Genomic DNA, 255,892 nt, shown 5'->3' on the forward strand with positions numbered 1-255,892 from the left:
GGAAGTGAATCCCTGGAGAAATGAGTAAGGTCCTTGCTGTGTTAAGAGCATAAATAATAGACTGGGTTTACGGAGCAAGGTGTGTGAGGAATCAATATACCTCCCAACTTTTGATCTTGTGAGAATACAATGGTAGTGCCATTAAATAAATTATGAAACAGGAGGGGGAAAACCCACAAGTTGTTCTGAGGTAGGAGCCCACTAGGTCATTTTGCATCAGCTTTGGGCCTGTTGAATTTGAAGTGCTGGCAGGAATATACAACTGGAAGCTGAACTTTCAGACAAGAAGCTTGCAAGAACAATCAGGGCTGCAGAAAGGCATCCTCACTCCTTCTGGAGGCGGGGTGGGGTGGGTGGGGGCGTTCCTCAGAGGAATTCATGGGAGCTTTGGTTGCCTGGATTCTCCAGGAGCAGACACTGAGATGGGGTTTGGCATGCAGGGTATTATTAGGAATCACAGCTAATGGGAGCGAGGAGGAAAGCAGGATTGGGAGGGCAAAGTGGAACTGCAGTGCACACCAACAGAGCCTCAGCCAAGTCCACAGGGAGTTTGGAGCATACTGGGCCCATCAGAGATGTCCCTGTTCAGGAGAAATGGCCGGGTTTCAGCACCACCGCCTGCATCAGTCCCTGAAGGAGGGCTCCAGTGGAAGGACGTGCCCTCGGGCTAGGCAGCTCTTTGCAGCCAACCAAACCCTAAAGCGACTGAAAGCTGGAGGCTGTCTGCTGGTAGCTGGGTGCCACGTGCTTCCTTTTAGGGGGCCTGGGAGGCACAGCTGTGTCCACCATGGCTGACCTCAGTTTTAATTAGGATTTCTTATATCTGTCTCATTTTTAAATTTAAATCCTCACCCGAGGATATGTTTTTATTGATATTAGAGAGAGAGGAAGGGCGAGGAAGAGAGAGAGAAACATCGATCCATTGCCTCCCGTATGTGCCCCGAGTAGGGATCAAACCCACAACCTGGGTATGTGCTGTGACAGGGAATTGAACCGACGACTCTTTGGTGAACAGGACAATGATCCAATCAAGTGAGCCACACTGTCCAAGGCAGGAAATGAGGATGCTATGTCTTTATATCTATGACTATCTTTTATTTTGTTTTTCAATTATAATTTACATTTAATATTATTTTGTATTAGTTTCAGGTATACAGCATAGTTATTGGACACTCCTATACTTTACAAAGTGTTCCCTCGATATTTCCAGTACCCACCTGGCACCATTCTATGACAATCTTTTAAAAGTAAAACATACTTTGGGACCATCTGAGCGGCTACCTTATAACAAGTATCACTCAAGATTTTATTTCTCACCATTTCATTTATATTTCAATCAAGTTGATAATCCATAGTACTATATTAACTATTGCCAAATACCGAGACAACATCACAAGCAGGGTTAATACGTACATACATGTGTGTTTGTACAAATCACAAGCACACACACACACAAAATAAAAATTCCACAGGAAGTATATAAAGGAGAGTTTCACTGTCGTTTGAATAAAGAAGTGGTGAGGGCTGAGTCATCATGTGTCTCGCATAGTAAGAAAGGCCTATTGAGAGCAAAGGAAGCTGCACCTTAGCAGGCAGATCCATGCTCAGGCTTAGGGTAGTGATTTTGCTTCAATTCAGCATCGTGCATGCCACTAAATCAATTTAAATTCTATTGACTATGAAGATTTCCTGTATTTAATTTGTAGATTTTACAGTTGCTCAAGAATCATAAGGTTAAGTAGTTTGTGGCTATTTTTAGATTGCTACATGTTTTGGTAAAATAATAAAAATTCTTTCATTCCATACTGAGGGAGTGTAAGAAAAAAAAATTTAGCAGCCTATCTCTACATTACTCAAGACTGAGAAACACTGACCTACATAGTTATTAGATAACATCATGAGAGATGAGATTTCCAAGAATGTACAAAGAGAAGCACGTCAAGGATAACGTAATTTAGCACTTAACTGCCTATTATCTTGTACTTTCGTTATGGCTTCAGATAAATTAACCTTGACTCTTCAAGTAAGTCAAAAGTTTTTGATAGGAACTGAGTGCTACATTAAGGCCAAATAAATATTTGTTCTGTTGTCTTTGTTGTTGTTGTTGTTGTTGGTTTTCCAAGTCCACTGTAGAACAAGACTGCCTTGGATGCAGTTATCATACTTTTAAGGGATGATAGAATAAATCTTAGAAACTCACATCTATTGCAAGAATATCTGTCTGTTTCATTATTCACCATTCAGAACCTTAAGAAACCCCCCAATCTATTTTCTGCCTCAATGAGATTTCAAATAAACTCATGCCCTCTCTGCTAATGCTTGTTCTTAACAAAGCAATTTGAGATTTTTAAACCAATTTTTGAAGTTGTCACTACATTTGAACTTATAAAATGCTTAGTTTTTAAAGAGAGGAGGAGATAGTATCTTTACACACTAATGCAAATGCCAAGCAACACATTTCCTTTAAGGAGCTAGATGGAATTTCATCTGTATAACGTAAATTGGGTCCCCGTCCATGTCACTGATGATAGGATCTTTCATCTCAATCCTAACTTGAATCATTTTTCATTTTTAAATATCAGAACAGGTAGACTGCCTTGCCTCTGACTGTGTCCAATGGTGTCAAGCAATAATTGTTGCTTTTTGTCTTTCTTAAAAGACTCCGAAGTCCAGGTTACCCAATTAAGAAAATTCTGATTACTCCTCTGTTGCACACAGCTACTCCGGTAAAGATTAATTTATTGGTCGGAGCAAGCCTCCTTCTGGTTTGTCTGCTGCACTCTACTTGGGAAAGCAGTGCTAGTCTCCTTTTCAGTAGCACTGGCCCCTGACAGGACCTGGTATTGGCCAGTATGCCAAGACTGGCTCAAGCATGGACCAGCCAGTGACCAGGCGGTAGGGTACCATATATGCTTCACTGACTGTGGTGGGGTAATAATTAACTACACCAAACAGGCTCCTTTAAGAATTTATGATTACTCTAAAAAGTATATAAAGGATTTGCCTGGATAACAGAGCACACTGAGTGGATGAGAGATACCATGAGCTAGAGAACCCCTGGACTAGGAGAGAAAGACAAGAGTACAGTCATCTGCTAAAGTAGCAGGTTCTCAAACTTTTCACGGCCCCAAACCACCTGGAGGGCTTGTGAAAACACACATTGCCTGGCCTACATTTCAGAAAAGTTCCCAGATAGGTGATGGTGTTGCAAGTGAATAAGATCACAATTGAATAAGGTAGAAGGCTGGACATAAGAGAGATGCTAAGCTAGGGCCATGCAGGGGTGGGCAAACTTTTTGACTCGAGGGCCACAATGGGTTCTTAAACTGGACTGGAGGGCCGGAACAAAAGCATGGATGGATTGTTTGTGTGAACTAATATAAATTCAAAGTAAACATCATTACATAAAAGGGTACGGTCCTTTTTTTTTTTTTTAGTTTTATTCATTTCAAACGGGCCGGATCCGGCCCGCGGGCCGTAGTTTGCCCACGGCTGGTTTAGAGGCTGGGCAAAAATATAAGCAAGATGTAGAAATGCCATATTGGAGCTCAGGGAAAAAACAGGTGGGAGGCAGGAGGGAGAGCTATTGGCACTTATTAATTGCACTCATCCTTTGCCTCTTTGAAAAATCATTTGGTGATGCTTACTGAGGGGAGAGGAGGAACCAAGATGGTAAGATTCATGAAGAGTAAGAGGAGAAGAAGGTTAACAAAGGAGAAAGCAGAGGTTATAATGTACTGTAAAGTCAACACAGCTGCAGTAGTTAAAATGAAAGCCTGGCTTGGAACCTACCTGTGTTCGGGGAAGATTGCCTGTGCTTCTCAGCTCTTAATATGAAAAGAAAGAAAATACACATACACCAGACTAAACTCTCAACGGAATGTCTTAATTGGAAAATTACTCAGGGAACAGAAGTAAAAATGGGTTATAGTCATCATGCAGCTGAAAATTCATGTAGCTGTCTTTTATAGGATACGTACATAGTCATTCCACTAACGTTTGCTCTTCAAGAATAAAGATTATTAGTAAATTTAGCTTTGGAAATTTTATTATATTATATGTTTATAGCAACATGTTAAATGCTTTATTTTATTATTTTTTTAAAGGGCACATACAGATTTAGTGTGTCCTGCCTTCCTAACTCCCACCTAATGCTGGTCCTTACCACCTCACATCTGAGCTAATGTCATGGTCTCTTACCTGAGCATTCTGCCTTCAGGCTCTTCTCCCTTCAAGATGATTTTGTGCATCACTTCAAGAATTATCTTATTAAATGCATGCTTTGATAATACCACTACTTTTTTTTTTTTTTTCTCCAAAGCTTTCCATGAAACCCTTGCACTTACAGGATAAAGTATAAACTCCACAGCCTATATTCAAGGCTTTCATAATATGACCTCAATGTGTCATTCTGACCTTATCTCCCATGACTGCAGGAAGAGAACCCTTATTCTAACTAACATAGGTAAAGCATTGCTTTATACCAAAACTGCTCTGTACCCCTTTAACCTTTGCCCCTGAATTCTTGCCATTCTCTCATCTGAAATGTTCACCCCCCGCCTTTGCCCCTTCAAAATTCTATCAATCCTTTCATCTTCTTTTTCCCTGTGCCATGCCTGAGCACTCTAGCTGCAGTTTAGTTCTTTCTCCTTTGGAATTCTGTCATTCTCATAGTTATGTTATATGATGTACCCCTTTCTGCCCAACCAGATTAAAAGTTCCTTGAGGACAGACAATGTGTGTTTTTAACATATATTTTTATTGATTTCAGAGAGAAAGGGAGGGAGAGAGAGAGAGAGAGAGAAAGAGAGAGAGAGAGAGAGAGATGAGAGAATTATTGGTTGGAGGCCTCCTGCATGCCCCACACTGGGGATTGAGTCCACAACCCAGACATGTGCCCTGACTTTGAATCAAACCATGACTTCCTGGTTCATAGGTCAATGCTCAACCACTGAGCCATGCTGGCTGGGCCAGACAATGTGTTTTAAAGCCTCTTTTTATTCTTTATGGCCGATGGCATGGTGCCTTGAATGTAGTAAGCACTTAAGTATTTGAAGAGAGATTGATGGTATAAAATGGTTAATTGTACCAAGAGCCATACATATTATTTTATTGGGTTATTCCAGCTATAATGATTGTCATTAGCAATTTAATGTGATGCATTTGTCCAAAAAGCTGATTTATATAACTAAGTTGGGTTCCTTCTTTTGTTTTATTATGCACAGAACCTACAGGGAAATATTTTGAAATTCTTAAAAAGATCTTCAAGTACAGCCCTAACTGGTTTGGCTCAGTGGATAGAGCATCGGCCTGCGGACTAAAGGGTCCCAGGTTCGATTCGGGTCAAGGGCATGTACCTTGGTTGTGGGCACATCCCTAGTGGGGGGTGTGCAGGAGGCAGCTGATCGATGTTTCTCTCTCATTGATATTTCTAACTCTATCTCTCTCCCCTCCTCTCTGTAAAAAATCAATAAAATATATATTTTAAAAAAAGATCTTCAAGTACATACCAATCTGTACATATCTCTTTACTTGTTTTGACTGCTAAATACACATTTAATTTATCTTTCTAAATTCTAAGCTCCTAGAACCTAAGACTATGTCATATTTAGTTGTGTGTGTGTGTTTTTTTGCCACTGTATGCTCATTTTACTCATTCAAGATGACTGATAAACAATAAATCACTTAAATTTATCTAAGTTAGAGGTATTTAACTTAAATGTATACCTCACCAAGAAAACTTACATTAAACCCTTTATTTAATATTATTTGTAAAAAACAAAGTGTCAAAACTTTAAACTGGAATGTATTTATGGTTTAGGTGTAATTATCACTTTGCTTAATCTCAGCAGACAGCTCAGTAATTTGATCGAGCACTAAAAACAAGAGGTGGTTTAGGAACACGCAGACAATATAAGAAAACACTTCAGGCAACATATCAGTGTGCAGTTTAAAATTTGAAAGTCTTTGGAAATTTTTATTTCAAAGGCACAATGGCAGCTATGTATTCATCATGTTTAAGCTTTATCTAGCCAGAGGACAACAGCCAATATTAAAACAATGAATCCAGCCCAGGCTTCTTATAGTCAGCTCCCATCGCATAACATTTTTCTTTAATTCTTTAGGTTCCGAGAGGAAAAAATATTAAAGCATCTTCTGAGGAAAAAAATTATTTTATCCCCAACTGGCAGCCTTTGGGTGACTTCTGACTTTTCTTAATCAATTTTGCATTCTGGTGAAGTGCTAAAAACTGTTTCTTCTAAGTGACACCTTTTAACTATTGTTCCTCCATCTGCAAGATACCAACAAAATGGAAGTTGAGTAATATGACCTTGGGTTTTATGTGCTCTATGTCTCAAAGCATTTCAAAATAAATTTTCATTTGTTTAAAAAGCTGTAAGAATAGACAAGGGAAGGTAATTAACTTTTAGTGTTTAGAAACATAAGGCATAGGACACACTCAGGAGGTGCTCCCTATTCTAGAAGACAATCTGACCTTTCAAAGTAGACATTTTAAACAAGAAAATAAGAAATTAAAAATAAGAGCTTCCGGTGAAAAATTTCTTTGGAACAAGTGATTCAATATGTGTAACCTAAGTGCCAGCTGAGGACGCCTTGCCCCCATGTGATGTGGTTAAACTTGATCATAAACCCATTCCAGTCAGGAGCCTATTCCATAATTTCGGCAAATTCTTCTGGCTTACTTTCTCATGTTTCTCTAGACCATCATAAACTAGCGTTCTTTTGCTCTGAATCTTAAAAATTTATGAACTGATACAAAACACAATCCTGTCATCAGTTTCCATAAAAGTCCGCTTGCATCATGCATTGTGTAACTTTTGCTGTTGCATCTTTTGAAGATTTAGAGTGGTTACAAGAAAGGGTCACATCCCAGAACACAGCCTTCAACCAATCTTCAGAGTTCACCATCTAAGATTTGCCTTTACTTCTCGAGAAAAGGAAACCAGAGGAGGAGAACCAAGATGGCGGCATAGGTTAACGCCGGAGTTTGCTGCTTTGAAAACTACTTCAAGAGTGAAACCAAAAAACGGAAGGGACATCACCCAGAACCACAGGAACGCTGGCTGAGTGGAAGTCCTACAACTAGGAGGAAAGAGAAACGCATACGGACACTCAGAGGAGGCGCAGTGCTGAAGTCAAATTCTGAGGTGCGGAGTGCGCGGAGCGGGCTGGCGGCGGAGGGCGCAGTTGGCGTTTTCAATCGGGAGGGAGTCGCAGACTCTGAGCTCCAGATACAGGCGAGTCTTTAGGGACCCAGACTCAAAAGGGAGAAGCGGGACTGCCTGGCTTCGGTCAGAGCGAGTGCAGCTTTCTCTCCGAGGTTTGCAGCCATTGCTGGGACTCGAGGGGCAGAGGCCCTGGGGACAGGACTGAGAGCTGCCATAACTGCTCTCTCCGGCCCACCCTATTGATCCTGTGCGACCCGCCCCGCCCAAGCCCTGCACAGAGGCATTTGCCAGATAGCCTCAGGCAAAGGCTAGATTAGCACCTCCCTAGAGGACAGAAGTTCTCTCACTGCAGACACAGCTGATTCTCACAGCCACTTGGCCTGGAGGTCAAACCCTCCCTGGTATTAGCTACAACAATCAAGGTTTAACTATAAGACTGCGCACAAAGACCACTAGGGGGTGCACCAAGGAAGCATAACAAAATGCGGAGAAAAAGAAACAGGACAAAATTGTCAATGGAAGATATAGAGTTCAGAACCACACTTTTAAGGTCTCTCAAGAACTGTTTAGAAGCCGCCGATAAACTTAATGAGATCTACAAGAAAACTAATGAGACCCTTGATCTTATATTGGGGAACCAACTAGAAATTAAGCATACACGGACTGAAATAACGAATATTATACAGACTCCCGACAGCAGACCAGAGGAGCGCAAGAATCAAGCCAATGATTTGAAATGCGAGGAAGCAAAAAACACCCAACCGGAAAAGCAAAATGAAAAAAGAATCCAAAAATGTGAGGATAGTGTAAGGAGCCTCTGGGACAGCTTCAAGCGTACCAACATCAGAATTATAGGGGTGCCAGAAGATGAGAGAGAGCAAGATATTGAAAACCTATTTGAAGAAATAATGACAGAAAACTTCCCCCACCTGGTGAAAGAAATGGACTTACAGGTCCAAGAAGCCCGGAGACCCCCAAACAAAAGGAATCCAAAGAGGACCACACCAAGACACATCATCATTAAAATGCCAAGAGCAAAAGATAAAGAGAGAATCTTAAAAACAGCAAGAGAAAGAAACTCAGTTACCTACAAGGGAATACCCATACGACTGTCAGCTGATTTCTCAACAGAAACTTTGCAGGCCAGAAGGGAGTGGCAAGAAATATTCAAAGTGATGAATACCAAGAACCTACAACCAAGATTACTTTATCCAGCAAAGCTATCATTCAGAATTGAAGGTCAGATAAAGAGCTTCACAGATAAGGAAAAGCTAAAGGAGTTCATCACCACCAAACCAGGATTATATGAAATGCTGAAAGGTATCCTTTAAGAAGAGGAAGAGGAAGAAAAAGGTAAAGATACGAATTATGAACAACAAATATGCATCTATCAACAAGTGAATCTAAGAATCAAGTGAATAAATAATCTGATGAACAGAATGAACTGGTGATTATAATAGAATCAGGGACATAGAAAGGGAATGGACTGACTCTTCTTGGGGGGGGAAGGGGTGTGGGAGATGCGGGAAGAGACTGGACAAAAATCGTGCACCTATGGATGAGAACAGTGGGTGGGGAGTGAGGGCGGAGGGTGGGGCAGGAACTGGGAGGAGGGGAGTTATGGGGGGGAAAAAAAGAGGAACAAATGTAATAATCTGAACAATAAAGATTTAATTAAAAAAAAAAAAGAAAGAAAAGGAAACCAGAAAAAAAAAAAATAAGATTTGCCTTTACTTCTCTCATTTCCCATCTCCTTCTTTAGATTAAGGAGAAATTATTTCCCTCTGACTTCCTCAAGTGACGTGCCAGCACCTCCAGGCCTTTAGAGGACTCTCTCCCACTTTACCCCACACTTTGTCATTCTGTTCCTAAAAAAATTCAGATGGAAGCTGTCAACACATTCACATTTTTTTTTTCATTTTCTTACATATCTGTATCTTCTTATTTACATTTGGAATTACACCCCTGGTGACTTTGCTTTCCATTAAAAGAGAAGCCCAGAAGGCTCCTGCCATGCATGAAAGTAACAGTTGGGTCCATAGCTTGAACAGGGAGCTGTTCTACCCCAGTGGGTCACAGAAGGTTGACCAGCTTCCACTGTGGTTTCTCAACATAGTGAACTCACATGGTTTAGATCTGTGCTTTCACAGGTCCCTGTTGCATATTTTCAGCCATTGTAGGTTTTTACCTCAACACCTGTTCTATTCTCCAAACAAAAGCTTTATAATGCCTATTTTCTTTGCACTCTGGTCTTTCAGAATTAGATTAGATCAGTCCTAGCTATAGTGGGTGGATAATCATCTGCTTTATAAGTGAGGGTAATCTGAAAAGTCTATGTACTCATTTTTTTCAGATCTCCTCCATGGAATGCTACCACGGCAGCTGACATTGTTTATTGCTCTTCAGTATTTAAAAAAAGAGACATCCCATAACACTGGGCCACAAATTAGAGAATCTAGATTAACAATTAGAAAGTGTAATTCTAAGAGGATAAGAATACTACCTTCCCCACTTTTCTCCACTTCCCTAAATCCCAGCAGACTTAATATTTTGCTCAAATGTCTTCTTTCATAAAAGATCTCCCCGGCCTTCTCCAGTATGCCATAACTTTTCTTCTGCAAGGCTATGGGTCTGACAATTAATAGAAGGAACAATTCAAGTATAAATAAGAGCTTTCTAAGAGTTAGAGATGACCAATGGTGGCATGGGCTACTCTGGAACTCAGTGAGCCCTCTGTGCCTGGAACAACTTAGAGGTCGTGCAAATACCCACAGTGTGGTAGGATCAAGTCATGTGCTGTATAAACATTCAACTTGGTGATCTTTAAGGTCTCCCCTAATGCTGAGCTTCCCTACTGCCTTGGGTGCTCTGATTAAATAAAATACAGAGCTATTATGGAATGCCTTCATTATATATTTTTGTGTGTCTTTTTATTTTTCCTAAATAAATATTAAACAGGGGAGACAATAGGCAGGTATGGAGCAGCACCACAAAGCATCAGATTTCTAGGATTAGGTCACACAAAAAGATGGGAGCTCACAGAGAGTTAGAAGGGTCCTTTAACAACTGCACTAATTCTACTGTGAAAAATAATATAAACAGAGGCACTTCAAAATGGAGTCAGAACAGTCATTCCAGGAACTGCCTTCCACGTCTTACTCTTCAAACCTTTGGAATGTTTAAACTGGGCAAAATAACCTCTGGACTGGGTCAACATTGTATTCCAAACAACTGTTTGCAAAGCTAACAGGAAAGCAGACATTCTGACTACCAGACTGAAAATTAAAGACATTCTTTAGGGTTAGCACTATCATGTACAGTTGAGGAATAACTTAGCTTATTTGTACCTATAGAAATTACTCCCTTGACTTAACACCAACAGAAATGCCTTCCTTCTATTTGTGTCATCCCTCCTTCCCCATTCCCTTCTCATAAAAAACACATACCTTCACACCCCTAATCACGACCATATTTGGGTTTCTGCCTTAACAGTGCTTCCCAAATAGCTTTTCTTTCGTTATCTCAAATGAACACTGTTATTTTTAGGCTAACACTACCATTGGATGTGTGTAGGAATTTATTGCTGCCACTGCTGACCAGCATGCAAGACCAATTCTCATTCTCTTCCTTGTTGTCATCATTCCTGATTTTCTACTTAAGGGAAATATATTTTCAGGAAACACAGGCAAACTGTTTAATAATGTGGTAAATAGATCCATAACTCTCTAATTGTCCCCTTTGATTGGAGAAAATTCCCTAAGAGCACAGACACGATGAAGACAAATGCATCAAAATCATATATCAGTTCACAGATGTGTAGCAACTACTGGTGATTATGAGCTGGAAGATGATTGTATTGACCCAAAAAGTATGATTCTTGGACCATCAGCACTGGCATCAGCTGGGAGCTCTTTGGACAAGCAGAATATCAGACCCCAGCCCAAGCTTACGGAACTAGACCTGTATTATAACAAGAGCCCCAGGTTGTTCTTAAGTTTGAGAAACACACAAATGTATAGGGAGCCTTGTCCCTTGGGCGGAAAGCTTGTTAGAATTAGATAGGAAACATTTAAATAAGAAACCACCTCTTAGAGAGTCTGTATGTCCACACCAGAGCTTCTGTATTAATAACGTGAGATAACACATTTCTGGGGGATTTGGGAAGAAAAGACTATTATAAATCATTGATTCATGGATATAGCACTTAAGCCCATGTTGTTGTGGGCTTTCCCCCAGAATGAGCATGCATTCAAAAAAATGATTTTTTCACCCTGGCCTGTGTGGGTCAATTAGTGACTGAAAGGTTGTGGGTTCAATCCCCGGTCACTGTTTATACTGATTAATGTTTCTCTTTTACATCAATGTTTCTCTCTCTTCCTCTCACTCTCCCTTCCTCTCTCTTTAAAATCAATAAGAAAAAAATTTTTTTTCAACATTATCTAAAATTGAAACACATTAGGCATACCTTTGTTTTTAAATCATAATGGCAATTTCTTTTTAACTATGGTAGAAACAATGCTACAAATGAAGAAAACTTATTCTAAAATTTTTTAAATTTATATTGAGAGAGAGAGAGAAACATCAATGTGAGAGTGAAACATTGCTTGGCTGCCTCCTACAGGCTCCTACCAGGGATTGAACCTGAAACCCAGGCGTATGCCCTGACCAGGAATCAAATCAGCAACCTTTCAGTACTTGGGACAACATCCAACCAACTGAACTACAGTGGCCAGGACAAAAGAACCTTTAAGACATCCTGTTGATTTCTAGTTTGTATGCTAAAAGCCCTAATGAGTAAGTCAGAATTTTTTTACCATGGGAATTAATTTACTTTAAATTTTTTATCATTCTGTTATCAAACAAATGAGGGGGGGGGCTGGAGAGGAGTGTCACTACAATAAATGTTTAAAGCCTGAACATAGTATTTACTTTAAATGCATCAAGAGGACATAGATAAATGTATAAAAGGCATCAAAAATATTCTTTATGTTGCCTCTAGATTGAGTAAGTAGTTGATTAAACAAAATATCCACTATCATAAGACATACTTTTCAATTAGACTAAAGAACAGCTTAAAATACATTTTAGTTTAATAAAGAGGAACATGTAATTCCATTGTTAACATTAAAAGGTTAATGAAAGAAATATGCTCTATTGAGAACCAAGCAATAACTGACTCATAGAGTTTAAATTTTGTAAGGGTCTGGTATTCAGAGAAGGCTGAATATTCTTTGTTCTAACTTCAACAACTCTTAAGTAGGAGGGTGAGCCATAAAAAGCCAGATCAAGGTGAAGGCCCCTGGGGTCCCTCCCGTTATTAGTGTGACAGAGCCTACGTCCAAAGTAAGAAGGATGAATCTCACCTTGGTCCTTATTCATGTAAGCAAGTGATTTAATCTTTCTGATCTCATTTTCTTCCTCTGTAAAATGAATAAATCATTGTATGTTAGGTTACTGTGAGTGTTTCCCTATGGTAAATAGATCCAAATTGTTGATAATTTGAATGATTATGTACTGTATTACATTTACTTATTTTCTGTCATTAGGGTTTTTGCTTTTTCCTTGATGAATTAACAAAAAATATCAAGCCTTTACAAATAAATAAATTTGGCATTTACCTTTTAATTTTGTTAGTGATCATTTTATCTAATGAAGTTTTCATTTTATATAGCCAATACTTTTTATATATTTGATGCTTTTCAATATTTTTAATAAAAGCTGTCAACTCAAGATAACTATTTTACACAAACTATCTTCTAGTTTTGAATTAATTACAATTCACTCATGCTTTTTAAAGTATTTTAATTATAAAATTATAAAGTACACATTGTAAATAAAAATGGAAGGACAAAGCATAAAAGGAAAAGGAAAATCACCACACTGATAATATTTTGGTTAATTGCTTTCCAATCATTTTCCTTTGGGGATAATGCTATTATTTGACATAATAAGAAATATATAGTGGGTTTCTGCCTCCAGTTCCTGACACAGCTCCTAAAATCCTTGGAATTTTTTAAGTGATAAGGATGCTAGGATCATTGCTTGTTCTAATATATTTGGTCTTTGACTGAAATTCCTGACATAAGAGCTTCTAAAACCCTTGGAATCTCTGGATTAAGAGTATTTTGGGGGTTGGGGGGTGGGGGGGAGTGGGAGGAAGGTGCTAATCAGATGACTGGTGGCTAGAGGTGTTAGTTTCAAATTCAGTGTTAGTCACCAGAAAGGCCAAGGCAAAAAAAAAAAAAAAGAGAGAGAGAGAAAAGAAAAAGAAAAGAAAAAAAGAAGCCAAGGCATAATTAGAAGATTGAACTTTCATCCCCATTTTTAATCTCTAGGGAGAGAGAGAGAGAACTGTTCTAAATGACTTTAAAACACTATTTTGGCTGTATAGCCCAAGAAAGATATACTTTAAGGACAAAAAGAACATTTAAAAAACCACACACTTTTATATAATTTTATTGATGATATTTGTGTTGATATAGGCATTGTTATTTCAAGGCTATTATATGCATATTGTGGCTCAAGGAAAATAAGTAATTATAATGATATCCTTAAAAATTAGGATTTTGGATATGGGATGCAAAATATAACATCAATAAAATTTTGTAAAATTCCTATAATCCTAAAATTGAATTGAAAATACCCAATTCAAAAAAACATTTTATCTTAAAAGAATTAAAAACTTATTTTCTAGCTCTGTCCATTGCAAAGGCCTAGAAGCAATGACCAGTGCATAACATACAGAGCACAGCAAAGCCAAAACTGTGGCTCCAAAACCATTCCTACTGAACAGAACCAGGGCTCCTGGGAGAAATGGCTTAATGCAGAAGTGGAACAGAAAATGTGTAAGATAAGAATGGAGCACCATTTGATGACAGAAAACAAAGAAGTAGAACCATCAAAAGAACTTGGAAGTCAACTTAAAGAGGTTTGCCTGCACTGCTCAAAGATGGGACGATATGAGTATCAATCAAGGTAATAACAACAGCGGTTTAAAATAAAGCTTGTATGTGTTAAACACACACACAAAAACTCATTCATCATCTTTGAAAGATTCAAAGGAATCAATGCATTAATCTGAAAACAAACAAGGAGAAAATCAAGCATTTTTGTAGCCTTTCCTTTACAAGCTATACTACTGGGTAACCAAAGAATTGATGGAAGAAATTTTCTCATTATTAAAGTAATCCAAATAATAAATGAAAAGGGAAAGCTGGAATCCAAATATTGCCATTTTGTGACCCCTAATAAATGAATGAATGTAAGCATTGATCATTAATAGCTGTCAACACTACAAAAAGAGGTAACCAGATATTATTTGTTATCAATTGAAAACTGCAACCCCGCCTATCAAGTTGTCTGGGGGTGGGATGGGGATTAAACTTGAATTATCAAAACTCTAAATCTAAAGTTATAATTTTTAGAAAAGAACGAGGACAGAGAAACCTATTAAATGACACCATTGGAATGAGAAATTCACACTATGGAAAAATTCTATGGAGCCAATAACTCAATTACTCCAACAATAAATTGCAAAAAAGAAAAAGAAAAAGGCAGGGAGAGAAAGGGAGGAAAAGAGAAGAAAGTAGGGAGGCACTGAGGGAGGGAGGGAGGAAGGGAAAAGAGAAAAAAGGAAACTATTGATAAGAAGAAACTTAAGAGACATGTGCTGTCCCCATCTTTTACAGATATCTACTGAATTATTGATGGGTGAGATTCACTTCAGAATGATCCGTCAGGTCAAACTAGATGTGGATGAAGGTATTCATGAAACAAAATTGTTCATAAGTTGATAATTTTTATATACCTGGGTGACAAGGATATTATGGAAGTTTATTATACTACTCTTTTCCTGTATGTATATTTGCAATTTTCCACAAGAAAAACATTTTTAAAAGAACAAAACACTTTTGGAGTGTCTTCCTGAGGGGAAAAGAGGGAGTGAATCTAATCACAAATACCCTTCCAGGCCTACAGGGAATAAACTGCATCGTCTGAACTTTTTGGAACTTCTTCTTTTTTTTTTTTAGCATTAAAAAAATGCATGAGCTCATAATTTTGTGGTTCTTATGAAAGAAATGTTATCCTTTAACCAATATCTGTGTCCAACTTAAAGATTCTTACCATTTGCAACAGCATGGATAGAACTGGAGAGCATTATGCTAAGTGAAATAAGCCAGTCAATGAAAGAAAAATACCACATGATCTCACTCATTTATGGGTAATAAAGGCCATTATAAACTAATGAACAAAAATAGATACAGAGGTAGACCAGCATCGAACAGACTGTCAAACTACAGCAGGAAGGCTGGGGAGGGTTGGAAGGCGGGAGGGGGGGTTAAGAGATCAAACGAAGGACTTGTATGCATGCATATAAGCATGACCAATGGACACGAGACACTGGGGGGTAGGGGAGGCTGGGGGAATGTCGGGGGGGGGGGGAAGGAGACATATGTAATACTCTTTGTAATACTTTAAGCAATAAAACAAAATTTTTAAAAAAGAATTGTTTAAGTTGATGGAGATAGCTCTTGGAAGTAAATGATACTTACTAATTATACTTATTTCCTTGAGTGCAAAAATAAAATGAAGTGAAAATATAATTATCAAGTAGCCTCCTTTCTCAGCTTTCTGTTATTTCTTTTTAATGTTAAAAATGCAGTTTGCTAGAATATATGCAAAGCAAGTTTATTATCTAACCACTAGTGGCTTGGTGCATGAAATTTGTATACTCAGGGCTGGGTGTCCCCCAGCCTGGCCTGTGTCCTGTCACAGTGTGGGAGCCCTGCATCCATCACCCCAAAGAGGTAGGCCCCGCCCATCCATCTGGGGCTCCTCGATGGATTGCCCCAAAGAGGTAGGGCCAGAGCCAGGGGCGGCCGGCAGACCCCCCCGCACAGGTGCACAGAGGCCCCTGCCGCAGGCCCTCCCCCATCCCCGATGCTGCATGTCCCCGTCTACTGGCATCGCTGTGCACACAGCCTGCTGATCAGTCAGCGTCCCAACAAATTTACATATTACCCTATTATTAGTATAGATGTTAGAGACATAATTATTATCAGCTGTGATTTTTTTTATATATAGTTTGCCACTATACCACTGATGGCAAACCTTTTGAGCTCGGCATGTCAGCATTTTGAAAAACCCTAACTTAACTCTGGTGCCGTGTCACATATAGAAATTTTTTGATATTTGCAACCATAGTAAAACAAAGACTTATATTTTTGATATTTATTTTATATATTTAAATGCCATTTAACAAAGGAAAATCAACCAAAAAAATGAGTTTGCGTGTCACCTCTGACACGTGTGTCATAGGTTTGCCATCACTGCACTATACCAATAGTGACTACAAGACATACAGTTTCCAAATGGGGCACTCAGATTTAAGGCGTAAATAAAAGACTTTCATTGATGGCTTCCCCGACACACACTTGCTTTGGACACGTTTCTGGGCAATCACAATGTAGGAGGCCCTAAGACCACACAGGGGGGTCATTGTCCCTTTCCCCTTCTCCTAGCAATACCCAACTGTTGTGCTGTCCATAGGAACACAGTGCCTTCCGTATGCGTTAACCTACACCACTCATTTAGGATTACAGGATCATAGATGAAAACGTTTGAAAAGGCTCAGAATCTCTATTCCTGTGTGAGAAAACTGCAGACACAAATGATATAGCCTTGAGGTAATTTGCAAGGACACAGTCTCACATTCCTCAATAAACTTGGCACACGTTTAAAGCCTTAAACAGTCTGTTCTTGGATGGCCTCACTTTTATTCCCCTTGGAGGCAGCTGGCCCCTCCTTTGGTCTTGACCCAGGGTCATTGTCCTTTCGTGCTGGGCCTACCATCATCCCAGGCCTTCTCTGACTTTTACTTCTGTAGATTTCCTAAGCCCCTAGTGAGTCAGGCTCCTTTCCAGCCTGGGGCGTAAGTTAAGTTCTCTGTACTCACATGGAAACTATTCCAAGTGTGAGCTGAGAATTTTCTGACCAACCTTCCTCTGGAGTCAGCAATGGCGCAATTTACCTGAACTATCCATCCTCCAATAACAGATATTTTGGGGGTTTTCTTAATTATTTTACTTTTCTCCTCACTCTTCCTATGCTTCAAATTTTTAAAGAATTGGCATTATTCTCTTATTTTCACTACTGATCATATATAGCAAAGGATTCCCCACCACTACCCTCAACTCCATATTCCAGTCACAGTTTCTATGAATACGGGTAAGCTCAAACTACATCCTTGTAAACTCTGTCTGACCATTGAACGCTTATCACAGATGGTTTGGCCCAACAAAACACAGAGAATCACATTTTTCAGCTTAAATGCACATTTTTGTCAGGTTTGTGACAGTCCTGTGTAACAAACATCCCTAGGGATCACCCAGATCCCCTTGGATCCTCTCTTCAGAGGACTGACTTTAAGCTGCTAGAGCCCCTTTTGTCCTTATTCTTTTTTAAGTTTTTATTATTTTTTCTTTATTGATTAAGGTATTACATATGTGTCCTTATCTCCTCATTGTCCCCCATCCCCCCACTCATGCCCTCACCCCCCTGGTGTCTGTGTCCATTGGTTAGGCTCATATGCATGCATACAAGTCCTTTGGTTTATCTCTCCCCCTTAACCCTGCCCTCCCATACCTTCCCTCTGAGGTTTGATGGTCTGATCAATGCTTCTCTGTCTCTGGATCTGTTTTTGCTCATCAGTCTATGTTGTTCATTATATTTCACAAATGAGTGAGATCATGTGATATTTATCTTTCTCTGACTGGCTTATTTCACTTAGCATAATGCTCTCCAGTTCCATCCATGCTGTTGCAAATGGTAAGAATGCCTTCTTTTTTACCATGGTACATCGTGTAGATGTACCACAGTTTTCTAATCCACTCATCTGCTGATGGGCACTTAGGCTGTACAGAAAAAGAAACCATCAACAAAACAACAAGAAAGCCCACTGCATGGGAGAACATATTTGCCAATGTTATCACCAATAAGGGTTTAATCTCCAACATTTACAGGGAACTCATACAATTTAACAAAAGAAAGATAAACAACCCAATCAAAAAATGGGTAACGGACATAAATAGATGCTTTTTGAAAGAGGACATAAGGAAGTCCAGGAGACATATGAAAACAGGCTCAAAGTCACTAACCTTCCGAGAGATGCAAATCAAAACAACAATGAGGTACCATCTCACACCTGTCAGAATGGCTATCATCAACAAATGAACAAATGACAAGTGCTGGTGAGGATGTGGAGAAAAAGGAACCCTCATGCACTGCTGGTGGGAATGCAGACTGGTGCAGCCACTGTGGAGAACAGTATGGCGTTTCCTCAAAAAATTAAAAATGGCGCCCTGACTAGTTTGGCTCGGTGGATAGAGTGTCGGCCTGTGGACTGGAGGGTCCCAGGTTCAATTCCGGTCAGGGGCATGTACCTTGGTTGTGGGCACATCCCCAGTGGAGGGTGTGCAGGAGGCAGCTGATCGATGTTTCTCTCTCATCAATGTTTCTGGCTCTCTGTCCCTTTCCCTTCCTCTCTGTAGAAAATCAATAAAATATATTTAAAAAAAAACACCTAAAAATGGAATTCCCATTTGACCCAGTGATCCCACTTCTGGGAATGTATCCCAAGAAACCAGAAACACCCATCAGAAAGGACATATGCACTCCTATGTTCACAGCAGCACAATTCACCATAGCTAAGATTTGTCCTTATTCTTCACTAGAAGCCTGTTACACGAAGAGATTCATGCAATAGACCTTCCCTTCCCCTGGCTGCTGGCTCTGGTTTTCCTCTGGCACCCGGGACCCAGGCCTTCACTGCTCCAGTGGGAGCCTTCAGTCTTCTCAGCTCTGGATGGAGCCTTCAGTCTTCGCTCCGCCGCTTCGCCCCTACGTATGCAAATTAACCGCCATCTTTGTTGGGTTAATTTGCATACTCTCCTGATTGGCTGGTGAGCAGTAGTGGATGGAGGGATGGTTAATTTACATGTTTGTCTATTATTAAGTAAGATAGGGAGAACCAGAAATGCCCCAGAGGCAGGTGCTACATTCCTGAGAAAACCCAGAGCCAAGTACTGACTTGTGTGGGAGTTTGACAGCCCATTTTTTGCCTCAAAGTGAAACAAATCTGAGATGTAATTTATGTTCTAAAGTACCTGGTGGAATCAGTCTGAGGCTGAAATTTCTCCCTCACTTATTTTCTCCCTCTTTTCAATCCTTCTTTCTCCATTCCCTTACCTGCTTCTCCCAGGAACACATCCTTAATGAATCTCAAATATTTATACATAAATCTTCATCTCAGGGTCATCTTCTGGAGAATTTAATCAAAAAGTTCATACCATTAAAATGTCAACATTAAAGTACAATCAGTCCCCTAAATTCTTCAAAACTGATCATTCTAGATTTACTGAAATGTGGAAGGAGAAAGTTTGTGTCTACATTCTAGCCCCCAAAATCGAGAGATAAAATTCTCCCTTGCTAATTTTTTAGGTTGTATTTTCTTGTATGATAGCTTCTTTTAAAACTAATGTCCAATTACATATTTTTAAAAATCAAAACTTACTTATGTGAGTTTTGTTTTTAGTAGCAATTGCCAAGAAAAAGGAAGAATATAATTTCTACTAGTACATGTAGTAACCTGAATACAATCTTTTGACCTGAGCCTTTGCTCTCAAATATTCTGGATTATTTTTCTTAATGCCACATGGTTCAGAAATACAATCAAATGGCTTTGGTTTAAGTCAAACTTTAACATGTTTCCAAATGTATTATGTAATATTTAAATATAACTATTTATATAATATTTGCTATTTTTTCACTTAATATTATATCCTTGAAATTTTTTCATGTTACAAAGATATTTTCAAATACATCAAAATTATATTAATTGACACACATTTTTATGGTAAATTTTATTTTTCCAATTTTTTGAACTATGAATATAAATATTATAAACATTTTTTAATCTGTGTATAAAATATCTGGAAAGAAATACACCATAATATTATACTCATGTTGAAATGTTTTTTCTACTTGTCTACATTTTTGAGATTATTATTATAAGAACATTTTACTTTCATAGTGATAAATTTTAAACACAATATGAACAATACATCAAAGAAAAAAGTGTTTCTTTAAAAAAAATTTAAATATATATATTTTTAATTAATTTCAGAAAGAGGAAGGGAGAGGAAGAGAAAGAAATATCAAGGATGAGAGATAATCATTGATAGGCTGCCTCCTGCTTGCCCCTTACTGGAGATCAAGCCCAAAACCCAGGCACGAGCCCTAACCAGGAATTGAACTGTCACCTCCTAGTTCATAGGTCGATGCTCAACGACTGAGCCAAACTGGCCAGGCGAGAGAAATGTTTAAAAAGCAAAGCTTCCTAAAATATATAAGCTTGTATAATTTTCATAGATTTTTCAAAACATCTTCTAGAAAAAATTCTAGATTATAGCTATTTATCTTGAAAATCACATGCCATGTTTCTTCTGCCTAGTAGATTGCCTAATACTAACTCACAATTCACATATACTAAATAAATGATATTTTGTGGTAAAATATATATATCGCTTTTATTTAACTTTATGTTCATTAACTGATTTAGCAAAATTTCACAATGAGCATCACTAGGATATGAGGAAGGTCTTTTGATATATTGTTGTTGTTGTTAATCCTCACCCAAGAATACTTTTCCATTGATTTTTAGCAAGAGTGGAAGAGAGGGGTAGAGACAGAGAGAGAAACATTGATGTGAGAGGGACACTTCGATTGATTACCTCCCATAGGGGCCCCAATCCGGGCCAGAGATCTGGCCTGAAACTGAGATAGGAGCCCTTGCCTGGAATCGAACCCAGGACTCTTCAGTCTGCGGGCTGATGCTCTATCCACTGAGCAAAACCAGCTAGGGCTTTTTGATATTTATATTACATGTAGAAATTCAAAATTCATATTCACATGCAAAATCCAACCAAAAGGAATACCTATTTAACATAAGCAGATTGAACATGAAACAAAAGGAAGATATGAGAATTTAGTATTTGTCTTCCCTAAATACAAACACCAATACAGTAATGATTTATGTTGGAGATGTATACTTATTATCATAATTTGGCTATTGTTTTACATATTTAGTCACTGCTTTTAATATCACAGTCCTAAGGGAAGCACTTAGCCCAGAAAGTGCTTACATACTGCTGAGTACATCTGACTGCCACTCCAGACTCCTCATTCTTCAAATGCAAACACGTCTTAATTCATTGGAAAGAAAGTGGAGACTTACGGAGCTAATTTAAGAAACAGCATTTCTACTGAGAAAAGAGTGGTGTTCTCATATCAACACCAGATAAATAATGACTTTGTGTTGATAAAAGAATTTTAATCATTTGTAGGAAAGGTTCCACAGTTATTCTTCCCTTAAATGCGTTTCAAATAAATTAAACATGTGACATCTCTCTATGGATATTCAAAAAAGCACTCAAATATCTAAAATATTACCAAACATTAGCTCTTGCTCCATTTTCACTTAGTAATCACTATCTTAGTATTTCTTTTGTTTATATGTTCTATCTCCCAAAAGCAAAACTATGGCAAGAATGGGCACAATTCTTAGTAACAAATTAGACATCAGCTGAAGCCATAGAAAAACAATGACAACAAAAGGATGATTTAACATGAGACTGGCTACCATAGAACAATGTTCTGGATAGTCTGTGTCAGAGGGCCTGAACAATGGAATAACTGTCAGTGTGAGGCGGACCCATCTGGATTCAGGCTAAACTGTGATGTTTGTTTGAAGACCTTTCCAATTGCATGAGCTTGTGATTATACATGGAGGCAAGTCTCTCATGCCATCTACAAAATTAGACCTCTACTTTATGGAAAAAGTGAGACAAACGTACTTTCCAGGCAGTGTTTAAGAAGGAAAAATATTTGTGAGGTATTAATTATACTGTGATGTCTTGCAATACAAGGTACAATAAAACAAGTAAGTTTTTCTTCACCTAAGAGGTACTTTTCTTTGATTTAAATGCACATGTACATGAATGAGGTATTTGAAAGGAGAGTAAACATTTTAATAACACATGCAATTAATGATGTCTTGCATGAAGTCAAAGCAGGAAAAATCAGTGTGAATGACCTTTGAATTGAAAAAAGTCAGGCTGAAATATCTTCAGTAATTATTTTGGCTGCATAAAGTCTAAAGCAATGAAAGAGGTTTCAAAGTTGTTTCACAGAACCCATAGGACTCAATATCATTCTTAAGCAGTGAAGTGAAGTCTTGGGAAGAATTACGGCAACTTATTTAGGCTAAAATATGACAACTAGTAATAACATTATTCTAGTTGTAGTCAGCATGCACACCTCACCTTCACCAACTTTGTGAAGCAATTAAAAAAAAAATAAAAACTTTTTTGAGTTATCCTAGTAACTTTGATCAGCTATAACTAGTCTATGAAATTTTTCCTAAGATATTTTCCATGCCCTTCATTTATCAGCAAATATAAATACTCCTTCTATTTACATACTAATTAATCTTCATTCTTATTTCTCAGAAATATGAATGCACTTAGATGGGCCAAAGACAGTGGCCAGCTTTTCACACTGTCTCTTATGTATCACCAACTAGTATATGAAACAACCAAATCTTTTGCTAGTTAAGAGCAGCAAGTAGGTTGAAATCCTGGCGTGGGGCATTGCCACAGGGAGGAAATGTAAAGCACTTGAGACCAGGCCTTTCTCCCAGCATGTTAAGGCCCGCTGGAGCATTCTTTTAGCTTTTGCTGCTTGTTCAAATATAACCTCATAAGCTGTGACTTTTAGCTCACATACGTCCTTTGCCAATTTCCTTTGCCCCACACTCCTCTCTACTACTTAGAGATTCACTCTTGCTGCCTCTCCCAACTAGCATCTGAGGAGTGCCTTTTATTGCCCTGGCTACCCACCAAATTTACCCAGGAAAAGCCAAAACAAATAGCACCACACTGTTGACAGACATTATAAAATGGGTGTCACTTTGCCAGAAGCTTCAGCAGGGGGTCTCGAGGGGTAAGTTGAGGCTAACATACAAGACTTTCTGGAGATCTCCACTGCCCAAGAATCAAGGCTCTTCTCAGAAGCAGGAGGGGAGAATAATTTCAGGATGACTTTTCTGACTCTACAGAGCTTGCCACGACCTCTGAGTCTAAGAGAGGTAAAGGCTATGTTTCTTAATGGGGAGACTGGTAGGTAAATGAATGGCTGCCCAGTTACACCAGGAAAGTGATGGCACTCCAAATGCACTGGGTTATGCTTGTGCACTAAAAACCACAGTGTAATATTTTTCAGTAATGTAGGACTTTACTAACAATGAAAAACTGCTGGGGGGGGTGGGTGGCGGTTTGAGAAGTGGAGTGTTTTTTTAAAAGGTGACTGACAGCTCTGCAGAACATAGACTGAAGACAAGAGTAGGGGTGAGGAGGTGAGTCCAGAATCCAGGTAGTAGCTACAGGTAAGAGAAGATGGCCGCTTGGTTTAAGATGCTGGCATGTGGGCAATGGCTCTAAGAAAACACTGTTCCATTTTATTTTATTTTCAAAAAAGATTTTGTTAATGTCTTTATTGATTTTAGAGAGAAAAATAGAAACATCAATGATGAAAGAGAATCATTGATCTGCTGCCTCCTGCACGCCCCACACTGGGGACCCAGCCAGAAACCCGGGCATGTGCCCTGACCGGAAATCAAACTTTGACCTCCTGGTTCATAGGTCAACGCTCAACCACTGAGCCATACCAGTTGGACAACAGTGTTCCATTTTAGAATAGTTTATCTGAGGACCTTCTTTGTGGCAATAATCACATAGCAGAGTTAATTACAAAGCCCACTTCTAATACCCCAAAATACAACTGTCATCTGTATGTAACAGTAGGCCTAGTAGCTAACCTCTCTGTGCTTCAACTTTGTCTTCCAGAAAATGGACTAACAGAGTACTTACCTCATGAGGTTGTTTTGAGAATTAAAAGCATTAATACTGGTACATGTAAAGCTCTTAGAGTTTTGCACACAGAAAGTATAAGTACAGCTATTATTATTAGCTTTCTGTGTTCTATGCTAGAGTGGCAAATAGGAGAGCATAAATCAAAGTCTTTCAGAATTTACCTTAAATCATTACATTTTACATTATAATCCAAAAAGAAGGTAAAAAGACAACCTTGCTTTGCTCCATTGGTAAATATTATCTGCTCTATGATGGGCCAGCCAGTTCCCAATAAACAAAATTCAGTTTAGCTCATGGCTGATTCCTGCCCTCAGAGTCAGAACACAGGAGTGTTTGAAAGACACAAGCAATGTTTTGTTATCCTAACAGTTTCCTTACACGGAGAAGTTAGCGTATTTCTTCCCTCCTTGTGTCCTAGGGCAGTGGTCGGCAAACCGCGGCTTGCGAGCCACATGCGGCTCTTTGGCACCTTGAGTGTGGCTCTTCCACAAAATACCATGTGCGGGCGCGCACGTACAGTGTGAAGGTGACTTAAAACTTTAAGTAAAGTTTATTAAGTTAATTTTAGGGAACGTTGTGGAGTGAAAGAAGATGTAGTGTTGAGGATTGAGAAAGGTATGTTGAGATGGTTTGGACATATAGAGAGGATGAACGAAAGGAGATAGACGAAACAAGTATACAAGACGAGTGTGGATGGGAGAGTTGGAAGGGGTCGACCTCAGCAAACGTACCTCAATCAGATTGAGGACATTTTTAGCAAAGGCCAGCTTAGGAGTACCCTAATTAAGTTAATAACAATGTACCTACCTATATAGTTTAAGCTTAAAAAATTTGGCTCTCAAAAGAAATTTCAATCGTTGTACTGTTGATATTTGGCTCTGGAGACTAATGAGTTTGCCAACCACTGTCCTCGGGGATCTCTGACAGCATCCGTGTCTCCTCCACGGCTCCAGCTCTCGCGGGATAGCACTATTACCCCGAGCCTTTACATGCCTCCAGCTATATCACTGGTCCACCTCTCATCAGATGAATGTGTGGTGAGCAGGAACCAGGAGCTGGACACAGGTTGGAGCTCAAACCACGATGAGTAGCCTTCACCCACTCTTGTTTAGTTTCTCTGTTTTCCATCACCAAGGTGATCAATTCCCTGAATTAATTCCTTCTATTTGAAAGACTGAGCGTAGTTTCTGTTTTCCTGGCTAGATGATGATTAAAAAGGCTATTCGTGGAGTTGATAAAGCAGAACACCTCACATTGGCTAAGACCAGAGCCCACTATTTACTAAATTACATAAACATTTGAAGGGAGGCTATTTTATCAACCATGAGCCTTAAAAATAATTTTAAATAATGCTTAAACTTTTGTTATAAAGATAATAGCTGCTTATTTTAGAAAAAAAACAAAACAGAAAAGTGTCAAAAATAAAACCTTATTTTTTTAGTTACTATTGAGATACTTCTCCTATATTGCACTTGTGTACATCACAGTAATATTTTTAGGGGAGCCCTAGCCGCTTTGCCTCCGCAGATAGAGCATTGACCCACAGATGGAAGGGTCCCGGGTTCAATTCTGGTCTAGGCTGCATATCTCAGTTGTAGGCTCCTCCCCACGGGAGGCAACCAATTCATGTATCCCTCACATTGATGTTTCTCTCAGTCTCTCCCTCTGCCTTCCACTCTCTAAATAATCAATGGAAAAAATAGTCTCCAGTGAGGAATAATAAAAGAAAAATAAATATTTTTGGTAGGGAGCAAGATATGAGCTATTTAAGATAGTGTAGATACCAATTTAACATTAATTCTATGATAGCAGAGTTTCAGAGAGATGGAAAGAAAAGGAATAAGGGGCTATTAATCAAGACTCTTTTAACCCCTCTTGTGTGCAAAATGAAGGGCCAGCAGAAAGCAGTGACAGTTACTAAGGAAGAACAAGCAGGCTTTGTAATCCAGGGCTTTCTGCTACCATGAAACAAGAAGGCACAGAGGGAGAGAAACAAGGTAGTTCCTTCCAGTGGCAGAATGGGTACACTTCTTTATATACACCGAGGCATCCCACTTCATATTCCACCTTAATTCCCAAATAATTTCTCTTTAAAGACATATCTCTAGAGCTTTCTCTTTTTATCCATGAACCCAGAGCACAGTTTGTACACTGCAGATAAGAATACCAGGATGTGCTCACATGACTTTAATTCAGTCTTACAAATCAGTTCTTTTATCGATAGGGCTTGATGCATTCCAAAGACCTCAAAAATGTAAATTAAATATTAAAGAATCACTCCCTTTTAGAAGTTATTAAATAACCCCTAAAAGTATAAGATATTCTAGGATTTGAAAGAATGTTTATTATATGTATCACTAGGGGCCTGGTGCACAAAAATTTGTGCACTCGGGGGGGTCCCTCAGCCCGGCCTGTGCCCTCTCGCAGTCTGGGACCCCTCAGGAGATAACGACCTGCTGGCTTAGGCCTGCTCCTGGGTGGCAGAGGGCAGGCCCAATCCCTAGGTGCAGCCCCTGGTCAGGCTCAGAGCAGGACGGATTGGGAGGTTGTGATGCCACCCTCAGTCACGTTCAGGGTAGGGCCGATTGGGGGGTTGGGGCACCGCCCGCTGTCACACTCAAGGCAGGGTCGATGGGGAGATTGCGGCGCCACCCCCTGTCACGCACAGAGTAGGGCCAATCAGGGGGTTGGGGCGCTGCCCCCTGTTACGCCCAGAGCAGGGCACATCAGGGGGGTTGGGGCTCCGTACCCTGTCACGCACAGAGCAGGGTCAATCAGGGGGCTGGGGAGCTCCCCCCTGTCTCTCACAGTGTAGGGCCGATAGGGGAGTTGGGGCACCGCCCCCTGTCACACATAGAGCCGCAGGGTGATCAGGGGGTTTGGGCGCTGCCCCCTGTCACGCTGATCCCGGTGCCAGGAGGTCTCGCAGCTCCGCTGATCCTGGTGCTGAGAGGCATATTACTCTTTTACTATATAGGATAGAGGCCTGGTGCATGGGTTGGGGTCGGCTGGTTTGCCCTGAAGAGTGTCCTGGATCAGGGTGGAGGTCCCCACTGGGGTGCCTGGCCAGTCTGGGTGATGGGCTGAGGGCTGTTTTCAGGCTGGCGGGTGACTGAAGCTCCCAACCGCTCCTTTTTTTCTTTTTCATTTTTTATTCTGGGCCAGCTTTAGCTCTGACTCCAGCTCTGAGGCCTCTGCTGCTGAAAGCAGGTATCTGGTTTGTTTGTGTTCTATAATCGAAACACTGTTTCAACTCCAGCTCTGAGATCCCGGCTTGCTGAAAGCAGGTTTCTGGAGTTTTGTTTAGCTTCTATATTTGTAACTATGTTTCAAACTGCAAGCTCAGAGGCCGGCAAGGCAGGCGGGGAACGTTGGAGTCCTCCGTCACTGAAGCAAGCAAGCCTCATGCTAGTTTCAAGCTGCCTGGCTGCCAGCCGCCATCTTGGCTGGCAGTTAATTTGCATATCACCCTGATTAGCCAACGGGAAGGGTAGGGGATGTACGCTCATTACCATGTTTCTCTTTTATTAGATAGGATTTAGCCAACCCAGAAAGTCTACATGCAAACCAACAATCATTATGAATTCATCTATAAAAATCCTTATTAAAATATACTGTTCAGCCGAAACCGGTTTGGCTCAGTGGATAGAGCGTCGGCCTGTGGACTGAAGGGTCCCAGGTTCGATTCCGGTCAAGGGCATGTACCTGGGTTGCGGGCATATCCCCAGTAGGAGATGTGCAGGAGGCAGCTGATTGATGTTTCTCTCTCATCGATGTTTCTAACTCTCTATCTCTCTCCCTTCCTCTCTGTAAAAAAATCAATAAAATATATTTAAAAAAAATAATAATAAATAAAATATACTGTTCAATTTCCTTTTTATTACTTGCTTTCTTGTTAGTCAGTGTCTTGAGATTTCAGGAAGGCATCAAATATCAAATGATGACCTTGTTTTCAAAGAGAAGAACTACCTTAAGTTCTACAGGGACTACAGAAAGCCCTCCTTCTGTACTGGAGGCCAGAGGAGAGTGAAGTAAACCGACCCCCTGGTGGTAAGGCAGAGTTGGCAGCTTTCTCTTAATGACTTAATTCCAAGGCCAAATAGCTCTGAAATTCTTATTGCATCAGCCTTAGTCCTGTGGTGCACATGTGAAGTATCCCATTTAAAAAATATATATATTTAAAATAATAATGTTTTACAGCTTTCTACTATAGTAGTTTATAATCAGAATATTATCAAAAGCTACCTCACTTTGATAATAAAATATCACAAAGCATTACAAACAAACTGGCCAACATATTATTGAGAAAATATAAATATGGCATAGAGTATTGGCCATATTTAAAAGAACCCGGTTTAATTATATAGTTCCTGTGCCGGAAAGGATACTTGATTTTAAATGCTTTCAACTTTAATTCTTAAATAATTTCCCTTTAAAGACATATCTCTTGAACTTTCTCTTCCTATTCATGAGCACAGAGCACTGTTTGTACACTGCATATTAGAATACCAAGATATTACACATATGGCTTTTATTAAGTCTTGCCAAAAATTGATTATAATATTGCTACTGGAAAGGTATTTCTCTTTTTATCGTTTCGTTTTTCCCTTCTCTTTTTCCTCTTTTTCATTCTCCTTTTCATCCCAGTTCTCTGCCTTTCCATCCTCCTCTTCTTTCCTCTTCATGTTTATTTAGCATAAACCTGGTCCCTAACAGTCCTTCAGATTTCAACTCTGACCTGAACCCCATTCCTCTCCTTCTCTACAAAATACATTAACAATTTACATTGATTCTTAGCTCCTTAAACTACTTGAAATCAAGACATTTAAAGATGTAATTCTTATTTTTGGAAATTAGTGATAATATCTCAGCATCATGAGAAATTGACAAAATTAATAACAACAATGTTAGAGTATTACTAAGAAAATTCAATGGCCCAGCTAATGTGACTCAGTGGTTGACCATTAACGCATGAGCCAAGAGGTCACTGACTCAATTCCAGTAGAGACATCTGCCCGAGGTTGTGGGCTCACTCCCTAGTAGGGTGCATGGAGGAGGCAGGAGATCAATGTTTCTCTCTCATCAATGTTTCTATCTCTCTATTCCTCTCCCTTCCTCTCTCTACAAAATATCAACAAAATAAAAACATATTAAAAAATTCAACAGCTATTGAAAATCAATTATGATGTACTATATCCAAAATGTAATGAATTCACTATACTGTGACTAGAATCATACTTATATTCATACTAGAGGCCTGGTGCACGAAATTCGTGCACTCGGGGGGGCAGTCCCTCAGCCTGGCCTGAACCCTCTAGCAGTGTGGGAGCCCTCGAGGGATGTCAAACTGATGCAGGGAGTGGACCTAAGCCAGCAGTCAGACATCCTTAGTGCTGCTGCAGAGGTGGAGAGGCTCCCGCCACCGCCGCTGAGCTTGCCTGGCTGCAGGCTGAGTGGTGCTCCCCCTGTGAAGCACACTGACCACCAGGGGCAGCTCCTACATTGAGCATCTGCCCCCTGGTGGTCAGTGCACATCATAGCGACCAGTCGTTCTGCCATTTGATCGATTTGCATATTAACCTTTTATTATATAGGATAACAAAGTTTCTGCAGATGATTAAATTAACTCAAATCAAACCAAATTTGAGTTATTTTATAATAGACTAGTCAGAGCCCCAGGCTCACCATGGGTAAGGTTTGGGTGTCCCTTAAAGGAAATTAATATTTCCACTGTCAATCATGGGAAATGAGGAAATGAATCCCAGGGGAAGGAGGCCTTATGATGGAGTGAAGAAAAAAAAATTGGTCTTTCTCAGGGGCTGTGCTTTGCTTGAACTCAGCCTTAGAGAGCTATGGAAATTTTGGTGGAGTGGAGGGAGGGGGAACTGCCTTGGTCATGTAGAAAGCCAGGAAAGAAGGCCTGGGCCCAGCATAATTGTAAATAATCTGTGTTTTCCTTCCATTGCATCATTGTCTACTCTTTTGCTCTTTCCTTTAAAGTTATAGCCCAGTCTCCGTTGTGCAATGAGTAATTAGAAAAAGATCTGAGCCTGGGCATGGGATAAAGGGGAAGTGAGAGCAGCGTTTCCTCCCCCAGATCTGGAATGGGCAGCGTGGTGTCTCAGTGCAGCAGCTCAGGGGCCAATGAGGAGGCCGAGCAGCAAAACCAACTGGAGGGGCTGCTTCTAAGCACCCTGAAAGCAGTAACTAGACTCTCAGAAAGAGCTGAGGGAGCGGGTTTCTGGCAGATTCAGTGGAACCAGTGTGAGTTACATGTATGTCCATATCAAATTTAAAGAAGATTAAAAGTAATTTGTAGAAGATTGAGATAATAGAAAATTATACAGTGAATTTTAACTCAACATTGTATATATTCATTCATTTTTTTTAATGTATAATGTAGGAAGAAATGTATAGACTGTGTTCTTGAGGCATTTACAATCCACAATAAAAATTCCAAATGTAAAGAGGAAATCGTAAGGGCCTTAAAAGTATTCCCAGAGTTTTATGGGAGTACAGAAGAAAAAAAAAATATTTCTGAGGTTGAGATTCTGTAAGGTTTCGTTTGCTCCAGAAAGTAGGCAATGATGAGATAGTCTAAAGAAGAATCCAGGCAACACCGACCTAGGAATAAAACCCATTGCCATCATGCACCAGTTAAGATTTGTGTTCAGCTACAAGTAACAGAAAGCCCAGTGTACTCTCAACCTGACAAGTCTCAAGAAGGTTCCTGCTTCCCCAGGCATCTCCCCAGTTTCCTAAAGAACATGGAAGATGACTACACACACAAAAAAAAGTCATCAACACCCTTAGCAGACTGTCATTTAAGTCTTTTTTATCCAGAACTATGTCAAAAGGCTCACTCCCTGTTACAAGGGAGGCTGGGATATGTATTTTCTGCTTTCTTTTTGTTTTAGCTAGTCACACTGTTAAACTCCCCCCCTCAAAACAAGTCAAGGTTCTGTAAAAGAAAAGAAAGAAAGAGTATTAGGTTGTTAATTACCAGAACGTGCCACAAACCACTTACAAGCTGTGCAGCCTATGGTGACTATGACTAACGTTCCAAAATGTGGATTTCTTCCCCCATGACATGGTTATAATAATATCTTCCTAGTACGTGTTTTGGTAGTGATTAGAGGTTATATTTATATTTAGGATGTTCAGTATGGCCCTGACATGTAATGAGTGCCCTGTAAAGTGGAACTGCTGTTATTGTTTGTCTGGCTGGTTGGTTAGTTGGTTGGTAGATTAAGAATTGGAGGAGGAGTCAGATTTCAATAGGTATTAGAAGAATGAAATTTTAGATTGAGAAAACAAGATGGCAAAGATACGGAAATAAGAAAAAAAATATGTAAGAAAATTTAAAGTGTATTAAGGAAATCCTGTATAGTTTAAGAAGATTGCCATCCATGTGAATGAGACAAAGTGGGTGGTAAAGCTGAAATGTGAGGTTGGACATGGGTGGAGTGTCAGCGGTGGAGAGAGGGAGGGGTAGGAGCGAGGTGGAGAGGTTTGGAATGCCTTGGCAGGTAGGGTGTAACCAGTGAAGTTTTCGATGTAGGATTAAGTCTAAGCTGTGCTTTAAGATAACCACTTTGGCAGCAGTGAATAAGATGTACTTGGGAGCTGGAGAAAAATCAAAGCAAGGAGAAGAATAGGGGGACTAATGTATATCTAAGTAAAACATAAAAAAAACACACAACAAAAACAAATACAGAAATAAGATAATAGCAACAGGATAGAAAAATAGACTGATTCAGGAGTCATTTTTGAAGCATTAATTACAGAATTTGGTGTCTGATAGGATATTAAAGGTCAGGGGAAAGATGTTGCCAAACTTTGAGTGTAGCCACGGAGAAAGAGCACTGCATAAAAAGAGAAAGGAGAGGATAGAAAGGGATATTGAAGGTGGAGAGGACATGGAAAAACACTGAGACTAGAAATGTTTATTCATGTAAAATAAGATGTGTAAAAATGGTTATATTCTATTGGGTTGTTTAATTCATAAGAGGAATTTCCTCTGGCAAATCAATCAATCTGTAACAGCTAGATGCCTAATCATAGTCATGCGCTACTCTGGCTGTCAAGGGAGATATGGCTCTTGTACACTAACTGCATTAGCGTAGAGATATCACAAAAGTATGCAAACAAGTTTCTGAAGGAAATTCCCATGCCTTAGTTTTTCACTGTCATTAGAATGCAAAATTATTGCTTTGAAACATTTGGGTGCAGTGTGACCTTCCTAGAGGCAGAGGGATGAATTAACTTACCTCTTTGGTATCTCATGCAGCCTTCAGATCCTGTGATCATGAGCTCTGGGCTCAGTTTCAGCAGTTAACGGTCACAAAAGAAACCCAACACCAAAGCAGACAAGAATCGCTGCTGGAATTGAGGCACTTTGTCACTTTGAGAAGAACGGAGTGAGGAACATAAGTAGTCTATTGACGGAATTGTTGCTTATCATTTTTATCACCAGACATTTAAAACTGGGCAGGAAACACCTTTGAAAAATGATAATCCCAAACAGTTTAGAGTTAAGAGAGTGCTTTCATCTCTATTTCTGGGATTTTTGGTCATTTATATGCTAACATTGTATATAGACTCAAATTATCTAACTACATTCCTCAGGTGGCAAAAAAGGGATAATTAGATTCTAGAAACATATACTGTATTTGAAGAATTATTATGAAAATTACTTTAGTGAAATTTTTTATACAGACACAATTCTTTTCAGTAATTATTAGTATTATTTCAAGTAAATTGTTAATTCATTTTAAGCTTCAGAAACCCCCTTTTAAAATGCCATATGTGTTTTCTTCCAGTATTTTGATTTACCTTGGAAATGATCATTTCTCCCTAAAAAAAGTCACAGGAATTTACTACAATATTTAATTTGCTCTACTTCAGGCACTTAATTAGCACTGATATCAAAAGGCACAATTTTATTATGCTAAATTATCTTTTAGTTGATTAGGACTAAATGGTTTCAGGAGTCAAAATATGGTTGTAAATAAATTCATATTAAAGGGCTGAATGATTGGAAATAATTTTTTCTCATCTTTTGAGTTTTATTATACGTGAGATTATAGATCCCATGAATGTATAGTACTTAACCTAGAAGTAGTACAAGTGCTAAGCTGGGTATAAAACAATATTCATAAATATTCATAAATCACCTAATAATTGCAAAAAGACTATTTATAACACATTCTTAAGTTGGCAGCTGTCTGGAATAAAACTAACCAGTCCTCTTGCCTTCTCTGTGTTAGTGAAAGCACTCTCTATGTTTTTGAATCTCACTCTGAGGTCCCCCACTGCTAAAGTAATAAAGTCTTTAATGTATATAGGACCTTCCTTGTAAAATTTTTTTACATAAATACCAATAAAGAAATAGGAGATATCTGTTATAATCTCCTCTTACATTCTCATGACCACATATTTTATAGACTTAAAAAATGAGGGTTAATCAGCTTAACAATAACCCACAACCGTTGCAGGAGGGGGGGGGGGAAGGGGTGTGGGAGATGCGGGAAGAGACTGGACAAAAATCGTGCACCTATGGATGAGGACAGTGGGTGGGGAGTGAGGGCGGAGGGTGGGGTGGGAACTGGAAGGAGGGGAGTTATGGGGGGGGGGGGGGGAAGAGGAACAAATGTAATAATCTGAACAATAAAGATTTAATAAAAAAAAATGAGGGTTAAGTCAAGGTCATCCAGTTAGAGATTACTTTTTTAACACACAGTCTAGTGTTCCATTCATTAGCTTATCTTTATTACCTTAAAATCACACTCAGCATGTAGCATAAGTTTACGCTTTGTAAAACACAGGTTAGCAATAGTCTCTGAACCAAGGTATCATGCCTTACAAGCAGCTTGCTTAAGAAACCGATTTGCTCAGCACACAGCATCAAGTTCAAAGAATTCAAAGAACTCAGATTAGGTTGCTTTTTATAATTCTCATTATGACCTACTAAATTAAATTACAAATTGAAATGCAGCTGAAATAACTAACTGGTGCTAAGAAAAAAAAATTTTCAATCTCTAACAGCCATCTCTGGAACATTTATTTACATAAAAGTGAGTTCCATTTGCCAAGTACTAATGAAACATTTGTAGGGCTAAAATTTTGTACTTGAATTCTTCTTAAGGAAATCACAGCACAAAGCTCAGAGGAGTGTAGGATATGGATGGGATTCCAATTAATGCTATTTCAATTAGCACCAATTTCAATTAATGCTATTGATCTTTAACTTTATGCCAGAGTCTGTGCAAGGCCCCTTCATGATCATTATGACATTTAATCCTCCCTCAAACATGGGGGTCAGCCTAGCAATCCCCACTTCACAAATGATGAAATTTCAGGACCTGTTTGGTGTTTTATCCGCAAGATTAAGAGTACAAGATAAGTTGATGTTGTCTGTACCTTGCATTGAAACAATTGATTAAATTAGGCTGTCATTATTAGCAAACAATTGAACTTATACTTGAATAAAATAAGGCCTCAGCTGGGTTGTGACAATGGAACAGATTGTGGAACTTTATATATTTCTATATTGTTTAAATGTCTATTAGAGTAAATATTATTTATAAGTAAAAAGTGTTGCCCTAACCGGTTTGGCTCAGTGGATAAAGCATTGGCCTGCAGACTGAAGGGTCCCAGGTTTGATTCCGGTCAAGGGCATATGCCAGGGTTGCAGGCTTGATCCCCAGTAGGGGTGTGCAGGAGGCAGCTGATCAATGTTTCTCGATCATCGATGTTTCTAACTCTCGATCCCTCTCCCATCTTCTCTGTAAAAAATCAATAAAATATATTTTTTTATAAACAAAATATAAGAAAATGATGGGGAAATTTTGGTTAGCTTTCTTTAAAATCTGGCAATGCCCACTTATTTTAATTTGATGCTGGGTCTCCATAATATATCTGGTGGAAATCAATAGTAATAATTCTAATAGCAGCAAACATGTATATTATACTTACTACATGCCACCTATGTCATATATATGCCATTTAATCTTCATAGCAACTTTTTGAGCTAGAGCTTATTATTATCCCCATTTTATAGATGAGGAAATTGCAGCACAAATAAGTTAAAGAACTTTTCAAATATACACAGGTAACAGTTAACACGCAACCCAAGCAATATGCCTCCTGCATATAAACCTTTAACTCCTACTTCCTATTGTCCATACATGTTTGAACTGCCCTATAGTCTAGTTCAATGACCTCTGGAATAATAAACCATTTTGATAGTTGCACTTTGGTATTGAAGTACCAAATTTCTAATCCTTACCTAATTTAGCAATTAGAAAACCAAATTATATTCAATTCAATTCAACACATTTATTGAAAGTTTGTCATATACCAGGTCATTTGCTGGATGCTTAGGATATATTAGCATCTGATATATCAGATGGGCAGCTGAAGTGGTAGAAAATAAACAAACAAAAAAATTACTTGCCTGAATTCTCCATTAACGCAGAACCTGCCGGTGACCAGGGCTTAGTTAAGTACAAATTGTTAACTTAGGAATACGAACTCAGTGGTAGGATTTAGGCATGGGGGAATAAAAGAAGAACAGTGGAAGAATTCATTAATGGATGCAATAAGTTGGTCACCACTCTGGTTGAGTAGGTATACTATCCCATGGGATACTTTGTGAAAAGCATCCAGGAATATACACCTGAGAGAAAATGCCCATCTCCCGTTGGCCAAAGGGAGCCCTGAAGGATTAACTCCCCCACCTTTGGGTTATATTAATTTTGTGTCCAGCAGGTTCCCAAAGGCAGTCTGCACTAGCAAAGAAGTGCTAAGGCAGGAATTTAAGATGGGAGTCTGAGGTGAGACACTGTCTTTTTGCAACCTCGTGAAGCTGCTCACCGCTCTCAGGGAACCAGGGACCACTGCCAAAGCTTGAATCCTAGGTGAGGCCAGTGGGATTGAAAGCTGTGCACAAGCTGTGCTCAATGCAATATGAACAAACATAATCAAATCACGTATTTGACAGAGTGATAAATGTGTTGGTAACAAAACATAAAATAAAGCAGTTTAAAGAGAGGGGAGAGGGTGGAAGAAGTAGGCTGATGTTTAACTGCATTGGTCAGGGTGGCCCTCATTAAGATGGAAATATTTGAGCAATGACTTGATGGACATGAAAGAACAAGCCATGCAGATAACTGAAACTTAAAAATAGCCTGAATGCTATCAATTATTAAGAACTATTGAATAATTTCCTTCTGTAATCTTCTTACTTCAACATCTGTGGTTTGGGAGGGATTTTAAGTGTTCATTAAAATCTATAAATTAGATTTTAGGCTTGGTTTTCAGGCATTTCATGAATTTTTTTTTTGGTTCGTTGTGTTTTCATTTCTTTCCTATCAAATAAGGCAGCGTTCAGTAGGCTTAGGTAAGAAATTAAAACTAATATGGCAGTAATGTAAAACTGTAAGTTTCCAACCCAGACCTCACCCTTAGACTCCAAACCTACCCATATAGTTGCTGAGTTAACATCTCCACTAGGGCATCTAATAGCTTACCATGTCCTGATGTCCCTCCCACCCCTAAGGTGCTCATTTTACTTTTCGGGTTTAGTACAATTCCATTTTTCAAGTGTTCAGTTCCCAAATCTTGTTGCCTTCCTAGATTATTTTTTTTATCTTACTTTCCACTTGTGGTTTGTTATTAAATCCTGATGTCTCTAACTTCAAAATATATCCAGAATGTAGCCACTTTCTCAAAGGCTTGGCTCTCATCTATATTACAATAACTTCTAATGTTCTTATTGCCCTCTGGCTCTGCTCCTACAGACTGTTAACATTTATTTCAACTTATGTTATTCCTCTCATAAAAGCCTCCAGTGGCTTCCTGACCCACCCAGAGTAAAAGCCAAAGTCCAGCTTTCACCTGCAAGGCCCTGCATGTTCTGACACCGTATTACCAACTGGCTTCATCTCCTACTCCTTTCCCCATTCCAAGCAAACCCACTTTCAGCACGTAAGCCTTTAAGCTTGCTATCTTTTCCTACCTACAATGATCTTCTCACAGATATTGGATGACCAACCCTTTTCAGTTCCTTCAGATTTTTCTCAAAAGTCACCTTCTCAGTGAGCCCGCCCCCTACATGAAGAACAGCTCAACTGCCCCAAAACTTCCAGTTGCCCTTCTCTGCTTTATTGTTCTCCTTCCTTTCTTATCTCTCTCATGTATTGTCTGTTTCCGCCACTAGCACATAAGCACCTAAAGCTGTGCCAAGAACATAACATATGCTCAATATACTTTTACTGAATGAAAGAATAAACAGTTTCAGAGGCATCCATTTGCCTCCCAGATAGTTATGATGATTACAATAAAAATCCAAAGGAAAAGAAAATGCTCAGCTTTTAACAACCAAAATGCAACTTTTCAGCTAGTCAATGGGCTTGACTATCAAAATTTGTTGGGAAACAAAATATTTTCTAAGTTTCTTTAGCTTTGCCCTGGTCAGTTTTGCTCAGTGATTAGAGCATTGGCCCATAAACTGATGGGTCCTGGGTTCGATTTTCGGTCAAAGACATGTACCTCGGTTGTAGGTTCAATCCCCAGCCCCAGTCACACAGTGAGTGCGTGAGGCAACCAATCCATGTGTTTCTCTCATCTCTCTCTCTCTCTCTCTCCTCCCACCCTCCTGTCCACTCTCTACAAATCAATGGGATAAGTATCCTAGGGTGAGGATTAAAAAAAATTATTTTCCATTAATGTACTAACAAGGTTGAGCAAATTGAGTGGCAGTGTTTTATTATAGATCACAAAGAGGAGGAAACCCATGATCAGGCATCAACAAGTTTCCTTTGGAAAGGAAGAAAGAACAGAAAACTGTTCTCTTTCAGGAGAGGTAAAATTGGGAAGGAAAGAGAGGCAGAGAAATAGCCCTTCAGATGTATATTATGATTTGCCTATACCTCTCAGGATTATGGCCAGTGGGATACTGGTTAAGTTGAAGGGGGAGCCAATAGCAGAAAATCTTCGGCCCTACCTCCCACTTGGTACCCTGGGTATGTTACCATGACGACAGCCTCACACAGATACTGAGGCAAAGAGAGGAGAGTTGTGCACTGTTGGCCAAGTGGAGAGAAGTGGTTAAACTGGTGGTTGCAATGAGGAAACCAAATACTCCTACAGTACAGAATTTTGAGGTGGGCACCCAGACCAGGGAGCAAGTGGGAGACATACCCAGAACAAATGAAGAATTTGTGGTACCATCTAGATTCTAGAATCAACATAGGATATAAGGAAAGCCCAGTAGGTCCCAACGTAGTCAAGAGAAACAGTCCATAATTTCCTAGACATACATTTCATTGATAAATACCAGCAAGACACTCCTGGACTGGCCCAAACTGACCACGAGTTCGAGGATATCAATTGTTGCAAATACAAGAGCCAGATATGTCGTTGGGTGACTTCAGGTAAAAAGAATGGATCAAAATATCCCTTAATAAATACAATACTTCTAAATAAAAATATTTTCTCTAAAGACAGTGTAAAATTATTGTTTTCATTTAATGACAGTTTCATCCATTATCTCTATGCTTACTCAGAAAGACAAGTTCAATGTCATCAATAACAGGACCTCTCATTTTGCATTGATCCTGTAATGAAGTGTTTAACCTGTCATTTGCTGAATGTAATTGCTATTTTTAAAGTAAAAATAAAGAGTCATATCCTGTTGTTTTAGATTGTTAGTAACTGATTAAAAGGAGTTTTCCTGGCTAAGTAATTAAGCTAATGCCATAGTAATTTCTTAAATTATAGATTGGTGTCTAAGGCTCACTACAGAAAACTGATGATCACAAAGTCATTACTAACTAACCAAGAAAAACTATTGTGTCTTTCTAATAAAATCTTTCTACAGATTATGACAGACAAGGAAAGTTTAAATATTTGACAAAATAAAATTTCATCTAGGTAGTCAAGTCATTTAAAATATTGTAACCAGTTTTAATGTGTACATCAAAATAAAACACATTCTATAAGAAATCCAAAGGTAAAGTAATGTATATATATATCCCTAACAGTTGTGCATTAAAATGCAGATAATATATATTATATAATGGCTTGGAATGAGATGGCCGATCTTGGGCTTGACATTGGTGCAATTTACCAAAAATGGTTAGCCCTTTTGCCCCATAAAAAATAAGTTTTTAAAAATTTTGTTTTAAGGAAGGCTCTCTTACCTTCTGAGACAGCATGGAGGGACCTGGAGAGTATTATGCTGAGCAAAATAAACCAGTCAGAGAAAGACAAGTATCACATGATCTCACTCATATAAACTGATGACCAAAATAGATTCAGAGACACAGAAGCATGGACAGGGAAGGTCGGGGTGGGGAGAGATTAACCAAAGAACTTATATGCATATATGCATAACCCATAGACACAGACAATAGTTCTGTAAAGGCCTGAGAAGGAATGGAGGGGGGAGGACTGGGTGCAGGGTGGAGGGGGTCAATGGGGGAAAATAAGGGGACATTTGTAATACTTCCAACAATAAAGATAAATGAAAAGAAAAATTGTTTTCACTGTTGCTCTTACTGACCACATTCTACCCTCAATCAGATAATTTTCTTGAATACCAGCCATCACTTACTCAATTATAGTTGCTCCTGAATAGTAGCATGTCATACTCCAAATCATACTCTCTTTAAGTTTCTTTAATGTAAAAATGATTAGATGTGAATACAGATTTTATTTTATTTATTTATTTATTTATTTTTGTTTTGTTTTTTAAAATATATTTTTTTATTGATTTCAGAGAGGAAGGGAGAGGGAGAGACCCGTTAGTTTCCTTCTTGGTCAGAAGGGACCTGGGGCCCCTGGGGCACCTCCTTGACATGTGTCCTTTGGTGGCCTTTAAATGTCCCCAGTTGGCAGAAGGCCAGGTGGCAATGGGGACACCGGTAGGGTCTCAGGCCTGAGTGGGTGCGCATGTGGACGTTGAGGTTCCCGCGGTGGCCGAACCTTTTCTGGCAGACGGCGCACTGGTAAGGCTTCTCCTGGGTGTGGACCCGCTGGTGGCTACGCAGCGTGGACTCGTGAGTGAACCTCTTCTGGCAGACTTTACAGCAGAACGGCTTCTCCCCCGTGTGGATCCGCTGGTGGACATGGAGGTCCGAGGCCTGAATGAACCCCTTGGGACAGTCAAGGCGCTGGAAGGGTCTCTCTCCTATGTGTGTCCTCAGGTGAAGTTCTAACTGTGATTTGTAGCTGAACCTTTTGCTACAGTCTTGACACTCGTATGGTATCTTTCTCCTGGGTTCTTTCCCAACAGGGTGGCCAGTTTGCTCCACGGTGCTTGATGCACCCACTGAATGGCACCGGTGCCGTCTGGTGCCTTCTCCTCTGTCCAACGACACGGCTCCTTCTTGAGGCTCCTCTTGGGGGGTGGGAGTGTTGCCCCTTTTTCTCTTGGGGGCACCTCCTAAATTCCCAGAGCCTCTTCTCTTTGGAGGCTGACTCAAAGCCTGTGTCTCCGGAACGTGGGCGGGAGGTATGTCACAGGCATCCACACGCTCGAGGCCAGTTCCTTCCTGCGGGTCCTGCTCCCCCTCTGTCTGCACCGAATCTCCAGGACTGCTGGGAGGCGGAAGCTTTGGAGATGTGAGTACTGCTGCCTCTGCCCTGTCTTCCATCACATCCTTCTCCAACTTCACCAAATTCTCCGTGGGCCTCACACCCTCCAGATCACTTTTCGTGGGAATCGTCTCTGGCAGGAAGACATTCTTCCCCTGTCCCCACACCATGTCACTGGTTCCTGGCTGGTTCCCTGGCTCTCCACTGTCCCCCTGGCTGTTCTCAGGATGTACCCCCATCTGACTTATGGGGGATTGGGACTTTACGGACAAGTCCAACACGCAGTCTGTGTCACCAACTTCCTCATCAGCCATCTGGACATGGGAATTCTCCTGAAGGTACTTTTGCCCTTGCACGGTGATGACCTTCCAATTCCTGGGTTTCTCCTGATTTCTCAACAAGGCCTTCAGTTCCTCGCAGCTCTGCACGCGCCTCTCCTTCACCAAGACCTGCAGCTCCAGGGGCATGCAGGTCATGAACTTCTCCAGCAGAAGCTTATCCAAGATCTGCTTCTTGGTGAGCACATCCGGCCTGAGCCAGCGGTGGAGGAGCGCAGACATTGTGTGCACGCTCTGGAGGGGGTCCGCGTCCTCCGGGTGTTGGAAGGCTCTGAAGAGCACATGCCCCTTCTCAGAGTCCCGGTGCTCTTCTTCAGTGAGGCTTCCCTGGGGCGGTTCGGCCGGTAGCAGCTGCCAGCACAGGTTGCCCTGGGGGTGACCATGATCCTCGGAAAAGGCCTGGTCTGTAGCCATATTCCTTGGAAACGTCTCCAATGGGACTGGAGCAAACCGGGCCTGAAGGGAGCTCCTGATGGTGAGGACCGGAGGGACGGCCTCGGTAACAGGCCACAGCTCGCTTCCGCAGCGCCTTCACTCGCAGCTCCTGCAGCCCGGACTGGCAAACGCTGTGCCAGGCGCTGACACCCGCCTGTTTATATACCCGCTCTGGGCATCACTTCTTGTTCCCGCCTCGCGCTGTGATTGGTTAGAGACCAGGGTTGATCCGTTTTTCATTATCCGCTCAGACATTGTTTCCTGGAGAGAAATGCCTGGGGCCGCATGGGGTGTGTAGGCTGGAGAGCTGCTTAGCACGGGCCTGAAGGGTTTGAAGGCCCCAGAAATGCAGACCCTGCCCGGGCCTGGGTGCCGAGGGGTCACGGAGGGTTGCGTGTTCAGTTCCCTGTTTGGGCATATCCCAGGTTTTGGGTTCAGGCTCCATAGATTCAATGGTTCTGTCTCTCTCTCTGTTTCTCTCCCATGGGCTGCGATCATGGACTATGCCAGTAATGGCGAACCTATGACACGTATGTCAGAGGTGACACGCGAACTCATTTTGGGTGACATGCATCGGCAGAGACAAAAAATTGCATAATTCAAATATTTTTCTCTTGCAACGGCCGCAGTTTGGCATCACTCCAGTAATATTATTACTCACATTACTCATGATCAATAATGCAATTCTAAAACCGGATGTAAACATGTACGTCGGTGTTGTGTAGCAAAGATACATAGTGAAAACATCCAACATACATTGTTCCAATATTGACATTAATATAAAAAGGTTAAGAATTGCACTATAAAGAGATTAATCTTTACTCATGACATTTCACTTTTACTAAGAAACCCAACCCCCAAAATTCATCTCAACAAAGTTCACCTGTAGGATCTACAAATTGGATAAATTCTTCTCTCTTCAAGATACCTAAAATACAAAGAGCTATCTGGCCTGCCAAAGAGTGACATGATATATAACCTGTAAACTCTAAAACACTGATCAGACCAATTTTCTGGGACTGTTTATGGGCCTTTGGTTTCACCTATAATGTACAACCTTTGTTCCTTAATGGCGGATTTGTCAGAACTAATGAAATGAAATTTATTTTCATATAAGGCACATCTAGGTATGGTATTGGCTGCACAATCAATTTATCCAATTATGTCCTGGTAAAAAGGAGGACAGATTCTCATTGAACTGGTACAGTGAACTATATAGATACAAGAAAGCTAAAAGACTCAGGAAAGTATTTGTTCTTAAATTCTGAAGCCTCTGGGAGAATGTTTCCATTTAAAGAATGGTTCATTTTAATTAGCAAAAGCATAGTATACTAACTTGAGGGCTAGGGAAAGATCAGGAAAAAAGGAAAAGGTTTATTTTTCCACTCCCAATCAGAAAAAGAACACTAAAAATAATATCCACAATTAGATTTCCCTCCTATTTCAATCTTAGGTATCAGGCCAGCAGAATGCTTCATGCAGCTGTCCCCATCGGAACTCAGAAAGTATTGAAAATCCTGACTCGGTCTTTTAGTACCATCTGATGTTGTCTAAGTGTTGTCGCTTTCAGATCCATATCCTACACCCATAAATCTACATGTTGAAATATTAATAGTTAAGAGTACTTGTTTAATATTTGATTTCTATTGCTACATAATAAATCACCACAAACTTAACAACTTAAAACAATACCCACTTATTCCGAGTTCTATAAGTCAGACCTATAGTTCTGTAGGTCAAAAATGCTGGTGGGCTCAATTGGATTCAATGCTCTCAGATTCGGTGCTGAGATAGATAGATCAAGGCTTTGGCTGGATGAAGCTCTCTGGAAGCTCTGGGGGAGAATCCTCTTGCAAGCTCATTTAAGTTGTTAGGCCTGAAGCCTTCAGCCAGGGCCCACTCTGGGCCTAGAGGCTGCCTGAATTCCTTCTCACCTAGTCCCTCCTTCTTCAAAGCAGCAGCAGTGGGCTGAATCCTTCTCTCACTTCAACTCTCTCTGGTTTTGCCTTCTGCTGCCAACTAGAGAAAATTTCTTGCTTTTAAAGAGCACTTGCAATTCACTTCAATCTAACTAGATATTATTCTTCCTGCTTTAGTTTAACTGATTTAACCTTTATGACCTCTGCACAATGCCATTTGTCCTGTAACGTAACATAAATACAGACCTGACAGCTCATCACATTCATGTAGTCCTCAGGATCAAGAAGGAAATCTTGGGGGTTGAGGAGGGTAGCACTTCAGGATTCTGTATACCACATAATCCTTTTCACAATGTTCTTTCTTCCTTCCTAGACTATAGTTTAAAGCAGAGCCTTCTGAGAAGGAAGACAGGAAATGAGAAGCAGTATGTTAATGCTATGACAATGTTTGAGGTTACTTTATTATAATAACTAATAATCGAATGAAAAAGGGTAAACTCTATTGGGGTGTCGTGCATAATTATTTCCCATGGATTTTTTCAACGTTTCTTTTAAGAAAAATATATGGACAATGTGGGAATTGACAATTCTACCTAGAAATATTCTGAGTGCTACAAAGAAATTACTATGTCCTAATTTCACACTTAGTACTCCTTACCGATAAATGACCTTTTCAGAGCAGTTAGGCGCATGAACAAATATTAGTGGGGAAGAGTCACATCTTTCATACTATTCTTAAAGCACTCTCAATCACATAGAAGTTGCTGGATTTGAACATCAGCCTCTATCACAATTCACAGTTTTCCTTCTCCAGCCTCTTTTCTGCCACCTACACAAAAGATTTTAAAGGAAGAAAAGCATTTTCTTTTTCTTTGAGTTTTTGCTGTTATAAGTGCCATGAAATCATTACTATTAAAAAAACAACAAAACACCAAATAGGTAATAACAATTTCTCTTGTGGAATAGCTTATCTGTTAAAAGGAAGACATGTTGCTCCCGAAAACTCCTATTTTTTAAGCCCTCTGTTCTCTTCTTGTCCATGTCTCTCATTTTTAATTTACAATATTATTATTCCTCTACGTCATCCACAGACAGGAAATGACCTACATTAGAATAGAACAAGTACTATTGTATTATTCTTAAGGCTTTTAAAAATGTTTAAAATACTCATACTTATTGAGAGCCCACAGGTAAGACATGTGTCACATTTCTTTTCAAAGATGACGCTATTAATTACTGTCAATAGGACCGTGGACAGAAAACTATTACTCAAACAGTGCTGATGAAAGTACATAAATCCACTTACAGTTTTGCACCCTATATTTTTATGATTGCTGTCCAGAATTCGCTGTGATGTTAGAGATTATGAAACAAAGTGGATACATGAGGTAGAAACTGCAGCCTAGCAAAAAAATAAGTAGCACTAGACTTGTTCATTGTCTTTCCCCAGTAATGTAGACCATTGTGAAAATAATAAGTAGATAAAGTAAACCTGTGTGCATATGAGATTTTTATCCGATTTACATAATATAAAGGTTAGAGGAGGAAATTTGATATGGCATATTGCCATGGCATAGTCACTATATCAGGAATGGCAAACTTAATATTCTAGACTTTAGGAGTCACACCGTTTTCATAGTAGCAACTGTTTGATTCTGTTGTCCTAGAAACACAACCATAGACAGTAGGCAAATAAATGAGTATACTTGTTCCAAAAACTTTTTCTTTATTGACACTAAAATTTTAATTTCATATAATTTCACATAATATGCTTATATTCGCTACTTTTTAACCATTAAAAAATGTAAACTCTTTTTGTTAGCTTGTAGGTTGAGTCTCCTACCATACCATATATTAGGCAAAGAGTACTTTTCAAGCTTGCACCTTGGGGTTGTGGGGGCAGGGGAGATTTCATGGCACGTGGCAGCCACAGAAACCAACCTCTTTTTTGGTTGATAAGAATAAACACAAGAAAGTCTGTCACCTCCATTCCTTAGGTTCTTTTAGGAAAAAGTCAGTATTGTTAGTAATTGCCACTATTATTTTTATTTGTCGCTCATTTCCAATGCTGTTCGCACTTACTGTGCACAAGTCACTATGATAGGTACTTTGAGTGCCTGACATCAAGCATTTATATATCAAAAAGGAATAAGGGAAATACAAATAAAGACAATGCAAAACATAATAAACTAAGATTATACAGCTAATGGGAAGGCAAGAGCTTGTGTGTTTGGGGATGTGGAGTGGATTTTAGGAAAGGCTACCAGAAAGAGATAACAATTTGACCTGGGCTTACAGGAGGGGTACAGCATCAATATTCAATATTGAAAAAGGACATTCTAGTTATAATTTAGCTACTGAAGTTGCATGAAAAGCCTGTGTCCAAATGTTCTCTTAACAAATGATACTTATCCACTAATGATCTGTGAACTCAAATTCTAGGAACAAAGAGAAATACTATAGGCACCCTAAAAGCCCTGAAAAGTCTCTGAATATTCACAGAAAACTACCAGTTTTTACTAATTATTAAACCCAGAAAAATCCATCCACTTTTCCATTCAATTCAATTCAGTGTCTAAACCAGTGAATTTCAGTTTGTGTCTATCTGCATAAATTTCCACTGTGTTTTGATTTGTGCCTGGGATTTAGTATATAAATAGCATTATTTATATGGGGGTGTTTGTACCAAACAATAACAATAAACGAGGTGCTGTGTAAATAGATAAGTTTTTTCACTTGTTTGTTGCTCATTTGACTTTATTTTAGGTATCTATAAAAATAAAAGGGTAATATGCTAATTAGACTGGACGTCTTCTGGACATCATTCCGGACATCCTTCCTGACAAAGCCAGGGCCAGAGGAAAGCCAGCCCGGGTCCCGGGTGCCTGTGGGCGGCCAGAGGGAAGCAGCCTGGGTCCTGGGTGCTGGAGGGAAGCCAGTGCTGGCAGCCGGGAGAAGGAAGGCCTACTCTTGCATGAATTTCTGTGCATCAGGACTCTAGTTAGGTATATTCTATTAAATGCTCACACACACAAAAATAATTCTGGGTATGATACTAAATTTTTTTAACTGACTTAGTAACATTTCAGAGATACTTAAACACTGAAGAAAGTTCATCCCAAATATTGTTACAACACATTTAATCTTAGCATTTATTTTAAAAGACCCTCTTTATACTCATACTGTATATCCATACTATATACATTATCAAGATTTGTCTACATTTCCACTGACATTTTTCTTTAAATTAGAAAAGGTAGCTAACCTTTGAAAAATCTGATTTAAATCAGTCACCTTAAGATATGCAAGTGATTGTAATGCTAATTTCCTGCAAGTACTGTTTTAGTTGCATCCAACAAATTTCCATATGATGCATTTTATTAGCACAAAGTTTGAAATATTTTGTAATTTCCCTTGTGATTTCTCTTTTCACCATGAATTATTTAGAAGTGTGTTAATTTCCAAAAATGCAACATTTTCTCTAAATATCTTATTGTTACTAATTTCTAGTTTGATTCCATTGCAGTTAGGGAATATACTTTGTATGAGTGCAAATCTTTTAAATATACTAAGGTTTACTATTATATAGCTCAGCATATGGTTTATACTGGTGAACATAACATGTACACTTGAAAATGTGAATACTGAAGTTTGGGGATATATTGGGCCATAAATGTCAATTAGGTCTTAATGGTTTCGATGTTGTACAGATCATCTATTTCTTTACTTTTTTTTGTCTTGTTAATTAGAACTAAATATAATACATAACCCTTTTATTTTCCCTGTGAAGTTCTTACTGGTACCATGTTGAAAGAAAAAAGGAAGAAAGGAAGGAAGGAAGGAAAGAAAGAAGAAATCAGTAACTAGCTTTAGAAAAAGTTTAGAATAAAGAGGAAAAAGGAATGATTCATACACTTGTTGAAAAATGCAATTTTGGTTTTGCAGTTTGTTTTTTATAAGAAGCAGGAAGCTGCTGGGGTGTTTCTTAACAACAACAACAACAAAACTTCAACAATCAAATAGATCCAGGAGAGCCACGTTGGCCTTCTCAGCCACACTTTTCTCACAGTTTGTGGACAGCCAAACCTTGTCAGGTTGAAAGGGAGCAGCTTGAAAAGGAGGGTGAGGATGGAAAAAGCTGCTGCACAGAATCGGAACATTGGGTACCAACTTCCTCATTCTTTTTTTTTTTCTCTCTCTCTCCAGACTGAAGCAAGCCATGGCTGCTCATCCCTTTCTCTGCCTTGTCATGAATAAGCACATTCTTCTTCATGTCACTGTGTGCTCAATGAAAGGATGGCTGAATCACTCTAATCCCTATGAGGTCTCACCTGTGAATGACATGGCGGCAGGGATAGGGGGATGGGGTGGGGTGGGACCGATGAAGTAATCTGGTTGCTCCTTGCATCACTTGTACATGATTCTGTCTTTTTCCAAAAAATGTTCAGTTTCTCGGATTTTTATCTCAACAATGTGGCCTCTGGGCACATGGGGTTATGGGAACTCATGGAGGAAAGGGATAGTGGAGCGCTCACCTCTGGATACTGCTGGGCCAGACTGGTGCCTGTACTTGTTACCACTATGATGCAACAGGATTTTATTGCATTTGAGACATCCTCATACACTAGTGCTCTTTGTCCTGGCTCCAGGCCAGCTGTTAGCTGCTGGGCTCTCTCAATACCTTTTAAGAGTTTCAGGGCAAGAAAGACTGCAAGGAGGAAGGAACATTGTGTTGCGCTCACTTATCTCTCCAATCCCTTGCAACAAGGCCATGCCATTCCACCTCATTGGTATGTCACCAAGCTGGCTCCTTCCAGAGGTCTCAGAACTCAGGCTGCATACTTTAATGTTCTCAGGCTTATACTTATCTGAGTGTTTCGAATACATTTATCTTTCTGGAATGTCCATCTTTGAAGAAGGGAGATGAGGACACACAGATCTAATCATCTCCCCTGCCTCTATCAGTCACCATGCTTCCCTGCCCTGGAAGGGCTGCTTTCTCCTTCTTCCTCTTTGGAAAGCTATTCAATTTAGTCACCGCTGCTTTCTTCAAGGAACACTTAATGTGTTAGCATAGCCTGAATGGTAGGTGTTGTGTTTCTCTACTCCGAGGAAGAAACCCTGTGATCTGGACATATCAGGCATGTGCTCAACACACAAGCTGCTGGCTCATCAGGTTCTGGAATGACTAAGCATGAAGATACATTGGTGTATTGTGCCAAATATAGTATTTCCATGACAGATGTTTAAAAGTTTCCAATGTTGGGAACACAGTTGCTTTTTAAAGCAGAGTGAAAATATTTGTGGGGGAGGAGATACAATTGATTCTTTCTTTTCCTCTTAAAACATGAATGAGGTTATAGATTATGTGAGAATGGGAACTATTTAGTAAATAAATGATATGCCACAAAAATTAAATTATATATACTAGAAACTTATATTCCTAGTTAACCACTCATTTAGCAAATACTGAATTGCACCTATGAATTGCAAGCACATTTACCTTTCTTTAATTTTTATGAAGTGAATTTCTTCCAACCTTTCCCAGCCCACCTGGAGGGACACCCATCACCAGCCAATTGTTGGGTTACTCTTGTGCCATATCCATGAGTTAGAGCAGAACACATGGAATTCAGCACCCAAGAAATTAGGGAAGGTCCGGTCCTTAGTTGGCTTTGGTCAGTGGCGTTTCTGTAACTTCTTTCTGCTCAGGACCTTCTGAAATAGAGGACAGTGGTTCTCCAGTGTGAGGCAGGGGACAAAGCCACAGGTTCTTCCCAGGCACTGTTTGAAGTGTCATAGGTAGAGAAGTATAAAAAGCAATTAGAAATGCCACCCTTATGGAGCCTTCATGCAAGCCCAGAGGGTGGACATTGAAGAAGCATAGAAGTGTAAAATAGAATATCCTTAGACTATTAGTATGCTACTAGAGGCCCGGTGCACAAAATTTGTGCAGGGGAGGGGGTATCCATCAGTCCAGTCTGTACCCTCTCTAATCCGGGACCCCTCAGGGGATTTCAACTGCCAGTTTAGGCCCCATCCCATAGGCCGGGACCACTGGCTCCTAACTGCTTGTCTGCCTGCCTTCCTGATTGCCCCCTAACTGCCCTCCCCTGCTGGCCTGATCCTCCCTAACTGCCTCTGCCTCGGCCCTGCCACCATGACTTTGTCCGGAAGATGTCCGCTCTAATTAGCATATTACCCTTTTATTAGTATAGATCAGTGATGGCAAACCTTTTGAGCTCGGCATGTCAGCATTTTGAAAAACCCCAACTTAACTCTGGTGCCGTGTCACATAGAGAAATTTTTTGATATTTGCAGCCATAGTAAAACAAAGACATATTTTTGATATTTATTTTATATATTTAAATGCCATTTAACAAAGAAAAATCAACCAAAAAAAATGAGTTCGTGTGTCACCTCTGACACGTGTGTCATAGGTTCGCCATCACTGGTATAGATTATGAAAAACATGTAGAAATGGTTTCCAAAGCAACATTATTATATTGTCTTATAGGAGACACAGTGATCCTTTTAGTGGAGTTAAATTGCTAAACAAAAAATACTTATTGATCTCCTACCTTATTGGGACTGAAAATGCGAAAATGTGTTTCCTGACCATGATAATGATTATAAAGTTATTTTTTGCCACCAGATGAAGAAGTTGACAACATGTTTTTCTAATTGTTAAATTAATTTTGGTGAGGCATACCCTATACTACAATCATAAAGGTTTGCTAAAGATTAGCTTTAATTATTTGTTCATCCCATTTGTTCATTGCAAAGTGACATGAACCAAGTACTAATAGATTTAAGGACTAAAAGCTTGAAGTTTTCTGAGAATTAGGAAGAGTCAGCAAAAGTTGATAAGAGATTGAAAGGAGAAATAAAGACATCACTTGTAAATGCTGGAAAACTATGTTATTCAAAAGATAATGATTTATTAGTAATAAGAAAAGTGTGCAAACATTGATGAACTCAGATTTTAACTTGTGAACTTTCATAATTTAAATATCTAATATATTATTTTTTTTAAATTAAATCTTTATTGTTCAGATTATTACATTTGTTCCTCTTTTTTCCCTCCCATAACTCCCCTCCTCCCAGTTCCCGCCCCACCCTCCGCCCTCACTCCCCACCCACTGTCCTCATCCATAGGTGCACGATTTTTGTCCAGTCTCTTCCTGCATCTCCCACACCCCTTTCCCCCCCAAGAATAGTCAGTCCATTCCCTTTCTATGTCCCTGATTCTATTATGATCACCAGTTCATTCTGTTCATCAGATTATTTATTCACTTGATTCTTAGATTCACTTGTTGATAGATGCATATTTGTTGTTCATAATTTGTATCTTTACCTTTTTCTTCCTCTTCCTCTTCTTAAAGGATACCTTTCAGCATTTCATATAATCCTGGTTTGGTGGTGATGAACTCCTTTAGCTTTTCCTTATCTGTGAAGCTCTTTATCTGACCTTCAATTCTGAATGATAGCTTTGCTGGATAAAGTAATCTTGGTTGTAGGTTCTTGGTATTCATCACTTTGAATATTTCTTGCCACTCCCTTCTGGCCTGCAAAGTTTCTGTTGAGAAATCAGCTGACAGTCGTATGGGTATTCCCTTGTAGGTAACTGAGTTTCTTTCTCTTGCTGTTTTTAAGATTCTCTCTTTATCTTTTGCTCTTGGCATTTTAATGATGATGTGTCTTGGTGTGGTCCTCTTTGGATTCCTTTTGTTTGGGGTTCTCCGCGCTTCTTGGACCTGTAAGACCATTTCTTTCACCAGGTGGGGGAAGTTTTCTGTCATTATTTCTTCAAATAGGTTTTCAATATCTTGCTCTCTCTCATCTTCTGGCACCCCTATAATTCTGATGTTGGTACGCTTGAAGCTGTCCCAGAGGCTCCTTACACTATCCTCGCATTTTTGGATTCTTTTTTCATTTTGCTTTTCCGGTTGGTGTTTTTTGCTTCCTCGCATTTCAAATCATTGACTTGATTCTTGCGCTCCTCTGGTCTGCTGTCGGGAGTCTGTATAATATTAATTATTTCAGTCCGTGTATGCTTAATTTCTGGTTGGTTCCCCAATATAACATCGAGGGTCTCATTAGTTTTCTTGTAGATCTCATTAAGTTTATCGGCGGCTTCTAAACAGTTCTTGAGAGACCTTAAAAGTGTGGTTCTGAACTCTATATCTTCCATTGACAATTTTGTCCTGTTTCTTTGTCTCCACATTTTGTTATGCTTCCTTGGTGCACCCCCTAGTGGTCTTTGTGCGCAGTCTTATAGTTAAACCTTGATTGTTGTAGCTAATACCAGGGAGGGTTTGACCTCCAGGCCAAGTGGCTATGAGAATCAGCTGTGTCAGCAGTGAGAGAACTTCTGTCCTCTAGGGACGTGCTAATCTAGCCTTTGCCTGAGGCTATCCAGCAAATGCCTCTGTGCAGGGCTTGGGCGGGGCGGGTCGCACAGGATCAACAGGGTGGGCCGGAGAGAGCAGTGATGGCGGCTCTCAGTCCTGTCCCCAGGGGCTCTGCCTCTCTGAGTCCCAGCAATGGCTGCAAACCTCGGAGAGAAAGCTGCACTCGCTCTGACTGAAGCCAGACAGTCCCGCTTCTCCCGTTTGAATCTGGGTCCCTAAAGACTCGCCTGTATCTGGAGCTCAGAGTCTGCGACTCCCTCCCGATTGAAAACGCCAACCGTGCCCTCCACCGCCAGCCCGCTCCGCGCACTCCGCACCTCAGAATTTGACTTCAGCACTGCGCCTCCTCTGAGTGTCCGTATGCGTTTCTCTTTCCTCCTAGTTGTAGGACCTCCACTCAGCCAGCGTTCCTGTGTTTCTGGGTGATGTCCCTTCCGTTTTTTAGTTTCACTTTTGAAGTAGTTGTTCAAGGCAGCAAACTCCGGCGTTAACCTATGCCGCCATCTTGGTTCTCCAAATATCTAATATATTATTAATATAAATAATTTAAATTGTAAATGGAGATGTAAAATTGGGAGAATAGATGCTAGGTGAGCCATGAAAATGGATGAGTTTACTCAAAAGGTGTATATAAAACTGAAAACATGGTTCCAGAATTAAGATTAAGCCCAGAAATGAGAAAAATGAAGTTCACAAAGATATTCTTATACCTTTAGCAGTAATTCTTTTAACTGTCTGCCAAATAAGAGTGGAAGTGCTGAAAAATGTAACAGTGTAATTCACTTTCTCATGCTCTTTGTTGTTCTTGTTGTTACAAGAGAGAATAAAAATTGAGCTTAAATCAGGGTAAAGGATCTAAAAAGTTGCAGGTATGCTTATATGCCATGTATATGCTATGTGCAAATACATATGAGTATAAGCTAGGTACCTGGTTTTGGCTAAAAAGAATCTCCAGTTTTATTCCTTCAAGAAGTAAGTTAATAACTAAATAACATGAATAATTATTATGGAGTAGTCTTTGGCTGTATTAGAGTAAGCATTTTCATAACCAGTAAACAAACAAAAGACTGGTTGTCTTGGTTACACATGATACATAACAGAATTGGCCCGTTTTCCTTGTGTGGCTTTTCACATTCTGAATCATAATTATTCATAATTATGTTAAGTACCAGTAATCATACGTGGCAGGCACAAATCAGTAGTGGTGTAACTGTGACTCATTCTCACATGTACCCTGCATATACAAGAATCTTTAAAGAAACTTTCAAGTTAAAAACATCTACCTGGATTTATCAGTAACTTTATTTTTAATTTTATAATGAATCTTGGGAGTTAGACAGGTTTGCTTATTTATACAGTAAATAAATAAGTAAATATAACACAATACTTGCACCACTTTGCTCCCTGAAGTACGTAAATACTTCATGTGCTGCAGTACGACACCAAGAAAAGTTATCATAATCGCTCCCAAAAAGGAAAAACTCCTGCCCTAACCGGTTTGGCTCAGTAGATAGAGCGTCAGCCTGGGGACTCAAGGGTCCCAGGTTCGATTCCGGTCAAGGGTATGTACCTTGGTTGCGGGCACATACCCAGTAGGGAGTGTGCAGGAGGCAGCTGATCGATGTTTCTAACTCTCTATCCCGCTCCCTTCCTCTCTGTAAAAAATCAATAAAACATATTTTTTTTTAGAAAGAAAAACTTCTGTCTCAGGTGTATATAAAATATTTGTATAAGTACAGTCATTTACACAGTTTTTGTTGAATGAATGTTACTTTTTTAATGGAAAGAATGATTCATATTATACACTTCTTTATTGAGAAAAATAACATTTAGAAAGAAATCTCAAAGCATAGCTATAAAATAAAGTAATACAATTTCCTATATTTGGACAGATCCAATATTGAGACTGGTGAATGGAGTTTAGACTTCTCAGTAATAGAAATACAGCAAACCCCTATTTTACAGGGTAGTTGAAAAGGCCTTGGCCTCTCTCCAACAAAGATCAATAATTCTGGTAATGAATCAATGCAAATAGAGACTTCTCTGAAATTTCTTGAATATCTTTTTAAAAAATATTTTTATTGATTTAAGAGGGGAAGGGAGAAGGAGAGAGAGGTAGAAACATCAATGATGAAAGAGAATCATTGATTGGCTGCCTCCTGCACACCCCCAACTGAGGATCGAGCCCACAACCTGGGCATGTACCCTGACTGGAAATGGAACCGAGACCTCCTGGTTCATAGGTTGATGCTCAACCACTGAGCCATGCTAGCTGAATAATCTCTAAACTTATCCATGAGTAAAAGTGTGGGGTATGTCCTGTAAAAAATGGACAGCTATAGAACTCATCTGAAGCACTGGCTGTTTTTTGTTTCATTGATTTGTTGATTATTTCACTTTTATACACAACAGCACAATTACAATCAACCAGTCCTAAGAGATAGCAATTATTTAAATTGTAAGTTACCTCCTCATGCTGTTTGTTGTTCTTCTTGTTACAAGATAGAATAAATACTTCATGTGCTGAAGTACAGAATTACACAATAAAAGTTCAATTACATATTTAACTTAATAGGAAGTTGGAAAAGAATAAATCTCATTTGTTTACATTTTGTCTGATCAAAACTTCCTTTACTTAAATATCTTACATAAAGGCCATCATGGATATTTGATAAAAATACATTTTAATGAGAGTTAAACAGAAATGAAAAAGACTAATAATGAAGGATCTGTTCTTTATTTGGCTATTATGGATTGTGGCCTTCTTGCCTTAGATATGACATGCTATGAGTCAATATTACCCTTTATGTAGAAAATAAAGACCATCTTCTCATAAGAGCCTAATATGGTGCTGTACTACCCAAGTTAAATAGCATCTTCTAATAAGAGCACTTTTATAGTGCTGCGCTACTCACCTTACATTGGCTCATTTTTATTACACTATAATATTCTGAAGTAATTTTTACAACAGGGATTATGAGTTTTCTCATCATTCAAATAACAGTATTATTTTATAATATTAACCATACTTTTTTTTTTTCTTACTATTAATGTCTACAAAGTGCTTTAGACAGTGCCTGGAACCTAGCAAATCTTAATCACATGGTAGTTAGTTGCTATTGTGAAGATGAATAAGGAAAACCTCATTTAAAATGGGTCCGGGAAGCCCTGAATGGGGAGCTCCCAGGCACTACGACTCAGGGAACCTTGAGGACTCCAACAGGTAAAAGATTTTCTCCTTGCCTAGCAACAGACCCAGCCAAAGAAAAGCCAAATCTCAACCAAAGGAAAGCCACTATACTTCCAACTCCAGGTCTCCTCTAAAAGACATCCTATATAATAAAAGGCTAATATGCAAATTGTCCCCTCAACCGGGAGTTCAACTGGGAGTTCGACCAGGGAGCCGGCCTGCCAATTGCCCATGGTCTCACCCCCTGGCCGGCCTGGCCTGATTGGCTCCAATCAGGGTGGACCAGCAGAAACCAACCCATGCACAAATTCGTGCACCAGGCTTCTAGTTTTGCTTATTGCAGCCTCTCTCAACTTTCCCCTTTTATGAATAAAAGCAAGCTCCCTTCCTCTGCCCTCTAGACTTGCCTATGGTTTTGCTATAGCCTGCTTGTTCCGAATTACAGTTCTTCACTCTTCCTGAATAAACTCATTTTGCTGGTAAACAACTGGCTATTTCATTTTTTAAGGGTGATGCTGTTATTTTCTTGGCTTCTTTGCAGAAGATAGATGACTTGAAATTGTTTGAAGAAATCCAAAGGACTGCTTAAAAAGTGACTGCCAAGAAGCCAAGATGGAAAATTTAAATAACCTTTTTAGAGTCTTGTCCTCCCCAGCTCTGGACACTATCTATTACAATTCATTATGCATTTGTATTGTTCGTGGTTGCATCAGAGCTGTCTGTTTCTACATGCAGCTCTTTGAAGTGCCCAGTGTTTCTCTTCCAGCAGTTATCTGAGTGTAGCCATAATCTTCCAGCACAGAGCTGGCCAAAGATGTTAAGTCTGAGTTCTTTAACAAAGTCACAGCTTGCAAAATTAGGTGAACTTGATTGGAAATGTTATAAATAAAAATTCTCCCTTTTTTCAGGTTTTCAAATATGATAAGATTTTGAGAAAATGGGTTTGCTCTTTTTCTTTAATACTTTTCCCCAATGGAATCATAAATTTATAACTTGGGTCAAAAACAAATATATGCAGGCTACTGCCTGTCTTAGCCTCAAGTTCATTTCAATTTCAAAAGATAAAATCTTTGTAGAGTCTACATGGCTAGATTTAACATCCTGTGGTAGAGCAAATGTGAGTTTGTATAAGTTGAGGATCTTTTTACTGAGTAGTTTGATTAGGTAGCAGTCAAGGGTGATCCAGAGATGAGAGGTAAAATGATGGATGTTAAAACTGGAAGAGATATTGAGTGAAGAAAAACCCAGAGAGTTTGAAATCAAAAACATTACAGAGCACATTAATGTCTATTTTAAGGCACTTTAAAGAATATCTTCTTTTCATTTCAACAAAGACATACATAGCAGGGAAAATTCATTAGAAATGACATAATTCTGAACTTTGTCACACTACTTCTCAACATTAGTGTAGGGGGGCAGAGGATGAGTGGAGGGGACGAAAGGGGACAAAATAGGGAACATTTGTAATAGTGTCAACAATTTAAAAAAGACACAAAGAAATACAACCAGATTCTGTATTGCAACTATTTTTGAAACTAAAAAACTAATTTAAAAAATAAACATTAGTGTACACAGGCCAAAAGGACAGCATTATTTCACTCTCTTTCCAAAAGCCTGCTTTGGAAAGCTAGCAATATCCTTCTGCCCTCTCTTGGGTATACATGAAATTCTCAAGGCTGTCTCTTGAATATTTGCTCAGTTATACATTTTTAAAATGATCACTTATAAAATGAACCTGACCTTTTATACACATCCCACCCCTGGATTTAAAATTCTATCTCAGTTTTGACATTTCATTCTTCCGTTTTCTGACAACAAATGCTCAGTCCCGTTAGACTGGGCCCGTGTTGCCTCTCAGACAGAGAGCGCGTTCTATCGCTACTCATAGGCTCAGCTGCTTCCACCGTCAGGCATGCTTTTGCATCTGAATTTATGGATCCAAATTTATATCCATGGAGGCCTCTCTCCTTCACAAAGCTTCCACAGATTTCTTCCAACTCAGAACTTCTGGAACATTTGCTTTCTGAGGCATCTGCTGCACTCAAGGATACATTGGTGTACTGTTGTAGTTTTATGTGTATTTCTCACTACGCCCAGGAGAGAAAGAAAGCTGCTAGAAGGCAGGAATCTTGTTTCATTTTATCCCCCCGCCCCCCCCCCCCCCCACACACACACTTAATGAATTCAATAAACGTACAATGAACCGTATGTACACTAACATCTGAGCTAAGCACTAGGAACATTGACATTGTTAAGAATTCTATCTACAGCTAGGAATCTCCCAATTTCTGTACCAGCAGAGATAAACGAGGGGCAATAAAAGATTTTTAAATATTTTTTACTATGGCTTATCCTTGAGGTCCTCATATTTGAGTTGTACTTTACCTTAGGCTGAAGGGGCAAAGTGGGAGAGGAGAGGAAGACTAGGAATCAATATTTTCGACATGAACACCAAGCGATTATGCTGCCAGCCAAGAGTGAGGTCCTCTGCCATTGATAAAAACCAAATGCTAGAAATGTCACAGAATCATTAAATTCAGTAACCAGATACTTCTTTACCCTCTGCTTTAAGCAAGATTTTATTAACATAATTAGTGGCCAATCACAAAGTAAACATTTTTATTTATATTTAAATATTCTCGCTGTCTCTCAGTTTAGGCATGGTATCTTACCTCTTTGAGAGTCAAAATTGAGATTAGAATAGCCAGGATTTTTGTCAAAATTGTATTTGAATCTTGATATATTTATTGGACTAAATCATTATAGCAGGCATTTACCAAGTACCAAATAGTGTATTTTGTTTAGGTCTGGATAGTAATTTTTATTATTATACTTTTATTAAATGCAAATAGTGAACATAAATAAATAATAACTATAAGTAAATAGTAAATGCATAATATGAAATGGTAAATATATAATATGATTATAATAGTACTAAATGTATAAATAAAACTAAATGTATAAATACAATGAAATGTTAAATAAAACAAAATGTATACTACTACTAACATAAAAAGTTATCAGACCCTATAAGTGTTCCCTTTCACCACTCAGCTCTTTTTGTTTTGTTTTTTAATACATTTTTATTGAGAGAGAGAGAGAGAGGAGAAAGATGGGTTTCTGGACATGTGCTCTGATCCAGAATCAAACCAGTGAATATGGGATAAGCCCAACTAACTGAGCACAGTAGCTAGGGCTAGCTGTTGTTTTAGGAGCTTCCCAATCTTATACATTTACTTATCAAGACAAATAATATGACAAAAATGAAGAGCATTTTGATGAAGTTTTTAAAGAAATGATTTATCCAGTTATCCTTTCTGAAAGGATTTCAAAATATATAGTTGATTTTGAATCTATTTTAAGAATTAAGGGTCTTTAAGCTATTTGCATATTTAACTTATAAAACAGTGCTTTTGAATAATGCCATTCTGGTATAGTTGATTATTTTTATGAGAAATTTGAAGAATATTTCAATCCATTTTTACCCTATTTTATTATTTATAGTCATTACTTATCTACACTAATAAAAGAGAAACATGGTAATTGGCGTACGACCACTACCCTTTTCATTGGCTAATCAGCGAGATATGCAAATTAACTGTCAGCCAAGATGGCGGCTGGCAGTCAGGCAGCTTGAAACTAACATGAGGCTTGCTTGCCTCAGTGATGGAGGAAACCAACGTTCCCCGCCTGCTGCTGCAGGCCTCTGAGCAGGCAGTTTAAGAAACATTGTAACAAATACCGCTGGACTTCAGCCAGCAGATTCGTAACATTGTAAGCAAAGGCCAGAAACCTACTTTCAGGACCAATGGCCTAAGAGCTGGAGCCAAGCCTCAAGGTAAAGCTGGCCCAGAATAAAAAAAAAAAAAAAAAAAAAAGGAGCGTTTGGGAGTTCAGTCACTCCCAGCCTGAAAACAGCCCTCAGCCCCTCACCCAGACTGGCCAGGCACCCCAGTGGGGACCCCCACCCTGAAGGATGATGCAAACAGCCATCATCCCCTCACCCAGGCTGGCCAGGCACCCAGTGGGGACCCCCACCCTGATCCAGGACAACCTTCAGGGCAAACCAGCCAGCCCCACCAATGCACCAGGCCTCTACCCTATATAGTAAAAGGGTAATATGCCTCCCAGCACTGGGATCAGTGGAGCCGCGAGGCCTCCCGGCACCGGGATCAGCATGACAGGGGGCAGCGCCCAAACACCCTGATCGGCCCTGCTCTGTGTGTGACGGGGTAGAGCCATAACCTCCCTATCGGCCCTGCCCTGAGTGTGAGAGTGGTGGCGCCCCAACCCCCTGATCGGCCCTGTTCTGTGGGTGATAGAGGGCGGTGCCCCAACCCCCCCCCCCGCCCTCCCTCCGGGCCCTGCTCTGTGTGTGATGGGGTAGAGCCATAACCTCCCATCAGCCCTGCCCTGAGTGTGACAGTGGCGGCGCCCCAATACCCTGATTGGCCCTGCTCTGTGGGTGATAGAGGGCGGCACCCCAACCCACTGATCCACCCTGCTCTGTGTCTGACAGGGGACGGTGCCCCAACTCCCCTATCGGACCTACTCTGTGAGTGACACGGGGGAGCTCCCCAACCCCTGATGGGCCCTGCTCTGTGCATGACAGGGTACGGAGCCCCAACCACCCTGATGGGCCCTGCTCTGTGCGTGACAGGGGGTTGCGCTGCAACCTCCCCATCGACCCTGCCTTGAGTGTGACAGGGGGTGGCGCCCCAACTCCCCAATCGGCCCTGCTCTGAGCCTGACCAGGGGCTGCACCTAGGGATTGGGCCTGCCCTCTGCCACCGGGGAGCAGGCCTAAGCCAGCAGGTCGTTATCTCCTGAGGGGTCCCAGACTGCAAGAGGGCACAGGCCGGGCTGAGGGACACCCCCTTCCCCCTGAGGGCACAAATTTTTGTGCACCGGGCCTCTAGTTAATTATAATAATCTTAATTCAATATTGAAATAACTGAAGATAATGCTATATTCCTTAAGTAATTTAAAAATAGTTCATGGTACCTGGCTGGTGTTGCTCAGTAGTTGAGTATCGACCTATGAGCCAGGAGGTCATTGGTTCCATTCCTGTCAGGGCACATATCCCGGTTGTGGGCTCATCCCCAGTAGGGAGTGTGCAGGAAGCAGCCAATCAATGACCCTTTCTCATCACTGATGTTTCTATCTCCAGGCCTCTAATATATATATATATATTATAAAATAGTTCTTGGTATTAAGGTAAGCTAATTCTCTACTAAGAATGTGCAGATTTTGCCCTAGCTAGTTTGGCTCAGTGGATACAGTGTAGGTCTGCGAAGGACTGAAGGGTCCTGGGTTGATTCTAGTCAAGGGCATGTACCCTGGTTGCAGGCTCCTCCCTGGCCCAGGGATGTTTCTCTCTATCTTTCTCTCTTCCACTCTCTCTAAAAATCAATGGAAAAATATCCTCAAGTGAGGGTTTAAAACAAAACCAAAACAAAAAAAGAATGTGCAGACTTCAGCACTACCCTTTCACTATTGTGTGTCCTTGGGGTAATCCCATTATAAATTTGAGCTGCATTTTATCTATCTTTAAAATAAGAATAATTATGCCTTCACTTTGACTTATAAGCATGTTACAAGAATTAATTACATCTTTAAAATATATAGAGTTCTAACTACGTTACTAGTAAATATAACAAATATCAAACATATTATTACTATAACATTAATAAGAGATCTTCTCTTTCTTTATGGCTTGCCAGAAGGCACCAGGTTTGTAGTTTGCATTCTTAATAAAATCTATTTTATTGAACTTTAAGATATTTTATTGAACTTTAAGATATTTTATTTTTGATCATGGATTTTTTTTATATTTCTAAGGAATACTTGTATAAAAGGAAGTCACAATTCGGAGTTAGCTACAACTACTACTCTTACTAAATAACACAGCTTTCAAAAACAAAGATTGTTAGATTTGGAGGGAATCTAAAACATTCGTCCAACTTCCCCCTCAGGGCAGGTATCATCTCTATAACTTCCTTGATACATTGACTTCTAACCCCAACTTGACCTTTTCCCGGGGCCTACTTTCACAGATCAAAAGGAGGGAAAACATAAATAAATGCATTTGTAATTAATAATACCATGTATAAATTTCTTATAGAGACTAAACAAATGGAATGTTATTATCAACTTTATGTCGATAATTTTGAAAACTTACATGAAATAATTAAATTAGAAATTTATGTGGGGAAAACTTTACTCAAAGAGAAATGGAGAGGCCTAAGAACTTTGGTGACCAACTCAGGGCCCCTGCCTCCGTTTCCATAAAGGCCCCAAAGCGACCCCCGTCTCCCACTCTGGAACTGAGACTGGTTAATATACTAGCACTTCAGGGGTAAAGTGTTGGATTTGTTTCAGTTACACACAAAAATAAATAAAGGTAGCTGTGGTGATAAAAATAAAAAATAAGTGACAACCATCTACAACATCAAGTTTAGATGAGAATAAAGCTATAGGATGTTTCTAAAGGATTCTAATTCTTGTTTTTTCTTAGCTAAGATTTTTACAATTACTTTAATTTTGAGAAAATATGCCTTGAGGAATAGCTGCTATTCAGTTCTGGCTAACAGTGATGACCAATTGAGCTACTCATGTTTTAGCAAAAATCAAAAAAGAAAATTTAAAAATCAAAGCCAATTTTTAAATGTGAGCACTTTTAAGATTCCAAGAAAATAAAGTAATTGAGAGATTGGTAACTAGAGTCAATAGATTCAAAGGTTGCCATTTTAAGTGATGAAACTGGTTTTAGTTTCTGATGAAATGATGGTTATGAAATATGGCTATTTTTTCTAAAACATGCTACCATAGGACTTAATCTCTTGGAGTGATCTGTAAACACTAAATTGTTCTGATTCTGTTCCTGCATCAGCACATAGTTAGCTACATGCCCTTTAAAAAGAATTACCCTCTGTGAGTAAAGTTGCCAGATAAAATACAGCATGCCCAGTTAAATTTGAATTTCAGCTACACAACGAATAATTTTTAGTATAATTAAACATTACATGGTACATACCTATGCCAAAAAAGTATTCATTATTTATCTGAGATTCAAATTTAACTGGGTATGATGTAGTTTTATTTACTAAATCTGACAATACTATTTATACTTCTCAGTTTTCTAATACATGGAATGTATAGTTTGAAAAGAAAACCTCCAAAGGGTTTCTCAGAGATAACATTGTATGATATGTATCTGTTACAGTTAGACTTTTTTTTAATAGAGTACAATTGTTATATGTATTCATAATTCAAACCTTGCAACATAGAATATTATACTAATTTATCACCTTCTTACTGATGATGAAACTAAAAATTACAAAATTATTTTCCAAATTTTCCTTCAAATATGGGATTATAATGTCCCACAAATAAAACTATGATCATTGTAAAATGACTCACTTCACTGAACTGATTTGACTTTGAAAGACATGTTGATGCTGGAATAACTAGGCAATTTATTGTTTTTTGCTAGACTCCTATAGCCAACTTCAAATGAAACACGTAATTCACTAATGGAAGAATTGTATTCTGAAACTACCATTAACATGTTCAACCAACTTCTTAAATTCTTCTAGCTCCCTGTAACATTGTTTAAAAAGGTGAGATCTTTCAGAAAAATTGGAAGGAAACTCTTGGGTGTTGAAATAGTGTTAGCAATAGCTCAGCCGGTTCTATAGCATTGAGATTACAAAATTTATAACCTGCTTAAGAATCATGCCTGGAGCTATGAGGCAATACTTAATCCAAATCAAAATATATTGAGAGGAAAGTAGCCTTATGCTTGCCAGATGGAAAACCATGTTTTAGAACATTACAAATAAAGGGTCACTGATTGTCATAAATAGTTCTTACGGAGTCAGGGAATTCAGAGTTTAAAACCGATATGGTTGTGCTGTAGTTCCCCCTTATCCATAGGGAATACATTCCACAATTCCCAGCGAATGCCTGAAACTGAAGATAGAACCAAACTCTATACAGACTATTTTTTCTTACCTTTTCACTTAAAGGAAACACTTTACTTGTTTTCTTTGGCATATACGAATTGACAGCATCACTTCTCTTTTATAGAATTTGAAGATATTTTTCTCTTATGCTTTGGGGCCATTATTCAGTAAAACAAGGGTTACTTGAACACAACCACTGCCATACTCTGACTGAGATGGCTACAGCATGACCACAGGATGGGGAGCTTATACAGCGTGGAGACACTGGTCAAGGAGATGATTCATATCTGAGTGGGATGGAGCTGGATTCTGGAGATTTAATCACACTATTCATAATATAGTTAATTTAAAGCTTGTTGTTTATTTCTAGAATTTTTCCATTTAACATTTTCTGGTTGTCATTGGCCATGTGAAACTGGAACCACAAAGCACAACCTCAGATAAGGGGGGAATACTGTGTACATGAGGTAGGCTACGCAATGATGGGCAACAGCCACTCCAGTATTTCAGCCGCTTAACCCAACACCAGTTTATTTCTTGCTTATGCAGATTCTGTTGTAGGTCCCGGGACTCTCCTGGGCAGTTGCGCAGGGTAATAATTTAGCATTCCGGGATCCTTCAGTGCTTTGCCGCCTCCTTCTTAAGGTGCACTTCCATGATTGCTGCAGCCAGGGAAAAGAGCATAGACTCAGAGTCAAGCACTGACCCTTAAGTGATTCCACCAGGACATGAAACATTTCACGTCTGCTCACATTATCTACAAAAACAAGTTACACTGCTAAAGCTAATTTCAGTGGGGTGAGGAGTGTAAACCTCCCCTATCCATAAACCCAGAAAGAGGACAGAAAAAAATTGGAGAGCACTGAAAATGCCTTCAGTAGTATGAAATGTTAGGAAAGTGTATTATGTTTCAGATTAAATTAATACAGTCAACAATACTACTAGCATGTCATAAATCAAGGTTGAAACCAATTAAAGTTTAATCTTGATCTTGTGATTGAAAGTTACAGACTTTAAGTAGTTTCACTGTTACTCAATGTTTGCATTATTTTCTGTGCAAGCAACTAGTCATTTAGAGTCATAAATGATTCATGAAATTGTTTAACCTGAGTTGGTTTGGAAGACTAAAAGCCATGTACATTGAAATGAACTGATTTGATCAATATTAGGTAAAATATTAAAACACAACTCCCCCCCCCCCATGGTTCTAATATTGTAATCTAAACAAACCACATTTTATGTAAAGATACACTGAAAGGAATATATTCTGCATAGGAAGGAATAATTACTGACTGACTATAATAGACAAATGGCACATTACTTGGTATTTTATATGTTAGTTTCAGCCATTTTTTGTTGTTGCCACAATAATGAATAACTAAAGGAGCATTTAGTCCAGCATTGATTCTAAATATTAATTAATTTTTCCCACCTACCAAATGTTATCCCGGGGTTAAATGGCTAACACTGATTTGTTACTTGATGCTAATACCACATTAGAGGCCTCTTATAGGCTACTCTTTCACCTAACCTCTCTACAGCAATTTGTTTAAATGTTTATTTTTAAACTGTAGTTTAAAGTTAATTCCTTAGTTAATTTCACGTTATTTTTTTGAAAGCAAGTTTTTGGACCCATCAAAAATGGCTTGCACAACGCAACAATGGACACTTACGATCATATAAAGATATGCGAATGTACCTGTTTGTCAGGTGTAAAGAGTCATCTAAAGAGCATTCACGTGGGAACTAAACCTTACAAACAAGCGCACAGCCGCGTCTGTGGTCCCTTTATTCCGCATTTCCAAGAGGTGAATAAGATCTATCATTTGATTCTTAATTTATAGATTGTCTTCAGACATATTATTGTCCAGTCCTCATGCCACAGCAGTTACAGGCGAAAAGAAAGTAAGAAAGAAAGATGCCCCTGAAGATAGGGCAAGCTTAATCCTGCCACCATTAGATAGGTCACAGTGTCACAGGTATGCTTTCAACAGGATAGCAATCTTAGAGGTCAGGTTGAAAAACAACAAAAATAACACCCTGGACGTGGAAGATCAGACCTCAGGGAGGGCCAGCTGCAGGCCCTATGCTGTGTGTTTACGAATCTCCGCAGTCCCCGGGATCCTCCTCTGGGGTCCTCACCGGGCAGGTCCGGTCCCTGCCGCCCTACCTGTCCGCCCAGGGCGCGCCGCGTTTTCCCAGGCGACGCCCTAGCGGCGGGAATGGGAACACCCCGCTTGGGAGCTTCCTTTCCACTCGCCTTTCCCAGCTGGACCCCAAAGCCCCCAGAGCCCCGGGAGAAGGAAGTTCCAACTCTGTCCCGGTCCATCCCCGCCCCGTTTCTCGCTCCGGCTCGCTGCCTCTCTCGCTCCGATGCCTGGGAGCCTGGCCGCCACTTCTGGGTGGCCGTCCGGCGGAGGTGGCGGCGCGCTCCCGGGCTCCGGGCAGGGACATGGGGCAGGGTGAGTGAGCCGGTTTGGGGAGCGGCTCCGCGGCGCCCAGCGAGCGCCGGGCCACCCGCCCGCGGGGCTGGGGGAGGCGCTGCCCCGGCCCGGCCCGGCCCGCGCAGGATGAGCCCCGGGGAGCTGCGGCTCTCTCCGCCTTCGAGTCCTGGCCTGAGCCCCGGACTGCCAGCGCCCGGCCCAGGGGAGGGGGAGCGGGGCCGGGAGCCGCGGGAGAGAACCAGGCGAGCCGCGGTCTCCTTCGGAACAGAGAGGAGGAGCCCTGGGTGGGAAGGAGAAAAGCGCCCTCCCAACTTCTCTCCGCGCCGGGCGCTGAGTCTGTCCGCCCGGGGGTGCGCTGCAGGCGTGGCGGCGAGCCCGCGCGCCTTGCCCCTTGCCCCGCTCCTCCTCCTTCCAGCCTCGGGCTGCTCTCCCTCCCCGAGAGGCGCCAAATGGCTCCCTAGTCCACCCAGGGGCGGGGGCTGCAGCACCTCCTCCCGCCGCCGCGGCTCCGGGCGCCCGCGGGCGGGGAGCCGGGCCCGCAGGTGGAAGCGCACTCCCCTCGGAGGCGGGCGGGCCGGGCAGGGGCGGCTCGGGCGGTCCTGACGCGCCGCCAGCCTCCCTCGGGCCTGGGCAGGCGCGCGTCCCGCCCTGACCGCGGGCCTCTCCCCCTCCAGCCGTGACGCGCCGCCTGGGAGCCGGAGCCCGCGCAGCGGTCCGCAGGGTGATGGACGGCCGAGCCCCGAGCGCGCAGGACGCCCCGGCGGTGCCGACAGCGCCCGCCGCCGCCGGGTAAGCGGGTGCCGCGCCGCCGCTCGCGGGGAGGGCGAGGGCAGAGGGGCTCCGCGCGTTCACCTGGCCGGCGCCTCGCTGCTCGGCCGGCGGCCTGACTCCGGCCAACACGCACGCGGCCGGGGAGGCTGCTTCCTCCGGCCTCCTCGGAGGCCGCCCGGGGTGGGGGCCCGGCTAGTTTGTCATGGCTTTCCTCCCGGGGCTGCTCGGGGCTGCTGAAGAGCAGCTGGATGCCAGGGACGGGGCGAGGAGTCCGGGAGCAGACATGGTAACAAAGGGCCCCTTGTTGGGGCTCTGGGAGGGCGGCGGGCGATACCTGTAACTGAGCTCCTTCCTGGGAAGGAGGAAAAAGTTTCCTTGGACCAGAGCGGAGGCCCAGGCAGGTGAGCAATGCCAAGGTGACTAAGGAGGGGGCTCTCTGCGAGCGGCTGGAGGGCCCCCGGATGGTGTGCCAGCTGTCAGCCCGCTTGACAGTTCCGGGACCGGGCGGGGTGCGCGCCTCTGATTGGGGGTGTGTGTGCCTGTGACCAATTACTGGTGCCAAAGCCTAGCGCGGAGTCAGACTGCAAACAACCATACTTTTCTTCGTATCCTCACGTGTTTGAGGAGAGATTGGAGGTGAAGGGGCTGTCACATGGTGAGTTAATATTAAATGAAGCATGCCTTCCTGCCAGATATGCTAATATCACCTTGCTAAGCGTTTGGGTAAACAGTATTGAGAACAGGTAGTTCCGCAAGAGATTGGGGGGGAGCCTGAAAAAAACCTTCGTCTTGGTAAGCAGCGAAGGCTTACCGCGGGTGCTCCTCGAGCTTCTGAAGTGGGACAGCCCGCTGGTGCGGTGTAACTTTTTCCTACAAGTGTCGCCCCGACTCAGAATTTTTTTTTTTTTTTTCTGATACGTTGAACGCAGAAATGCCCTAAAAAGAATAGAAACATCCCAGGAAAGAAACATGAAAGGAAAGATCGACTTTGTAACCTGTGAATGAGAGTGCAATTTTCCTGATTGAAGAGCAGAGAAGTCATTTTTTCCCTGGGGCATGACAGACGTTTCCGTAGAAGCAAGTCACAGCATGTTTATTCATCAGAGACCATGCGAGCATTGGCAGTTGTCTAGAGGAAACATGGGAAAGTCTCAAAGCAACATGACTAATAGAAAAGATATTTAGCATAATGCTTACGTAGTGCATGAATTAATTCTTTCATTTTGTTCCAAAGACTTATCTTCTCTTTGGAAGTAGCCGTACTACTGTTGACTTCCATTTCTATTCTTTCACCATTTTTTCCTCCGTTGTTTAGATATTATCATATATTCTTCCACATATTCTCACATTAGGATCTATGGGTAAAGCAATACATTGATAGAAAGATATTAATAATCATAGCATGAGCCTCTCAGTGGAGCTGTAGAGTTATATAAATTAAAGGTGACACATGTTCCAGGAATACTGAGATGTAGTAAGGAACCATAAAATAAGATATAATTAAATTGGTGGATTTGAAAATGGTTAGGTTAAAGTACTTAAAAAAGAACCCAGCATATGCACTTACACAAAATATACTTATGGCTGTTCAGAAATCAATTAATACTTTTGAGTAAAATAGATGAGATCGGATGGCTCTGAGATGAAGGAATGGTAAGAATTTTCTAGTGATAAGCATGGCTATAGTTAAGCTACTTAAGATTTTACTTTTGAGAATTTAAAGGTTTAATTAATAAGTTCTTTGTTTAGAAGAATACATAAAACTTTTATCTAATTTCTCAAATATGAAGAAAATACTTTCAAGGAATTTTGCCCTCTCCTCTCCTAATTTAAAGAGCGACATCTGGAATAATGCTTCAATATATCTAAAAGCACCCCACTATATCATTTTACCTTACATTATTCTATCCAGAAAAGTTATCAGTATCTGAAAAGTATTAACAAAAAAAGACTTCTCTACTTTGTCTTCTTTTACTTATCTATCTTGTCCCTTGGCATATCCCAAGTGCCTGTTACATGGTATTTATTGAACATTCAGCATTCAGTATTGCTTGTGTTGTTTTCTTAAAAACCCAAGACATTTAAAAGGTTTTAACTGTGTAAAATAATATCCTAGGTATAGGTATTTTGGAAGTGGCAGGGAGCAAGCTCAGTTAATATGTTATAATAAATCATTAGGTTTGAGAAGTAAATTCCTTGCTATAAAACTACTTAAATCATGACTCATTACTCTAATAGCCTACAAGGGCTAGTGCTAGTTTAATCCTTAATCTTGTATATTACTGCTCTATAGAATTTCTCTGTAATTTTCCATGCCTTACGTTGTTGTAACGGGTCATTTTAAATAAATTTAATGCAACTCTGTATTTTATAAATGACAATCTGAAGCCCAGAGACACTGAGTAACTTTGCAGAAGTCTCCTAGCAAATTAGTGGCAATACCAAGAAAAACAGGACTAGTTGCCTAGTTCATTGCATTAATTGCTGTTAATCTTTTTCTAAACACAATATTATACATTTAAATTTCAAAGAGTCATCTTGGGTACCTTAGCTTTAGAGTTACTAGTGCTTGCGTTTATTACTTGTCGATGTAGATAGGCTTAAAAATAAAATAAGATAACATAAAATAAGCCTCTTTGAAATTTAAATGTCAACATGTAGTTGATCTTGCTTTGAGGAACCTTAATGTTTCTTTTTGTTTTTTAATACCCGAGAAGTGAGGATATTTTTTCCATTGATTTTAGAGAGAGTGAAATGGAGTGGGGAGAGGGATAAAGAGAGAGGAGAGAGAGAGAAAAACAATCTATATGACTGGGACATACCAATTGGTTGCCTCCCACAGGAGTCTGGACCAAGGGCAGGGATTGGACCTGCAATCAAGGTAAGTGCCCTTGACTAGAAATTGAACCTGAGACCCTCCAGTGCACAGTTGCACAGACTGACACTTTAACTATTGAGCACCACCAGCCAGGGCAAAGGACCTTAATGTTTTGATTCTGAAACAAATTTTCAAGAATGGTCAGTGGGGAAAAAAGTGTACATACTACTTTATAACTTTTTAGCTTTGAACCTAGGGAGTTAATTGAAGGTGGTGGATGTAGACATTAAGGAGTGATCTAGCAGCAGCTGCTTTCTTTAGCTTTTATGTGGATACTAGAGGCCCCGTGCACTAAATTCATGCATGGGGGGGTCCCCTCAGCCCAGCCTGCACCCTCTCCAATCCGGGACTCCTCAAGGGATGTCTAACTGCCAGTTTGGCCCGATCCTGGAGATAGGGCCTAAACCGGCAGTTGGACATCCCTCTCACAATCCAGCAATGCTGTCTGCCTGATTGCCCCTCACTGGGCCCCCACCTGCCTGGCACCCCCAGCTGCCCCACCCCCCACTGGCCTGGTTGCCCCTCACTGCCCCTTTTTGCTGGCCTGGTCACCCCTCACTGCCCTCCTCTGCCAGCCTGGTCACCCCTTACTGCCCCCCCCCCCTTATGGCCTGGTTGCCCCTCACTGCGCCCCCTGCCAGCCTGGTCGCCCCACGCAACCTGCTGTTCCGTTGTTGCGTGAGGGTGTCCTGACCAATTTGCATATTCCTCTATTATTAGTATAGATATTACTGGTTCTAAAAATTCACTGATTATGTAATCTGAGTTCTTGGTAGCTAACATTTATTGACTACTTAGAAGTTGAATGCCTTAGCTGAGGTTTCAACATGAGAAATCCCTGGGGACCATATTACTGATACCCATACTCTCACAATCCTATCCTGATTTTAGCTGGCCTGGGACAAGGGCATGGAGACTTTTTAAATACTGCTCAGGTGATTCTAATATGCAACCACATCTGAGGATCTTTGGTTAATTAGATATCAACAGGAGTGATGGAGATAAAGCTATAAAAGGGAATGGAGACTGCTGGTAATCATTTATTAGGAACTCAAGATCACAAATTTCAGCTTTATTTTGCCTTTTAAAATTAAAGATGTTGCCAAAACCGGTTTGGCTCAGTGGATAGAGTGTCACTGAGAGGTCCCGGGTTCGATTCCGGTCAAGGGCATGTACCTGGGTTGCGGGCACATCCCCGGTGGGGAATGTGCAGGAGGCAGCTGATCGATGTTTCTCTCTCATCGATGTTTCTAACTTTCTCTATCTCTCTCCCTTCCTCTCTGTGAAAAATCAATAAAATATATTAAAAAAAATAAAATAAAAAAATAAAATTAAAGATGCATTAAGGTGCTTTATAGTATTATTGTTTTAAAAAATTTTGCTACTCTGTTTTGAGGAAGTTTATTAACTCTGTGTTTCAATTGTAGAAACTGAGGCTCAAATTGCTTAAGATACTCTAATGCAGCCATGGGCAAACTACGGCCCGCTGGCCGGATCCGGCCCGTTTGAAATGAATAAAACTAAAAAAAAAAAAAGACCGTACCCTTTTATGTAATGATGTTTACTTTGAATTTATATTAGTTCACACAAACACTCCATCCATGTTTTTGTTCCGGCCCTCCGGTCCAGTTTAAGAACCCATTGTGGCCCTCGAGTCAAAAAGTTTGCCCACCCCTGCTCTAAGGGATGAGAGAGTAATAGAAACAAGGCCTGTTGTCACCCAGTATTTTTGCTACCATGGATTATACTGAATGGCTAAAGAATATTTGTATTGCCTGGCCAGTGTGGCTTAGTGGTTGAGTGACAACCTATGAACCAGCAGGTGATGATTCAATTCCTGGTCAGGGCACATGCCCAGGTTTCTGGCTTGATCCTCAGTAGGAGGCAGCTCATTAATGATCCTCTCTTATTATTGTTTCTATCGCTCTCTTCCTCTCCAAAATAAATAAAAATAGCCCTAGCCTGTTTGGCTCAGTGCATAGAGAGTAGGTTTGTGGACCAAAGGGTCCTGGGTTCCATTCTGGTCAAGGGCACTTACCTTGGTTGCATGCTCCTCCCTGGCCTACAGGAGGCAACCAATCAAAATGTTTCTCTCACATTGATGTTTCTCTTTGTCTTTCCCTCTTTCTTCCACTCTCCCTAAAAAAACAAACAAACACACGAACAAAAAAAAACTCAAAAAACAAGCAAACAAAAACAATGGTAAAATATCTTCAGGTGACGGTTAACAAAAATAAATAAAATCAATAAAAATATATTTTTAAGAATATTTTAACTTAAAGTGGTTTTATGAATGCCTTAATTTTTTAAATCATGTTTATATTTTATTATTTAAAAACTCCTAAAAATTCTAATGCAAAAGAAACCCAGTGCTCAGCATTTAAAAAGAACTTAAATATTTGGCTTATGTCTTCAGAATCATGTTTAAAATTTTCATGTGCTTGGGAATGATTTAATTTAACTCAGTAAACTAACAGTCTTCTTTTGTCATATGACAGTCTGTACATATTATTGCTGCTAGACAACTATTAAAGTCATTTGCACTGTAATTTCAAAAGTAGGATTTTTGATTGCCAAATAAGAAAAGTGAAAATGTTTATTAAGGCAATTCTAGACTTTTTCTTTAAAGTCGAATTTCCTCTGAATGTGTTAGAGGGTAATTGAATAACATTATGACCTTACTTTATTATTGAAATGCCAGGTTTATTTATATAATAATAAATGACAAGCTTCATGTTACTGAGACTACTGCTTTTGTTTAATTAATTATTCATAACTTTTATGTAAAACATGTTTTTCTAAGTACTGATAGATTGATTTCTGATATTAAGGGCTGTAGTAAAATTATCTGTAAATGCAGGGGGGAAAAAGGAACATAATGTACATATAGAAATGGTACTTTGATGCTAACTTTAAAACACTATATTTAGAATATAATAGCCTAAGTTGCTGGTCAGCAAACTATAGCCCAGCAAATTGTGTCAAAATGGGTCTTCTATATGTATTTTTTTCTTTTCTTCAAAAAATTTTTTTAAATGTGGTAAAGTACATATTACATAAAATTTACTATCTTTTAACCATTTTAAAATCTACAGTACAGTGGTATTAAGTACAGTCATATTATTGTGAAATCATCACCACCATTTATCTCCTGGACTCTCTTCATCTTGTAACACTAAAACTCTCTATCTATTAAACAAAACTCCCATTTTCCTCTTCCCCCAACCCTGGAAATCATCATTCTTACTTTCTGTTTCTATGATTTTGACCACGTTAGGTACCTCATATAAATGGAATCAAACAGATTTTGTCTTTTTTTTTGTGACTGGCTTATTACACTTAGCATAATGTCCTCAAGATGCATCCATATTGTATCATATATCAAAATTTCCTTCCTTGTTAAGGCTGACTAATAGTATCCCATTGTTTGTATATATCACATTTTTGCTTATCCATTCATCTGTCATTGGGCACTTGGGTTGCTTCCATATTTTGGCTATTATGAATAATGCTTTTAGGGACATGGATGTACAAATATCTCTTTGAGAACTTGCTTTTAATTATTTTGGGTATATATCCAGAAATAGGATTCCTGGATCATCTGCTCATTCCATTTTTAATTTTTTGAGGCCCAACGTACTGTTTTCCATGTAACTGTACCATTTTTATAATCCCAACAACAGTCACAAGGGTTGCAGTTTTTCTACATCCTCACCAACCCTCATCATTATCTGTTGTTGTTTTTTTTATAGTGGCCATCCTAGTGAGTGTGAATGTAGTTTTGATTTGCATTTCCCAAATGATTAGTGATGTTGAACATCATTTCATGCTTTTGTCTATTCACATATCTTCTTTTGAGTAATGTTTATTTATTTAAGTCCTTTGCCTATTAATCTGTTATTTGCTTTTTTAGTTTTTGAGTTTCATAAATACTTATATATTTTGGATATTAATCTTTAATCCTCTACCTGTTCTGTAAATAGTTTTATTGGCATTCAGCTATACCTGCTCATTTGCATATTGTGTATGCCAGCTTTTACATTATAATTGAGTAGTCTATACAAAGATTATATGGCCTGCAAAGCTAAAAATATTTGTCTTCTGCCCGTATACAGAAAAAGTTTATTGACTCCCAGGTCTAACTAATGAAATTGGCAAATGAAATAGTGATTATTTAATTTCAAATTTATTTACTGGGGAGACCTCTAAATATTGAAATTAAAAATAAATTGGAACAAAATGATTTAAAGTCTGTTTGTGTAAAGCAATATATATCTTATAGTAAGAGATTTTGCAGAATGATGATTAGTAATTGATACATGCTGTGTGGTGTGTTTTTTGTTTTCAATTAAAAATTTAGGCTTGGCTCCTTGGCAAGCATTGTGGAATTTTAACATTTATAAGACATTGGAATATATTGTAAAGAGAATATCTAAACTTCTGTGCTGGAGATACTTTCATGAAAAATGAATGATATGTGGTTAAGATGTTTAGAAACAGATGTGCTTAGGAGCTACACCAAAGATAGAAGGCGTTCTATCTAAATTTTGAGTTCATACTTATTTTATGTATTAAGGCAATGGTCTTTATAATTTTCAGGAAGCGTTTTTGTTATTGTTAAAGATATATCTTTATCTTTAAGCTTTTAGTGTTCTAACATTAGTATGATAGTTGTTGCAAGACTTTTTTTTTTTATGACTTTGCTTTGCTAATTTTTCCCCCCATCTGTTATAGTAAAAACAAACTCAAAGTATGGGAGAAAGAAGTTTCCCATGACTATTTATAAAGGGCCAAATATCTTCAGCTTTGCATACAAACTTCATAGCTGAGGAATGAATTCCTTGGAAAAGGCTCTCAAAGACCGACTAGTTTTTAGAAAATGCTAGGGTGAACTTGGGTTTATTATCATATAGCTTAAGTTCACAATATTGTTTATAAATTTAAATAAGTTAAAATTATTTATTGACTTTACCAGTAGATATAGAATTGAATTGTAGAGTGGTTTGACAAAGAAAGTTCTTTCATTGGGATAGTCATAGATCAATATTAAGACACCAAAGAAGGCAAAGGCAAGAAAAATAGTGCCAGTTCAACTCAGAACTCTAATAACTTATTACTATTTGAAACTTTTAACACATTTTAAATATTTATAAATATTTACAAAGGTCAGAATTTTCAGGTTTCATAGGCAATACATAAGGTATTTGAGTTTCCAACACATACATGTAGTGGGCAATATCCTAACTACATCTGTGTCTTTTCATGCTATATAGCTCAGGGATATAACTCAGAGGCAGGCTTCAGGAATTTTATTGTGAAGAAAGCACAGCACACCACAGAATCAGGTCGGTTTCTTAACTGCCTGCTCTCTAGAAAATAATAATAATAATAATAATAATAATAATAATAATAATAATGTAGCCCCATTAAGGCTTTCAGGTTTGTGGCGTGAGATGAGGACATGCTAGGTGAACAGGGAGAAGAATTATCTCTGAATCCCTTGTTTGAATTTTTTTAATTCTTGTTCCTGTCCTATTGGGATCACCTGCTCCATTGAAATCAGAGCTTTAGAAATTATATAAACAATTAGTAAAAAAAGAAAAAGTATGAGAAATATGTGTTAATAGGACAAATTTTTCTTTGTAATTGCCTCATACTTGTAGAAAATTACCTTGGGCAGAATTAAGAGTGAAAATGCGAAAACTTGTAGGACTTGATTTTTGAAAATAATCAAAGAGGTTTAGAAGTAAACCTCTGAAATGAGGTTGAAAAAGATCCTGAGTTATAGTAGTTTGGGTTGAAAATATGGTTGTGCTTAAAATCAATGATTCTGATTTTCTATATTTATTAAAATTAAATATACTGTTTCAAACTAACATCTATCCTTCTCAAACTATTCCAAAAAAATTCAAGAAGGGGGAAGGCTCCCAAGCTCATTTTATAAGGCCAGCATTATCCTAATTTCAAAACCAGATAAAGACATTAAAAAGAAAGAAAATTATAGGCCAATATCCTTGATGAATATAGATGCTAAAATCCTCAGCAAAATATTAGCAAACTGGATCCAGCACTATAGAAAAGATCATACACCGTAATCAAGTGGGATTTATTCTGGGGATGTAAGGTTGGTACAATATCTGCAAATCAATAAATATTATACACCACATAAACAAAATGAAAGATAAAAAACACATGATCATAGCAAAAGATATAGAAAAAGCATTTGATAAAATCCAGCACTATTTTTGATAAAAACTCTCAGCAAAGTGGGAATAGAGGGAATATCCCTGAATGTAATAAAAGCCATATATGACAAATCCACAGCCAACATCATACTCAATGGGCAAAAACTAAAAGTGCATGGATGGACCTGGAGACCATTACGCTAAGTGAAATAAACCAGTCAAAGAAAGACCAAGTACCATATGATTTCACTTATATGTGGAATCTAATAAACAAAGTCAACTGACAAACAGAATAAAACAGACTCATAGATACAGAGAACAGACTGACAGTTATCAGAGGGTAGGGGGACTGGGTGAGAAAGGTGAAGAAAAGGAGGGATTAAGCAAAAAAAAAAAAAAAAAAAAAAGAAGAAGAAGAAGCAAAACTTGGCAGACAGACAACAGTATGGTGATTACCAGAGGGAAAGGATTGATGCGGGGAGGTAGAAGAGGGTAAAGGCGGTTAAATGGTGATGGAAGAAGACTTGACTTGGGGTGGTGAACACACAATCCTATCCACAGGTGATGTATTATAGAATTGTTCTCCTGCAATGTATATAATTTTATTAACCAATGCATGCCAATAAATTCGGTAAAAATAAATAAATATTTAGTTTTCACTTTATAGCCTAACATTACAGCTTCTATACTTATACCAAGTTATATACGTACAAAAGTAGAATTAAGATAGTCAAACCTAAGTGGGACATTTATCACCAGTCGTTGAGAATTTTCATCTCTCTAACCTGCAACACATGCTATTATTTCTGGAGAAATGGAAGTAAGGAAGTATTAGTTGAACCCAAGTGGAGTTGTGTGACAGGAGCCAGCTGCTAACAGTCATGTATCAGTTCAGATGTGCTGGAAAATCAGGAAATTGAGTTGCTAAATCTGAAAATGGCTACCACCATGCCACTCAGGTCTGATGGATATGCCTTAGTTGACTTAATTAAGTCAACAGCAGTCAAGATAGTTATAGGAGCCATTGAATATATCTTCCCCTCTGTGCTAAAGTGGATGCAAGTTATTTACAAAGTGTCAGAGAGAGGAGCAATCCTTTGTTTCTCTTTTCTTTTATGTCTATGGCCAAGTAGCACAGCTTTAATAGAATGAAGAGAGACAGGGTCACTGTCTTAAGGATGCATCTGTATTTTGTGGTCTGAAGCAGTTCCCATTACTCTCAGGTTTTCATGATGCAGTTATTAGTTGGCAGCAAACTCCTACACAAAGTGTCAAAGGGTCATTTAAATTTTATGTACGTGCCTTTCCAGATTATGGGAATGGTTCCTTCCCATCGTTTGTTCCTACCTAGTGTACCTATTCACAGAGGACAGCTAGATGCTTTGACTTAAAAAGTTGGGTATATTATACCCAACTGTACATAAACTAATTATTTTGTTTTGTATATAAATACAGTAGGTGTATCTCAGTTGGGTGTATAACTCGCATTTACTCCCTTTCATTGAACGTTTTGTGATCCATTTATGTTTTTACACTGCTGCTTCATGGGGGAAAAAAAATTTCATAAGTTGTGAAGGGTAGAATTTTCTTGGCATTTTTCCCTCTTTGGTTAGCCAAGTAATATGCTGTGCTAAATGGAAATGTAGAGATAATCAAATTTTTACTTGAGGATTTAGATGAAAAAAGGAACAAGAAAATGGGCAAAATATATTCAATGAATGGAAAATGAAAAACAGAACCGTCTCTGATGGGGGGAAAGGCAGTGGTGCTAAATGCTAGGCTGTGTTGGCACTAAACTGGCAGTTTGAGGTTTGAAGGCTTTAATTTCTTCTGTTCACTTGGTAACTATGGTACCTTTAGTTTGTGAAATACTTCTGTGATCTTAGGTTATTAGAAATCATTTTCTGCCAAAGACCATGTTTAACCTTTTCAAAAGTACCAACTTGCTTTTTGGGGGAGGGATTCCATCCAAAACTAAATTGATAATTATTCTAAAAACAATTCTTTACAGTGGTGTTTATAGGCCACATCATTGATTCCTCATTTTTACATAGAAGTGGCACCAAATTCAAAAGAGGAAAATGACCAAATAGTGAGAGCTCTCCCCCAGCCCCTTCGTTCCTGTTACCCAGGTTTTCTCCTCAGAGACAATTGGTGTTACCAGTTCTTACAAATTCTGGGAGGTTTCTTTATACCCATGCTGTCCAATGGTGATATAATGTGAACTGCAAATGCAGTTTACAATTTTCTAGGCCCTACACTAAAAAATTCAATCTAAATGATGCAGTGGTTAACGTGATTCAAGTTCTACAGAACAAGGAAGTTGTCTTTAACAAAATATTTACACTGAGTCATATTTGAAATTCAAATTCATTACATAAAATTTAAATTTAAATTCTTAGCCACACTAGCCATATCTCTGTGATGAAGAGTCTTTAGATGGCTCTTGGCTGGCATATTGAACAGTGCATCTCCTTAAACTCAGGAGCAAATGACTGTTATATGTGTATTGCTTTTTCCTCTTTTATACACAATTAGTTCTGCTTTGTACTTGGCAGTTTTCCTTAACAATATAACTTGATAATTATTCCCTTTCATTACATAAAGGGCTTTATTTTTCCCTTATCTGTGCATTTTCTTTGTAAGGATAAACCATGATTTATAAAACCAGCCCCCAATTGATGGATTCTTGGATTCATATGTTTCCCCTTCCCCACCTTTGCTCTTGCTAAGTGGTCATTTTAGCACCTTTTATGCAGTTTACAATCTACTCTGCTTATGATCTTTCTTGGTATGTTTAATTAAATTAAGTAGATGGTGAACCCCTAACAAGCAGGGGCTATATTCTTGACTACTTCTGTGTATACTGGTGGGTTTAATTTAATTTGTTGCACATACCTAGATACGCAATGGTCAGTTATTGGATAGGTATTTGAATTTGTGTGAACCTGAGCAAGAGTCAGCATTGAGGATGGAGACCTACAAAATACTTGTCCACTGGAGTGGTTGAAGCTCAGTTATGCATAGTATTGAACTGAGTATTTAACATTTATTTTTGCAGCTATTACACAATTAATTTGTAAGCCACCACCAAATGTACCATTTAAAGGGTTGTAGTAAATATCTCAGCACTCTATTACAAAATTTCATTCATGGGTTGAGATTCTCTTTTAGCATTATTCCCTGCAGTGCTTTTTGTAAAAGAAATTTGCATTTCATTAGTAGTGCAACTGAAAGTTCTGATTAATGTCATTTTTATCTAAAACTTAGAGGAAACAAAGTATTTCCCCATCATGGGCAGAATTATTTAACAGGACATAAGTCCTATATTACTACTTACAGCCTAAATATTCCTATTTTAATAATGACAGCAGAGTAACATATATAGAATGCGTTATAAGCTTTGAGAATGAAGCAATTATTCATTAACTTGTGCATAAGAATTCTCATTTGTGTCAACACCCTAAAATCTAAATTATAAAGAGTCTTTCATTTTGATCCTTCCATTGGTATAAGAAATTAGCATTTTGATGTGAACATAATGGCTGAAAAATAAGACCAAATAATAAAGGGTATTTTTTCCAAGTTCATGAAAGGAAAGATTGAGAATTTAGAAGTAACGTTAATGGAAGAGATTTAATTGTCCAATAAGCATTTAAAAAAAATCAGTATGTGTGTTCCTTCTCTCCAATTTTTTTTGGGGAAGTTACACTTCATAATGGGTACAAAATTGTAAATATGATACTAGTAAACATTGTCTATTTTTTTTTTTCCTAAGAATGTTTTTGGCAACAAGTTAGGATTTTTGCATTGTCCCAAAATTCTAAGCTAGAATTCATCAGAAAAACAAACAAAGAGGGGCAGGTGACAGAGCATTCCAGCAAGCACTCTAAGCCAGCCCAACCCTCTCCATTTAACTCTGCTGTCCACCTTAGGTGAACCAATGCCCTTGGCTCTCGGGCATTTAGCAGCATTGGCTTTGGTTTCAAATAAAACTGGTCCAGCCAGAAGTCAGAACAGCACTCATCCGGCAGCTGGTGCAGAATGGATTTGGAGACAGAAAACCTGCTCTGCCCTTCGCTGGCTTAGGCACTTTCTTTCCCTCTGCGTTTCCTCTGTGGTGGAAGATGATGATTATACAGAATGAAGGTGTGGAAGTAACACCAGCACATACCAGGCATTCAGTTTATGTTGGTTAAATTTTAAATATTATCTACTTTGTTAGAAAACAGCCTTTTGTAATGCTGGCATCATTGTTATATTAATTGGAAACCAAGGAGTGAGGGAACAGGCCCTGTTCTCATTTCTCTCCTCGGAAGTGGAAGGTGGGGTTGGTTTCCCTCATTAGTCCCTTGTGAAAGTCCCCGTGCCAGGTGCAGAGACGTTGTTCTTGGAACGCTGAATACAAAATGGGTGCTAATCTTCATGAAAATCACATTTCTTTTTAGAGGAGAAAAATGCCCCCCTCTGAGATTGGGAATATGCTACCAAGGTGATTGTAATTCTGACTGTTTCCTCACTTCACCTTTGTGGGAATTGCCTTATCTTTTAACATTTTGCCTTTCTTCCATGTACAATGAGAGTAACTCTAACTGTATTTCTTTGACTTTGTTAGGACTGATATTCATTGATTGAAATTTTTCAATTGTAATGTCATACACAAGAACATCATTATTCAAAAGAAGGAATGGGAATTTGAGACACTATTCTTATCTTAGGCTATTATATATTGAAGAGAACTTTAAAAAAAAACACATATAGATTAAAATCAGATCTTCTGCCCCGGCTGGGTGGCTCCTACACCAAAATGTTGTGGGTTTGATTCCCGGTCAGGACACATACCTAGGTTTTGGGTTTGATTCCCAGTTGGGGGCGTATTTCTCCTTTCCTCTCTCTCTAACATCAATAAAAACATATCCTTAGGTGAGGATTAAAAATAAATCTGATCTTCCACCTCCCATAAATAAGAAATTGAGGTATTGTATTTTACCATAAATGCTGTAGAATTAAGTGGCGATCTAGAAACTAATTTCTGTATTTTTGTTGTTGTTGTTAATCCTCACTCGAGAATATTTTAGAGGGAGTGGAAGGGAGGGGGAGAAACAAAGGAAGAGAAACACTGATGTGAGAGAGACACATCAACTGATTGCCTCCTTCATGCAACGTGACCAGGGCCCACGCTCTATCTACCCACTGAGCCAAAATGGCTGGAGCCCTAATTTTTGTTATTGATAAGGAGGAAACTGTAACTCCTGACTCCATCATTCAGGGGAGGCGAGTGGGCAGCATTTGTCTTAGGTTGTGTAAAACTGTAACTCTTTGTCTGGTGGCAGCATGATGGCATTGTCTGAAAATTAATTGTACCCACCCATAACTAAAATCCTTTATTAGAGCGATACAGTTAAATAATTTTATTTACTTATGTTTTCCTGGGTTCAGTTTTTTGTAATATAGGAATATTGTCCATATTCTTGCACTGTATGTTTTGATGTGAAAATAGAAAGACTAATTCAAACTATCTTAACATAATTAAGATCTACTTTATATATATATATATGTATACACACATTTATATATAAATTAGAGGCCCCGTGCACAAACTCATGCACAGGTGGGGTCTGGCTGGCCCACCCTGATGGGGGCCGATCAGGCCAGGCTGGTGGGGATGGGGAGGGGCCATGGGCGGTTGGCCGGCCAGCCCCACCCCCGATCAGGATGGAGGGGACCGATCAGGGGCAGGGGCAGCCAGGGGGAGGGGCCATGGGAGGTTGGGCGGGGCCGATGGGTGCCCCAATTGGTCTGGTTGGCTGGTGCAGTGCGCATCATAGCAACTGGTTGCTCTGGTCGTTCTGTTGTTCCAGTCACTTGGCTTTTATATATATAGATATATATTGATTTCAGAGAGGAAGGGAGAGGGCGAGAAGGATAAAAACATCAGTGATGAGAGAGAATCATTGATTGGTTGCCTCCTGCACACCGCCACTGGGGATCGAGCTTGCAACCCAGGCATATACCCTTGGCTGGAATCGAACCTGGGACCCTTCAGTCTACAGGCCGATGCTCTACCTACTGAGCCAAACCAGCTAGGGCAAGATCTACTTTTTCTTAATTGTATAATGAAAAGTGTCTCAGAATGATATACCTGTATACAGACAGTGCCCTTGTAATATATATATTTTTTTAAGCTTTGGGGTGTTTTCGGTAAATTTACTTTTAAATAATGTGTTTTACCAGATAGTATGTAAAACGATATGAGCCTTAATTGCTTCAGAGGTTGAATGAATATTTGAATATTCATAAAATTTCCCCTAATTAAAAGGATCTGGGTCACAGTAATTTAAGAGCAATGGGTGGTGGCTTGTGTGACTGGTCATACAAACAGTGAGCATTTATTGAATACTGACTGTTCACCAGGTACTGTGTTAAATGTGTGACACAAGCTACCGCATTTAATAGTGAACAACCACTCTGTTAAGTAGGTGTAGTGCTTATCCAGATTGTTCAGAAGAGGAAACGGAGGCTTAGAGCATAACTTGTCCAGGGTCACGTGGCCAAGCATTGACAGATCTGAGAATAGGACCCAGATGTCATTTGAAATCTATTTGCTTTGACCACTTTGCATCCTGCTCACCTCTCTCCCCACCCTCCCAGATCTGACAGGTGTAGCAAAGCCAGTATAATAGTAAATAATATGAGAGACATTAAATAGTACTAAACATTATTTTTGCTGTTTCTATTTAAATTTTTCTAATTACAAAATTGATATGCCTATCACAAAATATTTAAAAGCAATAGGAATTATAAAGAGAAATAGTCATTTTCTAGGCTACCTGGGGATAACAATTGTTGACATTATTTGCATTTTACCATTTACTAAAGTGTGTTCTGAATAAGATACAAAGTAACATATTTTCTGTAAAAACAACTTCCATGGTCAAATAATTTTGGGGAAAGTCTGGGTTAAACAAAAATTAAGCTCTTTTCTTCTTTTAAGGTCTTCTCAGGGATTTTAATATGCTAATATGCATTTTGGACCTCCAAAATGGATATATGGAAAGTAACATTTTCCCAAATTCATTTATCTGAACAGTTCTAAAACCAATATTCTTTCAGGTATAGTTTTCAGGGGTCCTCAAACTACGGCCCGCGGGCCACATGCAAATACAAATATTGTATTTGTTCCCATTTTGTTTTTTTACTTCAAAATAAGATATGTGAAGTGTGCATATGAATTTGTTCATAGTGTGTTTTTTTTTAAACTATAGTCTGGCCCTCCAACAGTCTGAGGGACAGTGAACTGGCCCCCTGTTTAAAAAGTTTGAGGACCCCTGGTTTAGGTAATGCGTGGATTGAATATATCCCTTTGGATGTTTAAATAAGCATTTAGATTTTCAACTAAGTATACTGTTTTTATGATCCCTTTCTCCAGTATTACATTATAGCCTATTTCAGCTATTTAAAACTTATTTAAAAATGTTATATGAAATAGTTGTATAACAAACCATATGTGTATTTGTATTTTTTTTTTTTTTTTACTTGTCACTTGGTTGTTAAACATTTGGACTGTTTCCAATAAAAACATTAACCATAATAGAGTGTGAGTTTTAAGTTTAGGTGAATGTGATTCCAGAATTGAAAGACTGCAACGTCTGCAGGGGTGAGGAAACCAGCTCCAGGGACAGCCAGAAACTGTGAAAGCCATTACCAGTTTCAGAGAAATCTGTGTGGGATGGCTCCATGACTTGCCATCAGCGAGAGACATGCCAAAGAAAAGGACTTTCTTAGGGGGAAATAGTAATCAGCTGTTGGAAGGAGCTGAGAAGTTAGGTGTTGGTGTGTGTAATTACCTGCTGGTTTGAAAGTATACGTTTCTTCAACTGCAGCCTGTATGGTCCCCAGGCCAGGCTTGGTCTCCTCCCGGAAGCAATGGGAAGGCCTGGACCCACGGGATTTGTGGTTATTGATCTTTGCTGTGATCAAGGAGAGTAGGAGCACTGGGCATCTCATGCTCTGTTGAGGGGTGGAGAAACTGGGCTTGTGGACAGGTCTGGATTTGAGAAGGAGGAGTTTTAAATATGGATTAGTTGGGAAGGTTGGGTTTGAAGTTACTTAATAGAAAACCCATTGTAATAACAAGAAGAACAAGAAATCTTCTTGAAAGAATCAACGGTTCATTGATTTTCTTTTCTTTTTTCTTTTTTTTCATTCAATAGATACTTATTGAAAGATAACTTATGGGTCGGGTACTGGGCTGGACACTGGCAACTGATTGTATTGAAAATATTACCATACAGTACACGGAAATTATATTCATGGAATAAAATCACTCTGGCTGGAATGAAAACATGATTCAATCTTATTAAAAATACATATCTTTGAACAACATCCAAGGCAGTATAAACAATACTCTCTCTGTTTTAAAATAAGGACAGTCCAAATCTCTGAAATGCCAATTACTATGCAGTTTCAAATACTTTTTTTCTTGTCTTGGTTAACATTATGTCTGGTTCCTTGGATGTCTTAATGTACCTTTTCAGAATGTTTATAAGACTATAGAATGTGTAAATGTACATGTGCTCTCTCCTTATCCCTGTCAGACTTTTCCCTGGGATTAGTTCTTCTCATTGGACTATGGGAAGTTGTTAGCGATGGCTTTTCTTAGCCAGAACTAAGTATCAAAACTGTCTTTCTCAGCCTGAGAGTATTTATGGCAAGACTAGAGAATGCTGCCCTCACTGGGGCAGTGGATTGCAAGGCCTGGTGAGTTGCCAAAGGGAAAATTCCTACAGGGAATATCCAACCGCCCAGGAGGTTTGAGAGTCATTGCTATGGCAGCAAGAGGTGGTTGGCCCTGACTTCTTTCTTTGGTGCCCGGGCCTCCCAGGACCCCAGCTCCACAGGCACAGGGCAGAGCTGCCAGTTTGACATTGGGAAACAGTGGTGGTTATTTTTCATGTGACCAGGCTCTAGCAGTCACCTTTATTATCTTAAACTTGTGACCTATCTATGAGAAGTGACAATTAAGACACACTGGGACATAGGCTTGTCATTTCAGGGAGACTGAGTGTTGAATTTTGGCTCAGCCATTGAACAGTTAGAAAATTTGGACAAATTATTTAAGTTGTGTACATCTGTTTATTTCTGTCCCCCAACCCCACCTCCCTGAAAATAAAGATACGCATTCATAGGCTCATGGCTAGGATTAATTGGAAGTATTTATATGTAAAACCATGACATATTGATGAAGTAATAAAACTCATTGACTGTGATTTTAATTTCACCATTAAATGTCTGTAGCTAATTTATTAAAGTTGTTTTTTTTTTTTTTTTTTAACATGAACCATATGAAAAATTCACAAGATGGGTTTAAAACACCCACTCTCTGTTTCTATTTAGTAAATTAGTAGTTGACATTTGGTTAAGGATCATTGTTTCCCAAATCTAAGTACTGTTTGATAACTCATTAGTTCATAGAATGTGGTTTACTGTAAGCAGGTTGCCTGGCCTTTTACAATCATTAGAAAGGCTCTACCTGGTAAGATGTGGAGATAATGAGCACACAATGTGTATATTGTCAACCTTTATACCTTTTCCTCTAGGGAAGAAAATAACCAACTAACCAAACATGTTCTTCCACTGACTTTACTGGTGGCAGTGGTTCCTAATGAAAAGACCTTGTCTTTGAGACTATGGGACAGCCCCCTCATGTATATGAAGACTGGATTTTTATTTTATACCTTCCCTATCCACAGCTCAGGTACATCCCACTTTCAGGAAACTGCAGTAGCAGAATGCAGACTGAGGACCTTTCATTACCTGGTCTCCTACTTTCCACCTCTGTAAACTTTAAATAGTCCCTTTACATTAAAAATGCTATGTAAGATGAGAACCACTTACAAATCCTTGTTGATAATGCACGTCTTGAAAGTGTTTTGGTTGAGCAGGTATGCATTTCCTTTCTGAGTCCTTGATGAGGTTTTCTTGACAGCACAACTTCTCTTGGGGATGGAGCATGAGGGGACATCTGCAGGAAGGTGCTCTTTCTCATGGAGCTTGTTGGTACCACCTTCATGTCATGCCAGATTCATTTCCACATGGATACTCACCCAGTTAAAAATTGTCAGGGTCATTTCTGAAAGGAAGGCAAATATTACTTTGGTTATAAGGCAAACAGCTGCATTATTTTTTTCTCATTAAGGTATCACACCTAAGTTATAGACTATTGAAAATTGGTGAGAACCAATTTATCAAGGTCATGGATAAAGAAGGTCCAGTCATGAAGAAGGTAGCCCACTATAGTGTGTTCACATTTCAAACTGGCGTGTTTTTCTGAAAAATGCAAGTGTTGTCATTGACTAGCTGTTATTTGAATGGTACGAACACATCACAAATTGCTATTTTGTGATTTCAGAGAAGTGGCAGTTTTAAAGATTGGGCAAGCATCATTGAGTTTCCTGACAGTAAAATAACACATCTTGTTCTTTGCATTAAACTGCTCTGAATAAAGAAAGAGTTTTATGAAGTTAAAAAAAATAAATCGAGGCAAAGCAAGCTGTTCTTTGTCCCCACCCAGCCCCCTCTGAAATAACTAAACAAAAACAATTAAAAATCTTCCATTTTTTTAAAGTCAAGGATGTACTCTATTTTTATTTTATTTTATCTTTTTGGTTTTTGTGTTTTGTTTTGTTTTTTTGTCTTCAAGGATGCACTTTTAATGAGACTCAGCGAAAACCTGGCCTCTGGATAATAAGCCGGAGAAACATATCAAGTTTCTAAACAATTGTTTCCTTCTCTACTTAACATTCACTTTGTGTTTGACGCTTTGGCACATTGCCTGACCTTGCTGAACCTTCATTGCATTTTTCAGTTTTCAGTTTGATTTTAAATAAAAACAACCACTTTCTACATTGTCAAACCCTGATGGTTTTTTTAGTTGATAAGGGAAAATGATAATGATTACTTTAAGTTTATATTTTTTAAATTATTCATGATGTTTGAGAAAACTCTTAAAATGTTTAGTTTTCATTCTCTCTTCACTTAAAAATTCACTTCATGCTCTTTATGTTTCTATATTCATCTTTATCTTATTGATTTTGTAAAATACTCTTAATATGTACTTTGCTCTTAATATGTAAAACCTAGGTTTTTATGCCTCATGTTCTAAATATTTCCCCAGGTTTGTCATTTTTAGAATTTTAGTTTCATGTTATTTTAGGGACAGTTTCATGTGTTTTCCTTTGTATTGCTTTAAAATGCAAGTAGGTCTTTGAAATATTCCCTATCTTAAATTTATGATAGATTCAATATTTGACAGAAACAAACTGAAGTTGGTTCTTTTGTAGTATGAGATAGGATCTCAATTTTTAAAAAACATAATTGCCTCACATTATTGAACAATTAATCTTTTCCTGAAGTTTTGAAATGCCTCCTTCATTACATAACTAGTAGCCCTGTGCACAAATCCGTGCGCCAGTAGGTCGCTGCCGCCCTCCTGTAGCTCTCCGCCTGCTGCCCCGCTTTCCTGTGGGTCCCCCCCGCCCCCCTCCATTCCCTGCTTCCCCCACACCCCCCTCATAGCTTGCTGCCCTGCCAGCTCCTGTAGCCCGCTTGTACCTCACTGGCCCACCCTCCTGCTGATCCGTGATCTGGTCGTGATGCTCTTGGTGGTTATGCCTCAGGGCGTAATGGCTTATTAGCATATTCCTCTCTTATTATATAGGATTATTTTGTTAGTGGGCTTCCCATTCAGCTCCATTGATTTTTCTGCTTTTCTATCAATCCAAAATTGTTACTTGCAGTGTCTCTATAGAGCATTTTAATGATCTGGTGGGGTCATAATGGTCAGTGTTGTGGGTTTTTTTGTTTTTGTTTTTGTTTTTTGTCTCCTGGCTGCTCTCAGGCATTTGTTTTTCCATGTTGAATTTAGAATTGGGAATGAGGATTGCTTGCTTGAGCTCATTTTCCATATGCATTTTCAAGGAGTTGGTATTGCTGCGATATTGAATTTGTTCATTCAGGAACATGTCCCAGCACCCTTTTCTTCCCCTGATGTCCCACCTCTCTGTCACTGAACACCAGATTTTGCCATTAGGAAAGTATGCCTTCATAGGTGTCAAGAGCAAAATAGATTGAGGGCTACTGAATTAACCCGATGTCTTCAATTAAGTAACTTTATCCTCGTATAATGTAGTCATTTTCAAAGTGTGCTCCCTGATCAGCAGTATCAGTATCAACTGGGATCTTGATAGAAATGCAGATTCTTAGTTTCGCTCCAGACCTACTTAGAAAGTATGAGGGTAGAGCCCAGTATTCTGTTTAAATAAGGCCTGCAGGTGATCCGGGTACATGGGAAAGGCTCAGAACCACTGGTGTGGTGGATACAGTATAAAATCCCACTTTAGCCCTTTACTCCAATGTAGTTTTTTATTTATATATTTAATATAAATATATTTTAGTTATTTATATATTTAAGTTTAGGTATTCTCATCTGTAAATTGGTGGTTATGAGAGTTATTTGTCTCATACTGCAAAGGGTGAAGATGCCGAATAGCTATTATATTTCAGATTGCTTTCTAATAAGCAAGGGTTGAAGTAGTGCACAATATGAGTACTAATAGTAGTGGTGGTGTTTTGGGGAATTGAGGGCAGGGTCTGGAAAGTAAGGGTGTTCCTGGTTTTGATGGGTCCTAGATATTGGGTGACACTGAGGGATACATTTCTACATTTGGTATGGTAAGGATAAATACTTTTAGTTTTGTTCACATTGGCACCTTTTAAGTGGGCAGATACAATAGCCTATTATTATTGAAATCTCTGAATTCCATCTTTTTTTTAATGCTAGCCTTGCATTGTGTTTATTTTTTTTTTTCAATTACAGTTTATAGTCAGCATTATTCTGTATTAGTTTTAGAGGTATAGTATAGTGCTTAGAAAATCATGTACTTTACAGAGTGGTCCCAATTACCCGCCTGGCCCCATATATAATTATGGTACTAGAGCCTGGTGCATGGATTCATGCACATTGACAGGAAATTAATTAGAAGATGGCCGGTGGGATGGACTGGGCGAGATGGGCCGAACATGCCCTGGAGCCAACCTCCCTCCGTCCCTCCCCGGCCACTCCTGAGGTGGCACTGGGGCTCGAAGTGTGTCTGAGGAGTCCCTCCAGCAGGTGGGTCCCTCGGCCTGGCCTGCGGGGATCAGGCCGAAACCGGCAGTTCATCATCCCCTGAGGGGTCCCGGAGTGAGAGAGGGCACTCTGCTGTGGTTTGGCAGCTCCTGCGTTGAGCATCTGCCCCCTAGTTGTCATTGCATGTCATACCTACTGGCCAGTTGGCTGTTCAGCAGGTTGGCGGGTCGGTCAGTCGGCTGGTTGTTTAGCCTTTTATACATGTAGATTATTGACTACATTCCCTATGCTGTAATTGACATCTCTGTGACTATTCCACGACTGTCAATTTATACTTAATCCCTTCACCTTTTTCACCCAGACCCTCAACCCCTTTTCCTCTGACAGCTGGCTGTCTGTTATCTATCTCTGAGTCTGTTTCTATTTTGTTTGTTTATTTGGTTCTTTAGATTCCATATGTAAGTAAAGTTATATGGTATTTCTCATTCTCTGTCTAATTTATTTTACTTAGCATAATACAGTACACTCTAGGTTCATCCATGATGTCGCAAAAGGTAAGATTTCATTCTTTTTTATGGCCAAGTAGTATTCCATTGTGTGTATGTACTACAGTTTTTTTTTTTATCAACTCATATATTTATATACACTTGGGTTGTTTCCAACCTGAATTCCACCTCAACAATATGTGTAGGATTAAATTATTAAAGTTCCATTATTATATTGAATGAAATAAAATTTGTCATATTTCTCTAGTTTAAAAATATCTATCATAGCAAATATCTAAGAAATTGAGGGAAGATAAACTAGAATATGCAAGTGAAATAAATATGAATGTCTTAATTCAAATGGTAAAGGTTAATATGATGCAAAAGTAAATAGATACCTAAAACATTATCAGTTATTGGGAAACTGGAAAAATGTTAATTTACTCAACATATTGATGAATTACTTTGCACCAGAAACAGGGCTAAGTAGTGGGTAAAATGATGAATAAGCTGTAGATATGGCTTAGCAGCAGTTCAAAGTTGGGTGGTAGAAACAGTCAAGTGATGTGATACTGTCGATGGCAAGAAAAGGGATAAAGGCAGAAGTTGATGGCTGTGAGAGTCCCAAGGCTCCGTGGAAGAGACAACTCTTAATCTGACCTTCAAGGACAAGTATCCTACCCCAAGAGAGGAATGCAGAAAATGTGTAAGAACTCACTCAGTGATTAGTTCTGCTTGAAGGCACCAGATACCTCACGGTGAAGGTGACTTGGAGGATGAGTGGGAGTTGCCAAGCCAGAAAAGGAAGACAGATATTATAAATGGAGGCATAAATACACCAGAGAGCCCAGAATATTCGAAAATGTGGGTTAGTTGGATGTGAGTATAGCATATGGGCTGGGCAGGGCCAGTAAGGCTACAGGTGGAGCTGTGCCCAATTGTGCAAGTTCTCTTAAGATTATGGTGGACTGAAGGATTTTTTTTTTTTTTTTTTTAGCATTTTGTCTTGATTTCATATAAAAGTATTTTATGTCAGTTGGTCTTTATCTCTTTCTCCTTGTTTTTGTAACCCATGTCATTATACTCATATCAGATAAGGAATTTAGGTTAGGAGTTCAGAAAAACATTCATGTTACAAGTTTATGTTCAGATAACACAGCTTTAGCCTTATTCAACCTTTCTCAATATTAAAGACTTTCAACTCTTGGGTTCAAAATTTGGTTAGTTAATCCCAACAAAGCTTCTTCCACCAGTGGGTGTGGCCTGGAAATATTCTTGCTACCTGAAGCTCTATCGTTAAGTGTGCCCTTCTCATTCTTATTATCCAGGTCTTCCCTACTGAGCCCATTGATTTTTCTTATTCCTCACTGGAGTCCTGCCCTCAACTTCTGGTAACTTGGCTGGGCCCTGACTCCCTGGCTAGCTAATCTTTTCCTCTTGGGGCCAGAGTTTCTGTGGTGTCAGTAAACACCTTGAGCCTGCTATGAGTTAGAGAAACCGACTGGCAACCTTGACCACATCCCCAACCTCATTTCTACACACACCATAAGTGCCTTGAGACCTTGGCTACTGTGTTTCATCCACCAGATGACATCACTTTATTATAGTATAAATACCCCTTATGACCAATATCATAGCTATACTTAGAAACTTTTGGGGGTTATTTTAACTTTTAGTCTCATGCTGCTCAGCCCTTCATGCCCCAGACCCATTCATTTCGCTATTGACTTTTACTCTGAGAGGAATATTTGAATATTGTAAGGATTATACATTGTTAAATCCTGAGAGATCTTACAATATAATGTCTTTTAAAAACTTTCCATTTCTTAATGTTCTAGTTTAGGCCTGTGCTATTTTGATAGCCCCTTCATGACCCTATGTTTCTTTCTTTTTATTTTTTTTTAGTCTAATCACTACAGGGATATTTCCAAACCATGAGTCAATTTATATCAAACTCAACCTGCTCACCCCCAAAAAGTCTTTGCTGCATATTCAGTAAAGGCTAGACTACATGGCATTGGGAATGCATGATGCCTGGTCTTAACTTTCCTTTCTCACCTATCTCCCACTGACTCTTTCCACCTACATTTTTTTCCCCTTGGGCCTGGGAGACAGACTGTCGCATCTTCTGAACACTGGAGAATTTCAACCTCCTTGCTTTTGACTAATATTTCTTCAGTGTGGAATTCTACTGGCTCAACTCACTGCCCAGAGGAATCCACACATTTTTCAAGGCCTAGTTCCAAATTCCACTTTCTCCTTGAACCTTTGGTAGGTTGATCCTTGAGCCAGATATACTTTCTTTTTGCTTCCATGGTACTTTGCCTCTAACTCTGTCAGAGCATGCATTTACTCTCCCTCTTCTTCTTTTTTTTTTTTTTTATAAGCTTGTCGCCCCCCCCCCCCCCGCCCCGCTGCCCAAGTTGTTAGCTTTTTAAGAGAGGGATTTATTAATCTCTTTATCCACAGAGGCACTTGCTCACATATTTTCTCCATATGGGTTTTCAATAATTGTTTTGTCCATGTTAGGATTTTTTTAAAAAAATATATTTTTATTGATTTTAGAGAGGAAGGAAGAGGGAGAGTTAGAAACATCAATGATGAGAGAGAATCACTGATCGGCTGCCTCCTGCACGCCCCCCACTGGGGATCGAGCCCACAACCCAGGCATGTGCCCTTGACCAGAATCGAACCTGGGACCCTTCAGTTCGTAGGCCGATGCTCTATCCATTGAGCCAAACCAGCTAGGGCGATGTTAGGATTTTGATCATTTAAGAAACTTGAGGTTTTTTTTCAAAAAGAGGCACAGTGGAGGAATTCATGTTTGTCAAATAGTTGCCTATTTCTTCTAGCCCTTTCTTTTTTCTCCCCCTTGTACATGTCAAAAGCATCTGGGTGAATGTCGTGAGTGCTTGAGGCTGTGTGAAAAGGAATGGTTTGGGAGTAGGAACACTCACTCCCCAAGGACCTTAAACTCATTGGATTGGTTAGTAAGGTTTTGTTTGAAAATTGCTGGACAAGATCATAATTTTTATTATTTCTTGATATTGTTAATACCAAGTATTGACAACCCTTTCATATACACTTTCTCACCTAATCCTCCCAACAACCCCATGGTTTACTCCTTTTTATACAGGAGGCTCATACAGGATTTTTGGTTGTTTGTTATAAACTGAGATTAAGAGATAGAACCAGGTTTTCAGGTCAAGTCTGTCTGATTCCAAAGCCTGCATTCTTTTTCATGGTGTTTTCTGCTTCCCCTGAGCATTTGGAAAGTATGCATTTCTGACCCCATCCTCCTGCTACATAGATGAAGCTCATCTTCAAAATCAGCTCACAGTAGAGAAAGTGAAATCAGTATGTGCCCTTCTCCAAACTAGTGTTTATCAGCTTATAGATGTGTAAGATGTCAACCATAAAATGTTAAGGTAAATTAACCTATCAAATTGAATTATAAATAAGAGAAGAAGTAAAAATGTAAATGTTGGTTTAAAGACATGTATATCATATATAGTCAGTCAATGAACAAACACACAGAATTCATTGATTTTGGCTCTTCTTTGTTATATGATTATAGGACTGGTAATGAAGAGAGCCTGCTGGAGGGGGGTAGAAGATGTCAGAGGACGGTGAGAGTTTAGAGTTTTCTAGAGGTGGGGGTGATTTATTTTCGAGTGAAGGGAAGCTGTGAACTGAGATAATTTTTAATGCCTGTCTGCCTAAAAATGATTCTTTACATGATATATGGAAGTGTTGGGTTTTCTTTTTTCTTCTTTCTCTTTAACCCGGTAGAACTTCCTGTGAAGGATCTTTTGTGTTCAGACACCTTTTGAATCACAGTATCACTGTGTGAAAAACAAAGATCAGCAAAAGGGATACCTTATTTTACTGTCCATCAATATTTATACATTGAGATAAAAGTGCATAGAAAATTATTAAATGTTACATATCCTATGAGCATTTGTTAAGCATTTACTATATTCCAGATTCTCTATAAGGGCAGGGGATAAGACAGACCCAATGACTTCTTCAGAGACATCTCAGTTAATGACCCGAGAGTAAAGACCTTTTAATTTTACATATGACAACAGGGTAATAATATAAAAATTAACCAACATTTATTAAGAAACTAGAGGCCCAGTGCATGAATTTGTGCATGGGTGGGGTCCAGTTGGCCTGACCCGATCGGGGCCAATTGGGGCCAGGCCCACCAGGGGGAGGGGACACGGGAGGTTGGCCAACCATCCCCGCCCCCGACCTGGGTATTGGGGGCCGATCAGGGGCAGGGCCGGCCGGGAGTGTGGGCCGAGGGAGGTGGGCTGGCCGGCCCTGCCCCCGATTGGGCCAATTGGCCGGCCCCAGTGAGCATCATAGCGACCGGTCGTTCATGTCACTTGACTTATATATATAGATTATTAGATGTTAGGTCTTATGCTAAGTGTGTTAAACATATTAGAGCATTTTATCTTTATAACAACTTTGTGTGAGAATTACTTTGTCTTTATTTATCAAATGGAACCCCACCCCCCACCAAAAACCTGAGACAATGAAGCACCTTCTTCAAGATCATACTTGGTACCTTACTTGGTATATTAAGTAATTTTAAGATATATTTCTTTAGAGATTAGTTTTCTAAAACTTCTTTTAAAAATAGCTTTTCATCTGCTTCTTCTGACTTTGCCACACAGACTTGGGTCTGAATCAAAGATGCGCCAATTTTTTATTGGGTAACCTTGGGCAAATTACTTAACCTTTCAGAACCTCTGTTTCCTTGCTCATAAAATGGGGATTAACACACATTTTGCATGAGTATATAAAGCACACTGTAGTAGGACCCCAAAATCTTAGTACCCATTCCTTTCCCTCTTTTACTTTTCCATAAAGTGACTCAAAACAATCATGTGGTCATATAAAAAAGGGAGTACTGTACTGAATTTTGCAGGTTGACCACTAACCGTTTTCTTGCAAACAACTTGAGGAGTGCCAGCAGCCCAATAAATTCAGTTGTGATGTTGGCGAGTAAACATTGGACTTGAAATTGGAAGTTCTGTTTAGTTTGCCACTTTGTTGTCTATTTCTTATTTTTAGAGGGATGGAAATGTTTTTATTTAATAATTAGCTCATGACTTTTTACAACTGGTTGATGCTTAAAAGGGCTACCAGCTCTGTTGTCAGGCAAAGAGAAATAACAGGCTGGATGTTCCATTTGGTTGATGGGAGTCAGTTACATAATAGGATTAGTGTGGTTCTCCTTCTTTAGCTAACCTAAACAGCTGTGACTCCAGATAAAATCTTTCCTCTCTGATAAGCTTCTTGAGTGCCCGGCTTGACTTTATAGTTTCGTAACATTTGGTTACCCCCATGAGGTCTTTTGAAGGTGCATGGTTGTTTATCCAGTTTTTAAAGTAAGTGAATGACTACAAGATCTTTATTGTTGATTAAACAATGTCATGTGAAAGCGTGGACTTTCTTTAGGATAGTACTCTGCTTAGCTGTGCTGAAAAACTAGATTTAATGTAGCAGCTGACTACAGTGAGTATGTATAATACTGTATTGATTTAACATTCTCATATACATCAATCCATTTGATGACATACCTATTGAATCATTATTTTCTAAAATATAATTCTGGAAAAGTTGTTAAAAGTCAGTTGTTAAAAATGTAATTTAATTTTTGGTCTTTATGTACGGAAAGACGTTGCTATTTAAAGGAATTAATGGTACATTATTTGGTGAGGTGAATAATCAAGCTCTAATTTTTTTGAATTTGCATAAATGAACTTTATTCGGGTATGCCATATTTATGGGAAAAATACAAAAACGACTGGTTCTATCTTGGTATACAATGGGTTGCGACTGTGTAATAATACTTAAACCGTGACTTTAAAAAATATATAAGGTCCATTGTATATTAGAATAAATTAGAGCCCTGCTTTTTAATGTAAAAATCAGCTAACAGTTATCAAGTATTTACTATAAACCAGGCACTGCACTGAGCTTGACATGTATATTTTTATTTTTATTTTTTAAAAAATATATTTTCTTGACTTCAGAGAGGAAGGAAGAGGAAGAGAAAGACAGAGATAGATACATCAAAGATGAGAAGATCATTGATAGGCTGCCTCCTGCATGCCCCCCATTGGGGATCGGTCCACAACCCAGGCATGTGCCCTGACCGGGAATTGAACCATGACCTCCTGTTCCATAGGTTGACCCTCAACCACCGAACCATGCCAGCTGGGCAACATGTATTTTATTTTTGTAGTAACTCTGAAATGGGGGCTAAGATACTTGTTTTACAACTGGAGAAATTAAGGCAGAGAGAGGGATTTGGAAGGTGGTTGGAGCAGCAGTGTATAGCTGTTCACATTTACCTAACCACTAGTCTATCAGTGCCTCTATATTATTACCAAATGTTTGTTCACCTTTTCAGGAAGATATTTTCTGTTTAAATGAAATTTACCTTTAATATTTTTTCTAGGATATAAATAGATAATAGACATAAACTAAGTAGATTATAAAACTTTAGAAACATAGAGATGATGTATGCCTTAACTGCTTCTCTACATAGATGACAAATGCGAGCACACAGTAGACCAGTTAACTCTTTTTTTAAAAAATGGAATCACTTAAAATGTGCTTTGGTAGAACAGTGATGTGAAAAAAGACATATATGTAATGACTTAAATTTTGTCTGTAAAATAGGCATTCATGATCAAAAGGCATCCAAGGGTTCTGCACTTTACTAATTTCTTATGTAATACTAGAGGCCCTCAGCCTAGCCTGCACCATCTCGCAATCTGGGACCCCTCGGGGGACTGCCAGTTTCAGCCGGATCCCCACAAGCCAGGCCGAGGGACCCCACCAGTGCACGAATCTGTGCACCGGGCCCCTAGTACACATATAAGATCTTTGGTTAATCTCTTCTCACCCTCCTCCCTTCCCCCTTCCTTCTGAGATTCATCAGTCTGTTCCATGTTTCCATGCCTGTGTGTTGAGCGCCTGCCCCCTGGTGGTCAATGTGCTTTATAGCTACTGGTTGTCTGGTCGGATGGTCTCTCAGGCTTTTATATATGTACTAGCTCAGTGCACAAATTTGTGCATGGGTGGGGTCCCTTGGCCTGGCCGGCAATTGGGGCCAATCGGGGCTGTCTTGCTCAGTCCTTATTGGGGCTGATTGGGGCCTATTGGGGCTGGCTGGCCGGGGCCAGGGACCGCAGGAGGTTGGCTAGCTGTGGGAGGTTGGCTAGCTGTGGGAAGTTGGCTGTGGGAGCTCACTGACCACCAGGGGGCAGCTCCTGCATTGAACATCTACCCCCTGGTGGTCAGTGTGTGTCATAGCTACCATCCGGTCATCTGATCGTAAAGATCACTTAGGCTTTTATATAGATAGATAACGAATGTCAAATTAAAATGATTTTGTTCTTTTTTATTTATGGTAGTGGATATTGGTGAAAAAAAAAAAGCCTCAAAATACCATTAGGTAGTTGTGATGCATGACAAAAATGCTACCACAGATGATTATGAATTTAGAGTAATAGTTGTGATCCGATGAGTCTGGAGTTTACCTTGGAGAATATGTGAACACTTTTTCCCCCCTGAACTTTTGTAGACTGTTGTTCAGGTTTTGTATTTATTCTTAATCTTAACTTGATAAGAGAAACCTGGATGTACTTTTGGAGTGTGCCATTTTTTAAAATCACATTAAAACATTCCATTTTAATACCTAATCTTCAAAAGCAGATGCTTATTAAATCAATAGTATACATGGCCAAAATTAATTACAGGGCTGAGAGCAAAGAAGTCCATGTACTCGGGAAAGATTTAAGTCCCCAAAACAAAGGCCACTTCAACTATTTGTTTCATGAACCAGGATATTCAAATGATAAAATGAAAAGGACAAGTCAGTAGATGCAACTGATTGTGATGCAACTCGGCATTTTCAAAGGCTTTCTCCTCATTGTCTGACATTGTCTATTTTTTTAACAATAAATATTGTATGCAGGCTCCACTGAGTCTTAGAAGTTAGTGATTATATTCAGATAATAGTTTTATTGAAATAGTTGAACTTGTAAATAGGTAGGAGGTTGGAACTTTCAACCTACAATATTAATAGTAGTGATAGATTAATTTGAGGGGTGCTTATTATATGCCAGGCACTATATTAAGTGCATGGGGGATGAAGCCTACAATTGAGACAGGTACCCTTGACTGGAATTAAACCCGGGACCCTTCAGTTCACAGGCTGATGCTTTACCCACTGAGCCAAACCAGCCAGGGCTAGTTATGCAAGTTTTGACAAACATACATTACCATTATCCAAACTGATATATAGAACAATTCCATCCACAATGTATTAACACATATTACATATAATGAAATTGAAAGGGATTTCAATTTGACACATTTTCATTGTATCATTCTTGTGCAATCACAAAAAAGGAACATATAAAAAATTTAGATTTTTTTTTATACTCTTCATATTCAGAGTTTTACTCTTTTTTCAAGCTCAGAGTTGTCAGTGACTGTTATTCCACTCAGTCTTGTCCTCTGCAGTCAAGAGCATGGAAGACGATGCAGCTCTTCTGAAAATAGGCTCGAGTATTGCTGCAGGGACTTTCTTTATGTTTGTTACACAACTTCCGGCTACCATGTTCTTATTTGACTCTCTGGGCTTTTTTTTTTCCTCAGTGAGTGACATGTCACTGAACATTAAGCAGTTCTAATTGAAGTAGACACTTTCTGGTAAGTTGGTGCTTGAATTCTTAATGTTAGTCTTGCTGGATCCATGAAGTCATTGATCTTATCACTTGTTTGCTGCTTCTCCAAGAGATTTGGCAGTTTCTTTGCCTCCTGTTGTTTTGCTTGCTTGACAGTACCAACATGTGTAACAGCCACAAAGTACATCCTTCCCATGGGTTGAGAACAGCATGGACCCCTGGGGCTGCACAGGGGCATGCCTACATCATGACTACCACCTGGCGGACAGCAACAGTAAAATGCCATTGAGTGTAAGACACGCTAGGTTTCACACTTGTAAAAAGTGAAAAAAATGTGGATTAGAATTGGTAAAATATGGTATTTTGTCCATGACTGCACATGTTCATGCATGAGTAGACTGAGGTACATAGGGATTGGTTTAAGGTCATGGATATGTTTGGGAGCAAAGCTGTTATAACAGCCAAGGTTGTTATAAAGACACTGGCTTTTAGTCTGCTAGTTTGAAGTTTTTCTTATAATACTTTGGGAGAGATGTATTTGATTTAATAGGGGGTTGGTGTGGTAGCAAAAATATTGGCCGGGTGCTCAGACAGATATGCATTCTGGTTCTGCACTTACAAACTTGTGACTCTGTGAGTTAGTTGTATTTCCTGCATCTCATTTTTTTTTTTTTTTCATTTGAGAAATGGGATGATAATGCTACTCTACTTCAGAGGATCATTACAGTGAATTTATTTAACTTTTATTTATTTATTTTTAAATTTTGAGAGTATGTTTATTAAAGTTGGAGACACTGACACAAGGAAGGGCTTAAGATAAAAGAAGGAATGGGAGAGCCTAGCTGGGCTACTTTGGCTCTCTAGGAAGTCAGGAGAAAGAGGACCTTGGAGACAGGCTCAGGAGGCAAGCCCTGGACAAGCTGCCGTTGCCCATTGCCTCTCTGGTTGCAAGTTTTGTGGGGTCCCTTAGAGTTTAGAAAATGCATGCCTGTGGGGGAAGAGGAAGAAGAAGGGGAAGAGGAAGGTGTGGGTGCATTCCCTGGAAGGAGAGCTTGTGCTGGGACATTCATTTTGAGGGTTTATAAAGGCTGGGCATTTAGGGGAGGATCTCTAGATTACTCATCAGTTTTATGTTGATGTGCCAAAATGAGATTTATTTTAACTTCATCTGTCCTTGGGTGTGGTTGGCACAAATGGCACTAATTGGATTTCTGCTATCTATCTTCTGAGTAGGGTGATTTAAGCTACCTACCCTCTGGGTGGGGAGAAGAAGAGCAAGCCACTTACTCATAAGTGTCCTGGGTTTAAGGAAGATAGGATTTACTAGCTGGCTGCAAACTGCTTGGCAACTAGATTTACTAGATGCCTACAAAATGCTTGTTTAACCAGCTGTCTCAGTTTCCCTATTCCTCTTGCCAAGGAGTTTTCCTAGCTTCTTCTTATCTGTTTCATTCCCCCTTTAGAACTTCCATCCCTGAAATCTTTTTGAGGTGATGAGGAAGGACAGTCTGCCTTAGTAACTGCTTTCTACTGACAAGGGTCATTGTTCTGCCTTCGTAGAGTATGGAAACAAAGCAACTCCCTCCCTGATCTAGGGGACAAGGGAATGGGATCTAAGACTGGAATGGAGTGGCTGTTAGCTGATTCTTCCAAAGTAGGGATAGGCTGGATTCCCGAAGCATCATCATCTTGATAGAGAATTGTTGTATCATTCTAGAAGTGAAGTTGATAGTTTGCTCCATATTTTATTGACTCTATTATTTAGTCCTAAACATAAGTCAGTTCAGTTAAATTGTTGAGTTTCACTTCAGGAGGCGGTGATGCAGATGGGCTTCCAAAGTGAAACTCATTAAGAGTTGCCAAATTCTGGAGGGATTACGGAGGAAGAAAAATATAAATGCTTCAGTCTTTCTTATGAGGATATAATTTACCAAATTGCTCTAGGAAAACTCCCCACAAGTTTTCTTAGATTTAGAAGGGTGATAAAGTGATCGGAGTCACTGCACCACATTGCTGGTGATACTGTCTCATTTACTTTTATATGGCATATGCTTCATTATATAACTACTATTAGATTATTTTCTAATAATTTGGATTTTTAAAAATTAAGCTCTTTTAAAAATAAAGTTTGCTGATAAGTATTTGCTCTGGAACTATGACATATAAGACATACTTATATTTTTTTACATACCCCCCCCCCAATCTAACTTTCAAATCTTTTCCTAAGAATAAAAAATCTTGAATGTATTTCAAATACTAGAATGAAAGTATTCCACAGGCAAGCACCCAGATATATATTTGTTTTCATTAGAAGTATAGGTAATGAAAATCTTAAGATTATAAAATGGCAGATTCAGATTGAGATCTATACAAGTGAATGATTCATTATCCAACTATATTTTTCTCTTTCATACATATGAAAATGTATCAAGTGATATGTGGTGATATTTTACTTTTTCTGAGATAAGTAAATTTTCTAAACATCTCATCGTAATGTGAGATAGATGATTTTTAATAAACTACTTGGCATTTATTTATTTTTTTTCTTATTATTTTTGTGGGTTTTTTTGTTTGTTTTGCTAATCCTCACCTGAGGATATTTTTTCCATTGAATTTTAGAGAGAGGAAGGGGGGTAGGGAAAGAGAGATCAATTGGTTGCCTCCCACACGCACCTGGTCAGGTCCAGGAATGAACCTGCAACCCAGGTACATTCCCTAGACTGGAAATGGAACCCAAGACCCTTTAGAACATGGGTGACGCTCTAACCACTTAGAAACACCAGCCAGGGTAGCATTTATTTTAAAGATTTGACTTTTTTTTCCTTAAAATTGTTTACTAGAGAGTTTAAGTGAAGATTAATAGAATTGTGTGAAGCTTTAAATACAAAATTTCAGTTATATGATGTCAATGTCATGTAAATATATTTATTGCATGGCATTTTGAGCTGAAGTGTGTATAAAGGTACTTTTGTTTAAAAGATTACATATCATGATCAGCACAACTCAAACTAGAAGTATGCTTACAATAGGTGCTTCAAAAGTAATAATTTGTGGCATATTTAATGAAAATGACTGACTATTGTAGTCTATAATTGGATGATTTATTCAGATACTTTAAAAATGATATTTGTATATAATGCTGAAGTTCAGTTATACAGCAGTGAGAGAATATACTGCAGTGATGGCGAACCTTTTGAGCTCGGCGTGTCAGCATTTTGAAAAACCCTAACTTAACTCCGGTGCCGTGTCACATATTGAAATTTTTTGATATTTGCAACCATAGTAAAACAAAGGCTTATATTTTTGATATTTATTTTATATATTTAAATGCCATTTAACAAAGAAAAATCAACCAAAAAAATGAGTTCGCGTGTCACCTCTGACACACGTGTCATAGGTTCGCCATCACTGATATACTGTGTTGCCCTGGCTGGGTGGTTTAGTTGGTTGGAGCATTGTCCTATACACCAAAAGGCTTAGGGTTCAATTTCCAGCCAGGGAACATACCTCAGTTGCAGTTTCTCCTTCTCTCTCTCTCTCTCTCTCTCTGAAATCAATAAGCATATCCTCAAAAGAACATGCTGTGTCCTCTTCTATTATAGGTTCATCAATACATTTTCATTTAAAGTTGATAATAAATGACAAACCTCTAAATGAAAGAATTGAAAGTTTGTTTTGTCACTAATTATGTTCTTTAGAGCAAAAAATCTGAAATTTACTAAATGATAAAGTCAGTTACTTAGAGGTAAATGTTATCTTGTCATTGTCATCTTTGGGTTTTTTAATACTCTAAAACTTGGATATTAGTTTTTAAAATACCAGTTCATTAATTTTGACCTGTTATACATTTAGCTTAGGGAATTAATTCTGTAGAATTTTAGACCACAAAATATATTAACCTTCTGATCTTACAGATATAGAGTAGGGACCCCAGTATGACCTTCTCACAAACAAGTATTTTGCTATCTAGGAAAAGTTTATTATATAATCTTATATAATAAAGGCTAATATGCAAATTGACCGAACGGCAGAACAATCAGTCGCTATGATGCACACTGACCACCAGGGAGCAGACATTCAATGCAGGAGCTTCCCCCTGGTGGTCAGTGCACTCCCACAGGGGGAGCGCCACTCAGCCAGAAGCCGGGCTCACAGCTGGCGAGTCCAGCGGTGGTGGCGGGAGCCTCTCCGGCTTCCGCAGCAGTGCTAAGGATGTCTTATTGCTGGCTTAGGCCTGCACCCCATGCTAAGCTGTCAGTCAAACATCCCCTGAGGGCTCCTGGACTGCAGGCTGGGCTGAGGGACACCCCCCCCTCCCCCGCCGAGTGCACGAATGTCATGCACCAGGCCTCTGGTATAGAAATAATTCATCATCAGATTTGTTATTTAATAGTGGATGTTTATTTTCTTTGTACTTAGGTTTTATCCCCAAATAATTCATATGAATGTTATTAAATATACCTACCAGAATATTAAAATATATATACTGCATGTGTCTTTCAACTTTGTGGCTTCTACAGAAATGTGGGAATAGATTGTTGAAGTTTAATTATTTTCTTAAAATTCATCAAGTATAAATTTTATTCATATTCAATTGAAGTGATAGAATTTATCCTCTAAGTCAACAAAATACTGTTTTACACAAGAATGGAAATAATTGAGCTCTTTAGCGTACTGGTATTTTTTGAGGATGGAATAGTCTGACGATTAAATACTTACAAGTGTAGTTTAATGCTGTTCTCTAATTTACATTGAGACTATTTAGTAAATATTGTAGAAAGTACCACATTGTTTAGCTATAAAAAAGAAACATTGTTCTTTCTTTTAAAAACTGTGAGTCAGGCAACAAACCAGTTATTTCTGGTTGGAACAATTTCACTTTACTTAGCGCTGGTCTCTGAAATGCAGTGATATAAAAAACCACGAAATACTGTGGACATTTGTGCTCTACACTTAGCACAAACTTTCAAACATTTAAAAAACAACAACAGTAGTATTTTTATTTTTTAATGTACTTCAAAATATTTTAAAATAAAGTACTTAAGTAAAAGTATTTTACTAATCTTTACTAAATCTACACTGAGAACAAGGAAGTAAGTCAATAATATAAGGTAAGAGTAACTAAGGCAGACATCATAAAATTCAAGCATTTTTCTCCAAAGGCAGGAACATATTCCGTACTCAAACCTTAACAGATTTCATTTAACATTTAACCAAATCAAATATGACTATTTGACTTCAAAATTAAGCCAGGTACTAGAAGTAGTGGTTAAAAAAATGAAGATGAACTACTATGAATATGACACACTAACAGCAAGTGGTAGCTGAAAGAGAGGAGACAGAAAAACGATTAGAACTAGACTCAAGAATGCCACATGAGGCTTATACATATCAGTAAACTCCCAAGGTGTTATATAATCTAGCAGGGATATAGCCTTAAAAATAATATTTACCAAGTTAAGAGCACACAGGCATCAAACTAAGGTAAAATGTGATTAATATCTTTACGAAGGATGTAAAACTAATTATAGACTGGGCCAGAGGAAAACCTAGTTTATTTCCAAAAGTATGAATTGTACAGAGACATTGTTTTTGTACAGAGACATTTTTGACCCAAAGATCTTATTTAAAATAAAGTTCAAACAAAAAGCACTCATGGAAATAATCAAATTCTCCCAAATGTTAGGGTAACAAAGAAGGAATCAAAATAATATAGACATTAAGAAAACAATGCTTATCATAAATAACCTATACTCAGAAGCAAATACATAGTATATATACACTGTAATTTCATTATCAAAGTGGAAATGAGAGAATATGAACTAAAAAATTCAACTAATGATGCTAAAACAAAACAAATGAAAGGAGGAGGAAGTAAATAATGCATGTCCAAGCAGGAATTAATGATTTAGCAAATATAGAATTGAAAAATTATGTAGGTTTTTTTGTGTTTTTTGTTTTGTTTTTTTGAGGGGGAGGACAACACAGATCTCTTGCAAATTTAATGGAAAAGAAAGAGAACAAAAATGTTAAAATGAATTCCAAAGTTTTTTTACAAGAATAATAGATACAACTTATGGTAATAGGTTAGGAATTCCAGAAAATATGGATGACTACCTAGATAATATACAAATTAAAAATTTGAATCAGGAATTAGAGCTGTTGAATCAATCAATCATAGGAAAAATAGGAATAAAGCTCTCCGAGGGCTCGCCTCTGGAATTAGTCATGGAGACCATCACCTAAGGAACAGAGAACACATTCTGTATGGCTTTACAGAGCACAGAAAAAGCCATGAAGCTTCTGGGTTTATTTTACATAATGAGCACATCTTTGTTAATATTTTACAAAGAAATTGCACAAAATGAAAGAAGCCATTCTCTCTTATGAGTAGAGCTGTAAAGATACAAAACGAAAAAAATACAAAACAAAATTAAGCTCAGCAGTATATTACTCTACCATTGAATATGATTATTTCAGGAATTTAAAAATGGCTTATTAGTAGGAAAATACTCATATGTCATTTTAATAAATTAAAGGAAAAATTGTGCTTAAGGCCATATAGTTTATAAGTGTCAAACTCAGTTTTGTGATGCCCAAGTTAGCCAGTCACTATCCATGCCTGGGAAATCACTCTTATTTCTGTTTACAAATTAAAATTCTTATCCTAGACTTCTCTGAGGTCATCTACCCTGCCCTAGCTTCGAGGTTTAGCAGATGCCCATCTCAGTCATACTGAAATGATTCCAAGGCAAGGGGCTCACAGCCTCTGAGCCAATCTAGGTCCCTGACTTTATGGTTGTCCATTCATGCTGTGAATGTTTACTGAGTGTCTTTATCATTGAAATCAGAATTGAGTCTAAGATGCCTCCCACTCATCATTATTATATAACTTTTTTTCTGAAAAATTTAGTGACATTAGATAATATATGCCAATATGAGATACAAATTTTAAAGATATTCATTTTTATCCTTTCTTTCTCTCTCCCTCCCTCTCCCATCCCTCCTTCCCTCCTTCCCTCCTTCCCTCTCTTTTTACCTGTTCACTCCTTTGGTAAATAAACTACCTAACATCCACAAGAATCAAGGGAAAACATTTAAAACAAATGAGAGAGTTTAGACAGTTGTCTATATATAAAAGTTAATGTGTACACACCTATTGGAATGGCTAAAATTCAAAACACTGACACCATCAAAGGCTGGCAAGGATCTAGAACAACAGGAACTCTCATTCTTTGCTGGTAGGAATGCAAAATAGTACAGCCACTTTGTAATCCAGTTGGCCAATCCTACATAATAAAAGCCTAATATGCAAATCAAACAAACAGCGGAACGACTGCTTGCTATGTTGTGCACTGACAACCAGGGGCCAAATGCTCAACACAGGAGTTGCCCCAGCCTGCAGGCCCCAGGCCAGCCAAGCAGGCACCAGCGAGGGGGACCAATCACCCGACCAGTTGCCCCACAGATTGGCCCTGATAGCCAGCCAGGCCTAGGGACTCTACCTGTGCATGAATTTCATGCACCAGGACTCTAGTTTCTTATAAACCTAAACAAACATCCTTTTTTATTTTTAAATTATAGTTAACATCCAATATTGTATTATATTCAGGTGCACAGCATAATGATTAAACATTTATGTAACTTACAAAACAATCCCCAGGTAAGTGTTACAGCCACCTGACACCATACATAGTTATTACAATATTATTGCCTATATTCCCTAAGCTATACTTTACATCTCCATGACTGTTTTGTAATGGCCAATTTGTACTTCTTAATTCTTTCATCATTTTCACCCAGCCTCCCAACTCCCCTCCCATCTGGCAACCATCAGTTTAAACAAACACATTCTTAACCATATAATCCAGCCATCACACTCCTTGGAATATAGCCAGATGAATTGAAACCTTATATTCACACAAAAACCTGCACAAGATTATTTATGTCAGCTTTATTCATAATTGCCAAAACTTGGAAGCAACCAAAATGTCCCTCAATAGGTGAATGGATAAGCAAATCATGGTATACCCAGGCAATAAAATATTATTTAATAAAAAATGAGTTACCTTCCATGAACAGATATGGAGGAAACTTAAGTATATATTGCCTGATTATTTTATTTTGGACAGCTTTCAGTCATGTCTTCCCTTCATTATTCATTTCTGTTTGCCTCCCTCTTTCCTTTCTTCCCAGCCTTCTTTTTTCCCTCCCCTGTATTTTAAGTTTGAGTTTGATTTTAAAATATTTCCTGCTTGTTGGTAGTAAATCCAATTGGATGTTTAGCAGAGAATTGTTTGACTTTTAAAAAGTTATGTATCGGATTGCTGGTGTTTCAAAGAATAAAATCTGTTGGAATTAAAATAAACTTATCTCAGAATTCAACTTTAATTCGTTGCAAATTTCCTATAGCCTACATCCCTGAACATAACTTATGTTCTGACTTCCTCCATCTCATCATCCAGTGGATCGTACTTGGAAAGTAAGTCAACACTGTCTGGTGAATGACGCAATGAAAGCTGGGCACACAACCCTCTCTTGACTTCAGTAACCCCCATCCCCTGCTTTTTCCTGCTGTACTGGGCCAAGTGAACTCAGTTTTTCCACATTTAGATCATCCGCTGCCACAAAATTCATTGCTGGCAGGTGTATGCACATGTTTGCATGTCTGAGTTGTTAAACTTACCTTTTAATATAGAGGTATATGATTGATCTATGGGTCTGACATTGGATATTCCTGTTTAATGCTATTATATGATAACTTATAGAGTTACGTACGGTAAATGTTTCTCATGTGCCAGGTGTCATGCCGAATGTTGCGATGTCTATCTACAAGAATACGAGTCTTTTATGCTGTTCTGCAGATTTTTAACTTTAATTTCCCCCAAAATATACATTTTGTTTTGTCACTAGCACTTATTTGTGAATGTCTAGATAATTGAGAATTAGTCGTAAATAATAAAGAAGTTGTTAAATATTTTATATCATTTTTTTAGCAAAAAATTTTATTTAGTTACTAAGGTCTTTTTCTAGGTACTAAACTAAAATAAACTCTCATATTCACTTCAAGTGTAACTATAAAGAAGCAGGAAAATACATTATTATTTTCTTTTCCTTTTGAATGCTCAAGAAAGAAAACACTTTATTCAAATGATTAGCTATGTCTGTAGGAGTTTGTGCTATAAACCAGTCTCCCTTTAGCCTCTTGAGCCCATCATTCTGCTAGAAATATACAGCATGTTCACATTAATAGAAATAAATGTGTTCTCTATTTGTGCAGTTGCCTTCTCCTGTCATTGATATTTTTACTTTAAAGTAGAATGGAGGCAGAAAGAAACAGAAAATTATATGTGTAAAGGAACCCAAAGCTGGGCTTGCCATGTAGTGGTATAATCAATAGGAAATGGCACCTTTATTGTGCAATTGCTACAGCAAAAGGGTAAGCCAGTCATATAGAAGTTCTGAGCTCCCTGAAAACTGAGTTGCTAATGTTTAACTTTGATGAATAGCAAGGACATTGATCAGCTTATAAAAAAGGGTACCTGGTTTTTGGCTAGAATACCCCGGTTTGTTTACATTCCTTAAGGCTGAGACACAGTAATGGGTTTGAAGTAAGGTTTGGGCAGGGTAGTAGCCCTGCATCTGTGGGTTAGCAGGCTCTGTATTTATTATTTTTAAAAAAATTTCCATTATAGTTTACATTCAGTATTATTTTGTGTTAGTTTGAGCTGTACAGTGTGGTGGTTAGACAATCATATACTTCACAAAGTGTTCAAACATTTCTTCCTTTAATGTTCTCTTTCGTGGATACATGAATGCCATCTCACAAACACAAATGTTTCTGTCTCATCTGTGTCACATGATGGTGCTTAGAGACCCCAGACAGGTGCTTAGACATCTTCGTTGTTAAGATGAGCTTGTGAAGTATTAGACTGATATGAGAGTTTTAGGCCTCGTGGTGGTTATATGAAGTTCTCACTGGCATGTACCTGAGGATACTGGTCATCTTATTTAGTATCTCTAGCTGTATACAGGGCTCAATAAGGGGACAGAAACCACACTGTAGGTTAAATGGAAAATTTTACATAAATTATTAGCTATGATAAAAGAGTAGCTGTAATAGATAAGGAGACAATATATGGTACTTAGAACTGAGTCACCAAGGAAGGGCAGACTGGTAAGTGTTCAGACCTCCTTGGGAGAGGAATGCATCAGCCCCAGGAGAGCAGAGAGGCTTGCTGGTTTTGACAGCCTGGAGCTCATCTGGAGTTAGGCAAATATTCCACCCTCTGCAGTGCGTGGGTGGGAGAGCAGGCGTGGACGTACAGGGGGAGTCTGAGTGCTAGAAGGGGACAGAAGCTCTCCCCAAAAAATGGAACAGCCAGGATAGGAAAGGCGGGGTGGTCAAGGTTTGGGGGGTCATAGAAGCAGCTGCTGCTTGGAATGTGACATTCTGGGTCTCATAAGACTGTGTGTAGGAAGAGGGGTCCTGCTGAGAGTACTCATGGGCAAGGGGCCTTCAGAGCAGCCAGCCTGTGGGGGAGCTCTGGCTTCTGTGTCAGGAGGGCTACAGAAAGGTGATTTCCAGGAGGAGGCTGCAGGGTCACGGGATGGTGTGCCATGCCCATGTTTGGTGCTGGCTCCACCAGATGTCTTCACCGCCATCCCCCCAATACTCCAGGCCAGACCTGACATTTCAGGCAGCCCCTTCCACTGAAATGGGCTCCAGTGCCCTCCATAGAAAAGCTTTTCCAGTGCCCTCCATAGAAAAGCTTATGTCCACTTTCAGGAGAGCTGCTTAAAGGAATTCCATTCTTTACTACAGAGCCTGCATTAAAGGGTACATTTGGAACTGGGAGGCAGTAAATTGATAACTCTCACGGCATCTTTCATTTTGAAAAAGGGATATATTATGGTAATTTATCAAATCTATAAACTGCAAAATGGAAATTTGGTATTCATTTTGCCTTGCATACAACTTCCTATCTTCTGAAAGAATGATTGATTTATAAAACTAATGAGAATTAAATCATACCAATGGTATTTGAAAGGCTTGCTCAACATTGATCATAGCATCCTTTAAATCTTCTGGAAGCTGTTTCGGTTTGCAGAGGATGGCCTCGGGTGTTAATGATCATCTTGGGGGCAGAGTGCATGGGGTTGTAGTTTAAGGGGAGAATCTGCAGGTCTCCCTTTCCACCTCTTTTACCCCTTATCCCCCCCACCCCCATCTCCCTCTTTGCCTGACAGATTTCAGCCTGCAGGGACCTGCATAGCCTAGCTTAGCAATGCCTGCCCATGAAAGAACTTTCAGTTAGTATTGACATTTTACCTGTAACTGATGATATCAACAAGAGTCCTAAAAGCAATGCCTCACTTTACTGCTAGCCTGTGAATAGCACTGACTTTTAGAAGCTTTATGTGAAATAATATAGTTTTTTTTCATTAGACAATTTTATTACTAAATCCTCGCCTCCTTTTTGGAAGGCCAGCAACTTCCGTCAGTCATCATGCACCGTAAAATTTTATAAGAGGTTGGTTGCCTCGACAGAAAGCCAACCTATTTTTAAGGTTTTTATTAATTATAATAAATTTATATTAGTATTACATTATTATAAACAACACATACTCACTGTAAAATGTTAAAAGATATTAATAAGCAAAACATACCAACATTCTCTTATCTAGAGATTTTCCTATTTACACTTCAATGTGTAGAATTCTAGATTTCCACATGCATTTATTTTTACCAAAGTGAAATGCTATTTTGGTCATATTTGTTTATCAACTGCTTTTTTTTCTGCTAATACTTTTCTCCTTTCCATGTCAATACAGTTTTACTTTATGTAACACCCAGTTCAGTCCCACATTGGTTCAATTACATCTAAAACATTTACAGGTACTTTATCCTAATTAGGATCTAATTTGGGACTTGGCTTTGCATCTGGTTATGACCTGTAAACTTCTTCCTCAAGTAATAACAATGACTTTTTGAAGACAAAGCCAGTTGCCCTATAAAAGATTGGACTTTGTGGATTTTCTGTTAACTTCCTTTTGGTGTTGTTAGCTTGTTCTTAAATTCCTGTATATGGAAAAGTTAGAGCGAGGCAACATAGATTCAAGTTAAATGGTTTCTGGCTAGGATATATTTTAGGTGGTGTCATATGTATATTTCACAGCATGTCATGTCTGAAGCACAATATCCAGAGGAAATAGCACCATATGGCCCACTCTTCAGACCATAATGCAGTGCTTCTTTCTAAGCCTGCCACACCTATATTTCTTAAGTCATAATTTCTCAGCCTGATAAAAACCTTGTATATTTCCTGTAAAAGTTTTTTAGTGTTTCTTGAGTGAAACTTTGAAATAATTTTTTTTAAAGAAAATGTGCATTGTATGGTTGTTGATACACTATTTCCTTATCAGAGTTTTCTCAAAGGTGAAGCATGTATTATTTTAGACTTAATGTAGAGATCTTGGTCTCAAGAAAATAATAGCCCTACCAGTTTGGCTCAGTGGATATAGTGTCGGCCTGTGGACTGAAGGGTCCCAGGTTCGATTCCGGTCAAGGGCATGTACTTTGGTTGTGGGCAAATCCCCAGCAGGGGGTGTGCAGGAGGCAGCTAATCAATGTTTCTCTCTCATTGATGTCTCTAACTCTCTATCCCTCTCCCTTCCTCTCTGTAAAAAATCAATAAAGTATATTTAAAAAAAGAAAATAATAAAGCATCTTAGATTTTTTAAATGTATGTTCTATATGATTTCTTAAAAAGGCATAACTTGGTAATTAAAGCCCTGTAAGAGGCTGTGTTGAAGATGCTGCATACAATCCTGGAGAGTGTTCATTTTTTTCTTTTTTTTTTTCTTTTGTTGGAGAGAGTTAATTTAACTGGATCGTTATTGGTCAGTCTATCTATTTCCTGGGCAAGAAAAGTTTAGAAGACATTTGCAAAGATAAGTTTAATAAAACATAATGAATAAATGAAAATGATTAGTAGTAATTCCATGAAAAAAGTTAAGATCCACTTAATTAATTTTTCAAACCTTGAGGAAATTGCATATTTTTATTAAAAGTACAGGTAACATTTTCCCACTGCAATTTCTTTTCTATGTCTCTGTCTCTGATTCTCTCTACATATACACACACGTTGATATCATAGCATTCCTCTTCTGTTGAAGAGTTTGCAGTTTATATCTTTAGAGCTTCTTGAGTGCTTCAAAATTCTGTATTGCTTAAAAAATTTGTTCAGAGGCTTTTCTTTTAGAATGTTATAAAGGAGTAACTTTGAAAGAAACATCTAGGGTAGTTTCCCTTTCAAAATAAACATATTTGATTACTTGATATGTGGAAGCAACTTTCCCCTAGAGATGAAGATGAGAAGAGTCCTAGAAGGAAGTGGGCTGAGTGAAGACTGGTAACTCTGATAAGCATTTCTCACAATTCACTTTTGTTTGTGCTGGCTCTTGCTGTTGGCATTGATTTAGAAAGCTTAAAAATTCATATTCTTTGCTTTTCTTAACAATACTAGGTCATAAAAACTAATACTTGTTGGGTGGGGGAAGAATTTGTGAGTTTAACAATGTCTTTTGCTCTTATGTATAAATGGTGTTGACTTAATAAGAAAACACTTTGTGTGTGTGTGTGTGTGTGTCCTTGCACCATCAGCCTTAGTAGAGGATGAAATTGCCTTGTGGTTCCTGGGGAGTTCAAATCCTTGTGCCATACATGTGCTGAACCCCCGTTAGCCCTTCTGCTCTCACTTCATTGTTTACAGATGTGTGCACCTGACTGAACACTGGAATGTGCCAAATGGTATGAAATTTGCTGGGCCATTGCTGTGCTTAGTAACGAGTCACTTAAATTTCAAAATTTTAGGTATGGCATTGTGTAATTATTCATTTCGATGTTAGCCTTTTCCCTCACCTGATTTTTGTCTTCCCTACCCTCCTCATCCCATCCCCTCCCCCAAATCTCCTGAAATGAACTTTTATTTGTATACTTCTGAAACTTTTTTCAGGACAACCCCCAGGTGTAAGATATCTCTCTGACTCAAGAACAGTCTTTTTGCCCTTCATAGGTGGCATTTAGACAAGTTCTGTTTTCTTTGATCTTACTTCTGTGGGTGATTTATGGCATGCATAATTTAAGCCTTATAATAACCCTGTAAGAATAGGTACTGCTATCACCAGGATACAGAGGAGAAGGCTGTGGCTCAGCTTCCAGCCTTTCAGTTTTGAAGTTTGGATTTTTTTCTTTCAAGCAGATTGCTACCTTAAAAGGCAGACAGTTTTGGTTTTTTGTTTTCGTTTTTTTTTTTTGCTTAACACAGGGAGCTCTGCTGTTACTTCCTTCAGATTCATTCTTCCTCTTATAAATACGTATGACCTTGTGCTTAAACCATATCATTTATAGGGGATGGGGTCCTAATTATGAATAAATAATTACGTAACTTAACTAAAAGCTGTTTTAATCATCTGGCAAAACTTTCCATAATGTGAATTTTAACACAAACACACACACACACACACACACACACACACACACACACTTCAAATCTGTAATTGAAAATTGCTTTTCTAATAAATGACCCTAATGGTTTTCATACCTTATGCTTAGTTTTGAATTCTTGAATGGTTCCTTATACAAATGTCTTTCTTATTCTTTACTTGGGCACACTAGGATACTTTCTAAAATATATGTTGTTATTGATTTTAGAGAGAGAGGGAGGGAGAGGGATAGAGAGATAGAAACATAAATGAGAAACATCAATTGGCTGCCTCCTGCACGACCCCCATGGGGGTCAAGCTCACAACCCAGGCATGTGCCCTGACTGGGAATTGAACCAGTGACCTCTTGGTTCATAGGTCTGTGCTCAACCATGAGTCATACCGGCCAGGCTAATTTTTTTTGTTTTCATCTTATTTCTTGTCACATTAATTTTGGAAGGGAATTTCATGTAGAATTTAATATGGAAACTATTAAAACAAAAGTCTCTCAAAGTATGTTTCAAGTCACTAGTGATTTTAGTCATAAGGATCTTTGCAAGAACACAGATAACTTCAGGCAAAACATTATCAAAATATCTCATTTGCTTTTCCTCTAGTGCTATCTATCAAAATAAAATGTACATCAAAATTACATGTGAAAATACTTGAAATTACATTTTGTTAACTGAAATATATCACATTTGTAAAAGGGTCAGTTGTGGTTTTGCTGGAAATCTAAAATGGTATGATATCCCCCTTTTTAAATTTATTTTTTAAAGAAAAGGCTGAAACCTTTCTTTAAAAGGTTTTATAAATCACTGTTATATAACAGAAATTGGTCCAGCTGAAAAAAAAAACAAGTTTCATTTATTTCTACAATTTAAATAATGTAGAAGTCACCCCAGAAGTGTTTCAGAGGTCTCAATCATATTCTACTGTGGTAGGCAGGGGTGGGTCTGGCCTGTAAGAGTAAATTTCAGAGTTTCTGCCTTTTGGTGGGGCCTAGTATCTCAGGGTTGAATTTTGGAAGTAAGAAGCAGAGCTTGTTGGTTCTTTTTCCCCAGGCCGAGTAGTGACCCCAGATTGGAAATTTAGTGGAGTTTTATGGTAAACAGTAGGGTGTGTCCTCCAATGGAATGTCTACTCCAATTTGAGATTCCAAGATATAGTAGGGCTGGAAGGGAATTAACCCTGGGGTGGAGCTATCAAGGTCACTTAATCTGCCTGAATTTTGAATTTAGGGCAGCAGTTTTTGAGGGGTAAACTCTCCAAAGAGAAAGTGTATATGCTCAGAAGTGCTCTCTCTATATACAAAGCATTGGTAAAGAAAATAAAAAATAAATAAAAAAATTTGATGTTTCACAATTTAAATATTTCTAGAAGTCTTATTGAACCCAAAACTTTCAAGTGACTTAAAAAAGGATTTTCCCCCCTTCATGATATCCGATGCTTATTAAGGCAGTTTACTTACAGAATTTTAATAAAAAACTATGTGATTGGTATTGCTCAATTTGAAAGTTGACAAAATAGAGACTTGCAGAGGTTAAATAATTTGCCTAAGGTCATATGGTGAGTAATGAAGTTTGAATTTAGCCCTACGTATTTTGAATTTTGGTTATATGTTTTTTTAATCATGATCCTGTTGTCTAAAGTTAGCCATTCTCAACTCTGAGATAACAAGATCCTAACTCTGCTCTCTCAGGAGCCAATATGGGAATTGGTTTCGGAAGTGTATTTACTCTTTACTTAGAATAGCATCTGTGATGTGTTTATCCAAGGGATATTTGGATTAAAATTATAAAATAATTGAGCACTGATCTGATCCTTTCTGATATTTTAATAAAAAATGTATATTACCAGTTTTAAGTTGCAGAACATTAAAAAAAAAAAAAAAAGAAAAGAAAAGAAGAAGCTGTTTGGACCAGGCAAGAATTTAATACAGGGAATGATGTTTATGAGAGTGTTGGCAGTTTGGAGTCTCAGGCCCCGGCCAGGCCTTCAGGGGCAGGAGTGCCTTTTCTCTGCCTACCTGGAGCCCCGCCGCCTCTGCGGTCATCAGGAAGGCGGGGAAGCTGCCCTCAGAACACAGTTGGGATCCAGGAATCAGAAGCCATCACCTCAAGTGTTGACTCAGATGCCACACTGTGAACCTTGGGCTCATCCAGGAGAAAAATGATTGTCCCATGCTTTGTTAAAACCCTCGAAATTAGGGCCTGGACAATGGAGTGCTGCTGCGATAAACCCAATGTCTTCATGACACTGCTTAGCTCACTTTTTCCTTCCGATTTTTTTTTTTAAAGACATTTGTATTGATTTCAGAGAGGAAGGAAAAGGAGAGAGAGATAGAAATAGCAATGATGAGAGAGAATCATTGATTGGTTGCATCCTGCAGGCCCCACACTGGGGATCAAGCCTGAAACCTGTGCATAAGCCCTGATTGGGAATCGAACTGGTGACCTCCTGGTTCATGGGCTCACGCTCAACCACTGACCCACACCAGCCAGGCTTTCCTTCTAATCTTAATACCTGCTTATTTAATTAGCAGACCCTAGTTGAAAGGGGCTCTGCAGTAAGAAGTATTTAGGTTTTGGCCTCTGTCATACGGGAAGGCACACAAGAAGGACGTGGGTATGGAGACCGAGCACCAGTCCGCTACTTGTCCACTGGCCTGTTAAAAAATCATGGCAATGATGAGACCTGGCTTTGTTTCCACGGCCTCATGTCCTGACTTTCCTCACCCAGCCCTCATTAAAATGTCGCCTCTGGCCTTTCTGGTCATGTGTCCTGTGGAAGATTTTTTTTTCTTTTCCTTTTCAGTGTTTTGAGTGGGTAGATATATAGGTGACACAATTAAAAAAAAAAACAACTATGCCATTAGTCGCTTTATCTATGAATAAATACCTTCACAATAAATAGTTTAGCAATAGATGCAGTTACACTTTTTCTTTTAATTTTTGAAATATTGGATTTACTAGTATAATAAGTGGGCCCAGGATGTTAGAATTAAACTTTAGCTTTTAATTCCAGAACAGCAGAAAAAAGTTCTTAGCAGATACAACTCTAGAGAGTGCCCTAAATCTATTATACCTCTGGGAGAGTAAGTATTCTGCAGGGAATCAAATATGTGTATACAATATGAATTTATACATATATTCTTATATACATTTTTTCTGAAGTGAAAATAATTAAGATATGGGTTTTCCTAGAATTTTTGATGGGGCTTCCTTTGGATAGTGTATTTTAAGGCAATAGTTCAAGTTATGAGGAAGTGTTGGAAGGAAGTAATTTTTAAGTTAAAGTTTTATCTTTTGACTTTTTTTTTAGGTCAGGTACCTAAAATTGTGAAAAGTTTAATTGGTTTCTAGAAAGAAGGAGAGGTCCTCCAAAGCACTTTTTCACATTGATCAATTGATGTATTATATAAACCCATAGAGGCCTGGTACACGGACTCATGCACTGGTGGGTCCCTCAGCCTGGCCTGTGCCCTTTTACAATCTGGGACCCCTAGGGGGATGTCGGATAGCTGGTTTTGACCCAATCCCTGCAGGCCTGATCCAGACAGGAGGGAGCCCAATCCTGTGCATTGAACGTCTGTTCCCTGGTGTTCAGTGTGCATCATAGCGACTGGTAGATTGGTCGTTCAGTTGCTTTGGCTTTTATATGTATATATAGAAGATGTTTTCTTTTCTGCAGTTCCTTGTGTATTTTTTTCATTTTTTTTCTTTACTTATCTTCTTAAAAGCTTTTATATTTAGTGAGCAAATATAAGATACCAGTTTATAAGTTAAGGGGAAAAATGAATAAGATGTCTGTTTGTTTGTGTTTAATTACAGAGTATTTGTATTTCATAATTTTATCTTGATATTTACATTTTTATGTCCTTAATCTGTTTCCTCTAAATGCATTTATATATAAGGAGAAAAGCAACTGGTAAGCTAAAAAACACCCAGCTTGCTGTTTTGGAAGTATTCAGTTATATAATCAGCTCAAAAGGTGTAAAAATCCATCAATTTAAGGGCAGGGTAATAAGTAGTAATCTTATTGCTCTTTTGGAAGTATTCAGTTATATAATCAGCTCAAAAGGTGAAAAAATCCATCAATTTAAGGGCAGGGTAATAAGTAGTAATCTTAGCAGATAAATTATCCAGTTGCACTCAATTATTACTTACTTTTGAAAATGTTCTATAAAGGGGGTATTTGCAGAGAGAGTATCTGCAATTACAATCTAGATTTTGAAATAAGAAAGAAGCTTGCTGATTACAGGTTTTCAGGTAGATATTTAGGTAGTAATGAAGTTAATCCTATTTTCACCTATTCTGAAATCTGAATAGAAATAACACAATGATAAAAACATAGACTTTTGAGAATTAATGGATTAGCTATGCATGGGGTGGAATCTTCTGAACCTCTGACAAATAGAACTTTCGCTTCACAACTCCCTCTGCTCCTCCTTGTTCTTGTTCTTCAAGAACACTGCATTTCCTTTGGCAGATATTCATTCTCCTGAGCACCGAGGTGATATTCATATTGGCTTTCCCCTCTGCCCCATTTCTGCTTCGTGGTATTCTATATTCTTGCAAGAGAGGACATAAACAACCAGGAACTCTCACTACCTTGGAGACTGATACCATCTGGCCACTCTCTACTACCTTTACAGCTGCCCATCCCCCATCAGTTTTTTCTCATTCCTCTGTAACCTGTCATCATGATCTCCATTAATATGGGGTACTTGACTCATCCAGTCTCTTATCTTACTGTTTGTATTGTTTATTAAAAACAAAAAAACAAAAACAAAACGAACACACCACCAAAACCCCTCTGCTGTACTAACTGAAATTAGCAGACCTCTGAAATGGTACATTCAGAAATGCCATTCACTCCACAGATTCTTATCTTCCTCCCTTTCCTACTAAACCTATTCTGCTCTTTATGTCTCTTAAACACTTTTAATTTTTCTAAATATCTGGCTTTTCATGTACTTATTTTTCTGTACTATCTAAACTCAGTGTCAATCATTTTAACTGTCTTTAATAACTGGTTCAATTTTAAGCTTACTCGTATCCCTAGACAAACTTTTGCTCAACATGCCACCACCCATAAAACTAAATCAGCCTAAATGATACCATTTTAATTCTCCAGCTAACTGGAGGGAGAAAGTGGGCCTGCATAACTGGATGGCAGATTATTTGCATGTATCTCATGTAATATTTATAACTTCCATGGAAGCTATTGTTATCACCTTTTTCTAGATTTAAAAGAAAAAGAAGAAAGTGCAAAGTTGGGTTTGAACCTAGGCTTTCTGATGCATGACAGCACAAGGGGTGCAGGATTCTGAATGTCACATCTGCAAAGCAATCTTTCTTGGAGAGGAATATCTCTCTCCCCCCGATTGTCAAAGAGGCTCCTGGGCTTCACTCTGCACCAGCTTTACGCCAATCTCCATAGCAATTCCTATGGCCAGAGCCATGCCAGCCTCTAATTGTCTTGAGCTTGAGTTATTGCCAATCAGAGTAATAAGGCTGGGAGATTTTGCTACTTGTTTTAGGCCAATTAGGTCCACTTATGTAGCTAGCTTATGGGAGTTGACCTCATCTAGTCACCAGGTCTGCTAAACTATATGAGAAATATGAGATGGATACTTGGAAGCAACTGGCAAAAGTCTGTTGTAGTGGCTGATAATTTTATTCAAGATAAAGGTCTCCCATTTTCAAATAATCATTTATTTCAGGTTTGGTTACAGAAATTTAGAAAACTAAATCATAAGAGAAGGCAGTTCAACATAAAAATGGAACAATTTTTCAGGGTTTACTTTCTTAAGAAGCCTCATATGGGAGTAGAGAAGGTTATATTATAATAATTCCATGTTCGTAGGTTTATTAGCCTTATAAGCTGGAAGATCAGCAATGAAAAGCAATTGAGACTGGAGGTGAAAGTGTAGCTTAGGTGGTGCCCCAAGTAGTCTACGGTGGATGGCAAATAAATGAGGTGAGGGTGTTTATTTGAGAAGTCAAATGCACAGAACAGGGGATGCAGGAGTGTTAAAAAGGTACAAGTAATCAGAGAATGGGGTATTAAAGTCTTACCTTTCTCATATGGCGATGTTTCAGGCAATGACAAGATCCTCTGGTGATGGAGGACCATGCCAGGTAGGATGACCCATCAATGTGGGCACTGAAATTTACAGCTATAAGGAAGAGTAAGTTTACTGATGGCCAGATGTCCAATTCCTCAATGTTTATAGAAAGTGAATTTGGAGTTAAGTAATTAACATGGATAAAGTGGCACTATACCTAGATGGCGAGACCTTTGGAGGAAAGGGTGTGGTGGTTGACGAACTAGTATAATATGTTAGTGTGAAAGGTGCAGAAAGGATGCAGGGAAATGCTGGCATTGCTCCCTTCCTGATGTGTAGAGGCAAAGGGAGACTGAACAGACTTCATCTGGGAAGTTTATGATGAAGATGGTATAATTGAGGAGAAGGCAGTATACATGGGGGGCGGGGGAGTAGGATTACATTTGTGAGTAAGTGAAACAGAGAGTTTATTCTTGTATTATTATTTATTAAATATTGTATTATCTTCCATGTGAACAACTGTAAGCCTACTTTTGCCCCATCCTGTACATAAGCTTCTTGGTAATTGGAGAGCAGTTCCACAGTACAATAGAAGGGGTTTGGGTAGGGTTGGTGAGAAAGAACCTGTGCGAGTGACAAGCTACTCTGGGCAGCGATTATGGATTGTGGACCTGAGAGGATTGGGGTTGCAAAATACTCTTCACTCAAGATCTCTCTAGTATAATTTGACACTTTTCTTTCTTTTTTTTTTTTTTTTTTTAGTGTTATCACTGCCTATTGCCGGAGCCATTCCTCCTAAACCACTCAATAAACTAAGCTGCTGCTTATTCTCTAAGCCGCATATACACCTGTCTCTGCGCATGCATACATCTGGTGCATACATCCAGTCTCCCAGAAATGCTCCCTTAGTCCATCTCAACATGCCCCATAAGACCATGTCAACCTTCACCTCCTCCAGGATGTTTTTCTTCATAATTCATATACTCTCTGTTTCACTTGGCATAGCTTTTAAGATGCTTTATACCCATGTTATTTTGTGTGTGTTTATGGCAGGACTGAATATTTTAATATATTTCCTGTACTATCTAACATGGTTCCTTGCCCTTTGTGTGTGAATATGGCAGTCAAAGGGACTCATGGCTTCATTTTAGTCTCTTTACCACCTTTAGCTGCCTATGTTATACCTGTCTGGTGTAAAAATCTATCCCCACCCTTTTTTGGGAGGGCGTGAAGATTTCCTCTATTTTTTTTTTTTTTAAATCAAAGAAGGTCTCAGCTCTAGCTCATGTATTGAATTCATATTTTCTTCTGGAGAATAAGCTTTAGATGCTATTTTCCCTTTCTTGGGCTCAAACACCATTGAACACCTCCCTCCTTCCCCTACCCCCAAGCAGATAGAAAGAATAGTTAAATGATGTGTGTGATATCTGTATAAGGTTTATTTTTGCTGCCATAGCAACTACCAGCAGTTACATTCTCTCTCATTTTGGGAGCTTGTGGTTCACATGAAAGTGTTTGGTGTAACTTTTTGTGCTAACCCCTGAAGGAAACTGTGACCCACTCCCTGACTCATCATGAAGAGCTTTCCCTATTTTTTTATTTTGCTTAAAAATAAAAACAAAACAAAAAACAAAACAAAAAAATCCACTCTTTATATCTTTGACTACTTCAATTCATTTGTGGGATTCTCTAGAAGCACTCTTGTGAGTGTCCAAATACCCTTTTATATCTATTCTTTATAGTCTTCATTTAAAAAATCATTTATTGATTCTACTAGTACCAATGGAATTGAAAAATTAAAATGACAAATTTCTTGCCCTGAAGAAATCCACCATGTTGGAAGAGAAAGCGATAAATGCAAACAAGTATCACGTAGAGCTTTTGCAGTCTAATTACCTGTGAATGGCCTCGGGTGCTTAGTGAACATAGGACAGGGGACCAGAGTGTTCCAATGTGGCCTTCATTGTGATCTACTTATATGGTGTTGAATCTTATTTTTGTGCTTTTGATTTTAAGTGGTGAAAATCACTTAAATAATTAACATGCAACATTATGAAATCCGGAATATTGCGAAGGGAAAAATTACTCACTGCTCGTGAAATTCTGTAAGGGGTGTGTGTGTGTATTTAAAATTCTCCCAAGATGAAGGAAACAGCCAGGGGAAAATATGCACATCACAGGCAAGGTATTCTTAAAGCCCGTGTGTTCTAGAGTTTGACTAAGAGCAAGTTATTATTGACTGAGAATGCTATTTACTCCTTGCCCAGAGACCTCACAAGGCAACAGCGTGTCTTCATGAAAACACAGCATCTCCTCTGTGTCTGTTGCTTACTTTGCCTTTTGGATTTCCACCTTGCCCGGCAGTGACACTGGCAGCTCCACCCAGGGCAAACATCATTTGGTTTCTAAATAAGGCACAAAGCTGAAAATACACAAAAGTGGAGTGCTTGCTAAAGATAAAAGAGCATGGTGGCTCTTGTCCATACTATGTGGTGATAATGTCTATGTCTTTATAACATGGGAGCTAAGGAAAATAATATTTAGCTCTTCAATTAAGATTTACTTATTCATTATTTTCTAAGAGGAAGCCACTTTAGCCCTGGCCGAGTAACTTGGTTGGTTAGAGTGTTGTCCTGATACACCAAGGTTGTGGGTTTGATTCTGGGCATGTACAAGAATCAATCAATGAATGCATAAATAAGTGGAACGACAAATCAATGTTTCTCTCTTCTCTCTCTCTTGCTCTCTTTCTCCCTCTTCTCCTTCCTCTCCCCCTCTCTCTAAAATAAATAAATAATTTTTTAAGCAAGAGGAAGCCACACTATAAAAAGGCCTCATGAAAAATCTCAAAAGTTTTCCATGTGACTCATTCTGAAGCCTTAAAAAAAAGTGTGTATTTTTAAATTTAAGTTGACTAATAACTTATTTAAATTTTTTAACTGACATCTTTTTATTTAGAAGGGGAGATTACATAGAATTAATTTCACTTCCAAAAAATGTTTACTACCAAGATCTGCTTATGTTCTCTTTGGAGAGATTAGAATGTTCAATCAGTGTTAGATATTTCTACATGGCAGGCATTGTACCGGGGTCTTTTTCTATATTAACTTATTAAATTTTCACAGTAAACCCTTGAGTACACATCATGGCTCCCTCATTTCACAGATGAGGATCTGAGGTAGAGTGCGGGTAAGGACCTTCCTAGATCACACAACCAGTCAATGGCTAAGCTGAGAATCAGTCCAGGTGGTCAGCCGGACAACCGCGCATTTAGCAAAAGTAATTTTTTGCTTAAATTGTAGGTTAGGGGAGTGATGCTATAATTATTTATCTAAACTGCAAAAGTAATTATATATTTTATTTTTTAAAATATAATAAGTGCATGAGGCAAACGTTGCTCTCAGCAGGCCTCATCTCATGCCTGCGTGCAACATGAGAAATTTCCTACAGGCTTAACCCATATTTCCTTCTTGCAATCACTTACGCTTGCTTCAGTATTTCATCTCCATGAGTGGAGCTCAATCACCTTCACTCTTCTATCTTCCTCCTCTGAATTATTGGGGCCGTGGCTGGGGAAAGAACCCTGGTCTCTGTGGTCTCTGCTGTAGGAACTGAGGGGCCTTGCTGTAGAGCAAGCATGTCAAACTCAAAGGCTAACATGGCCAAGTAAACGAGGCATGCAACCCTCAGGTTGAGAATTCAACATGCGTGCGTAGAGGGCCTGGCAGTGGGCCCTCCTGCTCTGACGACAGCCGTGCCTGGGCCTGAGTGTCTGTGAGGATTCTCCCATGAAAAGGCCATCAAAGTAGCTCTGCTCAGAATTTATATTCTGAGAAGGGCAGGGTCTGGGAGCCAGACAAACAAAATAAATAAAATAAAAACAACAGTGCTAAATGCTTTGAAGAAAATTAAGATGGGGTGATGTGATGGCAGCTTGTTTGCTTCTTTAGACAAGATCCCTGAAAGTCTTTATGAGAAGGTAACATTTAAACTGAGATAGAATTCCAGGTGTAGGGATGAGCAAAAACAAAACCTCTAAGACTGGGAGGGCTTATGGATAACATGCCTACGAGATGGTCAGTGTTGCTGTAGCACCGTGGGCTAATGAAAAGGGCATGAGAGACAGATAGGGCCAAGCTGGTTGGTCTTATTCACCAGTCTGAGGCTTTGGGATTTCCTCTTAGACCTGTAGGAAGCCTTTGGAAGATTGAAATGGGGAATGAATTGCTAGAGTTTAGATTTTAAAATGATCACCTTGGAGGTTTTGGGAAGAGATTGGATTGTAGCATGAGCGCAGAGGCAGGGAGATTGTGATGGTGGGAGGGGATGGTGGGTTGACCTGGGATAGTTGTAGTGGAGACTAAGTTTATGGATTCACCATCTATTTTGGAGTGAAGGTGGGTAGTGGGGGAAAGAGGAATTGAGGTTAATTTTTAGATTTTTGGCCTTTGGGAGGCTACTTTTTGAGATGAGTAAGGCTGAGGGAATCTAGATAAAGATCTCACTTTTGGCTTTGTCAAGTTTTACACGCCTAATAGATAGCAAAGAGGAGATGCAAATAAGATGGACACTAATCCTCCAGGTAGGGTGACTATATAATTGATATGCAACCGGAAACACTTTGAATGTAAAATGGAAGTGTGGTGGGATTTGGATTTTAAATGCTAAAGCAGGGACAACAGAGGTAATTGGGACTCTCTTGGAAAACTGGAATGTATTGCATGCAGGAGTTTGTTTACAGGAAAATATTTCAGGATTGTCAATATCAGATGCTTAGAGTACTGCTAAGAAATCGAGTGAGATAACAAAGAAGTCTGTTTTTCAATATCCAGAGGGACATGAGGATCACTGGTGATAATAAAAATTTAGGACAGTCTCAGTGGGCTTAGGAGGGCGTGGCAGCCAGAAAGGAGTGGACTTGTGAGCAGATATTAGGTAAGGATTTGAGATCAGGAAGTAGAGATGGAAACTATAGACCTTTTATTTTATTATTTTATTTTATTTTATTTATTTTAATACTTTTATTGATGTCAGAGGAAGGGAGAGAGAGAGAAAGATAGAAGAATCAATGATGAGAGAGAATCATTGATTGGCTGCCTCCTGCATGCCCCCCTTCTGGGGATCCAGCCTGCAACCCGGGCATGTGCCCTGACCAGGAATGGAACCAACCGTAACCTTGGGTTCATAGGTGGATGCTTAACTGCTGAGCCACACCCGCCGGGTTATAGACACCTTTTAAAGAGAAGTTTTAGGGTATCTGCAGGGGATTTACCTGTTTTCTTTTTGTTTGATTAACAAAATTAAATGCCTGATCTGTTTTCTGAATTTTATTTTTACATACCTGCTTTTCTTCAAACTATCATCCTAGCAATATTAAATTTTATGTTGATATTATACAGATGTTTTTAACACGAGCATCTAATGATTAACTAAATTATCTAATCTGCAAGCATTTCTAACTTTATGAAGGAGATAAAAAAACAACAACATTGAATTCTCTAATATTTTAGGAGCTACTTGTAAAAAACTATAAAACACATTCTCTTCAGAAAAATGACCAGTGAAAGGTGTTACTTGATCATTCTTGGGATGACTCTGTAAAACCTGTGAATTCCTTCCTTTACATATTTGCCTGAGGTAGGATGTGCCTGGCACTTAACACATGATAAGCAGTAGAGTTAGTAACACAACAGGACAGTGGTTTAGCATTCTTTAAGAGTGAATAGCCAATGAAGTGATACCATTTTAGAGAGACTCTTTAAAAGAATCGTAAGTATATATGATTTATCAATTTAAAATAATCAACATTTTCTAATCATCTGCTTTTTATAATAGTCTAATATTTTCTTATGGACTATTATTACTCTTAAACATTTTAATATGTTTGAGGACTCTTTCAGTCAGAATTTTTATAGAAGAAGCTGAACTTAAATTTGTGAATTGATATTTTGGATTGACACATAAATTTTTCCTTTGACACATTAAATGTATGTGCAATGATGTAATGTGTGCTTGTTAGAGAAGAAAAATTAAATAATACTTAATCTATTCAACACTGTGTATATAAAATTAATTACTCCTCTTTAGTTTTAAGACATGGTGAAATTCCTTTCACATTATCATGAATATTTTAATAAACAATGTAATAACTACATTTATCTAGGGCTTTCACTTTTGCCATGTACTAATCATTTTTTATAATACAAGAACCCTATATAGCAGATTTTGGATATTTTCTTCATTCACTATCAGAAATAAGTAAATGGAGATTCAGAGGTATTAAGTTACTTAACAGAGAAATTCAAACTAGAATTAAGCATTTTTATCCCTAGGTTGGTGCTCTTTCCCATATATCATTCTGGCATAGGGCCTTTCTATATTAACACCCATTAGGTTGTGAGTAAAAATTTACCTGAATTAAACAAACAAACAAAAAACAGCCCTTAACATATACTCTTAGAGAAGACCCAGAGTGTAATATTAACTGTCAGCATGAATCATAATAGAATGTTGCGAGTGGGAATTCTGGCTTGGCTGGTACTTGATTACATATGACTTTGCTTACTTAACTAACCAAAGAGCATAACTTGACTCATCATTTTGTTTATAGTACTGTACTTCTTTTGTAAAACTGTGTGCGCTACAACTTCATTCTCTTTTTAATGACCACGCTAACCTCATCCAGTATGTAGATGCCTGGCATTATGTAGTCTTAGATGACATGCGAAAATGAGTCTTTTTGTGTATGCTAAAATTTGGGGGTAGATTTTCTGTGGATGATAAAAATGGTCCTTTTAATTGAAACTCATTGGCAGTTTGGTGACTTAAAAGAAATGATGAAGTGAAGAAAAATGTAAACTAACATTGTCTTGTGGTAGAAAGTATATTTCTCCTGCTTTATTGCAAAATGACATATAACATTTTGTAAGTTTAAGGTATAAAATATGTTGACTTGATGCACTTAGGTATTGCAAAATGATTACTACCATAGCTTTAGCTAACACCTGCATCACATCACATAATTACCATTTCTTGTTCTATGGTGAGAATATTTAAGATCTATTCCCCTAATATCTGTCAAGTATATAATATACTTACTATAATCATCTGCTGTACATTAAGTCCACCAGAACTTATTCATCTTATAACTGAAAGTCTATACTCTTTGACCAACATCTCCCATTTTCCCCATCTTTAGCCCCTGGTAACCACCATTCTACTCTGTGTTCAGCTCTTTTAGATTTCACATATACACGTAAGTGATATCATATAGTATTTTTTCACTCAGTATAATGCCCTCATGGTCCATTCATATTGTCACATATGGCAGGATTGCCCTCTTTCTCATGGCTGAATAATGTTTCATTGTGTGTGTGTGTGTGTGTGTGTGTGTGTGTGTGTGAGAGAGAGAGAGAGAGAGAGAGAGAGAGAGAGAGAGAGAGAGAGAGAGATCCATATATATTACATAGTCATACTAATACCAGTTCAAATACTAATACAATACTAATAGGAATATAATTCAGATATAACACATCTTTGTTATTCATTAATTCATTTTTGGACACTTAGGTTGTTTCCATATCTTGGATACTGTGAATAATGCTACAATGAACATGTAATGCAAATATCTATTTAATATCCTTTTTCATTTCATTTGACCATATACTCAGAACTTCTGGATCATATGGTAGTTCTATTTTTAATTTTTTGAGGAACTTCTATATTATTTTCTATAGTTGATGTATCAATTTACCTTCCTACCAACAGTGCATGAAGATATTTCTTATAACTGTTTGATATTTAAAGATGTCATTTTAGAAGTAATAAAATTATAAAAACCTGAAGGAATGGAGAATTAATATTTGTTTGTACCTAAGAAAGATTCTAAGTGTTCAAATTATAAATCAGCTTGCTATTATAAAATATATCCAAAACTTGGAAAATAGTTAGTTCAATAAAATTAGAGTGGTTACATTTTTTTAAGAAGGTCAATGTTCTAAATACCTTGTAGAAATCTGACTTGCTTAATTCAAATTTAGTTTATCCATAGAAATAAATTCATGAATTGTGTTTCAAATTTAACTCACAAAGAAACCTTGTGACATTTAAGGTATGCATACATTATAACAGCAGCAAAGATATAAAGTTATTATTTGTCCCTGGTGAGTTGTTGCTACTAAGCACACATTGCGGATTAAAAATGAAATAAATCCATTGACCCATGTAGGTCATGAGGTCAGATAGTTGAGACTATAAATAGGCAAATTTAATGATGTTATTAATAAAAAAAGAGGAGAATGTCTCTCTGGGGTGTCTTGTTTACTCTTACTAAGCTTATGTTCTTTAGAAAACAAATTACTAAAGCAGATGGAATAAGGAAAAAAATGAAGGTAATAGAATTACTTTAACCTGTTATACATTCAACATTAAGAGTATAATTATATTCCATTTTCATGTTTGAAACAGAAAATAATATTTTATGTTTCAAAGAAAATAATACCAAATGGTATCAATCTGTCTCTGCATTAATCTTTCGAATTAAATGTGGATGAGTGTTTTCTACAGAATCTTGGAGTTATGTAGCTATGACTTTAAATGGAGTATTTGGAAGCCATTGTCACCACAGTTATTTATACAAAGACAAATGTGGTGTTTAGTTCATAAACCATATATATGGAGAAGTACAACTAGAAACTCATTCTTTCTAAACCATACTGTTTCAGCCATCCCACAGTGCTGTGGCCAGTACTGACCACAACCCCACCCCCTCTTTTTTATTTTATTTTTTTTTAAGTTCAGCCTATTGTCAATTATGTCACAGAACTCTTAAGTTGTATGGATAGTCCACAGAAGATTCTAATCAGTGACTGTTGGGGTAACTTGTTTGCTAAAGGTTTTTACTTCTTCTTCTTTTTTTTTTTTTTTAATGTACCTACATTCTTTTTTTTTTTTTTTTTTTTTCAAAAGAGAAACCAGAAAACAATGAAAAATTTGTTTAAACAACAACAAAAAATGGATGCAGTGTTAACTTGATGACTGGTTACATTTGGGGTTTTTTGTTTGTTTTTGAGAATTGATCTTATGGAATCACATAAAGGTGATTTTTGAATTTTCACAGTGAATTAGAGAAAGGTTAAGTTGTTGGTCAAAAAGAAATGGTTAGTTTTGTGATAAAATATAAATAAAATTCTTTATATTTTCTAGTTTTTATCTTTCTAGTTTTCCTCAAGAAAAGTAGTAAAAGGAGATTAAGAAAATAAAGTAAGAATGATATGTGCATGATGTTTATGAAATTGTGGGGACAAAAAGGAGAATACAATGATCTTTTTGTGAGACTATTGCACTAAATATCTCCGATTGGTTTTTATTTTAGGATCAAAAAGTGAATGTGTCAGCAATTATTTTAGCTCCTTTTTCTTGGCATTCATAATAACCGGACCACACCCATTGTGCCAGAATTCTTGTGCTAAAAAAGTTGTTGTAATGGCTTTGATATTCTAAGAGCTATTTTTGAACAAAATATCTGCTAAGACTTTGTGCTGCATGGCCACGGCTACTTGGCATGTATGTATGCCTTTGTTTGTAGGTCCACCTATTTCCTCAGGGAAAGTTTGCAGAAATGAGACTACTGTATATTTCTTTGTCATTTCCATCTGCTGTTTCTTGGGAAGGAAGAACTGCCATGGATTGTACAGTATTTGTACACTAAATTAGCTACCTTTCTGTGAAACTGGAAAAAAAAAAAGGTTGTTGGTAGGGTTGGGAATAATATTTTAGGTTGTCTAAACAGGCACATAATTTACTTTTTAGAGTATGGGTGATTTTCTTTGTTTGAAAAGACTAATAGATCATGAAAGCATGACTCTGATGAATTAGTCTTTAACATATACCTGTCTAATGTTTCTTGTGGGTTTTTTTTTTCATTTTTTGTTTATTTGTTTGTTTTTCTGGTGAGTCAGTACTTCTTTTAGCTGTTGTTTCAAGGAAAATAAAAACAAATAGTATCAGTCTGTCTCTCCAAATAGAATTTTAAGATCTCGATTATTGTTTCATCGGTGCTGGCAATTCAGTATGGGAGAAAGGAAATGAACTTGGAAATGAACTACCGCAGGTTTAAAAACCTACATCTGCAGTTTACTGTGACTAGACACAAGTTAATTATCCTCTTGGGGATTTGTTCTTTTTTAAAAAAATTCTTTATTGTTGAAAGTATTACATATGTCTCTTTTTCCCCTAATTGACCTCTCTCCACCCACTCCTGCCCCCCAGCACAGGCCCTCACCCCCCTACTGTCTGTGCCCATGGGTTATGCTTATATGCATGCATTCAAGTCCTTTGGTTGATCTCTTACCCCCTCCCTCCCCGCTCCACCCCTGCCTTCCCTCTGGAGAATTTGTTCTTTATACTGTGACATACAGATAGAGCAATTCACAGGTTGTTGTAATAAGTATAAGGCATACATAGCTTCTTGCCTTTGTAACTTATAATAAATTACACTATTGATGTTATGGGTGCTTTACCAGTGCTCACCGATAGAGCAAACTAAACAGAAAGGGAGAACAAGGTACATTTGGGGCTTTTTATGTATACTTAAATTGTATAATAATAAGTATTAATTTTTTGAGTACAGGAACTGTCCTATCTATTGCTGTACCCAAAGCAAGTGTAGGTGCTTAATAAATGCTTGTTGTGTGAGGGTGTGGGTGGGGAAATTCAGGTTTCTTCACCTTCTGGTTCAGTGTTCTTTCCCACATAGCGTTACCTTTAACTCCGCATTACTCTATTAAGTGAACTCATTTTAATTCATCTGTAATTTGACCTTTTTCACAAACAGGAATATAAAATACATTCTTATTTGCTGTTGATTAGGAGAGAATACATACAAAATACTTTATTTGGGAGAGTTGTCAAACAATGTGAGAAAATATTTGTAAAAGGTAAATGACTCTATGATAGATTTAGGAGGAAGAGAAAACTCTTTTAATGGGATATAGATGTTAGAAAACCTAATGGTTGGTTGGTTGGTTTCTTTTAGACATTGCTTATAGACAAACAGATTTTTTTTAATGACTGAAAATAATTTATTACTTGTGCAAGTTCTTATTTGTGAGAATCAGGGTCAAATGGTAAAAAAACAACTGTCATTTCACACCAAATGCATAAAATGCCCTGTCCCAGACTGCTTTTCTTTTTAAAAATTTATTATTGCCACTATTGCAAATGTCTCCCATTTCCTCCTGCCCTTTGCCCCCCTCCGCCCAACCCCCAGAACCCCCTTCCCCTGGCCTTCGCCTCACTGTTGTCTGTGTCCAGGGGCTATGAATATATGTTCTTTGGCTAATCTCTTCATCTTCTTTTATCCAATTCCCCACCCTGCCTCCACTCCCTTTTAAGAAATAAAAAGGAGCCCTGGCCAGTGTGGCTCAGTTGCTTGGGCATCATCCTGTGCACCAAAAAGTTGCTGGTTTCAATTCCAGTCCGGGCACTTGCTGGGTTTGTGGGCTCCATCCCTGTTAGGGGGCATGCAGGAGGCAGTTGATCAATGGATGTTCTGCTCTCACAGTGATGATGTTTTTCTTTCACTTTCCCTCTCCCTTACTCTCTCTCTAAAAATTAATTTAAAAATTAAAAAAAAAATAATACAGAGAGAAAGCATCTGAGCACCTCTGTCTCTCCTCAAGCTTCTGTTCACTAATCAGAACTACTCACTAATCTGAATTGTGAACATTTACTATAAGCCATTTGAACATTACTGTTGCTGTATGAAAAGTATATTCTGTTTAAGTAGGGATTTCTTTGCTTTTATGTTATCATGTGCTTGCAATTAAAAAAATACCTATAAATAATTAAGGAAGCAGGAAGGCCAGCTCTTTCACAGAGATCTTTATCTTTGTCAATATTCTATGTCAATAAATATTATTTGTTTTTAAATTCCATTGTGATGTTTCAGTTCTGATGGCACAAATAAGATTTGTAAATATATCTTAAACTTTTTTATTGTTGCACATACTATGGGATTGAGAATAGTCATTAAAACAATTAATTAATAGAAATGGGACAGTACCAGATTATTTCTTCCTCAGATAAAAGGGATTGTTTCTATAGAAAATAAAAATGACGGTTTTTGGAGAGCTATCCATGTAACTTAATACTACTTAGATTATCATTCTACTGAGAGAATTATTAGTATCATTTCTGACACGTGTGATCTGATCTATAGTGTGGTTTGTTTATTGTCTTTTGCTATTAAAAATAATGCTGCAAGGGATAATTTTATCTATAATTCATTTAGTAGTTTTAGCTGGTGTCTTTGAAATAGCTTTCTAGTAGTATTACTGGGTCACAGGGTAACAGCATATTTCATTTTGTCAGATATTAACAAATTTTTCTCCATTGGGAAAATCCCTCCCTTTTGGCTTCCCACCAGCAATGTATGAGAGTGCTTGTTTTCCCCTTTTCACCCATAGAGTAAGTTGTCAACCACTGATTTTTTTTTCAAGTCTGATAGGTGGAAAGTGCATCTTTTTGTAATATGGAGGATTTTTGGATTGTGTAATTATTTTGTCATTAGAGATGTGACCTTTCATGTCAGTGATCAGGAAGCTTTTCCTGTGAAGGGTCATATAGGAAATACTTTAGACCACGAGGGCCCTACTGTTTGTGTTACAGCTGCTTAACTCTGCGGTAGCTGCATGAAAGCATGCACTGATAGTCTGTAAACAAATGAGCGTGCCAGCATTCCAATAAAACTTTATTTTTAAAACGAATGATGGGCTGAATTTGGCCTCCAGAGCATAGGTAGCTGACACCTGCTTTATGCCACTTCTATAAATGCTAGAGGCCCAGTGCAATAAATTCTTGCACGGGGCAGGGAGTGGGGGAGGCGCTTCCCTCAGCCCGGCCTGCACCCTCTCCAATTTGACATCCCTCTCGCAATCTGGGACCACTGGCTCCTAACCGCTCACCTGCCTGCCTGCCTGATTACCCCTAACCACTTTGCCTGCCTGCCTGATTGCCCCTAACCTCTCTGTCTGCCTGCCTGATCGCCCATAATCTCTCTGCCTGCCTGCCTGCCTGATAACCCCTAACCATCTCTGTCTGTCTGCCTGATCACCCCTAACTGCTACTCTGCTGACCTGATTACCCCCAACTGCTCTCCCCTAATGGCCTGATCTCACCCCCAACGGCCCTCCCCTGCCAGCCAGATCTTGCCCCCAACTTCCCTCCCCTGCCGGACAGATCTCGCCCCCAACTGCCCTCTCCTGCTGCCCGTCCCTAACTGCCTCTGCCTCAGCCCCCTCCACCATGGCTTTGTCTGGAAGGAAGTTGGATGTCTGGAAGATGGCCGATTGACCCGGTCTAATTAGCATATTACCCTTTTATTAGTATAGATAGTTTAAAATGGCCAGATACTTGTACCAAGTTAGCTTGTTTGTTCTCATATAATAGACTGTTCATTGAGCATATTAATTACATGAGACAGCTGAGACTCTCAGTATGTGTTGGGTTGGTACTAGAACAAAAGTCTACACTCTCATAATGTAATACCCTTTCCCTAGTTCCCCTTCAGGTTTTCTTGGGACACTGTCTATTGGGTATTGTTTCATTCATGTAGAGGAGATGGTACTACTGGCTAACCTTACATTGAAAGGACTTGTCCTTCTTCAAATATAAATACTCATTGGACTTTTATTGATGCTCATTTTTGCTACCTGGTGATTGGCATTGTTACCTGTAGTCAAGGAGCATGGTCAGGCCCAGCCGATGTGGCTCAGTGGTTGAGCTTCAACCTATAAACCAGGAGGTCATGGTTTGATTCCTTGTCAGGGCACATGCCAGGGTTGTGGGCTCAGTCCCCAGTAGTGGGACTTGTAGGAGGCAGCCAGTCAATGATTCTCTCTCATCATTGATGTTTCTATTTCTCTCTCCCTCTCCCTTCCTCTCTGATATCAATTAAAAAATAAATTTTAAAAAATTGAAAAGGAGTATGGTCAGGTTAGATATCCCTAAAGGGCAGGATTAAGCTTATGACCAAGGATTTCCTTGAAGCTATATTAAACCATGGGACTATTTGAGCATAATCAGAATGTGATTGTAATTTTTTACCCCGAAGAATTTATTTTTCCATAGAGCTGAGAGCAAGTGACCTAGCATTAGAATTTGTAGCAACTGTTTAAAATAGAGATTAGCAACCTTTTATAAATGGTGCTCTAAGACTTGATTTACTCTGTTATATTGCTAAATTTATTCCAGTAACAAGGTTGCTCAGAGACAGTGGGAAACTGCAATTCATTCCTCCCTGAGGAAAGGTGAAAAAGGTATGGTAGGCACTTGGCACAGAGGCACAAATGTGAAAGCCATGGGTCTGGGGGTTTAAATGTGCCACTTTTACCCATTCCTGTGACAGCCTCTTAAGAGAGAATAATTGAGGGAAGTCTTTGTAGACTCTTGGGATTTTAACTCTTATTGTGTTGTATATGGAATAATGTCTAGGTTGGTCTTTCAAATGTTTTTTTCTTCCCCTAACAAAAGAATCTTCAAATCAAGTGCTTGTGTGTGTGTGTGTGTGTGTGTGTGTGTGTGTGATTTGTCAACAATAATTATTTTACATAGAAGCCCAGGTAAGGACCTTTCATACACATTTTAAAATGTAACTCTTGTTTCTCATTGAGGATATGTTTTCCCTACCAGCCTTTGTTTTAATATTATAGGTTTTTTGCTGTATATCAGCATTTTTACTTCTGTATTGATATGTCAAGTTTTGTTATGAATAATAGTTTTTGCATTTTTAAAAAGATCAGGAATTGATTTTATTTGCACGTCTTTCACTGTCTATAAATGAGAGCTGCTTTATTCAGTTATATAGTCTGTGATTGTAAGTAGGACTTCTTAGTGATTAGTCATTAAATAGAACAATACACATTAATGGGGATTTTTTTTTTCTTTCTAATACCTTTGCCTTTATTGTAGTCTAGTGGTTCTCAAATTGTCATGCGCTGGATCACCAATATATATCATCCAGATCTATTTAAATAGGTGCATTGGAGGGGCACTCATGCAAGTCTGTATTAGAAACAAGTTCCATAGATGATTCTAATATCTATCAAAATTTTGAAAATCGTTATTTAGATATATTTTATTATAATTAAAAAATAATTTTATTTGGAATAAGTTGCAAAAATAGTGCAGAGAGTTGCCCTGTGCCCTTCCCCAAAGCATCCCCCAATAATAATATCTCAGATAACCATAATACATTACTAAACCCTGGAGTGGCATTGGTAAAATATTGGTAACTTTGACCTTTTCAGACATCATCAGGTTTTACGTGCATTCTTTTCTTTTTTTTTTAAAATATACTTTATTGGATTTTTACAGAGAGGAAGGGAGAGGGATAGAGAGTTAGAAACATCGATGAGAGAGAAACATCCATCAGCTGCCTCCTGCACATCCCCCACTGAGGGGATATGCCCGCAACCAAGGTACATGCCCTTGACCGGAATCGAACCTGGGACCCTTCAGTCTGCACGCCGACGCTCTATCCACTGAGCCAAACCGGTTAGGGTATGTGCATTCTTTATTACTGTTATTGTTTATTTATTTAGGTTTCCTACATGTGCAGATTGGTGTGAAAGCACCCCCCCATAGAAATATAAAACTCTTGCATCATCACAGACTCCCTGTGTTACTCCTTAATAGTCCCACTAGTAATCTGTTTTCTATGACTGTAGATTTGTCACTTTGGGGTTCTTATGTAAATAGAATCATACAGTATGTAACCCTTTGAGACTAGCTTTTGTTTTGTTTTGTTTTGTTTTTGTTATCACCAGAGGATATTTTTCCATAAATTTTTAGAGAGAGTGAAAAGGAGGGAGGGAGGGAGGGAGGGAGAGAGAGAGAGAGAGAGAGAGAGAGAGAGAGAGAGAGAGAGAGAGAGAGAGAAACATTTATGTGAGAGAGACACATCGATTAGTTGCCTCCCACACATGCCCTGACAGGGGCCAGGGATCAAACCTGCAACCTAAGTATGTGTAAGTATGTGCCCTTGACCAGGAATGGAACACATGACCCTTTGGTTTACAGACCAAAGCTCAACCATTTAGCAGCACCGGTCAGGACAAGAAAATGGTATTTCTGATTATTGACTTGTGATTGCTCCTTCACATGAGTAAATCTGAGAACCACTGGTCTAGTGTTATAGAAGAAAATAACAATGAGGTCCAAAGAGGGGAAATGACCCAGTCAAGGTGACACAGATAGTTAATGTAAACAAGACCATGAACCTGAGGTACCAGGCCTCCTGCCCAGAGTCCTCTAACCCTGAAATGAGACTGGCTTTTATCTGCACTCAGCATAATGCCCTTGAGATCATCCATGATGCTGAGTGTATCAAGACTTCATTGCTTCTTGTTGCTAATATTCCATTGTGTGGCTGCACCACAGTTTGTTTCTTCATTCTTCCACGAGAGCACATCTGGGTTGTTTCGTTTGGGGTTGTTATGAAGAGTACATACATATACAGGTTTTCTGTGACCATAAGTTTTTATTTCTCTCATATAATTACCCATGATTAGATTGCTGGGTCATAAGATATGTGAATGTTTAACTTTATATTATACTGCCAAACTGTTGCCCAAAGTGATTGTACCATTTTGCATTCTCATTATACAACCCACAGATGAGAGATCCAGTTGCTCCACATTCTCCTCTCCTTTGATATTATTAGTTGTTTTCCGTTTAGGTGTGTAGTGTTTCTCATCATAGTTTTAATTTACGTTTCTCTAATGGATGATGATGTTGAACATCATTTCATGTGCCTATTTGCCATTCTTATATTCTCTTTGGTAAAGATTCAATCTTTCATTTGATAATTGGATACTTTTTTCTTCTTCTTACAGTTTAGAGGGCTCTCTGTGTATAAGTCTCTGTTGTATATGTGACTTACATATACTTTCTCCTAGTCTGTTGCTTATCTTTTCATCCTCTTAACAGGGTTGTTTCAAAGAGCAAAAGTTTTAAATTCTTGATGAAGTCCAGATTTTCAATATTTTTTAAAAATATTTTATAGATTGTGTCTTTGGTGTCATATATAAGAATCTATTGCCTAATAAGTCTTGGTCCCAAAGATTTTGCCTATTTTTATCTAAACGTTTTATAAGTTTATATCTTACAATACGATCAACTTTAGTTTTAATATTTCTAAACTAGAGCCACTATTTCCAAGTAGTTCTTTTAGACCAGTATTTGACAACATCTATAGCTAGGAAAATGAGTTTGGAAAATTAATTTCAATGACTTTTCTTTATGAGTATGCAATGAACATTATGCTTAAATGTCATTTACTCCAACATACGCCACTCCCCAACATAGATTTAAAACTTTAACAGAGAATAATGACTCAGTGTTGTTGAATATTTGCCAAAGTACATATTTGAGAGTAGTACATTAAGATCATGACTTAAAAGCAACTTTTGCCTTTATTTTATGGCTGGTTAATTTATCAGTGTGCTTTCTTGGCTGATTTACTATGAATATATGCATATGTTTTAATAATTATAATACCCACATGTAATAATTTTCAGTTTTAAACCTAGTATGCTTTTAAAAAATGAAAAAACCACACATTTCATTTAAAAACATATTTTAAAAACTTAATTTATTTAGAGCAGTTTTAGTTGCTGCCGGGAGCCGGTCCATCCTTGCTGTTTCAAAGGACCTGGCATATACGGCATACTGTTCTTAAAATGTTTGCTCACCTTCTTGGCACTATGTGTTTTAACCAAGGTCTCTGAGAAAGGTTGTTTCCCCAGGTAGGGATTTTCCCCTGAAGTTAGGGAGGGAATAAAACCTCTTAACTAAGTGCCAGGCGGGTAATTAATCACTTTAACTATGAACAATCATGCTTAAGCTACATAATCTTTACTCTCTGGAATGGAGATAAGAAACGTCCTAACCTTTGTAATAGAGATTGATAGGATTGAATCAACTGGTATAAATACAGATGTAACAAGACAGCAAGAGACAGAGAGAGAGACAGAAATTGGCACAGAACCTACACAGAACGTTATCTAGAGACAGAAGAACTTCGCTGGAGAGAACATGGCAAAAGATCCCGGACAGAAACTGGCCTCAGAACCTAGAGACAGAACCTAGCGAGAGAACATAGCAAAAGATCCTGGACTGAACCTGACTACAGAAATTGGCAAGAGAACCTGACTAGAACCTGGTGACTGAACCTGGCTGGAGAACCTGGACAGAATCTGGCTGGAGAACCTAGTGAGGGAACATGGCTACAGAACCTGGCTGGAGAACCTGGAGAACCTTGCTGGAGAACCTAGCAAGAGACCATGGACAGAGAACCTGGCTGGAGATCCTAAGCAGAACCTCTCTGGAGATCCAGACCAGAACTTGGCTGGAGATCCTGGCTAGGCTGCTGATCAACTGAACGATGTCTCCGTGTCATTCCTTCTTCGCCGACTCCGTCCACACCTTTGGGGACCCCTGGACCTGCTGGGGTTGGGTTTTTTTTTCTTTTTAATGCCCGCTTTTAAAAAATAAAAAAGGGGGAATTTGCCGGGAGCTGGTCCATGCTTGCTGTTTCAAGGGACCTGGCATATATGGCATACTGTTCTTAACATGTTTGCTCACCTTCTTGGCACTATGTGTTTTAACCAAGGTCTCTGAGAAAGGTTGTTTCCCCAGGTAGGGATTTTCCCCTGAAGTTAGGGAGGGAATAAAACCTCTTAACTAAGTGCCAGGCGGGTAATTAATCACTTTAACTATGAACAATCATGCTTAAGCTACATAATCTTTACTCCCTGGAATGGAGATAAGAAACGCCCTAACCTTTGAAATAGAGATTGATAGGATTGGAATCAACTGGTATAAATACAGATGTAAGAAGACAGGAAAGAGAGAGAGACAGAACCTAGGCTCAGAACCTACACAGAACGTTCTCTAGAGACAGAAGAACTTTGCTGGAGAGAACATGGCAAAAGATCCTGGACAGAAACTGGCCTCAGAACCTAGAGACAGAACCTAGCGAGAGAACATGGCAAAAGATCCTGGACTGAACCTGACTACAGAAATTGGCAAGAGAACCTGACTGGAACCTGGTGACTGAACCTGGCTGGAGAACCTGGACAGAACCTGGCTGGAGAACCTAGCGAGGGAACATGGCTACAGAACCTGGCTGGAGGACCTAGCAAGACAACATGGACACAGAACCTGGCTGGAGATCCTAACCAGAACTTCGCTGGAGATCCAGACCAGAACTTGGCTGGAGATCCTGGCTAGGCTGCTGATCAACTGAACGCTGTCTCCGTGTCATTCCTTCTTCGCCGACTCCGTCCACACCTTTGGGGACCCCTGGACCTGCTGGGGTTGGACCCCAGCAAGTTGCACAGCAAAACTTAGCAGAAGGTACAGAGATTTTCCACTTATACTCTGCACCACACATGTATAGGCTCCACCATTATCAATAGCCCCCTCCAGAAGGGTACATTTGCCACAGTTGGTGAACCTGCATTGATACATCATAATCAACTGAAGTTCATAGTTTGTAGGAGGGATCACTCTTGATGTTGTGCATTCAGTGGGTTTGGACCAATATATAAGGACATGTATTAATCATTATAGTACCATATAGATAGAGTATGTTCACTGCCCTGAAAATTCTCTGTGTCCCACCTATTCATCCCTCTCCCCACCACCTCAACTCCTGGCCACCACTAACCATTTTATAGTCTCCGAAGTTTTGCCTTTTTCAGAATGTTAATATAGTTGGAATAATAGAGGGTTGGGCAATAATAGGTTTACTGTTTATATGGAAAATAATGCAATAATTCATAAATAATAATACAAGAATATACTCTGTGTTTTGTGTACTCACAACTGTAAACTTACTTTTGCCCCACCCTGTATAATATGTAGCCATTCCAGACTGGCTTCTTGCACATAGTAAGATGCACTTACACTTCCTTATTTATGTATGTATGTATGTATGTATGCACGTATGTATTTATTTTTATGGCTTGACAGCTCATTCCTTTTTAGCACTGGAAAATATTCTATTGTCTGGATATACCATATTTTATTTGTTCATTTACTTATTGAAGGACACCTTAGTTGCAACTAAGATCTTTAAAACTTACCTTTATGGGTGAAAATTTCTTTTTCTTTTAAATATATTTTTATTAATTTCAGAGAGGAAGGGAGAGGGAGAAAGAGAGAGAAACAGTGCTGATGAGAGAGAATCATTGATAGGTTGCCTCCTGCATGCCCCCTATTGGGGATCGAGCCCATAACCTCAGCATGTGTCCTGACTGGGAATTGAACTATGACCGCTTGGTTCATAGGTCAATGCTCAACCACTGAGCCACACCAGCCAGGCAGACTCATCTCAGTTTTAGGTTACTGATATCTGAGGACCTCATATGGTAGGTATTTTTTCAGTCTACCCAGTTTCTTTCTGTAGCACTGAGCACACAGGGGTGACCAATAAATGTTGTTGACAGTCCTGTGACTCACTGTTTATTTTGCTTTCAAGTCTGTTTTTTCAACTTTGTCATTTGCTTTGATTATTTTTTTTTTATCTCATCCTTTGATATGACCATTTCTATTGGAGGCTTTCTTTATATTTTCTTTTGTTGATGTTTAACTTTCTTAACTATGCATAAAATAAACATTGCCTATAAGATATTTAGGAAAACCCAGAGACAAGCTGAAATTACAGGGACATTTATAGGGCAGTTATGAGAAATTTAATATTTAATTTAAATTTGTAGATACATTTTCCTACTTTATCTTAATCTGTGTGGTGGTTCCTTGAGTGTATATATGTATGTAAAAATATATTTATATTTTTCTGTATATAAAATATACTTTAGTGAAAAATATCAGGGGAAATTTATGTTTTCCTTTCTTTCACAAGAGATTTTCTTCTATGATAAAAGACAGCCAAATTATAATGGGGATTTGGAAATATTATTACTAAACTTTTGGACTACTTTTAAGATTTGTGATATTTAGTGGTTCTAAGATCTTCCTGAATTTATATGACTTGATTGACGTAAGTAGCAACCTTCAGGCAGTTTCAGAGTTTACAAAGTTCTGTGACGGTGTATCATTAACTCTAATTGAATACCTAGCATGCATCAGGCATTATGCTAGACCAGTGGTTTTCAGATTCGTCTGCATTTCAGAAAGCGTTGGGAAGATTTAAAATATCCCTGCAAGCCAATTAAATCCAAATTTCTGGGAGTGGGTGCTAGGCCTCACTATTTCCTAAAACTCCTCAGGCGAATTCACTGTGTAGCCAAGTGTGAGAACCACTGGGCTGGACAATGAATGTACATTATCCATTTCACCTCAGTAACCCTGCGAAGCAGGACATACTATCTAATTTTGTGATTGAAGAAATCGTTCCAGAGAGATTAATAACTAATATGTACAGACCCAGATGCAAACCAAGATCTCTGACTCCTTTCTAACCTTTAATTATATCAGTAACCTTGGTGATTAGCATGTAAATTATTTTTCCCTCTTTTTAATTGCAAATATATACCTATTTTTCTATCACTTTGTGCCTTTCTGGAATGTCTTAATGTTGCCCATGGGAGATAATACTGTATGTATCTAGTGAGCTGGACATTTTTATTTTCCCCCTGCCACCCTCCACACCCACCCACAAGAAGAAGGTGGAAACCAAATGATGCATTTATTAACTAAAGCTGTGTATGTGTGTGTGTGTGTGTGTGAGAGAGAGAGAGAGAGAGAGAGAGAGAGAGAGAGAGAGAGAGAGAGAGAGAGAAGGGAAGGGAAGGGAAGGGAAGGGAAGGGAAGGGAAGGGAAGGGAAGGGAAGGGAAGGGAAGGGAAGGGAAGGGAAGGGAAGAGGGCTTAGAAATGCTTAGATGTAAATGGCTTGGATGTAAACTCTTAGCCTATCATCTTTTGTAAAATGGGGTATACATATTGTGTAGTTATATCTTCTATTGGTATAGATATGTGCTTAAAACATATAAGGGAGCACCTTATGTCTTTTTGGGTAAATGACAACAAAATCATAACAAAAGCTTCATGTCCTCATGCTAACCTATCCTGGAACAGATAGTGTTTCCAAGAAATTCTGTTATGTCTCTGGACCTCACTCTGCATAATTACTAGGTTCCTAAAAGAAGTAAAAAGGGAAGGTAATGTATTAATCAGAAATACAAAACATTATATTCATAATATCTGCCTCAAAAAACTTTACTGGCAGATAAGGTGATATACACTGACAACTATACCGTAAGACACAAGGTAGCCCAAGGGGCTTTATTTCCTGCCTTTGTTAGTTACTCAGCTACCTCTGAATTCTGTCCACCACACTGTCAGTACCAGAGGGGAAGGCTTGTGTCTTGTCCTTGGATTTGCTCCATTTCATCCAACACAGTGTGTTGTGTGTGATAGATCTTCATAGTTAGTTACTGAACAAAAGGATCTGTACAAGTGTCCCACTATAAATATAAACAAGATACTGAAAGATTTTAAAGTGGAAGGACTTCGATGTGTAAACAGGAAAGGTTCTTGAAAGAAGAGGCATCCAGACAGGGTTTTCACTGTTGTATTACAAAGAGGATACCTTCTGTGGGCAGGTGATGGCCTGTGCAGAGGGGCTTTAGAGCCTAGTGAGAATAGCAGGGACCTGAAGCTGAAACTGAGGTATCGGGTTTACGTAGAACCCAACTCTGCCAGCTTGCTGGTTGAGGTAAGGATGCAATCAAGGGGTCAGCTGGGGCTCATGCCACTACTGGGGCGGGACCTGCTTCTGAGCTCACACGTATGGCTATTGGCACCCTTCAGTCCTCACTGGCTGTGGGCTGGACATAGGGCATTTCATAACACTGCTGCTGGTTTCCCTTAGAGTAGGTGAGAGGGTGTCCAAAACTGAGCGCAGTCTTCTGGGAACCTAATCTCAGAGATGACATCCCATTACCTTTGCTGCATTCTGTTCACTGGACATGAGTCACTAAATCCAGTCCACACTCAGAGAGGATTACACAAGAAGTGGGGGTTACTGGGGACCATCCTAGAGGCGGCCTATCACAGAAATATATGTTATTAACCCACTATGTAAAATATATAATTTAATATGTAATTAATAGGTAAAAAGTACTAGTAGATTTTTAATATTTTATTAAGTCTACAAAATACAGGGTGTATTTTACACTTATAGTGCATCTCAATTCAGATGCTATATTTTCATTAGAAATACTTGATCTATATTTAGATGCCATAAAATTCATAATGGGAAAATAGCTCCACATACCCAAGTTGTTCCGAATATGTGTGTTTTATATGCCCTGAGTTGGCACTGACCCCTGGACACCCCGTGAATGAGTCATGTCCATAGTGTCCTGCTCAGATCCTGTAGTCTCCTGGAAGCCAAGTTCCAAATATACTTAAATGTTTTCAGTAATTGAATCAAGTATCCGTTTAAAAATATAACATACTTTTTCTGCTATCTCAGAGCCTGTGGAGGCCTGCTGGGAACATGACTTCTGTAACGACAAGTATGTCTGGAAGGCTGTGGTCCAAGGCCATTTTTGCTGCTCTGAGTGGGGTCTCCCAAACCAGAGGGAGCACATAGCTCTTCTTAAAAATGAAGGTGTTTACACTCCAGATGAAACTGAATTCTAGGCAATAGATGTGCTTATGTGTATAAATCAAAAAACGACACGGTGACTCCTGGTGGCAAACAGAACAAAACCAGAGTCATCTGGGGAAAGGTAACTCATGCTCATGGAAACAGTAGTGTGGTTTGTGCCAAATTCCAAAGCAATCTTCCAGCTAAGGCCATTGGACACAGAATCTGTGTAATGCTCTGCCCCTCAAGGATTTAAACTTAATGAAAAGTAAATAAATAAAATGGGTTTGTTCTCCTGAAGAAATAATAAAGTAAAATAAAACTGAAAATATAGTTCCTCAGTTACACTAGTTATGTTTCAAGTGCTCAGTAGTCACAAGGCTGCCATATGGGACAGCAGAGTTCTAGAAGTTTGGCTGCAAAAGGAAGGAGTGAATTAAAACAGTACTTGGAAGGAGCAGGGAGGTGGGAATTAAGATCATAGGAATCTGTGCATTTTGTGTGTGTGTTCTGGGGAGAAGGAAAGTAATCTAAGATGATAGAAACATAGGGTATGATCGATGTGGCTTTGGATTAGTGGGCAGATTTGAGTGGCGGTGCAATTGGGCAATGAACCTGAACTGATGAATGACTTGTGATAGAGACCTTCTATTCCAGGTGTTCAAATGCAAACCAACTGAGTGTGGGAGAATGAAACCAGAAGCTTTTTAAATTTTTCTTTTGAGTTGTCACTCTATTCATCATTTTTTCCTAGTGTGTGTGCCAAGAGAGGGAAAGGCACTTGGAAGTGGAGCCATTTCCTGTGAGCCCCAGAAGAGACCCTTTCCTGACCAGAAGTGTTCTCAGCATAGGAAGAGCTACCTGGAAACAAGTCCCGTCCATGCCACCCCTTCAACCAGATGTTATCTGTAAATTAGCTCAGCCCCTGTGCCCTGCTCCCAGTCCTAAAATATCTTATTTGAGGCCTCCACTTTCAGTCTCTAAACAAAATTATTATGCAGAATCTCTGTACGTCAAGAGGTGAAAGGGGCCTGGGATCATCTATTCTGATACCTGTATTTTTTAAATGAGGGAATGGAGGACTGAAGTGATTGATTTAAGGTAACTTGAGTGGCCAGTTAGGACACTGCCTTTTGATTCCCAATACATTGTTTCCAGAAGCCCTGGGAAGTAGCTAAGCCTCTGTTGGTGTGAGTGGTCATGTGCACATTTGGCTTCTGCATTCCTGTGAAAATACTACCAGGGGTTATTTAGATGGCTCTTGTCAAGATTATGGCGAGGGTTTGGTGCCATGTTCTCTGTGCTTTGGGAAAAAATTCTTTGTAAACCCTGATTAAATGCAATGGCAACTGCCTCGTGAGATTAAATGTAGGGAAAAAAAAATAAAAAGAGCACCAGCACAGTGCTCAGCAGGAGTTTCAGTAACTGCTGTTGTTTTTCTCCTCTATCACTTGGCTTTGTGCAGTCATTGTTGAGGTTGTTAGTTTATTTTGTGTGAATGTTTCAGCTCCCAAAGGGACAGTGTATGTAATGGTGAAGAAGCTTTAGCATCTGACAACTTAGGTTGAAATGTCCACTCTATCACTTACAGCTAAATCCCTTCACCTCTCTGTGCCTCAGCATCCTCACCTGGAACATGGGGATGCATGGTCGCACTTACCTCACACAATGCTGTGACTTAGGACAATTTTCAACACGTAGTCAGCATTCCTGGTGTTCGCTGTTGTTGTTGATAGTATAATAGTAAAAAGGAATAAAAGCCAGTTGTGTTGTGAGTGTCCTTATTGGACCTTTGGGACTCGGAGGCACTATCATTTAACACATGTTTAGTGTGATGTGAAGAACGCCCCCTGCCTCTGTATTTGGTGTGTTATGTCAAATGTACTGGAAAGGTGAATTCCACTTTTACAAGTGAAAATGTAACACAGAATTAGGTTGTTCTTTCCTCACATTAATCATGGTCCTCATTGGGCAAGGGAAGCTACAGCCAGGACATCTGAGTTCTGACTCTCAAATGGGTTACATGGCCGCGGGGAATTCACTGAACATCTGGGCAAAGGAGGTTTCTTTCCACCCTAGAAGTCAGTCTGTCCCAGTTTAATCCCTAGTCCCACTCCCAACCCCAAATAGGCATAGGATTTAGAATCTTCCTGAGGATTGAATACTTTTACTCGTGTGGGTCTCTTTGGGCTTCTTATTCCTTTCATTGGCCACAAAATAGCTTGTGTTACAAAAGTGTTTGATACTCAGCAACCAAGTTCTTAGAGTCATATAATTCATTTTTCAAAAAGTATATTTTATTGAATTTTTACAGAGAGGAAGGGAGAGGGATAGAGAGTTAGAAACATCAATGAGAGAGAAACATTGATCAGCTGCCTCCTGCACACCCCCCACTGGAGATGTGCCCCCAACCAAGGTACATGCCCTTGACCAGAATCGAACCTGGAACCTTTCAGTCTGCAGGCCGACACTCTATCCACTGAGCCAAACCAGTTAGGACAGAGTTGTATAATTCATGGAATTGATATAACCTTCCCTTTGTACCTCCCTCAATTAAATCAACAAGCATGTATGCAGTACCCTAACTCGTGCCTGTTGCAGTTCCAGGTGCTAGCAGAGAATGAGGCAAGCCAGGTCCCAGCACTCAGAGAATCTTCATTCTGGAGGCTAAGGGCAAGTAATAAACAAGTAAATAAGCAACCAGGATGGTATCCGATAGTGATAAATGTGAGATCGGGAAAGTAGGGTTATGTGAAGGGTGTGCTGAGAGGAGTGACTCCTCTTTTGAGTGGTTAGAGAATATCTCTATGAGGAAGAGATATGTGAGCTGAACTCTGAATGAGCTCAAGGATCAGACAATTGGAAGATCTGTGGTTAAAGGCATTTTGGAAACAGCTGGGCAAGTCCCTCAGCTGTGAAAGGACTGGGTCTGTTTGAAGACTGGAAAGAATGCCAGTGTGAATTACGCAAGGAGTTGAAATAGGAGGGGAAGCTCCGAAGTTGGCAGATGTTAGTGGTTTCTTAGACTTTCGAACACATCAGAATCACTTGGAGGGTTGTCAAATGCGGATTGCAGGGCTCTACTCCCAGTGTTTGTGATTATATAGATCAGGGTTAGGGCCTGCGAAGTTGCATTTCTAACAAGTTCCGAGGTGCTGTTCACACTTTGAGAACACCGGGCTAGTTGATCTGTAAGCCAAGGAAAGGAATTTGAGTTTTATTTTCTATGTAATGAGAGGCCAGTGAAGGATCAGAGATATTATCTGATTTACATATGTGTGTGTGTATAATTTAATTTTTATTTTATTTTTTTCCATCACCATTTATCCCCTCTATGCCCTCTTCCACACACCCCTTTCCCCACAATCACCACATTGCTTAGTTACATATTTAAAAGAGCACTCTGACTGCTATCAGAAAGACTGGTTAGGAGGCTATTGGAGCCCTCTAAGCTAGAGATGTTGTCTTAACCCCTAGAGTGCCAGGGAGCATGATCGCGCGCACGCTCCTCCTGTCTTTCGCCAAAAATGCCGGGAGCGCTATCGTGCTCCTCCTGCAGTGTCACTATTAGATGCTAGTAGTTCACTCTTTATGTGGGGGAAAAAAATTTAAAAACCTTAACTCAAAATTCCTTGGCAATTTTAGCATAGTTCCTAGGATATTGGTTGGCACTCAAAGGGTGGTAGCAGAGGAACTGATGAAAAGTACACTGAGCAGGATATGTTTTACAGTTAAGAATTCACAGGACTTGATAATGTATTGGAACCAGGACATAGGGAGAAAGAGGAATCAAATCATGCCTAAGACTTTTGCTTGAGGTAACGGGTGGTGTTTAGTGTCGTGTCGTTGGCAGAGGTGGGAAGGTTTCTGGGGGAGTTTTGGATGTGAATAGGCATTGGGAGTGGAGAGGAGAATCAAGAGTTTGGTTTTAAGATACCTATGGGACATCCAAATGGAGATAACCATGTGGTTATTTGTTGTAAATGTTTCCCTCCACGTCCCGCATGGTTCAGGGTTCAGGATCTGGAAGAGGAGCCGCACACAAATGAAAGAGAAAAGACAAGAGATAATTTGGGAATATTGGGGGCCAGGCGGGTAAGTCCAACTCAAGAGGAAGGACTTCCACTGGTGCTCAGGCCGCACAAACCATTTTATAGTCAGAGGTAAACAAGGTAGTGGTTACCATAGTTACACAGTTCTTGTGAGTTTCACTTGTTTTTGTTCTTGTGAGTTTCACTTGTTTTGGCCATTTCCTGCACTTCACTCAGCCCATTAGCTTCCCAGATAAGATCTGGGGAGGCCATAAAGTCAAGCCTAATTATGCTTAAGAGGACAGTGCCCTCTAAGCTGGGACTTGTTTGTCAGTCCGGGGCTTAACCCTATATTGGCTCCCCACATCTCACCCTCCTTTTATTATTAAGCTACTATAATGAAAATAAAACTTAAACATCAAGAACAAAAAGCTACCATAATAAAAGTAAAATTTAAGCATTAAGAACAAAAATGTTTAAGTCCCAATTTCAATGTCCAACAGTTCTGAGCCCAAGTTTCAATGTCCGACAGTTCCTTATCTGTACATGTCAACAATGATATTTCAGTTCTGGAAGGTGGACAAATGGTGGCAATGCAGGTCCAACCCTCTCTGATTTGATCCAGGGCAACCTGCAGCAATGCATAGCTGCTGACTGCTAGCATAGCAAAGTGTCGTCAGCGTCTTCCATCTCTGGATTGTTTTTCCTCTTGTCTTCATGGTGGGAGCATTCCTGATAATTCCTCTCTGTTGCAGGAATCCACATGGTCTTGGAGTTGTTTTCTGAAAATAGACAAACATATTTTCGACCAAAAGTTAATAAAGGAAATTTTACTTACGATCCTTTTTATATTTGCCCAAATGATTTTCCTTTGGCTTATTTTAACACCATGTATGTTTTTCATGGGTGTCTTGCTGTTAGCATTACAAATGAAAAAAAAATTTTTTTCCTAGATGTAAATTAGTTACAGGATATTTTTCCTTACATGGTATTTTTCTACTATGCTTAACCCTATATCGGCTCCCACAGTTATTGGGCATATAAGACAGACCTCAATAAATAGGTCAGGGTTGGAGCTGTGAATTTGAGAGTCACCAACTTGTAGATGGTAATTGAAGCCATTGAGTTTGATGAAATCATCTGGGGGTGATGGCTGTGGGAGGAGAAGAGAAAGGAGCAGAGAAGGAGCTCTGGGGTGCTCCAGCATTTAGAAATCAAGCAGGGGTATGAGGGCATTAGACACTGAGGAGTGGCAGTGAAGAAAGAAGAAACTGTGTTGCCACACAAAGAAGTAGAGGGAAGAGAATCCCAAGCAGAGGGTTTGGGCAGCTGTTAAATGTGTCATTGGAACTTGGGCACTTACTCAAATGTGACCAAGATTAGACAGATAATCGCCTATTACATTGGGATACACAGGTGATTGGAGACCTTGACAAGGGAAATGTCTGTCAAGAGTCATATAATGCCTTGGGCCTCTTCTTATTGCCTTTCATTTTTGCTTATCTTTTAAAGTCACTGGATATACTAGTATTCATCCTGGTTTGATTTTAGGCTCCTGACTGCATTCCCTCAAGCACATAGCATAAAGCTATGCCCACAATTGGAACAAATTTTGTTTAATAAATTTTCTCTTGTTTTGTTTAATGAGAGAGATAGAGAAAGACTAAGCAATTGTTTTTGAGAAACTAGTCTTTACTTTACAGTTGAAATGCATAGATTAGGGGGCATCAAAACATGTCCAGTAATTTAGAAGAACTGCCTCATGGACAATTATCACAAGGCAGCTTCTGTTAGATAGTCTTCTATACTGAAAGAAGGTGGCTGTTAGGTTTCCTTTTGGTTATTAAAATGTAATACTTAAAATGTCCATTTTTGTTTTGTTTTGTTAATCCTTACCTGAAGATATTTTTTCCATTGCTTTTCAGAGAGAGTGGGAGAGGGGCGGGGGGAGAAAAACATCAATGTGAAAGACACATTGATTGGGGTGAGGAGCGAACCCACAACCCAGGTACATACCGTTGACCAGGAATGGAATTTGAGACCCCTGGGTGCACAATTCAATGCTCTAACCACTGAGTATACTGGCCAGGGCAAAATGCCCATTGTTTTAACACTTATAATTCCATTCTTACATTTTGTATCTAATATTGAAGCTGTATTTTTATATAGTAGTTTTCTGAGTGAATCTCTAAGAATACTATATAAATACAGCAAACACATGAGATGCCATTGGACTATAGTGGCTTACTAAGGATATAATTATAACTCATGTAATTTAAAACTTTTTTTTCTCAAACTAAGAAGGGGTGACTTAAATACATTTCTATTACTTTATTCCCTCTTTTCATTTAAGATGTTAATATTGAAAGGATGGAGCAATGATTACCATGGACAAATGATTTTTGAAGAGTTTTGTAAATCAAATAATAAAAAGACCAATCAGTAGTAATAGCAGGATTCCAATTGAATTCTGCATTGAAATTAAGTTTTGATATTTTTAGTGTATTATTGTGTAATGTGAAATTGTACCTTATTTTTTATTATGGAAATTGAATGTAATACTGAGATCATTTGAATCAATAAAGCAATGACTTACTTAAGCCATAATTACTATGGATATGTTTTAGAGTTGAGAATTCACAGGACTTGATAATGTATTGGAACTAGGAGATAGTTCCAATATTTTTAAGGCTTGATTAAGGAATTTTTGTTCTGATCTAGAGAAATTTTCTGTCTCGAGTATCTTTTCAGTGTAACCTCTCTGCCCAACCTTGTGTGAAATTTGCTATTGTTTATTGTGAAAGATAGGAGCCTCTGAGGAGTAGGAACTGATAGTCAGACTAGGCCACTGGGAAAGAAGAGTTTATGTGAAAATCCCGTGGGTAAGAGAACTAGCTCAAACATTCTTGTTTAAAAGAGTACAGGGACTTTAATGGCCGTTACTGTGACTTCAAAATATTAGTGAAAACAGGAATTCTTAAGCAGTATAATTTAAGAATTATTGCATGTTGATGTGCTACTTTTTTTTGTTTGTTTGTTTTTACTTTCTTACACTTAGATTATAACTTTTGATTATTTTCAGTGTATCTTTGACTTTGGGTGACATTTAATTTTGTTATTGCTTCAAAGTATAATCAAGAATATTGGAAGGAATGTCAGTAGATCAATCTTAAAATCCTCATTGGTGAATATTTCCAATAAGTTAACAAAGTCTAAAGCTGCTTAGGACTCAGGCCAAATCCAGGCCTCTACCTGGTATTCTTTTCACTAGTCTATGCTGTGTAGTCAGCAAACTTTAACTAGCTAGCCACATTCCTAACTTTCATATAAATAGATCACAGTTGGGAACCAACACATAATTGATCCTACAGGGCTCTGCTTGTCTAAATTCTACTTTTCTTTCAAGAGCTGAGTCATACATTTCTTCTCTTTGAAATATACCTTGTTACCTGCCTCCACACTCCCGCAGAGCTAGTTTGAGCTTGCTCTCATTGCTCTGAATTTTCAGGATTACCCATTCTTTGCTTTGTATTCATTATTTAATTACTTACACATTACATCTTCCCCATGATTTCCAGTTCATTGTGGAAGGATCTTGGTCTGATTCAAATATCTTTCTAATTTTTAAGACCCAGGGTAACAAATGTTTTATTATTTCAAGTAATGCTAGAGAACATTAAAGATGTTCTTAACAGAAGTTCTATGTAAATAATATTTCAACTAGTGCTTTGTTCTGCTGTGTGTGTGTGTTTTTTTTTTTTTTTAAGTAGACTTAACTTTAGTAATTAGAGATGGGTTTTCATCACAGATTCAAAGAACCTTAGGAAATAAGACAGTCCCACATACACAGAACATTAAAACTGTGAGTCAGAGTAGTTCATTGAAGTGTGCCTTAGACAGGGAAGACAGTCCAAGAAATTGTGACTCAGTCTGGACCTATAAAGGCAGAGAGGATGGGGAGGGCATTCAAGTGCAGACCAGGATGAGCAACACTTGGAGCTGGCAAGGTGCCTGGAATGATGAAAGCAGGCTATAGGAAGGCCATGGTGACAGGAGGATGTACCTGTCAGACCTTCCTTCACTGCCATCCTTTTGAAAGCCAAGTTCACTGTGGACAGAGTTGTTCCTGATGCTCCACCTCCCTGCCTGTGCAGCTGGGCTTCTCTCCTGGCTTTTGCTAGGAACTCTTTCAAAGCACTAAAGTTCCCAGTTATCCCATGCTAATAAATCCAGTGTGTATTTTTAAAAATGTTTTTATTGATTTCAGAGAGGAAGGGAGAGGGAGAGATAGAAACATCAATGATCAGCTGCCTCCTTCTTGCCCCCTACTGGGGATCAAGCCTAAAACATGGGCATGTGCCCTGACCGGAAATCAAACTGTGACCTCCTGGTTCATAGGTCAACGCTCAATCACTGAGCCATGCCAGTTGTCTCAGTATATATTTTTTTAATACTTATCTTTAAAAAAAATAGAATCAATTATTTTAAAAGTCCCAACACAAGTAATCCTGATATAAAAATCCATTTTCTTCCTTGGTGGTAAGAACTTTTTTCCTTCTCAATTATATGCCTAAGTATCTCATCTTTTGTGGATAGTATTCATTGAGTTCATTCATTCAGTAAATATGAGTGGCTCCTATGCGGCAGGCATTGTCCACTTTTGCAAACATGTGACACCAGGTAGTAGAGACAAGTCCCTACTCTTTAATGGAAGGAGATAAACCAGGATGTCCCTTGCTGATAAGCCCTAAGGCAAAAAGTAAAGCCCATAAATAGAGGTGTTATCTTAAGGTCAGGAGGAACCTTGTAGGGGGTCCTGAATCAGGAATGTTCTAGGTGTTTCCAAGGAAAAGGTAAGAGTCATAAGATTGGAGTGCAGTGAGCCTAGGGAGAATGTGGGAACGAGAAGACTGGAGAGGCCAGAGGACAAGGGGGTACACATGACAGGACTCTAGATGCTGTTCTGGGTGTGGTCTGAAGACTTGGGAGGGTGTGAGAAGTGCCGTGATCTGACTTACACTTTAAAAGAATCACTCCAGCTGCTGGGCTGGGACATGGAGAACAGAGTGCAGTGTGACAACATTGGGAGCAGGGGGGCTTAGCAGCTTGAACAGAGGTGTTTGGGGAACAAGGCAGTTGGTGGATTCTGGGTCTATTTATGGCACAGTAAAGAACTGGAGAAATTTGTCCATGGGTTGTATTGCATGTATATGAAAGAGGCTATTTTTGGCCCAAGCAACTGAAAGCATTGTGACTTACTGAGATGGGAAGACTTGGAGCGGAAAAGATTTGGTTTGGAGAATCTGGAAAGAGGAATTGGAAGTTAAATTAAGTTGGAGACTCATTAGTCATCTGAGTCCCTTTACTTTCCTCTGCCTGAAATATCAGTTATTTCTTATCTTTTCCTGTGTTTCTATTCATTCCCCCAAACTCAACTGTTCCCCATCTGTAAAACATTTCTGGGTTCTTAAGAAAGTTTCTCTTCCTATGAGCTTTAGCAGTACCATTTGCATACCTTCTTATATGAGAGCAGTCATCAAACTTTATTGTAATTTTATACATATCTGACCGTCATTTTGGATCACAAACCCTTTAGGGATAGGATCTGGGTCATATTGCTATTGGAAAGGGGACCTGGTCCTTAGTGTGTCTGCCTAGGGACAGGCTGGTAGTGTGTGGATTCTTGACTTAGTGCAGAAAAAATTTCACAGCACAAATCCAGGTGAATTTTAGAGGACGTTTATTAACACTGGGGACAGTGAAACAAGGAAGGGCCTAGGGCAGTGGTTCTCAACCTTCCTACTGCCGCGACCCTTTAATACAGTTCCTCATGTTGTGGCGACCCCCAATTTCATTGTTACAAATTGGACATAATTAAAGCATAGTGATTAATCACAAAACAATATGTAATTATATATGTGTTTTCTGATGGTCTTAGGCGACCCCTGTGAAAGGGTTGTTTGACTCCCAAAGGGGTCGCAACCCACAGGTTGAGAACCGCTGGCCTAGGGTTACAGGAGAGGGACTAGGCAAGGAAATGAGCTTAGGCTGAGCTGCTTTGGCTCACTAAGAAGTGAGAGAAAAGGGGGCCTTGGGACAGGTCCAGGGGGTTAGGGAAGATAGGATTTACTAGGTGGCTGCAAACTGCTTGTTGAATTATGTGTCTCAGTTTCCCTATTCCTCTTGCCAAGGAATCTTCCTAGCTTCTTACTATCCTGCCTCAATATTGGCTTTACATCCCCAGTGCTTAGCTGAGTCTGCCACATGATTGTGACAAGATAAACGTTTGCGAATATGTGAATGGTCAATGTCTGCAGATTAAAAATGTTTTGAAATTGGTTCAAGTTTTTCTTCATATAGATTTTTATGAACTTATTCTATTTATTGTAACACTTTTAAATATTTATTTCAAATCTTTTCTAAAGTTCAATATATCTTTCAATTATACTCCAAGGCCTATTATTTTAGAAAATTAATAGATGTAGGAACCTCACTTCTGTTTTTTTCATGATGCTGAGTGCGTAAAGGTGGTTGTATTCGTGAGACCTTAAATTTTGAAAATAATGAAGACTTGGATGTTATGTAGTTACTAACAAAGAAGCCCTTTTACTTGTTTGATTTGTATTGTTGCCTAGAAAATGGGGAGTGAGAGGAATTAAAATTTTATATTTTTCCTGAATGGAAAGCAGTAGTAGTTGTTTTTCCAAAAGCAATCAGCCTTTTATAAAGGTAACATTTTAAAAAACTCTAACTTGAAGTACTTTAAAAAGTATATGTGTCATTACTTATAGTTATTTTATATTTATATTTCACTTTTTCAACCCATCAAATCATTGAATTGGCCATGTGAATTTTTTCATGATGTATACTACCTATTTCTGTTGTAAATCTGTTAAAGGCTTATTCTAGTAAGTGGCACTGAAATATATTTACTCAAATAATTATTTGTAACATTTTTCATTGAAACAGCAATATAATTTATCAAATAACCAATCAGACTTTATTGGTTATTGTTAAGTGCAGTGGGAAATAACAACATGTTTTAGAAAAATATGTTACACTTATGGAATCCGTTATATGCAATCTATAGGGAGAGCCTGTGTAAGGGGCAGGAGGGAGAAGGTTTCAGCTGGACTTTAAAGGGTAGGTAGGGTTTATCTGCATAGAGAGGTAGAAGACACAATTGGAAACAAATAGAATGAAAGGCACAAAGTTAAGAGCTATTATGAGTATGTGATGGAGATACTGATCTCCACCCAGAGACAGTATAATTTATCTCATCAAAGAAAATGGTATACTTTTGCTTTGCTATAGTAAGCACACATTAATTGAGTTAATGGAGGCAAATATCAATCTCCTCATTATTATTTTGTTTCTTTTTATTACCAAGTAATATAGGCAGATTGTTGAGAACAACAACAAAAAAAGTGCTGGCAAAAAAGGCAAAAAAAAAAATCCTTATTTTCATTATTCTTATTAAACTAAGTTAACATTTTGGTGCATTTTTTTTTTCTAGATGTGAAAAACATATATGCACACACATTTTGTGTTTTTATTAAATTAGACCATATTAGGAATTTACTTTGAAAATACATATATTTCATTTTCTGCCATTGTTTTTATTTTAGGAGAAAACCAAAAGCCAAGGCACCCCTTCCTCCAGCTGAGACCAAAAACCTTGATGCCTCTCCAGTTGATGATGCTGTAGAATCCTTTGCTTTCGTCATGGAACAGAAAGAAAGTATGATAGATAAAGACATTGAACTCACAGTGGTTCTACCTGGGGACATTATCAAATCTACAACTGTTCATGGCAGGTATGCTGGAGCTAGCGAAATGCCAGGACTTCCTTTCTGCTGTCATTCAAACCCTCTGCTGTATATTTCTTGATTTTTTTTTTCTTTGACAAAATACTTCATCACTCAGTTTGGTTATTTAAAAAATGCTAAAAGTATTATCTTTTTTCTAACAATGTTTTGATATCAGTACTATGAATTACACCATCCCAGTCAACTGACTCTTAAAATTTTGAACTATTTTATAGTTGTTAGTCATTTAGTATGTTTTTTTAAAAATAGCCTTTCCCAGAGGAACAGTTCTCAGTTGTATTGATTTTCTAAGTCAGACTTAGAAAAGCAAGCCAGCGACCCATAAAAAAAACCCTTTCTCTTCCTCTCCAAATTATGCTTTTTCTTTTAAGCTATTTCCCTGAATTTGATTTTGCAGAAGTTACTAACTACTCTTAAAATGTAATGATCTCCTATTTATCAAAACAGATAAATCTATCTGTGAAACAAGCAGTATTTTTTTTTCCCCCTGAATGGCTAATTAATTCCTAAAACTGTGGATAAATTTGCTAGCCATATAAAACTAAACTGTAACCCAGTAAGAAGTGAAGATGTGATTTAGGAAACTGACATTTTTAATACCTATATAATAGTTGGAAAAATGGAATAAAACCAAGTGTAATTTTCCATTTCGTTTTCAAGTGGAAAGTTACGTGAGTTGTATGCTTGGTCTTGTTCCACCTTTCACCTTTAACCACCGTTTGTTATCAAGAACCCTGTTTTAGAATTTAAGCAGTTTTGATCTTAGTAGTGTGTGTGTGTGTGTGTGTGTGTGTGTGTGTGTGTGTGTGTCTGTGGACCAAAAGAATAAGTAAGCAACATATTGGGCATTGCATTCTTACAATGTGGTTTAGACGAAACTCATTCAGTAGAACCTTAATCTTAAAATTTATCATCAAGGCAATGCATAACTTTACAAATTATTGAAAGTACATGAAAATAGAAAAGTTCAGCATTGGCAAACAATACTCTGTTGAGTATTAAATTCTCATTAAATGTAAGTAAGTTGCATTTTGCCAATTATTTTGTATTAAAAACAGTTTGGGAGATCACACATTGAACCATATTTAGGAGGTTGAAAAACGTGTAACTTCTACCTCAGATGCAGGTGATCACCTGCAGGTTGAGCCTCTTCTGGGTGCGAAGGTGTCCTGCAAGTTGAGACAATGGCCATCATCCTCAATCCTTGAAACAATACCGTTACCCTGGTTTTAAAATAATGACAATGGATGTGGCTGGGGATAATAAAGGCAATTCCTCTTTTTTTTTTTCTTCTTCTGAATTTAAAGTAAGTTTTAAAAAGTCAGCATTTTTCTTGGTTCTTCACTGATGCTGACAGGTAACAATAGCTTCATTATCAGCACTCCAAAATTTCTTCCCGGATGCACCTCTCAGGTGTTTATTTTGTCATCTTCTCTGCTATCAGTCTTCTGCATCCTTTAGATTTTTTTTTTTTAAGTTCAGTGACCTTAGTATTAGAATCATGGTTTTCCTCTCTCCTGTCTACCATTATAATTATTGTTGCCTTTTCCACATGCTACCCTAAGCCAACTTTTCTTCTGTTTCCTTAACTCTGGGTATCTACACCCATAGTCCACCACCCCTCCCCCAGGATGGTGGTATTTCAACATGGAAAGCTGTCCCATTACTGAGATCTTAGGGTCCCTCTTTGAATACAACCTTTTTGACATCTGGGTTATCCACTTCTCTTTCTTAGTTATTTGTTCTTCATCCTCCTTATTTAGTCTAATTTATGACTGCTTTTCAGGTTGCTGCACTTTCTTCATATTTAACTTGGATTCTGCAATAGTCATTTCCATTACCTTTGTGTTTACAGGGGCTGTAGATTTTCCTCTCTTTTCTCATCTTCCAGCAGCTTTGCCTTCCTGGTCCCTAAATCTGAGTACTTTTCATCAATCAGCTTTTTACTTCTGGGCTGCCAACTCTTGTTGAATTGCCTCAGTTTTCTTATCTATAAAAATGTTTTATAACTGAGTCATTAGGATTAAATGAAATACTATCAGTGCCTGGCACATACTGGTTTCTTTTATTTTCTATTGAGAACTTCTTTCCTTAACCCTGAGCTCTCTCCGTTTACCCTCCACCCTCAGATTATTCTAACCACCCCTCTGTTTGTGGCACTATCCTTCATTGTTGTTAATCCTCACCTGAGGATATTTTCCATGGATTTTTTAGAGAGAGTGAAAGGGAGGGGGAGTGACACACAGAGAGAAACATAATTGTGAGAGAGACACATTGATTGGTGATTGGTTGCCTCCTGCATGCACCCCAACCTGTGCCAGGGATCTAACCTGCAACTGACCAGAATCGAACCTGAGACCCTTCAGTCCTCGGGCCAATGCTCTATCCACTGAGCCAAACCAGTTAGTGCTGTGGCACTATCTTTGATATTAAACACACACACACACACACACACACACACACTGTGCAGGGATAGTAATTCAATACCAAATTAAAGAAGTGTAAACCTCATTGTCTCTTCCAAAATTAAATAGGCTTTTCCTTCACTACTCCCCTTTAAATATCTTGAACTTCAGCCTCATGACTCTTGTTTTACAAATACTCTCTGTTTTCCACCTGCACGCCTTTTTGAAAGTTTTTTTCATGTGGAGTACTGTACCACCCACATTTTTTTCCAGTTAGTTTATATAACTTTTATATCAAGGTTCCCTGATCTCCCCAGATTGAACTGTTACCTATGACTTTCAAACTATTTTGACACTTTATATACTATTGATGGTGATCATATATTGTTCTATGCTGTAATTAATATATGTGTCATATCTTCTTGAATAAACCATAAGATACATGTGGACAATATTACCTTTCTTCATAGTGCTTAGCACATATTTATGCAATGTAATTGCCATTTAATAAATTCATTAAAATGATTATTGTTTCCCTAATCCTTTATATGGAGACAGAGGTAGCAACTTAAATGGTATGCCTTGAAGAGATAGTTAGATGGGCTCTGGTTGCTTTCCCAGGTTCTTCTCACAAAGACATTTTCTCCAAGTAGAGAGCAAGGCAAGAATACCCCAAATGAAAATGCCCCAAATGCTGATTGCTTTTTAAATTTTGTTTAAGGTTGCAAATGTTTTCTGAGAGTAGAATTTGTTCATATCAGTGTTTTCTTTTGAATATTTTTTAAATTGCAGTTGATATACAATGTTATATTAGTTTCAGGTGTAAAACCCTGTGATTAGCCATTTGTATAAAAGTGTGGAACACAACGAATTTGCGTGTCATTCTTGTGCAGCAGACATGTTAATCTTTGCATTATTCAAATTTTAGTATGTGTTCTGCCAAAGTGAGCACCATATCAGTGTTCTTAAGAGGGGGTTTGATTTAGAGACTTTGTTCCTAATATATAATAATAAAAGCATAATATGCTAATTAGACCAGACAGCCGAACAACCTTCCAGAAGTCATTCTGGACGTCCTTCCAGATGAAGCCACAGCGGTGGGGACCAAGGCAGAGTGGTTAGGGGTGATCAGACAGGCAGGCAAACAATTAGGGGCGATAAGGCAGGCAAGCAGGTGAGCGGTTAGGAGCCAGTGGTCCCAGATTGCAAGAGGGATGTCGGACTGAGGGACTCCCCCCACCACTGTGCATGAATTTTGTGCACCAGGCCTCTAGTAGTTTCTTAACTCAGAAATGACAACTTGTGGATGCTATGACTAATTTTTTAATATTGTTTATTATTATAAGTGGTTGTGTGAGTTAGAATATTTTAGGAGTTTGATTCTGGATTTATTGGGGGTATTCTAGATACTTTAGAGTGTGATTTGGGATATTTTAAGACTTTGATTTGGGGTATCTTGAATATTGCAGCTACTGCTGACCCATTGTTTGGGGGAAAAAAAAAAACCCTCAATATTGAGTGATGACAACAACAAAAATGCTTAAATAGATAAATATAGTCTATTTCTGAAAAAAATGTTAGCTATCTAATATGAAGCCCCATGACATAGATTATAATTTAAATTTCTTCCTGGCTTTGTTACTATAAATGGAAAAGGAAACATTTCAACAGTATGATGCAGGAATTGGTTGGCAGGGACTAGGGAAGAGGAATTTTAAATAAGTTTAAACGCATAAGGTTTTCTTTGATAAGCGTTTCTCCCGTCACTGTGAAGGATCTTTAATATAAACTTTTGAGAACGTTTTTTCTGAATTTGTTTAAATATTTCTTGCATATTATATTTATTTTGATGGTATACCTATGAATTTCCTTTGAAGAATAGTATCAACATTACACTAAAATAAATATTTAGAAAACATACATGCTTCATTGAACGTTTTAGAATTTTTTTTCCAAAATATATTTTTGGGGAAATTTTTAGAAAGTCCCTGTGTCATCTTATGTAAACCACACAGAGGTGTGCTCAGAATGTTCCATCTGTGAGAATGTGAATGCCCAGCATTAGCTTTGGGAGAATCCACTTATTTGTACATTGAGGTTTTTCTTTTTTTACCAAAGAGCTTATTCAGATTAGAGAACACAATAAGGTTAGAGGTGATAATAGACTTTATGCTTAGGAGAAAATTAAAAACTTGTTATCTTGAATTAGGTTGTCAGTCTTCTGCTGGCTTACCAATCTTTTGGTACGAGAGCTTAGTGATACTGCTGCTTTAATGACCAAGAGTCACCCTGTGTCTGCCGTCTTGCCTTTGCAATCCTTTGCTTACATTGAGGGTGGCTACTGTGCCAGCCTAAAATCTCCTGGGCATTTCTATGTATCTTGACATCAAGGGTGATTAGGTTGAAGGATCTCAGGAGCTAAACTGTTTTAGACACTAGAAAGAACAAGGAATTTTGTGGGTACATGTTTATATCACCCTAGGTCCTACCTTATAGTCAGGTGTCTGCCCAGTATGTGATCATTCCTCACTGAATAACTATTCATTCCTTTTTCCTCTTTTCTCTTTCTCTGGGACAATTTTAAATAAATTTCAATTTAGGAAACTTGATAAAAGATTGACATTAATCTCTGTTAGCCTACAGGAGAGCATTCTATGGCCACACTGGCACACTCTCTCCTACAAGAGGGAGTAGAAGTAACACAGTGCAAAACAGGAGGTTTCTCTCTTTTATGCTCCTACCATGAAGAGGGATTTGCTTCACTTTGAGCAAATCTGAGAATGCCACGAATGAAACACAAAGAAAGAAAGCATAGAACTTGAAGTTAGAAATCGCAGGTATGGTTGATTCCATATCTTGTTCTGTGACTTCAAGCAAGTCACCTTAACTCTCTGGCCTTTGCCTATAAAATGACCTGGAGATATGTTGCACATGACTTGTGACCTGATTAGCTTGTTCAGTAGCACTGTTTGATAGTAAATTGAGACTAATACTTACAAGGTCTTGACTGGCACCTCTGAGTCAAATGAGCTGAAGAACATTTTACATGGAGTAGAGTGCCACCTATTGGAAAAAAGCAGACTTTGAAAAATTACAAGGTGATACTAAAACAGTGTGGGTCATTTTTTGTTTAACATGTCCTTGAACTCATTACTAATTAGGTGGGTTAGCATAAGATGGATAAACATCAGTAACAATAGGGAATGTTCTAAAAATCTCCATACTATCGTTTTTAAGTATAATTGGGTTGTCAGTATGCATTTATACGGGACCGATTAAACCAATTCAACTCAATTGTTTTGAGGATTTATTGAAAGTGTGTAAAATATTTTATTATATATTGGGGCAGATTTAAAGAATCATAATAAGGAATACTTTTATTCATAGAGTTCACCCTGTTATCAGATGCTTGAAATTCACCTATTCATGATAAGTACTTATCATCATGTATCCTCATTTTCCTATGACAGTTCCTATTTGTACTTATTATCCCAGAGTAATTACTAATAGTGCCCTTTCACTCTCAGGTGTCCCAGACTGAATGATAAATTACATAGCCACCATATTGGTAAGTGACTTTGCTTAAACACCTCCAGGGTTTGGAAATTCACCAAGGCAGGTGTTTGTACATCTTGCTAATCTGAAAGCTCTTTGGTGAACCATCACCTGAATTTTTGATACCCAATGAATGGGATCTTTATAACACAAAAGCGGAAGTCTTATGTAGCAGGTACCAAAACTAGGACAAGAATACCCTCACAAATGCAGAAAGCATCACCAGCAGATTTAGGAGGTGATTTAGTGATGTCATCAATCTATGAAGTAAAATTGTGGCAGATAGCCTATAGCTTGTTGAAACCATCTGCCCCATCCTGCATCCTGACTAGTGGTACCATGTGGCTGAAGGAGTACAGTTTTAGGAGACAGAACATTCTAATCTTGACTGCTTCTTAATTCTATATATGCTCTTAATCATCTGGTCATGTGACCTCTAAAAGGAAGTGGGAGCTCTCATAGGGATTTCTCCATTTCCAAGAAGAATTTTTAAAGAGTCTTTAAACAATCTGCCTTTCAAGAAAACATTATTTTACAAATGAAAAAATATATAGCCCACCAGGTGTAGCTTAGTGGTTGAGCATTGACCTATGAACCAGGAGGTCACAGTTTGATTCCTGGTCAGGGCACATGCCCAGGTTGCAGGTTCAATCCCCATTAGGAGGCATGAAGGAGGCAGTTGATCAACGATTCTCTCATCATTGATATTTCTATCTCTCTTTCCCTCTCCATTCTTCTCTGAAATCAATAAAAAATATTATTAAAAAATTAGAAAAAATCTGAAAATAATATAATGCAAAGAAGACCCTGTTAAGTAAGCTAGTAAACCAAAATTCAAAATGATGTGGTAGTATAGAGAAGGAAGACTGTTTCTTAGCTCAGTGAGGAAGTGATGATCTAGTTTAGCCAATCCTTTTCAACTGTAAATATTTTGGCTCGTGTTTCAGGTGGATTGCAGGCTTGTGCTCCTGCCTTAGCAAACAGGAAAACAAGCATCCTTCCTGTGGTGATCCCGTGGTCAAAACTGCTGGCCAACTTCTGTTAGGCGCATCAGCTCCTAATAATTATCCACAAACCAAAATTGTTGTTTTTGGTAGAAGTAATCTGGCATCTGGGTGGATAGTTCTAAATAACTATCCTCAAGAGATGAGTTCATTTTCTGTGGGTGCACTTTGTGACTAGTTGAATGCAAGGTCAGTTTAAATATTAATGTGCTACTTTGATAGTGTTATGGCTCCTTTATGGCAGAGGTAGGTAGTAATTCCAACCCTCAAAATCATCAAGGTCAGGGTCATCTGTGCTTTTTGTGCCAAATGCTGAGGTTTCAATTAAATACTTCAAGCATTTGAACTGATCCAAGGCTGTTTTGGAAAAGTTCTTAGTCTGACTTAATGCTTATGTCCCGCCTCTGTAAAGATGTCATGGCTTCAGACATAACAAGGCTACTAATCAAGTTTGTTAAAAAATAAATAAATAAATAAATAAAAACCAAAATACAAAACAAAACACAGCTTTCACAACTATATGTTTTTTAAAGCATATGAGCCTCTTTTAAAAAACTTTGCCTTTTTTTTGGTGTCAGATGCTGTACAAAGATCTCAGTTATACATTGTCTGCTGTGTATTTCAACTCATGGATGCTTAAGCAGAATTACCTAGAGATAAATAATCACTGGTTCCTATAAATTCCTCCTTCAATGACATTGGCCTCACTCTGTATTAGGCCCTGGGAATAAGCATTGCTAAAAGGTGGTCCTTCCAAAGAGAAATTCAGATCTAGGTATAAATGGAACCCTGATAACATCTTGAAGTCACTCTGCTCCTTAAGGACTTGATATAATTGGCTGGAACCCCTATTCTACTTTTTGTGGAATGTTCAACCCCTGTATAATATTATTGTAAATTCCCAAGGGTTTATGTTATCAGAGTCACCTCTGGCCCCAACCTTACATATATATTATTTTGGGATTCTTATTTTTTAGTCTTTAACTTTTTAAATCTTCTTTTTTTTCTTGATTTAACTCCTCCCAAATCTACCAGGATTTTGGTGATGGTTTGTGGGCCACCAAAGAGAAGTTAGTAAGTATATCACATAGCCAATAACTTAACATTTCAGGCCTCCTGTTGCCCTTTTAGCAACCCTGCCACTTTGATAGTAATAAAAAAATATATATATTTTTTATTGATTTCAGAGAGGAAGGGAGAGGGAGAGAGAGATAGAAACATTAATGATGAGAGAGAATCATTTATCAGCTGCATCCTGCACAACCACACTGGTGATTGAGCCCGCAAGCTGGGCATGTGCCCTGACAGGGAATTGAACCATGACCTCCTGGTTCATAGGTCGATCCTCAACCACTGAGCAACACTGGCCAGCAACCCTGTTACTTTGTGGTGTCCCTGCAGTACTGGTCTTTTACCACTGGCTAGTTCCTCCTGTCTCTTGCATTTTCTTACCCTTTTCTTCCTGCATTGGCTTTAATCAGCTCCTTACAAAACATACATGGAACCCGACTAGTCTTAAGTCATCACCGTCTCCCACCTACATTTTTGCAATAGCTTTTAACTGTTCCCTTAGGCTATTCTGAATACATCAATCACAATATATTCCTCTTAAAATGTAAAGTAGATCACCCCTCACAACTCTTCAGTGGTTTTCTAACTCAGTAAAATTCTAAGTCTTCACCAGGCTCTTAGGTCTTCACTGTAGCTGGTTTCTGTTTTTCCTTAAGCATGTAGAGCACAATTCTGCTTCAGGGCCTTTGCATTTGTTAGCTCTGCCTTGAATACTTTCCACAGATATCTCATTCCATTCAGGTCTTTGTTCTAATGGTATCTTTCTATTTAGAACATTTCCTAGCCTCCTTCCTTATTTTATTTTTTCATCATACTATTTATCATTACCTGATATTCTGTATATTTGGCTTGTTCCTTTATCCTTTTCTCTCTAGAGAAAAGTATGCATACTGTAGTATGCATTAGAATTAGCAGAAGTGCTTGTCAAAGTACATGTTGCTGTGCCTCACTCACAGCTTTTCTGAATCAGTGATCTGGGCTGGGACTGGGCAATTTGCATTTCTAGCAAGTTTCCCAGGATACTGATGCTATGGTCCATGAATCACACTTTGAGAATCAATGCACTTGTCCATCCAATATAGTGACCACTCACCACATGTGGCTATTTAAATTGAATTGAAATGAAATTAAATAAAATATTCAGCTTGTTAGTCCACTAGGTCAGTGTATTTCAACTGCTCAACGTAAGAATGTTCAAACATACAACAAATTTTATGAGTTTATTTGAGCCAAACTGAGGACTTGCTTGGAAGCAAGATCTCCAAAATTCTCTGGAGAATGGCAATTTAGCAGTTCTCTTTATGCATTTGGGATCAAAATAGGGAAAGTAAGGAAGATTACATGAAATCCACTGGTGGTAGATTAAGGAGGGAGAAATCTGACTGGCTAAAAAGTAAAATGGAGAGAACATTTACTGTAAATAGGGATGGTTTATGGGCAACAAGATCATGTGTGCCCTTGAGGATGGTTAGAGGGGTCTGGGAAAGGGGATTATTCTGGCATTTCAAATATTTGTTAATCTAGATGCACAAGATCAATGGACAGGACTTGCCTAGGTAAAGATAAACCTTTTATGAAAGAAGTTATAGGCCTGGGCCGTGACTACCCACCATGACCTGCCCAGTTAGTAATTTATGTTCAGGTCACCCTGTGAGGTTACCTTTGGTCACTGAGCTTGTCAGATTCACTTCATAATTCCTTTCTCATTCACAATAGCCACATGCGGTGAGAGCCCTTTGTATTGCACAGCACAGATAGAGAAAATGTCCATCCTTGCAGAAAGTTCTATGGGCAGTGTTCTGGGGCACACGTTGCATGAAGATGGACTTCTTTTCTGTCCTCCGCCCCCCCCCCCCCCCCGGGTTGTATCCTCATATTTGTATATCTGGTCCATGTGGAGTTTGCTATAGTGTAGGAATGAATAAAGTAGATACATAACTTTTTTCTTTTTTTTTTTTTAGCATTTAAATGTATTTTAATGAGAATGCTTTTTTTATTGAGTGCAAAATCCTGGCCATGAATGTGGTGACTCTCCTCTGTAGATGCTGCTGACAGGAAGCTGAGCAGAGGGAAGACCAATACATACCTTTTTTTTTTTTCCAATCAGATGGCTAGTCAGTTTTCCCAATACCAGTTGTTCAAAATTTAATTATGCTCCCAGAAATTTGAAATACCATTATTAGATGTAGTAGTAAATTCCATCTGTATTTGTGTCTGTTGCAGAACTTTCTGGTCTACTGCATTTATCTTTCAGGGTGTGGGAATATTTTCAAGACAAAATTGACTTCTGAAATTACTGAATAAAGATTTGAAACTAGAATTATAAAATGAGACAATAAAGTCAGAAAGAGTTCTGTGATTATTAGTTGCCTTTTGAAGAGGCATTTTTTATTAGAAAACATTTAGGTAGTGTTGAGTTCAAAGGTCAGGCTATAGCTCTGTGTTAGCATGAAAACTTTTTGCCGTGAAATCAGCTATAGTGTGCAATGACTTCTCAGTGTAAGAAATATCTAAACCTTTGGAGAATTTTTATAGAAATTTATTTAAGCTACAACTGGTGGTAATTACAGGGAAGCAAAATCTCAAATACTTTGGAGAATTGACAGTTTTTCAGTTTCTTTTATGCATATAAAATTAAGGAGGGAACCGAAAGAGGATTATATGAAGGTGAGAGAAAGCAAGGCAGGGATTGAGTTACAGGATAATTAAGACTGTGTGCTCTCCTGAAGGTAGTTATGCTTATTTCAAAGGTGTATTAACCTAGACCTAGATGCATAAAAGCAATGGACAGGGCTTGCTTAAGACAAAGATATGCCCAGTTAGGAATGTATGGTCTAATCACCCTGTGAGGTAACATTCCGTAGAACCCCTTTTCACCCACTGATTATAGATGACCAAATTGATTGAGGCAGTAGGCCATTTTTATAATATTCTTGGCCCTATCTATGAAATTATAAAATTAATGTGTCACAGATTAAAACAATAATTCATTAAGGCATATCAGAAGGGTTAAATAAGAAGTATATATAAAGAGTGTTATATTGTTCTTACCTTTTAAAAATGGAAAATGTTTTTCCTTAAATGTTTATATGTTTGTACATAAAAGGGTATCAAATGATTAAAAAAAATAGGGATTAACCAAACAGAAACAAACAAACTTTACATCAGTAGCTACTTTTGTCTTATTAACTTGTACTGTGTATTTCTAAAATACTGAACATTTTGGTTTTTTAAATTCTAAAGAACTATACCTTTAAGAAATGATTTTCAAAATGTAAGTTTAGTATTCATATGTATTACTTGACATGTTTATATATAGAGAGAAAGAGAGCTATAATCTGAACATATCACCATTTACTCAGGCAATAGTGGACAGTGTTCCATTAGGTTGGCTGTAAAAGCTTTCTCTTCTTCCAGACCAACTGTATTTTATAATTATACTAGCGGCCCAGTGCATGAAATTCGTGACTGGTAGGGTACCTTGCAGCTGCCGGCTGCCTGCCAGGTACTCCTTCCCTTCCCCTGGCCACCTGCTGTGGGCCAGGGCCTCCCTTCCTTCCCCTGGCCGGCCCTGTCCCCCTGGCCAAACTCCCAAACTCCCAGTCAAGGGGACAATTTGCATGCTATGCTTTTATTATATAGGATTGTATTTACCTAGACATTGCCTAATCCTTCTTAACCTTTTTTACTATCAGAAAAAGAAGGCACCATTTTCAAGTTTAGAATTGGTATATAACTTCAATTTGCTCACATAGAGTACTGTTACCATAAACTTCAACAATACCATTATGCTAGTCTACCTCTAAGTGAAATTTAGTAAGTACTATGCAAAGCAAAAATTTGAGCTGTAAACAAATTTATGTATGAGCATGTTATGTCAAGAGAAGGACATAAAATTTCTAAATATTACTGTGAAAGCATCTAATAAAGACATAGGGAACATATTTTGAGGACTGAAAACTTATTCCAGAGAACATTTTTTTTTACTGAGAGACTTCAAGTCTTTTATTCATTTTCCCTGATATATGTATAATAAGGTACCACTTGTATGTAGGGGCGGGGGAGAGAGGGGGGGTGAGGGTACTATTGTAAAGCATACCTCTTTATCCTATGGAGATTGGAATGGCCTGAGGTTGGGCAACAACCACCAAGAGCTGAGGTTGAGGTAGGGAGCTGAACATGGGGACGGTTTGGGAATCTTTAAGTATTTTTGACCCCAACACTACACAATGTCAGACAACTACCCTTCCTTGGTGGGAGACTGCCTCGCTGGAAAAACTGAACCAGAGAAGCTAGAAACCTGGGAACTCCGTTTAGGAGAATGGGGATTAGGTGCATATGAAAACAGATGTACTAAATTAAAATTGTCATATAGGTAGGGAGATTCCTAGCCTCATTTTCCTGTCTGAAAACCATAGCCAGAATCATATCTCTAGTTATGAGATTAAAGAATAGTTTGTGTGTTTTTTTGTTTGTTTTTACTGACATTTAAATATCTTAGTGGAAACATTAGTGGCCATCTGCTTACCCTCAAGTAAAACTTGTCAACCTGTACCTCAACCCATGGAAATAGGACCTTTATACAGTATTTTAGTGCCTCAGTCAACTTTAACAGTTGCTGAAATTGTTTTATGATCTGCATTACTTTTGTTTTACAGTAAACCTATGATGGATTTGCTGATATTCCTCTGTTCCCAGTATCACTTGAATCCATCAAGTTACACAATCGATCTGCTGTCAGCTGAAAAGAACCCCATTAAGTTTAAGCCAAACACACCAATAGGAATGTTGGAGGTGGAGAAAGTAATTTTAAGGCCAAAAGTTTTGGATAAGAAAAAACCTACACCTATAATACCAGAGGTAAGAATTTCACTGTATATTTTGATATCTTATGGCTAAAATACTGTTGCTTTTCCAGCCATTATCTTTAGTTCATTATAAATAAAATATAATCGCCTTTCCTGGTCAAATTTGATGTGAACATGACTGTCATATTTTCATAGACAACTTTTTTTAGGATTCAGTTGGTTATTGATCCTTGGGTTAAGTAGAATTTGGGAAATACTTTAGATTTTAGATGCTCTAAAGTGATCTATATGTCAGTATTAGAATCTGACAATTATAAATCATCTGTATTTCAATCTACTCTTTTAAAACATATTTTATATGTACAGGAAGGTTTTAGAACTTTTTAATGAAAATTCATCTCTATCTCCATCTCTCTCTCTTTCCCCTTATTTTGACTCTGTAACTTATTTCTTGGGCAGCATGGGCTCACTTCTTCCATGGCTCATTACTTCTATCTCTAAATAAACTTAAAAGAAAGGAAAGCCATTTGTTTAAGAATTTATTAAAATATTTTTGGCTTCATTTACTTGTCAAGTGATGGTTGTAACTTATTAACTTATACATTATTTTTCATTTGAGCTACATAATGGCTCAGTTTTCTGTAATGTATGGATTTTAAGCAAAAATTTTAACCAAAATATTCTAATATTATCAATTCTTTATATAATTGTTCTTTATAAGCAATAGAGGTAGAAGCTTATGGGTTTCAAGAAATATTCTTTCATTAGCAACAACATCAACCATTTTTTTTACAATCCTAAAACATACTTGCTCTCTATAAAAGACGGTTGAATATTAATTAGGTTATTAGACTATATATCTAGATATATATGCTATTTATCTAGACTGAGATAGTATTATTTATGCGATAGCATGGCATAATATGTGGTTTTTCAGTTTTATGAATACATGTTAAGTTTGAGGATCTGCAATCTATAGATTTCACTTAGCATGGTCACATGTTTCAAAGTTCTATTTATATACAGGATTTAATTCAGTTCCATTAAAATGATCAGTTGCTTAAAATCTCAATAATTTTGAATTAGTAGAATTAACGATATAAATAAGGAACACTTTAATACTAGTTACTAATATATTAAAATTAGCCAAAGTAGTAATAATAATAGTGACAATAGGTAGTAATAATAGCTAATGTTTATTTATTGTAATTTACTATGTGCCAGACACTATGATAAGTTCTTTGCGTGGATTGTCTCATTTAACTTATTTCCAAAAGAATTTAAAAAATGTTAGTGTTTTAAACAAAATAACCCCTTTTTGACATCTAACAAACTATTAAAAAGTAAATATTCCACAAATAAAGGATAGAATAAAACATGCATAATTCTGTATTATTATGTCTGTTTGTTAATTTTAAAGTAAATATTTTAAGAAACAAAGCAAAAATATCCGTTTCTTTTTGGATTTAAATCGACTTAATACTTTACTATACAAGGGTGTGAATTTAGCCTATATTTAATAAGCAAACTGTTTCTAAGAATCTGATTTGGATTAGGAAGTAAAATTAATCAATAAAAATCTTACACTAAAATAAAAAATTCTGTGTATTGTATGAATATGTACTTGTAGATTTCTCATTACTCTAGACATCATTGTAGAACGTTTATTTCAGTATATTATGGTATAACTATGGCTTTAATCTGTGTTTCAGAAAACTGTGAGAGTAGTGATCAACTTTAAGAAAACGCAGAAGGCAATAGTGAGAGTTAGCCCACATGCGTCACTCCAAGAACTAGCCCCCATTATATGCAGCAAGTGTGAGTTTGATCCGTTACATACGCTGTTGTTGAAGGATTATCAGTCTCAGGAGCCACTCGACTTGACAAAATCTCTTAATGACCTGGGGCTAAGAGAATTATATGCCATGGATATCAGCAGAGGTAAGACTTTTTTGTTTTATTCATTTGACAGGATGTGTATATATGTATATGTGTATTGTGTTTATGTATAGTTTTTCTCAAGTTCATAATGGCACTTTAAATGGATCCTATAGATAGAAGTCAATACATGGCATTGGGAATAAGAAGAGAAAACAAAATATAATGTATTTTAATTTGATTTCAATTATTGAAATTGAAATAAAAACTTGCCTTTTTTAGCTATCATCACATTTTATACTTTTCCATCTACCTATGAATACTTTTTTTAGTGGAATTTAACTTAATTCTTTGTGGCGTGGAGATTTAAGCAGAAAATAAAAAATTTACATGTAAATTCATTATGGTTCTAATCAAGCATGAATTACTGTAGACTCACCATGATTTTTGCGGAGTCCGAATTATCATTCAAATTTGGAAGTTTCTTGCTAATTTTTTTTCCTAAGGTCAGCACCCAAAATTAACTGGCTTAAAAAATGCATCAGTTTAATTCCAAAATTCCTCTAAATAGAAATACCAGTAATTTTTAATATTAATCTATAAAGAAAAATTTAGTGTATTAAAATTAGATAAGGTTGGTTTGCATGATGTCTAATAGAGAAATGCAAGCTTATTTACTCAATATGAATCTGTTTTATTAGGAGAAAAAAAAGTTTAGTAAAGGAGGCAATTACTTACATCTTCTGTACATAGGGAACTTCATATTTGATCCTGAGATTGTGCTTTATGTAAGTCTATAGACAACTATTTCAACTCAATGATGTTATATACTTGAACAAACATCATCTTTAAGTCAATTTACCCTCTTTTACCCCCTCCACTGTAGCCACTTCTGTTACTGCCTCCAATAAATCATCTTTACAAGGTAAGACATATGAATCAGTAGAAACAAAACATAATGTGAAATATCTATTTCTATTGGTAAATGGAAAGTAAGCTTCTAATTTTATTTGCTTTCTTAATATTACTAATGTGTAAAAATTTTTTTAACTGAGACAATCTTCATGTTTTATTTCCTGAAAAATAATTTATAAGGTTCTCCTTGATTTCTCAATTTAATAAAATAATTATTTTTAAAATTAATATTAACCTAAGAATGTAAGAAATATATTCTTGACTCTCAGACAAAAAATGATTTTGCTAGGATCTTTATTGGGTACAAATGCTGATAGTTTGGTTGTGCCCTGAAAGAATCTTAGATTATTTTCATTGAACTATTTTTTCATAATAATCAGGGTATATTAATCATAAAGAATTTTTGCAACCATTAAGTTGTGAATATTTTGTAATAACTTGGAAAACGGCTTATACTAAAATTAGCTTTTAATGCAGGTATAAAAAACTTTTACATGAAATTTCTGAAAGAAAATACATAAAAAATTTTATAGTGGTTACCTTTGGGTGGTAGGGCTATGGATGACTTTTCATCCTTTTCTTTATATTACAGAATTTTATAATGGAAATGTATTCCTTTCATAGTGAAAACTTTATTAAAAATAGCCAATAATAATAAAGTCTGGAAGTTTTGCACCCATTAAAAAGGAGTAGGCTCAGATAGTTGATTACTGTAATAATTACCATCCTACTAAAAGAAAAGAAAAGAGCACAATAAAATGTACACATTTTATATTATTAGAATCTTCTTTCTTTTCCATTTTCAATTTTTCCAGGGTACAATGAACGTCCCAATTCCAAGAATTAAGTCCACATAAATAATAGTATGATTATCTACTATTAGTGCCTAATGAATAGGAGCCTAATCAAAGGAATGAAAATTTCCTATGTAAAGTATATACTGGTTAATCAGAGGGCAGGCATTTGAATTGACAAGCTCATTTGACAAGTGGATAGGGCAGATAGCTTCATCTGTCTGGATCTAACCTTCTACTTCCATGACAATAAAGAGATTGGAAAAAGTTGTCTTTGTGATTCTATTCCCGCAAAATTTATTTTGTTACTTTTACTTGGCTTTTGCTTCTACCTTTGCCATTCAAGTGAATCCCATAATCTTGTTGGTCTCATTTTGAAAATGCTGAATGCATTGATTTCAGATACCCCTTCCAGCCAAAAACATATGTGGTTTATTCAGAGTATTAAGTGTTATGAATATAACCATAAGACATTGGAATAGGAAAATTAAGAAAACTCCTCTGACAGTGTCAGAATCTACAGGGTTAGTCCAATTGCTATAAATACCTCCCCCCCCCACCCCCCATCTCATAACTTTATCTGATATGATCGGGAAGTTTAGAATTTTGCATGCCATTACTTACAGACTCTCTTCTGGAAACAGGAAACTACAGTATTTGAGTTGCTTTCTAAGTAAGCCCAAGCCCTTGTTTGCCTTAGTGTTTAACTGTGACTTACAGTGATCCCTGGCATAGAGCGTTAAGTGAAGATTTAGGGGGTAACCAGTGTGTATAGTAGATGAATGGGCACCTGGAAAATACTTAAAAAAATAACTATATGAAATAATGTGGTTATATTTATTGCACTGTACCAGTATGTGAATTTTCCATCTACTCTTCCAACTAAATTTCATTGTGTATTTATACATTCAATTAGTGGAGGATTCTATCTTAAAATGAAATAGTAGCAGTCCTTAAAAAAAAAAAAAGTCATTAAAAAATGTTCTTTAAATGGAAATCAGTTTCAGTTGTACCATTTAATGTCCATGTGTTTTGGACATTATTCAAACTCTCCGGTCACCTAGGTCCTCAGATATGTAATGGGGTGATACTGCCTGCTTCCATTCTTTACATCCCACAACTTAGAAAAGGGACTCACAATGATAACTTACAATATCTACCTCACAGAATTCTTCCAAGAAATAAATTAGGCATGTAAAAAATCTTTAACCATGGTGTGCTACCACAGATCAATTACTATTAGTTGTTAGCATTGTCAATAAACTCATGGTAGCAAATGCATATTGCTTATTTAAGATTTGAAGGATCAGATTTATAAAGTTTTATTTTGTGAAATATATTTCTCCTTATGTTAGTAGGGCATATTGCATTAAGTTACTAGTAGTTATTGCTTTCCTGGATAGCCCTACTTTGTTATAATTTAATTTTTAAACATTCCTTTTTAAGTAAAAATACTATACATTTACCCCTAAATAATTGGTAAATATAAGATTTTAATTTAGGCTATATATTTGCTTCTAACTGCTACTTTACCTATATCCCACCAGTTTCTAGTTATAATACTTTGTTTCCTATGTCACTGAGATTACACTGTGATTTACCATAAAGCCCATATGTTTCTTAGTAGAGATGCTTTTAAAAATTTACAGATCTCCACTCCTTATCTCTCTATTCAAATATTTTTTCAATTTATTTATTGAGTAAGCCAGGTCATTTGTCTTACAGAATTCCCCACATTCAGACTGTTGCTAATTGTGTCCTGTGATGCCACTTCGCATATTTCCCTATCTTATTTCCTATAAGTTGATAGTTAAATCTAGAATCTTGTTGAGATATTTTTGGCAAGAATATTTCATGGGTGGTATTGTGTAGTTCCATTTGCAGACATATAATGACAAGTTATCTTTTTTTATGTTAGCCATATATAATTATTGCTCTATTGTAGTTAATTAAGATTTGAAAAATGGTCATTATCTATTGCAAACATTCCTTTAATTATTGGTTGATATATTTCTAAAAAGGCAAATTTCCCCATGTTGGCTTTTTGTCTATCTATGTAGAATTCATTCAAAAAAGGCAGGAGAGTGTGATTCTTTCCTTTCATTAGTTTTTAAAATAATAGTTACCTATAAAGATGAACAATGAGGACCAGTTACTTTTTTTTGTATCACTATGAATGCATGGAATTAAATATATGTGTTATGTTTCAGTTTGTTGAGTTATTTTTTTTTTTAAATATGTTTTTATTGATTTGAGAGAGAGAGAGGAAGCAAGAGGGAGAGAGAGAAACATCAATCGGTTGGTTGCCTCCCATATGTTCCCAGACCAAGGACAAAACCCAAAACCTGGGCATGTGCCCTGATCAGGAATCGAACTGGCAACCTTTTGATGAACAAGACGACACTCAAGCAACTTAACCACACCGGCCAGGGTGCTGAGTTATTCTTAAGTCCAAATTGTCTGGACTTTTGCCAGTAGAAACCATATGAGATTTATCCTTGAGTTATTTTAAAACCACCCCAGTAGATTTTGATTGCTTTCTCTCTGGTATGACTAGATATTACAGGTTCATCTTTGATATCAACAAATAATCATTCTTAAGCAATCATAGTTCCCATTAGTGGGAAATGGGAGAAAGACAATCTGGGCCAGGTGACTTCGCACTCTTGGACTTGTCTTTGGGTGTAGGCTCTTTCATTGACATTCAGAAAGACTTTTTGGAGAGTGAAGCATTACATATGTTACCTTGAGGCTTGAAATTTGTCATTCTAATTAAAGTGTGATTTCTTTTAATCTTGCTACAATTGACATTTGGGACCAGGTAATTCTATGTTGTTGAGGGGCTGTCTTGGACACTGTAGTATGTTTAGCAGCATCATTGGTCTCTACCCAGCAGATACCAATAACACATTCTCCTCACCCTAACCCCTCAGTGTGACAACCAAATTGTCCCCAACATTTTCAAATATCTTCTGGGCTGTGCAGGGGAATCACCCCTAGTTTAGAACTATTGGATTAAAGGAATATCATTTATGAAACATATAATGAATTATGAAACATTTAAGAAACTATAATGAATCATGTTTTAGAGAATAAAACATTTTATCATAGTTTAGCTCTGACACAAAAATATAGTTCAAAATAAACAAAGGGACAAATTGTATATAGCAATTTTATATCTCATTTAATTTGAAGCTTTGTACTTTAAAATGCTGGTAATTATTTATGGAACACAGACTTTCAAGTTACAAAGAATTGAGTTTGTCATAGCTCTGTAATTTTTTGATTATTCACCCTGAGTAAGTATTTTAATTTCTCTAAGCTTTAGTTTCCTCCACTGTGAAATAGAAACAATAATACTAAATTTACCCATTACTTTGAGAATTGAATAAGATATAAGGTGTCTAGAAGAATACATGGTTCATAGTGGACCATAAAGAGTAGCTTTTATAACAAAACACATTTTTCAAAGGCAAGTAATTGTGAGAAATCTTGGAAATGAACATATATGATGAACAAAAAGGCCCTCTTTTTCTATTTTAGAGTCCTGCCAAATATCACAAAACTTCGACATTATGAAGGAGAAGGAAAATAAAAAGTTTTTCAGCTTTTTTCAGCGCAGTAAGAAAAAGCGGGATCAAGTAAGTATTTCCTTATTTATCATTTTATAAGATTCTTCGAATCTGTTTTTAATTACATGTGATTTTTTATCTTGAATTTACATAGAGATTTTGTCTTCTCATTCTTTATTAGACTGCAAGTGCCCCAGCGACCCCTCTAGTGAGTAATAATCGCCCAACTTTTACAAGGTCCAATACCATTTCCAAGACATACATTTCGAACACCCTGCCATCGGACGCACCCAAGAAGAGGCGGGCTCCGTTGCCTCCGATGTCAGCCTCTCAGAGCGTCCCCCAGAACCTCGCTCATATCCAGGAGAGGCCAGCTTATGGTGTCATGAAATCCATGAGTGTGGATGAGACAGATAAGGTGCGGAATTTTGTTTTGTTTTGTTTCAGGCTGGGCACAAGACCATCTATTTTTCCTCTTACCTACTTGTCTTTTTCCACATAGGCTACTAATAAGGTTAGTAACAGTTACTGATATGCAATAAGGTGAATAAGTAGTCACTAGTAAGATTAATGCTGGGAAGAGGTTCTCTAGATATGTACAGTTCTATGATGCAGTAAAGAATAAATATATTGCCCTGCTGGCATGGTTCAGTGGTTGAGTGTTGACCTATGAAACAGGAGGTCAAGGTTCATTCACGGTCAGGGCAGATGCCCAGGCTGAATCTTCAGTAAGGGATGTTCAGGAGGCAGCAGATCAATGATTCTCTCTCATCATTGATGTTTCTATCTCTCCTCCTTTCCTCTCTGAAATCAATAAAAGATTTTTTTTCAAAGAGTAAATATATCCATTTTAAGTAGCTTTCACATTCAAGAAAATAAGTCATCTGTAAACCGTAAAGTGCTGGTCTATAAGGACTAACTGGAGGCTTTTGCTTGTATCTATTAGGAATGGAAATATTCATTTTTGAACATTTTTCTTTAACAGCAACACAATCTTTGTGTCACTTTCATGAGTTTCCAACTGGATATATGTGTTTTACTTTACTCAGAGAGTCTCAGGGAGATATACTGGCATCTGCCTGGTACATAGATACTCTATAGCAGGGGTCCTCAAACTTTTTAAACAGGGGGCCAGTTCACTGTCCCTCAGACCGTTGGAGGGCCGGACTATAGTTTAAAAAAAAAAAACTATGAACAAATTCCTATGCACACTGCACATATCTTATTTTGAAATAAAAAACACAAAACGGGAACAAATACAATATTTGTATTTGCATGTGGCCTGCGGGCTGTAGTTTGAGGACCCCTGCTGTGAAAGAATAATTTTTGTTGTTTTAAGCCACCCAGTCATGGTAATGTGTTATGGCAGCCCTAAGAAACTAATGCATCAACTTTGTAATTCCAATTCCAACATTTTTCCTGTTGCAGTTTAAATTCATGGTTGCTTCTTGACTCATCACTACCTGGAAATCAGAATATTGGATATCAAACTCACTCTTTTTTGTCCCATATTGAAAAGCTCAAGATCATCTTTGATGTTTATTATTTTTTTTCTTTTCATATCCAATTAGTGAGCAATCCTTCACTCCATCTCTCTTCACCATGCCTACTTGTCCCTCATTTTCATTCTCTCTCCTGAAGTCTGATCCTAGAGAAACCCAGGCAGAGGGTAAGGAGAAGATCAGTACTTAACTTGTCTTTCACATTTTGTTTTCATAATAAAAGAATGTGGCAAGTTGCTACTTTTATATTTTGTAATTAGCACTTCTCAGTTCAAGACTTTGGATAGCTGGCTGTTACTTTCTGGGCATTCAAAGTTTTTTTACAAACTGATCACAATTTGAGGGGGGGGTTCTATTCTTTCTTTGTTTCTTTGTTTTTTCTTTCTTTCTCCTTTGTTTTTTTTTCTTTCTTTTCAGCTTTATTGAGCCATAATTGACAAATAAAATTGTAAGATATTTAAAATATGCATCATGGTGATTTGAAGTAGGTATACATTGTGAAAGAATTCCCACCATCTAGTTATACATTCATCACCTCATATCTCTCTCTCCCCCACCTCTCTCTAAGAGTACTTAAGTTCTACTCTTTTAGCAAATTTCAGTTATTATCAGTGTTATCAACTATAGTCATCATTTTTACATTAGATCCTCAGACCTTATTCATTTTACAGCTGAAAGTTTGTCCCATTGCCCCACCCTCTCCCTATATCCTCCACCCTCCTGGCAACCTTTTTCACTCTCTGTTTCTATGAGTTTGACTTTTTTAGATTCTACATATAAATGTTACCATGCACTATTTGCCTCTCATTGTCTGGCTTATTTCATTTTATATTGTCCTCAAGCTCCATCCATGTTGTCACAATGGCAGGATTTCCTGCTTTCTCATGGGTGAATAACATTTCCTTGTGTATGTATTCATATATTATGCACTATGTTATAATTCACCTTTTGGTACTGAATGGTGTATTTTGGATGTGTATCAGTACATAAAGGGCTTCCTCATTTCAAAGGCTACATAATATTTCATTGATGTATGTAACATAATATGGGATGGTGTAAGTACCCCATCCTCTAAATATAAACATTAGGGTTATGTTATTGTTTAAAACTTTGTTAATTATCTTCCTTTCCTCTTTCCCAACCAGAGGGCAGGAATTGTGTTCCCCAGCAAAATTCTGTAACATAGTATGTGTTCAAGGAAATTGATAAGTAAACTTTTAGCATTGCTTCCACGCAGCTGGGTATAGTATATACAGTGAGAATGTCTGTCACACATAATATCACTAAATTTTAGTATTTTATATGTATGTATGGTAAATTTTCAGAAGTACTTAGATAACTTAAAAATTGCTTATATTTTCTTTATAGTAATTTGGCCCAGGTAGTTCTTGGCAATATTTTCCTTAAGATTTTACATAAAAGCCAGAATTTTGGCAAGGTTGTATTGAGTGATTAAAGACCAATAACTAAAATGTGATATATATTACATAATGCATATAAATTAAATTGCCCTCTGAATTGAAGTTGTTTATGTAGCCAGATGCAAATATTCAAGAAATTTATGGGTGAATTTTATTTTACTGCTTGCTTGTTTTACATTTCAATCAAACATAGTCATTATCATTATAGACATTTTATACCTATTTAATAATTGAAAATAATGGCAGGCTAGGAAAAAATAACTAGAAAAAAATGATTAAATGATTTCCAAGTCTATGGAGAATATTGGGTATATTTATATCCTGTAGTTTTTATTGTTTACAAAGTAAACCACAAGGGTGCGCTGTTAAACAGAATTACAGCATTCTGATTTTTCTAATCTCACCACTCCCTCTCCCCCAAAGCATCCTTTAATAAAGCAGAAAGAAAATACTAGAAATAGTTACATTATATTAGAAATATAAAATGCTTACCTCTTGTGAGTGAAGTGCCAAATAATAGAGCTGGAGAGATAAATAACAGTAATGAATCAATTTTATTCATTTTGAGCTTTTATTTCATTTTAGTGTCCTTTTAAGTAGTCATTGGTATTATGTTGGCCTTAGATAGGCTTATGGATAAGGCAGTTTATCTGTAGCTTGGAAAAAAACCTGCCAATTTAATCTATTTTATGCTTTTTGGATGTCTGTTTTTAAAAATTTGCCTCAGTCTTCTAAGGCATTTCTTGATACTGGCAAATTAAAGTATTTGGATAGTGCTTTGGTCGTTTAAACTGAAACTATTAACATGAAAGCCTGTTGATTTTCTGAGCTAAATTTGCAAATAATTGTGCAGTTTCCAAAGAGGATTCAATAAAGACCCAAGTTAGTAAAATAATTTATCCTAACCTTTTTTTTAAAAAAAATTACTGCATCTAAAATTATTTTATCCACCTAAAGAATATGTTTCAAAGACAGTTGTTGTGGCTACAGTGTCCTTTTTCATGTCCCTAAATTTCTCTGTCTTCTCTTTCACGTGATTTCAAGCCTTGTGTTTTTTTCCTTATAAGGGCGAATATACTTCTGTAGAAATGTTCACTCTGAGAAAGAACTATCCAATTAGAAATCTTCTGGCAGTTTTTCTTGGTACTTTTTGAGCATTATGTGGATATAATTCTGCCTAAAGATTTGAAATGCCATTTGTGTCCCAGCATATGTCCTACTTGGCTCCTGCTGCTATTTACATGAGTCATATCACATGCATTATTGTATGAAATCCATATAGTTATATACAGTAAGATTGTATGTATAAAGTTATTTACATAAGGTTGCTATTTGTTTCACACATGACAGAAGTCAGACACAATGACATTGACTGGAATTGAAAATGACTTAATCATTCTGGGATTGAAACTGCGTTCAGAAATCCAGAACTGTATCTGCCCTGTATCTGCTAATCAAGTGTCTGTGAGAAGCACTTTTAATAAAATTAGTGTTCAAAGAATGTCCTGGATGATAAATTAGCATTTTAACCCTATTTTACATTTGAAGACCAGGAAAAAATTGGACAGAAGTTGTGCATAATCATCACACATAGAATTCACAGAACCTGTGGGTGAATTCTTCCTTTTTGCACATTTTGTATGACTTTGTGGCTAGGAGTCATGTGTATATATCAGAGAGCAGCTTTCCCCAGGTTACTCGCCTGGTACCTTGTTTTCTTTAGGATATTTGCTTTTGGCTAGAAACACAGTCAGGAATTATCTTGATTGGGCTTTTCCTTTGGTCTCATTTTGCATTCTACGGCAAACACTCAAATATTGAGAAATTGAAATACTTTGCCATCCAGTATTATGCAAGTGAAATTTAATACTCAGAGTGTTACTTTTTTGACAGCTGATTTAATTGTTTTTCAAAAAATGTTTGACGTTATTCATCTTTTACCCAATTTTATCTTTTAACACTTACTGTGGTTTACAAGCAGATGATAGATTGTCATGTGTTTATGAAATGTGTTAGTAGATTTTTTTATCTTAGTTTCACTTAATGAGTTTTAAATCCTAGTTTTACACAGAGTCATTAAGGCTGTTGCAATGGAGCATGTATTTGTAATCTTTAAGAAATATTCCTCTTTTTAGTTTCTCCTCCACATAACGTTTGGTTTTCCCCTCTACTTTCCACTTATATTTATTATATAGAACGTGGACCACACACATACTTCCACAATTGCCTAGAAACAGTAGTTGCCATGGCATTTGCAGTTTGATATATGGGATACAGCTGTCTGTTCTTCCAAAAATATGACTTGTTTCATTCTGTAGAGAAATGCAGCAACACTGTATAGTATCTAATCTGCTTCCTCTTATAAGGCTTTCCAGGAGAGAAGATGAACTTTGTCATTGTAGTTTTCACTAGATTTTCAAAGGTTCATCATTTCATAGGGACATTAATGATCAGTGCTTATGTAGCACTCACCAATGTTTCAGAAGAGGTTCTAAGCACATTACTCACTTAATGCTCACAAAAATCTTCTGAGCCATCATTTTTACGTTTCTGCCAGCTTTGCCTTTGACCTAAGTGTTAAGGACTGTGTTCATTATAAAACCGTTAAATTTTAAAGAACAATAATATTAAACAACCAAGGACTTGTATGCATGCATATTAGCATAACCAATGGACACAGACACTGGGGCAGTAGAGGCTTGTCCAGGGTGGGAATGGTTGGGGGGAGAGGAGGTCATTTGGGGGGAAAGGAGACATATGTAAAACTTAAGATAATTAAAAAAAAAAAACATAATAGGATAATTTTGAAAAGAGTGTGGATTTTTCTTCTTTATGCTAGTATTCCAAGACTGTGCCTCTCTGAGGTGCATACTGAGTTAATACGACATCACTGAAAATAATCAGTGGTAGGAGTCTTTCTTTACAAGATCTCATGGTATGGAGTTTATTTAGTCTTTCTACCCTGTGACATTGGGATCTCATGGGGGGAGACATGCCTTTTGCTGGTAACCAGCATATATTAACAGAGGACAAAGCAGAGAGAAGCAGGCCTGATTTTGGAGCCACAATGATAAAAATGGTGGGGTCATTAGGATAATGCCTGGCCTGCAGCTTTGACTCCCTTTCTGGGATGAATGGAGTTGGTCCCAGTTTGTTCCCATGATCACTACTTTACTTGGTAGAGGGCTTAAACTCAGTTCATCTGTAAATGTTTAGCATTTTCCTACCCTGCCCTAGAAACCTCTTTGTCTTGATCACAATGACCTCAAAGAACCATGGTTACCACCACCCTCTGTCCTTTTAACTTGATCCTGAGCTCTGGTTTACTTTGTCTTTTTTTTTTTTTTTAATATATTTTATTGATTTTTTACAGAGAGGAAGGGAGAGGAATAGAGAGTTAGAAACATTGATGAGTGAGAAACATCGATCAGCTGCCTCATGCACACTCCCCACTGGGGATGTGCCCGCAACCAAGGTACATGCCCTTGACCGGAATCGAACCTGGGACCCTTGAGTCTGCAGGCCGACGTTCTATCCACTGAGCCAAACCAGTTAGGGCTACTTTGTCTTTTTTTATTCACGATCTTTGGGCATCTAAAAAATGGTATACATAAGGGATTACCACTAATGTGACTTGGTTATATGTTATCTTAAAGAATTGTGGGGTTGGTAAATGAAAGCACAGATTGCTTCAGGAAAATAAATGTAAAAACCTTGCAAGTGTATATAACACGGGTTGTAAAATTTGGGGGTGCTTTTTTTTCTTTTCTGGTATGAATGGAGAAGGCTGGAAAGGAAGTTTATTGTGGCAGAAGAAGCCCTAGCCTGGCTCCAGAGATAGTCTTAGATTCTCCTAATAGGACTATTACATTTTTGTTTGACATTGTTATTTTTCTCATTGTCGTCTTTGTCTTCTACCTGGAATAAGCCAATGAACTTCTTTATGGCTTGGGTTTCTCCCAACTAGGGCTTTGTAACTAAATTTCCAAAAGTCTCTTTTAACTCTAATATTATAAAATTATTTTATTCTTTGTTGTCTTTTTAAAATTAATCTTTAAGAAATGAATGTACTTTGTTGCATAAACCTTTGGCTTGACCAGTGTTAATCAGATAGTCCTGGTATTACTCATCTGAGGATTTTAAAACCCTGTAGTACAGTAGCAACATGAAACATTGACAATCTTTTCTTTTTTAAAATTTATCTTTATTGTTGAAAGTATTACTGATTTACCATTTGTTTGTTTGTTTGTTCTTTCCCATTGATCCCCTCCACCCATACCCTCCCCTCCCAGGCCTTTACTATTCTATTGTCTCTGTCCATAAATGAATCCATCTATAAAATCATTGTTGCCTTTCATAGCATGTATTTTGGCAGATTGATAGGAACATCCTTAAAAATGGCATAATCGGTGAATGCTTACATAGTGTGGATTTAAGAGCTCCAGGCCCATTTCTCTTTTCTGTAATTATAGTCACATGGTACCTGAAATGTCACTCCTATTTCTAAACCCCCTCACTTTCATATGATATGACTTTTTCCTAATCTAAGTTGACTTATATAGCCTAAGACTTTCAGTGCTATACATGAAAAAATCTTAAAACATATTATTATAGAGAATAAGAAAATAGAAGACATAAATTCTAGTTTTGGGGGGAGCTAGAAGGAAGTACTACTAAAAAAAGGAAGGAAAAGGAAAAGGAAAAGGGTATATAGAATAAGAAGATTCAGGGCAGCAAAATAAATTGTCCTGGCCCCAACAAAAATACAGCATTTTCTTTAAGAAATAATCATAAACAAAGAAAGGAAGTGGCACATATGCTTTCATCCAATACAAGCCAAAATATGCATGCATGTATGTGTGTGTATAAACAGGTGTAAAAGATACATAGAAGGTGGGATACACAAATTCCTATGAGGCAATCTAGATTTATTCAGATTTACAGTGATTGTTTTCCTCCCCAGTGTATGTATTGTTTGTATCTCATATGATATCATGCTGGTTTTATGATCAAATTAATAATAAAAATGATTTTTTATGACAAAAATCTTGCTTTCACAGCTGTACCTATTTTACTCATTTAAAATAATACCTCATACTTCTATTATATATGTATTATGTTATGAGAGGCCCACTACATGAAAATTTGAACACTGGGGGGGTCCTTCAGACTGGCCTGCCCCCTCTCAGAGTCTGGGAGCTCTCAAGGGATATCCTACTGACGGTTTAGGCCTGCTCCCCATGGAGAATGGGCCTAAGCCGCAGTCTGGCCTCCCTCTGTGGGAGGCGACCGGCTCATCAGGGGAAGGCGATGCCCCCATCAGGCCTCTGCTGCAGCCACTGCTGGGTGCAGCGGCTGCCTGAGCCTTGCTTGGCCCAGCCCTGGCAGTGGCAGCTGCCATCCGCAGCTTGCCTGAGCCTCAGGCAGCCGCTGAGGCTTTGTCCGGAAGGATGTCTGGAAGGACATCCAGAGGACATCCACCCTAATTAGCATATTACCCTTTCATTAGTATAGATAATAACTGCTTTGAAGTATAAGATAATTGATTTGTTATCTAAGCCGTAAAATTATGTTAGAATTCTTCCATCAAGAGTTAAGAGAGTTACAGCTTGACTTTCCATTATATAAAAGTTCAGTCATCCTATCTAATAAAACAGAAACATGGTAATTGGCGTACGACCGCTACCCTTCCCATTGGCTAATCAGCGAAATATGCAAATTAACTGACAGCCAAGATGGTGGCCTGCAGCCAGGCAGCTGGAAACTAACATGAGGCTTGCTTGCTTTAGTGATGGAGGAAACCAATGTTCCCCACCTGCATTGCCAGCCTCTGAGCTGCACTCTATGCAACTATGTTACAAAAATAGAAGCTAAACAAAACCCCAGGCTTCAGCCAGCAGGACCGCAACATTGTTTCAAATACAGAAGGGTAAACAAAGGCCAGAAACCTGCTTTCAGCAGTGGAAGTCTCATAGCTGGAGCCAAGCCTCAGAGCTAAAGCTAGCCCAGAATGAAAAAAAAAGGAAAAAAGGACAGGTTGGGAGCTTCAGTCACCCGTCAGCCTGAAAACGGCCCTCAGCCCCTCACCCAGGCGGGCCAGGCACCCCAGTGGGGACCCCCACACTGAAGGGTGTGTGACCAGCTGCAAACAGCCATCATCCCCTCACCCAGACTGGCCAGGCACCCCAGTGGGGACCTCCACCCTGATCCAGGACACCCTTCAGGGCAAACCAGCCAGCACCCACCCATGCACCAGGCTTCTATCCTATATAGTAAAAGGGTAATATGCCTCCCAGCACCGGGATCAGTGGAGCCGCGAGGCCTCCCAGCACCGGGATCAGCGTGACAGGGGGCAGCGACCAAACCCCCCTGATCGGCCCTGCTCTGTGTGTGACAAGGGGCGGTGCCCCAATCCCCCCCCCCCCACCCCCCACGGGCCCTGCTCTGTGTGTGACGGGGTAGAGCCATAACCTCCCCATCGGCCCTGCCCTGAGTGTGGCAGTGGCGGCGCCCCAACCCCCTGATCCACCCTGCTCTGTGTGTGACAGGGGGCGGTGCCCCAACTCCCCTATCAGCCCTACTCTGTGAGTGACAGGAGGGAGCTCCTCAACCCCCTGATCAGCCCTGCTCTGTGCGTGACAGGAGGGAGCTCCCCAACCCCCTGATCAACCCTGCTCTGTGCGTGACAGGGGGCAGCGCCCCAACTCCCCAATCGGCCCTGCTCTGAGCCCGACCAGGGGCTGCACCTAGGGATTGGGCCTGCCCTCTGCCACCCGGGAGCAGGCCTAAGCCAGCAGGTCGTTATCTCCCAAGGGGTCCCAGACTGCGAGAGGGCACAGGCCGGGCTGAGGGACCCCCTCTCCCCCCGCAACTGCACAAATTTTTGTGCAATGGCCTCTAGTTGGTATATAATTCATAGTCAATTATATATAGCTAATGTCAACTATAAAATATTTAAAAATGTTTTATACCATTGAGAATGTCCAAGTTGGAGAAAGATAACATGAATATGTTCCATAAGAAGAAAAAGATCTATATGAATTTTAAGACAATTTTAAGGGATTGCTTAGGTTCTTTCCTTCAACCACACCCCTTTCCACATGTGGAAATCATATTATAAATGAAATAAAAACCCAAAAGCTTCTAATAGAAATATTCAATATTGAAGTTGAGCCTCTGTATTTCCATCCTTTAATTCAATTTTTTCTTATTTTTCTATTTATATTCTTTCATTTAACTCTTCTATCCAGAATATATTTATTTAAATGGCCCACATCTTATAATTCACCTATAATTAATAAGTGATCCAATAACTAGTACAGAGCTGTTTCTCAGTAAATCTGCTGAATGCCATTCAATTATATTTTATTCAGCTAAACTTCGTTCCATTTTGAACTAGTGAATTCTGATCTGGGTGTGAATTCTCAAGGATTAACTATCTGGCATGCTTTTCAACTTGACCTTGCCACTTTCGCTGGTGTATTCTTTTTCTCTATGCAATATTTCCTTTTCACAGGCCATAAAATTCAGTGATAAGCATTCTTGTTAGAGGTGCAGTATTCCCTAGTGGCAAGCAGATTTAGTGACTCTAACTAAAGTAAATAATTGAATATCTTGAATTATTAACCAAAGTATTTTTCCCCTAGTAAGCAGACACCTCTCTGTTTTCTTGGTTTGTAAATTCTTTGGACTTAAAAATAATTTAATCTCAACTCCTTTTTCAAAATTTCAATCATAATCTGACAAAAGAAATGTATCTTAGTGAGAAAAGCTAAAGACAGTTCTAAGCAATTCTTTCATTTTAGTTTTTCACATTAAATTTATGAAATATTTCAAATTTGTATACCACAATATACAGCCATATACCCATCACTAAAATTTAACCAACTGGCATTCAATTTCTTTATATATATATATATGTGTGTGTGTGTGTGTGTGTGTGTATGTGTGTGTATATATATGTGTGTGTGTGTGTGTGTGTATATTTACTTCAGAGAGGGAGAGAGAGAAACATCAATGATGAGAAAGAATCATTGATTGGCTCCCTTCTGCATGCCCTCTATTGGGGATGGAGCCTGAAACCTGGGCATGTGCCCTGACTGGGAATTGAACTGTGACCTGGTTCATAGGTCGACACTCAACCACAGAGCCACTCTGGCTGAGCTAAATTTCTTTAAGGTCTGATGAGGCTGCCTGAGGTGACTTAACAGTGGAGTTTTTACACTTGAATGGCACAGAATGCTTATGCAGTGACCTGGTCACAAGGTCCTGAATGTTGGAGGCTGTGGGGTTTTAAGGGTTATTGTAACTGAGATTAATAATAGGATTCCCACCATCATTGTCACTAAAGCAAAAGTACAATTTTAGAATAAATATCTCCTTTACCCATATTCTTTATACTTTGCTTATTTTATTTACAGATCACTTTCATATACTTTAAGATAGATGAATTATGTACAATAATATTAGCGAATATTTACAGATTGTGAACTGTATGCTAGGCACTGTGCTAAATTTTTATGCACTCGTTCACTGAAGCTTTGAAGCCACCCTTGAAGTAGGTATTCCTACTTTTTCCACATTATTGGTGAAGAGGCTGAAGGTTGCAGCGGCAATGAATGCCTTGCTCCCTGGTTCAAGCCCTGGCAATGTCTCTAAAGCTCATTTGTTTGGTAATCATTACACTGGGCTGCCTTCCAACTTGCAAACCCCCTGGAAGCCTCGCTCCAGCTAGACAAACACACTCAAAATTACTGGGCCAGTCAACCCTGACTGAGTCAAGAAGAGAACTGTTGGAGGGCTATGAGGAACATACTCCTGGAGTACAGAGGAACAAATAGGGTTTAAAATTGCTGCTGGGTGGCTTCGGTGGCCTTCCTTGCCTTTTCTCTTTCTTCTTCTACATTTCCTATGAGAACTCATGATGGATTTATTGAAATAACTGTGGTAGTTTAGCCTGCTTTCTGACAGTAGTTATTCTTGGGGTAGGAGCCTCCCCAATATTGTAAGCTAGGTAAGTGTATTCTACTCATACCCCTCAGTACACACACATTTTTCTTGGCTACAATACATTCAGAAACTTTTAGATCTTCTCACTTAGATTCCCTTTCTTTTTCTGCAAGCTTTTACCTAGGAAAGGGATGTCTGTCGTCGATGTAGATATAGAACATCCCTTTTTCAAGGCCCAGGGATTCCTCCAGGGATAAGGGTCTAAATCTCACAGAATCAAGTTATAGAACATGTGCTCCACCAATACATTTAGGGCTTTATCCTTCTAAAATGCATTATTTTGTCAAATGTCTTCACAAATGCTATTGAAGTTTTTTAGCATTTGTGAAACAGAAATGTTTTGTTGTTTTTTGACAAATTTTAAATTCTTTATCCATAGAAATATAAATGTCATGCACAAAAAGTTAGCTTATTTTATGAGACTGACGCGCTACCTACTGCGCAACGAGGCACCTAAGTTAGCTTATTTTAAAACCTCTAGTGCAGTGATGGCGAACCTATGACACATGTGTCAGAGGTGACACACGAACTCATTTTTTGGGTTGATTTTTCTTTGTTAAGCGGCATTTAAATATATAAAATAAATATCAAAAATATGAATCTTTGTTTTACTATGGTTGCAAATATCAAAAAAATTCTATATGTGACACGGCAACAGAGTTAAGTTAGGGTTTTTCAAAATGCTGACACGCCGAGCTCAAAAGGTTCACCATCACTGCTCTAGGGTGATAAATGAAATATGAGTCTATTATTTTCTGTCTTTGAGTTGTGGATAGATTTAGATAAATTTGTGAGTCTTTGTATATACTAGGTATACCGGTTAATAATGCGAATTTTTTTCAATAGATGGAGTTACACATATGTTTATATATATGCGATTTGATATGTATGCTATTTTGTTGTATTGCTCCTTCAGATTACCACTTGTTCCGATTGATGGCACATGCACTTTCTGAGCAGCACTCCAAAACGTATGAAGTAGTGGAAAATTGGGTCTCTGAATGGTCTGCCTCAAAACAAGAACAATTCTATTGGGACAGTACCACAAATTACCTGAAAGAAGGGGGAATGTGTAGCTAGCGATGGACATTACTTGAATAAAGCACTTTTGATGTTTTTCTTGAAATTATCGTGTTTTCTTTGGATTACAAAATCTGCATTATTACGGTTAATAATATGGATTAAGTATTAACCAGTTAATAGCATGGATTAATTATTAACCGATTAATAATGCAGATTAGCTGTTAACCAGTTAATAGTGAGGATTAACTATTAGCCTGTTAATAATGCAGATTAACTGTTAACTGATTAAAAGTACAGATTAATTATTAACCAGTTAATAGTGTGGATTAATTATTAGCCAATTAATAATGCAAATTAATTGTTAACTGGTTGATAGTGTGGATTAATTATTAACCAATTGATAATGCAGATTAACTGTTAACTGGTTAATAGTGCGGTTTAACTATTAACCGATTAATAATGCAGATTTTGTAATCGAAAGAAAACACCGTAATTTCAAGAGAAACATCAAAAGTGCTTTATTCAAAATAATGTCCATCGCTAGCTACACATTTCCCCCATCTTTCAGGTAATTTGTGGATACCGTCCCAACAGAACTTTTCTTGTTTTGAAGCAGACCATTCAGAGACCCAATTTTCCACTTCTTAGTACGTTTTGAAGTGCTGCTCAGAAAGTACATGTGCCATCAATCAGAACAAGTGGTAATCTGAAGGAGCAAGGTCTGGTGAATACAGTGGGTGGGTTAATACTTCCCAGGCAAGATCTTTTTACGTGTCTTTAACTGGTTTTGAAGTGTGTGATGGTGTGTCATCATGGAGCAAAATTACTTTGCCATGTCTTCTGGCCCATTCTGGTCATTTCAGGATCAAAGCATGGTTCAAATTGATTATTTGTTGTTGGTAACGATCAGTATTAATGGTTTCACCTGGTTTTAGAAACTCATAATACACACCTTCCTGATCCCACCAAATGCAGAGCATTGTCTTCTTTCTGAAGGGATTTGGCATTGCAGTCAATGTTGATGGTTGACCTGGATCAACCCATGATTTTGTGCATTTGGGATTCTCAATATAAATCCACTTTTCATCACCAGTCACAATTCGATGCAAAAAAGACTTTCTTTCCTGCTGTTGAAGCAGGAAAGACTGCTTTCAACTTTTTTTTTACTGATGACTTTTTGTTTTTCCATTTGTCTTTCATTCATTTGATGTGGCACCCATTTTCCTTCCTTTAAAAACTTTCCCATTGCTTGTAAATGACCCGAAATTGTTTGCTGAGCAACATTTAATCATTCTGCAAGTTGTTTTTGAGTTTGACACGCATCTTCATCCAATAATGCTTGTAATTGTTGGCTTCAAACTTTTTTAGCTGACCTGGATGTTCTTTGTCTTTCACATCGAAATCATCACCTTTAAAGTTTTTAAACCAGTGTTTACAAGTATCTTGAGATGGAGCATCTTCACCATAAGCTTCCTGAAGTATACGATAACTTTCAGCAGCACTTTTCTTTAAAATAAAGTATTGCTCTCTTTTTTTGGCATGAAATTCGACATTTTTAACTGTAAAAATATCTATGATGTTAACACCTTCAGGAAATTTGACATATGAAGTTTTGAAGCTTGTTTTCAATACAACAAAACAGCATACATATCAAATCGCATATATATCAACATATGTGCAACTCCATCTATTGAAAAAAATCCGCATTATTAACCGGTACATCCAGTAAGTGTTTTTTTTTTCCCCTATGCTGTCTGCTTTATTATATTATAACCCAAATTTAAGCACTCTAATTCCCAAACAGATACAATTGTCTGAGAAATTCATGTTGTGACTGCTTTTATCGGGTAATAGAAAAGACCAATAAATGACAGTAATTGGGAATCTGACCTAAAGGCGAAAACCAGTTTTCAGCATAGAACTCATGAAAGTAATCAGTCAAAACATGGAAAACAAGTTTTCAGCATAGAGCTGGGAAGCAAATCCAATTCTGCCATTGCTGCATGTGTTCAGCAATTATTTATGGCTCACCGACTCCGTTCTTTCTGATAAGCTTCTGTGATAGGAATGGCACGACTTAATGGGGTTTTACATTAGTAAATGCATCAAGAAAGAAAATGACATCTACTGCCTTTGATGTTTAGATCACATATTTTAAAAAGTGACGTGCACATTGTTTTTGGAGTATTTTTGTCCTTTTCTCAAATGATTGCTAAATTTGTTACTTTTATAAATAGCAGGTGAATGTTGTGGAACACAGAGACATATCAGTAAGAATATTGTTTTTATTTAAATGTAATATTCTACTTAAGATGATATTTAAATACTGCCCACCCATCATTACACTTTTTTCTCAGCTAGTATATTGCCAAGGGTCGTTCTCCTAATTGTTTTAAAAGCCCAGGTAGTATTTGAGGCTCTACTCCATGCCCACAGGAAATGGAGGTGAACCTCAGGTTTAATCAGAGTTAGCTTTAGTGACTGAATCAAAATCTGGTGGGAGGCTTCAAGTCTTTTCTTGTTTTATTATGGAGAGTTCTGGAGCAGGGACCAGAGTAATGAGGGGAGAGGAGAGTGGTGGCTCCAGCTGTTTATCACTTGGTATGGAAGGATTTTAATGGTTAGACTCTAGGTCAGCCCAGAGCCACCCTGTTCTACCTCTTTTGTTAAGAGGAGCTAACCTTCCTAAGAGTTGTGTTCTATCAAGTGCCTGCTGCTGGACCTAACTCTGCTTCTTCTCCTGTGAGATGACCTAACACAGTTGGCAATGATGACAACTAACTCACATTTTTCTCTTTGGGGTCAGGCTTCCTTTTCTTCTCTGGCAGAAATATTACAGTATTACAACATACAAAAATTTGCTACATTTTTCTCGGTGTGAAGCAAGGGATAACGACTGAAAAAAAAATTCCTATGAACAAGTTTTCTCCTCTTAGGTATATTAGTACTTGCATTGTCTCATAAATATCGAAAAGACCCACGCTTTAGGTATTCTCCAAGTCCAAGTATATCAAGTCCTTTTATTTACAAATGAAGAGGGCAGTATTTCATTCATGATGACATTCATTCAACAAATATTTATTGAGAAACTTCTATGAGCCAGACAATGTTCTGGAGATAAAGCAGTGAGCAAAATAGGAAGGAAAAACATCTTGGCCCTTATGGTCAACCATAGCAGAAGCAAATGATAAACAAGGTAAATAAGCCAAGTACATGGAATGTTAGAAAACTATTAAATGCTATTCATAAAGATCAATCAGGGAAGAAGGACAGGAAGTGAAGGGGGGTCAATGAGGAACTCATTGAAAAGGTGGCATTTGAGAAATGACCTGAAGAAAATGAGGGAGTAAGGCATTACGTTATTAGAAGAGTATTCTAGGCACAGAGAGCAGCAAATGCAACCATCCGGAGGCAGGAGCACTCTGGCACATCCGAGGAGCTGCAGGAAGGCTAGTGTGTCTGGCCTGGAGTGAGACTACATAGTAGAAGGAGGTGGTTAGAGGGAGCTAGGGGCTGCGCGGCCAATTGCCTTAGAAGTCATTACAAGGACTTTGGCTATTTTTTGTCAATTGGGAAACTATTAGCAGGTTTTGAACAAAGTGACCTAATCTGGCTTGTGTTTTAACAGGATCCTTTTGCTGCTATGTTGAGAAAGTACTGTAAGAAAGCAATGTGGCAGCAGAGTCCAATTAGCAGGTTGTTGATGATAATTTGGGCTATGTGTAGCCATGGAGCTGGGTGAGGCAATAGGATGTTATGAATGTGAAGTGTGAGAGAGAGGAGATGAGGGTGACTCCAAAGTCACTGGCCTGAACAAATGGAAGAACGACCTGCTCTTTATTGAAACAGAGAAAACTATGAGAGCAGGGTTAGTTTTGATAGAAGTGGGTAGAGGAGGGGTTATCAGAATCTCATTTCCAGACCTGCCAAGTTTGAAATGGTCTTAGATATTAAGTGATGATGAGATAGAGGCCCAGGATGGAGGCCTAAAATTGGAATATATATATATAACAGAGAAGATTACCAAGAGAGTGAGCACAGATACTGAAGAGAATATGCGTGTCCAAGAATTGAGATGAAAAGCAACCAACCAAGAAAACAGAGTTCAGATCTGTGAGAAATGTGGTAAACAGGAAGTATAAGAGAAAGGATTCTAAGAGAGTGGTCAACTCTGTTTAATGCTGCTAACAGGTCAAACAAATTAGTTCTAGGAAGTAACCACTGATTTAGTTGTAGTGAAGGTCATTAAGGACTTTGATAGAAACAGTTTTAATGGATCAAAGGTTGGGGTAATCTTATTGGAAAGGTTCAAGTGGGAGGTGAGAAATTGGACACAAAAATATGAATAACTCTGTTAAGTAGAAAGAGAAAGCAAGGGGACATGGCTCTGGCCCGCCTGATGAGGCAGGATTGTCGTAGGGTCTGCTGACAATCACATGAGCGTGAGCATTAGCTGTGCATACAGTTGTAACCTCAAATGACCTTGCATAGGCTAGACATACAGATTTTTGAAATGTTTGTCATTGATACATTCATGCTAAAAAGAGAAATATTAATCAAGCAAGCTCCCTTAATGTACAAATATTCTTCCCTTTTTTAGCTTTTATTTTATGTCCAACATTTTCTCCAGATTCTTCTTTGAAAGTTAGTTTTTAACTGTATCATTCAGGACTCCTACACTGTGATGCTTTGTTTGCACGTCAGTCTCCCGTCCTGGCCTAAGTTTCTTGAGAAGGCCCATATTTTATTTTCCTTTACATATCCATCTCATAGCCCAGCTCCTGGCACATGGTGGACACTCCATTTACGTTTTTTGAATGAGTGACTTTTATGTTCCATATTGTCATATGATGTGTTTGAGGTCAAGTTAGTGTCTTCCAAAAGTTTGCTATTAACTTCCAAATAGAACTTGTGCTTGGTCATTGTGTTTCCCATAGAGTTCCTGTGGAGCAGACCTAGTGAGGACAGGCTCTCTGAAGCTCAGTAGCACATCCATTGGGAACTCATCTTTGAAAAGGACAAAGCGAAAGGCACCTTCCCCACCCTCCCAAATACCCCTGCATCAAAGTGATGAAAGCCACATGACTGGTAATGTTACTTTTCCCATTCACATTACATTAGTATTGTGTTCTGTTTAATATAGACAGTAGAAATGATATGTTACTAGTGGCCCGGTGCATGAAATTCATGCATGGGGGGAGGGGTGTCCCTCAGCCTGGCCTGCACCCTCGAAATCCGGGACTGCTAGCTCCTAACTGCTGACCTGCCTGCCTGCCTGATTGCCCCTAACCACTCTGCCTGCCAGCCTGCTCACCCCCAACTCCCCCCCCCACTAGCCTTCTCACCCCCACTGCCCCCCCTGCCAGCCTGATCACCCCCAACTGCCCTCCCCTCCTGGCCTGATCGCCCCTAACCACCTCTGCCTTGGCCCCACCACCATGGCTTTGTCCAGAAGGACGTCCGGAAGGTCTCCTGGTCTAATTAGCACATTACCCTTTTATTAGTATAGATAAATCATGTCTTTTTATTAACAATAATAGTTAAACTTAGGCTTTTAGTTAAGTTTAATAATAACACTTAGCCCCTAATTATTCTCACTTAACTACCTTTTAAAAATCCGCAACATGACAAAATGAAATGAAAGGATTGTGCAGCTTCATGATCCTAATGAGTATGTGACGATTTATAAATCTGTTCAGAAAGATGCAGCCATTCAGGATTGACTACATGTAGGAATGGAAATCTAAGTAGCTTAGTAAAATGGCTGTCTCTTTCGGAATTATATAAAAGTAAGCTACTAAGGAATTGTTTCTTTTGTAAGTGTCACTTGTTTCCAATTTGTGCTGCTTCTGTGTTCTAGCCCTGCGGTCAGTGCCTGCAGTTCCTACGGACAGTGTTTCAGAGGCAAGCTCTCCTGAGGGGCTTCCCAGCCCAGGTGTGTATTCACCTTTACTCCATATCATGGAATTAAGGTGAAGGATCTTTTATGACAATTGAGGAATGAATCGGGTATAATGTTCTCTATATGAAAGGGATACAGATGCTTTGACTCCATTTCCCAGATTTTATATTATGAAATGAAAATATTTTTCCCTGGGGTTAGGGCATGAAATAAGCACATTCAAAATTTTAGGTCTGGTTCCTTGAGTCAGTTCCCTACATGGTCTCCTGATTTTTCCTATGTAATGTCAGGTTATAAGTTATTAATCTCCTTTCCAAGAATAATGACATATCTTGGTGTGTTCAGAAGAAAACTTACATGAAGATGTAAAGCACCATTCTTTTTGTAATTCAATTGGTCATCTATTTTCAGTTAAAACATAGTTCATTCTTTTAAAAAAATTTTTTTTACTCTTTATTGTTGATAAAACACCATTCTTCATGCAACTGTCCTAAGTATGAATTTAACATGCAAAGTGTTCAAATCTAATGGTAAAAACTTGTTATTATGAAATATTTTTATTATATGTTTTCATTTTAGATTCCCAATAAATTAAATTCAGGTAAAAATAAAATAATTCAAGCTGATTCTGTTTCCTAATATTTTTTAATAAAAGCTACTTATTAGTAGCTATTATAAAAATGAGTATGATAAAAATTTCTTAATTCTTAGACTTAATTTAAAGTTAAATATAAGTGACTATGATGAGCTAATGATGTATAATCAAAAATAGAATATTATTATGCCAGTAGGATAATTTGATAGGTATGCAAATTGCTTAATATAACCTTACCTAGTTTTTACAATTCATATTCACAAATACAGAGAGAACTCAGAAGTACCCAAATGTTCCTGAATCTTTTGTATTTAGATGATATTTAGGAGTTGGAATTTTGACACATCTTACACAAAAAAATTCTCCTCTCCTCTCTAATTAAAAGTATTACCGTTAGATACCTAGTAATGATTTTACCTAACTTTTACCCAAAATGATATTAATGATATCATCTATTTCAAAAAAGAAAATTTATTACATTATATCACACAATATAAGTGAAATAAGAAAATTTGGAAGTATTAGAAGAAAAGGTATACTTGCTATTCAAACTTTGCTTAATATCTATTTCAATTCCTTTTTTTTTTCTTTTACTTCTTCTTGTTTAATGCATGGGTAATTGTGAGCTAACAAATCTGATTCCTTCCGAAATACTTCTTGGTCTCTGCCTGCCTTAACTCTTGTCTAAGTACCATTTCCACAGATTTTCCTTCTTTGGCAGAAGCCTCACTTGGCCCTGGGCTCCCCAGTTATGAACAGTGCACTGTGCCCAAAGGGGCAGACGACATCTCTCTCGTGGAGTGCCCTGAAACGCCCGAGGCAGCCGCAGCATCTCTGACATGTAGGTGACCGGGCCTTTCTTGAGATGTAAGATGAATGAAATCAGTGGTTCTGCAGCATTTCAGTTCCTCTTCTATTTGGCTTTCTTCTTCTGTGGCAAACTGTTTGAACTTTATTACTTAACTATAAAAAATCCATGTTTTTCTTTCTTGAAGTTCTCTTTTGTTACCTAGGCATGGCTTATTTTCTGTAGTATTGCTTTTGATTGGGATTTTTATTTTTAAAATGTTGGAATTATTTTGTGACCAGTGGCAAAACTTTATAGTTAGGTAATACTTGAATGTTATAAATATTTTCTCAATTTTTCAGTGATTCAGAAAGAGTCCTTATCACCTCAAAGTGGTTATTTAAAATTAGTATATTATCATACACTGCTTATAGGAATGTACAATCGTGTGGCCAGTTTGGAAAATAGTTTGGCATGTTTTTGTTTGTTTGTTTTAAATAAAATTTAAGCATTTGTTTTCTATATGACCCAGCAATCACACTCCTAGCTATTTTCTCAAGAAAAATGAAAACTTATGTGTATACACAAACTTCCTTGTGAACTATTATAGAATTTTTATTCATAATTGCCAAAAGCAGGAAACAATTCAGTGTCCCTAAACTGATGAATGAATAAAAATAACTGGTTGGTTCATACATCAGAATACTAACATCTATCTGTAAATAGGAATTAATAACTAATTCATGAAACAACATGGATGAATCTCAAATGTATTATGTTAAATGAAGGAAGCCAGATTAAATGGCTAGATACTGCATGGTTTCATTGACATACTGTCTGGACATAGGAATAATAATTACCAGGAATTGGGATTAGGGAGTGGGGTTGATCACAAAGAACATGGATTGTTTTGTGTGTGTTTTTTTAATCCTCATCCAAGGATATGTTTTTATTGGTTTTTAGAGAGAGAGGAAAGAAGAGAGAAAGAAACATTGATGTGAGAGAGAAATATTGATTGGTTGCCTCCCATATGCGCCCCAACCAGGGATTGAACCCACAACCTAGGTATGTGCCTGACCAGGAATTGAACCTGCAACCTTCTGATGTATGGGGTGATGTGCCAACCAACTGAGCCACCAGACCAGGTTCAAGGCAGGGGAATTTTGGAGGTTGATGGAATTGTTCTAAACCTTGATTGTGCCGCTGGTCATACAACTATATATCTCTGTCAAAACTGGATATTTCAACATATATTCCAAAAGTGATGAATTTTTTTAAAATATGTTTTATTAGTTTTTTTACAGAGAGGAAAGGTGAGGGATAGAGAGTTAGAAACATCGATGAGAGAGAAACATCGATCAGCTGCCTCCTGCACACTCCCTACTGGGGATGTGCCCGCAACCAAGGTACATGCCCTTGACCTGAATCGAACCTGGGACCCTTGAGTCTGCAGGCCAATGCTCTATCCATTGAGCCAGGGCTCCAAAAGTGATGAATTTTACTGAATATAAATTTTACCTCAGTTTTTAAAAATGAAAAAGAAAACAACTCTCCCTGGCAGCAACGACAGTAACGTCTGGCCTAGTTAGCACTTTCTTATGAGTGAATTTTAAAACAGCGACTCACCAGGCTAGATTTAATGTAATATAATTCTGCTAGAGGCCCGATGCATGAAATTCGTGCAAGAGTAGGCCTTCCTTCCCCCAGCTGCCGGCACTGGCTTCCCTCCAGCACCCAGGACCCAGGCTTCCCTCTCAGTCCCAGCTTTGTCCAGAAGGTCGTCCAGAAGGATGTTTGGAAGGACAGCTGGTCTAATTAGCATATTACACTTTTAGTATTGTAGATTTTATCACAAAGAGGTATTTGTCAGATAACTTTGCCATTTTAATCATCTCCAGGAAAAACATACTAGGATCCTAAAAGTAGTGAAATTTTAAGCTTTAATAACTTATAAGTAAAATGCTACAAACTTAGAAAATCATCTTCTGAAAATTAATACTTACGTTTCATTTAATGTACTATATTTTGTGAGTTTTAAATAATTTTAAATATTTTCTTTTTCAATTTTGTTATCTAATTGAGAAGGACTGGAAAACTTAAAAAACTATTCGAACTATATAAAGCTAAGTAAGTAAAAAAGAAATGTCAATAATCACACTTTTAGGTTATGTTTTTATAATATTTTAACATTTATATTTTGGATGTTGTTAAATCTTAAATCTTCACTAAGAATTTGAGCACTGTTGTTTCCACGTGAATATTCTTCCTCTATAACTTTTGGAGCTGAAATATGATAGTTGTGATGTAACGTTTGTGAAAATTATTCATCTTTCACAGCCCTTAACCCATTTTTTTTATTGTAGTCCTCAAATATAGCCATCATATAAGTCAATTAACCCATACAAAAACAAACTTGATTTAATACTTTTTAAAGCTTGAGGAAATTTGTACTAGCTAATCAGCCAACTGTGAAAGCTATTTTGGATTAGAATTTTTAAAAGGAATCAGACTTTTCTATGATATTTAATAAAAGGAAGTCTAAATAACTATTTAGAATTATATGTTTGAGATAATCTGATTATATGTTAACATAATTATTCATCATTAGAAAAGTATTCCACTATTAGTTTTGAATCAGAATTTAAGAGTCTAGCTAATTTTTGTTTTAAAAATTCCTTCTTTGCCAGGATTGTATAGCATGAGTGAGGCAAATTAATATTTAGGATTCTATCTTCATTTCTTTGTAGCTGGAGTAAGCTCTGATTACAGTCTTGAGGAGATAGAAGAAAAGGAAGAACTGAGTGAAGTGCCTAAAGATGAGGCTGAAAATATTTCTGGGAAGTCACAAGATATTCCTTTTGGACCTACTGATATAATAAATACACTGAAAAGTGATCCTGACTCAGCCCTTGGCAGTGATACTGGAGAGTCCTCACAAAACTCCAAAGATGAAAAACAAGAAACTAGAAACACAGATGGACAGTAAGTAGTCTATGTGCCAGAAAGGTGGTGGTGGTTTGTTTAATTAATACTAGTCTTCTGGAATATAGATCTGATATTTTAAATGCAAAGTATCACTTACATGCAACTGTTCGTAAATTAAATCAAATTCAGAAGTTCTAGTACCTCTGTGTCAAATAAACCATAACATGTAGCTAATTTATATGACTCAAAAATAAAAGTTTTGTTTATTTGTATTGTATGTATTTTACCTATTACCTATTTAACCTAAATGAAACATTTAATTTTCAGTTTTGTGAAATGCTCCTTAAAGATTTTTACTGACTTGTATATAAAACAATTCCACATATTAGAGTATGATAATCAATTACCAATATTATTTTTATAGTCAACTTTATGATACAAACAATGCACTTGCCACTTGATCCCAGGAATTGAAAACTATAGTACAGTTCCCTTGCATTTTGTTAAAAATGCCATACCATGAATAAAGATGAAGTTGATTAGACAAAAATAAACCATCTTCATCAAAATTTTGCTATAATTTTCATGGGATTGCCTCCAAATAAAACTCTTCTATCACCAATAAACTCCAGTGAGGTCAGTCCACATTCTGACTTGCCAGAAGTGAACCATGTCATATTATGCTCAGTGAAAAGTCAGTCAGAGAAAGACAAATGCCATATGATTTCACTTATATGTACAATCTAAAGAACAAAATAAATAAGCAAAACAGAAATAGCTTCATAGATACAGAGGACAGACTGACTGTTGTCAAAGGGGGTGTTGGGGGACTGGATGAAAAAAGATGAAGGGATTGAGAAGTACAGATTGGAAGTTAAAAATAGTTTGTAGGGATGTAAAGTATAGCATAGGAAACATCCTATATAATAAAAGGCTAATATGCAAATCAGCCAAATGGCAGAATGACCGGTTGCTATAATGCATACTGACCACCGGGGGCAGACACTCAAGGCAGGAGCTGCCCCCTGGTGGTTAGTGCATTCCCACATGGGAGCGCTGCTCAGCCAGAAGCTGGGCTCAAGGACCCCTCCGCAATGCTAAGGACCCCTCGGGGGATGTCCGTAGAGGGGGTCCCGGACTGCAAGAGGACTCACACCAGGCTGAGGGTCACTCCTCACCCCCCCCACCAATGCACGAATGTTGTACACCAGGCCTCTAGTAGTCAATAATATTGCAGTAACTACATATGGTGCCAGATGGGAACTGGAAATATTGAGGGGAAACACTTTGTAAAGTATAGGATTGTCTAACCACTATGTTGTACACCTGAAAGTAATAATACAAAATAATATTAACTATAAACTGTAATTGAAAAATAAAATTTGACTATGCCAGATGCAAGATTAAAATGTTTCATTTATATCCCTTTTCTTTAAAAGACAAATAGTAATGACAAAAAGACATTGTTTTGGGGGAAAGTATACATTTTACAAGGTTTTTACATCTTTCTTTGTAATATGACCCCCAAATGCTGCTTATATAGCAGCATTTCTCCTCAGTTGCATTTTTTTCTTTGCTATTAAATTTTCAGTATTTGGCAGAAAAAGATGATTATTTTAGTCCATCTGTCTTTGGAAATTATTGCCTGTTTTCTCATTGTGCGTGTGTGCGTGTGTGTGTTTGAATAGTTTCGATATATAACATACAATATCATTTTTGCAGAGAACCACACTTGATGGTATATAATCCAAGAAATGAAGAGAGGGTAGTTGACAATGTAAGAAACTTGAAGTCATTGGGCCCAAGTCAAGGGAATGGTGAGTTCTAAAATCACTAATAGCCAACACTTTCATAGCACTTATGTGCCAAGGGTCATTCTTAATTCTTTATATATATTAACTCATTTAATCTTGTATGTTAACTCATTTATGAGCATTATTATCTTTAGTCCCATTTTATAGATGATTGATTGAACCACAAAGATATTATGTAACTTACTTGAAGTACCACAATTATTTAGTGGTGGGCCTCAGATTTGAACTCAGGTGATATTACTCCAGAGTCTGCTTTTAACTGCCATGTGTACCCGTTTTGTCCTTGTGGTTAAATGTTAGAAGTTATCTGATCTAGAGATTAAAGATGTATACTCAATGCATACTTGTGATTTATTTCTCTTTTTTCCTACATGTTGGTTAATTTAAATATGTATGTTTCCGATTCATTTTCCTCATGGTCTACCATCCCGAGATACAATACTGAGTATTTTTTTAATAATTTCCGCATTTTTTTACTCAATTCAGTTTTTTGTGATGTGGTAGCTGCATTTCTATTGAGAAATCATGATTTTAAAGCTGCTTCCTTATTCTTAAAATGATAATCAAATTAAATATGTTTGGCTAAATTTTGGCATCAAGTTAGTGGTAGGGTCACAGGTACACTTCTGTAATAATACTTACTGGCATTTGCACTTGATTTTTTGCAATGACCTTTGTCAACTCTAGGTGCTTTTTCAAATAAATAAATTCTGTTGCCCTTACAGTAGTTTCATTCTGTTTTCCTCTTTTATTTTTTTCCCTATCCTGCATACTTATATAAATCATCTTTTCATCAGGTCATAGATATTGATGTCAGTTTTGAGTAGGGGAAGGATAATACAAAATAAACATTCTCCTTCTACTGACTATTCTTGAAAAAAAGTGGCCTGTCCATTCATTGACACTTGGTTAGCATCATAATCAGGTATTTTTTATGATGGACTGGGCAATACATTCAGTTATGATTCTAAGTGTCCGGGCCTGACAATCACTTGGAATAATCATGAAATTTTGATTTGAAATTCAGTTAGATGATGGTAAAGTAGGTATAACCCACCAAAAAAAAAAAAAAAAGTGAAAAATAGAAATTTGGATTTCTAAGTCAATAAATTAGAGTTTGTTATAGGGATTTCATTTTTAGGTTGGTGTACCTTCCTTTGGAAAGTGTTTCTATTGCGTAACTGGGATATATCTCTATTCAGTGGAAAGTGAGAAATAAGAGAAGGAAATACATTTAGGCCAAGGACCACTTCTTATATACTTCTTATATATCACTAGAGGCCTGGTGCATGAAATTTGTGCACTGGGGGTAGGGGCAGGGGGTCCCTCAGCCCGGCCTGCACCCTCTCGTAGTCCAGGACCCCTCGGAGGATATCTGTCTGCCAGCAGTCAGACATCCCTCTTGCAATCTGAGACTCCTTGCTCCTTAGACCTGCCACGGAGGTGGGAGAGGTTCCTGCCACCGCCACTGCGCTCACCAGCTGTGAGTCTGGCTTCTGGCTGAGTGGTACTCCCTCTGTGGGAGTGCACTGACCACCAAGGGGCAGCTCCTATGTTGAGCGTCTGCCCCCTGGCAGCCAGTGCGCATCATAGCAACCGGTCATTCTGATTATTCCACCATAACGGTTGCTTAGGCTTTTACTATATAGATTTGCTAGTGCCAAGGACCATTTCTTATATACTTCGGTGCTCATAGCAGCATTGAGAGGAGTACTTTTCATACAGATATTAAATATACTTATCAGCCAAATAAATGAGAGCAAAGGCCGATATGTGCCTCTTCCATGGTTCCTAATCACATGTGCTTAATTTTGTAAATCACAAAAGTTAATAATTATTTATCATTGAGAAAAGTCACTCATGTAGAAAATACATATTCTTATAATTAGTTGCATTTTATTTGGGGAAAATAAAAATGAAAATTATATATTTAATATGGGAACCTTGCAGCATAATATAAGATGTAACTACGATGACCAGTAAATTGTACAGTTAGGCAGGCTTTAAAAACATGATATTTTGAAAAAGTGTTAGTATACAAATTTACCTGGCAACATGATTTTTTTGCCTGCATTTCTTTTTCTTGCCTTTTTTTCTTGTTTTAATAGAGGAACTAGTTTAAATATCTCGTGACACCTTAGGCAGTGAAATTGATGTTTACCGTATACATGAAAGTGAGTGATGATAAAACTATAGAGAAATACTTGATATCCTTTCACAGTTTGGCTCCCAAGGCTCACATTTCACTTGTGCTATGCAAACTACAAGATTGAAAGAGGAGGCCTCTGAGGATTTTGAAGATGGGGGCTAGTTGGTCATTCAGGAGAAGTGATTCTTCTGGGCATTTGAATAGAGAAGCACCGTATATATAACTCAAGCATGTTGCTCAGTACTAGACACATGATGCATACTCAGAAACCCGTGCTTCTTTTCAGATGTCTCATTCCATCTCTTTGCCATCATGTATTTGGCTGGCAACTGTTGCTTTGTTGATGTAGACACTGGCAAATGATTTTTGTTTTTAGGAAGTCTGAATTAGAATTAAGAGGAAAAGTAGTACAGGGAGAGGGGGGCTGTTTTCTCTATTTGAACTCTGAGAAGAATAGGTCATTTTTCCCCAAATGAACAAAACCACCTGATCATTTTTATGTAGTGAAATCACTAGTATTATGACTCAAAACACAGTCCCTTTCGGAGAGGACACTTAGTTGACAACTCAGCCAGTACTGACTGTGTTTTTACTTTAACTCTGAAAGGTAATGTTTCTGTTGTCTGCCTTATTTAAAACTGATAACATTTGCTGGGATTGCTTCCCCGTATTTTTATGTATGAAATAATAAACGACAGAAGAGAATTGAAATGGAAAAACATAAAGAATAAAAAATATATTTTGAATTTGTTAATTTCTTTTGTTATTCTTAACAATGACTGTGATATGAAGTCTTTACTTATAAGAAGAAACATAGCAATGTTCTATGGAGTGCTTGCTCTGGGCAATATCCTATCCTAATAAGCAATGATAGAGAAAATATATACTTGACTCCTAAACAACATGGATTTGAGCTCCATGGGTCCACTTATATACCTATTTTTTTCAATAATATATAAAAGTATATTCCCTTCCTTATGATTTTCTTAATAACATTTTCTTTTCTCTAGCCTGCTTTATTTTAAGAATACCATATATAATGCATATAACATACAGAATATGTGTTAGTCCATTGTTTAGGGTATCAGTAAAGCTTCTAGTCAACAGAAGGCTATTAAGCTTCTGGGAGTCAAAAGTTATATCTGGATTTTTAATTGTGTAGAAAGCTCAGTGTCCCTACCCCCTGAGTCCTTCAAGGGTCAACTGTAATACATACTTTCACATTTTTACATCTGAGCAAACTGAGGCTCAAAGGGTTAAGTAATAAGTTGTGATCACAGATGTTGTAATTAGTCAAGCCCGCTTGCAGATGGGTTCCAGACTCGGGTCTCCATGACACCAAAGCCCATGCTGTTTTCATTAAATGCAACTACCTGATTTTGTGTAATGAGTGAGCCGACAATTTTAAACCGACCTAATTTAGTTTGGGGAGGCAAGCATTGCAAACTGAAGTTTTTCTATTTTTTCTTCCTAATACTTGATGATTTTTTCTTTTTCTCTCAGTAGATCAAAATGAAATAACTGTCACTTCAAGGAATACGGAAGATCATATGAAAGACGGAGTGAGGAGAACAGAAATCAATGGAGGAGGTGTTGCCAAAAATAACAATGTGGACATGGAAGTTGACAGACTTCAGGCACATAAAACTGAAACTGCTAGACGTGACAAGGAAAATCATCTAGCTGCTTCATCAGAACCAGGCCCAACACTGAATCAACCCCGTGCAGAAAAGACAAAAATGCAAGATGCAGCAATTCAGGCAACTCCTTTCTGCAACAGTTTTGATGGGAATCACCGACATCATCATTTGTCCGACTTCAAAGTTGATGAAAGTGTGCAAACTGCAAATAACAACAAATCAACTCAACATTCGTCTTTAAGTCCACAAGGTTCCGTGGACACCTCAAGAGAATTCAGGAGACAGGGCCCTCTCACTGTACATTCAGAAGATCAGCTCACCATGAAAGATTCAATGTATGCACATGGTAATGATGCTCCCGTAGACGAGATTAATAAAAACTCAACGGCTTCTTATATGAAGAATTATCCACTCTACAGACAAGACTACAATCCCAAGCCAAAACCTTCCAATGAAATTACAAGAGAATATATACCCAAAATTGGGATGACTACTTATAAAATAGTGCCGCCCAAGTCCCTGGAAATAGTAAAAGATGGGGAAACAGAAACCTTAGGGTATGAAGATGATCAAGACAGACATTCTTTAGGGAAAAAGCACATGCATGAGAATGTGAAAGAAACTGCAATGCAGACAGAAGATTTTGTTATTTCTGAAATTCCAAAGGAGCCACAGCTAGACCTTCAACCCAAGCCTGCCCTGAGATCAGAGCATAAGGGGCACAGTGTGGCGGGCGTGCCCCACAGCCCCGCGGCAAATCCTCTGAAGCCCACTCCCAGAATGACGAGAGACACTGGCACGGCTCCTTTTGTGCCAAACTTGGAAGATATAAACAATATATTAGAGTCAAGACTTAAATCTCGGGCTTCAAATCCCCAGGCCAAACCAAGTTCCTTTTTTTTGCAAATGCAAAAAAGAGCTTCGGGTCAGTACGTGACATCTGCAGCGGCCAAGAGTGGCCACGCTGCCCCTAACCCTGCTCCACAGGAGCTCCCGAAGAAGGAGGTGGAAAGGGGTCCGAGGCCTCCTCCAGAGCAAACTCCTTCTCCCTCCAGTAAGACAGCTCCTCGCTCGCCTCCGCAGCCCCACGTTAAAGACGCTGATGGTGGCCGCAGCAGTCAGAAGCCTCCGGAAACCCCTCCTCCTCCCCCTGTGGCTCCCAAACCTGTTTCTCTTCCCACAAGTCAGTTGGCAGCGCTAAACCTGAAGACGCTGACTACGTTCGGGGCCCCGCGACCTTACTCGAGCTCGGCGCCTTCGCCCTTCGCCCTGGCCGTGGTGAAGCGGTCTCAGTCCTTCAGCAAAGTGCGCACCGAGTCCTGCAGTGAGGGCGCCTCTGCGCCCGCTCCCAGTGACGCGGAGGAAGGGCAGAGTCCAGCTGTGGACACACCTGTGGACGCCCCACAACTCGGTGTGAGTAATAAGGTAAATTTTACCTTTTCAAAAAGAAGGGGTTCTTGTACTGCATGTTGATATGTTTGTGTATTAAGTCTGAATTCGTATTAATCTATTATCAAACAACCTGCTGTAGAAAAAAAAAGTTTAATACACAGAATCTGATATTTACTCTCAGAATTACTACCTATAATAATAAAAGCATAATATGTTAATTAGACCAGACGTCCTTCCGCATGACCTTCCAGACGAAGCCGGGCCATGAGGGAAGCCTGGGTCCTGGGTGCCAGAGGAAAGCTGGTGCTTGCAGCCGGGGGAAGGAAGGCCTACTCTTGCATGAATTTCGTGCATCAAGCCTCTAGTAATTCATATAATTTGATTGGGTATCAGGCCAACATATAATTATATTCTCAGCAAATATTTATTTTAAAGTTTCTTTGCTCCTACATTTGTATAGCGTACTAGTTTATAGTTCTGACTCTGTTTCCCTGGGTTTTGCTTATCTTAATTTGTTTATAACTTTCTGAATGTTCTGGTTTACTTTATTTTTTTCTCCAATTCTACATAATTGCAAAAATAGTTGTAATTATATAGAAATATAGCCTGGCAGGCATGGCTCAGTGGTTGAGCATGGACCTATGAACTAGGAAGTCATGGTTGGACTCCTGGTCAGGGCACATGCCCAGGTTGCAGGCCTGATCCCCAGTATGGGACGTGCAGGAGGCAGCTGATCCATGATTCTCTCTCATCATAGATGTTTCTATCTCTCTTCCTCTTCCTTCCTCTCTGAAATCAATAAAAATATTTTTAATATATATATTTATATAAACAGTATCAAAGCCTAGGTAAAATAACCAAGCATCTCTCAGCTATGTATTTTCTATAATATACACTTAAACTCAGCTTATTAGATATCTTTACATATAAATAATTTAAAACCAGAGTTTAAATATGCCATTTTCTTAATTTCCTATTTTGTTAATTCAGTGTCAGCTTTTCCAGTTATGTGTATGTTGACCAAAATATCATTTAACTTCTATGTAACCTTAATAATTTACAAAAAGAGGGAGTATTTGTTGACTTAGTGTTTGCTCAACTATTACAGTTCGCCAGATTCACATAGTCAAAGGAGAGGATGAAATTCGCAGAATGAGTTATGATATTCCCCACACAGTTTTTAAAAAGTACTTTGTGTACTTTTACTCTGATCGTGTTTAAAGAATACTTCCATATTTGTGTGACAGTTCCAGATGTATTTTATACGAATTTTTCAAACATTCCGAGAGTAACAGAACATTAACCATATTGCCAAGTAAAGATTTTTCCATAATTTAATGCAATGTTTATCTTGAAGAATATTTTTTCATTTCATGTTTATGTTTATTACTTTGATATAGTTTCAGGAAGAGATATATGATGTGAGATTAATTCTTTACTTGGGAATAAAGCCTGTGTTTTTTCTTAGAATGGAATACCTTTCCTAAACAACAGAAGCTTGATTTGGAAAATACAGTCTTTGAGCCACTGCCTGAGCTCTGTTTAACTCACCATTTGTAAAGATATTTATTTGGCAGTTTGAAAAAGACATATTTAAAATTTTTTGATAATAGTTGCCAGTTGAGTTACTTACTAAATAATCATATCTAAGAAGTTGAGTTAAAATTTTAATTCTTAGAAGTTCCTATTATTTATCTTTAGTCCCATGGGAAAAATAAAGAAAACATGGCCATCTCTAGTCCTTCTAACTTCCAGAAACAAAACAAGCCATTACAGGTAGCATAATCATTAACATTTTATTATTAGATGATATGTTGCTAGTTTCAACCAGTGTGAATTTGCCAATATTTGTCTATTTTGAACCATCAAAAATAATAATTTCACAACCTAATATGTTGGAACTGTGAAAATGGGTTCTTTTTTAGTCTGTGGAATATTTATTTTTAAAATTCATTTGGCTCTCTTAGGCAACTCCGTTGGAGAAATCAGCCTTATTTGTCTCAAGGACAGTAAAATTACCCTTTGTTCATGAAACAAAGAGAGATACCACTTTTCTGCCTTAGCACCCTCCCTATTCAAGAGAAAGGAAATTAATGCCCTCTTTCCAGCTGAGCTCTGGTAGCTGAGACAGTTCAGTGGGTGAGGAAATAGAACTATGTCTAGGAAACCAATGTGGCAAATGGTGAATCCTAAAGCACTATTGATGAAGAAAAAAAAATGTTGAAAAATTGCCCATTTTTCACTTGGTATTCATATAAATATTTTGCATTTATTGTTTTAGGAAAATAACTCTGCACATAGTGAGCGGAATTCCCAAATACCATCTCCAACCGACTGCCCACCATTCACCCTTAAGAGGCAAAGTTCTCTAACATTCCAAAGCTCTGACCCCGAAGAGTTCCGACAGAGTCTGCTGACTGCAATCCGTTCTGGAGAGGCTGCTGCCAAATTGAAAAGGGTAAGTTTTCTTTATCAGATGGGTGACAGTGGATTTCTTTTCAACACTGTCAGACTAATACTTAGGGGAAATTGTTTCCTGTATTTAAACTTGAATACATAAGATGTCAGAAGTTACTCTTTTGTGTCAGGGGTCATTTTTGAAGTAAAGTCTGAGAGAGTCCGGAGTCTTACACATACTTTAAAATATGTCAAGTCTGTTTTCCATAACATGGACCAGGTGCACAACATGCCTTTTGCTCATTATTATGTAAGTAGATATAGAAAGTACCTGGACTCTTATTTTAAGAAATTGTTAACCCGCCTGGCCACCTCAGCTCAATGGTTGAGCATGGACCTATGAACCCGGAGGTCACAGTTTGATTCCCGGTCAGGGCATATGCCCAGGTTATAGGCTCGATCCCCAGTAGCGGGCATGCAGGAGGCAGCCGATCAATGATTCTCTCTCATCATTGACATTTCTTTCTCTCTCTCCCTCTCCCTGTCTCTCTGAAATAAATAAAATTATATTTTTAAAAAAGAAAGAAATTGTTAGTTCAACAGGAAAGATTATTTCGGAAAGATGATTCCCCTGTATTCCACAGAATCTGCACTAGTGATAGTAACCTGCACTAGTTTCAGTTATGGTTACTAGGGTAATCAAGTTATTACCACATATGGGATTAGAATCAGTGGTTCTAATCAGTGGTTCTAGACAGCCGTGGGCAAACTACGGCCTGCGGGCCGGATCTGGCCCATTTGAAATGAATAAAACTAAAAAAAAAAGACCGTACCCTTTTATGTAATGATGTTTACTTTGAATTTATATTAGTTCACACAAACACTCCATCCATGCTTTTGTTCCAGCCCTCCGGTCCAGTTTAAGAACCCATTGTGGCCCTCAAGTCAAAAAGTTTGCCCACCCCTGTTCTAGAATCTAGTGGTTCTCAACCTTCCTAATGCCGCGACCCTTTAATACAGTTCCTCATGTTGTGGCAACCCCCAATTTCATTGTTACAAATTGAACATAATTAAAGCATAGTGATTAATCACAAAAACAATATATAATTATATATGTGTTTTCTGATGGTCTTAAGCGACCCCTGTGAAAGGGTCATTCGACCCCCCCAAAGGGGTCGCGACCCACAGGTTGTGAACCGCTGGATTAGATGAAAGTGCCAAAGGGGGGAGAGAGTTTTTATAGGTTAAACCAAAAAATGTAGAGAAAACCTAGAGAACTGAGGTAAGACCTAATGTAGATATTCAAGTCCTAATAATGCTCCGCTAGAATTGTTCAGCTCCTCTGTACTGAGGTGTAGGAGAGCTTCGGGAATGGGGCAGATACCAAACAACTGTCACAGGGAATCACTGCAGGTGAGTTTACTCCCTCCGTCACCGTTATCCCCTGAAGGAGGACATGGATGTCCGGCTGGTGTGGCTCAGTGGTTGAGTGAAGACCTATGAACCAGAAGGTCATGGTTAGATTCCTGGTCAGGGCACTTGCCTGGGTTGTGGGCTCTATCCCCGAGTAGGGGGCATGCAGGAGGCAGCCAATCTATGATTCTCTTTCATCTTTGATGTTTCTATCTCTCCCTCTCCCTTCTTCTCTAAAATCAATAAAATATATATATATTTTTTTAAAAAAGGACATGGAGGAGCCTAAGCCTGGCATCATCACTTGGACTTCCCAGAGGCTATAGTCTCCCTAAATGTCTTTCTTATTCTCTCTTTAATCGTCTTGACTGCAAATTCCTCAACACCCAAAACAAGAAAAAAAAATCATTATTCCACTGAATCCATAGGCATTTTATTTTGTAAATTCCTTCTCTAATCATTTTAGAAGCTATTTAGAGAAGATTAAGAGAGTTGAGTAAAACACTGAGCTCGATAGAAATGAAATCTGCAAAGCAATAGGAGTGCTGCAAAGATGGAGAGAAAAGGGAAGAAATCTTGGGCACATCTCCTTGGCAGGCCTTGCCTACTCTGGCCATTTCCTCAGTGTGTGTGTTTCAGAGGAGCTGTGAGCGACAGCCATTCGGCTGGAGGGCTTGGTGCTCCCATCTGGGCACACTTGGAGATAAGGCAAAATGTTGTGTGCTGTCAGGAGTGGAGGAAACGTGAAGGAGTAAATCAGGGGATTAAGAGGGAATTTTTTTTTAGAGTGTTTGTAGGCTGAATTTAGGTGCCAGACAGCAAAAATTTGGTAGAGCTTTACATATTAAAATTGGTAGTTCACCAGATGACATTTGAATTTTTGTGGGGGCATATGCCCCTACTAAATCACATATTGTCATTTATGAAAATATTTTCATTTTTATCTTGTAAATTAAGGATGTATTTCAGATATATCCTTTCCAAATCGAAAGCCTTCTCAATTCAATAAATTTGACAAGCATGTTTTAAGCACATAGATGTCAAACATTGTACTGGATACTTGGAAGACAAAAATGAGTCAAATGAAACCTATGCCTTCTGGGTGTTCACTGCCTGGGTCTGAGAAACAGTGATACATCAGGCCCACAGGAGATCCAAGTAACTACACAGGAGATAATTGCAGTGTGTTTCCACTAAGCCAGTGGATATATTAATCAGTGTCAATGAACTAAGTGTAGAAAACAGTGCATTAAGGTGGAGATGCCTTTTAGCTCAACAGAATTGCACAGGCAAGCAGCTGTTTGCTTGGTGTGTTATGAGCCCTGATTTGGCAGTCTCTTCACATATAAAACTCTCATTGCTTCCAGAATGAGCTGGATGTGAATCAACAGAGAGAACAGGCCCAAAATGATGATGCTATCTATAATTGTCTCCTGTATATAACTCATTAAGTTCTATTGAGCCTAAATTTTATCTGTCTCAGTAGATTATGGTTAGCTCTGAGTCTACGTACGTAGCGCCAGCTCCTAAATTTTGTTTAATGAAAATGTCTTACATAATCCATTTTATTCTACTAAGAATGAACACCAGGTCTGGTAAAGTTCACAGTATCCACACTTCACAATCAGCTTCCACTTCATGATCACTTCTAGTTATATATGCTAAAACTATGTGTGTACCAGGACTCTCATATAAGAATATTCTTGGAATATTGTTTGTAAAAGTTTCCGAGAAATATAGCCTTACTATCCAGAAATAGTAGAATGAATAGTAGTATATTCAAAGTGCGGACTATCATATAGCAATAATTGGACAAAATATAGCTAAATATGACAGTATAGATATCTATGAAATTTGTAGTTTGACAGCACGCAACACTAAATTATGTTCTTTAGTGATACATGGTAGGTGGCAATTATTTTTAAAATCAAGGAAATAATTATAAAAACCCGATAGTGGTTACTTCAGAGGGAAAGCCAAGGGGTTGTTAGGGGCTCATTGGAGCACAGGCACACAATTTAAGAGGGAACCAAATAACTGAGTAGTCAAGATGAATATTATCTTAAAGCAATATTTTTTAAATGTCCAAATTAATGCAAAATCCATGATGACTGAAATGTCAGAATGTTAAATAAAGACAGGGTTAGCAGGGAGATGGAGGTATTCTCTCTCTTGACCTAGGTGGTGGGTTAGATACTGTTTGTGCTTGTTCCCATTGGGCTTTTCTGTAAATGTATTCTATTTCAAAAAAATTGCCAAAGTTGGTATAAGTGGGCACAAGAAGGCTCTAATTTCTTGTGATATTTGCTTAGTCCCATATTTCTGTCCTGTCTGAGATGTTTCTCCCAGTTTGTTTTAAATTCTAACATTTTTAAATAGAGCAGCAGTTCTAGTGCCAAGTACAGTCCCTAGTGATTTTGACAGTAGGCTTAGATTGTTCATCAGAAAGTTGGCTCAGGGTTTGCCTTCCTTTTGGCACCCAAATGTTGCTTAATTCCAGGTGCCAACCTGCCTTATGGCTCTGGTTCATACCGAGCAATTAACCTTCATTATAATGGTTGGTTCACATTAGAACAATTGTTCCTTGATCGCTCTAGTGAGAATGTAGTCATGAGCATGCCATGTTGTTGTTTTTTTCCTGTTTCTTAAGGTTTTTGCCTTACTCCCAATCGACCCCCACGCAGCCACAGAAATTTCTCCTTAGATGCAGCATTAATAAATCTAGCTCAGTATTTTATAAAATGTGTTTGCTATTTAGATTTGTATGTTAATCAGCAGATTGTTTTCAGAAAGTAAAACAGATTAGGTAATTCATTATTGTTGACTTGAGCTGACACCAGAACTTCTTTGGCAGCTTTCAGATCCTGATAGTGCTTGAATTACTATTCCAGGTAGAAAATAGGGTTGTAAAAATAAAATCTGAAAATAAACTCACAAATGAGGCTTATTACTTGATATTAAGTATTTCCTCAGAATGTAAGTAAAACTTATCTTTGACTAGATAGAAATCTGGAGTGAAGAAAAGAACTGGAAACTTCATCCAGAATCATGCTGGCTTGTTTTGTTTATTTCATTGGTTTGCTTTTGATTCATATTTCCTTGGTTTGAATTTGAACTATCAGGGGTTTCAGGTGGGTAGTTCTTTTCATATGTTTTTCAAGTAAAAATAAATGATAGTTTCATAATTAACTCTCTTTATGAGAATAAGAAAGCTATGTAAATATTCCTGAATTTTTTTTTTAACTTCAAGGGTAGACAGTCAACTAGTACATACCCATCAGTAAATTCTTAAAAGTTACTTTTATTTTTTTTATTTTTTTTTTTTAAATATATATTTTATTGATTTTTTACAGAGAGGAAGGGAGAGAGATAGAGAGTTAGAAACATCGATGAGAGAGAAACATCGATCAGCTGCCTCTTGCACATCTCCTACTGGGGATGTGCCCGCAACCCAGGTACATGCCCTTGGCCGGAATCGAACCTGGGACCTCTCAGTCCGCAGGCCGACGCTCTATCCATTGAGCCAAACCGGTTTCGGCAAAAGTTACTTTTAAAAAATATCTTTATCATAAGTGTCATGTGTTCATTGCTCAAAAATTAAGCAATATTTTTTACTTTATAAATGCTTGTAAAAAGTTACCATTTTCCATTCAAGAAATATTCATTGTTTTATTCTGTGCCAGGCACTAAAACAAACATGAGTATAAAGTAGCATTAAAATAAAAAAGGTCTCTGACCCCACAGAATTTATAAAACAGAATTTTAATGATGTCTTCTCATGTTTGACAGTTCAGTCAACAAATTTTTAAATAATAAACAAAATACAGTTTCCTTCCCCAAAGTAAATGCTCTAGATAGATAGATTACAGTGTAATCTGTCATACCACATTTGTAGTATGTAAACATATTTAATTTTTTTATAAAAATAAAATCTTCTATAAAGCATTCAAAAACATATATCTCTTTGAAGCGTTTCACCTTATTTTATATATATATATATATATATATATATATATATATATATATAAATTTTATTCTTTTAAGACTACATAGTATTTGTGGATGAGTATAAGCTTAATTGCTCTTTATTGATGGACATTTACCTGGATCCTAGTTTTTCACTAACAATAGTGCAACAATGACACCTTTTACTTGTAGATATTTGGAGCCATCAGTATGTTGTTTTAATGCTTAAAACAAATTCCTCTCTTGTACTTAACAAAGAATTATGTGAACAAAAATTACAAGAACAACTTTTACACACAGAGACTTTTTGGACCAAGGTTTCATAATGTCAAGTCATTACCTGTGTGTTGTTTGTTGGCTCTACTTGGAAAGAAATCCTACATGAATACTAAACAGGGTGCGGACGATTTTTTCTTCCCTAGTGGCAACTATTCTTCTAAGCTCTTTTATTTCAGGTGGGTAATGTCAGCCATTCCACTCCACCCTGGATTCATAAGAGAGTTAAGACAGTTGACTAGTTCAGATGATCCTTCTTTGCGTAGTGGAAAGCAACAAAGGAAGTACAAGGAAACCAAATTCAAACTAAATTTGCCAATTTTATTTTCCCTTTCACTAACTTATTTTGTTGCTTAGCAGAATCGGTGGCCTTTTGTACTTCAAATCTCTTCTTGTGAGAAGATGATAATGTTTGGTTATGAACCTAAACTAGTCAACTTATACTCTAGAGATAAACTATGTTTCTTAGAATACTACCATATTTGATGCATTTCAAAATAGTGTACCTATTTACTATTTAAAATCCAGATGATTTTTTTTACATTTTTCTAAATAATATTGGAATTTCAGACTATTTAGTAAATTCTTGTTATAGTGTTTTTCATTCACTTACACTTTATAAATAGAAAACTTTGGCATACAATTTTGGAACTTATGAGTTTATTTATTTAAAAAAGAACAAAACAAAACAAGATCTTTTTATCCGGCAACTGTTTTAGCATAACAGTCATAAATTTGACTTTTTTAGCCCTTTTTAAGAAAGTATTTTAAAAACCAAAGCTCTTTTTTTTTTTTCCTTATAAATAAGGGATACTTGTGAGGGGAACTTCAAGTTAATATATACCACCTATACAAAAATTGTAAAATTCTTTGCTTTGTGGAATTCCCTTTATTTTTGTACATTCTCCAAGACACTTTTGAAGAGCCAGAATTAATCTAGCTAACAATGCTCTTTAACAGCTTGGCCTGCAATCAGTTGTGTTCTTGTCCCTTTGAGTTGATTTGGCAATCTTATAAAGAATAAGATGTGTTAGTGGATTACTTAACTTGTTTGTTGTGGAAATAACAACCCTTTCATTTTTAATTTCATGGTAGAGTGAACATTTATTCTTATTTGTCATTTATTGCATAATAAATACTAAACGTTAGCATTTACAATTAAACAGGCGTTAAATGTAGTAATTGTTGAAAATTAGATAGCTGTCCCATTTTAAATTGACAGGTGTAAAGTGTGTTTCTTTCTCTTAGGTTACTGTTCCATCAAATACAATATCTATGAATGGAAAGTCAAGACTCAGTCATTCCATGTCCCTTGATGCCCAGGACGGCCATTAAAGGTTGCGCTGACCTACTGCCCTTCACCTCCTCCACGTCACAGAGCAACTTCGTAATGGGAAATGTTAGCAAATATATATTCAGATGTACACTAATATATTATCTACGAAAGTGTAAGAGTTTATGCTGTGGCTTTTAATGCCAAAAGAAGAATTACCAGAATTTATAATTTATAATAATATTTTTTACCTTTTTTGCCTTAAGAGCTGAATATGCTACCTTAGAACTTTAAGACGAGGTGTTAATGACTTTCTTTTTTTTTCAAATGAGAAATAGTCATGTTGTTGTTGGTTTTTGTTCCACTTACTTTTTGACACATTATCTGCAATGTGACTTAGACAAAAGGATAAATTAAGAGTCATAGACATATTTGTATGATACGTGAATAACTAGGCAAACCTAGAGCTGACATTGGCTGCCTCAGTGTCACAGTTTAATTGCAAATGTTATAAGTTATATTAAAGCCTATTTTGTGCTGAAAGTATGATCTAGAAAATGAATGATATTCAATAAGTGTATTCAGTTCAACGGTTAATTTCAGTGATAAATCATTTAGTGTGCAACTCTTCTGTGTTCTTTCTGTAATTACAAAATCAGTGTCAAATTTATGGGGAGTACATTATATTTTAATATTTTATTACCATGAAACACTTGGTTTTTTAATCTTTAGAACTTAAATTGCACAAGGTAAATTTTAAATATTTTCTGTATATAATTATGTTATTGTCACACAGATATTACACATTTTATGTGCCAGAAGCCTTAAAAATCTTCCTGTGAGAATGATATATTGTAACAGTTACTTCACATTTAATATGTAGAAAGGAATAGGAGTTAGTTTATGTCCATATTGGAAAACTTTAAAGACTACTTGGGGGTTCCAGAAATCTTGGTTTTAATTAAAATAAAATGAAAAAATAAAGTCATTATGTAGTTCAGATGCAAATATTCTAAATAATAATATATATTTACATTAAAGCTAAAACTGTTAAGCCAAACAGTGCCTAATGCGTTTGCTTACAAGTGTTCTGGAGTCTAGACCTTATTAATATTCTGTTCCTACCTTAAGAATTTAATTGTTCACTTATTTTAAAAGCTTTGTCAAACAAGCTAATGTTATGTTAGTTTTTCCTAAAGCTACTGAGATACCTGTCTCTTTGAAAAATGTGTTGATTTTTCCCCCCTGTTTAATAAAAGCAAGTTATATATTTGGGATTGCTTTTTTTTTTTTTAATGCAGTTTGTGTCAACCAGCCTATTTGTGTACTTCACCTGATGAACACATCTCTGTTAGCTAGTAAACAAACAAGTAAAGTAATACCTACCATTTATTAGGGTTCCCTGGTCTACATGGAAGCCCAGGCATTATAACTTAAATGCACTGTTCTCCACAGTGGCTGCACCAGTCTGTTTGTCCACCTGCAGTGCCGGAGGGTTCCCTTTTCTCCTCATCCTCACCAGCACTTGTCATTTGTTGATGATAGCCATTCTGACAGGTGTGAGATGGTATCTCATTATTGTTTTGATTTGCATCTCTCGGATGTTTAGTGACTTTGAGCATGTTTTCATATGTCTCTTGGCCTTTGGTATGTCCTCTTTCGAAGAGTGTCTATTTAGGTCCTTTGCCCATTTTTTGATTGGATTGTTTATCTTCCTTTTATTAAGTTGAATGAGTTCCCTGTAAATTTTAGAGATTAAACCCTTATCTGAGATAGCATTGGCAAATATGTTCTCCATGCAGTGGGCTTTCTTGCTGTTTTGTTGATGGTTTCTTTTGCTGTGCAGAAGCTTTTTATTTTGATGTAGTCCCATTTGTTTATTTTCTCCTTAGTTTCCATTGCTCTAGGAGCTGTATCGGTAAAGATATTGCTATGACATATGTCTAATATTTTGCTGCCTATGTAGTCTTGTAGGATTTTATGGTTTCCCATCTTACATTTAAGTCCTTTAACCATTTTGAGTTTATTTTTGTGTATGGTGTAAGTTGGTAATCTAGTTTCGGTTTTTTTTTGTTGTTTTTTTTTTTTTGCATGGGATTCATCATTACATTAGAAAGATTATACACCATGACCAAATGGGATTTATTCCGGGGATGCAAGGATGGTACAATATCCACAAATCAATAAATATGATACATCACATAAACAAATTAAAAGACAAAAATTACATAATCATATCAATAGATGCAGAAAAAGCATTTGACAAAATCCAACACCATTTCTTGATAAAAACTCTCAGCAAAGTGGGAATAGAGAGATCATACCTCAAAGTAATAAAAGCCTTATATGACAAATCTACAGCCAACATCATACTCAATGGGCAAAAACTAAAACCTAAGAACAGGAACAAGACAGGAATGCCCACTTTCACCACTCCTGTTCGACATAGTCCTGGAAGGCTAGTCAAAGTGATCAGACAAGAAAAAGAAATAAAAGGCATCCAAATTGGAAAAGAAGTTAAACTGTCATTATTAGCAGAATACATGATATTATACATAGAAAACCCCAAAGACTCCATCAAAAAACTACTAGACTTAATAAAAGAACTTAGCAATGTAGCAGTATACAAAATTAACACCCAGTAATCTATGGCTTTTTTATATACCAATAATGAACTCACAGAAAAAAAAAAAAATCCCATTTACCATTGCAAAAACAACAAAAAAAAGATACCTAGGAATAAACTTAACCAAGGAGGTAAAAGACCTGTACTCAGAAAACTACAGGACATTGAAAAAAGAGATAGAGGAAGACATAAACAAATGGAACAACATACCGTGTTCATGGATTGGTACAATCAACATCATTAAAATGTCCATACTACCCAAAGCAATTTATAGATTCAATGCCATCCCCATTAGGATACCAACGGCATATTTCACAGACCTAGAACAAACTCTCCAAAAATTCATCTGGAATTAAAAAAAGACCTCAAATAGCCACAGCAATCCTGAGAAAGAAGAACAAAGTTGAAGGGATCACAATATCAGATATCAAGCTGTATTACAAAGCCACAGTTCTCAAAACTGCCTGGTACTGGCACAAGAATAAACATATAGACCAGTGGAACAGGACAGAGAACCCAGAAATAGACCCAAGCCGTTATGCTCAATTAATATTTGACAAAGGAAACAAGAGCATGCAATGGAGTCAAGACAGTCTCTTCAATAAATGGTGCTGGGAAAATTGGTCAGGTACACGAGATTTTTTTTTTGATGTACACATAGATCATATTTATGGTGCTTTAAAGTTTACACAAAATTTTTATCTGATGCACATATAGAACAAAAAGTACACAAAGAGATTGCTGTTTTGCCAAAGTCACACAACCAGGTAAGTGGCAGAAGCCCAAACCTCACTTCCAGTCCTCTCTTTCCAATGGCCGGATTTCGCAAACGATGAAGATGGTGCTGGATTTCAGTAACCTACTTATTCTGGATCTTCAGTTGGTTTTCTTTATCTTTTAAATGTTACTGCTTTCCTGCAAGTTTTCATCCTTAACACCTCAGGCTCTTCATATGGATAGATATATTTTGCTGATGGCAAGAAAAAAATGCCACCATGTGTTCCCTCAAAGAACTTTTCTGACAGGTATTTCGAGAAGAATCGTGAAACATTCTGGTAATTTGTGTAGCACTGTTGGCATTTCTGCCTCACAAACTGAAGAAATTTATTTGGAACTCTTGAAAATTACTCATCTTGGAGAAGAAAAAGTACTACAATTTCAAACAAATGTATAGTTTTTAAGCAACTTTTTAAATTTCCAATTTATTCTGTTATTTTACCCACTCCTTGTGCTAGATTATGATGATGGCCCAGAGTCTTGGCCTCACCTGCATTCACACCTTTTGCCATGTGACTTTGCCCTTCTTTCACTAAGGAGACAGAACACATTTCCTCACTCACAGAAAGCAGGATTTTTGATTAATAGAATGAGGTGAAAGTGACACCAGGCCGATTCTTAGACTAGGCCTCAAAGGTCTGCATGCATTTGCTGCCCTCCCTGTACCTGAAATGCTGTTGTGAGAAAGACATCTCTGGGCCAGCTGAATGAATAGTTCTTAGAAGAAGACGAGAAATGGATGGAGCAGAGCTGACCTAGAGCATTCAATAGTCAGACCCTCAGACATGAGCAAGTTCAGCCAAGATCAGAACCACAAAGCCACCCCCTAGATGGCTCCAAAGTATGAGCAATAAATGCTTACCTCCTAGCTGTGCCACCTAGGTTTCATAGTCTATTGTTACATATCATTAGTGTGGCATTACATGTGATATACCCTCTTAAACTTGTATACATGTGATTCTACCCTAATCACAAATTCATTCAATGTGTTCAGGTTCATATACCCTCTTTCCCCCGGAGTCCCACAGACTACTTGTTAAAACCAATACAAATACACCTCAGACACTCTGTCTAGCTCCCAAGTAGCTCAAAAATATTCTGACTTATTAATTCCTTTATTATTTGTGGTGCAAAAATACTTCTTTCTCTATCCTTCTTTCTCGTTATTTTCAAACTTGGGAGCATGAGAGCTCAGGTATCAGAGCTTCACGACCCCCTCAGAAGCTCTTTGGACTCTTGTCTGTTTTATAGAGTTGCCAGATAAAATATAGGATTTCTCACTTAAATTTGAATTTCAAGTAAACAATGGATTACTTGTTAGTATAAGCATGTTGCATGTAACATTTGGATATACCTATGCTAAAACCTTAATCATTCATCTGAAATTCAAATTTAACTGCATGTCCTGTATTTTTTTTCTTTGCTAAATCTAGCAATTCTACTATTAATTGAAAATCTGGAAGGAATAGATTGAAGGAAGAAGAAGCACCTACTATGTGTGCCAAAAAGAAAGCAGGTCCAGGCCCAGCTAAGCCAAGAAACCAAGTGGCATTATGGAAAAGAGTAGTTCAACTTTTGATGGTTCATCAACAGGAAAACCCTCATGTAATGAATGGAGAAAGGTTCATTGGACCTTCATTCACAGTGAAGAACCCTTTGGATGACTTCTGTTTGTGGGTTTTAGATACCTACAAGTCATTGGGAAACGATATACTTAAGAAATTTTGAGCCCTGGCTGATTTGGCTTGGTGGATAGAGCGTCAGTCTGCGGACTGAAGGGTCCCAGGTTCGATTCTGGTCAAGGGCACATGCCCGGGTTGTGGGCTCAGTCCCCAGTGGGGAGCATGCAGGAGGCAGCCAATCAATGATTCTCTCTCATCATTGATGTTTCTCTCTCTTTTTTCCTCTCTGAAATCAATAAAAATATATTTAAAAAAAAGAAATTCTGATATTGGCCTATTAACCTCCACATTATTATGGGTTATAATTATACATGGTTTTTAGCTGTTCTTCATATTTGAAATTATTTATAATAAAGTGGGGAATAAACACATGTGGAAAGAAAGATACTTAATTTGTGGTCATTTATTTCCCTTCCACCAATTAAGAATTCTATGCAAGTTAGGGGAGATGGTGTGATACAAGTATTAATTTGCAAAAGCAACATGCTGTTAGCAAAGTTTATTGAAGGGTTTTATGGTTCAGTCTTAACTGAAAATAATAAGCTCCAAAATCTAATTGAACAGAGTTATTTGTAAGAGGGTGGCGAAGAGTAAGGAAACTAAAATTTAAGTACTGCCTATGCACCATTTACTCTGCGAGGTGGCATCTGAGGTAAGTTTATCGTCCCATTTTACACCTGAGCCTTGAGCACCCAAGGAACTCACCGAGAGTGGTGCTGAGGTTGAAGACAGGTGTGTAATTCCACGGCCCTCATCTTTTCCACTGCGCTCTGCTTCTGCTTTCCAGTCTTAAATTTGTACTTTAACAGTCAACCTTAAAAAAGGTATGGGTGGTGTTTATTTTTAATTTTTTCAAAGAGGATCTCTTATAGGACACATCCTAGCCTTTTTAAACATGATCTCAATTGCCTGAACATGGGAAAAATCAAAATGAGTGACTGATACTTCTCTGACACCAGTTATTCCGCCATTTTGAAACATAAAGGATGGATGTTAATTTCTACTAGGTGTTGTAACACGTCCCCTGTAAATATTAATCGGGCACTAAAAGAATGAAGTGCAAGGTACTTATGAAGAGGATGGCCCCTGCCCTCAGGACGGTTACAGTACAAGCCATGCCTTTCCCCAGTGACCTGACATGGCACATCATCTCCACCATTTTTGAAGTTCCTTAAATTAGTATTTGAGGGCTCTTTTTTTTTTCTTTCTGTTCCATCAGTTAAGATGTTTATTCATTCCTGCATCAATATCATACTGTCTTCTTTACTGTAACTTTATAATAAGCCTTTATATATTTAAGTGAAGTTATTCCTTTTTCCTTCTCCTTTTGAAATGTTTTGGCTCTTCTATATAAATTTTAAGGTAAGTTTATTAAGTTTCACAACACATGTATGGGAATTTTACAGACAAGTTAATGTTTCTGGATAATAAATGTGAAGAATGGCTCAGCTTCATTAGCAATCAAGGGATTGTGAATCAAGACCACAAGGAGATACCATTGGAACACATTGACAAAAACTCAGAAGTTTAATAATGCTAAGTTTTGGAGAGAATGTGGACCAACAGAATCTCTTATACACTGCTGGTGGGTATATAAATTGGTACAAACAGTTCGGAATTATGTAATATTTAACTTCTGCATATTTTTTTTTTATCTCTCTACATCCAGTCTCCAACCTTCTTTGTCCTGCTCTGAGCTCTTGGGAGCCTATAGCTTCATCAACCATCTCCCTTGCATTCTGGCTTCTGGTTAGGCTCAGCCAATGAGAAAGGCCCTGACAAAACGTTGGGGAGAATGGTGAAGATTGAAATCAGGGTTTTCAGTGAGGTCAGCTCTCTCTCCGCCAGGCTGTTGACTGAGTTTGACTGAGAGCGGAGCTCTGTTGGGTAATCCTCCCCTACAGCTGCAGCCGCCCCCTGCAGGTTCCAGTACTTGCTCCCTTCTCTTCAGGGAGAGGCAAGGTGATGGCTCCTGCCCTTGTTATCTTAATGTGCTTCATTATCCAGTCATTGTTCCTTTATCAAGCTTCCCCCAATTACACAGTTTGACCTTGTTTCTGCCAGGACCCTTATTGGTACAACCTAAAAACTGAAACTCAACTATTTTAGCCTTAGGCACATGCCCAAGAGAAACCAAAGCAGGAATGTTTTCCCTGAGACACATTCAAGAATGTTTGCAATACATTTTGCACACTCTGGTAATAGCAAAAACAACAACCCACAAACAAAACAAAACAAAACAAAACACACACACAAAGAAACAAACTAAAAGCCAATTGTGATATATTTGTTCAACATAATATTGTACAAAAGTAAAAATTAATTATAGCCACATGCAACAATATACATGAATCTTAGTAACCAAATGTTAAAAAAAATATTTTGATGCAACCCATCAAAGGCAAAATATGGCATAATAACCTTTTTATAAAATTAAAGATCTATTATTTTTATACCCCTATATGTGTTACAACTTTTACAAAAAGTAAAGAGTGATAAATATCAACTTTTGGACAGTGGTTACTTCTGAGAGCAAAAAAGAAGCATAGGATTATGGTAGGTAAAGAGCACGTGGATAGATTATTGGTAATATTTTATTATTCTATGTTGTAAATTACAGGGTGTGTTCAAGGGTTAAAATTAATAAATTGGTTAAATAAAAACAAATGTATAATTGATTACTGTTAAAAATAAAATACAGATTTAGAAGGTTTAGAATTCCAGGCTAAGAATTCTTTTAAGTTAATCTGCCCAAAGTGGACAAAAGCAGAAAATCCTTTGCCAAGTCCAGTGTGATCTGATGGAGTTCTGGCCCCGGAATCGTGACAGTGGCACCAGAAGAGAATTGGAAGGAAGGAGAAGCAAGGCTAAGAACTGACAGTATTCTAGGTGGAAATACAAAAGGCGAAAACAAAAGGGAACTGAAATATGAGGCCAAGAGTTAATAACCGGGGACAGATTTTCATAACAGAATTTTTGAAACTATCATTTTAAATACAAGTTTTAAAGGATATATGGAGAGTTTTGAACCATTTGATGCTGTCTCCATAGTGACTAAATTTATACTCAATGGTACTGAATACCTTCCTTTCTTGGGATCTCCCCAGCCTTATGATTTACTGGGAATTGAATACAAAAGCAGAGCTGTGACACTCCAAATCACAGTGGGTTTTAGCTACATCTGTTGTCCAAATTTGCTGTTTTTGTGTCTTTATTTTTTTGGTATTTTTGTTTGTTTTGTTAGTTTGTTATGTTATATAAAGGATCATCCAGCTAAAAAGGTTAAAGAAGCCCTATTTCAAATTAGATCATAAATTGTCACTGCTGGAATGTCAATCATTCTTAAAATTTGCATACACTTTTATAACCAAACATTTCTCTGAAATATTTAAAAGGTATCCTATTTTCTGCATTCAATAAGAATAACAAATCTTATTAGTGAATTTAATCCTGTGGGTTTGAGTTGTTAGTCCTAGTACTCTAACAATTATTTTTCAAGTTTATTTTCTATTTTTAACTTGTCCTTCAACTGCAGTATATAGTTCATTGTTGCCTATTTTTAGTGCACTCAAGTGCCACACGTCAGAAATGCTTCCACACTGCACTATAGAACCAAGGCCGTCCTGACCACACTTCCCTCTAGCCGGCGCGCTATCTGTGTCTTCCCACTTACGGGTGAGTGTAAAGTTTCCGATTCACCTACCATGAAGAATATCCATGTGATTGCAAGAAGAAAAAAGAACCATAAAATAGTTTTACTAGCCCTGTATTTTAAGAGACCTAAAAAATCTTTTCTGAAAATGGGATACGACATGTAATACAATTGCCAAAGATAAAGTGAATCATTTTAGTAACCCTGAGACTTTTGACTGATTCTTTGTCAAAAAGGTTTTGAAAATTCTAATGTGAAAATTGTTTTGTTTTGTTTTTTAAGAAAAAAAAAAAAATCAGACTGGCCGGTGTTGCTCAGTGGTTGAGGGCTGGAGAGGGCACATGCCCAGCTTGCGGGCAGGCAGGAAGCAGCAGATCCTTGATTCTCTTTGTTGATGTTTCTGTCTCTCTCTCCTTCTTCCTTCCTCTCTCAGAAATCAATGAAAAACATACTTTTTAAAAAGAAAAAAAAATCAGACATACTTGACTTCTTGAGGATTCTTTAACAGCTTTCTTTTTAAAATCCTTGTCTATAGAAGCTGTTTGTGGAACAAACTGACAGTTACTTAACTATGAATTTAAAATCTGCTTTAAAGATCTTTGATGCTTGAGTGGGGGCCAAAATAACAAGTGTGTTTATGGATATCTAGCTCATACATTTGCAGATTATCCAAATCCACTCCTTTCTAGAAGGCTGAGCGGTGGGATCAGAAGAGAAAGAAATGACTATATCATTATGACGTGATGTGGAAGAGAGAACAGTGTCTGGGTAAATGGGCCTGTGTGTTTCCTCCTCAGCCATCAGCCTGCCGATGCCATCTGTTGCATAATGGGAGGAACAACTGAGTTCCTCTTCAACAAACACTGGCTGTTGGTCTTTTAATTTCTTCCCTAAATACTTGTTCTATCAGGACAAAGGTCTCTGTAGCATCACAGAGCTTTTGGCTTTAAGGAATGTAGCAAAACAAAATTAGGATTGCTTTCTTGAAACTTTTAAGTGGTCATAAAGAAATGAGATTTAAAAAAATGTGAAAATAAATTATCCCAAGGGAGTCTGCCCAACACAATGTTCCTGTTGTGAAATTCCACTTGCTATTCACTTGAAAGGCTATGGTTTAGCCTAGAAATACCAAAGATTTCCAGACTCGGTCACCAGGGTGTGCGATCACAAAGTGAAGTATGGTTTCACTTGGTTGCAATAGCAGAAGAAAATGACACATGAACAGTTGGAGAGATGTTACATCCCTGTTATGTTGTTCACACTGTACTTCCCTTAGCTCTTAACATAATTGTAGTTTAAAAGTTATTTGTCCAGTTATTTATTTAACAACTATTTTCCTCTACTAACCTTTATTCTTCATGAGATCAGAACCATATCTATCTTGTTTATTTTCCATTCATAGTTCATCATAAATAATAATAACACCTAATATCTATTTTGCCCTTACCATATGCTCTTCTGAATGTTTAATTGATATTAATCACTTGATCTATAATAACAATAGTTGTTATCTCCATCTTACAAATAAGGAAACTAGGGAGCAAATTACCCAAAATCTCATGTCTAGTAACTAGAAATATCTAGAAAATAGAAAACCAGAACAGAGACCCAGGTACTTGACGTCAGAGTCCTCATTTCCCCATATCGCCTGCCAGATTAGGTGTGCAATAGAAATACTTGTTGAAAAAAGGAATGAGCCATTTAAGCAAATTACTTTCTTTCTTAGCTTGGCTCAGTGAGAAATCGATCATTTAAATTTTTCTTCTACCTCCTCATTAGAAATATCGATCCACTTCCCTATGACTGTAAGAAAACACTGGTAGTCAATAGTACTGATAGCATAGTAATATGACAGTGGTCAAGCTTCAATCTTGATACAACTATTCAAAATTTCCTTTCTAAAGAGACATCAAAGGAATTTTGGTCATTTACATTAAATTTTCTCAAAGTTGTCTTGACTTCTATGTCAACATATTCTGTCATAAATACATATAAATACATTAGAAAGCACAGAACTCTTTCATAGTACACTTGTAAAGGTGGCTTACAAATTTAGAAATTCCTACAGACGAATTCATTTATCAGTTTTTTAAAAAATGCATTAAGTGTCCACTCTGTAAAGTGCTGTGGCTTGTAACCAATTTCCCTCTCCTCCCCGTGGCATTTTATTATTCTTTCTATGGATTTGTACTCGTCGTGTATTTTGAGCCTGGGTTGTTTATTACTTTTCTCCCTTTTTAATAGATTTCCACAAGGGAACAGACAAATTTCACAAATAATAACGTTCCCTGAGAGTCATAGATATGTATACTAATAAATACATTTGCTAGTTCCAAAATTCTGTTTTATGGTCAAAGTTAAGTAACAATTAACCGAGGAGAGATATTATCACTTTAGCTAGAATCAGCTTCATTCAGGAGAGCACAGGGTCTCCAGTAAGGCAGTGGGGTTTGCAGGGGGCTGGGCTCTGGGGCTGGAGATGCCACCAATTTACCCGGAGGTCCTATCTAAGTCTCTTAATTTCTCAGAACTTCCATTTATCATTAGTAATACTAAGCTCCTGTTAAATGCCCCATGTCCTTCCAGAAAACACATACATATTTTAATCAATCATTACACTGATACTGTGAATTCAATAGTAACATGTTTCAATGTAACCATTGTGAAGGGCAAAAAAACCTCTGTCCTTTCTGGAAATCTAGATTCTATTGAAGTGATACTGTTTCTCTATGAAGAAATAGAATGAGCTATGGAGAAGGGACTTGAGTAAATGATCTCATTCGGAAGGCACCAAGGGGACAGAGACTTGTCATTGCCAAGTAAGTCACATTTAAATTCCCTCAAACCTTGAGAAATGATGTGAGGGAAAGTGCAAAAATAGCACAGTCATTCCTTTGGATCAAGTCGACTTGTAGGCCTCCTGAGAGCACCCAGCTGTGTATTCATCTATATGCAAAGAGAAGTGATAAGAATCATCTATATTTGGCACATGGCACTTTTCTATATACCAGTGTGCTCATCTATCAGTAAATTTTATGCTGAGCCTTTCGGGGAGGGACGATCCACCGTGCACACTGCCTGGTGCACAGCTACAGACATATATTGAAGATGCTTTCCCGCCCTGCAGTACAGAAAATTGTGAGAGCGCACAGCCCCACGAAACCAACCAGAATGAAACTGGAGGCAGCTGTAGTTGATTGAAACCGTGGAGAGAATTGAGATTGACAGAGTTGCAGGGCTAGGAGGTTAATGAGTCCATAGTCCTGCCTCCAGGCAGAACTGTCCTGAACCATTCCAGGCAAATGACAGCTCAGCCTCTCAGGGGGAAAAATATCTTTATAACATATTCCATTGTCTAAATGTCCTCATCCTCATAAAGTTCTGAAAGCAATAGAAGTCCACACTCTCCTTTGTTTAATCTCCCTGTTGACAGATACAGAGAATAATAAATTGACAGAAATGTCAAAGATGATGAGAGAGAGCCTTAGACAAGGGTCCCAGAATTGATTATCACCACCTTTCCGGAGACCTCAGAGGAGACAAGAATTAGCAAATCTGTGGACTGTGGTTCCCGTTATGGTAATATTATGGGCCCAACTATTTGTTTTTATAAATAAGATCTCCAGTTTATCATGAGTCACTAAATGAAACTTTGTGTTGCACTTTATAGCAAGGACCATGGGTTTAGCAAACACTATCTTGACCTGAAACATATAACCAAAAAGTAGTTCCTTACATAAAAAAGCAAAGAAAGTACAGAACTGCTATGCAAACAGGCCCATACTGCTTTATTTCCCAATTATTTTTTTGTTACAGTATCTGAATTTATGGATTCTTTCTTACATTTAATACTTCTAATAATAAATGACTGCCTGTCTTTCACTGAAAACTGGTATCAACTTCTAGAAATTGTGAATGTGTTGGAAGCATGATATATAGAAAAGAGTAAGAGATTTTTGGAGACCAGGTTCAAATTCCATGCCTACAACTTATCATCTGCATGGTTTGTAGTAATCTGCTTGGTCTCTGAGTTTTATTGCCTTCACCTACCAGGTGACACTAATAACATCTATTTCACACTGGTCTTGGAGAGTAAAATGGGATAATACAGTATGTAGGGCCTAGCAGGCACTAGAATAAATGTTCGTTGACCATGACTCTGATCTGTCACCCACTGCCTTTCTTTTTCTCCGTTCCTTATAAGATCTGAGAAGTAATTAAGTGTGAGACAAACCAGCCCGTTCTGAGTGTGTCACCAGGCTGTGTTTCTCTGTTGCTAATCCCCACAAAAACTCATGGGAGATATCCCTGAGGACTAAAGGTATGGGCAAGGAGACCTTCTAATGCCAAGTTAAAGCTGATGCTTGGGTTTTAACTTGAGTTTTTAAAAAATCTGTGATGCTACATTTGCACTTAGAACAAGTAGATGGAAATCAGATTTGAAAACACAATATTCATTTTTAGAAAGCTGTAATAGAATTGCTTTGTGCAAAGGATAAAAAGACTAACTCAAAGATAGACTGCTTTTTAGTTCACAGGAATGAGCAATAAAGTAGCTATTATTTACTGTGAAGTAGGAATGCTAATATCTGCATGACTAGAGATTGATTGAGACAACTTCTTATTTTCAAAGAAATGAGTTCATATCACAAAAAAACAACAACAGATAAATGTAGAGACATTGTAAAACATCATTCCTAATTTTATGATCCAGAGACAGACATGATAATTTGGGGTATATTTTCTCCCTACCTTTTCCTGCATACATTCATTTTTTTAAACTAATAAAATGTTCTATTTTATATTTTCTCATACGTATTTTTTTTTATTTTTATTGAATTTATTGGGGCAACACTAGTTTAAAAAATTGTACAAGTTTAAGGTGTACAATTCTACAACACATCATCTGTACACTGTATTATGTGTTCACCACCCCAAGTCAAGTCTCTGTTTCTCACTATTTATCCCTCCTATACACTCCTCCACCTCCCCCCACCCCAAAATCACCAGACTGCTGTCCCTGTCCATGTATTCTTTCTCTCTCTCTCTCTCTCTCTCTCTCTCTCTCTCTCTCTCTCTCTCCTCTCTTTCTCTCTCCTCTCTCTCTCTCCTCTCTCTTTCTCTCTCTCCTCTCTCTCTCCTCTCTCTTTCTCTCCTCTCTCTCTCTCTCTCTCCTCTCTCTCTCTTTCTCCTCTCTCTTTCTTTCCCTTCTCTCTCTCTTTATCTCTCTCTTCTCTCTCTCTCTCCTCTCTCCCTTTCTCTCTCTCTCTCTCCTCTCTCTCTCTCCTCTTTCTCTCTCTCTCCTCTCTCTTTCTCTCTCTTCTCTCTCTCTTTATCTCTCTCTCCTCTCTCTTTCTCTCTCTCTCCTCAATCCCTCCACACCCCTCAACCTCTGCACATATTCTGACAGCAAGAATGCTTTCAAGTTCTGTCACTTATTCGTTGGACTTGGGCAAGTTATTCAGTTGCTCTAAGCATCTATCACTGCAGCTGTAAACTGGTATCAACTTCAACTTCATAGAGTTATTGTGATGATTCGTGCAATAATGCCTCTAAAGCACTCAATATTGTATATGGTACATACTATGCATTCAATTATGTCAGTATTGTTATTCTTCTTTTTGTTACATATTTTAAATGAAAAAATATTACATAATTCAAGGAAAGGAAACAAAGGTTACTAGCAAGCTATTGTGACTTGGGATTTTGGAGTCTGTGCAGTACAGAGAGATTTCTCACATAACAACAACAGCATAATGGATAGTTTATTGAATGCATTACTATGTGGTTCCAGACATTGTGCTATCATGACTCATTCAATCCTCAGAACAATCCTGAGACAAAGTGGTATTATTATTATTCCCATTTTACACATGAGTAAACTAAGTCAAGGTCAGGTTAAGTAACAAGTAAAGTCTCACAGCTAAAGGGCAAAGCCAGCATTTGAATGCAATCAATCTAGTTCCAGAGTCCATTTTTGTAAACAAATATAGAAGAGTTTACCATTGAGCAGGTATTTTTGCAAATGTTACAGTTTAAGTCAAACGTTCTACAAAGCACATGATTTTCAATTAATTAGAAAAGAACCAGATAGATAAGTACCAAGAAAAGAATTAAATGGATGTCCTATTCTTTTAGCTAGAACGTTTTGCAATATTCCCAATTGGCCCATTATGCCCATTCAGCAAAGTTACAGGGCCTCACATTCTATCCATTTCTTCTGAACTTGGTAGGTGGCTAGAAATGGTTAGACATCAAGCAGTGTTCTTGGAAAAATAGATTTGTATTGCCCTTGGAAACAGACTGTGTTGCAAGAAATTCTTTGGCATAAAATAAGGCTGAGTATACACAGTTGTCTCTCAGCTGGTGTGGGTTTGGAAACGTAAGTGGACAAGCCAAACCCTTTAAGTCTTCCTTTTCCTTTGAATTCAATTCCAGAATGTGTGTTTTTTAAATGTCACTAGGTAGCATCCTTATTTATTTCTGCATAATATTTACTGAGTAAATGTAACAATGGCTATTGAATAAACACAAGATTCTTCAGTCATTCCAAAATAAGTTAAAAGTTCTATGCTCTCCCAGCTTACCTACTCATCTCTTTTGGATTGTAAGGAAAAAAAGAAAAAGAAAAGAAAAAGCACCCCAAAGCACAGGTGAGTATCATGAAAAGCAAAATCACTGTTAACTTTTGGGTAAAATTATATATTCAGATATGGCTGATGAAAGTGTAAATTGGTATATTTCTCTTAGAAAATAATTTGGCAACACTTACAAAGTGTACTATATATGTTCAAACCATTTGGCACAGTTCCCTTTATTCCCAGGAATTTATCCTAAGGCAATAATTAAAAAGAAAAAAAAAACATGAATGTAGAGAGAATTCAAATATGGTGGTAATTATAAATAAAAACTAAGGAGCAACTGATTATTCAATAACAGAGAATAGATAAGGAAACATCCATGGAATATTTTGTTCCCCCAAATAATTACAAACATGAACTATATAATGAAATAGAAAAAAGTTTAAAAGCAGAGCAGTGAATGAGTCGTATACTTAATTATAACATACTAGAGGCCTGATGCACAAAATTCATGCAGGAGTGGTCCTTCACAGCCCCAGCTGCCTTGGGCCTCACAGCCCTGGCTTTGTCTGGATGGTTGTCTGGACGGTTGTTCTGCTGTTCTGCCATTTGGTTGATTTGCATATTATGCTTGTATTATTATAGATGATGTGGATAAACTGGAAGGTAACATTAAATAATAGAAGTATCGGTGTTAAAATAGGAAGAAGGTCTATATAATTTTTCTTCTTAAATTTCTTTAAATGTTGCTTGAAATATGCAAAATAATTTAAATAGGAAATAAATAAATGGATGAAGAGGCTTCCTTGTCATTAGAAGGGCAGGTAAATCTTCCTCTTCCTACCCCAAAGAGAGGGAAACTAACCAACCGAACACATCAAAAACTAAACTTGACATTTGCCTTCGGGAAGCTGGTGTGTTTAGAGCTTACATGTGAAATAGCCTTTCTAGTGAGAAAGAGATTTAATAAACTTTTGGACTAGGGTCTTCAGTTTGCAGTAAGATTTCACTTTAAAAATTAGATTATTGCCTCCCCCTCTCCCCCTCAAACTACAGCATTGAGAAATATTGCTCCTTTCCTCCTAACTCTCAACATATTGCTTTCCCTGATCATTAAAATAGCTTTAATGGTCTTTTCCAGTCACTTTTCCCCCTTTTGCCTTCTATCTTAATATGACTATTTTACCTTTCATTTCTATTTGTTATTTATTTATTTATTTATTTATTTTTACTTCTTTTTTCTTTTTTTCTTTCTTTTTTTAATTTTTTAATTTTTATTAATTAAATCTTTATTGTTCAGATTATTACATTTGTTCCTCTTTTTTCCCCCCATAACTCCCCTCCTCCACGTTCCCGCCCCACCCTCCGCCCTCACTCCCCACCCACTGTCCTCATCCATAGGTGCACGATTTTTGTCCAGTCTCTTCCCGCATCTCCCACACCCCTTTTCCCCCCAAGAGTAGTCAGTCCATTCCCTTTCTATGTCCCTGATTCTATTATAATCAACAGTTCATTCTGTTCATCAGATTATTTATTCACTTGATTCTTAGATTCACTTGTTGATAGATGCATATTTGTTGTTCATAATTTGTATCTTTACCTTTTTCTTCCTCTTCCTCTTCTTAAAGGATACCTTTCAGCATTTCATATAATCCTGGTTTGGTGGTGATGAACTCCTTTAGCTTTTCCTTATCTGTGAAGCTCTTTATCTGACCTTCAATTCTGAATGATAGCTTTGCTGGATAAAGTAATCTTGGTTGTAGGTTCTTGGTATTCATCACTTTGAATATTTCTTGCCACTCCCTTCTGGCCTGCATGGTTTCTGTTGAGAAATCAGCTGACAGTCGTATGGGTATTCCCTTGTAGGTAACTGAGTTTCTTTCTCTTGCTGTTTTTAAGATTCTCTCTTTATCTTTTGCTCTTGGCATTTTAATGATGATGTGTCTTGGTGTGGTCCTCTTTGGATTCCTTTTGTTTGGGGGTCTCCGGGCTTCTTGGACCTGTAAGTCCATTTCTTTCACCAGGTGGGGGAAGTTTTCTGTCATTATTTCTTCAAATAGGTTTTCAATATCTTGGTCTCTCTCATCTTCTGGCACCCCTATAATTCTGATGTTGGTACGCTTGAAGCTGTCCCAGAGGCTCCTTACACTATCCTCACATTTTTGGATTCTTTTTTCATTTTGCTTTTCCGGTTGGGTGTTTTTTGCTTCCTCGCATTTCAAATCATTGACTTGATTCTTGCGCTCCTCTGGTCTGCTGTCGGGAGTCTGTATAATATTCGTTATTTCAGTCCGTGTATGCTTAATTTCTAGTTGGTTCCCCAATATAACATCGAGGGTCTCATTAGTTTTCTTGTAGATCTCATTAAGTTTATCGGCGGCTTCTAAACAGTTCTTGAGAGACCTTAAAAGTGTGGTTCTGAACTCTATATCTTCCATTGACAATTTTGTCCTGTTTCTTTGTCTCCGCATTTTGTTATGCTTTCTTGGTGCACCCCCTAGTTGTCTTTGTGTGCAGTCTTGTAGTTAATACCAGGGAGGGTTTGACCTCCAGGCCAAGTGGCTATGAGAATCAGCTGTGTCAGCAGTGAGAGAACTTCTGTCCTCTAGGGAGGTGCTAATCTGGCGTTTGCCTGAGGCTATCCGGCAAATGCCTCTGTGCAGGGCTTGGGCGGGGTGGGTCGCACAGGATCAACAGGGTGGGCCTGAGAGAGCAGTTACGGAGGCTCTCAGTCCTGTCCCCAGGGGCTCTGCCTCTCTGAGTCCCAGCAATGGCTGCAAACCTCGGAGAGAAAGCTGCACTCGCTCTTACCGAAGCCAGGCAGTCCCGCTTCTCCCGTTTGAGTCTGCGTCCCTAAAGACTCGCCTGTATCTGGAGCTCAGAGTCTGCGACTCCCTCCCGATGATTGAAAACGCCAACCGCGCCCTCCGCCGCCAGCCCGCTCCGCGCACTCCGCACCTCAGAATTTGACTTCAGCACTGCGCCTCCTCTGAGTGTCCGTATGCGTTTCTCTTTCCTCCTAGTTGTAGGACTTCCACTCAGCCAGCGTTCCTGTGGTTCTGGGTGATGTCCCTTCCGTTTTTTGGTTTCACTTTTGAAGTAGTTGTTTAAAGCAGCAAACTCCGGCGTTAACCTATGCCGCCATCTTGGTTCTCTCTATTTGTTATTTATAGTTGATTCTCTAATATACTCTATTCTCATTCTGTTTTGTGTAACTTTTAAAGATACCCTGGCTGACTGGCTATAATTTCATTGTTAGTAGTAGAAACAAAGGTTAACTCAACTCTCGCTCTTTATTTGGTTAAATAATTTCTCAGAATGATAATGGCTTTGTGTCACTAAGAACTTCTTATTATTCCTATCTTTGAATCAAATTCAACACTGCAAACAGAGGAAATGCTTTAGATTTCTTTACATTTACTCAGTATAAATAGATGCCTTATGAGGAAAATTAACTTTTCTTTTTCACCTATTATTTAAAAAATTTGTTACTTAGTTTCTATAGTTTGTCTTAGAGTTAATTAGTATTTCTATTTTTTCACTCCTGTTGGAGCAAACTAGGTAGGTGTCTACTGACTTAGTCTGCCTGCAGTGATTCTGCCCACTTTGTGTTGCTAGTGATTTATTTTCTGAGTTATTCAAATTAAACATTTTCTTTCCCAAGTGGATCATTGCCCTACAGCACCTTTGAACTTAATAAATATCAGTATAAATTGGCTTTTCGTTTTCTCATGAAGTCTTGCTATTTGGCAAGGACACTACGTTGACTCTAGTCTTTGCGTTAGGCCTTTTAGCACTTGGAAGTTCCAGACATTAGTACAGAAAACCATGCTTCTCTACATGGGAATGTAGCACCATGGGCCGATTTCTCTGTTTTCATAACTGATATGTAAGGGCACTTTTGGGGCCTAATTTAAGCATTCCAGGTAAACAGTTGAGCAGCGACATCATGAAATAGCATGCAAATATTTAGCCTTCATTTAACAGTACTCACTGAGAACCTACCATGTGTTAGGCAAAATTTGGGCACCTAGTGTGCAACAGGCTCCAGAACTTTACCCTGTCCATATCCTGCACTCTTCACTTGCAAAATGGGAAGCTGATAGTTTATCTTTAAGGCCCCTTTTAAATATAAAGTCTCGAATAATTCTGATTGTTTTTATTTCAAGAATCATAGGAATTTACACAATTTAATAAAAACAAAATCTGTGGGTTATTTACTTATTTGTTTTGAAGATTACATGGTGCTTGGCTCAATATTTTGAGTTTACCATGGTAGACATTAACTGGTGAATGTGTGTACTTGTATTTCTGAAACTACGTGTATTGCATAGAGAAATTTAAATATTGGTTGCCCTTTGCCCTCAGAAAATTGAGCAAAGGCAATGAAATATGATAAACACAATACAACACAACACAACACAACACAACAGCAGTTAGAAGTTTTTACATACAGACTAAACCATTCCCTGAAAAATTCAGTGCAGACACTATTTCTACTACCATGATACTGAGATGAAAGGATGCCCCCATATTATTATACACTGACTCTTCAGAAAACCCAATATTAAAAATTCTAAATGCATAACAGAAGTATTAGTTTCATATTACACCAGTCATTTGTAGGTTTTCTTTAAAAGTAACCATTTATGATCTCTCCAATAGTACATTTATAATGTGATTTCATGTGCAAAATTTTCATTTCTGTACAATTTCTCAGTAGTAAGTCTATTGTGTAAAGCATGGTCTACTTGCAATGTTCTTGTGCTGTACTAAGCAAGGCTGAGTAGCCTCAAGGTCATTCAGACTGGCTTTCGGCTTCTGTGTGAAGACAGCCCCAAGCTATTTAAGGAATATCTGGCTGCTAGAGAGCTTGGAGCCAAATCTATGGCTCTTCACTAGGAAGTGTATGTTTCTTAGATGTTAACTTCATTCCTGGCTCCATTTAACTTTCCACTCTTATTTTTCTTTACCTTGTTTTAAAATACTTATTAATTTCAAATAAATTTTTAAAAAATTACTCTGAAAAAAAACAAAAAACAAACTTTCAGTAATCTTCCTTAAATTGTTGTTGGTGCATATGTGGATATCTATCTCTCTATATAAAAGGCTAATATGCTAAGTGCCCATCCAGGTAATGACGTCACTTAGCAACGCCTGGCTTCCTCTCCCTAGCAATGACTAGACTTCTTGCAGTTTCTTCAGCCCAGGAACACTACTTGCTTTATAGCCAGGAGAAAACATTTCACACTTTAACCAAATGTCTGTGAAGTGTTTTCCCATGCCTCATCTCATTTGATCCTCACAGAAGTTCTGGAGTAGGTAGGTAGGAGACTCGGTGAAATCCTATTTTCTTTTCATTAGCCGGAAAATGAAAATTTAGAAAGCTTAGAAACTTGAACCTACTGAACAGAAGTAAGAAATGGTGGACCTTGAAAATGACTTCAGGTTTTCTCACTGCGCAGAGTATAGTCAAACACTGCTGCAGTTAAATATTTTACCCTTTGTTCTCCCTGTGTGATCTACAATAATAATCTGCTTGGTATTGATATTTACTGCTGTGTTGCTAACAATTACCTGGAAGAGAAGTTGGGGTGCTTCACTGGAAAAAGTTTAACTACATCAGAAAGCAGGTCTAATTAAGCAAGTTTATTCTATATGTGTAAAAGGCTAAGTTGACTCACACATGCACAACACATATAAAGCTCTTGCTGGCACCATTCGCATGTGTATGTTTGATCTGTCATTGTCAGTCGTGAATTTGGTTGACACTTCTATTATAGAGAAAGGGCATATAGCGATATTAAAATTTTTCTTCTAATTAATTTCCTTTCAATGTGCACAAATTCGTACACCAGGCCACTAGTAAATAAATAAATAAGGGCTAATTAATTTGTGTGATTAATAGGAAACCAAAAAGAGCAGAATTCTGGAATAACCATTGCTTTTATCAAGTTTATGCTAAAATAGGAAATGAATAACCATAAAAAGCATCACTTTTTAACAAACAATAACTCATATGTTGACAAACACAAACAGCCATTATGGGAAACTGACCTATTTAAATACATGGGTTTCCTTGAAGTAATCCTATAGTACTTATTTGTCAATTAAATTCTAAAAGAGTATACGAGTCTACATAGACTAAGACATTTGAAAATTCTACTTTAATCCTTAAAATGTTACTATAAATTGATTTACAGCATGACCCTCATGCAAATACCAAAGATATCTACATTAACACACAGTGAAAGAATAGTAATCAGTGAAACTTCTGTGATTTCCACATGAATCAATAGTGGTAGGTTGCTTAATGTACCACTATTACATCATGCTCAATTTATGTGGAAATGTTTGGATATGCTTTAAATGTCTTTGGTAAATCATTTGGGATTCTTAATTGAACATTTTTCTGTGATAAATTTCTTTGTAAACACTGAAATAATATTCTTACATAACTACCAGTTTATTTTGAAAGACTCCAACGACCCCAAAATATTATATTGTTTTCTTTGTATCCTTCTGGAATTTATTTTTCTAGTTTGTAGCAAATAATTCTAACCTTTATAACATTCTTATTTCCATCCCATACCTGATTAGCATTTTTTAAAACTTAAAATATTTATATGTTGCATTAAAATATTACATATCATGGTGAGCTATCATCGCTCCAATAATGAAAAATGCTTAGAATTAAAATTTGATAGTTTTTCCCCCACAATAATAAGCTACTTAATTTAATTTTTTTCTTTTTTAGAGAGAAAGGAAGGGAGAGGGATAGAGAGAGAGAAACATCGGTGAGAGAAAAACATCATTGATTGGCTGCCTCCCCCATGCCTCACATGGGTGATCGAGCCTGCAACCCAGGCATGTGCCCTGACCAGGAATCCAACCTTGACCTCCTGGTTCATAGGTCAACATTCAACCATTGGGCCACACCAGCCGGGCATAAGCTACTTAATTTAACATACTAGAGTGGTAGTGCTTTATTTCCAGATTCAAATCATTAGCAAGAATATTTAGGCCTGCCTGGCATGGCTTGATGGTTGAGGGTCAACCTATGAACCGGAGCTCATGGTTTGTTTCCCAGTCAGGGCACATGCCCAGGTTGTGGACTTGATCCCCAATGTGGGGCTTTCGGGAAGCAGTTAATTGATGGTTCTCTCTCATCATTGATGTTTTTCTCTCTCTCTCTCCCTCCCTCCCTCTCTGAAATCAATAAAAATTAAAAAAAAAAATTCAGGAAAGGAGTTCAATTTCATAGTGGAGACTAGTTAAAATTTATGCTTATGGTTAGTACAGGAAAGAGTTTATGTGAAGATGAGAAATAAATATTTTTAATCATAAAAGTACTCTCTAAAAATCAGAAACTTTTTTCATAGTCTTTACAACTGTAAAATCTAAGAATGAGAACCGTGCTAAAACTTAAATCAATACCTGATCAAATGTTTAAATCAAACTCTAATTTGAAAAAGTCTTATGTGCCCATTTACTTGAAATATAATACTTCTTTCTAAAGTTATAATTCCTTTAAGTAATGCAATTTAATTAAAATTGATGCAAATTTATATTATTTCAATAGTTATAAACTAAAATTAGACTATTACAATTTCCAGAAAAATGAGTAAAAAACAAATTACAAAACTATTTCAGAGTTCTTGTTTGCAAAGAAACAAGATAAATAGCAACAATAACAAAGCAAAATAATACAGCAAAAAGGGAATGTGGGTGCTACTGGGCTTGCTCTTCAGCTGAGTCCTTAAATGGATTTGGTGACTCCCCTCATCCATTGCACTTTCTTTTGCCTTCATCTTGAACCTCAGTGGTTCCTGATTCTTTACCCATTGTGGTGAGGGATCTGGGCCGCTGGTGGCCTTGCTTAAAATGCACCATACTGACATTTTCTTCTGACCCACAAGTGTGGCAGTAATCCCAAATTCCCCTTAATAGGAACAAGCAAACATAGTAACACAATAACAATAGTAACAGTCTTGTATTTTTGTTTTTGCCTGCTTATAAGGGACACAAGAACTCAAGTTGATTAGGTGCAGCTTTAGCTGGAATTCCTATTCTTATGGTACTTATTCTATCAGAATACAGAGTCCAAAACAACCAAAAACCCAGAAAGGAAACAATTGGAAAGTGAGCTGGTAAGTATAATTCCTCCCAGTTTTGAACCTCGGACTCCAGACTTGTAGATTCTGGCCAAATAAAATCCTAACTCCATGTGGTAGTCTTTTTTTTTTTTTTTTTTTTTTTTTGCATAAACTGTATTCTGAAGCACAGTACCACAGATTCCAGGTTGCTGGCCTTGGTTAAGCTCATCTGAATCTTCAATGACTAGTTCATACTGAGTAATGGGGCATGCAATAATACCAGTGAATCCCTTGAACACCAGCCCATTGCCTTGTTTGTTTTTTTAAAAAAATGAGTTATTTTAACTGAATCAATTTTGCATGAGATATCATGGCCTTGCATAAGGGAACCAATTAATCTTTCAGATAGTGTAATGACAAAGAAAAATAACCAGAATAAATATCTATTGCGATAAGGAAAAAAATTCTGCTGCTTACTCGTAATTCCCCAAAAGATGATAGGTGTCATGCATAGACAAATTGACACCAAATGGTTTTTTGGTTCCTCTAGATACAATGCTTTTCAAGAGCTCATGATCCATCTCTGCTAACAGGAAATGTAGCATTCATCACAGCTGTGATGAGGGCTCCATGGTTTTGAAACCATAGATAATCTTTATTCCCTCCATGATAAATACTGGTTTCATGAATCCACTGGTATTGCTGAGAAGGGAAGTTGACTATATCCACTGAGTGGGCCGATACTAGAGGCCTTGTGGTGAACATGCAACTTCCTGAGAAACGTACTCACATTTTGAGCTCATTTTGAGAGGTCATATTCCCAACATAACTTTTCCCCAAACATCCTCCACAATCCTCCAATCCTGCTCTTTCCAACTGCCTGTCTGTCAACTGAATTGGTGTAAGCTCCTGTTCTGGTTATCTTTGCTGCTTAAAAAAATCAACCCACAACTCAGCAGCTTAAAGATTTAACTTATTATGATCACAGACTGCAGGTAAAAAAAAAAAATCAAGTGGAACATAGTGGGGATGGCTTGTGTCTGCCTTGCTAAGAAGTCTTAAAGCTTGGGAATGACTATGGGCTGGCACCATCTGAAGGTTAATTCACTCACATATCTTGTACCTAGACTGGGCTTCTCTCGGTGACCAGCACTATTGACTGGAGCATGACCACATAGCATGATTGCCACAAGGTAATAGGATTGTATTCCCGATGACCACAGGACGTAATTTAATTAGCTGTTTTATTTTTGCATACTAGAATCCCTGAAATGACTAAGTAGGATTTTAAATTCCTTTATCTTCAACTAGGCTGGATAAAAGCCCCAAATCCTGCCAATTTCAATGAGATTCTGTGCTGCAACTCTCAACTGGCATTAATTTCCGTTTATATCAGGGTCTTACTTGCACAACAGAAACTGACTCTGGTTTCTACTAAGCAGAAAAGGACCGCATTGGAAGAATACGAGTTGGCTCAGATAGTCCATAGAAGGACTAAAGAACCAAACTCAGGAAACGGGCCTGAATTAGAGACTGGGAAGCAGAGGATGTAGATAATCTCCTATCTCAGAATCAGACCGGATAGGACATTGTCAGTAGCAGTGCCACCACTGGATCCTTGAGGTTGCTGCTGCTAGCATGAAGACCTACCACCTCTGTGAGTTGACTTAACTACTCTGTGGCCTCCAGAACAAACCCTAACTACATCTGATTCTGTCACTTCCTACAGATCCAACATTTCTGCATAAAGCTTCCTGCTGGCTAAACCTAAGTGACATGCCAGCGTCTTAGCTCTGTGGGTGAGAAGAGGGGATGAATGCTCCTTCTAGTTCCCTAGAAGGAAACGGGGCTTTGCCTCACCGCATTTACTCAACAGAATCCCTTCCAAATAGAAAGGGGGCTTAGATTATGCATGGACAAAAGTAAAGCAAATACCCATTGAACATGTTTAATCCGATTATTTAGTAATTAAACTGAATGAATGGTTGAATTGACAAGAAGATTTAATTAGTTCAAGGAACTATTTTAATAAAAAGAGTCCCCCAAAATCTAGCCTAGGTGTTGTAATGGGTCGGGGTAAATCATTTAACCTTTCTAGTTCTATTTTCTCATATATAAAATGAGGGTTTGACCTCTGATCACCAAATTTCATTATAACTATCTTCTTTACAGTTTTCGGTGTTATTTGCAGAGGCTTATCCACATGGTGGAGCTATATGCCTAGGACTTGGCAGTCCCCACTGTACTAGTTTATTTATTTGTTTATTTATTTATAAATATATTTTTTATTGATTTCAGAGAGGAAGGGAGAAGGCAAGAGAGATAGAAACATCAATAATGAGAGAGCATCATTGAATGCTGCCTCCTGCATGCCCCACACTGGGGACCAAGCCAGCAATCTGAGCATGTGCCATGACCTGGCATCGAACCATGACCTCCTGGTTCATAGGTCAATGCTCAACCAATGAGCCACGCCAGCTGGGTATACTAGTTAAGAAACAAACAAACAAAATAGCAAACAAAAATAATTTTAAAAATAGAGGTTTTTGTTTTTTTAATTAGAAATTTTTAATGATGACATTATTGCAGGTGTCCCTCTTTTTCCTCCCTTTGTCCACATCCACTCACCCCCTCCCTTGGCCTTCACCCTGCTATTGTCTGTGTCCATGAGGTATGCATATATCTTCTTTAGTGAATCCTTTCACCTTCTTTATCCAGTCACTCCCACTCTATCCCCATCCCCTCAAGCTCCGGCCAGTCTGTTCCATGTGTTCATGTTTCTAGTTCCATGTTGTTCATCAGTTTATTTTCTTCATTAGATGCCACATATTAGTGTGCTCATATGGTATTGCCTTTCTCTGACTGGCTTATTTCACTGAGTATAATACTCTCCAGGTCTTTCTGTGTTGTCTCAAAAGGTCAGAGTTCCTTCTTTTTTACAGTTGTGTAGTCTTCCATTGCATAAATGTACTATAGTTTGTTTGTTTTTTTATCTACTCATCTGCTTATGGGCATTTGGTCTGTTTCCAGATGTTGTAAATAATGCTGCTAAAAACATAGGGATGCAGATATTCTTTCTGATTGGTATTTTGGAATTCTTAGGATATAGTCCCAGAAGTGGGATCATTGGGTCAAAAGGCAGTTCCTTTTTTAATTTTTTGAAGAAACTCCACACCATTTTCCACAATGCCTGCACCAGTTTACATACCTACCAACAGTGGTAAACCAAGTATGTTTTAAAAATTCACAACAGATTACTTTTATGTTTGTATATTAATACTGGAGGCCCAGTGCATGAAATTCGTGCACAGGTAGGGTCCCTAGGCCTGGCCAGTGATCAGGGTCGATTGGGACCTTCCTTTCCCAGCTGCCGGCTGATGGGTGGGGCCTTCCTTCATTCTGCGCCACCCCCTGGTGGTCAGTGCATGTCATAGCGAGGGGTCGAACTCCCAAGAGGACAATTTGCATATTAGCCTTTTATTATACGAGGTATAACAAAATATTTGTGAACAAAGTTGATTAAATTTACTAGTAATGATCATGCATCTAATTTTCCATTGTGTGTGCATAAATTTGGGAATTTTTTTGGCATAGTCTTATTTTATTTTCTGAACTCCAACACAGCTTGATTGTCTGAAAATAGCCTATAGTCTGGAGAATAGGAAACTCAGAAATCAAGAGAGTGTGGGTTCTTGGTACAGAAACCTTCATGAGAGACTTTGTTCCAAAGTCCTCCACGAGAAAACTTTGGGACTTTCCATTTAATTTATTTCATGAGTCATTTTTTCAGTGGCCTGTCACCTCTGAGGATGATCCAACCATTTGAGGATAACCCAGAACCTTGTCTCTCTCCTTTGGGAAAGATAACACATATTCTTTAGAAGAAAAGATGATGGCACTCCAGAGTTGTCTGGCTTCTCCTCTCACAGTGTTGTTTATTGGGGAATTTCTTAAGCTTACTGGGAATTCCCCTGAATCCACCCTTTGGCAGTCAATATCGAATCAAGGCTAAATCTCCAGAGATTTCATTTGTAATGGCTCCCACAGCCCTCCTATGTGAATGGCATGAAACTTTAAAATGGAGCAAAGTCTTATAAATTCAGAGCAACACACTTGCCTTTTGGACAAAAAGACTATTTGTCAAAATGTTCACATTTTGCTATGCAGTTCAGTATAGACTGAATCCCAAATCCCAAATAAGGGTATGACAGAGAAACCAGGCAATCGGAAAAGACATTCAGATGTGGCTGCTCATCTAGCAACATGAACTTCCCATACCTAAGGATCTGGGGTTTTCTTTACGCACCTGAGTCATGCCTGTGCTAAAGGGAAATTCTCAGTGAGGCCCTGAATATGAACATTGGGTGCGCTTGGTCCATTCAGTGAAGCTTACAGCAGACTGTCCCACAGTCTTGCTGTGGAGCTGATTCCATGGTTACAGGGATTTTCACACAGCAGGGACATGCATCTACAAGTTGCTTTTTGACCAGCTGCACTAAATCCCTATGGCATGGCAGGCAATGGTTTATCAAACAGACAGAACTAAAGATTACAGGTTAGTTGGAGATTTAATACAGACAGATGGTGGGTAGTTTTCATAAGTGACAGCATTTTAGTTGTCTCATACTGCACCAAAATTACAAAAAAATGGCAATTTAGAGACCAGTACTAATAATCAGCTTAATGATTTGATGGAGGGAAAATTTAAGAAGATAGTAAATATTCACACTGTGTTAAAATTCTGGCATAAAATGGTCATCACAAAATTAATATTTATGTTAGCTAACTTTATAACATGGACATATGTATTATCACATCTATTTTCTGGAAGGAGAAACTAAGGTACAGAAAAAAAAAAGGGTTGCCCAGCTGGTGTGGCTCAGAGGTTGAGTGTTGACCTAGGAACCTATCACTGGTTCGTTTCCCGATTAGGGCATGTGTCCAGGTTGTGGGCTCGGTCCCCAGAAGGGGCATCCAATCAGTGATGTTTCTCTTTCATTATTGTTTCTCTTTCTCTATCCCTTATCCTCCTCTCTCTTAAAAAAAATCAATACAGGGAAAAATTTTTTTTTAAGATAGTTATATTGCCTAAGTACACCCTGACAGTTAGAGATGAGACTGAGGTTTGAACCCAGGTCTTTTCCAACCAAAGCCCACGTGCTTAGCCACACCACTGCGTGTGATAGATGAAGGCTGGGCTGAATAAATATTTTTAACAAAATAAGTACATTAAAGACATAAATGATAGAACACATAACTCCTTCTTGGAATACCAGTTTTTAAACCTCTTCTTAATTCTTATATCATTTTGTTAAGTTATTTTATTAGTGTCTAAAATTCACTTTAATAAAATCTATTGGTTAATATAGACATGGCCTTCCTTGCGTTAACTTTTTATACACGTTTACCTACAATGTATACACTGTACCATTTATTGTCTTAATTTCCATGTTTTATGACTATCTAAACAAAAACAAAGGTTTTTGCATTCTTAAAAGGTTAAATGAAGTTATAGAGTATATTGATGACCTATGTAAATACAATAGCTTTGCTGAAGGAACTGTTTCAGCATCCTTACATACTGGAGCCAAGTTCAATATAGCTTGGTAAACTTGTTCCAAAAATACATGTCATTGTTAAGGGTCTCATCTACTGGTGAAGGGACATTCTTATGTGCTGTAAAAATGACAGTCATTTTATGTAGACCTCTTTATTTATTTTTCATAATTCTCTGTTTCTTTTTAGGATTTTTTTTAGGATTTTTATTTTCCATTGCATGTCCAAACCAACCTCATGATGTCCCTTAAAAAGAACTATCCAAAGAATAATACAGGAGTCAATAAACAAGTTGTAAAATATTTTAGATAATTTTTCTATATTGTTCAACTGTTACATAAACTACAATAATCATTGATTCTGTGTAGATTGGTAATTAAGCAACATGATAATCTGTATAGGAAATGGGTTATTTTCTTCAGTTCCATGTTACTGTGGTTCAAAGGTCTTTGTCAAATAAGATGAAACTTATTTTAGTCGCAAAATCAGAGGTTGGCAAATGTTTTCCATAAAGGGCCAGAGATTCATTATTTCAGGCTATCCTGGCCATGTGGTCTCTGCCATGGCAGCACATAGCAGCCATAGACAACAGGGAAACAGTGTGGCTATGTTCCATTAAACTTTATGGGCACTAAATTTTGAATTTCATTTAATTTTTGTGTCATAAAATATTATTATTATTTTTTTCCAACCATTTAAAAATGTGAGAAGCATTCTTACTTTGTGGGCCTGTGGCTATCGTTTGCTGACCCCTGCAATTAACTGTGAAATCAGATGGAGGTTAAAAATAACAAAAATCTCCCAATGTCATTTTTTAAAGAAACAGAACAAAAAAAAAAATCATCAGATTTGTATGGAACCACAGAAGACCCCGAATAGCCAAAGCAATCCTGAAATTAAAGAAAAAGAAAAAAGAATGAAGCTGGAGATATCACACTATCCAACTTCAAATTATACTAGAGAGCAGCAATAATCAAAACAGCCTGGTATTGGAAGAAAACAGACACACAGACCAATGAAACAGAATTGAAAGCCCAGAAAAAACAACACACACACACACGTATATGTGCAAATAATTTTTTAAAATATAGTTTTATTGATTTCAGAGAGGAAGAGAGAGGGAGAGCGAGAGAGAAACATCAATGGTGAGAGAGAATCACTGATTGGCTGTCTCCTGCATGCCCCATACCTGGGATCTCTGGCAAAGTACTTGTAGTCTGTGTGCCTCAGTTTCATTATCTAAAAAATCAGGAATAATAACTATACTTAGAATTTACACCAGTTATAAAGACTAAAGAAGATAATTTCAGAACAGTGTGGAGCCTGTAGTAAGCACTAGAAATGTATCACATTTTAGTATTTAAAGTGACACCCAAATCACTCTGTAGGACATTCCGCATCCCCTCACGATCTTGCCCTGGCTTTCCTGCTGTCGTTAACCCTCGTCACTTTACATGTCATTCCCTCCCAGTAGCGCCATGCTGTAGCCACGCTGAGCTGTTTGCAGCTATTTGGAACTATTAATTGTCTTGGAGTAGGGCCTTTGCACACACAGTTGCTCTTCTATCTGAAAAGTCCCGCCCCACATAATTTGCCTGATTAAATTCTATTCTTTGGGACTTAGCTTCATGGTTGTCATCTTTGCAAAGACTTTTCTGGTTGCCCAAGCTTGGGCCAGGTATTCTTTCTGCCTGAATGCCCTGTAGTACTGTGTGTGCACCTGCCTTCATAAACCTCAGTGTAACAGCTTGCTTCTTGGGCTCTAGCCTCCATTGGTCCATGACATTCCTGAAGGCAGAATTTTTGAGGGCAGAGCCAGTGACAGTGCCTAGTACATAGTGTACATGTAATAAATACTTGTTGCCTTCCTGAATGAACAGTTTGCTATGGCATAATACTGTTGTTATTTCAAAAGTGGAGCAAAACATATTGGTAGCAATTATATAAACATCCTATTTATTCCCTTCCCCAAATATTCAAGAACATTTGGGAATACACCAATAAATGTGGCATTTGGAGTATAATATGTCTTATTCAAAATCAACGTTTGTAACCATTATATATCATGTTTTTAACTGTACCAAAAAACACACTTAATGCCCTAGCTGATGTGCCTCAGTTGGTTGAGCATTGTCCCGTGAACCCAAAAGTCACTGGTTCGATTCCCAGTCAGGGCACATGCCCTATATGGGAGTCAATGATTGCTGTCTGTCTCTCTCTTTCTTTCTCTCTCTCTCTCTCTCTCTCTCTCTCTCTCTCTCTCTCTCTCTCCTCCCTCTCCCTATCCTTTTCTATCTCTCTCTCTCAAATAAATAAGAACATATTTTGAAAAATACACTTAATGCTACAAACTACAAATTATGGTGCCAGATAGAAAACATCAAATTGGCAAATTGGATAATTACATTTTGACTTGTAATTTTTTTCTTTCTTTTTTTGTTGTTTTTCCGTTAGGGCCCTTTCATGTCCACTCAAGTCTAAAGTTCTGTTGTTTCTCCCCTTTGTTAAATCCACTGTCCTTGAATGCCATATCAAGTCACCACTTCTCTAATTAGCAATAAATAAGACAACAACTTTTCACATTTTACCCTCATTTCATGGGTCCCTTCAGGGATTTCCTTTTCTTATAAATTCACTTTGTATACTCCTTAGAAGTTGACTATTATGCCTTTTAATAGTATTATTTTTTTTTCTGAATACAGCATCTTTTTGTCTTGCTCATGGGTGGGTCATATAATACATTTCATTTTCTGTGTTGCTTCCTCTTAATTATTGCCAGCATCATTTCAGCTACTTTTGTTGAAAATGATTATTGACCTCATTTTCTCCTTTGAAAACACCACCTTTTCATTTCTCATGGCTGTATCTGAACATATTTCAAACTCTAAATAAGTCATTCTGAAATGATTTGCCATGAATACATTTTGGGGTAGTAAATAATATTGTTAATATGAAAGAAAAAGACCATGTAATAAATTGAATTTAGTAACCTTGTTCTCTAACTGTAGAGCTGATTTTTTTTTTTTTTATAATAAGAGTTGCAAAATCATAAATCATCAGGGCCAGAGAAGTAATGTAGTGAATGAAGTGGGCTGAGTTTCAGAATTCTGTCATTTTGATGCTGTCATAATTAATGTTCAGTTCTGAAGTTGAGACCAGGAGACATTAGAGATTAGTGGGGAGTGGCGCAACCTGGAACGCACAGGCCTCATATAATGGGGAAAATAGCCATTGGTTCCAGGGGATCGGTGCCATGTGGGGGAAGGCAGAGCCTCTCTAGATCTTCTGACTTTTTCAAGGGAAGTAGGACTCTAGATTTTTATTTGAAGTCTATTGATCTTATCAATGTTGGCTCAAATATTTAAAAAAGACTATTCATAGTTGTTATGGGTTAAACTGTGTCCCTAAAAGACATGCTGAGGTTCTAACCTCCAGTACCTGTGGATGTGACCTTATTTCAAAATAGGGTCTTTGCAGATGTAATCAAGTTAAGATGGGGTCAATAGGGTGGGCCCGAATACAATATGGCTAGTGTCATTATAAGAAAAGAGAGAAAAACACAGGGAAAAGGCCTTGTGAAGGAGGCAGAGACTGTAATGATGCATCTGCAAACCTAGGATTATGTCATCACCGGAAGCTGGGAAGAGAGGCATAGGTCTCCCTTGCAGCCCTTACAGCGGTGGGTCGTGACCCCTTTGGGGGGTCGAACGACCCTTTCACGGGGGTCGCCTAAGACCATTGGAAAACATATATATAATTACATATTGTTTTTGTCATTAATCACTATGCTTTAATTATGTTCAATTTGTGACAATGAAATTGGGGGTCACCACAACATGAGGAACTGTATTAAAGGGTCGCGGCATTAGGAAGGTTGAGAACCACTGCAAAGAACTCAATTTTGTTGACCTCTTGCCTTCAGCCTGTGAGGCAGTGCATTTCTGATGTTTTAACCACACAGCTTGTGGCACTTTGTTCATTTATATACTGGTTGTAAGACAAATTAGCTGGTTTGTCACTCCTTCTGTACAACTGAATAGTGTACATCACATTCGGACATTATTCCTGGAACGCACAGGCCTCATATAAAGGGGAAAATAGCCATTGGTTCCAGGGGATCGGTGCCATGTGGGGGGAGGCAGAGCCTCTTATGTGCTTTGACACATTGGCCAGAACCAGTCACATGGCTGCACTGAACTGCTAAGGAGTCTGGGGGAAAAAAGTCTTCAAAGGATCCAGGAAGGTAAGAGAACCAGATTCTAGTAGGCACTAGTAAGGTGTGCCGTAACCAGGCATTGGACCCATATGCTTCATATGTTTTATTTATCCTTCACAAAAGATCTTGAGAGGCTCTGCCTCCCCCCACATGGCACCGATCCCCTGGAACCAATGGCTATTTTCCCCTTTATATGAGGCCTGTGCGTTCCAGGTTGTAGGAGAGGAATACAATAGACCTTAACATGCCTGTGTGTTTTATATATAGTTTGCTATAAAGTAATATTAAGTAATTTAGTCACAAATTAAAAAACCCAGGAATTTATAAAAATGCACCTTTTTGGCTATGCTTTTCTGGAATATGTAAAGTTACTATGTGTCACTATCAGCATCTCCCTTTTCATCTGAGAATTTAACCCAATAAATGGCCAGAAAGTTAAGTATAAGAATGTATTCCCTCAATACATATTAAGCACTTAGCTGCCAGATAGTGGACTAGGCACAAGGGATGAAATTATGAAAGAACAACTCTTTTCCCCAAGAAATTTACCACTGTAACAATAGTTATAATGCAATTACATGATGACAGGAGAGTAGCAGAGATTGGTATGGGAAGAGAGAGAAGGGGTGCCTAATACCAGCTGGAGGTCAGGAATAATGTCCGAATGTGATGTACACTATTCAGTTGTACAGAAGGAGTGACACACCAGCTAATTTGTCTTACAACTAGTATATAAATGAACTGAGATTCCCAACACAGACCCCTGACCCAAATCTTATTTACCTCACCAAGCAATTTTTTTAATCTACAAAAATGAGGATAATATTCCTCTTTAAAGCTTTTGTGAAGGATAAATAAAACATATGAAGCATATGGGTCCAATGCCTGGTTATGGCACACCTTACTAGTGCCTACTAGAATCTGGTTCTCTTACCTTCCTGGATCCTTTGAAGACTCTTTTTCCCAGACTCCTTAGCAGTTCAGTGCAGCCATGTGACTGGTTCTGGCCAATGTGTCAAAGCACATGAGAGGCAGTATGTGAATTCCCATGCTCTTGCTTCCTGATGCAAGGACCACGTGTTCTAGATGGTGGAGCTGTGGATGACGAAGCTTCTGTCAGCTGGGGTCTCTGAGCCACTGTCAGAACAGGACCCCTGCCAACCTATGATGGAAATAAATCTATGTTTTGTTAAACTACTGGGATTTGAGAGTAATTTTTTACACCTATTTTATCTTAGTCTACTCTGACTAATGGAGTGGTCCATAATACATGCTCCACAATTTTTCTTTATTCCTTTGGCAATAATTTAGGTCACAGGGTGATAGAAATAAGTTTTAAATTAAAAAAAATAAAATGTAGGGCAGCTACATAGAATATATTTATACTGCAGATCCTGAGATTAAACCAAGAACAGCCTATGAGAGTTAAGAAAGTATGTCCTAGACCAGCTGAAGTAAAATATCTATTTGCTTTCATAAAAATGTCATCTCTCATTAAAGATCATTTTTTTCTCATTCCTCCAAACCAAATCATTTAAGTTTAAAAATAGCAAAAAGACCTTACCAAAAAGCATAAATGCTAAAAATCCCAGCTTGAGGTTTCAGCCACTATTCTTAACATACCTTTAGAAGAGTTTAACTGCCATTCCTACAAATAGAAGACATCCAGGAAAGAATTATTTACAAAAAGAAATATTTTATTTCAATCCAGGACATGGGGAGGAAGATGAGAGTAAATATAATTTCAAGATTTCCATTCAAACAAATCTAAATGTTTCTGCTTAATATTCAACATCTTTTTAAAAATATATTTTTATTGGTTTCAGAGAGGAAGGGAGAGGGATAGAGAGATAGAAACATCAATGATGAGAGAGAACCATTGATTGGCTGCCTCCTGCCTGCCCCCTACTGGGGGCTGAGATTGAGCCCACAACCCAGGCATATGTTGAACCTGGAAACATTTTGGCTGAAATCGAACCTGGAACTCTTTAGTCCACAGGCCGACACTCTATCCACTGAGCCAAACCAGCTAGGGCAACATTAACCATCTGGATGATATGTTCTCATTTGCTAACTAACCACATTTCCCACTTTTTTTTTTGTCTGATGTGGACTCCATTTTAATTAAGTCTCCTCAAAGTCTATAAATAAGCATATTCATCCTTTCTTTATGTCTTTATCCATTTGCCTGAAATGCCACTCTCTTACTTGGGCAATAAGTTTTAAGACCCCTTTCTGTAGCCCAGCTGGTGTGGCTCAGTGGTTGAGCATCAACCTATGAACTGGGAAGTCACGGTTTGATTCCAGGTCAGGGCATGTGCCTAGGTTGCAGGCTCAATCCCCAGTGTGGGGCATGCAGGAGGCAGCTGATCAATGATTCTCTCTCATCATTGATGTTTCTATCTCTCTCTTCCTCTCCCTTCCTCTCTGCAGTCAATATATATATATATAAAATGTAATATATATATATAAAATGTAATATATATATATATATATATATATAGAGAGAGAGAGAGAGAGAGAGAGAGAGAGACTGCTTCCTATAGTTGTATTTTGTCCTCTAAGATTCAATGTTTATATATTTTTTTAAATTTGTTGATTTTACCCTTTCTTTAAAAGAAAAGTGATATAATTGCCATATCCTATATAATAAAACCCTAATATGTAAAGCGACTGAACAGCAGAATGACCAGCCGCTATGACGTGCACTGACCACCAGGGGCAGATGCTCAATGTAGGAGCTGCCCCCTGGTAGTCAGTGCACTCCCACAGGGGGACTGCTGCTCAGACAGAAGCAGGGCTCACAGTTGGCTAGTGCAGCGATGGTGGCCGGAGCCTCTCCCGCCTCCACAGCAGCTCTAAGGACCCTTTGGCGGACATCCCCTGAAGGGTCCCGGACTGTGAGAGGGTACAGGCGGCGCTGAGGGACCCCGCCCCCCAGTGCACAAATGTCGTTCACCGGGCCTCTAGTAACATTATATTAGTTTAAGGTGTATAAGGTAATAATTCAATATATGTATACATTGAGCAGTGATTACCACCATAATTCTAGTTAACATATATCAGTGCTTTTTTATGCCTAGTAATTTTCTTTTATCTGGACTAGTTCTCCAAGAACAGGAATAATTTTTTACACTTCAACTCTGTATTCTCAAAGCTCTGGCACTGTAGTGAGCACATCAGCAGTACATAAATCTTCATGGTTCATTGGCTTGTGAGTGCATGTGGGGGTGGGTAATGCAGTTTGATCAGGGAGAACGGAAAATTGAAGAGGTTCCAGCAGACTTGTGACTGAAGTAAAAAATCAGTGTCTGTGGGAGGGGACTTGAAAACATCGTCCGCACTGTTTTTAAAGCTGAATATTACCAGTGAGTGTCCATTTGACCATAGGCTTCCCACGACTGCCCCATAGAGAATGAGAATAGGCAAGGAGGCATTTCAAACACTTTCCTGCTTGGGAGCAGCACCAGATGGCTGGGGAAAGGAGCCTAATAATGCTACTGTTTACATTTTAAAAACTAGGCACTTCATTCTCTGCTATTGCCTTCACTTTTGAGAAGCAGATACGGGATCATGAGTGCATTGTATGTATTATGTCATATCACTCAAACTGTCACCTAAGTTACAAATACAGCCCAAAGACGTTTTAGTTTGTTAATAGTGTTGTGGTACATACTAATGTGAAGTATATTACCACCGGTATTTAATTAAATTTAATTAATTTGTATTTAATTAAATACAAATATTTAAGATATTTGAGTAGGTTTTTCTCAGCTGCCTGATTGTACTACACTATCCTGTAACCTGTTATGATTGTGGTCTTTGGATATATTCTGTTAAACTAGGTGTTGAGTTAGATTTGACATTCCCAAAAACAGAAGTTGCCTGGTTGACAAAGCCATAAACTGAGCTGCTTGAGTGGAAGTAAAGTAGGGAGAGATTGAAGTAGTTGTTATCTTTAGCTCAGTTTACTCATTCAGTAAGTATTTCTTGAATGTCAGGCACAGTTCTAGGCACTGAGGAGCTACAGGTGAAGAAGACAGACATTCCCTCTGTAACCATGGAGCTTATATTCCATTTGGGGTGAGAGACAGTAAATAAATGAATAAATAATCAAGACAGGCTCAGACAGTGATAAATGCTATGAAGAAAATAAAATAGGGTGTTTAACAGAGTAGTGAGGGAAGGGATGGCTAAGAAAGACTGCCTGGGGAGGAAATGTAAGCAGAGGCCTAAATACACAGGAGAAAGCAGCTTTACTCCGATGCTGGAAAGAGCGTCTCAGCAAAGCCCTTAGAATAGAGTGAGAGTGAGGAACTGTAGGAAGGCTGGTGTGACCGGAGCGATGTGAAGGGAGGAGACGGGACAGCAGTGGATGGCTCAGACCTGGAGGTCATTGGAAGGAATTGGGTTTTAATTTAATTTAGGATGAACTCCTCATTACTTTTTTTTTCTTTTTGGTTAATCCTCACTTGAGGATATTTTTCTGTAGATTTTTTGAGATAGTGGGGTAGGGAGAGGGAGGGAGACATTGATGTGAGAGTGACATCGATTGGTTGCCTCCTGCATGTGGTCCTGTAGGGATTGAGCCTGAAATCGAGGTACATGCCTTTGACCAGAATTGAACCCAGGACCCTGCAGTCTGCAGGCTGACCCTTTACCTACTGAGCCAAAGCGGCTAGGTCACAGCCGTGGGAAAACTACGGCCCGCGGGCCAGATCCAGCCCGTTTGAAATGAATAAAACTAAAAAAAAAAAAAGACCGTACCCTTTTATGTAATGATGTTTACTTTGAATTTATATTAGTTCACACAAACACTCCATCCATGCTTTTGTTCCGGCCCTCCGGTCCAGTTTAAGAACCCATTGTGGCCCTCGAGTCAAAAGGTTTGCCCACCCCGTGCTAGGACCTTTTTTTTTTTTTTTAAATTCTAGTAATAGCTGCACACATTCTGCCTTTGTTGTTCACCTGTTCCTAGGTGGTAGCTTCAGGTCCATGTGCTCTTCTTTCTTTTGTCCTGGTTGCTGTTCTGAGGAATCCACCATCTTACAAGCAGGAAGACAATGTCTCTGAAAAATTATTTGGAGAAAACACATATGTAGTGGCGCATTAGTTCCACCTTATAAAGGACATCTGGTCCTCATGTGTGGCTTATTTTTCAGTCATTGTTTGAGGTGGTTTGCAAATATGCTGCAATCTATATATATAAAAGCCTAAGGAACCATTCCAACCGAATGACTGGAACGACCACCAGGAGCTGTCCCCTGGTGGCCAGCGCACTCCCGCAGCCAACATCCCCAGGCCAACCAACCTTCCACGGTCCCTCCCCCCAGTGGACAGGCCCTGATCACTCGATCAAGGCCGGGGCCCCGGGCTGGGATGAGGAACTGGGGGTGGGTGGTGGCAGCCACAGCCCTTTCCCACGGGGAGGGAGGGCCAGCTCCCTCCTCAGGGCTGGTGGCCAACCTCCCATGCCCCGTCCCTCCCTGAGGCCGGCAGGCCCTGATAGGCCTGCTGCCCACCTGCTGCAGTGGCAAGGAGAAGGTAAGGTGGGGACCTGCGTGGTGGCGGGGCACCGACGATGACGGCATCAGCATCTGGCGTCTGTTCCTTCTGTGCCCGGCCCAGCAACCGTCACCTTCTCTCCCGACTCCGTCGGCCTGGGCCCTGATCTGCCTGGCCCCAATCAGCCCTGCTTGCTGGCCAGGCCTAGGGACCCCACACATGCACAGATTTTGTGCACCGGGTCTCTAATATAACAATAAAAATAATAGCAACTAAAATATATGTACAGAAGGAAGTCAAAGTCAATGCTAAGAATAAGGGAAACAAAACAAACTAAAGCCAAATACTATTTTTCCCCAAACTGATCTAATGAAATCCAGTCAAATCCCAGCAGATCTTTGCAAAGCTAATTCTGTAGTTAATAAATTGAAGAAGAATAAAAATAAAAAGCATTGTTCTACTGAATACCATGACTTTTTAAAAATATATTTTATTGAATTTTTACAGAGAGGAAGGGAGAGAAATAGAAAGTTAGAAACATCGATGAGAGAAACATCGATCAGCTGCCTCCTGCACACCCCCAACTGGGGATGTGCCCACAACCAAGGTACATGCCCTTGGCTGGAATCAAACCTGGGACCCTTCAGTCCACAGGCTGACGCTTTATCCACTGAGCCAAACCGGTTAGGGCATATCATGACTTTTTATAAGTCATAGTAATTAAGGCAATGTAATATTGGTATAAATATTAACAAATAAAACAACGCAATAGAAGAGAGAGCCCAGAAAAGACCCCTGGATAGATGGACTATTGAATTATGACAAAAAAGGCACTGCATATACCTTCCCACCCTCATACCATAAGAAAAACAAATTAGTCTTTAGGTGAATTGCAGATTTAAATGTGAAAGGCAAAACAATAAATACTTAGGACAAATTTCTAAGCAGGACATCTATATATACAAAAGCTAGGCAACTGAACGACTGGTCAGCTGGTTGCTATGATGCACACTGACTACCAGGGGGCATACATTCAACACAGGAGCTGCCCCCTGGTGGTCAGTGCGCTCCCATAGCCAACCTCCTGGTGCCAATTGGGGTCGGCCAGCCAACCTCCCACAGTCCCTCCCCCTGGCCAGCTGGCCCCATTGGCCCTGATTGCCCGCCAGGCTGAGGGACCCCACCCATGCACAATTCATAATCAGGCCTCTAGTAAAAATACAATTATAAAAAGATAATTTTGCTTATATTTAAGAACTTCTGTTTATAAAAGATACCTTTAAGAGCTCTAATATGTAAGACACAGAATGTGAGTATACACTTACAAAATATAATTAACAAAGAGCTGGTAACTAGAAAATAAAAAGAACTATTAAAAAACAAGAAAAAGACAGACAACTCATCATAAAAATGGGCAGGAGAACTGGTGCTTATCAAAAGAGGTTGTCCAAATGACAGAAAATCGTGTGAAAAAGTACTTAACCTCATTAGTCATAAAGAAAAGTCAAATTTCACCATGAGATACTGCTATACACTAAGCAGAATGTCTATTGTGAAAATCCTAATAATACTCCAATTGTCAAGGATGTAAAGAACCTGGGAAACTCATGCATTTCTGGTGATGGTAAAAATTGTACAAGTAATTTAAGAAACTGGCAGTATCTACTAAAGCTGGATATACTCATATCATGAGCTCACAATGCCACTCCTGCACATATACCATATGGAAATGCATGCACTTGTGTACCAAGAGAACTGTACAAAATGCTCATGGTAGCAGTATTAATAGCCAAAAGCTGGAAATGTTCCTGATGTTTATTAGTAGTAGAACGGATAAATAAATTGTGGTATTTACATATAATAGAAAAAAACTACAGCTACTTGTAAAAGCATGGAAGAATCTATAATAATAAAAGCGTAATATGCTAATTAGACCAGACCTCCTTCCAGACGTCCTTCCGGACGACCTTCTGGATGAAAGCCAGGGCTGCAAGGGAAGCCTGTGTCCTGGGTGCCAGAGGGAAGCAGGTGCCGGCAGCGGGGGAAGGAAGGCCTACTCTTGCACGAATTTTGTGCATCGGGCCTCTAGTCCTATACAATAAAAGCTTAATATGTAAATTGACCAAAAGGCGGAAGGATGGGTGGAACGACCGGCTGCTATGATGTACACTGACCACCAGGGCCAGACACTCAGCGCAGGAGCTGCCCCTAGTCTGCAGGCCCCAGGCCGGCCAAGGTGGGTGCCAGCAGGGGCTCCCTTGATTGCCCCACCAGTCGCCCCACAGATGGCCCTGATTGCCAGCCAGCCAGGCCTAGAGACCCTATCCTTGCAAGAATTTTGTGTGCTGGGCCTCTAGTATAAAATAATATGGTAAAGGAGCCAAATCAAGCACAAAAGATTCATACCTTATGATTCCATTTATATACAGGTCAATACCAGACAAACAGATTCTATTGTTCTTTGGGATGGATACCTGTGAGTTAGATTATTATGAAAATCTGGGTTGGTGGGAGGGGCTGTTGGAGGACTGACAAGAATGAATTTTATTTTTATTTCAGAGAGGAAGGGAGAGGGAGAGAGAGAACCATCAATGATGAGAGAGAAGCATTGATCGGCTGCCTTCTGCATGCCCTCCACTGGGGATGGAGTCCACAACTTAGGCATGTGCCCTGACCAGGAATTGAACCATGACCTCCTGGTTTATAGGTCAATGTTCAACCAGTGAGACACACTGGCTGAGCGAGAATGATTTTTTGTAAAACATCAAAAACTAGTTCTTTTGTTGGCTTGTCTCAGAAATATGAATGAGCTAATACTAATAATGCTTGGTACAGGTCCTCAAGATATCTGGGAATAAATTACATATTTAACGCTAATCTACAAAACAAAACTATTTAGGTTCTCATTCCTCTGAGACTTGTTCTTTTCTTTTTGGTCCCTGATGACTACAAATACGATGTTTACCCATGGGGGTTAGAGGTAGAGCATAAAGCTTATAAGTGGATACTCCCTGGACTTTTACTAAATAAGAAAATGTCCAGAGAGGAGAGACACAATTGAAATCTCATTCCACCAATGAATACTCTTTCTTAAGGTTAAAAATTTATGCAGCTTATTGGAGCAGGATATACTATTTGGAATCACCAATTCCAGTGATTCCAAAGATATAGACAGTTTTCACCCATCCTTTTCTCTAACAAAAAAGACCAGCTTACCCTCTGTGTGTGTGTGTGTGGGGGGGGGGGAGTTGGGGTGGGGGTGGGGGTGGGGGTGGGGGGGGGGGAGAAACAGCTGCCTGCAAGTTTTGGATGAAAATAGGGATGATGGCAATGATGATGATGACGAGGAAAGTTTTCTTTCTTTATGACTTTTGTTCAAGTTTTCTGCTAATACAAAAACTTTCATTTTGCTGGAGTGACCTCAATATGTCTGTATGCTTTTACATTAAACTCTTTAAAAAGCCCCACACAGTATCCACACCATAATTTAGGGAATTGGATGTGAGTGGGGGCTTTGCCGGGAACACAGCATCTATACATGTGACCTCTCATTATTAGTAGTAGTAATGTTATCCCTCAGGAGAACTACCCTTTTGTCCTGTCCTGGCCATGGCACTGTGAAGTCCCAGAGAACACACCCGCCATGTGACCCAGGCCAGTACTACGCTTTACTGGGTGTTCATTTTGACATCAGGAAAATAAAGCTCTTTCACTCAAAGGATTTCTGCCTCCATGGAGTTTCTCCGAGTCTCCTCAAAGGCTGGGAGTTAGCGACCCCTGGGTGTCAGCAGTGGATGGTGCGATGGTGTGTGTGGTGGTGGGCGGGGGGTGGGGAGAATGCACGGATGTTTGGCCCGTTTCCTCAGGAGGCAGTGTGTCATCTGCCTTCCCCTGGACAGAGGGTGTAGAGGTTAAGAAAACCCGGTGGAACAGATGCCAGGGACAGATGTTATCTAATCTGGTCAAGGAACATAGTGTAAAACATTTGGAAACCCTCAATGGTGCACGGGGATGGG

General features: G+C 38.2%; 2 protein-coding genes and 1 pseudogene across 3 annotated transcripts; 2 read left to right on the top strand and 1 right to left on the bottom strand.

Annotated features, from left to right (window-relative positions):
• Positions 1–39,987: 39,987 nt before the first annotated feature.
• LOC308522010 (zinc finger and SCAN domain-containing protein 5C-like) lies at positions 39,988–41,532 on the bottom strand (the record flags this gene model as incomplete). Its single annotated transcript, XM_081095208.1, has 1 exon — positions 39,988–41,532. One exon carries the CDS (start codon positions 41,530–41,532, stop codon positions 39,988–39,990), a length of 1,545 nt encoding a protein of 514 aa, XP_080951334.1.
• Positions 41,533–66,073: 24,541 nt separating this feature from the next.
• Positions 66,074–214,460, top strand: COBLL1 (cordon-bleu WH2 repeat protein like 1). Its single transcript, XM_081095325.1, has 15 exons — positions 66,074–66,276; positions 153,499–153,687; positions 166,393–166,594; positions 168,255–168,483; positions 169,307–169,345; positions 173,673–173,770; positions 173,883–174,119; positions 191,594–191,744; positions 192,517–192,591; positions 193,875–193,994; positions 196,688–196,922; positions 198,588–198,682; positions 202,332–203,893; positions 206,142–206,318; positions 213,161–214,460. Exons 1-15 carry the CDS (start codon positions 66,212–66,214, stop codon positions 213,245–213,247), a joined length of 3,561 nt encoding a protein of 1,186 aa, XP_080951451.1. The 5' UTR covers positions 66,074–66,211; the 3' UTR covers positions 213,248–214,460.
• On the top strand, positions 141,740–142,095 carry LOC308522119 (large ribosomal subunit protein eL33-like; annotated as a pseudogene). The gene has a single exon. The product of its transcript is annotated as a large ribosomal subunit protein eL33-like (transcript).
• Positions 214,461–255,892: the final 41,432 nt, after the last annotated feature.

This window comes from Myotis nattereri (assembly GCF_964212035.1).
Source record: "Myotis nattereri genome assembly, chromosome: 7".
NCBI lineage: Eukaryota > Metazoa > Chordata > Mammalia > Chiroptera > Vespertilionidae > Myotis > Myotis nattereri.

Coding starts and splice junctions, on each gene's coding strand:
- COBLL1 (XM_081095325.1), top strand. CDS start 66,212: ATGGACGGCCGAGCCCCGAGCGCGCAGGACGCCCCGGCGGTGCCGACA. Junction 169,346..173,672: donor CAATAAATCATCTTTACAAG/GTAAGACATATG, acceptor TTTCTATTTTAG/AGTCCTGCCAAATATCACAA. Junction 206,319..213,160: donor CTGCTGCCAAATTGAAAAGG/GTAAGTTTTCTT, acceptor TCTTTCTCTTAG/GTTACTGTTCCATCAAATAC.